A 288,358-nucleotide genomic window follows, 5' to 3' on the forward strand; every position below is an offset into this window, starting at 1 on the left:
TACATCAATCTTCTCACACATACTTAGTGTAGGGTGTGTAATCAGAAAGTCTGTGTGAAAATAAGAGAGTATCTTGTAAGGAATTAAGTGATTTCTCTAAGGCATGTTACTACATTCAAATGTTGTTTTAAATTGATTAAATGAGAACCAGTAGGAGTGATTATGATTACGTATGTGCCTAAGCATAAGGATGACTAAAATCTATGTGAGTAATGTTCTTGAACATGTCATGTGCATTAAGAATCCCTGAGACCATTTTTGGAAGGTTTAGGTTTTGCTTTGTTTTTCTATTTTGCTCGAGGACTAGCAAAAGCTAAGTGTGGGGGAATTTGATAGGAGCATATTTATGCGCCTTAGTTTGTTTGTTTTCTTGCATTTACGTTGCTAGTACTTAGTAATTTTAGTACTTTAAGCTATTTTCGTGTGTTTGTAGGTCCAAAGGGCTAAAGGAGCAAGAAAGTGCATTTTGGAGTAGTTTTGGGCATTAAATGGATTGCACATGCTTAAAGCCAAGTAGATGGACAAAATTGAAGACCAAAGGAGGCTAGGAATGAATAAAGAGATGAAGAAATGAAAATGAAGAACAAAGAGTTCAGAATTGGAAACCAAAGTTTCTAAATTTGAAAGTGTCTATTCTTGGCTTAGAAGTTTCCTAATCCTACCTCACCTATGTTGCAGCTAAAAAAAGGGTTCCAAAACATGTTAGGTTGCTAAATAACATGTTTCTAGAAATCCTTGAACCTGCCATAGAGGTTGCCGCACCTACCTATGGATCCCTTGCTCCTTGCCGCACATGGTAGCCTAAATCCTTACCTAATTTCAGCTTTAAAACACATTCCTATTCCATTCACTCTTCAATCATTCACCCTAGTTGGCAGCCACATGTTTTCCTATTTCAATATCATTCTCCCATAAACCATCAGCACATGCTCTCCCTTTTAGAGCCGTGCAAAACCATCCATTCCAGCATGAATCCTTTAACCCGTGCACTCCCATGCCATTGCAGCCACCAACCAACCTAGCTTTCACCCACATGCTCCCCCATCTTCATTCCCTCTTTAATCCATTCAGCCACAGGCTTTCCCATTCTATAATTCAGCCACAACTCCCATCATCATTGCAGCACATTCACTTCCATATTCCCTAGCTGTTTTTCCATTCATTCCCTTCATTATTTCAGCCACATGCACTCTTAACCATAGAGCCACATGCACTCTTAATCATTCAGCCACATTCTCTCACATTCTCTCCCATTCTCTCCCTATAAAACCATGCAATCCCATCACCTATAGAGAAGAATCCCTTTGCCGTGCAAAACAGCACCCATTCCAGCTTTCCCCCCCTTAATTGCAGCCACTCCAACCACTCCCCATCCCTCCAAAACACTACCCTACCATCACACATCCATTCCTCCATACAAATACCACCCCAAAACCTGTCCTTAGACGGTGTGCCAAAACAAAGAGGAGGAGAAGAGAGCCTAAACGTTCATACAATTCAAGTTTGAGTTGTTGGAATTTTTAGGTGTTTTCTCTCCTTGATTTCAATGGTTAAATTTACTTATCTTTGTTTTGTACGTATGAGGAACTAAACCCCCCATTAGCTAGGGGGTGATTCGAAACCATGTTTATGCTTGCAATATGAATTGATTACCTTTGGTTGGAATTTCATGAGTTGTGGATTCAATTTGTTTAACTGTTTGATTGATAACTTATTTATGTATGTTTATTGAGAGTGCACGCTTAATTTTCATGCATGAATATGACGCTAGAATATAAGTGAGTTTCACCTAATAGTTATGAACTTATATTCACAAGTAGTGGAGGTTGCTTATAAACAATCGCGTTAAATGAATTCTTGGCACTAGTTTCATGCTCATCATAGTAACGAATGCCTCGTCAACACTTATAGTTTTCATGATGCTTAATGATCTTTGATTGTATCTTTATTGTGCTTTTCACGTAAAGGACTTTTGGAGAATGTTGTGAATTGCGTTGCGCTAAACCATCCAATTCATTAACTTAAGGAGAACTTGACGGTTAATTTAAGCGGACCTAATTAACCCGGGGTGTTGAGTTTCATAATTCATCGAAAGACCAACCGAAAATCATCTTGTATGCAAGTGTAACATGTGTGGAAAAGAACCTTCTAGCTAGCATTCATCCATATTTTCTATCACAATTTGTCTTACAATCTATTTTCTTTATAATCTGTCCATTTAATTTAATTTCGTCCAAACACAATCCCCCCCTATTTTGTTTAGTCTTAGTCATTACAATCTATCTTATTTTGTGTTTTTAAGTATTTGGAGTCTTGTGGACTTGTTTTTGAGTTTTTGTTAAGTGAGTTAAGTGTTTAAAGGTTAGTTTTATTTATTTGAGTCAGTTTAAAGTGTTTAGCACCCCTAGTTAATCCCCGGTTAGAACGATCCCTACTTACATCATTACTACAATTGTCACAAATAGGGTTTAATTTGTGTGTCACATTCGTAACGCATCAAGTAATATGATTTTTTAAAAGAAGAACGTCCATATATATATATGTGAGTATTTTAAGTAGATAATATGGTAATTTAAAATAGATGACAACAAAACATTATTTATATATCCTTATAAAACATTATTTTAAGTAGATAAGTAAATGAAAAATAGACAACTCAGTGATGGGTGGTTGAAAAGTGAAAACCAATCAATTACTTTATGTAACCCACCACCCCATGTTTCTCACATAATCCAAGGTGGAGTCCGATCCTATTACTGCCTTTGACCCCTTGGAAAGTGGAAGCCCTTCATTTTAAATTTATTTCGTTTTTTCTTCTTCCACCAGAACTCAAACTTTCGTTTCTTCTCCTCCCTCGCACAACCAGGCTAAAATCCAGAAGCCAGGCTTAAAACCAATCAATTGCTCTCTCTCTGCACTTTCTCTTCCCTCATCCATGCACAGATGGCAAGTTGCAGAAATTCTGCATAAGGCTCTACTAATATTATAAAAATTGAGAGTTGCAGATCAAATCAAGAGTTGCAAATCCGATGAAGAGCTGTAGCGAGATTCAAAATGCCTAGGGTGTCGCCTAGCACCGCTTAGACCGCCTCGAACACCTAGTTAGCACCTAGGCGGCCGGCTAAATCTTCCCCGCCTTAACCGAACGTTTTGGCCTAAATCGGATCGGAGCTCTACCGCCCAGCACCTAGGCGCCGCCTAGGCCGATTTTTAGAACATTGGTAATAAGTCCATCACACTCCCTCTTTATGGCTTGGTTTTGGTAGTTGTTTTTTGGTTAATTCCCATTTTGTTTTAGTTGTCATACAACTTAATTAAACTCAATGGGTCTTGTGGACCAAAACCTATTTGGGCCCTGAAACTAACTTAAAGCCCGATACAAACTTTTCATATGATGAATTAACATATAAATTAATCCTTGTCATATAAATTTAAACTATTTAATTGTCCTTACTCATCTTCATTAAATCCTTCAACCATTGCATTACATTACACGGTGTGCAATCCATTAGGTTCCTTTTAGCGAGGCAGTGAGCCATTAGAACTCTTCATAATCGATTGTGAATTGAAACTTACTTCAATTCTCCCTTTAGTGGTTATTCATCTTCAGGGCTTTCACAAACCATGAGTGCCGCCTAGTAGTATGCCATGCTTACCCAAGCTAATCTCAAGAGGTTGGAGAACCTAATCAGTTTGGGATTGCATTGCAATACGGCCCTTCTCAACATCAATACTCTTGATGACACTATTTGGTTGATAGTATATGCATGTCTACTATCCAATGTGATTCTTTTATCTATATGATTACCTTAAATGTGATTTGGTACAACTACCTATATTTTATTCAATTCATACTCTTGCCAGAGATTCTTAATCATATCATAGAGTATTCTCTCTCAATAGTTTGAAGGTTAGAGATTCATGTGCCCATTGTAGACATGTAAATTTCGTTGCATACAAATGATGCATCACAAAGCTCCACGTGGCATATGACTCATCACAAATGGACAAGTCATCAAAGACATGTGGCACAAATCAAGCAAAGGAAGTACAAAACCTTCCCAAAAGCCGGCAAAAGGGAAAAAATCCCTCTTAAAATCGGCAAGGCGTCCAAATTGCTCTCAAAACTGGAAACAAAGCTAAAACATCTTCACAAAACAAGCAAGAATTGAAGATTGCTCAAAAATAGGTAACAAGCCCTATAATTCGGCCAAGGTAAGGGAAAGTGGCTGAAATTAAGCACAAAACATACCTAAATTCTCCCATGGATGAATCAAGACACAAATCAAAGCCAAATCCACCCAAAGGCATGTCTTTGGAAGTCTATAAATACAAGGTCCCTAGACACAAATAGGGGTCGACAATTTCTACATTGAAGGGCCAAAATTCTCACAAAAGAAGAACCTTTGCACAAATCTTTGAAGACTAATACGCTGCCAAAGCTCTCTTCAAAGAACGTACAACCAAAGCCGAAGCATTCCCTTGAGAATCAACAAGCACTTGTGTTGATTCTTTCAAGACTTTGTTGTAAGCTCAAAACTTGTAACGATGTTCGTTTCAAGATCAAGTCGCCAAGACCCTTGAATCAACGAAATTCTACATCAACATCACCTTTGCCGCAACCCTAAACCTGAGGTGAAGACTATCCACCCATTGTTTCAATCTCCAAAACCTAAAGTAATCATTTAACCGTTCATCTGAGATCAAGTCATCGCGACCGTTGGATCAACAACCTACACATTTACATCAAATTTGAAGACTGAATCAGAAAAAAAAATGTAAGAAAATTGTAAACAGAGATTGTAACCCTACAAATTCATGAATACAAATCTACTTTGTACACGTGTTCTTGTTTCATTCAATACAGAATTTTCATGTTTACAAATTTGGCACGCTCGGTGGAACATCTCTACCTCTTATCTCAATAATCCATAAAAAGCACAAATGACATAAAGAAAAGATTAAGCTATTCCCACAACCAATGCAAAGAACAAGAACATCCTTGCCGCAAGTGGTGGCACTTTGGGCGTTACAACCTGAAGCAAGGCAAGAACTTTCTCTGCCATACCTTACACCTTTTCAACAAAACCTTTCGAAGGAGCAAGAACAACCATGGCACGAACTACTACAATTGCATTTTGATCCTTCAATCCCATGCCTCTCCAAGTAACGCCGGACCACTCCCGTCCATGCTCAAGCTACACGGCACTTTCTGCATAACCATCACTGGGGCAAGCGACCAAAATGCACCTACCGATGATGAACAAGAGTGGACACTGGTGACCTACAAAAAGACAAGGAAACCAAGACCACAAGCCACAAAGCTAAAGGTGGAACAAGGGAGAAAACATCGCCGTCGCAATTGTAAGAAGCCTAAAAGAAACTAAGAGTTGCTAAGCCAACGTACACTGGGAAACCTATTGAGCAAGTGCCATGCATTCTCGTCTCCTTGTAAGAGTACTTCCCGAAGGACTTCTTCCAACAATGCACTAAGAAGCCTTAAAAAAACTTAAGAGTTGCTAAGCCAACGTACGCTGGGAAACCTATGGAGCAAGTGCCATGCATTCTCGTCTCCTTGCAAGAGTACTTCCCGAAGGACTTCTTCCAACAATGCACTACCGCTGCCTCTCACATGGTCGAAATAGAGATAGAAGAGCCCTCAAAAGGTAAAGCTATTGCTGTCGAGGAAGAGAAGACCCTCACTCCCAAAGAAGACCTAATGACATACTTTAGCATCGAGAAAGCGCTATGACTGCCCAAAGAGATGTGAAAAGTACTAGTAGCAGTCTTGGCGAGTCTCGACGACCACGAGGTGCAAGAAAGCAAGGACAAAGGTTTGAAGGTTCAATCGCATGAATATGCCACATGTTGTGCTGCCTATGATGCAATTAACTTCACTGATGAAGACTTGCTGCTAGGGTCAAAGCCTCATAACCATTCTCTTTTCGTCTTTGGGTACATAAGGGAGCACAAAGTTAACTGCAGGCTTATGGATGATGGATTGACCATAAAAACCATGCCAAAGTCAACAATGACCACAATCAACATCAAGGTGGATGAAATGTCTTAAAGTTGCCTCTTAATCCAGTGTTTTAACCAAGGAGGACAAAGAGCGATGTGCATGATCCGAGTGGAGATGACCATTTGCGTACTTAAATCAAGCATGCTATTCCATGTGATTGATGCAAGAACTTCCTACAGCTTGCTCTTAGGAAGGGCTTGGATCCACGAGAATGGAGTAGTACCGTCCACCTTCATCAATGCTTAAAGTTCTACAATGAAGGAGTAAAGGTGATACAAGGCAACACCAAACCATTCACCAAAGCCGAATCACACTTTGCAGTTGCCAAGTTCTACATGGATGAAGACATGGTGCCTGAAGCTCTTCCAAAAGAAATCAAATCCATAGGCAAAGCCGCACCTAAGAAACAAAAGTGGCAAGTCGTGCCTAAGAAAGAAGAAAGGGAATCTGTGTCATCTTCAAGAAAAAACGATAATGAGCAGGCTAAACCTACAACAACCAAAGGGAGTGAGATGTCCTCAAAAGGACTGAACACACCCGTCTTTCGATACATCCCAATGTTGAGAAGAAAGAATGGGCAATCCCTATTCAAAACTGGAACAAGCAAAGCCGATACACAGCTGCACAAGGACGATGTGAAGTTGCTCAAGATAAACGTAGTTTTACCTCTAACACAGCTAGGCGACGCTAAAGTTTCAAAACCACTGCAAGGTTTTATAAAACCCCTGCCAAAGGGGGCAGAATTGAGCACTCTTCCAACCAAGAAGACCGAAGAAGATTTCGACTGAAACGCCTACAAACTCATGTTAAAGTCTGGGTACGATTTTGCTTCCTTTTCAAATCTTGGAAAGAAGAATGCAAACACTATCAACAACAAAGAATGTAACCTCACTGAGACTCAAAAGAAGCTGAAGGAGTGTGGTTACGGAGTTGACAACAAGAAAGCTGGACTTGGCTTCACACTAAATACACCTGTGAAGATTTCAAGTAAAGCAAAAAATGCTAGTGCCCAACACATCAACATAAGCGTTGAACAAGATCAAGGAGCCTAAACCCACCCCTTGAAAGTCAGTCTTCGATAGGTTAACTTATTCAAAACCCAGAACTTTAGCACTTGATCGCATTGGTAACCGAACTTTCATCTTCAAACAGCTTAACTCACCAATAGCCCAAAGCTCTGTTTTTTAAAGGTTGTCAAAACCTAAGAAACAAAGCAACATGGCTAGGTCTCCTCCACGACGATTGGCCTTGGAAAGACTTGAAGAAACCAAGAAGCCTTCCAGGAAAATGAAGACAACGCCAAAGGAAGAAAAGCTCGACAATTTAACAGAAAAAGATGACATTCGAAGCTCGATTTCTTCAAGGATGAAGCGCCAAGCAACCTTAGAAGTTGACACAAAAGAACAACTGAAGGTAAAAAGGCGCACCATTATCCACATTGGCCAATCATCATGCCAACAAGCCCAATAGGACGACACTGAAGATGAGGTCCAAGAAGTTCATCATTTTTGTCTTCTTGGATTGTGATGTGGAAGACGTCTTGGACTTCCTCTTCAGTGTTGTCTTTTTGGGCTTGTTAGCGTGAAGATTGGCCTATATGGATGATGGTGCGCCTCCTTACCTTCAGTGGTCCTTTTGTGTCCACCTTTAGGGTTGCTTGGCATTTCATCCTTCAAGGAATTGAGCTTTGAACATCGTCTTTTTCTGCTAGACTGTCGAGGTTCTCTTCCTTTGGCATTATCTTCCTCTTTCTAGAAGGCTTGTTGGTTTCTTCAAGTCTTTCCAAGGCCGATCGTCGTGGAGGAAAGCTAGCTACGTTGCTTTGTTTCTTAGGTTTTGACAACCCTTCGAACACAGAGTTTTGAGGTGTTGGCGTGTCAAGCCTTTTGAAGACGGAGGTTCGGTCTGCCAAAATTGTAGGTTTTGAACGGTTCAATCTATCGAAGACTGATGTTCGAGGGGTGGGTTTAGGCTCTTCTTGGCTTAACTCAATGCTCACACTAATGCGTTGAGCGCTAGCATTTTTCGCTTTTCTTGAAATCTTCACGAGTGTATTTGGTGTCAAGCCAAGTCCAGCTTTGTTGTTGTCAACTCTGTAACCATGCTCCTTCAACTTCTTTTGAGTCTTGGTGAGGTCACATTCTTTGTCGTTGACGGTGTTTGAAACCTCTCTTCCAAGATTTGAAATGGAGGTGAAATCGTACCCAGCCTTTGACATGAGTTTGTAGGCATTTGGGTCGAAACCTTTTTTGGTTCTCTTGGTTAAAAGAGCACTCAATTTTGGCCCCTTTGGCAGGGGTTTAACAAAGCCATGTGGTGGTTTTAAGATTTTAGCAACGTCTAGCTATGTCAGAGGTAAAATAGCGTTTGTCTTGAGCAGCTTTACATCGTCTTTGTGTAGCTGTGTGTTGACTTTGCTTGTTCCAGTTTCGAACAGGGATTGCTCATTCTTTCTTCTCGACAAGAGGATGTATCTGAAGATGGGTGTGTTTGGTCCTTTTGAGGGTGTCACACCCCCTTTGATTGTTGTAGGCTTAGCAGGATGATCGTCATCTTTTCTTGAAGATGGCACGACTTCCCCTTCTCGTTTCTTGGGCACAGCTTGCCACTTTTGTTTCTTAGGTGCGGCTTTGCCTATGGATTTGATTTCTTTTGGAAGAGCTTCGGGCACCATTTCTTTATCCATGTAGAACTTGGCATCTGCGAAGTGTGATTTGAATTCGATGAACGGCTTGGTGTCGCCTTGTATCCACTTCACTTCTTCTCGGTAGAACTTTTTGTTGGAAGTATACCTACAAAGCCACGCATTTGATGTAATAGCTTTTGTAATACTTATTGTGTTAAACTATTAGATGTTTAATGAAGGGCAAAGCTTATTGTTAATCACTATTTATTGTATTATGTTTTTAAGCAATAAAGGAATCCAAGGAATGTATTTAATCTAAGAGAGAAGTGATCTAAGTAAGTTAGATTAACGAGACCTTTCTTTTATGTTCATTCCTAAAATGTTCCTAGCCATAGGATTGCCAATTGGGCATTGACAATCCGCTAAGGTTAGTATGTGTTATGTTAACTCAAGCGTGAGCATGACTAGTCTCAAGTCATCTAGTGTTGGACATTGAGACAAACACATAGGTGCTCAAAAGGTAATTGAGTACACTGAACAACCATCAAAAAGGAGTTTGAACATACATGTCATGTAAGAACTCATAAGTTGCAATATGCAAAGTAGTCATTTAACCTGAGGCATCATAGATGTCTAATGGTTAGGTCCTTGATCTTTGATCATGTCAAAAGGCATTCCCTCGAGAATGTCCACAATATTGTTGGGGTCAAGCTATATAGTCATGTAGGCATATGAATGCACCACAAGGGATCTCTAACCTTCCATGGTGGAGGAAGAATACTCTGAGATATGATTCGGGAGTCTTTGGCTAAAGCATACGAATATGACTTAGGAAGTTTATTCCAAATCATATTCAATTGAATCATATAAAGAAGTATCACATTGGATAGTAGACATGAAACAAACTATCACTCAAACAATGTGATTAAGAGTATTGTATTAGAGAAGGACCGTATTGCATTGTAATTGTAACTGGATAGGTTCTCCAACCACTTTTACTTAGCTTAGGTAGCCATGACATATTGCTAGGTGTCACTCATGGTTTGTGGAAGCTTAGAGGATTAGCAAACACTAATCTTCATCGAAGGGAGAATTGAAATGTAGTTTCAATTCACAATCGATCGTTAAGAGTAACAATTGCCCACTGCCTCGCTAATTGGAACCTAATGGATCGTACACCGAGTAAGGATGAAAGTGAAGAAATATAAATGAGATGGACAAGCAATTGAATAGTTTAATTGAGAAAGGTCAAGATTAATTAATTAGTTAATTAATCTTATGAAAGGTTCGTATTGGGCTTTTAAGTTGGTTTTGGGTTTCGGGGTCCAAAAGGGGTTTTGGTCCACAAGGCCCATTGAGTTTAGGTTGTATGACAACTAAAAATAAATGGAAATTAGCCCAATAACTAAGTCAAAAACCGGCCATAGGGTGAGTGGATGCAAACTTGGCTTAATTGCAAGTTTGCCACTCACATGTGAGGTGGTATAAAAGCAACTTTGTAGCCATTCTCTCATAGGGGTTTTCTTGAGGCAAAGAAGAGAAACTTTTTCTCTCTTTTTCTTTATAGAGGCTGGCCACTTAGGGAGACTTTTACTAACATAAAAAATCTCTCTAAGTCATCCATCTTTTCTTCTCACTATATCTTTGGTGTGGAGACTTAGTGACAGTAAACCTTTGGTGTTCTTGGAGATCATTTCCTAAAATCCTCAATGATCAAAGGAGTTTCAAAAGGAAGAAAATCATGAGGAAGATCTAAGGAGCTAGGAGGTGACTCGAAGGCCCTCCACTTGGATGAATCCCTTGTGTAAACAAGGATGAGCTTCAAGGGTAATGAATCTCAAAATCCTTCCTTCTCTTTAATGTTGTTAAAGAGTCTTGTGGTTCACCATTCACTAGGCTTGTCATGGGTTTTAGAATTGTTTTTTAATGCATGCCTACTTTAAAGTGTTATTAGTTTGCTTCTGTGTTCAAATGTTCTCACATGTTCTTAGCTAGGACAAAAATTTTCCTTCAAGTGGTATTAGAGCCTAGGTCTAGTGTATGGTGAATCGTTTTGGGTTTTGCGTTTTTCATGGTTTGTGATTTAAATGTCGTAATTGTTACAAGCTTTATTCTTGTTTCTTTGAATGTAAATTTTGTTAGAAAATTTGCTAGCTCAAAAGTTGTAGATGTAGGTCATATAAGCATGAATTTTGGAGCTAAAATTTGGTGCCATGTTTATGGGGAAATTCGGCCAAATCTAAAGAGTGGATTTTTGGGTTCATGTTTGTCTTGTTAAAAGTGTTTTAAAGTGACTTTGGGAACCCCTAAGTACCCTAGGACATTAACCCTCTTTTGAGTAGTTAAAATTTGAGTTTTATTGAGTGAAAACATTCATGGAGCTCTTATGAGTTTTTATGTGTGTTCTTCAATGTTCTTGATGTTCTTACCAAGAACAAAAATGTTTGGTGTTTTGATTCAAAGTTTTTGGTTGTTTTTCATAAAGTTTGTTAGTGTTGGTAGGTGTGTTTTTTCATCACAAGGTATGGACACCCATACCTATTTTTCAAACCCCATACCAATCACCTTTTCAACCATCCTTCATGACTTTGCTTTTTCAACAAAAACCAACCCTCCACTCACACCAGTCAAAACTGGCCACCCCTTTAATGGGTATTTTTGGGGCTTTTATGCAATTACATAAGTTTTGATACTTTTGTGTGTATGCTCTTTGACCCAAAAGTTTACGTTTTTACGTAAAGGCCCAAAAACACTAAAGGACAAATTGTTTTGCTCCTTTAATGAAATTTTTATAATTGTTGAAATTTTTGGGTTCTAGTTGTAATTACATGAAGTTGTGGACTCTTGTGTTTTTATAAAGTGACCCCAAAAGTTTATGTTTTTCTGAGTTGTGGCCCAATAGTTGTGGTCATTGCATTTTCGGCCCAAATTATGATGAGAACAAAATGGTTTTGTCTCTTTAATGAGAATTGGATTTTCATTTCATTTAGTTCCATTTTAAATCAATTCTATGAATCCGAAAACCAATTGTTTAAGTTGCATTCTTAGTTAATGTGATTGATTAAGAAAAGGGTGATTATGAACCAAAGGCCTCGATAATTGAACTATGTGATTGGCTGCTTTACATTATAAATGTTTGGGTTAAGTAGTTTAGATTTGAATGTAATTTGATTAGTTCAAATGTGTTGTAAAAGGGCATAAGTCCTTCAAATGTGTTGTAAAAGGACATAAGCCCTCCTCTTTATTCCATGTATTCCTTTTTGTTTATTTGTATGCAAATTGGAATAGTTGGGTCCAACGCCCAATAGGAAATAACGGTTTAATTAGATTAAACACGTAACTAAAATCAACAACTACCTACCTTAGACCCAAGGTCCAACACAAGGCTCGTGTTGGATCAAATCAAACGTTTCATAATCATCCTAAGACCTAAAATGACTATATAGTCCATATGAGGATGCAATGCATTCGTTAGTAGTTCCATATAGTCTCACTTGTTTCATCGAAATAGTGAGAGTATTATATACTACTAATTCATAAAAACTTGGACCAATGGTTGTGATAGGTCCAAGTTCTTTTAAAGAAATTGATGTAGCCCAACACTAGTCCCTCAAGAAAACGAATATTAAGTTGATAAGCGAGAAATGCGTTGAACATCTCTTTATAGGCCTTCCACCGTGATGGGCTCCAATCGTTTGTGACTCATACACTGGCTTCACCCTATCATGGGGAAGTTTAAAGTATGTGTTTACATTCCGGAGGTATTCATATGTACAAACATGATGTGGTAAGGTAGGCAATGAGGATGGCCAACATCATATCATTGTGAGGCTATTCTTGAATCCCTACACAAACTAGCATGGTGGGAATGACTTAACTAAGTGCAATGGTGCCAACATCATATCATTATGAAGCATCAATCTCCAGAGGCCAGACTAGATGGGTAATTACAAGAGTTGTAAATGACTAAAGCGTTATTCTCTCATCATTATTGTTGCTAACCAACATCATATCTTTGTGAGGTGGGCTTGGTAATAGTGAGCCTCCCATACCCCGCTAAGAGTTCAACATAACTCTCAGATTCCATTGAGGGATGTGGAATTTGCCAAAATTAGTGGGTGGTACTATTTGATTTAAGGCCCAATCAAGTAGTTTTAAAATCAACAATCTACGACAATTTTTGTTAAGTCATTCCCACCATGCAAGTTCGGGTAGGGGTTCAAGAACAACCTCACAATGATATGATGTTGATCATTCTCGTTGCCTACCTTCACAACATCATGTATGTGTATAGGACTCCTCCTGAGTGTTAGAACGCACTTTGTAATCCCCCATGATGAGGTGAAGTCGGTGTACGAGTCATAAACGATCGGAGCCTACCACGGTGGAAGGCCACGAAAAAGTGTTCAAAGTACTCTCACGCTTGTCAACTTAATGATGGTTTGGTTGAGGGTTTTAGGTCTCATTACATATAAGCATGCTTTTTAATCTTATTAAAACAATTTGGTCCTATTACAACTATTGGTCCATGTGATTGATTTAGTAGTATATGATATTCCCACTATCCTTGTAAAATGGTTTTTTAAAGCAAGAATATATGGCACTACTAACATAAGCTTTGCATTCATTGATGGACTATATAGTTGCCTTAGGGCCTTAGGAGGACTATGAACCTTTGATTCGATCCAACACGAGCCTAGTGTTGGATCTCGGTCTAGGAATGGTGATTGATTTTAGTTACACGTTTAATCACATAAAGGCGTGTTTTCTTATTGGGCGTTGGACCCTACTACTCCAATTTCATGCATATCAAATAAAACAAGAAAGGAGTACTTCCAAGTAAAGAAGAGCTTGTGCTCTTTTACAACATTTGATCAAAACAATTTACTTTAAAGTAAAGAAGAGCTTATACTCTTTTACAGCATTTGATCATATCAAATTACAACCAAAATCTAATCTACACATTCCCATGGTTCAAACAAATTTGAGAGACGGCCTTTCACATAACTCAATTATCGCAGGCTTAGGTTCATAATCACCCTTTCTTTAATTAATTAACGCTTTAACTAATTAAACTTGAATGCAACATTGTCATTTGATTTTTGTATCCATAGAATTGATTTAGATGGAGCTAAATGAAATGAAAATCCAATTCTCATTTAAAGATACAAAACTATTTTGTTCTCAACTAATTTGGCCAAAATGCAATAACCTCAACTTTTGGGCTATATTGCAAAACACAAACTTTTGAGGTCACTTTGTAAAAACACTAAAGTCAACTACTTCTTGTAATTACAACTAGAACCCAAAAATTTCAACAAATGCAAAAACTTCATTAAAGGAGCAAAACAATTTGTCCTTTAGTGATTTTAGGCCTTTACATAAAAACGTAAACTTTTGGGTCAAAGTGCAAATACACAAAAGTATCAAAACTTTATGTAATTGCATAACAGCCCCGAAAGTACCCATCTTATAGGGTTGGCCGGTTATGGTGAGTAGTAAGTGGTTGGATGGTTTTTGATGAAAAACAAAGTCTTAAAGTCAAGTATGTTGAAAAGGTGATGGGTATGGTGTTGAAATAAATAGGTATGAGTGTGTAAGAGAAGTACCAATCATGTTTTCAAACACATTTTCAACTTTAAATCACTTTTTCAAAGTTGTCTTGTTGATTGAAAAGTCACACCATCCATCATAAAGCAAGACTTTATGTATATAACTTAAAACTTTGAATCAAAACACCAAACTTTTTGTTCTTGGTATGAACAAAGCAAGAACATTGAAGAACATCCATGAAAACCCATAAAAGCTCCATGAATGTTTTCCCACAATAAAACTCAAATTTTCACTACTCAAAAGGGGGTTAACATCCTAGGGTACTTAGGGGTTCCAAAAGTCAATTTAAAACACTTTTAACACAACAAACATGAACCCAAAATCCACCCTTTGGATGTGGCCGAATTTCCCCATAAACATGGCACCAAATTTTAGCTCCAAAATTCGTGCTCATATGACCTACATCTACAACATTTGAGATGGCAAATTTTCTAACAAAATTTACATTAAAAAAAGCAAGAATAAAGCTTGTAACAATTACAACATTCAAATCATAAACTATGAAAACAAAAGGATTCACCAACTACTAGACCTAGGCTCTGATACTACTTGAATGATATATTTGTGAAAACTAGTTCATTTAAGCAACATCTATGCGTGCAATTAAGAATTAAAAGGCGGAATCATGCTTGTATGCACTCAAAAACAAAACTTTACCCATGAAATTCAAGGCCTAGTGAGTGTGGTGAACCAAGACTTAACTCAAGAACAAAGTGAGATGAGAAATATTATACCTTTGTTGATTCCTCTTTGCATAAGCAAAGGCTAATCACCCAAGAGATAGGACCTTCATTCCTTACTTCTTAGCTCCACGGATTTCTTGGATGAGGATGGTAGAAAGGATTCTCCAAGTTCCCAAAATAGAGAACCTCTAAGTCTCCACACTAAGGAGAGCACTGATGAAGAGATGAGTGACCTAGAGGAAGGAAGTTTGCTAGCTATGTTCCTCTAGGGTGGCCGGCCTTCATTAGAGAAGAGAGAGCTTTGTGTTCTCTTCTCTTCCCTTAGAAAACCCTTATGATGAAATGGTTATAAAGTCCTTTATATAGTCCCTTCAATTAAGTGACTAAAAGAACCAAAATCCCTTTCTTTCTCTATATGGTCGGCCTCCTCAGAGCTATGGGCTGTTTAGGCCCTTTTGGGTCTTAAGTCAATAAGTTGTCAACAACTTATGTTAATGGGTTTGACATTCAAATCCCATTGGGCCTTGCGGCCCAAAACTAACCCGAGGTCTATAATGAACTTATTCTTTTGATTAATTAACATATTAATTAATCCTAGCCATAAATAATTAAACCATTTACTTATCCTTACCCATCTCCGTTATTTCTTCAATTTCTACCTTACATGGTGTACAATCCTTTTAGCAAGGCAGTGGGTGATTAGAACTCTTCAAATAGGTTGTGAATTGAATCTTACTTTCAATTATCCCTTTAGTGATTACACAACTTTAGGGCTTCCACAAACCATGAATGACACCTAGGAGTATATCATGGCTACCCAAGCTAATCAGAAGAGGTGGAAAACCTATTCTGTTTAGGATTACAATGCAATACGATCTTTCTCTAATACAATACTCTTGATCACATTGTTTGGTTTGATAGTTTATTCATGTCTACTATCCAATGTGATTCATTTACTTATATGATTACCTTGAATGTGATTTGGAATGACTTCCTAAATCTCATTCATACTATGGCCAGAGATTCTTAATCATATCATAGAGTATTCTCCCTTAAACAGTTTGAAGATTAGAGATCCTTTGTTGCACATTTACTTTCCTCCACGGCTAAGTGGCTTAACCCTAACTATGTTGTGGACACCCTCTGATGGAGTGACTTTGACATAGTCAAAGATCAAGGACTTAACCATAAGACAACTATGATGCCTCAGGTCAAAGGACTACTTTGCATTATCCCAACCATGAGTTCTCATGTGACATAAGTATGAGAACTCCTTGTTGATCATGTTCAGTGGACTCATTCTCTATTGAGCACCTACATACTTGTCTTGATGTTAGTCACACCAATGACTAGAGACCAGTCACTCTCCCTAAGAGAAGACATAACACGTTCTGATCTTAATGGACTGTCAATGCCCAATTGTCAATCCTAAGATCAGGAACGTTTAGGATATGTATATGAAAGAAAATGGTCCCATGAATCTAACTTCTTTGGATCACATTCTCCTAATTACATATTCCTTAGACTTATCGTTTAAGCATATAACATTTATATGAGACGGCTTAAAACAATAATCTTTGCCCTTTATATTAAACTAGAATAGTTTAACATGTGAAATGTCCATAAAGTATCATCAAATGATTGGTTTTAGGGCACATTTCCAACAGTAGGAAGCGGCTCCATGATAGTTCATCTACCTTGATGCTGATTGTAGTCATTGTTGACTTTGGCATGATGTTTATGGCTAACTTTCATCCATAAGCATGCGGTTGATTTTGTTCTCCCTTACGTACCTAGAAACAAAGAGAGAAGAAAGGACGGTTATGAGGCTTTGATCCTAGCAGCAGGTCTTCGTCAATGAAGCTGATTGCATCATTGGTGGCACAGCATGTGACATATTCATGTGGTCGAAGCTTCAAGCTTTCATCATTGCTTTCTTACGCTTTGTGTAAGGAGACGGAAATGCGCGGCTCTTGGTCTATAGGTTCCCCAGCGTATGTCGGCTTAGCAGCTCTTATGTTTCTTTTAGGCTTCCTATTGTTGCGATGGCAGTGCTTGTCCCTTGTTCCACCCTTGGCTTTATGGCTTGTGGTCTTAACTTCCTTGTCTTTTTGTAGGTCACCAGTGTCCATCCTTCTTCATCGTCGGTAAGTGCATTTTGGTTACTTGCCCCCGGTGATGGCTGTGTAGAAGGTGCCGTGCAACTTGAGTAGGGATAAGAGTAGGCATGCATCACCTGGAGAGGCATGGGATTGAAGGATCCAAACAAAATCGCGGTAGTGTGTGTTGCGGTCATGTCTTTAAGGTGAAGTTCAACTTGCCTTGGTTGTGCCAGCTTCATGATGACCTCCTTAAGGATGAAGCATTTGCCAATAGGATGGCTCACAATATGATGGTATTTGCAGTACCTAGGATCATTAGTATGATTCATCTCTTCAAGGTGCTTGCATTCAGGTAGCTTGATCATTTTCTTCTCTAGCAAGTCGCCTAGCATTGCGGCCACGTCAGAGTCCAAGAAAGGGTAGGTTTTCTGCTCCAGCTCTTTCAAGGTGTTTTTGTACCTATCTTGGGTGTGAGAAGGCTCACTTTTTTTTATCTCTTTTGATTTGTTCTTGGAGGAGATCTTGACATGTGCAGGGGAGGTCTTGATGAGGGTAGTGTTGATGACAAAAGATTCCTTGGCGAGCTTCTTCCCCGTCTTATCTACCTTCGTAGTGAACATCGTGTCCTTCTTGAAGTCGGTGATTGGCTCATTTTTCCCATGGTTGGCGATACTCAGCTCCATGTTGTGGTAACGAGTCGCCAGTTCCTCAAATGTCCTTGGCTTTATGCCTTGGAGGATTTAGTGTAGCCCTTAGTGCATGCCTTGAACGCACATCTCAATGGTGGATGTTTCAGAAAGCTAATCCTTGCAATCCAGCATGCTTACAGTGCGGCGAGTGTTGTAGAAGAGGTTAATGAATTCCCTTTCAAGCTGATCCCAATTGTTGATGGATTCGGGCTCGTGGTTGGTGTACCAGTCAAAGGCATTACCTTTCAGTGAGCGCACGAACTGCTTAACAAGGTAGTCTCCCTCTGTCCCATCGTTGTTGGCAGTTTCGATGAAATGGGCAATATGTTGTTTAAAATTGCCTGTTCCATAGAATTGAAAGAACTTTGGTGGCTAATAACTCCTTGGCATCCTCAAGGCATCAATCTTCTTGAAGTAGGGCTTTGAGTACATCACGGAGTTATGCGAGCTTCCTTTGTACTGTGCCTTGATGGTGCTACTGACCATCTCCTGCAGTTGCTGGATAGAGAGATCCCATGAGTGTTGTTGCTTGGTCCAGCTTCTCCTCCGCTTTCTCCATTAGAGGTTTTTCCTTTTCATCGGCTTTATCCTTTGGTGGATTAACCTTCGAGTCAGTTTTGTCATCATGCTGCACCTTCAAACGGTTGATGAGCATAGCAATTTGCAAGTCCTTTTTTTCCACGGTCCTTGTTAGTCTTGCAATTTGCTTCACTCATTTAAGCTAGCTGCTCCTCGATGGAAGTCACCCTAATGGTCATGACTTGCATGGCTACAGGACACAAGTTGCTTGAATCGGCATCAGAAGTCAAAAAGTCAAAGTACATCCTCAGACTTTCTTCCCTTAGCGCCCTTAGTGAGGCTAGGGTGATCATAGGTTCATGCCTCGAGTGATCTTGCTCATTCGGCAGAGTTGATAGAGGGGTGGAAGGCACAGCAGAGAGAGTTCTTGCCTTGCTTTAGGCTGTGACGTCCAAAGTGCCACCACTTGTGGGAATAGCTTGATCTTTTCTTGATGCCATTTAAGCTTTTTTCGGATTTGAAGACAAAGATTTCCATCTGAGCGTGCCAAATTTGTAAACAGGAAAATTCTGTATCGAATGAAACGAGAACACGTGTACAAAGTAAATTTGTATTGATTTGAATTTGTTGGTTACAATCTCTGTTTACAACTTTTCCTCTGATTCAGTCGAGGGTTCGCTGCGGTTCATTGCTGTGCTTACACACTAGGCTACCTTTCTCTGAAAGCAAGCCTTGCCGCCAGCTTCCACCCAGAAGAGATTTCATCTCTGTGTGATTGTTGATCCAAGGGTCGCGATGACTTGATCTTTGATGAACGGTTGAATGATTGCTTCAAGGTTTGAGCTTGAAAACAATGTGTGAATAATCTTCACCTCAAGGGTACAACAAAGGTGGTGTTTGATGCAGGATTTCATTGCTTCAAGGGTCTGGGTGACTTGATCTTGAAAGGAACGCTGGTACAAGTTTATAAGCTTGCAACAAAGTCTTGAAGGAATCGGCACGAGTGCTTGTTGATTCTTCAATAAAGTGCTTCGACTTTGGTAAAGAGGAAACTTCAGCTTTGGTTGAATGTGTTTGAAGAGGCAGAGGTTCTTTTGTGTGGAGATTTTTTGACCCCTATGCTTGTGGGAGGACCTTGTATTTATAGGCTTCTCAAGGCTTGCCTTTGGTGGATTTGGCCTTTATTTTTGTCTTGATTCATTCATGGGAGAATTTAGGCATGTTTTGTGTCTTAATTTCAGCCACTTTACTCATTTAGCCGAAATTATGAGGCCTTATTGCCTATTTTGTGAGCAATCTTCAATTCTTGCTTGTTTTATGAAGAAACCATTTTTTTCCGATTTTAAGAGCAATTTGGGCCCTTTTACCGAATTTAAGGGAGTTTTCTCCCCTTAGCCGAATTTTGGGAATATTTTATACTTCCCTTGCTTGATTTCTGCCACATTTCATTGATGACTTATCTATTTGTGATGAGTCATATGCCATGTGATGCTTTGCAATGTATCCTTTGTATGCAATGAAATTTACATGTCTACAACAACATAGTTGTCTAGACCAAGAAGAGATCCGATCACTTGAAGGATTTACGAATGGTTCAACAAACTATGGCACTACAACCTCAAGATGAACCCATTGAAGTGTACATTTGGCGTCACCTCTGGGAAGTTCCTCGGCTTCATTATCAAGCACTTTGGCATCGAAGTGGACCAATCGAAGATTAAGGCCATCCAAAGCATGCCCGAGCCAAGGAATCTACACGAGTTGAAAAGTCTACAAGGATGGCTAGCCTTCATTAGGCACTTCATCTCTAACCTTGATAGACACTGTCAACACTTTAGTTAACTCATGAAGAAGGACGTTCCGTTCATATGGGATGCTGCATGTTGCAATGACTTTGAGAGCATAAAAAGGTACTTGGCATGCCTACCTATCTTAAGAGCTACCGTGCCTGGAAAGCCCCTCATCCTATACATTGCTACACAAAAAGGTTCCATTGGAGCACTCTTGGCACAAGAAAATGAAGACCACAAGGAAAGAGCATTATACTACCTAACTAGAACTCTCACTGGTGCCGAGCTCAACTACTCATTAATCGAGAAGATATGCCTTGCCCAAGGCTTTCCCGTCCAAAAGCTAAGACACTACATCCATGCTTACACCATCCACTTGGTTGCTAAAGTCGACCTAGTCAAGTACATTATGTCCAAGCTGGTTTTGACAGGGTAACTAGCTAAATGGGCGTTACTTCTCAACCAACATGAGATCATCTAAGTCTCAGCTAAAGCCATCAAAGGACAAGCGCTAGCAGTCTTCCTTGCCGATAATCCAATCCCAGCCGATTGGAAATTCTCAGACCACTTGGATAATCTTCTTCGACGGATTTGCATGAGTAGACGGAGCAAAGGCAGGAGTAGTGTTCATGTCGCCACAAAGACAAATACTACCCTATTCCTTCCGACCAAGCGAGCTATGCTCCAATAATGTCGCTAAGTACCAAGCACTAATTATTGGACTCTAAATGATGATCGACATTGAAATCACAACGCTAGAAGTGTATGGAGACTCCAAGCTCATAATCAATAAACTCTTGACTAAATATGAAGTGAGGAAAGATGATCTTGTCCCATACTTTTAGGTAGCAACCCAACTCCTACAAAAGTTTGAGGTAGTGATGCTAGAACATGTGCTAAAAAAAGAAAATAAAATGGCAGGCGCTCTTGCTAACCTAGCCTCAAGTATGGCGCTAGGAGAAGATGAAGCTGTGGACGTGCCAGTTTGCCAAAGATGGGTGATCCCGCTCATCACTAAAATGCTACTGGATGATACAAACGTCATCTCAGTACTTCCAGTCGACACTAAAAGGTGGAGACAGCCACTGGTCAATTACTTGGAGCTTGGAAAGCTTCCAGACGATCCTAGACACCGCTCTGAAATACATCGATGAGCACTTTGCTTCCTCTACTACAAAGAAACACTCTACCGACGTTCTTTTGAAGGAGTATTTTTAAGATGCCTAGGTGAGGAAGAAGCCAATCAAGCCATGGAAGAAGCATACTCAGGCATATGTGTAGCGCATTAGTCTAGACCAAAACTAAATTTCCAGCTCAAAAGCATGGGTTACTACTGGCTAAGCATGGTGAAAGATTGCCTGGAATACGCCAAAAAGTGCCAAGCTTGCCAATTCCATGCCAACTTCATACATCAATTGCCTGAACCATTACACCTTACAGCTACTTCATGGTCATTTGATACATGGGGAATGGACATCGTAGGACCAGTCACACCAAAGTCATTTGCATGAGAAGCCTACATTCTAGCCACAACGGATTACTTTTCCAAGTGGGCTGAAGCCCTACCACTAAAGGAAGTCAAGAAGGAAATTGTTGTCCGTTTCATCAAGAAGCATATCATCCGCCAATTTGGTGTGCCTCGCTACATCATTACTGATAACGGAAAATAGTTCTCCAACAAACTCATGGATGAGTTCTACAAGAAATAAAAATTCAATCAACACAAGTCTTCCATGTGTCATGCTCCAGCCAGGTCTTGCAGAAGCATTAAACAAAATGTTGTGCAACCTCTTGAAGAAGGTAATCGGTTTAACAAAGAGAGACTGGCACGAAAGAATAAGCGAAGCACTTTGGGCATATAGGACGACTCATAGGACTCCTACCCAAGCTACACCTTATTCTCTTATATATGGCGAGGAGGTTGTTCTGCCGCTCGAAAGTCAAATCTTCTCACTAAGGATGGCGATACAAGAAGGCTTGACTAAAACGAAAAACGCAAAGCTACGACTTTAAAAGTTGGAAGCACTTGATGAAAGAAGGCTCAAAGCTCAACAACAATTGGAATGCTACCAAGCACGGCTATCCAAGGCATTGAACAAGAAGATCAGCCCAAGGACCTTATGTAGGACAAAAAGCAAGTTCACATTAAAATGGAATGGACCTTACGTAACACAAGAAGTCTACACTAACAGCACCTACTTAAACTAATGGTAGATTCTTGAAACATTACTACCCTTAAACCAAACAAGCAATGCTCCTCGCTTGCATATGCCTAAACTGCACATGGCACAATGCTCCTCACTTGCATGAGCCTAAATTGCACTTGGCACAAAGCTCCTCACTTGCATGAGCCTAAACTGCATGGCACAATGCTCCTTGTTCGCACGAGCTTAAAAGGTGACACTCAATGCTCCTTGTTCACATGAGCTTAAAAGGCGACACTCAAATGAGCCCACAAGAGCATAAACTGTGTACAGAAAAATCACCATCAAAACCATCAAAAAATAATCCATCATTTCCTTTGAACTACGTCATGACTTGATCCCTCCTTAACCGAGGGTTTGTAGGCAACTTAAAACTTCAAAACTTCGAGTACAGTCACATCACCAACAAAATGCAAACACTTTGAAGAATAAAGAGTAAATTCAAAATGTGAATACTTTATTTCTTTAAAGGAAGAATTCGGCTACAAAGCCTTATTACAAAGTAAGAAAAAACAAAGAAGACTTAAAGCACAAAAATGGAAGACATTACCTAAAAGCTATGTTCCTAAAACTATAGCGAGGACCTTCAAGCAAGTCTTCTAAAGTCTTCAAAGTCTCCACATTGGTGGGAAACAAGGTGGGCACTTCCATGGCCACACCATTCTCTTGCTCTAGGCATAAAATCTCCTCTTGGTGCTCAGAAAGTGTAGCTTCCTTCTCCAAGAGAATACCTTGAAGTCCTCATGCTTCGATTTCCAACTACTTGCTTTCATGCCAATGCTTCTAGACACGCCTGGACTGAAGCTAAAGAAGTCCCTATGGCTTTAAAACCTTCTGAAGCAACTTGCTAAAGTTGGGCAATTGATAAGTTTATTGCCGCAACCTTTGGATTCAACTTCTTCAAGGAAACAGCATGCAAAGAAGAATACTTAGTTGAGGCAGCCATAAGTTCGGCAATCTTGACTCTCAAGAGCAAGGAGTTAATGTTAAGGTTGTCAATCGCACAGCCAAGCTTCGACAAGTCCTCATTGAGCAACGCAAGGTCCTCCAATGGGCACTTTGAGATTCTCTTCTCAATATGGCTTTTGTTATCCAGGGCCGCGTGAAGGTTGATTCGATGGAGAAGTTGCTCAATGCCACCAAGGATCGGCCCTTTACGAGAGATCTTGGAGCTAGTTGGCAAAGGTGTTGGATGCATGACGGGCTTTTGCATACCTTCACCTACACAAGGCAAAGTTGGGCAACTTGACAGATTTGGAACAAGCTCTGTAGCGGGTGGATCCCTAATTTCCTCATTTTTACGTGGATTGCCTCCAAATAACTTTTCCATAAAGGAATGAATGCCCGCGTTCGTCAAATCAAAAGAACAAGAATGCCCAGCCTAAAGAAGACAAACAAAGGTGTTAGAAACAAAAGCTAAACCAATGAAAGCAGAAGAAATCACAAGAACGAAGGAAATACATACATCTTGCCAAGGAGCTACACTCGCACAATCAAAAGTGCTAGCTGCATAAGAACCACAAAACAACCATTTCTCGGTGCATCATTGTGTGAATGAGAAGAATTGGTGTCTCTTGCCGTCCTTAAGTCTTCACGATGTATATTTGATCACTAACCTACCTAGGCACGGGTCACTAGATTACTCTTGAACTTGTTCTTGGCTGGCAGGGTGATAGAAGAATTTGTACATGTGTGGGTACAAGACTTCCAATGCATATACACGGCTTGCAAAGATTCTGGCAGTAAGTTTTCCTTTAGCTTTCCTAGCACATGTTGGACAAACCAAACTGCCTGCTGAAATGGTGAGGACTATACGGCTGAACAATACATCGGTCTCCATGATGCAAAGAAACTTACCCCGAGAACTTACGAGATAAAACAAGTTTGAGAAACGAAGGTGTGAATCATCTATGAAACTTTGTCGCCCCGAGCCAAATCTCACCAGATGGTCCATCCTCAAACCCTCACAACTTCTAAATAATGCTCGTGCCTGTAAATCATTAAGGCTCTTTGTAACATGCCACATTGCCCAGGGGAGTGGATCATGTAAGCCTTATATGTATATTCCTATCTCTACCTAGCACGAGGCCTTTTGGGAACTCATTGGCTTCGGGTTCCATTGGAACTCTGAAGTTAAACGAGTTAACACAAGAGCATTCCCAGGATGGATAACCCACTGGGAAGTTCTTGTGTGAGTTCCCAGAAACAAAACCGTGAGGGTGTGGTAGGGGCCCAAAGCAGACAATATCATGCTACAGTGGAGTCGAGCCCGGGATGTGGTGGGGGCCCGGGCCGGGATGTGATAATTTGGTATCAGAGCCAATCCCTGGCCGGAAGTGTGCTGACGAGGACATCGGGCCCCTAAGGCGGGTGGATTGTAACATCCCACATTGCCCAGGGGAATGGATCACGTAAGCCTTATATGTATATTCCCATCTCTACTTAACATGAGGCTTTTTGGGAGCTCACTGGCTTCGGGTTCCAACGGAACTCCGAAGTTAAGCGAGTTCACGCGAGAGCATTCCGTGAGGGTGTGGTAGGGGCCCAAAGCGGACAATATCATGCTACGTTGGAGTTGAGCCTGGGATATGGTGGGGGCCATGGTGGGGATGTAACACTCTTCGCAAAAAGCACAGCAGAGTACTTTGTCATCAAAGGCCCCAACTTGACTGAAGTTGTTGAAGAAGACCTTAGCTTGTCTAAAGTTGACGAAGAAAAATGAGTGCCAAAATACTCACCCAACCAACCGTACACACAGTAGTAAGGAAGCACTGCAACATGATCTTCGGTGCTCATTGAGTTCGAAACAATACTCAAGCCATCCTAAATATTGGCTAAAATCGGAATAGCAAAGCTGAAAGATTCACCTGCAGCCATCTTGCTAGCCACTTTGAAGATTCTGATGCGGATAAAGTTGACGTCGTCTTTTGGGAAAACAAACTTACAAAGCCAACAAGCTAAGAAAGTGGCTAGGTAAGATTGTTCCATGTGCTCTGATGCTATGCCAAGATCCTCAAACGCATTCAACCCGACAAGGTAATGGCACTTAGTTAAACCAATGGCACCTGACGAGTCTCAGTCTCCCTTTGGCTTAGTGGTCTTGTTGCGGCTACTTTTCTTCGAAGGCTTCATGTACTTCATGCATCCCAATACCAAAATTAGATCCATAAAGAAGTCTTCACACCTAACTTACCCTCAGCCTCCTGGAAAGCTTATGATATGCCTAAAACAAATAACGGCAACTCACAGGCAATCTTCGGCTATTGCGATGATCAAATTCGTCCATGGTAGGAACAACCTCGTCGTAAAACTTACCTTGGATCGGCAAGCCTTCTATCTTGTGAAGATCCCAAAGTGAAATCGACATCTCCCCTTGTGACATGTGAAGTGTGTTGGTCGCTGAACACCAATCCTCAAAGAACGCACGAAAGACAGAAGGATGGCTATCATAACTAAACAAAGATTCATACACAACGTGATAAAGGCCCATGTTGGTAAGTACATCTTTGGATCGACTCAAGACATCTTCAAGCCACTCCTAGTAAAACTCAGCAAAGATGGCTTCTCCAGTAGTTAACAAGTTGCTATTCCAAGTCATAGCTCTGTTACAAATGCGATCACTAAGAAGCTCAAACAAAGCCGGTGGATTGTCATGAACATGGTGAAAAGGATTCAAGATAAGAATCCTCGATGTACACACCTTCTTCTTTTTATTTTGTTTACCAAAATCTATCACCTCCCAAGATACTTCAGAAGACCATGACTTGATATGCATCGAGTTATCTTTTACGGGAACAACAAGCGCCTTAGGGATAGTCAACGACACAAAAAGCTTTAACGTCGTTCCCCTATCTTGTGAATTGCCTTCCTTCGCAAGAATGGTGATTGTATTGCTCTTAAAGCACTTGAAAAATATCATGGCTGCAACAAAAACAAACAAGGCAACATAAGCCTAAAAGGTGGGATAGCAGGAAGAAGGAAAAAAATTGCTTCGCTAAAGCAAAAAACATGCAAGACAAACCTCGTGAACGTTGAAGGATGACGATGACAAAGTCACAACGACGAAAAGAAATCAACCACAAAGCTTCAGCAGCACAGCAAAGAGGGCAGCTACAAGATTGTCTTTCAAAGCACACTACAGTGGCAGAGAAAACCAAAATGCTACGTAATCACATTGAGCAACCCCGCAACGATTACACAAGCAGTTTCTTGCACTGCATGGCAACGTCACCACCAAGGGAAACTGTGACTATAGTCTTTTGCACAAGCAATACACAGTGGAACCTCGCTATAGTCTTTTGCACAAGACCTAAAAAGTGATACACTGCAACAAGGTCCAATTGGAAAAAGGCACGGCTCCAAGCAGCTACAGGCCATAGCACCAAGCAGCAAGCAAACCCACAGCAGCTCCAAGTAGCTACAAGGCACGACAACAACAAAGGCAGCACACGACAATGATGTTTTGTGACAAAAACACACACCCAATTGCCCTATAAATAAGGGCCAGTTACTTCCTAATGCTATAGGGAGAATACATACCAAATAGCAAAAGGAAAATCAAAACAAGGAAGCACATTCCAGCTGCAAGAGTGAAGCAAATTCCAAGCAAAAAATGGCAATGTAGTTTCGGCCAACAAGGGAAAAACATGTTGTTTTTTGCACCAAAAATCACCAAAGAGAAGAAAAGGAAACAAAAAAAAAAAAAAAAAGGAAAGGGCTTTAAATTTCCAAAACATCAAAGGAAAATACCTTTCCTTGCCAAAATACAAAAGGGAATCCCTCCAAAGCAAGCATAAGTCTTCAAGTTTCCCAAACTAAAAGGGAAAACACTCTCTTTGCCGTGAAAAAGAAAAGGGGAAAGGAAAAAAAATGCAAATCCTACTTACCCAAGGACAAGCATTAAATCTTTCTAAAACTTTGAAGGAAATCACCAAAGCTTTCCAATATTTTGAAGGAAATCACCCTCATTACCAAAATTGAAGGAGATTCCTACCTAAAGAAGGAAAAACATTTTTTTCCTATAACCACAAGGAAAAAGTTCAAAATACACCAAATGTATTTTGTCAAAAAATTATGGCAAATCAATACGCAAAATAAGTATGTGCCGATTTATCCATTTCCAAAATTTCTTTCAAGATCAAGCCTCTATGGCTCTTGAAGAAAAATTTCATTTTCTTTCAACATCAAGCCTTTAGGGCCCTTGAAGAAAAATTTCATCTTCATTCAAGATCAAGCCTATAAGAACCTTGAAGAAATGTTTCATCCAAGAGATACGCCTCTACGTCCCTTGAAGAAGTAAACTAAATCAAGATCAAGTCTCGACGACCCTTGAGTTAGAACATTCACATTGCAGGACTTCAAAACACGTTTCCTACATATGACAAGCACATGCCAACAATGCACCTTGAAGTGGGGGCATTTGTAGACATGTAAATTTCGTTGCATACAAATGATGCATCACAAAGCTCCATGTGGCATACGACCTATCACAAATGGACAAGTCATCAAAGACATTGGCACAAATCAAGCAAAGGAAGTACAAAACCTTCCCAAAAGTCAGCAAAAGGGAATAAATCCCTCTTAAAATTGGCAAGGGGTCCAAATTGCTCCCAAAACTGGAAAGAAAGTTGAAGCATCTTCGCAAAACAAGCCCTATAACTCGGCCAAGGTAAGGGAAAGTGGCTGAAATTAAGACACAAAACATGCCTAAATTCTCCCATGAATTAATCAAGACACAAATCAAAGACAAATCCACCCAAAAGCATGGCTTTGGAAGTCTATAAATACAAGGTCCCCAGACACAAATAGGGTTCGACAATTTCTACATTGAAGGGCCGAAATTCTCACAGAAGAAGAACCTTTACACGAAGCTTTAAAGACTAATATGCTGCCAAAGCTCTTTTCAAAGAACGCACAACCAAAGCTGAAGCTTTCTTTTGACCAAAGCCAAAGCATTCCGTTGAAGAATCAATAAGCATTCGTGCTGATTCCTTCAAGATTTTGTTGCAAGCCCAAAACTTGTAATAATGTTCGTTTCAAGATCAAGTCACCAAGACCCTTGAATCAACGAAATCCTACATCAACATCACCTTTGCTACAACCCTAAACCTGAGGTGAAGACCATCCACGCATTGTTTCAAGCTCAAAACTTAAAGCAATCGTTCAACTGTTTGTTTGAGATTAAGTCATCAGGACCCTTGGATCAACAACCTACGCATCTACATCAAATTTGAAGACTGAATCAGAGAAAAATTGTAAACAGAGATTGTAACCCTACAAATTCATCAATACAAATGTCACATCTCGGCCTGGGCCCCTACTATATCCTGGGCTCAACTCCACCGTAGCACAATATTGTCCACTTTGGGCCCTAACCACACCCTCGCGGTTTTGTTTTTGGGAACTCACACGAGAACTTCCTAGTGGGCCACCCATCCTGGGATTGCTCTCGTGCGAACTCGCTTAACTTCGGAGTTCCTACAGAACCCGAAGCTAGTGAACTCCCAAAAGGCCTAGTGCTAGGTAGAGATAGGAATATATATATAAAGCTTACATGATCTTCACCCCTGGGCAATGTGGGATCTCACAATCCACCCCCCCTTAGAGGTCTGATGTCCTCGTTGGCACATTTTCAACCAAGGATTAACTATGATACCAAATTATCACATCCCCGCCCAGGCCGCCACCACATCCTGTGCTCAACACTACCGTAGAACAATATTGTCCGCTTTGGGCCCTGACCACGCCCTCACAGTTTTGTTTTTGGGAACTCACATGAGAACTTCCCAGTGGGTCACCCATCCTAGGATTGCTCTCGAGCGAACTCGCTTAACTTCGGAGTTCCTAGGGAACCCGAACCAATGAACTCCAAAAGGCCTCGTGCTAGGTAGAGATGGGAATATACATATAAGGCTTAGAGGATCTTCACCCCTGGGCGATGTGGGATCTTACAACAAATCTACTTTGTACACGTGTTCTTGTTTCATTCGTTACAGAATTTTCGTGTTTGCACCCATATGATAGCTTAACCCTAACTATGTCCTGGACACCCTCAAATGGAATGCCTTTAGCATAGTTAAAGAACCTTGCATTATCCTAATGAGTTCTTAGGTGAAGTGAGTATAAGAACTCCTTGTTGATCTTATACAATAGACTCACTCTCTGTTGAACACTTACATACTTGTCTTAGTGCCATTCACATTAATGACTTGAAACTAGTAACTTTCCAAGAAGATAAGACATAGTATGCACTCAAGTATCCAGATTGTGGCAATCATACGGTCATGAACATTTAGGATATATATGTGTATGAAAGAAAATGGTCTCATGAATCTAACTTCTTCAGATCACATTATCTTAATTACATATACCTTGGACTTATTGTTTAAGTATGTAACATTTAATGAGACAACTGATGCGAGAATTATACGCACACAAATTAAACCCTCTTTTTGTCAATTGTAGTAAGTATGTAAGTAGGGATCATTCTGGACCGGGGATTAGGAGGGATTGTTAACCACTTGGATTTGTTTCAAAAACGTAAAAACACAATATAAGACACCAAACTAAACCATATTCTAAAAACACAAACTAAATTGATTTCCAACTACTATGACTCAACAAAGTAAAGGGGGATTGGATTTGGACGAATTTAAACTAAAATGGATAGATTGTAAAGAAAACAAATTGTAAATATGAATTTGATGGAATTGAATGGATGGGAAGCTAGCTAAGGGGTTCATCTCCACACATGTTATACTTGCATACAAAATGATTTCTAATTGCTTTTCAATAAACCATGAATTCTCAACACCCCGGGTTAATTAGGTCCGCTTAAATTAACCGTCAAGTTTTCCTTAAGTTAATGAATTGGATGATTGCATACGACAACCCAAAGCATTCACCACAAGTTCCCTACATGAATTGCATAATAGAGATACAAGCAAGAATCATTAAGTTCTTTGAAAACTATAAGTGTTGACGAGGCATTCGTTACTATGAATTGCATGAAACTTATGCCAAGAATTTACTTAACGCGATTGTTTATAAGCAACCTCCACTACTTGTGAATATAAGTTCATAACTATTAGGTGAAACTCACTTATATTCTAGCGTTATATTCATGCATGAAAATTAAGCGTGCACTCTCAATAAACATACATAAATAGGTTATCAATCAAATAGTTAAACAAATTGAATCCACAACTTATGAAACGCAATTGGAAGTAATCAAATCATATTGCAAGCATAAACATGTATTTCGAATCCCCCCTAGCCAAGGGGGGGTTTAGTTCCTCATACGTACAAGACAAAGAGAATTGAAATTAAACATTGAAATCGAGGAAAAGAAACACCTAAAAATTCCAACAACTCAAACTTGAATTGTATGAACGTTTAGGCACTCTTCTCCTCCTCTTTGTTGCGGCACAAGGTCTAAGGATAGTGTTTTGGATTGGTGTTTGTATGGAGGAATGGTTGGATAGTGTTTTGGAGGGTTGGGGAGTGGTGGAAATAGAAAAGAAGTTGCTGGAAATAGAAGTGAAGGCCACGGCAAGGGAATTTCAGGATGGGTGTTTTTGTGTTGTGTTGTGTATGAATGGAGGTGTGGAATGTGTGAATTGTGTGATGGGATTGCATGGTTTTATAAGGAGAGAATGGGTGAGAATGTGAGAGAATATGGCTGCAATAATGACATGGAATGGCTGGAAAGTGGAAAGGGGATGCACGGCAAAGTGTGTGGATGCTGAAATGGATGTGGCTAGGTTGGAAAGGTGTGGAATGTGGCTGCAATATGAAAAGAATGACTAATTAATGTATGTAGGGTGCAGCTAGGTTGGAAAGGTGTGGAAGATGGCTGGAATTTAGGGAAAGGAAATAGGTTTAATGCAGAAATAAAAGGGCAAAGTGGCTGCAATGATGAAGAAAAGCTGGAAAATGGAATGGGATGCACGGCAAGGTGTGCTTGGTGTTGGAAATGCATGAGTTTGCATGTGAATTAAAACTAGAGTGAATGATGATGAATGCATGTGGATTAAAGAGGGAGAATGTGGTGTAATGATGAAGTGGAATGCTGGAAATGCAAGGGGAAGGTACGGCTAAGGGTTGTTGTTTGTGTGAAGTGTGTGTGGATGGTGGTTTTGCATGGCTTTGATGGATTGTTTGATTGGGCTAGAGGTTTTGCATGGCTCAAAGGATTGTTTGATTGGGCTAGGCCCTTTGTTTTATGTCCAAAGTGCATACAAGGCCTTCAAATTCGTCCAACATTTTGGCTCCAAGCATATGCTATCCATTCCAAGCCCAATTTTGCTCCAAAATGCTCCAAAATGCATCTTTTTGCTTCCTTAGCCATATGAACCTAAAAACACACGAAAATGGCTTAAACTACTAAAACAACTAGGAATTAACAATATAAATGCACAAAAACAAGCTAAGTAAGTCGCCTAAATATGCTCCTATCAACAACTTTAAACAATAATTTTTACCCTTACATTAAACTAGATTAGTTTAATATGTGAAATGTTCATAAAGTATCATCTCATGATTGGCCTTATGACATATTTCTAATATGGCGTAGTTCTAAGGAAGGAATATGTATGATGTGTGTTACATCGGATAACATCATTGACGAAGGTGCCTAGGCATGTAGGAGCGAAACATCTTCATGGATGTGTCTAATCATAGATGAATAGCGTGTAGAGAATAAGTGTATTGTGAGATCTTCATAGAGAATATGAGATTAGAGAGATCCAGAGATTAAAGAGTTGTCCTCCTAGAGAATACTAAATTATTCGACCGAAGATCTCAATAAATATCCAATCTAGGGTATTATTGTGATCTTGAGAGTCCTTGTAGGGAGAGTAATCCCTACTAATCGGGAGTGTATCTACGATGGAATCTAGGACAAGATATCTAATCCTCCTAGGTTTATGATTACTTTGTCTCATCCTTAAGATATCCTAATTTGACATGAATTAAGGTTCTTTACTTGGGAGACAAGTAATACAGGTTGCGGACTTAAGCTTAGTATGACTAGAATGTTGTCTAACTAGAAAGCTTGACTGGTCCGATAGTTCAGGCGCATGAGCTAGGGACATTCCAGCAATTCTTACCACCTAAGACGCCATATGTCATGATACTAAAATTCATGGTCCCATAGCAAAGAAAGAACCAAAGTTGTGCCTCTCCCACTCAATGGTACAATTTTTTTGTTAAAACTTAAAAGTCAATTAACCACAATTCTCCATCACTTAAATCTCATCTGCTAGCAATAACTAGTAGTGAAACTCTCTCAATCACCAAATTCATGTTCAAGCAAATTCCTTGTCTTCATGCAAGGCCCACGGAGAATTTAGGAGCTGAACAAGTGTACCGGAGACTGTATATAGATTGTGAGAATACTAAAATGACTATCATTTAATCCAAAGGTCATATGGTTTCAAATTTGGGTGATCTTTCATATACATGATCTTTGAGGGAAGACCTAAAGATGTACGATTCAGATCATTGAAAAACATTTCGGAGTTGGCTCCACAAAAATATGCGTCAAAAAGCGTGTGTCCTCAAATTGAACCCATATATATGTATGTTATAAACATTTTATTTAAGTGTGATTGTGTAAATCCTAGATTAGATTTTATACTAGTTATTCTTTCCTATTAGGACTTGTATTCCTTGGAGGAGAAGGATTTTTCCCTCCCTTATTACAATAAGGGGGAATAACACATTATCTACACAACTTTACAAACACGTCTCTCTCCCTACTCTCTCTCTTTGTCGCGCCCCCCTCTCCCTTGTGAAACTAAAATAAGCCACAACACCCTATCAGCATGCTCATATCGCTGCGCTTAGGAATCTGACGTGAAAGTTTGCTACATCAAACCAATTCATCGATATCATCACGCAATCAAGTTCTTTCAAAACAACCATTTTTGTCTTGATATTTTTGCAGCCCTGATAGCATGAACATTCACCATAATGCATGACCCAACTTTATGTTTTTCAAATTTTAGATTCGTACATAAATTGTGTATGCATTATATCCATAATTATTGAATTATGTCAATTGATATTGCCATGAATTGCATCAAATATCTGCTCATGCATTAAATTATATGTTGAATATGCATTGAATTAATATGGAATTGAATTAATTACAAAAAAAAAATTTAGAGTTTCGTTGGAAACCCAATGTGCGATGGCTGGAAGCTCTGTCACCGGGCTCCCTTCCTTGAGCCAAGAAACCTAACCATGGAGCCACAACTATAGGCCTAAACCCAGAACCCCAAGGCTAGACGGCGTCGCACCTATCGAATTGTCATGTAGCATGGCTTGCAACCATGCCCAGCCACCATAGCTACCTCCCTGACAACCTAAAGTCGTCACTGACGAGTCGACTGAAATTTAATGGTTTTTTGTTGAAATTCTGATCAAATATTTCTAGCATTTCTAGAACATTGAGAGTGTTTACTACTCATTCAATTTTATTGGTTACCATCAAACCCACGGTCTTTGCCACGATTTTATATGCCACGACACGATCGCTTGCAGCGGTAGCGCCGGTTTCCTTCTCCGACGAGTTCACCCAGCTTGTGTTAAGGTGTCTGGTTTGAAACCCAAGCCCATTTGGGCTTGGTCTATTCTTAGTGAGCACTAGCCCTTGGGCTTTGGAGCTCATCTCAGCCCAACACAGGCCTTTTTGGCTGCTGTGTTCCCACCACATCTGATCCTAGCCCTAAAATGGTTACTGCATTAGTGTACCACGCTGCACAGGATTGGCATCCCTCTTTTGGGCTTTTTTCCATTTGGGCCTGCATCTGTAACCCACTTTTATGCACACAGGCTTATTGCCCAAGCCCAGCACACGTACGACATTAGACTAAATGGGCTCTGGTGTTTCTTTTCCCTGCGTCACACTAGATCTCGACCTTGTGCTGGTGTATCTGCAACCATGTAGCACCAGATCAGAGCCATCTTAAGCCTTTGCTTAGGCTTGCAGCCTCAGGCCTACCTACCCATGCCCAGTTTTTGGGCATGGACCCCACGACAACAATTTTTTTAAGCCCACCTGTGGGCTTTGGTCTATATTTTTGGGCCTCGAATTTAATCACCTATATTTTTTAGGTACTTTTGGGTTTTATAATTTTTCACCCATACTTTAATTTTTGGCTTGAAGTCCAAATAATTAATTCAATTATAATGATAGACCCTGAAGATCTATTTGCATATTTTCTTGTTGCATATTTTTGTATATATATTTGTGTTTGCCTGCAGGAACATATGAACCTGAAGTTCATAATTCTTTTGAAACCCAAAGTTTATAGAAACATGCCTTGTTTGAAAACTTGAAGTTTTCCTTAAAACATCACCCATGAAAACCCGAAGCTTTTTCATGTAACTTTAAACCAATAAATGTCTATTAGAGCCTAAATGTTCTACTTCTATGTCAATGAATTGATTTTTCTCCATTACACTAACCACATTCTTATCCATTTATCTTTGTGATATGGGCATGTTGAAGTTGAACAAACTCGACTTCACCACTTTAGAGGTCTCTGGAAGAAACTACCTCAAGTGGGTCCAAGATGCGAAGCTCCACCTTACCATAAAGAATTTGTGTCCCACCATTGAAGATGGGATGGATAACCTGACTGGCGAAGTTGAGAGTGCTACTACCATGATCTTCATCCGAAGGCACATTCACGATGCACTGCAAACTGAGTACCTTGCAGAGGAAGATCCAGGAACACTTTGGGTTACTTCAGCAGATCACTTCAATCACCAAAAAGACATCTTCTTGCCTAAAGTAAGGCATAACTGGTAGCATCTACATTTCCAAGACTTCAAGTCCATGAATGAATATAATTTTGAAGTTTGTCGAATCCGATCACTTATCAAGTTTTGTAATGAGAACTTGTCCGAAGAGGATCTCTTGGAGAATACCTATTCAACCTTCTCTGCTATCAATAATGTCTCGTATCAACAATATAGGGCTCAAAAGTTCACTAAGTTTTCAGATTTGATCTCTATTTTACTTCTTGTTGAAAAGCTGAATCAGTGTTGATGAAGAATCATCAAGCTTGACCTACTAGGGCGACTTTTGTGCTTGAAGCACACCATAACACAAACCAACACCCAAAACACCAACATTGGCATGGTAAGGGCGGCCAGTAGCCACCTTATCAAGGTCAATAAAGCCAAGGCCCATCCAAGGGAAGAAACCGAGCCTAGAAGCATTCTAACCCCATTCCCAAGGCCACAGACTTCAAGAATAAAGGCAAAGCACCTGATACCATAGATGCAGATATGTGCTACCACTCTGGTTCAAGGGACCATTGGTGCCGTGTTTGCCATGCTCCCCCGAAGGTTGTAGCTAAATATCATTCCCATTGTAAGAAGTTTGAATCAAACTTTGTGCAAGTGGATGAATTAGAGACTACCAAGATAGAGGTCTCTAATTTTCAAGAGGCTATAACCCCTATGGAAGATTAGAATCTTAGACATAAACTACTTTTAGTCAAATTTTAGATCCCTGGGGCCGAATTCCACTAAGTGGTTGAACCACCCCTTGTCTTTGGTTTCAGTTTGAACATTTTCCTTTATGTTTGGATTATTTGTTGGTGCTTATTAAGTTTTAATTACCATCCTTGAATACTTCAATTATTTTGAATGGATATTTGTTTTTAGAACTTTTATGCATGTGACTGATTCAAATTAATTTTTATTTCTAGGTATGACTAGCGGGAAAGTTAGTTGTCTAGCAAATAGTACAACAACGAACACCATTTTGCATGAACGCATCTATTTCACTAACTTCATACCTAAGAATGCACCTTTGACAACCCTCTCAGGCCCATCCAAACTAATTGAAGGATACCATAAGGCACGTATAATATTGTCCAATGGTGCAATCTTGACCATTGAAGAGGCACTTTATTCTCCTTGTTCCAGAAGCACGTTGTTGAGTTTCAAGGACATTTGAGACAATAATTATCACACTGAAACTTTTGTAGAAAATGGAGTTGAATTTTTGTGCATCACTTCTTACGAATATGGCCAGAAGCGTATTCTAGAGAAGATGGAGCATATCCTGAGTGGTCTGTATACTACAACCATACACCCTATAGAAAGCCACTATGTGGCCACTCCTACCTCTAGGACCGCGCACGAAATTACACTTTGGCATGATTGTTTGGGACACCCTAGATGAACAACGATGTGCCATATCCTTAAATCTTCACACGGGCATCCACGAAGTTTGGGTTTGATTCAAGGAATCGCATGTCAAACCTACTTTATGGGAAAGCTTATCATTAAGCCTTCTTATGAAAAAATTCGTTCAAATCCTCTTATTTTTCTACAAAGGATTCAGGGGAACATTTGTGGACCAATTCACCCTCTCTGCGGACCATTTAGATATTTTATGGTATTGGTTGACGTTTCCACACGTTGGTCACACGTATGCTTGTTGTCCACAAGGAACACTGCCTTATCCAAAATGTTGGCTCAGTTTATCAAGCTCAGGGCTCACCACCCTAATGATCCAATCAAATCTATCCGATTGGATAATGCTGCAGAATTCACATTTAAAACACTTAATGACTATTGCATGTTGGTTGAACATCGAGTACCCCATGTTCATACCCAGCACGGCCTGGCATAGGCATTCATTAAGCGCTTACAAATGATTGCTTGATTATTGGTCATACATACTAAGCTCCCAATCGCTACTTGGGGCCATGCAATACTACACGTAGCCATATTGGCCTGCCTAAGGCCTCTTGCAACCCAACCATATTGTGGACATGTAAATTTCATTGCATACAAATGGTGCATCACAAAGCCCCACGTGGCATATGATTCATAACAAATGGACAAGTCATCAATGACATGTGGCATAAATCAAACAAAGGAAATATAAAATCTTCCTAAAAATCGGCACCAGGGAGAAAACTCCCTTAAATTTGGCAAAAAGGTCTAGATTGGTCCTAAAACCGGAAAGAAAGTTAAGGTATCTTCATAAAACAAGCAAGAATTAAAGATTGCTCACAAAATAGGCAACAAGGCCTCATAATTTCAGCCAAGGGAGTAAAGTGGCCAAAATTAAGACACAAAACATGCCTAGATTGTCCAATGGACAAATTAGGACATAAATCAAAGCCAAATCAACCCAAAGGAAAGCCTTGAGAAGCTTATAAATACAAGGTCCTCTCACAAGCATAAAAGTCGTAAAATCTATACACAAAAGAACCTCTGCATAAATCTTTGAAGACTAATGCGTTATCAAAACTCTCTCTTCGAAGAACATTCAACCAAAGCTGAAGCTTTCTCTCGACCAAAGCCAAAGCACTCCCCTTGAAGAATTAACAAGCACTTATGCTAATTCCTTCAAGACTTTGTTGCAAGCTCAAAACTTGTAACAACGTTCGATTCAAGATCAACTCGCCATGACCCTTGAGTCAACGAAATTCTACATCAAACACTACCTTTGCCGCAACCCTAAACCAAAGGTGAAGATCGTCCACACATTGTTTCAAGCTCAAAACTTGAAGCAATCGTTCAATCGTTCCTCCGAGATCAAGTCATCGCGACCCTTGGATCAACAACCTATGCATCTACATCAAATTTGAAAACTAAATCAGAGGAAAATTGTAAACAGAGATTGTAACCTACAAATTTCATCAATACAAATCTACTTTGTACACATGTTCTTATTTCATTCGATATAGAATTTTCGTGTTTACAAATTTGGCACACCTGGTGAGATCTCTCTGCCTCTCATCTCTGTCTCCAAAACCCACACAAATGGCATCAAGAAAGGATCAAGTTGTTCACGCTACCAATGCAAAGAACAAGGGCATCCTTGCCGCAAGGGGTGGCACTTTGTGTGTCACAACCCGAAGCAAGGAAAGAACTCTCTCTGTCGTGCCTTTCACCCATCCTTCAACTTTGCCAAAGGAGCAAGAGCACCTGAGGCACGATCCTGTGAGCACCCTGGCCTCGCTAAAGGTGTATCATCACTAAAGGGAGAATTGAAAGTATGTTTCAAATCATAATCGATTTGAAGAGTTCTAATCACCCACTGCCTTGCTAAAAGGAACCTAATGGATCGTACACTATGTAAGGTAGAGATTGAAGAAACAATGGAGATGAGTAAGGATAATTAAATGGTTTAATTATTTATGGCTAGGATGAATTAATATGTTAATTAATCAAATGAATAAGTTCGTTTTAGCTTTTGAGTAATTATTAGACCTCAAGGCCCATTGGGCTTAGAACCGTCAAGCCCATTAACTTAAGTTGTATGACAACTTAATGACTAAAGACTCAATGAAGGAAATATTTGTGAAAACTAGTCCATTTGAGCAACATCTATGCATGCTATTAACAATTAAAAGGCGGAATCATGCTTGTATGCACTTAAAAACAAAACTTTACCCATGAAATTCAAGGCCTAGTAGTTGTGGTGAACCAAGACTCAACTCAAAACAAAGTGAGTTGAGAAACTTTATACCTTTGAAGCACCTCTTTGCTTAGCAAAGGTTAATCACCCATGTGAGGGCCTTCTTCCTTTGTCATCTTGCTCCTTGGCTCCATGGATTTGGATGGAGGAACTTTGTTTCTTTGCTTCATGTCTTCTTGGATATGGATGGAAGAATTGGGTTCTCCAAAAGTCACCAAAGTTGGAGACCTCTAAGTTTCGGCACCAAGGATGGTTGAGGAAGAAGATGAGTGACCATGGAAAAATTAGATGCTAGTAAATTTTCCCATGGTGGCTGGCTGTTCTAGAGAGAAAAGAGAGAGAGTTGTTTTCTTTTCGTCCCTTAGAAAACCTTAATGATGAAAAGCTTATAAATATCTTTAAATAGTCCCTTCAATTCAGTGACTAAAACAACCACAAACCCTTTCCTTCTCTATATGGTTGGCCTCATTTTCTTCTCTATAACGAACATATTCGTTTGATTAATTAACATATTAATTCATCCTAGCCATAAATAATTAAACCATTAAATTATCCTTACTCATCTTCGTTAAATCCTTCAAACATTACCTTACACGGTGTGTGATCCATTAGGTTCCTTTTAGCGAGGCAGTGGGCAATTAGGACTCTTCAAATCGATTGTGAATTGAAACTTACTTTCAATTCTCCTTTTAGTAATTGTACACCTTTAGGGCTTCCACAAATGATGAGTGACACCTAGCAACATGTCATGGCTACCCAAGGTAATCAGAAAAGGTGGAGAACCTATTCAATTTGGGATTACAATGCAATACGGTCATTCTTTAATACAATACTCTTGACCACATTGTTTGGATTGATAGTTTATTCATGTCTACTATCCAATGTGATTCGTTTACTTATATGATTACCTTGAATGTGATTTGGAATGACTTCCTAAATCTCATTCATACCCTGGCCAAAGATTCTTAATCATATCATAGAGTATTCTCCCTCAAACGGTTTGAAGGTTAAAGATCCCTTATTGCGCATTCACTTGCCTCCATGGCTAAGTGGCTTAACCCCAACTATGTCGTGGACACCTTTCAATGGACTACTTTGCATTATACCAACCATGAGTTTTCATGTGACATGAGTATGAGAACTCCTCATTCATCACGTTCAGTGGACTCATCCTCTATTGAGCACCTGCATGCTTATCTTGGTGTCAGTTACACCAATGACTCGAGACCAGTCACTCTTTCTAAGAGAAGACATAGCACGTACTGATCTTAACGGATTGTCAATGCCTAATTGGAAATCCTATGATCAGGAACGTTTAGGAAATGTATATGAAAGAGGATGGTCTCATGAATCTAACTTCTTTAGATCATATTCTCCCAATTACATATTCTCCCAATTACATATTCCTTGGACTTATCGTTTAAGCAATATAAGACGGCTTTAAACAATAATCTTTGCCCTTTATATTAAACTAGATTAGTTTAACATGTGAAATGTCTGTAAAGTATCATCATATGATTGGCTTTAGGGCACATTTCCAATAATCTCCCACTTGCACTAGAGCCAATCAACTTGCTCATCAATGATGATACCTCTTCTGAATTCATTTTAAAAATGGTTGAGTAGTAGGCCTAGACAATGGATATCTATATCTTATCCATAAACGCAACCTTGAGAATAACGACGTCACCATTATACATGATTCTCAATCGAGTGGTTCAGTCTCTCATTTGAGTTCAGATCTTGATGAGACCTTGATTCCCTGGCTTGAGCTATTGCCCATTAGTGTTGTAGTGTGGGTACACTAGAGATACCTTCTAGTTGGAACCGAATGGAGAGTTCATACATGAGCTTTCCCATCCAAACAACAATGTTGTAAGCTTCTATATGGCGATATATTTTGCATGCATGATGGAACACACTAAAGTCATTACTTTAACGTTTCCACCCAAATATCTCTTTAGTCATAATAAAGAGATCTAATTATCTCTTCATTCATAATGAAGAGACATCCAATGATGGATACGATATTAGATTCATAATCTAATACATTTACGCTTCCATTGCGTTACTTTAATTCTTCCTCATTCTTGAGGAATCTATCCTTTAGTATTTCTTAAACACTTATGGACACACTTGACAGTTGCCATGGTTCTGATCTTGGGCTTGCATTGATATCATCTTCTACCGATCTTGGTACAACTTATATCAACGTTTTTCATACAATATGAAATACGTAAATCACATTTCTGCGTATGCATAAAGGATTCTATTTACGCATTATACTACTTTGGGAATCAAAAGGGTACATCCCATTTAGAAAAGCAATTTCTCAGTCTGATTGGAATTGTCCTTTCATTTGAAGTTTATCATTCGAGAAACTTCTTACATCTATCGTCTCGCGATAGGGATTGAGATAATCCAATTATATCTTAAAATCTATCATTATAGATTTCCATCCCATGTATATAGACTATGTTTCCCATATATATTCTATTATAGAATGTTTAAAGTCATAACTTTAACGAAGAAGAATTCCTTTCATTTCCAAAATTAATATATCATATATATGTTCAAATTTAGGAATATGATCAACTCCCACTATTCTTTTGTAAACCTAGTAAACAAAAGATTGATTTACATCTTTATGAGAAATCAAACGATTTTATCTTTCTCTCATAAGACGCTTATAGCTCCCACTAGCTTGCTAAGATTCATGATGGATAGATTTCTACAACTTACATATCTCGTGATTCCTAGTCTTAGACATATATTATCAAGACTATCTTCATAATGGTTTCAGAAACCCATATTATGTTCGAACATTGAATCACCGTTTAGTAGTAGCTAGCAATCTTTGAATTAATAAAAACCAAGACTACATCAAAGATGGTTTCTTCCAAGTCAACCAATCTTGTTGATTGTAGTCACCTTAAGCTACCAATTAGCTATGAAGGTTTCACTATTTCGAGACAAATGGTACTATACCATTTCCTTGAGTATATGTCGTATATAAACTCAATGTAGTCATAAGGATTTTCATTCTTATTTCTTTCGAATTAAGAGGTGTAACTCTATGACATAGTCATAAAGTTCAAACCATTCAACTAAGACGGTTTATAGATTCTTCTTAACTACCTTGGAGCTAGTGGTGTAGGAACTAGGTTGTTATATTTGTTGATTATCATCTTGTCTCTCAAAGAACCCATTCTTTGAGTTCTATCTCTCGTTCATTTGCTCTATCTTAGGCAAATCCTATTGTAGGATTACAATGAACTACCCAAAAAATAACATTTGTTAGTTGGTTTATAGAAGCGATATCCAAAGGTTAATTTAAGGATATCTCACAAGATTGTTCTCAAACAAATATTGCTTATTAGCACACATTGATAGGCGCATATTCATGCGACTTAATTAGCTTGTTCTCGTGCATTTATGTTGTGTTTACTTATCTATTTCAGTGTTTAAGGCCACTTTTGTGTATTTTCAGATTATAAGGCCAAAGTGTGCAAGAAGATGCAAATTGGAGTCTTTTGGAGCGAAAGAGGAATGAATGAGTTGAAGACTTGAAGAAACGACGAATTCCTACGCCAACGATGAATTCTTACCAAAACGAAGAATCCTACTCAAACAAGGCTTCCTATTTTAGGAAAGTTGACCCTAAGTTTCCCGTTTTGGTAATCTTTCCTAATCTTAAACGTCCGTATTTTCTAGCCACTTTGAAGTCCTTGTAGGCGCTTTAGGACACAAAACCAAGGCCCTAGCCGCACCATTTTAATCTTCCCCCTTTAATTTCTGATTTTTCCTAAATTCTAGAAGCCTTTGAATTTATTTTAGTTAATAAAAATAAGCTAGGGATTAATTTCTGGAACAAAAACATTTTTCAAACCCTAGGTTCTACCATTCTAGCCGCATCTCCCATTGCTCCATTATTCATATTAGCCACCATAAAATAATTTCCATTCAGCCACTTTTTCCTATTTCCTCCCATTCACCATATATTATAATCCCCTCTAATCCGTGCACATTGGAGAACCCTAAGCTAATGCAGCCAATTCCCATTAATTTCAGCCGCACCATATCCCATTTTGATGACCATCCGCAAATCCCATTCCTTTGTCTTTTAGCCGCAAATCCCATTTGACTTTGACTCCATTTTTTCCCATTTTTCACCCTAATTCACGCAGCATCCATTCACCCTAAATCATCTTCCCATTCCCCCCAAAAGCCGCAGTCACCAAAGCCAATTCCAAATCTGCCGTGGCCCCCCCATTAATTCACCCTAATTCCACATATATCATCCACTTGAGCCGTGCCATCTCCTGGGGATTCCAGCCACCATTCCATATTTTTCTATAATTTCCCTAGCCAGCGCATCTTGCATTCCAAAACAGCCACCATATTCCACATATTATTCCAACAGCCGCAAGACTTCAAAAATATTCTTGGCAGCCGCATATTTGGTCCCAAAACTGTGCAGCCATTCCACACCTTTTCTCCATCACAGCCGTGCAGCACCATCCCATATCTTCCCTTCTCTGCCGTGACATCATTCATCCATTCCAGTCCCGTGCCTTTCCTTCCTAAGCCGCAAGCCACTCCATTATTATTTCCCATTATTCTTCAAAACCGTGCAGATTCCATCACCCTAAGATCCCATTATTCAATTCTCCTCTAGCAGCCGCAACATATAGCCCTCCATTCCAGCCACTTTATTTCATTCCAGCCGCAACTTCACACCATATTCTCTCAAACAGCCGCAGCAAGAAGAAAGGAGGAAGAGGACTTAAAATCGCGCAGAAATTCAAGTGGATTCGTTGGGCGTTTTAGGTGTAATCAATCCTTTGTTCTTTATGTTTAAATTCAATTGTATTTTTCTTGTTGTGAACATGAGAGGCTAAATCCCCCTAGTTAGCTAGGGGGTGATTCGAAACCATGTTTATGCTTGCAATATGAATTGATTACTTTTGGTTGGAATTTCATAAGTTGTGGATTCAATTCGTTCATCTATTTGATTGATAACTTATTTGTGTATGTTGATTGAGAGTGCACGCTTAGTTTTCATGCATGAATATGATGCTAGATTATGAGGGAGTTTCACCTAATAGTTACAATCTTATAATCACAAGTAGTGAAGGTCGCTTGAAAACGATCGCGTTGAATGAATTCTTAGCATAAGTTTCATGCAATTCATAGTAACGAATGCTTCGTCAATGCTTATGTTTTTCATAGAACTTAATGATTCTTGCTTGTATCTCTATTATGCAATTCATGTAGGGAACTTGTAGGGAATGTTTTGGGTTGTTGTATGCAATCATCCAACTTAATAACTTGTGGAAAAACTGAGGGTTAATTAGTGCAATTCACGGTTAATTTGGGGCGTTGAGTTTCATAATTTATCGAAAGACCAACTGAAAATCATTTTGTATGCAAGTGTAGCATGTGTGGAGAAGAACCTTCTAGCTAGCATTCATTCCATATTTCATCACATTCATATTTAAATTCTGCCTTTAAATTACAATTTGTGCATTTAATTTATTTTCGTCAAAACCTCAATCCCCCTTTACCTTAGTGTCTAATTTAGTTAGAAAGTGTCTTAATTTGTGTTTATAAGTATTTTGCATTCTTTGAGTCTAGTTTAGTGTTTTTAACGTTTGTTTTACGTTTTTGAGTCAGTGTCCAAGTGATTTAGTAATCCCTCCTAATCCCCGGTCTAGAACGATCCCTACTTGCATCTTTACTACAATTGTCACAAGAGGGTTTTAATTTGTGTGCTTACTTAGTTCGCATCAAATTTTTGGCGCCGTTGCCGGGGATTAGCAACTTTGCTAATCCCTTGGATTGTTTAATTTCTGTTTATTTATTTATTTTGTTGAAGTTTCTGATTTTGTTTTGTTTTCCTTGTTTTAGGTACTAGTGCATGACTCGGAGTTCTCAACCGATTCGTGAACGTATCTCGGACTTTGACAGTGACTTTGAGAGGACTTTGAGACGAAGGAAGAAGCATCACGAATCAAATCCACCAAGCCCGGAACCTGAGCTTGAAGAACAAGGCCTAGAAGGGGAAGAAGAGGCCAGGGCAGGGATCTTTGAGGAGCCACAAGACATGGCCGTAGACAACCGGACACTTAAGGAGCTTTCCGCTTCGGGATTGGCTAATGCAGCACCTTTGTGCATCCAATATCCCCCACCGGCCGAAGGGAAAACCGAGGAGTTTGAGTTGAAGTCAAGCTTGCTCCACCACATTCCGAAGTACCATGGGTTGTCCATGGAGGATCCGAACAAGCACCTAAAGGAATTCGAGGTGGTGTGCTCAAGTATGACTCCCGTCAACGTAGACGGAAGTATTCTGAAGATGAAGGCTTTTCCATTCTCTTTAATGGACAAAGCCAAGGATTGGTTGTATGACTTAGCTCCCGGAACCGTTACAACGTGGGAGAGCATGAAGAGGGCCTTTCTGGAGAAGTTTTTCCCAGCTTCTCGAATCATCCTTTTGCGTAAAAGGATAAGTGGCATTCAACAAGATGAAGGTGAGTCATTTCCTACGTACTATGAACGTTTTAAATCTCTTGTTGCTTCATGTCCACAGCATCAGATGAAGGAGGAGTTGCTTCTGCAATACTTCTATGAGGGGCTCCTACCAATCGAACGACAAATGCTCGACGCATCGGCGGGTGGAGCACTAGTGGACAAGACGCCCATGGCGGCTAAGGTCTTGATCGCGAACCGAGCGTTGAACGCTCAACAATATGAGGGAGTAGGCCAAAGAGGACCCCCACGGCATCAAGTGCATGAGGTAAGTTCCACCCCCGATATTCATTCCCAGTTAGCTAATCTTACGTCCATTGTGTCTCAGATGGCCGAAGGCATGAGGATGCAAGGACCGGTTGTATGCGAGGTGTGTTCGATCCAAGGACATGCTTCTGATAAGTGCCCGCAACTCATAGAAAATGGTGGATGGGAAAGCGCCAACGCGATTGGATTTCAGGGTCAAAACCAACCAAGGAACGACCCGTACTCGAACACTTACAATCCGGGTTGGAGAGACCACCCAAACTTCAAATGGAGAGAGCCCCAACAACCACCACAACAAGGGGGCTTTAGGCAACAACCTCCGGGCTTCTTCACCAAGCCATTCGCACCCACACAAGCACCTCCACAATCTGCCCAAACAAGTTCAGGTAACTCTTTAGACAATGATACACTTATTAAGATACTAACGAAGTTGTCTAATGGGCAGGAAGATCAAGCGAAGGCTATGCAAAACCAAGATAAGAGGGTGGATCAACTTGAGAAACAAATTGGGCAGATTGCCGAGTTTGTAGGAAAGTTTCGTGAGCAGGGCCAACTTCCTAGTTCAACCATTCCAAACCCAAAGGGAGGGTTCGAAACGGCCAACGCAATCACCTTGAGAAGTGGAAAAGAAGTTGGCATTACATCCAAACCATCACCATCAAGCCCCGAAGAGGAGGAAAAATTGAGAATCGAAGAGGAGGAGATAGGCCAACCCACGGCAAAGGTGTTTCCACCTTTGCCGCAAGTTTGTATTGATCCAAACTTGTCTAATTCGGCCAAAAAGCGTAAGAATGTGTCAAATTCGGTTTCGACTAATGTTTTTCCTTTCAATGTGCCTTTTCCTAGTAGGTTCATGCAAACAAAGAAGGAGGAGCAGGAAAAAGACATTCTGGAGACGTTTCGGAAAGTCCAAGTAAACATTCCTTTACTTGATGCCATTAAGCAAGTGCCCAGGTATGCAAAGTTTCTAAAAGAGTTATGCACAACTAGGAAAAGAATTGCAAACAAAGAAGTTGTGAAAGTGAGTGAAAATGTATCAGCGGTTTTGCAACGAAAGTTGCCTCCAAAGTGTAAGGATCCAGGGAGCTTTACTATACCATGCACAATTGGAAACACGAGATTTAAACAATGCATGTTAGATTTAGGTGCTTCTATTAATGTCATGCCATACTCCATTTATGCATCTATGAACCTTGGTGAGTTAAAACAAGATGGTGTTATAATTCAGTTGGCAGATCGTTCTAATGTTTATCCCAAGGGAGTCCTTGAGGATGTTTTAGTGCAGGTCAATCATCTCATCTTTCCTGCAGATTTTTATGTCTTAGAAATGGAGGATTCGAGCGATGCTCCATCATTGCCACTCTTGCTAGGCCGTCCGTTCATGAAAACGGCTCAAACGAAGATTGATGTGGCCAAGGGAGCACTAACAATGGAGTTTGGTGGTGACATAATTAAATTCAATGTTTATGATTCTGTTAAGACTCCTAATGATAGCCATTCTTGTTTTGTCGTAGATGTGTCTAAGGACAAAGGGCCGAAAGGATCCACACTTACCACGAAGGATGTATTGAGAACTACCGTTGGAGAAGAATTTGGAGTGATTGCCCTACAACCACCAAATATGGCCGAAACTTCAAATAGAAACATTGTTGATAGGGCTGCCACTTTTGAGCCCTCACCACACTATTTTTGTAAGTCTTCAATTCCAATCTCAATTCCTATTTCAACTAATAGGTTGTTACCTTCGTTGATGCAGGAGCCCAATCGATATAAAGGTGGTGGGAGCATGTACATGGAGTGTCGGAACCGGAACACCAAAATCAGGGAGGATCACTACCCCCTCCCATTCATCGAGCCGTACTACGAGAAATGTCGAGGAGTATACCGTGGAGGACATAACCCTCCATTCCGTGAGCCAGAGTGAAGAGTAAAAAAAGGTTTCGTCCGGCTGGAAGACGTTAAAGCAAGCGCTTCGTGGGAGGCAACCCATGCAATCAACAAAGGAAGAACTTGGGAATCGCTCCACACTCAGATTTGCGTCCCTAAACCCTTCCCTTTGTTGCTTACTTTATGCTTTGTGTAATTTTTTTAATTGTGTTTAAAACATTGAGGACAATGTTTAGTTTAAGTGTGGGGGGGGTAACATTCTGTTTTGAGATATTTGTGCATGAAAATCGTAGGGTATTACCACCTAACATGTTTAAACTTGTTCTTTGCTGTTTTTAAGTGTTTTTAAGCTATTTTAGAGTGTTTGAGTGTGTGTTGACTTAAAAATCCGAAAATTCCATAAAAATTTGAAAAATTGTTTTGAAAAACCCAAAAAGAGTTGTTTGTGTGTGGTTGTTTGTGTCGTAGGGTACCTTCCAACACAATGATGAGGATTTGGTTTTTAATTGCATGATGGTTAAAGAAAGTTACAAACATGGTTGGACGTTTGTTATACTCTTTGGTTTATGCTTGGTTGTCGTTATAGTTTACGAATTCACATGTAATCACAAAAGAAAAAAATTAGTTTTTGTAACATGCTTGAAGGAAGGAACTTAAACAAACGCTACATCCCTGTGAGACTTGAGCCTAAACGTTATTTGGAGAGTAATAATCTGTACGTCATTGTTTTCTAAAGTCGTTGCATGATCTCATTATTCTTTGCTTGGTTACTACTTAGAAGGCGTTTTATCACTTAGTTCCAAATGCTAGAACTCATGCCCATTTCATTCAAAGCATGTCATTGATTTGCATAACACATATTCAAGATGAAGTTGTGTAGTGACCACCATCAAAGCCAAACAACCATGTGCCCTTCATTCATTTTGTGTTTAAGTTTAACCCCATTGAGCTATGTTAGCCCATGTTCTTTGTTAACCCATATCATCCTCACCTAGCCTAGATTAGGACCATCCGTACCCTTGTTCTTGAAGCATAGTAAGCATGAATGAATTCCCTTTGATTAATGTGTTGCAGAAAATAAGTGTGGGGGAAGGATTATTGATATGAGTTTATGTGCCATACGCATGGTTAAAAAAAAAAAAAAAAAAAAAAAAAAAAAAAAAAAAAAAAAAAAAAAGAAAGAACTGAAAAAGAGTTGAAAAGTATTGTTTGTTGAAGTAAGGGCCCAAAACAATGAATTAGGCCCTAAGAGTTGTTTGAATCTTCCCCATTTGTCTAAAAGTTGATTTCTGCATTCTAAGGGAATTCTAGGTCTTAATTTCATTGCTTTACTTGCTATTGCTTAAAGAACTTTTGTTTATCCCTACCTTTCCTTGTTAGCCAACACCCCAAGCCCCATTACAACCCTCTACTTCTATCTTGAGTGTTGTGCATTTCAATTGTGGAGTTTGAATTTGGTATGAGCATATGGTGTCACTGGTTCTCGCATCTAAGTAGTAGCATTCCATTCATGAGATCATATCCAAACACGTTTAATTATTCCAGAAATTGCGTTCTTGGTTATAACATATGTGAGTACTAGTCTTTCATGTTTACATCAATCTTCTCACATATAACTAGTGTAGGGTGTGTAGTCAGAAAGTCTAAGTGAAAATTGAGTGCATAACTAGTGAGGAATTGAGGGAATTCTCTAAGGCATGTTACTACATTCAAAATGTGTTTTAATTGATTAAATGCGAACTAGTGAATGGTGACTATGAGTAAGTATGTGCTTGAGGGGAAAGAAGACTAAAAGCTATGTGAGTAATGATTTTTGACATGTCATGTTTCATTGCAAATCCCTGAGGCAAACGTTGGAAGGATTAGGTTATGTTTTGTTGTTTTGTTTCGTCTTATTTTCTTTAAGTTGTTTTGTTTTGCTCGAGGACTAGCAAAAGTTAAGTGTGGGGGAATTTGATAGGCGCATATTCATGCGACTTAATTAGCTTGTTCTCGTGCATTTATGTTGTGTTTACTTATCTATTTCAGTGTTTAAGGCCACTTTTGTGTATTTTCAGATTATAAGGCCAAAGTGTGCAAGAAGATGCAAATTGGAGTCTTTTGGAGCGAAAGAGGAATGAATGAGTTGAAGACTTGAAGAAACGACGAATTCCTACGCCAACGATGAATTCTTACCAAAACGAAGAATCCTACTCAAACAAGGCTTCCTATTTTAGGAAAGTTGACCCTAAGTTTCCCGTTTTGGTAATCTTTCCTAATCTTAAACGTCCGTATTTTCTAGCCACTTTGAAGTCCTTGTAGGCGCTTTAGGACACAAAACCAAGGCCCTAGCCGCACCATTTTAATCTTCCCCCTTTAATTTCTGATTTTTCCTAAATTCTAGAAGCCTTTGAATTTATTTTAGTTAATAAAAATAAGCTAGGGATTAATTTCTGGAACAAAAACATTTTTCAAACCCTAGGTTCTACCATTCTAGCCGCATCTCCCATTGCTCCATTATTCATATTAGCCACCATAAAATAATTTCCATTCAGCCACTTTTTCCTATTTCCTCCCATTCACCATATATTATAATCCCCTCTAATCCGTGCACATTGGAGAACCCTAAGCTAATGCAGCCAATTCCCATTAATTTCAGCCGCACCATATCCCATTTTGGTGACCATCCGCAAATCCCATTCCTTTGTCTTTTAGCCGCAAATCCCATTTGACTTTGACTCCATTTTTTCCCATTTTTCACCCTAATTCACGCAGCATCCATTCACCCTAAATCATCTTCCCATTCCCCCCAAAAGCCGCAGTCACCAAAGCCAATTCCAAATCTGCCGTGGCCCCCCCATTAATTCACCCTAATTCCACATATATCATCCACTTGAGCCGTGCCATCTCCTGGGGATTCCAGCCACCATTCCATATTTTTCTATAATTTCCCTAGCCAGCGCATCTTGCATTCCAAAACAGCCACCATATTCCACATATTATTCCAACAGCCGCAAGACTTCAAAAATATTCTTGGCAGCCGCATATTTGGTCCCAAAACTGTGCAGCCATTCCACACCTTTTCTCCATCACAGCCGTGCAGCACCATCCCATATCTTCCCTTCTCTGCCGTGACATCATTCATCCATTCCAGTCCCGTGCCTTTCCCTCCTAAGCCGCAAGCCACTCCATTATTATTTCCCATTATTCTTCAAAACCGTGCAGATTCCATCACCCTAAGATCCCATTATTCAATTCTCCTCTAGCAGCCGCAACATATAGCCCTCCATTCCAGCCACTTTATTTCATTCCAGCCGCAACTTCACACCATATTCTCTCAAACAGCCGCAGCAAGAAGAAAGGAGGAAGAGGACTTAAAATCGCGCAGAAATTCAAGTGGATTCGTTGGGCGTTTTAGGTGTAATCAATCCTTTGTTCTTTATGTTTAAATTCAATTGTATTTTTCTTGTTGTGAACATGAGAGGCTAAATCCCCCTAGTTAGCTAGGGGGTGATTCGAAACCATGTTTATGCTTGCAATATGAATTGATTACTTTTGGTTGGAATTTCATAAGTTGTGGATTCAATTCGTTCATCTATTTGATTGATAACTTATTTGTGTATGTTGATTGAGAGTGCACGCTTAGTTTTCATGCATGAATATGATGCTAGATTATGAGGGAGTTTCACCTAATAGTTACAATCTTATAATCACAAGTAGTGAAGGTCGCTTGAAAACGATCGCGTTGAATGAATTCTTAGCATAAGTTTCATGCAATTCATAGTAACGAATGCTTCGTCAATGCTTATGTTTTTCATAGAACTTAATGATTCTTGCTTGTATCTCTATTATGCAATTCATGTAGGGAACTTGTAGGGAATGTTTTGGGTTGTCGTATGCAATCATCCAACTTAATAACTTGTGGAAAAACTGAGGGTTAATTAGTGCAATTCACGGTTAATTTGGGGCGTTGAGTTTCATAATTTATCGAAAGACCAACTGAAAATCATTTTGTATGCAAGTGTAGCATGTGTGGAGAAGAACCTTCTAGCTAGCATTCATTCCATATTTCATCACATTCATATTTAAATTCTGCCTTTAAATTACAATTTGTGCATTTAATTTATTTTCGTCAAAACCTCAATCCCCCTTTACCTTAGTGTCTAATTTAGTTAGAAAGTGTCTTAATTTGTGTTTATAAGTATTTTGCATTCTTTGAGTCTAGTTTAGTGTTTTTAACGTTTGTTTTACGTTTTTGAGTCAGTGTCCAAGTGATTTAGTAATCCCTCCTAATCCCCGGTCTAGAACGATCCCTACTTGCATCTTTACTACAATTGTCACAAGAGGGTTTTAATTTGTGTGCTTACTTAGTAGCCATCACACATCCCCAAATCTTAAAATGCTCAAGACTTGTCTTTCTTTCCAACTACATCCTATGGAGTCATGAAAATTTTGGAAGATCTTCTAATTGACAATCATATTGTCTTAGAAGTATATGTATCCTATATATGGGTAATTGATAAAATCCAACAAGCTATATCTTATTCGAGTTCGTTCTTCTCCCATTGGAGAAATCCATTATCTTATGATGCTACTTTCCTTGATATCTTCCAAGGAGACTCTTCTAAAGTGTTAGTTTTCCTTAGATCAAATCTAAGGAGTAAATACTTTAGACGTCTCACTCATCAACTTACATTCTTGAATTCTTTGAAACCTTTTGCAAAGTATTCGGACTTATGTTTATTCAAAATAAAAGATAGTCCAACCGAGAGCGATCTTCGATGAATATCATACAACATGAGTAGTATTATGTTGTGGACAAGTGTCAGTAACATCTAAGTGAATTAACCTCAACAACTTTGTGATTCTTTCTTCTTTTCAAAAGAATAAAGATTCGAATATTTCGCCTCTATACATTTTTAACAAGAAGGCATTGGATCTGAATCTAATGATCCAAAGCATCCATCTATGACCAACTTATAATTTATGTTTTAGAGGTGTCACAACTCAGTGGGATTTGACACACCTCGACCCGGAATGTCCACTAGGACTCCGAATTAGGATGTGCTGGCCGACACCTGGAAGGTGACGAAGCCATAAAGTGTAGTGATGTGAAAAATGTGAATAAATTTAAAACCCTAAAAGTGCCTAAGGACCAGGGTGCACTGCGAGCGGGAACGAGCCCGTTTCGCACACAACGTTAGAGCATAAGTAAAGTACAGTAGTGTTGGTAAGGATCATACCCTTAGAGGTAGCACCTATACTAAGATTTGCCACAAATCCTCGTTGATACGAACTTTCAACAGCTAAAACCTGGAGGGGCACATGGTTGAAGTAGAGATAGAAAAGCCCTTAAAAGGCAAAACTATCATCGTCGAGTAAGAGAAAACTCCTATGCCTGAAGAAAGCCTGGCGTCATACTTTAGCATCAAGGAGGTGCTGCAATTGCCCAAAGAGATACGAAAAGCACTAATAACAGTCTTGGCAAGTCTCGACAACCACGAAACGCAATAAAGAAAGGATAAAGGCTTGAAGCTTCGGCCACATGTTGTGCGTCCCATAACACAATTAGCTTCACTGACGAAGACTTACCGCTGGGATCAAAGCTTCACAATCGTCCTCTCTTCATCTCTGGGTATGTAAGGGAGCACAAAGTCAACCGCATGCTTGTGGATGGAGGTTCGGCAATAAACATTATGCCAAAGTCAACAATGACTACAATCAGCATCAAGGTAGATGAACTATCTTGAAGCCGTCTTTTAATCCAAGGTTTTAACCAAGTAGGACAAAGAGCAATGGGCATGGTCCGAATCGAAATGACCGTTGGCGAACTCAAGTTAAGCACGTTAGTCCATGTGATTGACGCGAGAACTTCCTACAACTTGCTCTCAGGAAGGCCTTGGATCCACAAGAATGGAGTAGTGTTGCCCACCCTCCACTAATGCCTAAAGTTTTACCGAGAAGGGGTGAAGGTGATACAAGGTAACACCAAGCCATTCACCGAAGTCGAGTCACACTTCACAAATGCCAAGTTCTACATGGATGAAGAAATGGTGCCTGAAGTTCTTCCAAAAAAGATCAAATCCACAGACATAGCCACACTTAAGAAACAAGAGTGGCAAGCCACACCTAAGAAATAAGAAGGGTAAGCCGTGTTGGAAGTATCCCCATAAAGCCATTCATCTAACACCGTCAACGACAAAGAACATGACCTCACCAAGACTCAGAAAAAGTTGAAGGAGCATGGTTACGGAGCTAACAACAACAAAGCTGGACTTGGCTTTACACCAAATACACCTGTGAAGATTTCAAGAAAAGCGAAAAGCACTAGCGCTCAACACATCAACATTAGCATTGAACAAAATCAAGACGAACCTAAACTCATCCTTTCAACATCAGTCTTTGATAAGCTAAATCATTCAAAACCCAGAATGTCAAAACTTGATCATATTGGATGTTCAGACCGACCTTTTGTCTTCAAGTGGCTTAACACACCAACACCCCAAAGCTCTGTTTTTTAAAGGTTGTAAAAGACTAAGAAACAAAGCAACACGGCTAGCTCTCCTCCACGACGGTTAGCCTTGGAAAGATTTGAAGAAACCAAGAAGCCTTCTAGAAAAAAAAAAGACAACGCCAAAGGAAGAAAAGCTCGAGGGTCTAGCAGAAAAAAGATGACTTTCAAAGCTTAATTTCTTCAAGGATGAAATGCCAAGCAACCTTGGAGGTTGACACAAAAAGACCACTGAAGGTAAGGAGGCGCACCATCATCCACATTGTCCAATCTTCACGCCAACAAGCCCAAGAGGACAGCATTGAAGAGGAGGTCCAAGATGTCTTCCACAGCACAATCCAAAAAGACAACGAAGATGAAGTCCCCGAGGAAGATGTCATTGCTGCGCCACAACAGCTCTAGGATAGGAAGGAAGCCACGATTAATGATTTCCAGGAGTTCAACTTAGGCACAAGCGAGGAATCGAAGCCTATCTCCGTAAGTGCATTACTAAGTGCGTACGAGATCGAGGAGTACTACCAACTGCTCTTGGAGTACAAAGACGTCTTTTCTCAGACCTACAAAGAAATCCCTGGCCTTGACCCTACCATCGCCGTGTATGGTGTTGCAGTTAAACCTAGAACTCGACTGATAAAGCAAACTCAAAGACGCTATCGATCCAAACTCATCCCATAATTTGAAGTCGAAATTGACAAGCTAATCGAAGCAAGCTTCATTTGAGAAATGCAATACCCTAAGTGGATCTCTAACATCATTATTGTCCTTATGAAATCTGGACAAATACATGTTTGTGTAGACTTCTGAGACCTTAACGATGCTTGCCCAAAGGATGACTTTCCCTTACCAATTATTGAAATCATGGTGGCCGCGACCACTAGCCACAAAGTGCTATCATTCATGGATGCCCATTGGCTTGAAGAACACTGGAGCCATATATCTACATGTCATGCAGAAGATCTTCAACGACATGCTACACAAAAACATAGAGTGTTACGTAGACGATGTAGTTGTCAAGACCAAGAAGAGATTTGATCACTTGAAGCATTTACGAATGATGTTCGACAAACTACGACACTACAACCTCAAAATGAACCCGTTGAAGTGTGCATTTGGTGTCACCTTTGGGAATTTCCTCGACTTCATTGTCAAGCACCGTGGCATTGAAGTGGACCAATCAAAGATTAAGGCCATTCAAAGCATGCCTAAGCCAAGGAATCTACATGAGTTGAAAAGTCTATAAGGACGTCTAGCCTTCATTAGGCACTTCATCTTCAACCTTGCTAGACACTGTCAACCCTTCAGTCGACTCATGAAGAAGGACACTTCATTCGTATGGGATGATGCATACCGTCATGCTTTCGAAAGCATAAAAAGGTACTTGGAAATTCCACATGTCTTAAGAGCTCCCATGCTTGGAAAACCTTTCATCCTATATATTGCTACACAAAAAAGTTCCATTGGAGCACTCTTAGCATAAGAAAATGAAGAGCAAAAGGAAAAAGCACTCTACTACCTAAGTAGAACCCTCACTGGTGCCGAGCTCAACTACTTACCAATCAAGAAGATGTGCCTTGCCTTAGTCTTTGCCGTCGAACAGTATAGACACTACATGCATGCTTACACCATCCACTTGGTTGCCAAAGTTGACTCGGTCAAATGCGTCATGTCCAAGCCAGTTTTGACAGGGCGACTAGCGAAATGGGCGTTGCTTCTTAATCAGTACGAGACCATCTACGTTCCAGCTAAAGCTGTCAAGAGACAAGTGCTAGCAGACTTCCTTGCCGATCATCCAATCCTAGCCAATTAGAAAATCTCAGAGGACTTCCTGACAATGAGGTATTCTACGTCAACATCTTCCCAACATAGACAATGTTCTTCGATGGATCCGCATGAGCAGATGAAGCAGGGGTAAGAGTAGTATTCATGTCACTACAAAGACAAATACTACCCTATTCCTTCTGACCAAGTGAGCTATGCTCCAACAATGTCGCTAAGTACCAAGCATTCGTTATCGAACTCCAAATGGTGATCGACATGGAAATCATAACGTTAGAAGTGTATCATGACTCAAAGCTCATAATCAATCAACACTTGACTGAATATGAGTGAGGAAAGATGATCTCGTCCCATACTTCCGGCTAGCAACTCAACTGCTACGAAAGTTCGAGGTCGTGACTCTAGAGCGTGTGCTAAGAAAAGAAAATTAAATGCCAGACGCTCTCGCTAACTTAGCCTCAAGTAAGGAAGTAGGAGAAGATGAAGCTACAAATATGCCAATGCCAAAGATGGGCGTGAAGGAAATATTTGTGAAAACTAGTTCATTTTAGCAACATCTATGCATGCAATTAACAATTAAAAGGTGGAATCATGCTTGTATGCACTGAAAAACAAAACTTTACTCATGAAATTCACGGCCTAGTAGTTATGGTTAACCAAGGCTCAACTCAAGAACAAAGTAAGTTGACAAATATTATACCTTTGTTGATTCCTCTTCGTAGAAGCAAAGGCTAATCACCCAAAAGATAGGGCCTTCATTCCTTACTTGAAGGTTAGAGATCCCTTGTTGCGCATTCACTTGCCTTCATGGCTAAGTGGCTTAACCGTAACTATATCATGGACACCTTCTGACGGAGTGACTTTGACATAGTCAAAGACCAAGGACCTAACCACAAGACAACTATGATGCCTTAGATCAAAGGACTACTTTGCATTATCCCAACCATGAGTTCTCATATGACATGAGTATGAGAACTCCTTGTTGATCGTGTTCAGTGGACTCATTCTCTATTAGCACCTACATGCTTGTCTTGATGTCAATCACACCAATGGCTCGAAACCAGTCACTCTTCCTAAGAAAAGACATAGCACGTACTGATCTTAACGGACTATCAATGCCCAATTGGTAATACTATGATTAGGAACGTTTAGGATATGTATAAGAAAGAGAATGGTCTCATGAATCTAACTTCTTTAGATCACATTCTCCCAATTATATGTTCCTTGGATTTATCGCTTAAGCATATAACATTTATATGAGATGGCTTCAAACAATAATATTTGCCCTTTATATTAAACTACATTAGTTTAACATGTGAAATGTCCGTAAAGTATCATCATATGATTGGCTTTAGGGCACATTTCCAACAATCTCCTACTTGCACTAGAGCCAATCAGCTTGCTCATCAATGATGATACCTCTTCTGAATTCATTTTAAAATGACTGAGTAGTAGGCTTAGACAATGGATATCTATATGTTATCCATAGAAGCAACCATGAGAATAACGGCGTCAACATTATAGAATCATGTGGTTTAGCCTCTCATTTGAGTTCAAATCTTGATGAGACCTTGATTCCCTGGCTTGAGCTATAAATGATTCTCTAGTGTCGGTACACTAGAGACACTTTCTGGTTGGAACTGAATAAAGAGATCATAAATGAACTTTCTCATCCAAACAACATTGTTGTAAGCTTCTATATGGCGATATATTTTGCATGCACGATGGAACACACTAAGGTCATTACTTTTAATGTTTCCACCCAAATATCTCTTGAGTCATAATAAAGAGATATCCAATTATCTCTTCATTCAAAATGAAGAGACATCCAATGATGGATACGATATTAGATTCATAATCTAATACATTTACGCTTCCATTGCGTTACTCTAATTCTTCCTCATTCTTGAGGAATCTGTCCTTTAGTATTTCTTAAATACTTAAGGACTGACTTGACAGTTGCCATGGTTTTGATCCTAGGCTTGCACTGATATTGTTTTGATCAGTTCTTGGTACAACTTATATCAACGTTTTTCATATAATATGAAATACGTAAAACACCTTTATGCGTGAGCATAAAGGATTTTATTTACGCATTATGTTTCTTTGGGAGTCAAAAGGATACATTCCCTTTTAGAAGAGTAACTCCCAGTTTGACTGGAATTGTCCTTTCAGTTGAAGTTTATCATTCGAGAAACTTCCTACATCTATCTTCTATCAATAAGGATTCAGATAATCCAATTATATCTTCAAATTTATCATTATAGATTTCCATCCTATGTTTATAGACTATGTCTCCCATATACATTCCATCGTTTATAGAATGTTTAAATTCATAACTTTAATGAAGAAGAATTCCTTTCATTTCCAAAATTAATGCATCATATATATGTTCTAATTTAGGAATATGATTAACTCCCACTAATCTTTTGTAAACCTAGTAAAGAAATCAAACGATTTGATCCTTGTCTCATAAGATGCTTATAGCTCCCATTAGCTTGCTAAGATTCATGATGGATGGATCTCTACAACTTACATGTCTTGTGATTCCTAGTCTTAGACATATATTATCAAGACTATCTTGATAATGATTTCGGAAACCCATAATATGTCCAAACATTGAATCACCACTTAGTTGTAGCTAGCAATCTTCGAATTAATAGAAACCAAGACTACATCAAAGATGGTTTCTTCCAATCAACCAATCTTGTTGATTGTAGTCACCTTATGCTACCATTTAGCTATGAAGGTTTCAATATTTCGGGTCAAATGGTATTATACCATTTCCTTGAGTATATGTCGTATGTACATTCAATGTAGTCATAAGGATTTTCATTCTTATTTTTGTCGAATTAAGAGGTGTAACTCTATGACATAGTCATAAAGTTCAAACCATTCAACTGAAACGGTTTATAAATCCTTCTCGACTACCTTGAAGCTTGTGGTGTAGGAACTAGGTTGTTATGTTTGTTGATCATCATCTTATCTCTTAAAGAACCCATTCTTTGAGTTCTATCTCTTGTTCATTTGCTCTATCTTAGGCAAATCCTAGTCTAGGATTACAATGAACTACCCAACAAACAACATTTGTTAGTTGGTTTATAGAGGTGATATCCAAAGGTTAATGTAAGGATATCCCACAAGATTGTTCTCAAACAACTATTGCTTATTAGCACACAAACCCAAATCTTAACACGATTAAGACTTGTCTTTCTTTCCAACTGCATCCTATGGAGTCATCAAAATTTTGGAGGATCTTCTAATTGACAATTATATTGTCTTAGAAGTATATATCCTATATATGGGTAATTGATAGCATCCAACAAACTAAATCTCATTCGAGTTCGTTCTTCTCCCAATGGAGAAATCCATTATCTTATGATGCTACTTTCCTTGATATCTGATGCGAAATATATTAAGCACACAAATTAAACCCTCTTCTGACAATTGTAGCAAAGTATGTAAGTAGGGATCGTTCAAAACCGGGGATTAGGAGGGATTGCTAAACTCTTGAAAACTGACCTAAGAACTCCAAAACAAAGTTAAAAACACTAATTTGGACTCAAAGAATGAAAAACCAAAGTTAAAACACTAAAACAAAACAAAAACTCAAAACAGCAACTAGAAGACTCAAAACTGCCTAAAAACCACTTTCTGGGCAGTTTTGAGCACCTACACTAATTTGGACGAAATTGGTTGAAAACTTGACTCAAAACACTTAAAAACATGAACCAAAACAATTTCTAACTAAATTGAGACTTCAAAGTAAAGGGGGATTTGATTTGGACGAAATTAAAGTTGAGAAAACAGATTGCAAAGTAAAACTGATTTTGAAACGTTTTTGGGGTTTTTAATGGATGATGGACTAGTTAGGGGTTCTTTCTCCACACATGACAAGTATGCAAATGACTCGATTTCCAGTTATTCCTTCATAGAATTATGAATGACAATGCCCCAAATTAACCGTGACATCACTAGTTAATTCTCAAGTTTTCCTTGTGTTATTGAATTGGATGACATCATACGACAACCCAAAGCATTCTTCAAAAGTTCCTTACATGACATCATAATAAAGATACAATCAAAGATCATTACGTTCAATGAAAACTTTAAGCATTGACAAAGCACTTGTGACTATGACATCATGACACTTATGCTAGGAATTGAACTTAACGCGATTGTGACTAGCAACCTTCACTACTTGTGAATATAAGTGTGTGACAATTATGTGAAACAAACTTATATTCTAGCATCATATTCATGCAAGCCAATTAAGTGTCGACCCCTAATTAACAAACACAAATACGTTATTACTCGCACAGTTAAGCCAATTGCATTCACGATTCAAGAATTCATAACTGGAATTTATCAAATCAACTTGCACACATAGTTATGGCTTCGAAATCACCCCTAACCAATAGGGTTTTAGCCACTCATGTTCATAGCAAAATGAAAGGGAAATAAATTAAACATTGAAATCATAAAACGAATTACACCTAGAATGCACCAACGACGAAGCTTGAGCATCCAAGAGTCCTTCCTTCTTTCTCCTTGCTACGGCACAGAGGTGGATGGGGTGGTTGGGATGTGTTTTAGGATCAGGGATTATGGAATTGGATGGAGGATAGGCACGGCAAGGTGTAGTGTTTGGTGGAATTGTGTTTCTAGGATTTTAGGATGTGTAGAATGGTGTGGCTAGATGAATGGACGAAAATTGGGTGAATGAGTGATCCCCTTAGTGCCTTGCTACAAAGCCTTATTTATAAGGCTAGGAAAGGTTTAGAACTTAGTTGAAACCAAAAGGTTTTGTACCAGAAATTCTATACATGAAACACTTAAAGGATATATGTGTGTAGCTTGGACAAGGTAGGACGGCTTGGACAAGGTAGGAGACAAGATAGGACGGCTAGGAGACAAGCTAGGACGGCTAGGAGACAAGCTAGGACGGCTAGGAGACAAGCTAGGACGGCTAGTGACAAGCTAGGACGGCTAGGAGACAAGCTAGGACGGCTAGGAGACAAGGTAGGACGGCTAGTGACAAGCTAGGACGGCTAGGAGACAAGCTAGGACGGCTAGGAGACAAGGTAGGACGGCTAGTGACAAGCTAGGACGGCTAGTGACAAGCTAGGACGGCTAGGAGACAAGGTAGGACGGCTAGGAGACAAGGTAGGACGGCTAGTGACAAGCTAGGACGGCTTGTTCTTCCAATACAGAAATTAGGCACCATGTGTGAATAGATAAAGCCTTCTAGAAATAAGGTTTTTAGGCCCCCTTGCAGCTCCCTAACTGAATTCAAGCCTTCAAATTCGTCCATCCTCATGCCTCCATGCTTGCACTATTCAATCTTGGCCCAAAAATGCTCTAGAATGCTCCAAATTGCTTCTTTTTGCATACTTTGACACTAAAACCTGAAATTACACGAAAATGACTTTAAACACTAAACTAACTAAGGAAAAACAACATGAATGCATGAGAACAAGCCAATTAAGTCGCATAAAAATGCTCCTATCAAATTCCCCCACACTTAGCTTTTGCTAGTCCTCGAGCAAAACAAAGAAATAAAACAAGACAAAACAAACAAACATAATCTAAACCTTCCAACGTTTGCCTCAGGGATTTCCAATGCACATGACATGTTAAAGATTATCATTCCCACAGATTTGAGTCAATTTAACACTTAAGCACATGCTTAATCATAGTCACTACTTACTAGTTCACAATTAACCAATTAAAACAATGTTTTGAATGTAGTAACATGCCTTAGAGAATTCCCTCAATCCTTAATAGATTTGCACTCTATTTTCACTCAGATTTTCTAACTACACACCCTATACTAGTTATATGTGAGAGAATTGATGTAGATATAAAAACGAATGCTCACATATATGTATCACAAAGAACGCAATTTCCGGAGTTAATAGGCATGTTTAGATGATCTCATGAATGGAATGCTACTACTTAGATGCGAGAACCAGTGACACCATATGCTCATACCAAATTCAAACTCAACAAATTGAAACACATAACACTCAAGATAGAAGTTTAAGGGTTGCAACGGGGCTTGGGGTATTGGTTAACAAAGAAAGGATAGGGAAAACAAACGTTCTTCAAGCATTAGTAAGCAAAGTAATGAAATTAAGCTTCGAATTCACTTAGTTTGTAGAAATTAACTTAAAAACACAAGGGGAAGACTTTAAACAACTTCTTGGGGCCGAATTCAACTTTTTGGACCCTTTCTTCAACAAACAACACCTTGGAACTCTTTTTCTCATGTTGTTCAACTCTTTTCATACTTTTTTTTTTTTTTTCTTTTTTTTTTTTCACGAATTTTTCTTTTCTTTTCTTTCTACCCGTGCTTATGGCACATAATTCTCAAAATAAAAACTTCCCCCACACTTGGTTTCTGCCATAAAGGAATTCCATTTGAATCATGCTTACTATACTTTAAGAACGAGGGTATGGATAGTCCTAATCTAGGCTAGGTGAGGGTAATGTGGGTTAACAAAGAAAAGGCTAAACAAGGCTCAATGGGGTTAACACCTAAACATATAATGGAGTAGGGCACACGGCTTTTTGGCTAAAGTGGTGGTCACTACACAACTTCATCTTGAATATGTGTTATGCTAATCAATACCATGCTTTGAATGAAATGGGCATGACTTCTAGTGTTTGGAACTAAATGATGAAACGCCTTCTAAGTAGCAACCAAGCAAAGAATAATGAGATCATGCAACGATTTTAGAAAACAAAGAATGCACAGATTTTAACTCTCCAAATAAACGTTTAGGCTCAAGTCTCACAAGGTTGTAGCGTTAATTTGAGTTCCTTCCTTCAAGCATGTTACAAAAACTGATTTTTTTCTTTTATGATTGCATGTGAATTCATAAGTTATAACCACAACCAATCATAAACATAGAGTAAATCAAACTTTCATCCATGTTAATCACTCTCTTTAACAGCCATGTATTTAAAAACCAAATCCTCATCATTGTGTTGGAAGGTACCCTAAGACACAAACAAACACACAAAAACAACTCTTTTTTTTTTTTGGGTTTTTTTTTTTTTAAAACAAATTTTTCAAATTTTTCTTTGATTTTCGGATTTTTACTTCAAAACATACTAAAACACACCAAAACTGCTTAAAAACACTTAAAAACAGCCAGGAACAAGTTTTGAAATAATGGGTGATAAAATCCCACGAATTTGCATGAAAAACACTTAGTTACCCCCCCCCACACTTAAATCAAACATTGTCCTCAATGTTTTAAGCATAGAATCACACAAAGAAACACACAAACAGCAAGTAAAACAACTAAATAGGCAGATTAGAAAGAATCAACAAAGAGAAGGGTTTAGGAACGCAAATCTGGAATTGGAGTGCTTTCTAGGTCTTCCTTTGTTGAATGGCATGGGTTGCCTCCCAAGTAGCGCTTTCTTTAACGTCTTGCAGCCGGACGAAGAACACGTTCAGGCACCATTGGTGCCCACGGCATGGAGTGAGATCTCCTCCACAACCTGCCCCACGGCATTCTCATAGTATGGCTTCAATCTATGTCCGTTGACCTTGAATTCCACCCCATTCCTTAAGCTTTGGACTTGAACTGCACCATGTGGAAAAACATTAGTAACAACAAAAGGTCCAATCCATTTAGAACGTAACTTTCCGGGAAATAAACGTAAACGAGAATTAAAAAGTAAAACTTTCTGCCCAATTGTGAAGGTTTTGCCCCTAATCATCTTGTCATGAAACGCCTTCGTCTTTTCCTTGTAAATGCGGGCATTCTCGTAGGCTTCATTCCTTAGTTCCTCAAGCTCATTCAATTGGAGCTTCCGATGCATTCCAGCAGCATCTAAGTCCAAATTGAACGTTTTGATGGCCCAATGTGCCTTATGCTCTAGCTCCACGGGTAAGTGACAAGGTTTTCCATAAACTAGCCGAAATGGAGACATCCCTAGGGGTGTTTTGTAGGCAGTGCGATATGCCCATAGTGCATCGTCTAAACGCATGCTCCAATCCTTCCGGTTAGGCCCCACGGTCTTCTCCAAGATTTGCTTGACCTCTCTATTTGATACTTCGGCTTGGCCACTTGTTTGTGGGTGATAAGGTGTTGAAACCTTATGCTTGACATTGTACTTCTTGAAGAGTGCCTCAATGGTCCTATTGCAGAAATGTGAACCTCCATCACTTATAAATACCCGCGGCATCCCAAATCTAGAGAAAATGTTAGTCTTGATGAAATCTGAAACCACTCTAGAATCGTTAGTACGGGTAGCTTTTGCTTCTACCCATTTAGAAACATAATCAACCGCAAGCAAAATATAAGTGAAACCAAATGAAGAAGGAAAAGGACCCATGAAATCAATACCCCAAACATCAAAGATTTCAACATTGAAGATGGGTGTTTGCGGCATTTGGTCTTTTGCACCAATAGAACCTGTTCTTTGACATCTATCACATGTTAAGCAAAACATTCTAGCATCTTTGAACAATGTAGGCCAATAAAAACCAGATTCTAACACTTTACGAGCTGTCCTTTGGGTACCAAAATGGCCTCCACATGCATAAGAATGACAAAATGCTAGAATTGAGTTAAAATCAGAAGTTGGCACACATCTTCTAATAATCTGATCTGGGCAATATTTCCATAGATATGGATCATCCCACACATAAAATCTTGCATCATGTATCAATTTATCACGTTGGACCTTTCTTAGGGTGTTAGGAACTTGCTTAGTCACCAAGAAATTGACCAAATCGGCATACCAAGGGGTACTTACCTCAATGGACAGAATTTGTTCATCCGGAAACGTCTCAGAAATGGGGAGGGACTCTTCTTCACGCACCAATCTACTCAAGTGGTCAGCCACCACGTTTTCACAACCTTTCTTGTCCCTAATTTCAATATCGAACTCTTGAAGTAGGAGCATCCAACGAATGAGCCTTGGTTTGGCCTCCTTTTTGGTGAAAAGATACTTCAAGGCTGCATGGTCAGTGAAAACAATTACTTTAGTGCCAATAAGATATGATCTAAACTTATCTAAAGCAAATACAACCGCCAAGAGTTCTTTTTCGGTTGTAGAATAATTCAATTGAGCATCATTTAAAGTGCGGGAAGCATAATAAATAACATGTGACTGTTTATTTTTCCTTTGACCCAAAACAGCCCCAAGTGCATAATCCGAGGCATCACACATCAATTCAAATGGAATGGACCAATCCGGGGGAGTTATGATGGGTGCCGTGGTTAGGAGCTCTTTGAGATGCTTGAATGACTTCTCGCATGCCTCGTTGAACTCAAAAGACACATCTTTTTGGAGGAGGCGGCATAGGGGTTGTGCAATCTTGGAAAAGTCCTTGATAAATCGTCTATAGAATCCTGCATGACCAAGAAAAGAACGAACCTCTCTAACCGAAGTAGGAGAGGGTAAGTAGCGTACAAGATCTACTTTAGACTTATCAACTTCAATTCCTTTTTCAGAGATTATATGACCCAAAACAATACCTTGTTTAACCATAAAATGGCATTTTTCCCAATTTAAAACAAGGTTTGTTTCAACACAACGTTTCAAGATTAAAGTGAGATTATCCAAGCATTTATCAAAAGAATCACCAAAAACACTAAAGTCATCCATGAATATCTCAATAATCCTTTCAACATAATCAGAAAATATGCTTACCATACACCTTTGAAACGTGGCAGGGGCATTGCACAAACCAAATGGCATGCGTCGATATGCAAATGTTCCAAAGGGACAAGTAAAAGTGGTCTTTTCTTGATCATCCGGGGCAATGACAATTTGATTATAACCTGAATATCCATCAAGAAAGCAATAAAAAGAATGACCCGCTAACCTTTCCAACATTTGATCTAGGAACGGCAATGGGAAGTGGTCCTTCCTTGTGGTGGCATTTATCTTCCTATAATCGATGCATACACGCCAACCGGTTTGGATTCTCATGGGTACAAGCTCATTCTCGGCATTCTCCACAACCGTCACTCCGGATTTCTTAGGCACACATTGGATAGGTGAAACCCAACGACTATCGGACATAGGATAAATGACTCCACAATCAAGAAGTTTGATTATCTCCTTTTTCACAACTTCCATCATTGGAGGGTTAAGACGGCGTTGAGCCTCTCTAGTTGGTTTGGTCCCCTCCTCAAGAAATATGTGATGCATACAAGTTGTGGGGCTTATACCTTTGATATCGGCCAATGTCCATCCTAGGGCAGATTTGTACTCCTTCAACACATGCATGAGTTTTTCCTCCTCTTGTGTCGTGAGGGATGATGATATGATGGCAGGCAGTGTCTCATTTTCTCCCAAGAAAATGTACTTCAAATGGCTTGGCAAAGGTTTGAGTTCAAGGATAGGTGCCTGAATTATGGATGGAAGCAACTTGTTAGTCGAAATGGGAATGGACTCTTTGTTAGGAAACTTACCATCATGTATTGGTGATGACTCAAGGGCAGCAACTACTTCAAGAAAATCCTCACTAGGAGGCACGGCATAGGATAGTGTATTTGTGCCGTGGGGTTGCATGGATGTTGCTCCCTTGGTTTTGACTTCTACACCACTTGTAATGACTTTTTCAAGCATATCATCATTCAAATCTTCAAGGTATCCCTGCGCCAAAGAGTCAACAGTATCAATAGAGAAACATGAATGATCTTCACTAGGATACTTAATAGAATCGGAAAGATTGAAATTAACAACTTCCCCATCAAATTCCATGGACAAAGTTCCATTAAACACGTCAATCTTAGTCCGGGCCGTTTTCATGAATGGCCTTCCAAGTAGAATGGGCAGCGAGGGTGCATGATCCGATTCATCCATCTCAAGGACATAGAAATCCGCCGGAAAGATCAAATGATTAACCTGCACCAAAACATCTTCCAAAACTCCCTTTGGATAGGCATTAGATCTATCGGCCAATTGTATGATAACACCATCCTTTTTCAATGCTCCTAGGTTCATAGATGCATATATGGAATATGGCATAACATTTATAGAGGCACCTAAGTCTAGCATGGCATATTCAAATCTAGTGTTACCTATGACACAAGGAATGGTGAAACTACCCGGATCTTTGCATTTGGGAGGTAGTTTGCGTTGCAAGATGGCGGACACATTCTCACCTACTTTTACCACTTCCTTGGTCGACATCCTCTTCCTAGTGGTGCACAACTCCTTCAAAAACTTGGCGTATCTAGGGACTTGCTTGATTGCATCCAACAAGGGTATGTTCACTTGAACTTTCCTAAATGTCTCAAGGATGTCCTTTTCAGCTTCTTCCTTCCTTGTTTGCATAAACCTACTAGGAAAAGGAGCATTCGAAGGAAAAGCATTAGTAGAAACCGAATTTGACACATTCTTACCCTTTTTGGCCGAATTAGACAGTTTTGGGGCACTAGGAACTTGCGGCAAAGACTCTCCCACCTTTGCCGTGGGTTTGCTTGATTCTTCCTCTTCAATTTGCAAGTTTTCATCACCTTTGGGACCTGATTGTGATGGTGTAGGATCTGCCCCAATCTCTTTTCCACTTCTCAAGGTTATGGCCTTTGCACTTTCGAAACCTCCCTTTGGATTTGGAACGGTGGAACTAGGGAGCTTTCCTTGTTCACGAAACTGCCCCATAAACTCGGCAATTTGCCCCATTTGTTTCTCCAATTGATCCACCCTTTTGTCTTGGTTTTGCATAGCCTTAGCTTGATCGTCCTGCCCATTAGACAACTTAGTTAGTATCTTAAGAAGTGCATCATTGTCAAGAGACGTACCTGAGGCACTTGGGCCGGATTGGGCTTGATTTTGGGGTGGGCCGTAGGTTTTGGGAAAGAACCCAGGGGGTTGTTGCCTAAAGCCTCCTTGGTTTTGAGATTGTTGGGGCTCCCTCCATTTGAAATTTGGGTGGTCTCTCCAACCGGGATTATATGTGTTGGAATAAGGATCGTTCCTTGGTTGGTTTTGGCCTTGAAACCCAATTGCATTGGCGCTTTCCCATCCACCATTTTCAATCAACTGTGGACATTTTTCAGAGGCATGTCCATGCATAGAACATACGCCACATACAATTGGTCCTTGCATCTTCATGCCCTCGGCCAACTGAGACACAATAGAAGTAAGATTAGCCAATTGTGAATTAATGTCGGAAGTAGAACTTACCTCATGAACATGTTGCCGTGGGGGTCCTCTTTGGCCTACTCCTTCGTATTGTTGAGCGTTCAACGCTCGATTAGAAATCAAGGTCTTGGCAGCCATAGGTGTTTTGTCCACTAATGCTCCACCTGCCGAGGCATCGAGCATTTGACGTTCTAATGGTAGGAGGCCCTCGTAGAAGTATTGCAAAAGTAGCTCCTCCTTCATCTGATGCTGTGGACAAGAAGCAACAAGTGATTTAAAACGTTCATAGTATGCAGGAAAAGACTCACCTTCATCTTGTTGAACTCCACTTATTTTTTTACGAAGAAGAATGATGCGAGAAGTTGGGAAAAACTTCTCCAAAAACGCTCTTTTCATACTCTCCCATGAAGTGACAGTGCCAGGAGCCAACTCGTATAACCAATCCTTAGCTTTATCCATTAAAGAGAACGGAAAAGCTTTCATCTTCAAAATACTTCCGTCAACATTGACGGGAGTCATGCTTGAACAAACTACTTCAAACTCTTTAAGATGCTTGTTTGGATCTTCCATGGAAAGCCCATGGTATTTAGGAATGTGGTGCAACAAGCTTGACTTCAACTCGAATTCATCGGTCTTGCCTTGGGCAGCCGCGGGGTATTGAATGCATAATGGTGCGGCATTGGCCAACCCTGAGGCCGAAAGCTCTTTAATGGTCCGATTGTCCGCTGCCATAACTTCTTCTTCCACTTCTTCAAACTCAGATTCGGCCTCTGAACTTGAACTAGGTTCACTACGTTCGGGATGCCTCCTCTTTCTTCTCAAATCACGTTCAAAATCGTCGTTAAAGTCTAAGATATGTGCATGCACAGTTTGAGAACTCCGCGTCATGCACTAGTACCTAAAAAACAAGAAACAAAAATAGGTCAGAAACTAAAACAAAATCAGAAACAAAGTGAAATAAATGAAACAAAAACAATCCAAGGGATTAGCAAAGTTGCTAATCCCCGGCAACGGCGCCAAAAATTTGATGCGAAATATATTAAGCACACAAATTAAACCCTCTTCTGACAATTGTAGCAAAGTATGTAAGTAGGGATCGTTCAAAACCGGGGATTAGGAGGGATTGCTAAACTCTTGAAAACTGACCTAAGAACTCCAAAACAAAGTTAAAAACACTAATTTGGACTCAAAGAATGAAAAACCAAAGTTAAAACACTAAAACAAAACAAAAACTCAAAACAGCAACTAGAAGACTCAAAACTGCCTAAAAACCACTTTCTGGGCAGTTTTGAGCACCTACACTAATTTGGACGAAATTGGTTGAAAACTTGACTCAAAACACTTAAAAACATGAACCAAAACAATTTCTAACTAAATTGAGACTTCAAAGTAAAGGGGGATTTGATTTGGACGAAATTAAAGTTGAGAAAACAGATTGCAAAGTAAAACTGATTTTGAAACGTTTTTGGGGTTTTTAATGGATGATGGACTAGTTAGGGGTTCTTTCTCCACACATGACAAGTATGCAAATGACTCGATTTCCAGTTATTCCTTCATAGAATTATGAATGACAATGCCCCAAATTAACCGTGACATCACTAGTTAATTCTCAAGTTTTCCTTGTGTTATTGAATTGGATGACATCATACGACAACCCAAAGCATTCTTCAAAAGTTCCTTACATGACATCATAATAAAGATACAATCAAAGATCATTACGTTCAATGAAAACTTTAAGCATTGACAAAGCACTTGTGACTATGACATCATGACACTTATGCTAGGAATTGAACTTAACGCGATTGTGACTAGCAACCTTCACTACTTGTGAATATAAGTGTGTGACAATTATGTGAAACAAACTTATATTCTAGCATCATATTCATGCAAGCCAATTAAGTGTCGACCCCTAATTAACAAACACAAATACGTTATTACTCGCACAGTTAAGCCAATTGCATTCACGATTCAAGAATTCATAACTGGAATTTATCAAATCAACTTGCACACATAGTTATGGCTTCGAAATCACCCCTAACCAATAGGGTTTTAGCCACTCATGTTCATAGCAAAATGAAAGGGAAATAAATTAAACATTGAAATCATAAAACGAATTACACCTAGAATGCACCAACGACGAAGCTTGAGCATCCAAGAGTCCTTCCTTCTTTCTCCTTGCTACGGCACAAAGGTGGATGGGGTGGTTGGGATGTGTTTTAGGATCAGGGATTATGGAATTGGATGGAGGATAGGCACGGCAAGGTGTAGTGTTTGGTGGAATTGTGTTTCTAGGATTTTAGGATGTGTAGAATGGTGTGGCTAGATGAATGGACGAAAATTGGGTGAATGAGTGATCCCCTTAGTGCCTTGCTACAAAGCCTTATTTATAAGGCTAGGAAAGGTTTAGAACTTAGTTGAAACCAAAAGGTTTTGTACCAGAAATTCTATACATGAAACACTTAAAGGATATATGTGTGTAGCTTGGACAAGGTAGGACGGCTTGGACAAGGTAGGAGACAAGATAGGACGGCTAGGAGACAAGCTAGGACGGCTAGGAGACAAGCTAGGACGGCTAGTGACAAGCTAGGACGGCTAGGAGACAAGCTAGGACGGCTAGGAGACAAGGTAGGACGGCTAGTGACAAGCTAGGACGGCTAGGAGACAAGCTAGGACGGCTAGGAGACAAGGTAGGACGGCTAGTGACAAGCTAGGACGGCTAGTGACAAGCTAGGACGGCTAGGAGACAAGGTAGGACGGCTAGGAGACAAGGTAGGACGGCTAGTGACAAGCTAGGACGGCTAGTGACAAGCTAGGACGGCTTGTTCTTCCAATACAGAAATTAGGCACCATGTGTGAATAGATAAAGCCTTCTAGAAATAAGGTTTTTAGGCCCCCTTGCAGCTCCCTAACTGAATTCAAGCCTTCAAATTCGTCCATCCTCATGCCTCCATGCTTGCACTATTCAATCTTGGCCCAAAAATGCTCTAGAATGCTCCAAATTGCTTCTTTTTGCATACTTTGACACTAAAACCTGAAATTACACGAAAATGACTTTAAACACTAAACTAACTAAGGAAAAACAACATGAATGCATGAGAACAAGCCAATTAAGTCGCATAAAAATGCTCCTATCAATATCTTTCAAAGAAACTCTTCTAAAGTGTTATTTTTTTTCTTGGATCAAATCTAAAGAGGTAAATACTTTAGACATCTTACTCATCAACTTACATTCTTGAATTCTTTGGAACCTTTTGCAAAGTATTCGGACTTGTATTTATTCAAAATAAAAGATAGTCCAACCGAAAGCCATCTTCGGTGAATGTCATACAACATGAGTAGTATTATGTTGTGGACAGGTTCCACTAACATCTAAGTTAATTAACCTCAACAACTTTGTGATTCTTTATTCTTTCCAAAAGAATAAAGATTCGAACATTTCACCTTTATACAGTTTTAACAAGAAGGCATTGGATCCGGATGTAACGATCCAAAGCATCCCTCTATGACCAACTCGTAATTTATGTTTTCAGAGGTGTCACAACTCAGTTGGGATTAGTCACTACCTTGCAACCTTTTGGGTTTTAAGCATCATTATATTCAAAACAGTTAACACTACCACATCATCTCTATTAGTGACAGAATTAAGTTCCTTGTTCAAATTGGAATGTAAAGACAATCTTTATTTTTCCAATTTCTTTGGTAGTTCATATGAGAAAGTAAGTACTATCTGCTTTCGCAAAGATCTATATTTGATTCACGTTCCGAATGTGAAGTGCTTTCTCTTCTCTCATTAATCTTCTACATCTTATTAGCCACACTTTTACAACGATTGTAAAACATAGTTACTAATACAGAATCAAACATTCAAGTAGAAGAACCAACTATTTTGAACTATTCAAGAACAATTTACAACACCTTTGAAAAGCGTGTTCTTGACACTTGCAAGACATTTCTTGCAAATACCCCTTCCAATGCCCATCCTTACATAGAGAAAGTTTTTTCCCTTGGAGTTATTTCGCTTTCTTCATTTGACTTCTCCCTTGACTACAATAGTCATGGTCCCTAAACTCCCACTATCTCTCTTGAAACTTATTTCAATTGTGTTATACACATTAAATGATTTAGAGAGAGTGCGGTTATTGTTCACTATATAGTTTACAATAAACTTAGTGAACCATTGGGATAGGGACTCAAAGGTGAAGTCCTTGGCTAGTTTCCGTCTCCTGAAGTGGTTTAACACTTCAACACTCAATGATTCAAAATCATCATAAGTCCATGTTGATGGATTATTTTTGTCAATCAACCACTATGTTCTAAGCATAATTACAAACTTTCAAGAGTTGTTCAAGGCAATTCTCACTTCTTCATACAACAATTTGTAAATGAAGAATCATGGCACATAAGGTGTCCATGCCCTTGTGCTTACTTTTCAAGTTCCTTGTTCATTTAACAAAGAAACAAGCACTAGTTCTTGCGCTAACTAAGGGTTGTTCAAAGCAACTCTTACTTCTTCATACAACGATTTGTGAGTGAAGAATTATGACACTAAAAGTGTTGTCCTCTTTATGATAAACTTATCTAACGTATTCTACCAATGATACATTATCAATAGGAAGATTATGAGAACGAGACTACTTAGGTACGTATACAATCCATTTAAGACAATCTATGGGATTGTTGTACCAAGTCCGAAAACTAAAGCCTTCAGCTTTTCTTTGTCAAGTTTTGGATAGCGTTTGCAAATATTTTGGTAAATAAATACATAACGAATATAAATTGATTGGTTTTAAGCCATTTGATCTAGGTATTTAAATCAAATAGCACCACCCAGTATTTTTGGAAAATTCCATATCTCTCATCGGAATTCGAGAGTTTTGGAGGAAACTCTTACTAGGGTATGGGAGGCTCACTATTACCAAGCTCACATCACAATGATATGATGTTGACTATCATCAATAATAATGAGAGAGTACACTTACTCATTTGCATCTCTTGCAAGTACCCATCTTATTCGGCCTCTAGAGAATGAAGCCTCACAATGATATGATGTTGGCTCCATTGCACTTAGTTAAGTCATTCCCTCCATGCAAGTTTGAGTAGGGGTTCAAGAACAACCTCACAATGATATGATGTTGATCATTCTCGTTGTCTACCTTCACAATATCATGTATGCATATAGGACTCCTCCTGAGTGTAAGCACGCACTTTGTTCTCCCCAATGATAGGGTGATGTCAATGTATGAGTCACAAATGATAAGAGCCTACCACGATGGAAGGCCAAGAAAGAGTGTTCAAAGTACTCTCACACTTATCAACTTAATAATGGTTTGGTTGAGGGTTTTTAGGTTTCATCACATTTAAGCATGCATTTTAATCTCATTAAAACAATTTGGTCCTATTACAACTATTGGTCCATGTGATTGATTTAGTAGTATATGATACTCCCACTATGCTTGTAAAACAGTTTTTAAAGCAAGAATATATGGCACTACTAACATAAGCTTTGCATTCATTGATGGACTATATAGTTGCCTTAGGGCCTTAGGATGACTATGAACCTTTGATTCAATCCAACACAAGCCTAGTGTTGGATCTCAGTCTAGGAATGGTGATTGATTTTAGTTACGCGTTTAATCACATTAAGGTGTGTTTTTCTTATTGGGTGTTGGACCCTACTACTCCATTTCATGCATATCAAATAAAACAAGAAAATGAGTACTCCAAAGTAAAGAAGAGCTTATGCTCTATTACAACATTTGATCATATCAAATTACAACCAAAATCTACACATTCCCATGGTTCAAAAAAATTTGAGAGACGGCCTTTCACATAGCTCAATTATCGTAGGCTTAGGTTCATAATCACCCTTTCTTTAATTAATTAATGCTTTAACTAATTAAACATGAATGCAACATTGTCATTTGGTTTTTGTATCCATCGAATTGATTTAGATGGAGCTAAATGAAATGAAAATCCAATTCTCATTTAAAGATACGAAACTATTGTTCTCTACTAATTTGGGCCAAAATGCAATAACCTCAACTATTGGGCTATATTGCAAAACACAAACTTTCGAGGTCACTTTGTAAAAACACAAAATTCCATTACTTCATGTAATTACAACTAGAACCCAAAAATTTCAACAAATACAAACACTCTGTCCTCTGGTGATTTTAGGCCTTTACGTAAAAACGTAAACTTTCAGGTCAAGGTACAAATACACAAAAGTATCAAAACTTTATGTAATTACATAAAAGCCCCAAAAGTACCCTACTTTAATAGGGTGGCCGGTTTTGATATAGAGGAGTGGGGTCAGACACTTTTGCAAGTTTTAAAACAATAAGTGATAGGTGAAGGGTTGGTTTGAAAAAGTGATTTCCATGAAACATGGGAAAGTAAGGTGTTGAAAGTAAATGGGTATGGGTGTCCACACCTAGTGATGATTGAAAACAACCAAAAACTTTGAATCAAAATACCCAACCCTTTTGTTCTTGCCAAGAACATAACAAGAACAATGAAGAACATCCATGAAAACCCATAAGAGCTCCATGAACCCAAAAATCCACCCTTTGGATTTGGCTGAATTTCCCTATAAACATGGCACCAAATTTTGGCTCCAAAATTCATGCTCATGCGAACTACATATACAACATTTGAGATGGCAAATTTTCTAACAAAATTTACATTCAAAGAAGCAAGAATAAAGCTTGTAACAATTACAACATTCAAATCATAAACTATGAAAATACACAACCCAAAAGGATTCACCAACTACTAAACCTAGGCTCTGATACCACTTGAAGGAAATATTTGTGAAAACTAGTTCATTTAAGCAACATCTATGCATGCAATTAACAATCAAAAGGTGGAATCATGCTTTTATGCATTCAAAACAAAAGTTTATCCATGAAATCAAGGCCTAGTAGTTATGGTGAACCAAGACTCAACTCAAGAACAAAGTGAGTTGAGAAATATTATACTTTTGTTGATTCCTCTTTGCACAAGCAAAGGCTAATCACCCAAGAGATAAGGCCTTCATTCCTTACTTCTTAGCTCCATGGATTTCTTGGATGAGGATGGTAGAATGGATTCTCCAAGTTCCCAAAATAGAGAACCTCTAAGTCTCCACACCAAGGAGAGCATTGATGAAGAGATGAGTGACCTAGAGGAAGTAAGATTGCTAGCTACTTTCCTCTAGGGTGGCCAACCTCTTAGAGAGAAAAGATAGCTTTGTGTTCTCATTTTTCTCCAAAAGAAACCCTAAGGATGAAATGGCTATAAAGTTGCCTTTATACCACCTCACAATGGAGTGGCAAACTTGCAATTAAGCCAAATTCACTATCCTTCACTCTTATGGCCGGCCATATTGGGTTCTTTGGGCTTTGAGGCCCTTTGTGTTTCAAGTTGTCATACAACTTGAGTTATTGGACTTAACATTCAAATCCTATTGGGCCTTGTGGGCCAAAACTAGCCTGACGTCTATAACGAACTTATTCGTTTGATTAATTAACATATTAATTAATCCTAGCCATAAATAATTAAACCACTTAATTATCCTTACTCATCTCCATTGTTTCTTTAATCTCTACCTTACTCGGTGTATGATCCATTAGGTTCCTTTTAGCGAGGCAGTGGGCGATTAGAACTCTTCAAATCGATTGTGAATTGAAACTTACTTTCAATTCTCCCATTAATGATAATACACCTTTAGAGCTTCCATAAACCATGAGTGACACTTAGTAGTATATCATGGTTACCCAAGCTAATCGGAAGAGGTGGAGAACCTATTCAGTTTTGGATTACAATGCAATACGGTCTTTCTCTAATACAATACTCTTGACCACATTGTTTGGTTTGATAGTTTATTCATGTCTACTATCCAATGTGATTCATTTACTTATATGATTACCTTGAATGTAATTTGGAACGACTTCCTAAATCTCATTCATACTCTGGCCAGACATTCTTAATCATAACATAGAGTATTCTTCCTTAAATGGTTTGAAGGTCAGAGATCCCTTGTTGCGCATTCACTTGACTCCATGGCTAAGTGGCTTAACCCCAACTATGCCGTGGACACCCTCTGACGTAGTGACTTTGACATAGTCAAAGATCAAGGACCTAACGACAAGACAACTATGATGCCTCAGGTCAAATGGCTACTTTGAATTATCCCAACCATGAGTTCTCATGTGACATGAGTATGAGAACTCCTTGTTGATCGTGTTCAGTGGACTCATTCTCTATTGAGTACCTACATGCTTGTCTTGAAGTTAGTGACATCAATGACTCATAACAGTCACTCTCCCTAAGAAAAGACATAACAAGTACTGATCTTAACGGACTGTCAATGCCCAATTGGCAATCATATGATCAGGAACATTTAGGATATGTATACGAAAAAGAATGGTCTCATGAATCCAACTTTTTTAGATCACATTCTCCCAATTACATATTCCTAGGACTTATCATTTAAGCATATAACATTTATATGAGACGGCTTCAAACAATCATGTTTGCCCTTTATATTAAATAAGATTAGTTTAACATGTGAAATGTCCGTAAAGTATCATCATATGATTGGCTTTAGGGCACATTTACAATAGGGTAATCCCGCTCATCATTGAAACACTACTAGATTATACAAACATCATCTTAGTACTTTCAGTCGACAATGAAGAGTGGAGACATCCGCTAATCTACTACTTTGACGCAAAAGAGTGGAGATGATCCTAGACATCACTCTGAAGTACGCTGACGAGCACCTCGCTTCCTCTACTACAAAGAAACACTCTACCGATGCTCTTGTGAAGAAGTACTTCTAAGATGCCTAGGTGAGGAAAAAGCTAATCAATCCATGGAAGAAGCACACTTAGGCGTATGCGGAGCGCATCAGTCTAGACCAAATCTACACTTCCAACTCAAAAGAATGGGTTATTACTGGCCAAGCATGGTGAAGGATTGCCTGGAGCACGCCAAAATGTACCCAGCCTGCCAGTTCCACGCCAACTTCATACATCAACCGCCTAAGCAATTACACCTTACGGTTGCTTCATGGCCATTTGATGCATGGGGATTGGACGTCGTGGGACTAATCGCACCAAAATCATCTGCCGGAGAAGCCTACATCCTAGCCGCAATGGATTCCTTCTCCAAGTGGGTTGAAGTCGTACCCCTAAGGGAAGTCAAGAAGGAAACTATCATCCACTTTATCAAGGAGCATATCATCTATCGACATGGTGTACCTCACTACATCATCACTGACAACGGAAAACAGTTCTCCAACTGACTCGTAGATAAGCTCTACGAGAAATACAAGTTCAAGCAGCACAAGTCTTCCATGTATCATGCTCCGACCAACGGTCTTGCAGAAGCATTCAACAAAACGATGTGCAACCTCCTGAAGAAGGTGATCAGCCGAACAAAGAAAGACTGGCACAAAAGAATAAGCAAAGCACTTTGGGCATATAAGACGACATATAGGACTCCTACCCAAGCTACGCCTTATTCTTTCTCGTATATGGCGTAGAAGTTGTCCTGCCACTCGAAAGCCAAATCCCCTCACTAAGGATGGCTATACAAGAAGGCTTGACTAAAGACGAAAACGTAAAGCTCCGACTTCAAGGGTTGGAAGCACTCGATGAAAAGAGACTCAAAGCTCAATAACACTTGGAATGCTACCAAGCACGGCTATCCAAGGCGTGCAACAAGAAGGTCCACTAGGCCTTTCCAAACTGGAGATCTTATCTTGGCATTACGAAGGCCTATCATCACAACTCACAAAACAAAAAGTAAGTTCACATCAAAGTGGGATGGACCTTACGTAATACAGGAGGTCTACACCAATGGCGGCTACCTAATCATGGTAGAAGATGGCCTGAAGATCGGCCCCATCAACGACAGATTCTTGAAGTGTTATTACCCTTAAACCAAACACTCAATGCTCCTCACCTGCACGAACATAAACTACACACGGCACAATGCTCCTTGTTCGCACAAGCTTAAAAGGCGACATCAACGCTCCTAGTTCGCACGAGCTTAAAAGGCGACATACAACGCTCCTAGTTCGCAAGAGTTTAAAAGGCGACACATAATGCTCCTTGTTCGCACGACTTTAAAAGGCGACACTCAACGCTCCTAGCTCACAAGAACATAAATTGTGTATGGCAAAACAAAACAAAATCAAAAAATCCTTCCTCAACCGAGGGTACGTAGGCAACTTGAAACTTCAAAACTTCAAGTACAGTCATATCATATACAAAAAAAATGCAAACACTTTGAAGAATAAAGAGCAAATTCAAAATGTGAATACTTTATTTCTTTAAAGGAAGAATTTAACTACAAAGCCGTATGACAAAGTGAGCAAAAAACAAAGATGACTTCTCTAGTAGTCGACAAGGTGCTATTCCAAGTCATAGCTACACTATGGATGCATTCGCCTAGAAGTTCACATGAAGCCGGTGAATTTTCACGAGCATGGTGCAAAGGATTCAAGATAAGAATCTTTGATGTATAAGCATTCTTCTTCGTAGTTGATTGACTGAAATCTGTCACCTCCCAAGACACTTCAGAACACCACGACTTGATGTGCATCGAATGATCTTTTGCAGGAAGAACAAGTGCCTTAGGGCCAGTCAACGGTGTGCAAAGCTTCAATGTCATCCCCTTATCTTGTGAATCGCCTTCCTTCGTGAGAATAGTAATGGTATTATTCTTAAAGCACTTGAAAAATACCATGGCTGCAACAAAATAAACAAAGCAACATAAGCACAAAAGTAGGGTGGCAAAGAAAGGAAAAAAAAATCGTTTCACTAAAGCAAAAGATACGCGAGACAAACCTTGTGAACATTGAAGAATGACGATGACAACGTCACCACAACAAGAGGAAATCAGCATGAAGCTTGATCAAGCACGGCAAAGAGGGCAGTTCCAAGATGGTTCTTCAACGCACTCTACAGTAGCAAGGAAAACCAAAACACCACGCAATCAAACTATGCAACCTCGTAGCTATTACGCAAACAGTTTCTTGCACTGCACAGCGAAGAAGGTAGCTACATGATGGTGTTTGAAAGCATGCTATAGTAGCAAAGAAAACCAAAATGCCACGTAATCACATTACACAGCCCCGCAGCGATTACGCAAGCAGTTTCTAGCATTGTATGGCAACGTCACCACTGAGGAAAACTGTGGCCAAGAGGCATTATACATTATAAACTCGCTGCAGTCGTTTGCACAGCCCCACATGGTAAAAGTGACACACTGCAACAAGCTTCAAGTTGTTACAACTCTCACCAAACAGCAACAAAAAGGGCATGACAGCAGCAACTATAGGGCATGGCAACAGCAGCAACAGATGCACACAACAATGTCACTACCAACGGAACACTGTGACCAAAAGGCACAACACAGCGTAAACACGCTGCAGTCTTTTGCACAACACCATGTGGTAAACAAATACGCAATGCAACAAGCTTCAAGCAATAGCAAGAAGCAAAACCCACGGCAAGGAATTGTGCGTGTGAAAAAATAGACACCCAATGGTCCTATAAATAGGGGTCAATTGCTTCCTAATTCTAGAAGAAACATACATACCCAAATAGCAAAAGAAAAATCAAAACAAGGAAGCACATTCCTACCAAAAGACGGAAGCAAATTCCAAGCAAAAAATGGCAAGTTTTAGCCAATCTGTGCAAGCAGGACGTTTTTAGTGATAATTCAACTTTTCGAAGGCGTTTTGATGCAAGCCCAATTGGAGAAGGAAGATAAGTGGCTGAGGATCATTGTATCCAAATTTCATAATTTTCCCTAAAGCCAAATGTTCCAGTTTTCAAAGTTAATCCTGCAGAAGTTATTTTCCCGTCAAGATTGCGCTGCTGTAGGAAAATGCAAAGTTGAAGGGTTTCCTGATTTTTCCTAGTGGCATGCGATATATACCTGAAAAGATAAGGGATAAATCTACGTTTCCCATATTTTTACAGAATTTTCCAGAATAGAAATCAACCTCAAACTGGGTATGCAAGTCAGATGACATGTTTCCCAAAACAAAAAAAAAAAAAAAAGCAAAGGAAAAATACCTCCTTGCCGTGGAGAATCAAAAGAAGAAAAAAAAATCCCTCCTTGCTATGGGAAATCAAAAAAGAGCAAATAAAAACTCATTCCTTGCCGTGGGAAATAAAAAAATCCCTCCTTGCCATGGAAATCAAAACAAGGAACAAAACATCTCCTTCCTTAATCCTTGCCATGAAAAAATAAAAAAAATAAAAAAAAATATATCCTCCTTGCCGTGGGGAAGAAAGAAGGAAAGAAAAATGCACATCCTACTTACCTAAGGACAAGCATTAAATCTTTCCAAAACCTTGAAGGAAATCACCAAAGCTTTCCAACACTTTGAAGGGAGTCACCCTCGTTACCAAAATTGAAGGGGATTCCTATCAAAGGAAGGAAAACATTTTTCCTACAACCACAAGGAAATATTCAAAATGCGCCAAATGTATTTTGTCAAAGATTATGGAAAATCAAATACGCACATTAAGTATGTGCCGATTTATCCATTTTCAAAATTTCTTTCAAGATTAAGCCTCTACCGCCCTTGAAGAAACAAATTTCATTTCTCTCAAGATCAAGCCTCTACGACCCTTGAAGAAAAAATTCATTTCATTCAAGATCAATCCCCAATGGCCCTTGAAAAAATGTTTCGTCCAAGAAATACGCCTCAACAGCCCTTGACAAAATTCATCATCTCAATTCAAGATCAAGCCTCTACGGCCCTTGAAGAAATGTTTTGTCCAAGAAATACGCCTCAATTACCCTTGACGAAATTCATTATCTCAATTCAAGAAATACGTCTCAACGGCCCTTGAAAAAATGTTTCATTCAAAATTAAGCCTCTACGACCCTTGGAGAAGCAAGCTAATTCAAGATCAAGTCTCAATGACCCTTGAGTTAGGACATTCACATTGCAGGACTTCAAAACACGTTTCCTACATGTGACAAGCACATGTCCACAACACGCCTTGAAGTGGGGGCATTTGTAGACATGTAAATTTCATAGCATACAAATGATGCATCACAAAGCTCCATGTGGCATATGATTCATCACAAATGGACAAGTCATTAATGACATGTGGCACAAATCAAGCTAAGGAAATATAAAATCTTCCTAAAAATCAGCACAAGGGAGAAAACTCTCGTAAATTCGGCAAAAGGGTCTAGATTAGTCCTAAAACCAGAAAGAAAGTTAAGGCATCTTCATAAAACAAGCAAGAATTGAAGATTGCTCACAAAATAGGCAACAAGGCCTCATAATTTCAGCCAAGGGAGTAAAGTGGCTGAAATTAAGACACAAAACATGCCTAAATTCTCCCATGGATAAATTAGGACATAAATCAAAGCCAAATCCACCCAAAGGCAAGCTTTGAGAAACCTATAAATAAAAGGTCCTCCCAAAAGCATAAGGGTCGAAAAATCTCTACATAGAAGAATCTCTGCACAAATCTTTGAAGACTAATATGCTGTGAATGTTCTTCGAAAGCTCTATTCGAAGAACATTCAACCAAAGCCGAAGCTTTCTCTCGACCAAAGCCGAAGCGCTCCCTTCAAGAATCAACAAGCACTTGTGTCGATTCCTTCAAGACTTTGTCGCAAGCTCAAAACTTGTAACAATGTTCAATTCAAGATCAAGTCGCCAAGACCCTTGAATCAACGAAATTCTACACCAAACACTACCTTTGTTGCAACCCTAAATCTGAGGTGAAGATCATCCACGCATTGTTTCAAGCTCAAAACTTCAAGCAATTGTTCAATCGTTCATCCAAGATCAAGTCATCGCAACCCTTGGATCAACAACCTATGCATCTACATTAAATTTGAAGACTGAATCAAAGGAAAATTGTAAACAGATATTGTAACCTACAAAATTCATCAATACAAATCTACTTTGTACACATGTTCTTCTTTCATTCGATATAGAATTTTCGTGTTCACACATATAGGGCTTTTCAATGTGTTACCAAATATGAACCCGACATATCATATCTGCGCATTTTTGGTTGTGCAGCCTATGTACTGATTTTGCTGCCTTTACGTATGAAAATGGGGCCTTAGTGAAGGATGAGAATCTATGTCGGATATGATTCTCCTTCAATTATTCGTTACTTAGAACCTTTGAGAGGCGATCTTTTTACCACTCATTTCGCAGATTGCCACTTCTATGAGACAGTCTTCCCGTCATTAGGGGGAGATAAGAATGTCACTGTTCGTGAAGAACGACACAAATTATCGTGGATCACTCCCACTTTGTCTCATTTAGATCCCTACACTGCTTAATCTTAAACTGAAGTGCAGCAGATATTAGATCTTCAGAGCATAGCTCAGAGCATGCCAGATGCTTTCACGAATCTAGCGCGAGTGACAAGATCACATATTCCAACTAGAAATGTGCCTGCAAAGATGGATGTACCAAATGTACGACAAACTTCCCTCCTAAAGGCTCGGGACGCCATTTTGGCCGATCCATGTACATTAGTGGCTAGCCAATGCTCTGCCCCTACACAAAAGCGTGGCAGACCTCTTGGTTCAAAGGATTCACACCCCTGGAAGAGGAAATCCACAGCACAGGTTATTGAGCCTACTGAGAATCCAGTTATCGCCTACTCATTCGATCCAATTCATGAGGATATTATAGATTAAAGAAGCATCCTTAAAGAGATGAATCTACCTCACGAGAATTGCAAGATTTCAGTCTATTATGCTAGCTTGGATGATGTTTGGTGTAGAAATGAGATGATCATCAACGATGCATTAGCATATGCAGTAGCTACTGAGATCATGTCAAGCAACGACTTTTAACCATGTTCCTTTGATGAATGTCGATGTAGGACTAATTGGTCAAACTGAAAACAAGCAATCCAAGTCGAACTCGATTCACTTGCGAAATGTAAAGTGTTTAGACCTATAGCTCCTACTCCTCCACATGTGAAGCCCGTTGGCTACAAGTGGGTTTTTGTTCGGAAGCGTAATGAGAAGAACGTAATTGTGCTTTACAAAGCACATCAGGTTGTGCAATTCTTCTCACTAAGCCCCGAGATTGACTATGATGAAACTTATTCACCCATTATGGATGTGATTACTTTTCGCTAACTTATTAGTTTGGTAGTTTCCAAAAAACTGAATATGCAATTGATGGACGCAGTAACTGCATATCTCTATGCAGACCTTGATACAGAAATTTATATGAAAGTTCCCAAAGGACTTACTTTGACCAAATCAAATATTTCCAAACATTGGAACACACTCTCAATTCAGCTGAGGTGTTCACTGTGGTTTGAAGCAATCTAGAAGAATGTGGTATAACCGTTTGAGTGAGTATTTTAGTAGTCAGGGATATGGGAACAACGAACTATGCCCTTGCGTGTTGATTAAGAAGTCGCATTCCGGTTTTGCAATTGTTGCAGTTTATGTTGACGGTAAGAACCTCATCGAAACTCTTGAAGAGCTTAAGAGAACTGTCGCGTACCTGAAGTTGGAATTTGAGATGAAAAATCTAGGAAATACTTGATACTACCTCGGTCTCGGGATTGAGCATTGTTCAGATGGAATCTTAGTACACCAATCCAACTACACCAGAAGGTTTTGCACCGCTTTAATGAGGATAAAGTGAAGCCTTTGAGTACTCCTATGGTCGTACGGTCGTTAGATGCAAAATGAGATCCCTTTCATCCGAAGGAGGATGATGAAGAGATTTTGGAGCCCGAAGTTCCTTATCTAAGTGCAATAGGCGCTTTATGAACAATAAGATCAGGCAACATTACTCACTAGCTTGGAAAAGCATTCTTAAATGTCGTGATATTCTGGCCAAAGGTTTGAGATGGATGGTGGGTAATGATCAGGACATCTTGTTATGGTCCCATAATTGGGCTTTTCCTTACCAATTATTTCGGCTCATCTCTAAAGATCAACAGGCTAATATTAATTGGAATCTTTGAGTTAATGATTGCATTACCAATAAGTGTTGGGATATTAATAAGATTGAACAACTTGTTAGCCTAGAGATTGGTAAGAGAATTTGTAATATTGTCATTCCGCAGGATGATTCCAGGGATAAACTTATTTGGGGCTGCTCTAAAACTGGTCTCTTTTCAGGTAAGACATCTACATGGATTCAAAATAATAGTCAGAATCCAGATGTCAAAAGTGGGTTGATTTTACGCATGTGGCTCCCCCTGAGGTTAAAATATTTGCGTGGATGTTCTTACATAACCGACTACAAACTAAAGGAAGGCTTGGTAAGTTCATAAAAAACATTGATCCTAAGTGCCCTTTATGCATCAAGGAAGAAGAAACTCAGTCATATCTTTTCTTTAATTGTGATTTTGCAAAATTAGTTTGAAATGCTTGTAATATTATTGTGCCAAGTAATTTAAATGCTTATTTCAATGGGTTTATTGATTAGCTTTCTAATCTTTGCCATGCTGATAATGACGGACTTTGTGATTGAGCCAGCTGATAATGACAAACTTTATGATTAAGCCAGGTTTTGATTATTTGTTGGCAAATATGGAATGATAGAAATAATAAACATTTGAAATGTACTAATCCTTACCATGTGATAACTAGGGCTATTGCTCTCCTTTTGGGGAACTCCTTTCAAGAAAATAAAAAAAATCCACACAAGAAGTCTTGATGATAACTTATCAAACATTAAATGGTATCTTTCTGACCCCAATTTTATAAAGCTAAACTTTTATGGGTCAGTTAACCTTCATAATGCAGCTGCCGGTTTTGTTTTAAGAAATGATCAAGGGAGAGTTTTGGGAGGAGGTTCGTTCAACGTTGATGGAGTTATGCTATCAGAGGCAGAGGCTATGGTGCTGAAGGAGGTACTCTCTTTTGCCCTTAAAAAAGGTGTTTGTAAGATCCAAGTGGAAGGCGACTCAAGATTAGTAATCTAGTCTATCCTTGGTGATTGGTCTGTCCCCTAGAAACTTGAGTGCTGCGATAGTAATAATTAGAAGACTAGCAACAAAATTCCAAGCCATCTCTTGAAGACACGTCTATAGGGAAGCTAACTTTGTTGCAGATGCCTTTGCTAAAAATAGGCTCAGTTTACATTCTAATCATATCTGGGATGGTGTTGTACCAAAGTTTGTTGGCCCAACCATAAAATTTGATTTGGCTGGTGTTGGTTGTACCCGTGGTTTCTCGTTTTAATATTAGTCTTTGTTCATAAAATAAAAAATAAAAATAAAAAACATACTTATGTAGAGAACTTTGAAAAAAAAGTGAAATGTAAATTAAAAAAATACTTAAGTAAATATTTATTTAAAGAATAGACAGCTTAGTTCTAAAACAAAATGGACCTAACTTGAAAGAAAAGCCCTTATTTCAATTAAACCACCTTGATTCCTTCCCCATAACTTTCTCTAAGGCTAGTCCAGACTCCCAATCTACCATCATTTGGTTAGTTGAATAATTTATCTAGCATTTACGCCTTTCTTTTCCTCATTTTTCTTTCCCCTCTCTCCCTCTCTCTTCTCTGCAACAAATCCCATTTTCTCTATAGCAAAACCCCATCATCTTCTCAATCTACTTGAGCTGTCGTGAATTTTCGTTTTCTTCTTCAGTTTTTCTTAATATTAGTGGGTTTATCGATTGATGTTGGGTGCAGGAGTGCGGGTTTGAGGATTTGGGTTGTGGGTGGTTGATCATAAAGATGTGAGGTGAGATTTGCAACGAGATTGGGAGTTGCATCCTCTGCCGCTTAAACCACCAACTATTGCCGCCTTGAGTGCCTAGGCAGCCACCTAAATCCTCCCCACCTTACCTAAATGTCTTAGCCTAATTCAGGTTGGAGCTCCACCCCGGAGCGCCTAGGAGCCGTCTATGCCGATTTTTAATACACTGTTATTTCTTAAACTGAACAATGACTATTTTCTTAAACTGAACACTGACTATCTCTAGAACTAAACACAGATACTATCACCATTCTTAGACTGAGCATGGGTACTATCACTAGTTCTTAAACTGAGCAATCAAATCAACTAGCAAAAATGCTTACCAGTTGAGCAAGCAAGAAAGCTCCAAGTTGGGGAAGTCATGGGTGTTCAACAAAAGATCAGCTATGAGACTTTATGACAAAAATAAGGCTTGGCTCACAATAATCACTTGTAAGTGCAACGCTGCCATCATTTGCTTGGGCCTATTCCTTAAAGATCTTACATGAAACTTGTCCTACATTATGAAAAAAAAAAGTAAATAAAATCATAAGCCTAAAGAATTATATTCCCACCGAGAAGAAGTCAGTATAATTCATAAGCCTAAAGAAGAATACTATTATTAGTGCCTTGTAACCTCCAAGGACAACGCCAGCAGCAAAGATCTCCATCAATTTCTAGTTGTTTGGCTATAGAGATGGCTTCACTCGATCCTTTGATATTGTCATGACAGTTCCTAGTAGAACTGTAAAAACATAGTCAGGCTCATTTAGAACTATAGTGTTCTAATGGTAATCTATGTTTGTACCGTACTTGACCAATCCCGAAATTACCAAGCACTGGTTAATGTCATACCTTCAAGGACCCACTAAGGGGTTTATACTGAGGCACCCTTGCTGAAGTACAAGAGTTTCCCTTTAACCAGGAGGCCAATCACAGCACAACACATGTCAACGTCAGAGTAAAGCTCATGGAGTCCCACATCGACCATAAACAAAAGCTAGAAACTCTCCTCAACTATAAAAGAAGACCATTCTTCTACAATTAATCCATAATGTCATTACTGTACTTAAACTAGTCATTATAACCCACTAATGATGATTATTCTTGAACCTATGTATTTGTGTAAATCCTTCACTATTAATGAGAATTCATTTACTCCGTGAACGTAGCCAAACATAGGGTGAACCACATACATCTTGTGTTTGCTTCCCTATCTCTAATTCTTTACATAATATCTTCACTAGTCGATCGAAGCAACCGGGCAAGGTCACAAATTTGACACTTTACATTGTTCCAAAGTCCCATCAATTTTGTTCTTTACATAATATCTTCACTAGTCGATCAGAGCAACTGGGCAAGGTCACAAATTTGACACTTTACGTTATTCCAAAGTCTCATCAATTTTGTTCTTTACATAATATCTTCATTAGTCGATCATAACAACCGGGCAAGGTCACAAATTTGACACTTTACGTTGTTCCAAAGTCTCATCAATTTTGTGCATCAACAATTTGGTGCCGTCTGTGGGAAGTGAAACTTATTCCTACTCTCTCCAACTTTGTCAAGCTAGTTTCCATTGTTCGTACACACTCATTTGATTAGGCATCCCACTCTAACATGAGGAGTGAAGGAAGCTATAGCACACTCCCCTCGTCCCTAATATGAGGCAGGGAAAGAATGAACGAGAGAAGTTTGCTCTTCAGACTAAGGTCGAAGAGCTGAAGGCTCAGAACAACAAGATAGCAATGAAGAATGAGATCCTCTAAGAGCAGTATGAGAAGCTCTTCCAGATGCTCCATGATGCTAGGTATACTTAATCACATGAGCCTATTGCCTTTATGGATGTCAACTATCACCTGGGTGCCTCCCAACACGGGGGTTCACCGATCTTCAACATGGATATTCCAAATGAGGAGTGAGCTACTCATCAATGGTTGATCAATGCAAGACTTCTCTCAACCCAACTGCTTTGACCTGAATTAGAAGAAGTGGAGGAATGCACCTCCTTGCAAACGAAGTGGAAGGATCGAAGGCTATTTATCATGACTGTCGAGACTTCTTAAGGAAGCGTCGAGAAAACCTCATCCATATAAGCTCAAAGATCAATGACCCAAGGGTTTCTGAAAAACTCGGTCCTCTACCATGACCCAGGCTAACTACCAATGTAGGGAAGGAGTGACAAGTCCTCGAGGAACATGAGGGTGCAGGAGACTTGAATGACTTCCGACAGACATGCCCTAGAAGACAATATTGTGAGTCCAAGGAAAAACCACATGCCCTTGATCAAACTTCCCTACTTCCAAAATGTGATGGAAACTTACAAAGGAAAGCTCCAGTCGTACATGACTCTACTACATGACTCTACTCAGGACACCTTTGTCCTACAGCTCCTTTAGGAAGTAAACAATTTGAAGGCTCAACAACATGCCGAGATAAATTACTGGAATCAACCAAGGCTCAACCCTCTTACAACGAAGATCTTTAACGCACCTCTCCAAGCCAAGACAAAGCAAAAGCTCGGCTTACAACTATATACTGGAACGGAGGATCTGATTGAACACCTTAACCTTTTTTAGTCCACCATGGCATACCTGATGTATACTGATGAAGAAATATGTCTTCTCTTCCACTCCACCCTCTCTGGTGGAACCTTGCACTAGTATTGTCGTCTTCCACCTAAGACAGTAGATTCCTTTAAGGAACTAAGGAAACTGTTTGTCTTTCAACACATTTTTTAGACCGATCGCTTGCACTCTGTAGACGACTTGTACACTTTTCGCCAGAAGTCAGACGAGTCACTGCGTGAGTATGCCGGCCATTTCAAGCATGAGTATTCTCATTGTGCTAAAGCAGATGACAAGGCTGCCATTAAGGCCTTCACGGCAGGCCTACATAACTATTTCTTCAAATACATGATAAATGCCAGCACTTAGAAGACTTGCTCTGAGGTGATGGCACAGGATTACAACCATGCATCTGTCAAAGTGAGAAAACCTCAACCTTCCAACAAAAAGGAAGTGGGAGCCAAATCTAACCAAGTGAGAAAACCTCAACAAAAGGATAGTAAGGGACACTATCACGATAACCTAGGGTATCATTACAATAATGCCTGCCTTCAGGCAGTCAATGCAGTAGGCCAAGCGCTGGTTAAAACAGGCCCTACCCCAAGGTATGAGACATACACACCTTTGAATGCCACATACGTAGCCATTTTCCTTAGTATAGCTCACTTGATACCAAAGCCAAAGCTAAGGTAGCCAGATTATAAGTCCACGAAGAACACGGGCATGTTTTGTTGTACCATAAGTATAACGGCCATGAGAACGAGAAATGTATCACCCTCCATGACCATATCGAAGTTTTGGCACGCGAAGGGAAAATTGATCAATTCCTTTTTCACCCTCTAAAGGATAACCATAACCAACATCAGGTGAACATGATATATTCTATCAGTGGTGGCACACCCATCTCTGAATCTTCCAATAAGGCCATGAAAAATAGTGAATGAACTTTAAGTTTTCGCCACCAAATGTTTCATGTGGAAGACATCAGAAGAGGTAAGTATAAAAAGCCTAACTAAGATCCTATATGTTTCTACCCAGAGAAGGAAAGAGGCATTGTCTACCCTCAGAACGACCCACTGATCGTGGAGGCTCACATAGCCAACTTTGATGTGCAACAAATCCTTGTAGACACAGGTGCTTCGGTCAATATCATGTTCGCTGAAGCTTCCAGGGCACTTAATGTAGCTGAACACTTGCTCGATCCCTCAATTACTCCCCTAATAAGCTTTTCTGGTGATATCATATAACCTTTAGGGAGTATACACTTACTACTCACCGTTGGTACAGGCCCTTACACAGATACTATTACCAATAACTTCATTGTGGTCGACTGCTCGATGGGGTACAATGTCATCTTTGGGTGCAAGGGCATCAATGATCTTAAGGCCATGGTATCCACATATATGTTGTTGATGAAGTTTTCAACACTTTTTGGCAATGGTTACATCAGAGGAGATCCACTTAGTGCATGATCATGCTACAACACTTCAGTCAAGAAACAACATTTGCTTGTGCCAAAGGAAACCCTCTCTATACATAACCAAGTCATGAAGACCAGCCCGGATGAAGCCAACTTGGCTCTTCGTGATGGCAACGGTCAACCTGACGATCCTTGAGATGATTCTTTCACCCAGCAAGCATAGCCCGCTAAAGAGTTAGCCAAGGTCTCTATCTCCAAAGACTATCCAGATCGCATGGTGAAGATTGGCACAACCTTGTCACCACCCATTCGGTTAGCATTGATCTTTTTTTTGTAGGAGAACACCAAGGTCTTCGCTAGGTCATATGAAGACATGCCAGGCATATCTCTTGATATCATCTATGATCACTTAAGTATTAACCCCAAGACTAAATCGATGAGACAGAAGCAAGGATCTTATGATGCTGAATAATACGAGGCAATGAAGGCAGAAGTTGAAATACTCAAAGACATATACTTCATCCGTGAAGTCAACTATCCAATGTGGGTAGCAAATGTTATCCTTGTTAAGAAAAATCCGACCAAGGAAAACCTCTTGCTTCAAAAAGTTTTATGGAGAATGTGTGTCGACTACATTGACCTCAACAAAGGGTGCCCAAAGGATAGTTTTCCCCTCCCTATCATGTTGGAAATGTGCCCTAAAACCAATCATATGATGATACTTTATGGACATTTCACATGTTAAACTAATCTAGTTTAATATTAAGGGCAAACATTATTGTTTGAGCCGTCTCATATAAATATTATATGCTTAAACGATAAGTCCAAGGAATATGTGATTGGAAGAATGCGATCTAAAGAAGTTAGATTCATGAGACCATTCTTTCGTTGACACATCCTAAACGTTCCTGATCATAGGATTGTCAATTGGGCATTAACAGTCCGTTAAGATCAGTACGTGCTATGTCTTCTCTCAGGGAGAGTGACTAGTCTCGAGTCATTGGTGTGTGTGACATCAAGACAAGTACGTAGGTGCTCAATAGAGAATGAGTTCACTAAACACGATCAACGAAGAGTTTTCATATTCATGTCACATGAGAACTCATGGTTGGGATAATGCAAATTAGTCTTTTGACCTGAGGCATCACAGTTGTCTTGTGGTTAGGTCCTTAATCTTTGATTATGTCAAAGTCACTCCATCATGAGGGTGTCCATGGCATCGTTGGGGTTAAGCCACTTAGCCATGGAGGCAAGTGAATGCGCAACAAGGGATCTCTAACCTTCAAACTGTTTGAGGGAGAATACTCTATGATATGATTTAGAATCTCTGGCCAGAGTATGAATGAGATGTTGGAATGCGTTCCAGATCACATTCAAGGTAATCATATAAGTACAAGATTCACATTGGATAGTAGACATGAATAAACTATCAAACCAAACAATGTGGTCAAGAGTATTGTATTAGAGAAAGACCGTATTGCATTTGTAATCCTAAACTGAATAGGTTCTCCACCTCTTCTGATTAGCTTGGGTAACCATGACATGCTGCTAGGCATCAACCATGGTTTGTGGAAGCCCTAAAAGTGTATTATCACTAACGGGAGAATTGAAAGTAAGTTTCAATTCACAATCGATTAGAAAGAGTTTTAATCGCCCACTGCCTCGCTAAAAGGAACCTAATGGATTGTTCACCGAGTAAGGTAGAGTTTGAAGAAACAACGGAGATGAGTAAGAATAATTAAATGGTTTAATTATTTATCTAAGGCTAGGATTAATTAATATGTTAATTAATCAAACGAATAAGTTCGTTAAAGACCTCGGGTTAGTTTTGGGCCGCAAGGCCCAATGGGATTTGAATGTCAAGCCCATTAACTCAAGTTGTATGACAACTTGAATAAAACAAAGGGCTTGAAAGCCCAATAAACCTATAGGCCGGCCATGTGTAAAAGAATAGGGCTTTTGGTCCATTAGGTCACTTATTTGAAGGGACTATATAAAGGACTTTATAGCCTAAAATTTACTAAGGGTTATTTTTGGGGAAAGGATGAGAACACAAGCTCTCATTTCTCTCAAAAATTTTGGCCACCTTGGAGGGATCATCTAGCAATCAAACTCCTCCAAGGTCACTCATTTCTTCTTCATTATGCCTTGGTGATGAATCATTAGAGGTTCTCAATTTTGGGAACTTGGAGAAACCTTTTCATCCATCCAAATCCATGGATCTAAGATGCAAGGAATGAAGGCCCTCTCTTTGGGTGATTAGCCTTTGCTTATGCAAAGAGGAATATACAAAGGTATTGATTTCTCAACTCACTTTGTTTTGAGTTGAGTCTTGGTTCACCTATCTACTAGGCTTTGAAGTTCATGGGTTAAGTTTTGTTTTTGAGTGCATATAAACATGATTCCGCCTTTTAATTGTTAATTGCATGTTGTTGATGTTGCTCAAATGAACTTGTTTTTCACAAATCTTCCTTCAAGTGGTATCAAGAGCCTAAGTCTAGTAGTTGGTGAATCCTTTTGGGTTTTGTAGTTCATAGTTTGTGATTTGAATGTTGTAATTGTTACAAGCTTTATTCTTGCTTCTTTGAATGTAAATTTTGTTAGAAAATTTGCCATCTCAAATGTTGTAGATGTAGTTCATATGAGCATGAATTTTGGAGCTAAAATTTGGTGCCATGTTTTTGGGGAAATTCGGCCAAATCCAAAGGGTGGATTTTTGGGTTCTTGTTTGACTTGTTAAAAGTGTTTTAAAGTGACTTTTGGAACCCCTATGTACCCTAGTATGGTTGTATGTTATTTCCCTTAAGTTTGAGTGGTTTTGGTATGTTTTTGGGTGAAGAATGTTCATGGAGCTCTTATGGGTTTTCATGGATGTTCTTCATTGTTCTTGATATGTTCTTGCCAAGAACAAAATGTTTGGTGTTTTGATTCAAAGTTTTGATTTATTTCATAAAGTTTTTGTTTTGAAATATTTCTTATGTTTAAATATATTAGATATTTATTTTGGAAAATTAAAGAAATTTTAGTGGGTTGGTGTGTAATGATTTATTCCATTACACACACCCCACTTACAAAAAACTTTGAAATTTTTATACACTTTGTTTCAAGTGGCCGGCCACCCTACTCAATTAGGGTCCTTGTGGGGCTTTTATGCAATTATATAAAGTTTTGATACTTTTGTGTATTTGCATTTTGACCCAAAAGTTTACGTTTTTACGTAAAGGTCCAAAATCACTAAAAGGACAAATTGTTTTGCTCCTTTAATGAAGTTTTATTTTTTGTGGAAATTTTTGGGTTCTAGTTGTAATTACATGAAGTAGTGGACTTTTGTGTTTTTACAAAGTGACACCAAAAGTTTAAGTTTTTGCAAAATAGCCCAAAAGTTGAGGTTAATTGCACTATGGCCCAAACAAGTTGAGGTCATAGCATTTTGGCCCAAATTAGGTAGAGAACAAAATTGTTTTGTCTCTTTAAATGAGAATTGGATTTTCATTTCATTTAGCTCCATTTAAATCAATTCTATGGATACAAAAACCAAATGAAAATGTTGCATTCAAGTTTAATTAGTTAAAGCGTTAATTAATTAAAGCAAGGGTGATTATGAACCTTAGCCTACGATAATTGAGCTATGTGAATGGCCGTTTCAAATTTGTTTGAACCATGGGAATGAGTAGATTAAATTTTGGTTGTAATTTGATATGATCAATTGTTGTAAAAGAGCATAAGCTCTTCTTTACTTTAAAGTAATTTGATTTGATCAATTGTTGTAAAAGAGCATAAGCTCTTATTTACTTTGAAGTACTCCTTTCTTGTTTTATTCGATATGCATGAAATTGGAGTAGTTGGGTCCAACGCCCAATAAGACAACACGCCTTAATGTGATTAAACGCGTAACTAAAATCAATCACCATCCCTAGACCGAGATTCAACACTAGGCTCGTGTTGAATTGAATCAAAGGTTCATAGTCATCCTAAGGCCCTAAGGCAACTATATAGTCCATCAATGAATGCAAACCTTATGTTAGTAGTATCATATACTCTTGCTTTAAAAACCGTTTTAAAAGCTTAGTGGGAGTATTATATACAACTAAATCAATCAAATGGACCAATAGTTGTAATAGGACCAAAATGTTTTAATTGGATTAAAATGTATGTTCATATGTGATGAGACCTAAAACCCTCAACAAACCATTATTAAGTTGATAAGCGAGAGATGCTTTGAATATCTCTTCGTAGGCCTTCCACCGTGGTGGGCTTCAATCGTTTGTGACTCATGCACCGGCTTCACCCTATAATGGGGAAGTACAAAGTATGTGCTTACATCCAGGAGGAGTCCATAAACATATGATGAGGTGAGTGTAGACAACGAGTATGACCAACATGATATAATTCTGAGGTTGTGCTTGAACCTCTACATAAACTAAGCATGGTGGCAATAACTTAACTAAGTGCATTGGTGCCAACATGATATAATTCTGAGGCATTCATTCTCTAGAGGCCAAACTAGATGGGTAATTACAAGAGTTGTAAATGACTAAAGTGTTATTCTCTCATCATTATTTTTGCTAACCAAAATGATATAATTCTGAGGTGGGCTTGGTAATGGTGAGTCTCCCATACCCTGCTAAGAGTTCAACAAAACTCTCGAATTCCGATGAGGGATATGGCATTTGCCAAAAATAGTGGGTGGTGCTATTTGATTTAAAGACCCGAATCAAATGGCTTAAAATCAATCAATTTATATTCGTTATGTATTTGTTTACCAATATATTTGCAAACGCTATCCAAAACTTGACAAAGAAAAGCCGAATGCTTTAATTTCCGGACTTAGTTCTACAATCCCATCGATTGTCTTTAATGGCTTGTAGATGTAACTAAGTAGTCTCATCCTCACAATCTTCCTATTGATAATGTATCATTGGAAGAATATGTTAGATAAGTCTAACATGAGAAGGACAACACTTTTAATGTCATAATTCTTCAAATACAAATTGTTGTATGAAGAAATAAGAGTTGCTTTGAACAACCCTTAATCAACACAAACTTTAGTGCTTGTCTCTTTGTTACACGAACAAGGAACTTGAGAAGTAAGCACAAGGGCATGGACACTTTATGTGCCATGATTCTTCACTTACAAATTGTTGTATGAAGAAATGAGAGTTGCCTTGAACAACTCTTGAAAGTTTGTTATTATGTTTAGAACATAATGGTTGGTTGACAAAAATAGTCCATTTATATGGACTTATGATGATTTTGAATCATTGAGTGTTGAAGTGTTAAACCACTTAACGAGACGGAAACTAGGCAAGGACTTCACCTTTGTGTCCCTATCCTAATGGTTCACTAAGTTTATTGTAAACTATATAGTGAACAATAACCGCACGCTCTCCAAATCGTTTGATGTGTATAACACATTTGAAATAAGTCTCAAGAGAGATAGTGGGAGTTTAGGGACCATGACTATTGTAGTCAAAGGAGAAGTCAAATGAAGAAGGCAAAATAACTCCAAGGGAACAAACTTTCTTTATGAAAGGATGGACATTAGAAGGGGTATTTGCAAGAAATGTCTTGCAAGTGTCAAGAACACACCTTTCGAAGGTGTTGTAATATGTTCTTGAAATAGTTCAAAACAGTTGGTTCTTCTACTTGAATGCTTGATTCCATATTAGTAACTATGTTTTACAATTGTTGTAAAAGTGTGCTAATAAAAAGTAGAAGATTAATGAGAGAAGAGAAAGTACTTCACATTCGGAAAGTGAATAAAATATAGATCTCTGCGAAAGCGGATTGTACTTACTTCCTCATATGAACTACCAAAGAAATTGGAAAATACTAAAGATTGTCTTTACATTCCAATTTTAAGGGACTTAAATCCGTCACTATAGTAGAGATGGATAAATGTTTTGTTTGACAAAACATTGTTCTTTATTAATCAATAATTAGATTATTGTAATTTAATTGGTTGTCTCTATAGTAGAGATGATGTGGTAGTTTAACTGTTTAGAATACGATGATGCTTAAAACCCAAAAGGTTGCAAGGTAGTGACTAATCCCAACTGAGTTGTGATACCTCTAAAACATAAGTTACGAGTTGGTCATAGATGGATGCTTTGGATCGTTAGATCCGGATCCAATACCTTCTTGTTAAAATTGTATAGAGGCGAAATGTTCGAATCTTTATTCTTTTGGAAAGAAGAAAGAATCACAAATTTGTTGAGGTTAATTCACTTAGATGTTAGTGGCACTTGTCCACAACATAATACTACTCATGTTGTATGACATTCACCGAAGATCACTCTCGGTTGGATTATAGTTTATTTTGAATAAACACAAGTCCGAATACTTTGCAAAAGGTTTCAAAGAATTCAAGAAATGTAAGTAGATGAGTAAGACGTCTAAAGTATTTACCTCCTTAGATTTGATCCAAGGAAAAAGTAACACTTTAGATTAATTTCCTTGAAAAATATCAAGGAAAGTAGCATCGTAAGATAATGAATTTCTCCATTAGGAGAAGAATGAACATGAATAAGATTTAGTTCGTTGGACATTATCAATTACCCTTATATATATGATATATACTTCTAAGACAACCTAGTTCCTATACCACAAGCTCCAAGGTAGTCCAGAAGGATTTATAAACCGTCTCAGTTGAATGGTTTGGACATAATATGGGTTTTCGAAACCATTATTAAAATAGTCTTGATAATATATGTCTAAAACTATAAATCACAAGACAGGTTAGTTGTAGAGATCCATCCATCATGGATCTTAGCAAGCTAGTGGGAGCTATAAGCGTCTTATGAGAAAAGATCAATTGTTTGATTTCTCATAAAGATGTAAATGAATCTTTTGTTTACTAGGTTTACAAAAGATTAGTGGGAGTTGATCATATTCCTAAATTTGAATATATATACATGATATATATTAATTTTGAAAATGAAAGGAATTCTTCATCGTTAAAGTTATGACTTTAAACATTCTATAATGATAGAATGTATATGGGAGACAGAGTCTATATACATGGGATGGAAATCTATAATGATAGATTTCAAGATATAATTGGATTATATCAATCCCTAAAATAGACAAGAGATGCTAGGAAGTTTCTCATATGATGATAAACTTCAATTAGAATGACAATTCTAGTGAGACTAGGAAGTTGTTCTTCTCAAAGGGAATATACCCTTTGACTCCCAAAGAAATAATGCGTAAATAGAATCCTTTATGCATACGCAGAAAGGTGATTTATGTATTTCATATTGTATGAAAACATTGATATAAGTTGTACCTAGAACGGTACAAGATGATATCAGTGCAAGCCCAGGATCAGAACCATGGCAACTGTGAAGTGAATCCTTAGGTATTTAAGAAATACTAAGGATGGATTCCTCAAGAATGAGGAAGAATTAGAGTAACGTAATGGAAGCGTAAATGTATTAGATTATGAATCTAATCCATCATAGAATATCTCTTCATTATGAATGAAGTGATAATGAGATATCTCTTTATTATGACTAAAGAGATATTTGGGTGGAAACGTTAAAAGTAAATGACTTTAATGTGTTCCATCATGTATGCAAAATATATTGCCATATAGAAGCTTACAACATTGTTGTTTGGATGGGAAAGTTCATTTATGAACTCTCCATTCGGTTCCAACCAGAAAGTGTATGACACTAATGGGGCGATAGCTCAAGCCAGGGAATCAAGGTCTCATCAAGGTCCGAACTCAAATGAGAGACTGAACCACATGATTGAGAATCATGTATAATGGTGACGTCGTTATTCTCAAGGTTGCTTCTATGGATAACATATAGATATCCATTGTCTAGGCCTACTACTCAGCCATTTATGAAATGACTACAGAAGAGGTATCATCACTGATGACTAAGCTGATTGGCTCTAGTGCAAGTGGGAGATTGTTGGAAATGTGCCCTAAAACCAATCATATGATGATACTTTATGGACATTTCACATGTTAAACTAATCTAGTTTAATATTAAGGGCAAACATTATTGTTTGAGCCGTCTCATATAAATGTTATATGCTTAAACGATAAGTCCAAGGAATATGTGATTGGAAGAATGCGATCTAAAGAAGTTAGATTCATGAGACCATTCTTTCGTTGACACATCCTAAACGTTCCTGATCATAGGATTGTCAATTGGGCATTAACAGTCCGTTAAGATCAGTACGTGCTATGTCTTCTCTCAGGGAGAGTGACTAGTCTCGAGTCATTGGTGTGTGTGACATCAAGACAAGTACGTAGGTGCTCAATAGAGAATGAGTTCACTGAACACGATCAACGAAGAGTTTTCATATTCATGTCACATGAGAACTCATGGTTGGGATAATGCAAATTAGTCTTTTGACCTGAGGCATCACAGTTGTCTTGTGGTTAGGTCCTTAATCTTTGATTATGTCAAAGTCACTCCATCATGAGGGTGTCCATGGCATCGTTGGGGTTAAGCCACTTAGCCATGGAGGCAAGTGAATGCGCAACAAGGGATCTCTAACCTTCAAACTGTTTGAGGGAGAATACCCTATGATATGATTTAGAATCTCTGGCCAGAGTATGAATGAGATGTTGGAATGCGTTCCAGATCACATTCAAGGTAATCATATAAGTACAAGATTCACATTGGATAGTAGACATGAATAAACTATCAAACCAAACAATGTGGTCAAGAGTATTGTATTAGAGAAAGACCGTATTGCATTTGTAATCCTAAACTGAATAGGTTCTCCACCTCTTCTGATTAGCTTGGGTAACCATGACATGCTGCTAGGCGTCAACCATGGTTTATGGAAGCCCTAAAAGTGTATTATCACTAACGGGAGAATTGAAAGTAAGTTTCAATTCACAATCGATTAGAAAGAGTTTTAATCGCCCACTGCCTCGCTAAAAGGAACCTAATGGATTGTTCACCGAGTAAGGTAGAGTTTGAAGAAACAACGGAGATGAGTAAGAATAATTAAATGGTTTAATTATTTATCTAAGGCTAGGATTAATTAATATGTTAATTAATCAAACGAATAAGTTCGTTAAAGACCTCGGGTTAGTTTTGGGCCGCAAGGCCCAATGGGATTTGAATGTCAAGCCCATTAACTCAAGTTGTATGACAACTTGAATAAAACAAAGGGCTTGAAAGCCCAATAAACCTATAGGCCGGCCATGTGTAAAAGAATAGGGCTTTTGGTTCATTAGGTCACTTATTTGAAGGGACTATATAAAGGACTTTATAGCCTAAAATTTACTAAGGGTTATTTTTGGGGAAAGGATGAGAACACAAGCTCTCATTTCTCTCAAAAATTTCGGCCACCTTGGAGGGATCATCTAGCAATCAAACTCCTCCAAGGTCACTCATTTCTTCTTCATTATGCCTTGGTGATGAATCATTAGAGGTTCTCAATTTTGGGAACTTGGAGAAACCTTTTCATCCATCCAAATCCATGGATCTAAGATGCAAGGAATGAAAGCCCTCTCTTTGGGTGATTAGCCTTTGCTTATGCAAAGAGGAATCTACAAAGGTATTGATTTCTCAACTCACTTTGTTTTGAGTTGAGTCTTGGTTCACCTATCTACTAGGCTTTGAAGTTCATGGGTTAAGTTTTGTTTTTGAGTGCATATAAACATGATTCCGCCTTTTAATTGTTAATTGCATGTTGTTGATGTTGCTCAAATGAACTTGTTTTTCACAAATCTTCCTTCATATCATTGATAGACTTTTCCCCTCAACAGGAGGATATGACTTCTTGATTTTCATGGATACTTACTCAGGGTACAACCAGATCCTTATGTATCCTTCTGACCAAGAGCACACAGCCTTCACTATTGATAGAGGGCTATATTACTATAAAGTCATGTCATTTGGCCTCAAGAATGCAAGCGTGACTTATCAAAGATTAGTCGGTTCAATGTTCGCTGAATAAATTGGCAAGAGCATGGAAGTTTATGTTGATGATATGTTAGCTGGAGGAAGCATGCTAACCAACACATCACCAACCTGTCTGAAACATTCACCATCCTAAGGAGGTACCAAACGAGGTTGAGCCCAAACAAATGCGCCTTCGGCGTGGGCTCTTGCAAATTCTTGGCCTTCATGATTAGCCAACGAGACATTGAAGCTAACTCCGAGAAGATCAAAGAAATCCTTGACATGAAAGAGGCAGTATCTTCAAAAGATATCCAGAGCCTTACTGGTAAGGTGGTAACCTTGACCAGGTTCATCTCTAAGGCCAAAGATAGATGTGCTCCTTTCTTCAAAGAACTTAAGGGAAGTAAGAAGTGCATTACATGGGCTAATGAATGTGCTAAGGCATTCAAGAACCTTAAGGAGTACATAAGAAAAGCCACCTACTTTCCAAACCTGAAGTTGGTGACATTTTCATTATCTATCTATCTGTTTCGACCTTAGCAGTCTGTTTTGTTATCATCCAAAAAGATGGTAGTGTTGAATGACCCGTCTACTATGCTAGCAAGGCCTTACAAGATACAGAGACAAAGAACTCCAACATTAAGAAATTAGCTCTAGCGTTGATCATGTATGCTTGAAAACTTCGCCCTTACTTCCAGGCACACTCCACCGTCGTGTTTACCAATCACCGCCTTTGAAAGATACTCCAGAGTCTTGGCCCCTTAGTTGAAATGATCAAGTGGGCAATACATTAGGTGAGTTTGACATCTCTTACCAACTAAAGCTAGCTAAGGCAGTTGCAAATTTCATCACTGAATTCACATATTCTGTTGACATTTCTCTTACACCAGAGGCATTGGCTTTCTTACCCTTAGAGGCTTAGAAACAAGAACCAACCATCCCAGTATGGACTTTGTATGTTAATGGCTTGTTCAACCAATAGGTTTGTGAAGCAGGATTGGTCCTTACTATGCCTGACAAAGTTACAATGAAATATGCTTTTCACTTCAAGTTCACGGCATCAAACAATGAGGCCGAGTATGAAGCTCTTCTGGCAAGCTTATGTTTGGCCAAACACCTAGGAGTTAAATAGCTTAATATCATCGGCGACTCTCAGTTAGTGGTTAACCAAGTCACAAGTAACTTTGATGTTAAGGATAGCTCCATGGTAGCATATCTTGTACAAGCACAACTTTTTCTCAAGCATTTCCACTACCAGATCACTCAAGTCCCTTCATCAAAAAACAATCATGCAGATACCTTAGCTTGCCTCGCCTCACCAGTGGAAGATGAGATTGGAAAGAACATTCATGTCGAGTTGTTGGCAACACCAAACACCATGGCCATAAAAGTGTGCAACTTATAACAGGGTGAAAGTTGGATCACCCCAATTTATAAATTCTATGCTCATGGCACCCCAATTTATAAAGTCCAAGCTAAGCAAATTCAATACTGTTGGAAGAACATACGTACCTTTGTACGAAAGCTTAAATCTCGACAAGCTCCTACAAACACGAATAAGTGTTTTCTTCTTCTATGCACGTCTAGAACCTCGAAGGTCGTCGGGTTGGCTACCATATGTCGAGTTGCCCCTTGGGACCTAGGGAAAATAGTGATAGCCCTAGAGACCTAACTAGAATATGTGAACTTCATGGAAAAGCCTTGTGTTTCTCTCACATTAGTTTCCCTCTTCCCCTAACCCTCCTTATATAGCTTTAGGAAGAGGATGATACAATGAATGAAATACCATTCACATTCCAAATTGAATGGCTTTAGACATTCATCTAATTACTACATTAGTAATTAGGATATTAATATCCTCATGTAGGTGGACTTTTCACCTTATGGAATTTATCATATTAGATAAATCCTACATCTCTCACTCACCTACATAGGGTGTGGCATAAAATCAATCAACATACTTAGTTCACATCCATTCTAGTCTATCTCCTCATTGAGGAGATAGGACGTGTGACCTCGCGAGGAAGAATATACATAACTAGGAGCATTGTCATTAAGCTATCACTAAACTAACAACAATGCAACACTCGGAAGTTCATCGCTTTATACCCCAGATTGTTTGTCATACACCAAACTTGACATTCTTTATCCCTTATTATAAAAAGCAATGTCATGTCTCACAAGTGTCATGTATCTATGTCTTATGTTTGATAACAAACATCAAAAAGACGCTACGCAGCTAATGCATCACATGACATAGTGTTGTCTTCGAACTTGTTGGAAGTATGCCCACAAAGCCACTCATTTGCTGTAATAGCTTTTGGAATACTTATTGTGTTAAACTATTATATGTTTAATGAAGGGCAAAGCTTATTCTTAATCACTATTTATTGTATTTTGAATTTAACCAATAAGGGAATCCAAGGAATGTATTTAATCTAAAAGAGAAGTGATCTAAGTAAGTTAGATTAACAAGACCTTTCTCTTATGTTCATTCCTAAAACGTTCCTAGCCATAGGATTGCCAATTGGGCATTGACAATCCGCTAAGGTTAGTATGTGTTACGTTAACTCAAGCACGAGTATGACTAGTCTCAAGTCATTTAGTGTTGGACACAGAGACAAACACATAGGTGCTCAAAAGGTAATCGAGTACACTGAACAACAATCAAAAGAGAGTTCAAACATACATGTCCTGTAAGAACTCATAAGTTGCAATATGCAAAGTAGTCATTTGACCTGAGGCATCATAGATGTCTAATGGTTAAGTCCTTGATCCTTGATCATATCAAAGGCATTCCATCGAGAGTGTCCACAACATTGTTGGGGTCAAGCTATCTAGTCATGTAGGCATATGAATGCACAACAAGGGATCTCTAACCTTCCATGGTGGAGGGAGAATAATCTGAGATATGATTCGGGAGTCTTTGGCCAAAGCATTCAACTGACTTAGGAAGTTTGTTCCAAATCATATTCAATTGAATCATATAGAGAAGTATCACATTGGATAGTAGGCATGAAACAAACTATCACTCAAACAATGTGATTTCTTATTGTATTAGAGAATGACCGTATTGCATTGTAATTTTAACTAGATAGGTTCTCTAACCACTTCGACTTAGCTTGGGTAGCCATAACATACTGCTAGGTGTGACTCATGGTTTGTGGAAGCCCTAAGGATTAGCAAACACTAATCTTCATCAAAGGGAGAATTGAAATGTAGTTTCAATTCACTATCGATCGTTAAGAGTAACAATTGCCCACTACCTCGCTAATTGGAACCTAATGGACCGTACACCAAGTAAGGATGAAAGTGAAGAAATATAAATGAGATGGATAAGCAATTAAATAGTTTAATTGAGAATGGTCAAGATTAATTAATTAGTTAATTAATCTTACAAAAGGTTCGTATTGGCCTTTTAAGTTGGTTTTGGGTTTCGGGGCCTAAAAGGGTTTTTGGTCCACAAGGCCCATTAAGTTTAGGTTGTGTGACAACTAAAACTAAATGGAAATTAACCCACAAACAAAGTCAAAAACCAGCCAAGGGTGAGTGGTAGCAAACTTGGGTTAATTGCAAGTTTGTCACTCACATATGAGGTGGTATAAAGGCAACTTTATAGCCATTCTCTCACTAGGGCTTTCTCTAAAGAGGCCGGCCACTTAGGGGAAAAATAGCTAGCAATCCTTTCTTCCTCTAAGTCATCCATTTCATCTTCACACCTCATCCTTGGTGTGGAGACTTAGAGACACTAAACCTTTGGTGTTCTTGGAGATCCTTTCCTCACATCCTCAAGGAGCAAAGGAGTATCAAAAGGAAGAAAATCACAAGGAAGATCTAAGGAGCTAGGAGGTGACTTGAAGGCCCTCCACTTGGGTAAATCCCTTGTGTAAACAAGGATGAGCTTAAAGGGTAATGAATCTCAAAATCCTTTCTTCTCTTTAATATTGTTAAAGAGTCTTGTGGTTCACCATTCACTAGGCTTTAAAAGTCATGGGTTTTAGAATTGTTTTTGAATGCATGCCTACTTTAAAGTGTTATTAGTTTGCTTATGTGTTCAAATGTTTTCACATGTTCTTAGCTAGGACAAAAATTTTCCTTCAGAATTGTCTTCCCTAAGCTCTCGTATCAGTCTAATTTGGTTTAACTGCTTGCCTAAACACACCTCTTAGGGTAGTAACTAACTCGACCGTCTTAGATAAACGTGCTAAAGTAGTGATCATCAAACCTCCTTTTTTTGACATAGGCTTTAGTCTAAAGGGCATAAATGGTGGAACTGTATAGATCCCTTGTGGTTCACACAGTGATTGAAGCAGGGATTAACTCATCACTCCCATTTTCTATCAGTTATAACACATACAGTATGATTTGTATGCTATGGTGTATTTTCCTCTCAATGAGTGTGTCACATGTCCATTGGACATACACCATACAGATCTTAGTCAAGCCATTACACAAGCGCCTAACCTGAGTCTTCTAGCATAGTCGCCCTCTCGGTGCCCACTTAGATACTTACATCCAGCTCTACAAGCTTAAACATGAAACAAATTCATGTTCGACTTCTGTTAAATCTCATCTTAGACATTTCTAAGGAAACATTTTATCTTGTGCATATTGGTACATGCAACATACACGTGTCTGACCTCACAGTCCAATGTGTTGAGGGCACAAATGTCTCATCATGCTTGTTATCTCAATGCCAGGGCGAATCATTTATGTGAAAAAACAAATCTTGCTTGGTGACACTCATAAAGATGTGTAAACAATCATTTCAAAAATAAATAAATATGAAATGAAAAAACTTTAATGCCTTTTTATTCCAAGGCCGAAGTACTTGGGATCATTTCAAAAATAAATAAATATGAAATGAAAAACGTATCTATGTGCTTAGATTGGCCATGATACATGGGATCTTTAATGCATGCCAAGGCCAAAGTACTATCACAATAGGAAAGTACAACTTCATGGGCATAAGCTGTAATACCATTTGTCGTAAAAGCTTCCTTAGCCAAACAGCTTCTTGAATAACTGATCCAAAGGCAACATATTCTAACTCCATTGTGGACAAAGCAACACAAGTTTGTTTCTTGCTACACCACGAAATAATTCCACCTCCAAGGATAAAAGCATAACCTTAGGTGGATTTGCATTCATCTCTATCGCTTGCCCAGTCAACATCACTATATCCTTTCAGCTTCAGATCCCCTCCTTGGTAACATAGAGCTAAGTCTTTTGTTCCTTGTAGGTATCTCATAATCCTCTTGACGGCTTGCAGTGAGCTTGTCCAGGATTACCTTGATAGTGGCTTACCGTGCCCACAACATGGCAAATGTTCAGACGCATGTAAAGCATTGCTTACATTAGACTTCCTACCGCAGAGGCATAGGGTAGGTTTGCCATTTGCTCTTTCTCTTTCTTAGTCTTTGGACACTGTTCTAAGGACAATATCGTGCCTTTTTCCATATGAGTGTCTATGAGTTTGGAGTTCTCCATCTTAAACTATTCAATTACCTTCTTAATGTAAGTCTCTTGAGACAAACTTACAAGTTTCCTTAAACGATCTCTCGTGATCTTAACTCCAAGCACATAGTGTGCTTCACCCATATTTGTCATCTTAAGATAGGATGACAACCACAGTTTCGTAGTTTCTATGGAGGTCTTGTCATTTCCTGCTATTAGGATGTCATCAACATACAAAGAAAGTATGAGAATTCTTTTTTCGGATTTCTTAAGATACACACAGTGGTCTACCTCAATCATCTCAAAACCAAATGAAGTGATTGAATTATGGAATCTATGTTCCAATGTCTAGACACTTGCTTGAGGCCATAAATGGAATGTTTTAGGAGGCAAACTTGGAGCTCTTGTCCCTTAGCCTTGAAGCCTAGAGGTTGATCCATATATATCCCATCGTCTAGTTCTCCATTGAGAAATGTTGTCTTAACATCCACTTGGTAAAGTTCCAAATCTAGTTGAGCAACAATAGCTAAAATAATGCGAATAGCGGCAAACCTCACCACAGGGGAGAATGTCTCTTCATAGTCTACACCCAATTGTTGAGTGTATCCTTTCGCGACAAGGTGTGCCTTATATTATATTTGTCAATTGAACCATCCACCTTGCATTTGATTTTTAAAACCCACTTGTTTCCAATGGTTTTATGCCCAGGCAATAGATCAACTAACTCCCAAACAGTATTCTTGTCCAATGAGCTCATCTCATCCTCCATTGCAGTTATCCAATTCTCCTTGGCGGGTGAAGTGAGCGCTTCTTTGTAAGAAGAAAGTTCATCATCTTCTGAAGGTATGCAAATGTAGGCCTCCCCATCAACCTCAAAATGACGTTTGGGTATGTGTCCTCTTTTGCTCCTTCGAACTATGTGACCTTGAGTTTTAGAGGGTACACTCCCATCAGTGGGCATATTCTCTTGAGTGTCCATGGGTACACTCACACTAGGTTGTCTATTCCCACTTAGATGAAGTCCTTTTACATCATCTTTAGCGACCATTGGATTGGAAATTAATTCCCCTCCTTCGCTTGAAGATGTTGTAAGTTCTTCATCTGTCTCCAACTCATGAAGATCAAGGTTTTTGACAGTATCGCTAGGTTTTGGGAAGTCATTCTCTATGAATATTACATCACATGACTCGAGACAATGCATCACCCCAAAAAAGATATGGGAAGATTTGCCTACGCCATCATAGACCATATTATATCAAGTAAAGTTTTGTTTCTCCTTTCAACCACACCATTTTGATATGGCGTGTAAAGAACAGAAAGTTGTATGCTCCCATACTTTCACAAAAAACCTTGAATTGATCAAACAAATACTAGCATCCACGATCAGTGTGAAGAGCTTTTACAGTCTTCCCTTTTTTATTCTCAATCTCAGCTACAAAGCATTGGAAACAATCTAAAGCTTAGTACCAATGAGCGATCAAATACACATAACTATATCACGTGTAATCGTCAATCAAAGTTAGAAAGTAAGAAGTGCCATGACGGGGCCTTCACACTCATCAATCCACAGATGTCAGAGTGGATCAACTCTAACAGTTGAGTAGCTCAAACAACCTTTCCAAAAGGCTTTCTAACTGTTGTTCCAGCTAAACAAGGCTCACATACAGGAATATTGACATTAGTGAGTGACCCCAATAGGCCTTCTCTAAATAACCTTGTCATTTTATCTTGTCTATATTCCCTAGTCTAGCATGCCATGTTTCATAATTAACATGTTTAATAACAGTTACTAAAGAAGTAGAAGAACATAATCAATTAAATCTAAGAAAACAAAGTCATTCTTTATTGAACCATATCCAATTTCAACTTGATCCAAATTGATCATAAGTCTAGATGGGCTAAAGTGAAAACAATATCCTTTATTCAAAAGTGCAGTAACTGAATGTAAATTACATCCTATGGGCATGCAAGACATCATGCAGAAGTAGTCACACCCAGTACGAAGTTGAAGTCGAGAATACCAACTCCTAAAGCTCTTGTACGACTTCCTTCAATCACGTACACCCAGTGTGACTTTGCTGGGAAGCGTTGATAATTTACGAACCCCTCTTTCTCTCACGTCACATGTTTGGTTGCTCTAGTGTCTACAATCCAATTCTCGAACGTGTGAGCAACATGTATATGCAAATATACATAAACATTGACATATTTGGGGTGAGTAATTACCTTTCTATTTGGCTCAATGCAATTACAAGCGAAGTGACCCTTCTTCTTACAGTTAAAGCATTTTGACTTGGATTTGTCTTTCTTGCCACGTTTACCTCTGTAGGCATTGGCCTTATTAGGATTAGGAGCAAGCTTTGCATCTTTTTTCTCATACTTGGCCTTACCTTTTTTCGTTAAACTGGTTACCCCTTTTGGAAGACCCACCTTAAGTTAAAAGGGTAGTACTCTAGGTCACCACTCGGCGCTTACCTTCCAGTTCAACATGACATGAAATGTCACTAAAGTTCTTAATTTGATCATTGTGTGTCATGATCTATTTCAGGGCATCCCACGAGTCTAGGAGGGACCTTATCACAACTTGACCTTACTGCTCATCAGTAAGGATATGCCCAGCAGCTTTCAAATCTCGTATCATACTAGACATCTTTCTCAGATGTTCAGATACAGAGTGCTTGGGATCCATCCTATAAACTTGAAACTTCAACACCAAACTTCTTAGCCTAGTAGTTAAGGTACCACCGAAAGCAAATTTCAGCTGGTCCCATATCTCCTTGGCGGTCGAGTACCCTTCATACTCACTAATAAGATCATCATGCATGCTGCTTAACATAGTAAAACGCGCACTTCAATCTTTCTTAAACCAAGCATCATAAGACCTTACTCTAGTCTGAAGGAAGATTTGTGAAAAACAAGTTCATTTGAGCAACATCAACAACATGCAATTAACAATTAAAAGGCGGAATCATGTTTATATGCACTCAAAAACAAAACTTAACCCATGAACTTCAAAGCCTAGTAGATAGGTGAACCAAGACTCAACTCAAAACAAAGTGAGTTGAGAAATCAATACCTTTGTAGATTCCTCTTTGCATAAGCAAAGGCTAATCACCCAAAGAGAGGGCCTTCATTCCTTGCATCTTAGATCCATGGATTTGGATGGATGAAAAGGTTTCTCCAAGTTCCCAAAATTGAGAACCTCTAAGTCTCCACACCAAGGCATATTGTAGAAGAAATGAGTGACCTTGAGGAAGTAAGATTGCTAGATGTTTTCCTCAAGGGTGGCCGGCCATTTCTAGAGAGAAAGGAGAGTTTGTGTTTCTCCAATTTCCCCAAAAAAACCCTTAATGAATTTTGGCTATTAAGTCACACTTATACCTTAATTCATTTGAGTGGCAAACTTGTAAATAAGTCCAAAACCCACTCTTTCTCTAAATGGCCGGCCTTAGGGTATTCATTGGGCTATTTGGGCCTTTGTGAATCATTATTCATTAAGTTGTCATACAACTTAAGTCAATGGACTTGACGTTCGAAGCCCATTGGGCCTTAAGGTCCAAAACTATCCCGAGGTCTTCAACGAACTTATTCGTTTGATTAATAATCATATTAATTAATCCTTGCCATAAATAATTAAACCATTTAATTATTCTTACTCATCTCCGTTGAATCTTCAATCTCTACCTTACACGGTGTACGATCCATTAGGTTCCTTTTAGCGAGGCAGTGGGCGATTCAAACTCTTTCAAATCGATTGTGAATTGAAACTTACTTTCAATTCTCCCGTTAGTGATAATACACTTTTAGGGCTTCCACAAACCATGGTTGACGCCTAGCAGCATGTCATGGTTACCCAAGCTAATCAGAAGAGGTGGAGAACCTATTCAGTTTTAGGATTACAAATGCAATACGGTCTTTCTCTAATACAATACTCTTGACCACATTGTTTGGTTTGATAGTTTATTCATGTCTACTATCCAATGTGAGTCTTGTGCTTATATGATTACCTTGAACGTGATTTGGAACACATTCCTAAATCTCATTCATACTTTGGCCAAAGATTCTTAATCATATCATAGAGTATTCTCCCTCAAACAGTTTGAAGGTTAGAGATCCCTTGTTGCGCATTCACTTGCCTCCATGGCTAAGTGGCTTAACCCCAACAATGCGGTGGACACCCTCCTGATGGAGTGACTTTGACATAATCAAAGATTAAGGACCTAACCACAAGACAACTGTGATGCCTCAGGTCAAAAGGCTAATTTGCATTATCCCAACCATGAGTTCTCATGTGACATGAATATGAGAACTCTTCGTTGATCGTGTTCAGTGAACTCATTCTCTATTGAGCACCTACGTACTTGTCTTGATGTCACACACACCAATGACTCGAGACTAGTCACTCTCCCTGAGAGAAGACATAGCACGTACTGATCTTAACGGACTGTCAATGCCTAATTGACAATCCTATGATCAGGAACGTTTAGGATGTGTCAACGAAAGAATGGTCTCATGAATCTAACTTCTTTAGATCGCATTCTTCCAATCACATATTCCTTAGACTTATCATTTAAGCATATAACATTTATATGAGACGGCTCAAACAATAATCTTTTCCCTTTACATTTAAACTACATTAGTTTGAAATGTCCGTAAAGTATCATCATATGATTGGTTTTAGGGCACATTTCCAACATAGTCTTATGCTGAGCCATAGTGGTTCCATCTATCTCTATGTCAGGCTCAACCAACGAAGCCTCCAAAGGCTCTAGGAGCTCTTGTTCATTGAGAAGATATCGGATCTTCCTATGCTAGATATCAAAGTTGGTTCCAACCAACTTTTCACCTTTGGTCAAATCAACAACAACATTCTTCGCAGCCATTTCTTTCTACAAGGGTGAAATAATTTATGACATCATTTTACACATCTTTCGTTTATTTATTTCAAAACCCCATTGGAAAAACATTTCACTTTTCTCCTAGGTTGAAATCCAAAAATCCGCTAAGTTGTTCATAGTTACCATTCAATTCTAAGAGTCAAGATCATATTTTTCTAAATTATTTTTGTAATAAATCTTAGTTAAAACACAATTACATTTTACGTTTTAAGCTAATCCAATTTCATGCATCATCCAATTAAGTGCAAGAAAAAACAAGTATATGCAAGGACACAAACAATCACATAGTATTCATGCATATAATGGACCTTTCATTGGGATTAAATTAGAGTTTCAAACAATGGGCTCGACAAGTGGGCCTCCATAAGTGTGGCTAGGTCAAATCCGGAAAGGGTGGCAGCGCAAAGCTTTTAAAAACCAACCCTCTTTGCCACCGAAAGTGTCTCCTTAAAGATTTTTCCTAGACACTACATCAAGTAAGAGGTGGCCATTAGTGAACCCCAGTTGAATATCTAATTTTAGACCCAACTAAAGCGTGTTTGATGAACATCCTATATATGGATCATTTAGCTAAATGACATGTTCAAAAACAAGCCCAATCCAATAATTCACAATTAAATAATAAAGTCATCACATTTAAATATTCTTTTAAAGGACATTCCTTTCTAATTTAAAATGCTCAATCAACATGAACAAATTTAATCGACATAATCATTTTGACATTTCAAGAATCATGGCATAATGTGGATAATTATTTAATATTGGTAGTTTAATTTTAAAACAAAATTAAAATTAATATAATAAAGTAAAACCATTTCTTTAATTTCGGCAAATTAAAAAACGTCTAAACTATATCCCATTAGATTCAACTCCCTGAGACGAGTTCAATGGTGTAAACAATATCCCCATATACCTAGCGGTACCAGTGTACTCGCCTAGGCCAAGAGTGGAAGAGAACAAACCACTATTCATCTTCTTCCCAATTGTAACATCCCACATCAACCAACGGAGAGGGGGTGACGTGCCTTATATGTACATGCCCACCTCCATATAGCGCGAGGCCTTTCGGGAACTCACTAGCTTCGGATTCAATCGGAACTCCGAAGTTAAGCGAGTTTGGGCGAGAGCTGTAGACATCGAAATTTCAGTAAAACAAATGTTCACCAATGCATTAAAGTTTTGACGTGTCAAGGCATACATGGCATACGCCACGTGTTGTACAAATTGTACACATGGCGTGTGACTCAACAAAATAGGAAGAAATACCCTTGAAGGATTAAACAAGTTTTTCTTCTCATTTTGGGCAATGACAAGGCAAGTACATTTCAATCCATTGAGGATCAAAACAAGTTTTTCTTCTCATGTTGGGCAATGACAAGGCAAGCACACTTCAATCCATTACGGATCAAAGCAAGTTTTTCTCATTTGGGCAATGACAAAGCATGCACATTTCAAGTTTAAAATGGTGTTAAGTGGGAAATTAGGCCATAAGTTAGACCCTTCAAGTTTAAAATGGTATTAAGTGGGAAATTAGGCCATAAGTTACACCACTTCAATTTCAATATTGCATTAAGTGGGAAAATTAGGCAATGGTGCTTGGAAAGGAAAAAAATATTTTTGTGGTGGTGATTCATTCTCAAAGCCTATAAATAGGCTTCTCCATCAAGGTATCAAGCATCAAGGAATTCACAAATACATTTCTCTACTCCAAAATTAGAAGAGGAATTTCCCAAATCCTTGAAGCTTTGAAACTCCAAAGCTTCCAACCATCCAAATTCCCAAGAATTCCGAAGGATCAAGAAAGCTCTCTTCGTTCTTCGTTAAATCCTCTTTCAAGATCAAGCCCCGACAGCCCTTGAAGAAAGTGTTCATCTGTTCATCCTAAGCATAAGCCCCCAACGGCCCTTTGGATCAACAACCTCAACAAATCCACACATCCAATCGTTCTTCAAGATTAAGCCCCAACGGCCCTTGAAGATCCGCTCATCCATCAACCTTCAAGATCAAGCCCAAAAGCCCTTGAAGAAATCCACACAACCATTATTCAAGATCAAGCCTCGACGGCCCTTGAAGAAAGTGTTCATCCGTTCATCAACTGTTCATCCTTAGATCAAGCCCCGACGGCCCTTTGGATCAACAACTCATCCACAAACCTACACCCTACGAAGATAGAATCAAAGGACCAAATTTGAGAGAGATCGTAACCCCAAAATCATAAACACAAAAATATTATTTGGTACACGTTATTCTTGTTTCTTGTTTCAAGGAACTTTCGTGTTCACAAATTTGGCACGCCCAGTAGGACCTCTCTACCTCTCATCTCTATCCTCAAATCATCGAAAAAACGCAAATGGCATCAAGAAAGGATCAAGCTGTTCCTGCAATCAAAGCAAAGAACAAAAACATCATCGCCGCAAGTGGTGGTATTTCGGGCATCACAACCCGAAGTAAAGCAAGAGCTCTTTTTGCCACGGCTTCTGCCCCTGCATTAACTCTGTCAAAGGAACAAGAGCACCTGAGGTACGAGCCTGTGATCACCCTAGCCTCGCTAAGGGCATCAAGGGAAGAAAGCCCGAGGAAATACTCAGAGTCCCTACTCTCCGACGCTGATTCGAGCGGCAGTACAACCATGCAAGTCATGACCACTGGAGCAACTTCAATCGAGGAGCAGCTAGCTCAGATGAATGAAGCAATCGCAAAGCTCACACGGACTGTGGAAGAGAAGGACTTGCAGATTGCCGTACTTGTCAACCAACTAGATGCGCTGCCCGACGTGAAAGTCGACCCAAATGTTGGCCTATTAAAGAAAGAAGTCGACGAAGAAGAGGAGCCACCAGCGGAGAAAGTTGAAGAGAAGCCGAAGCTAGACCAAGCAACGGCATTCATGGGATCTCTCTCTATCCAGCAGCTACAGGAGATGATCGCAAGCACTATCAAGACACAGTACGAAGGAAGCTTGCATGACTCCGTACTGTACTCAAAGCCTTACTCCAAGAAGATTGATGCTTTGAAAATGCCAAGGGGTTATCAGCCCCCAAAGTTCATGCAGTTCGATGGAAAAGGCAACCTGAAGCAACATGTCGCCCATTTCATTGAAACTTGCAACAATGCTGGGACAGAGGGAGACTACCTCGTCAAACAGTTCGTGCGTTCGCTGAAAAGTAACGCTTTTGACTGGTACACTGACCTCGAACCTGAGTCTATCAACAGTTGGGACCAGCTAGAAAGGGAATTCCTCAACCGTTTCTACAGCACTCGTCGTACTGTAAGCATGCTAGAGCTGACCAGTACGAAACAGTGGAGAGATGAACCTGTCGTCGACTACATAAATAGATGGCGCTCCTTAAGTCTGGATTGCAAAGATCGGCTTTCTGAAACCTCTGCCATTGAGATGTGCGTTCAAGGCATGCATTGGGGGTTACATTACATCCTCCAAGGCATAAAACCAAGAACATTCGAAGAGCTAGCAACTCGTTCCCACGACATGGAGCTGAGTATCGCTAATCACGGGAAAAAGGAGCCGATTACTAACTTCAATAAGGATAAAGTATTCGCCCCAAATATAGACAAGACTGGGAAGAAGCCCGCTAAGGAAGCTTTCACCGTCAACACTACCCCCATCAAGACCTCCTCAGCACCCATCAAGACCTCCTCAGCGCCCATCAAGATCTCCTCCAAGAAGAAAGCGAAGGAGATAAAGACAAGTGAGCCTTCTCGCACCCAAGACAGATACAAGAGCACTTTGAGAGAGTTGGAACAGAAAACGTACCCTTTTCCTGACTCTGACATGGCTGCCATGTTAGATGACTTGCTGGAAAAAAAGGTGATTGAGCTACCCGAATGCAAGCGTCCTGAAGAAATGAATCGCACAAACGATCCTAGGTACTGTAAGTACCATCGTATCGTGAGCCATCCTGTTGGCAAGTGCTTCGTTCTTAAAGAACTCATCATGAAGCTAGCACAACAAGGGCAAATTGAGCTCGACCTTGAGGACACGGCCGCAATGCATACCACTACAATTGCGTTTGGATCGTTTAATCCTGTGCCTTTCCAAACGACACCTGACCGTTCCCGTGAATGCTCAAGTTGCACGGCACCTCCTACACAACCATCACTGGAGAGAAGCGACCAAGATGCACATGCTGATGATGAAGAATGATGGATATTGGTAACCTACAAAAAGACAAGGAAACCAAGACCACGAGTCATACAGCCAAAGGTGGAACAAAGAAGAAATCACCACGGCCGCAACAATGCGAAGCCTAAAAGAAACATAAAGCATGATAAGACAACATATGCTGGGGAACCTACGGAGCAGGAGCCACGCATTCCCGTTTCCTTGCGTGAATACTTCCCGAATGACTTTTTCCAACAGTGCACTACTGTGGCCTGTCACATGGTTGAAGTAGAAATAGAAAAGCCCTCAAAAGGCAAAGCTATCGCCACTGAGGTAGAAAAGACCCTCACACCCGAAGAAGGTCTACCAACACACTTTAGCATCGAGGAAGCGCTACCATTGCCAAAAAAGATACGAAGAGCACTAGCAGCAGTCCTGGCAGGTCCCGGCGACCACGAAGTGCAAGAAAGTAACGACGAAGGCTCGAAGCTTCAGCCACATGAATGTGCCACATGTTGTGCCACCCATGACGCAATTAACTTCACTGACGAAGACCTACTGCTGGGATCAAAGCCTCACAACCGTCCTCTCTTCGTCTCAGGGTACGTAAGGGAATACAAAGTCAACCGCATGCTTGTGGATGGTGGGTCGGCCATAAACATCATGCCAAAATCAACAATGAGCATAATCGGCATCAAGGTGAATGAACTATCCCTGAGCCGTCTGCTGATCCAGGGTTTTAACCAAGGAGGACAAAGGGCGATGGGCATGATCCGAGTAGAGATGACCATTGGTGAGCTCAAATCAAGCACGATATTCCACGTGATTGATGCAAGAACTTCCTACAGTTTGCTCTTAGGAAGACCTTGGATCCACGCAAATGGGGTAATGCCATCCACCCTTTACCAATGCCTAAAATTTTACCGAAAAGGAGTGAAGGTGATCCAAGGTGACACCAAGCCATTCACCGAAGCCGAATCACACTTTGCAGATGCCAAGTTCTACATGGACGAAGACATGGTACCCGAAGCTCTTCCGGAAGAGATCAAATCCACGGGCAAAGCAGCACCTAAAAAGCAGGAGTGGCAAGCCATGCCTAAAAAGCAAAAAGAGCAGGCCGTGCCATCTTCAAGCAAAGACGGCGATGAGTTTGCTAAACCTGCAACAACCAAAGGGAGTAGGATGCCGTCAGAAGGACCAAACGCACCCATATTCCGGTATATCCCGATGTCAAGAAGAAAGAATGGTCAATCTCCATTCGAAACTGGAACAAGAAAAGCCGATACACGGTGGCACACAGATAATGTAAAGTTGCTCAAGACGAATGCAGTTTTGCCTCTGACACAGCTAGGGGGTGCTAAGGCCGTAAGACTACCACAAGGCTTCATAAAAGCTCTACCAAAGAAGGTGGAATCAAGCTTTCTTCCAACCAAGAGGACCGAGGAAGGTTTCGACCCAAACGCCTACAAACTCATGTCAAAGGCCGGGTACGACTTCGCTTCTTCTGAGGCGGCTGGAAAGAAGGTTTCAAACACTGTCAATGACAAAGAACGTAACCTCACCAAAACTCAAAAGAAGTTGAAGGAGCATGGTTACGGAGTTGACAACAACAAAGTCGGACTTGGCTTCACACCAAATGCACCCGTGAAGATTTCAAGCAAAGTGAAGAAAGCTAGCGCTCAACACATCAACGTGAGCATTGAACAAGACCAAAAAGAGCCTAAACCCGCCCCTCGGACATCGGTCTTCGATAGGATAAGCCATTCAAGCTCCAGAATTTCAGTGCTTAATCGCATTGGTAGTCAAGACCGAACCTCTGTCTTCAAGAGGCTTAGCGCGCCAACATCCCAAAGCTCTGTTTTTGAAAGGTTGTTAAAGCCTAAGAAACAAAGCAACACATCTGTCTCTCCTCTGCGACGATCAGCTTCGGAAAGATTTGAAGATAATGAGAAGCCTTTTGGAAAGAGGAAGACAACACCAAAGGAAGAAAAGTTTAATGGGTTAGCAGAAAAATGCGACGTTCGAAGCTTGATTCCTTCAAGGATGAAGCGCCAAGCAATCCTAGAGGTCGACACAAAAGGACCACTGAAGGTAAGGAGGCGCATCATCGTCCACACTGGCAAATCTTCATGCCAACAAACCCAAGAGGACGGCACTGAAGATGAAATCCCTAAGAAAGATGTCACTTCTGGCTCTTTCGACTCAAAGTCTTCACCTCGACTGTTGGGGGCATGCTCCAAGTTAAGTGAAATTGAAGGATGGACTCATGTCACTCCGAAGAAACTGCACGAGAAACATATGTCTTCTCCACAAGTGCACCAATCGGAAAGGGGGCAAAGCAGCTACCGTCAACCTTCAAAGCTACATGAAAATGTTGAGGATGATGAAATTACAACACAAAGATCGTTCATGCGGGATCTTTTCTTCCTCGAAGACGTCTTCAATTACTCGATCAAGGCTCCTTGCTATAAAGATTGTGAGGAATGCAGTTCGAAGATCGCTTCGAAGAAATTGGACAAGCAGCAACCATCTTGTCCACAAGTTTATCAATCGAAAATAGGGCAAAACAGCTCTTGTCAACCTCCAGAACAATGTGAAAGTGTTGGAGATAATGAAATTTCGACACAAAGATCGTCCATCCCCATCACAATGTGCGACCTCTTCCCAGAAGACTTCTTCAATTACTCGGTCAAGGCTCCTTCCTATGAAGATTGCGAGGAACGCCTCTCCCAGAACACCAGACAATCCTTATGCCGACAAGCCCGAGAAGACAGCACTGAATAGGAGATCCAAGATGTTTTCCACATCACGGTTCAAGAAGGTAAAGAAGACGAAATCCCCGAGGAAGATGTCACTGCTGCACCACCACAGCTCGAAGATGGGGGGCAAGCCACGGTCGATGATCTCAAGGAACTCAACTTAGGTACAGGCAAGGAACCAAAGCCTATCTTCGTAAGTGCATTATTAAGTACAGATGAGATAGAGGAGTATTATCAGCTGTTGTTAGAGTACAAAGACGTCTTTGCCTGGACCTACAAAGAAATGCCCGGCCTGGACCCTATCATCGTTGTTCATCATCTTGTGGTCAGGCCTGGAACACGACCGATAAAGCAAACTCAAAGACGCTATCGATCTGAGCTTATCCCACAAATCGAGGTCGAGATCGACAAGCTAATCGAAGCAGGCTTTATTCGAGAAGTGCAATACCCCAAATGGATCTCCAACATCGTCATTGTCCTTAAGAAATCAGGACAAATACGTGTTTGCGTAGACTTCCGGGACCTCAACGATGCTTGCCCAAAGGACGACTTCCCCTTGCCAATCATTGAAATCATGGTGGATGCAACTACTGGCCATGAGGCATTATCATTCATGGATGGCTCTTCTGGGTACAATCAAATTCGCATGGCCCTCAAAGACGAGGAACTAACAGCCTTTCGTACTCCAAAAGGTATCTACTGCTACAAGGTGATGCCCTTTGGTCTAAAGAACACTGGAGCTACGTATCAACGCGCAATGCAGAAAATCTTCAATGACATGCTACACAAAAACGTAGAACGTTACGTAGATGATGTGGTGGTTAAGACGAAGAAAAGATCAGACCACTTGAAGGATCTGCAAATAGTGTTCGAAAGGTTGCGAAAATACAACCTCAAGATGAACCCGTTAAAATGTGCGTTTGGCGTCACCTCTAGAAAATTCCTCGGCTTCATCGTCAAGCACCGTGGTATTGAAGTAGACCAATCAAAGATCAAGGCCATTCAAAGCATGCCCGAGCCAAGAAACCTGCACGAGCTGAAAAGTCTACAAGGACGACTAGCCTTCATCAGACGCTTCATCTCCAACCTCGCAGGTCGTTGTCAACCGTTTAGTCGCCTTATGAAGAAAGATGTTCCATTCGTATGGGACAAAGCATGCCATAATGCTTTTGAAAGCATAAAGAAATATTTGTCAAGTCCACCTGTCCTGGGGGCACCTGTGCCCAGGAAACCACTCATATTGTATATTGCTGCTCAGGAAAGTTCAATCGGAGCACTCTTGGCGCAAAAGAATGAATCCCAAAAAGAAGGAGCACTTTACTACCTCAGTCGAACTCTCACCGGCGCTGAGTTGAACTATTCCCCAATAGAAAAGATGTGCCTCGCTTTGGTGTTTGCCATTCAGAAACTCAGACATTACATGCATGCTTACACCATCCACTTGGTTGCTAAAGCCGACCCTGTCAAATACGTTATGACTAAGCCAGTCTTGACAGGGCGACTCGCTAAATGAGCTTTGCTTCTTAATCAATATGAGATCATCTACGTCCCAGCTAAAGCCGTCAAGGGACAAGCGCTAGCAGACTTCCTTGCCGATCATCCAATCCCGGCTGATTGGAAAATCTCAGACGACTTGCCTGACGAGGAGGTGTTCTACATCAACATCTTCCCAACATGGACAATGTTCTTCGACGGATCCGCACGAGCAGACGGAGCGGGGGCAGGAGTAGTATTCACGTCGCCACAAAGGCAAATACTACCTTACTCCTTCCAACTGAATGAGCTATGCTCCAACAATGTTGCTGAGTACCAAGCATTGATCATCGGGCTCCAAATGGCGATCAACATGGAAATCACAGCTCTTGAGGTATATGGCGATTCCAAGCTCATAATCAATCAACTCTTAACTGAATATGAGGTGAGGAAAGATGATCTCGTCCCATACTTCCGGCTAGCGATCCAACTGCTACAAAAGTTCGAAGCTGTGACACTGGAACATGTGCCAAGAAAGGAAAATCAAATGGCAGACGCTCTCGCCAATCTAGCCTCGAGTATGACACTAGGAAAAGATGAAGTTGCAGACGTGCCAGTTTGCCAAAGATGGGTGATTCCGCTCGTTAATGAAATGTCACTAGATGATACAAATGTCATCTCAATACTTCCAGTCGATGCTGAAGAGTGGAGACAGCCGCTGATCGACTACTTAGAGCACGGAAAGCTTCCAGATGATCTCAGACACCGTTCCGAAATACGTCGACGAGCACCTCGCTTCCTTTACTACAAAGGAACACTCTATCGACGCTCTTTTGAAGGAGTGCTCCTGAGATGCCTAGGTGAGGAAGAAGTTAATCTAGCCATGGAAGAAGCACATTCAGGTGTGTGTGGGGCACATCAGTCTGGACCAAAGCTACATTTCCGGCTTAAAAGAATGGGTTACTACTGGCCGAGCATGGTGAAGGACTGCCTGGAACACGCCAAAAGGTGCCAAGCCTGCCAATTCCACGCCAACTTCATACATCAACCGCCTGAACCATTACACCCTACAGTTGCTTCATGGCCGTTCGACACATGGGGATTGGACGTTGTAGGACCAATTACGCCAAAGTCATCTGCAGGGGAAGCTTACATCCTAGCTGCAACAGATTACTTCTCCAAGTGGGCTGAAGCCATCCCTTTAAGGGAAGTAAAAAAGGAAACTGTTGTTCGTTTCATCAAGGAGCATATCATCCACCGATATGGGGTGCCTCGCTACATTATCACTGACAACGGAAAGCAGTTCTCCAACCGACTCGTGGACGAGCTTTGCGACAAATACAAGTTCAAGCAGCACAAGTCTTCCATGTATCATGCTCCGGCCAACGGCCTCGCGAAAGCATTCAACAAGACGCTGTGCAACCTCCTGAAAAAGGTAATCGGCCGAACAAAGAGAGATTGGCATGAAAGAATAAGTGAAGCACTTTGGGCATATAGGACTACACATAGGACTCCTACCCAAGCTACACCTTATTCTCTCGTATATGGCGTAGAAGCTGTTCTACCGCTCGAAAGTCAAATTCCCTCACTAAGGATGGCTATACAAGAAGGCTTGACTGATGAAGAAAATGCAAAGTTGCGCCTTCAGGAGTTGGAAGCGCTGGATGAGAGAAGGCTCGAAGCTCAACAACACTTGGAATGCTACCAAGCACGGTTATCCAAGGCATTCAACAAGAAAGTCCGCCCAAGGTCTTTCCAAGCCGGAGATCTCGTGCTGGCATTGCGTAGGCCTATCATTACAACTCATAAGACAAAAAGCAAGTTCACATCAAAGTGGGATGGACCCTACGTAATACAAGAGATCTACACCAATGGCGCCTACTTAATCATGGCAGAAGACGGGTTGAAGATCGGCCCCATCAACGGCAGATTTTTCAAGCGCTACTACCCCTAAAGCAAACGCACCACGCTCCTGGCCCGCAAGAGCATAAACTGTGTACGGCAAAATCATCAAAAAAAAAAAAAACCATCACTCATTTGAACTACGTCATGACTTGATCCCTCCTCAACCAAGGGTACGTAGGCAACTTGAAACTTCAAAACTTCAAGTACAGTCACATCATCAAAAAATAAAAAAAAATAAAAAAAAAAAAAAAGGGGAAATAACACATCTTGGTGATGTATATGTTTTATCTGTATTTAGCACAATACACTGAATAAAATAAAGCATGTTCATTGATCTCCGAGAAATTACAAGTGCATACAAAAAAAAAAAAAAAAAAAAGATGAAGCTTTCACAAAGGATGTTCACGTGAAACCCCAGTACTTGGCAAAACTCTAGGAGCGGGAGGCATCAGAGTGGGAGGCATCGAAGCAGGAGGCATCGAAGATAGATCATTCGAGGCCTCAATACTTGGTGGAACGCTGGATGACCCAGGACAAAAGGTGCCTCTGGAGATAAGCCGCAAGCCTTTGACGGTCACTTTGAATTCGACCTTTAGATTCTTGCAGCTCATCAAGCTTCCTCTTCATGCCCGTCGAATAGTTATTTGCAAGCACGTGCAAACTTCTATTCTCGTGCTTAAGCTGTTTGATCTCTTGCTTGAGATTTTCCACCTCTGCCATCAACGATTCAACTTGACGGGAGCGAGCAAGTAGGCGTTGGCCCATGTTGGACACAGAGCCCACAAACTGAACGCTGAGAGCTAGGGACTCTTGAACGGCCAACTCATCGGACCGTCCTGAAAGCAGCCTACTATCTTTAGGAGTGAGGAGGTTCCTAGCTACTATCGTAGTTGTTGTTGCATCCGTCATCATGGAGTCTTCACCTGTAAGAGGACCATTAGAAGATAAGAAAGACGGGCACCATACCTTAGCCTGACGCGGCGTAACCGGATCACTGCTGAGACTCAAATCTAAGCAAATGTTCGATGGGTTAGCCATTTTCAAAGGTGTTAAAAGAGAAGGGTGGATGGAGTTAAATCTCAAAGGGCCGGAGATGATTTTCACAAATGGGCAATCTTCAAAGCGTGCATGTTGGAGGTGATCGATACCTCTATTAAAAGGAAAGGCGACGCTCTCTCGGCTTTTCAGAAAACGCGTGCAACTTTGTCAAAAGATCTCTGACAAAGCCGCATCCGCACTACTGTTTGCCATTCAGAAATCAAAGAGGCGCTTGCTCAAAAATCGAAGAAGCATTTATTCAGAAATCGAAGAGACGCTTGCTCAAAAATCGAAGAAGCATTTGTTCAGAAATCAAAGAGGTAACACCCTCCGAACCTCAAAAGCTGGGCCGCTTATTCAAGGATCGAAGAGTCATCACTCTCTGAATTTCAAAAGCTGGGCTCTTCCAGATTTGTCATCACCCTTCATATGCAACCCCAGCTTTGCAGAAATCACGGGCAACTTTGTCAAAGATTCTGACAAAGTTGAGAACGCGTGAATCTTACTGTTCAATTACCCAACAGTTGTCGACAATGGTAAAGGAACAGTATCACCACTTGCTATTGGGAAATCCCTATATATGTCAACCTTCATCTTTTATGGCAAGGCAGACCTGCAAAAAAAAAAAAAATGCCCAACTCTTCCTCACCTCTGAGGGCGCACTCCCAGCCCTGCTCTCAAGTACTCATCTTCAACTATTGATGTACCCCCAAAGAAGATACCAGATGCCTGGAGTACAGATGAGGCAGGAGGAAACGGTAGATCGAAGCATGTGGAGACAAGCACAACAAATATATGTGCTGATTCGTTCGCTGCTTCTTCAAAAGCAAAAGTATCTCATATCATCAAGGGCGAAAGCAAAGGTATCTCATATCATGCTTTTTCCCTGTCTTTTCCTTTGCCCTTGTTCTCACCTGCCAAGACAAGGACAGAGAAAGCAATATGTCGGAACCTCTACTCAAACTTGCGCTGCCACCAAGAAGTGATGGTCCATTCAAATGCAAGGTTTGCATTCCACTCCTGTATCAGAGGACAAATACTACAAGAGAAGATGCCAAACCTGCATAAGGAAATACCACTTCTGCAAGGGGAGCAAGTAAGGCAAGTGAAAAATGATACATCGAAGCATGTGGAGACAAGCACAACAAATATATGTGTTGATTCGTTCGCTGCTTCTTCAAAAGCAAAAGTATCTCATATCATGCTTTCTCCATGTCATTTCCTTTGTCCTTGTTCTTACTCGCATGGCAAAGTGAAAGAGAGCAATCAGCCGGCACTTGGAGTCAATCTTCCGATCTGGAACCGACTACCTGGAATCTATTCCCTGGTTGCTTACCTAGCGTTGCTCTCGAGTAGTCATCTTCAACGGTTGATACACTTCCAGAGAAGGGACCACATCTGCTTGGAGAACAGCTAAGACGAGTGACAATGAAACATCAATCTTGTGGATCGTCAGCAAACGCAACAACTGCATATGCTAGTCATCCTCTAACCCTCTTCAATATGAATTGGAAAGATTGAACAAAGAAACAGGTCATCACCTCCACCTCGTGCTTGCTTGCCATGTGTCTGAATCCTGAAACCGCTTATGGTCCTATTTTCACTCAAGATCAAGCCTCGATGGCCCTTGAAGAAATCACAAGTCCGATTCAAAATCAAGTGTTCACCACCCTTGAATCAAATTCAACTCCAGATAAAAGGAGTAAGTTCAGGCCTTCGGGGGAGACCAAAAGAATCCTCCAGCCCAGTTCAAGACTAAGCCTGTGGAAAATCAACGATTGGAGGAAACCAGAAAATCTTCCAGTCGAACTCAAGATCAAGCCTCAATGGCCCTTGAAGAAATTTCCAGCCCAATTCAAGATCAAGCCTCGACGGCCCTTGGGTTGACATCTACATTAAGGGACTTCAAAACGCATCTTCTACACGTGTCAAGCACATGTCTACGACGCGCCTTGAAGTGGGGGCATTTGTAGACATCGAAATTTCAGTAAAACAAATGTTCACCAATGCATTAAAGTTTTGACGTGTCAAGGCATACATGGCATACGCCACGTGTTGTACAAATTGTACACATGGCGTGTGACTCAACAAAATAGGAAGAAATACCCTTGAAGGATTAAACAAGTTTTTCTTCTCATTTTGGGCAATGACAAGGCAAGTACATTTCAATCCATTGAGGATCAAAACAAGTTTTTCTTCTCATGTTGGGCAATGACAAGGCAAGCACACTTCAATCCATTACGGATCAAAGCAAGTTTTTCTCATTTGGGCAATGACAAAGCATACACATTTCAAGTTTAAAATGGTGTTAAGTGGGAAATTAGGCCATAAGTTAGACCACTTCAAGTTTAAAATGGTATTAAGTGGGAAATTAGGCCATAAGTTACACCACTTCAATTTCAATATTGCATTAAGTGGGAAAATTAGGCAATGGTGCTTGGAAAGGAAAAAAATATTTTTGTGGTGGTGATTCATTCTCAAAGCCTATAAATAGGCTTCTCCATCAAGGTATCAAGAATCAAGGAATTCACAAATACATTTCTCTACTCCAAAATTAGAAGAGGAATTCCCCAAATCCTTGAAGCTTTGAAACTCCAAAGCTTCCAACCATCCAAATTCCCAAGAATTCCGAAGGATCAAGAAAGCTCTCTTCGTTCTTCGTTAAATCCTCTTTCAAGATCAAGCCCCGACGGCCCTTGAAGAAAGTGTTCATCCGTTCATCCTAAGCATAAGCCCCCAACGGCCCTTTGGATCAACAACCTCAACAAATCCACACATCCAATCGTTCTTCAAGATTAAGCCCCAACGGCCCTTGAAGATCCGCTCATCCATCAACCTTCAAGATCAAGCCCAAAAGCCCTTGAAGAAATCCACACAACCATTATTCAAGATCAAGCCCCGAAGGCCCTTGAAGAAAGTGTTCATCCGTTCATCAACTGTTCATCCTTAGATCAAGCCCCGATGGCCCTTTGGATCAACAACTCATCCACAAACCTACACCCTACGAAGATAGAATCAGAGGACCAAATTTGAGAGAGATCGTAACCCCAAAATCATAAACACAAAAATATTATTTGGTACACGTTATTCTTGTTTCTTGTTTCAAGGAACTTTCGTGTTCACAAGAGCGTTCCTAGGATGGGTGACCCATTGGGAAGTTCTCATCTGAGTTCCTAGAAAACAAAACCATGAGGGCGTGGCCTAAAGCGGACAACATCATGCCACGGCTGAGCCGGTCTGGGATGTGACAAAATGGTATCAGAGCCACTCTGTCGTGGGGTCCAAGTGTGCCAAAGAGGACGTCGGGCCCCTACGGGGGGTGGATTGTAACATCCTACATCGACCAACGGAGAGGGAGTCATGTGCCTTATATGTACATGCCCACCTCCATATAGCGCGAGGCATTTCGGGAACTCACTGGCTTCGGATTCAATCGGAACTTCGAAGTTAAGCGAGTTTGGGCGAGAGCGTTCCTAGGATGGGTGACCCACTAGGAAGTTCTCGTCTGACTTCCTAGAAATAAAACCATGAAGGCGTAGCCCAAAGCGAACAATATCGTGCTATGGCGAAGCCAATCTGGGATGTGACACTCATGAAATTTGGAATTTACAGATTTCGTGTTCTCACAAAGCCTATTTACAGAGGCCATAACTTTGTCAATATGCATCCATTTTATGCATATTTTATGTCGTTAGAAAGTTTAGATTACTGTCTACAATTAAGTCTTCTTGGGTGAATTCCAAAAACAAAAGTTTCAATTTTTTCTCTAACCGCTTGGTTTTTCTTTACCAAATTTTAAACATAATTTTAAATGAATGTAAAGAACATATCCCAAGCATTAAAATCCAGAAATAACATATCCAAAAAGCATGGCATATTCATAAATATCTCATGTAATCATACGAGGAGTGTGTGAGTGGCTTTGATACCACTATTGGAAGAACGTACATACCTTTGTGCGGAAGCTTGAATCTCGACACACTCCTACAAACACGAACAAGTGCTTGTTCTTCTGTGCACATCTAGAACCTTGAAGGTCATCGAGTTGGTTACAGTATGTCGAGTTGCCATTGGTTTTCACCTCCCAAGACCTAGGGCAAATAGTGATAGCCCTAGAGACCTGACTAGAATATGTGAACTTTATGGAAAAGCATTGTGTTTCTCTCACACTAGTTTCTCTCTTCCCCTAAGCATCCTTATATAGCTTTAGGAAAAGGATGATACAATGAATGAAATGTCATTTCACATTCCAAACTGATATGGCTTTAGACATTCATCTAATTACTACATTAGTAATTAGGTTGTTAATATCTTCATGTGGGTGGACTCTTCACCTTATGGAATTTATCATATTAGATAAATCCTACATATACAAGTCTACTTGCTACCTAATCATCAATGGCTAACTCTACAAACGAGGTTTTACCCTTCCATTCTTGAGGTGTCTTCCTACTAAGGGGGAAGTTGTCCTTCAAGAGATACATAAAGGAGTCTGCAGAGATCTTGCTGAATCCAGGTCCTTAGCACACAAGGCTTTTCACCAAGGATATTATTGGCCAACACTTCACCAAGATGCCATCAAAATATCTCACTCATGTGACAAGTGTCAACGCTACGCAACCATTCCTCACTCCTATGATTAACCCTTGGCCCTTCGCCCAGTGGGGACTTGATTTGATGGGCCCAATGCTTGTGGGGAAGGGCAAAGTCCACAATGCGATCGTTGCAGTTGACTACTTCACAAAGTGGGCCAAAGTAGAACCCTTGGCAACCTTGGAAGAACATCTTTTGCATATTCAACATTCCTAATGCAACTGTCACTAACAATGGGCGACAATTTGACAACAAAAAGTTCTAGATTTTCTACTCTAAGTTCAACATTAACTTATGTTTCGCCTTCCCCGGCTCATCCTCAGGCTAATGGACAAGTTAAGGCCATCAAAAAGATAATCAAGCGCACCTTGAAGACCATCTTGGACAAGGCTAAAGATTGTTGGCCAGAACTTGTACCCTAATTTATTTGGTCATACCAAACTTCATATCAAACTTTAACAGAAGAAACTCCATTCTCACTTGCCTTCGGTGCAAAGGTAGTTGTCCCATTTGATCTTGAGCAAGCAACATACTGAGTTAAGAACTACATGTAAAGTGAAAATGACAAACAACTCACCCTCAACTTAGATCTAATAGGAACATAGGGACCAAGCTCACTTGAGGAACATCCCTTACAAGCAACTCGTCTCCAACTACTATAACACTAGGGTTAAACCTTGCTCTTTCAAAGTGGGGGACTGGGTATTGAAGAAAAGACTACTTTGTGATAAGGTCCCAAGCGAAGGCACACTTAGTCCAAACTGGGATGGACCATTTGAAGTTGTTGGCATCAGTTGCCCTGGTTCCTACAAACTCAGAAGTTTCGATGGCAAGACCCTTGGCCATCCATGGAACGTTGATCACCTAAAGTACTATTACAAGTAGACTCAAGTTCTATAAGCATTGAGCTATAACTATTCGGCATCTTTTGTAATGAAGACTATTTGGCACGAACTTAACAAAGAGATGATTCAGACAAATTCGTCTAACTCTTTCACATTCCTAGTACTAAAGCACATGGTCTCACCCTGACCTAATAAAATCCTAACTCAGAGCTTCAACTTAAATGACACCGCATACTTGAGTTCAAAGCTTCAACATGAATGCTTTCAACATGAAATAAATTCTAAGTATCTTGTCAACAAGACGAAGCAAATAAACAAACATCTTTAAGCGTATTCATTCAACTATACTCAAGTCATGCGTTATATCTAAACAAAGGATCCATTCAAAGATAGTCAAGCATTCGTAAATGATAGTGCAAACACTTGGCACTTAGCATCAAAATAAATGTTGCAATGTTGTAAACATCCATAAACAAAAAGCCTTCAAGTGCCTAACTTAACACATAGCATATATACAACAAACTAGTGCATGTAGGAGTTGAGGGCACTACGAATCATCCTCATCTGAGGCCGAACTCTTGATAACATCATGTTACATCTCGCCTCCATCGCCATCCTCAGCATCTCTAAGTCTATCCTCACCCTGCTGAGTCTGGTCATTGGTTTTGGCACCATCCTCAAACTCCTCATCACTACTGGGATCGAGTTCAAGGACAAAGGGTTCACCATTTCGTCGATGCTCCTCCATCTCTTCATGGTACTTGTCGATGATGCCTCCGTCGTGGTATTGCTCAAGAATGGCCATCCATTTCCTTTTGTCAAGCCGAATCTCCTAAGCACAGTGAGGCCTGATGACATGGCGGAAGGTCGGGTGCCCAAGTACTTAGGCACGGCAGCTTCCCTCTCAGTTGGGAGACTCTTTTTCTACTCAGAAATCTAAACCAGGGCACTATCCCACTCCCCTCTGACCTTGGAAGCCTTGAGGATAGTCGCCTCCAACTGCTTTTTGAGCCGTAAGTTCTCATCATTTCGCCTCTTCAACCTCTCTAAGGTTTGGTCCTTGAGCTGGACGACCTCAGTTCAAGCATTGCGCCCCTTCCTGGTGTCATCCATAAGCTACTTGTTCTCTTGAAACTTCGCCTTGTATCACTTGACCTCTTGTAGTCTGTCGTCCTACTTGGTTATGACCTACATGACAAAATGATTGTCAGTGTCCAGGGAAAATGAAGACAAAGGAAAAAGAGGAGAAAGTAAGGAAATGACAAAGTAATACTTACAAAATCAGAAGCCTCATCATCATGTCATGATCCGATTCATTCTCAAATAGTGGCTCGTCAAACTCGTCAACAATGGCTCAGCGCCCTGCAAGGCAATTGTTGATGTACCTAAAGCTATTTGGCTGCATGGCAACCTTCAAGTCCTTCCAGGGGATGCTATCAGCCTCTTCCTTATACTTCCTTTTGAGGCTGGAGTTAGGGCCACCTTCCTAGCCAGCATGCTCCATGATCAGAGGAAATATAGGATCGATGTTAGGAGGAAGAGGCATTAGTCGTTTCAACTCCCCAGCAATTTTGGCAACAGCCCATCCGATGGCCCTAACTTCATCCTTCTTGGAGGCAACAATCTTAAGGACCTCCTCTTGAGACTTAAGGCTTGGGGATTGGCCTCACCCTGTGTTTGCGAGCCCCTTTGTGAAACAGAACGTCGTATAAGGGAACTACCATGGTTGTCTTCCATTTCTTGGTGCTCTAGTCTCCCCTTTCTTGCTCACCTTCTCCACTGAACAAGGAAAATCAAAGTAAGGAATACAACTTTGCTTGAAGAAATACAACTTTATTTATTAAAAAACAAAAAAACAAAAAAAAAAACAAAAAAAAAAGGGCAAACGTAGGATATGACTTACTCACTCGTCTCTGGCACTCAGACAATAAGGGCTAGAAAAAAAAACAAAAAAAAAAGGGCAAACGTAGGATATGACTTACTCACTCGTCTCTGGCACTCAGACAATAAGGGCTAGAAACTATACTTTTGAAACAAGGGTTGTAGCTTGCCCAAGTGTCAATCCTCTTTTGTCCAAACAATTTGATAGCCTCCTTCAACACTACATAAGGCAAAGTGTTAGAAGCAAGTAAAGATCACAACAAATAACAAAGTATGCAAACAATGGATGCATTACAATACGGTCTGGAAGTGGATAGAAATGTGTCGCTCAGGTGTGGTACTTCTATCATGCTCCCAACCCTTGTAAAGGAAGCACTAACAGTTTTTCCAAGTAGAATATGATTTTCTCTTATCAAAGACTATACTCTTTTTCTCACTCCAACACACACACTCAACATAGCCCGTGGACGACTTGACCAGACGCATCTTATAGCAATACCGCCATTGAGGGAATGAAGGTTCACCTAGACCACACTCCATCCAGATGATGTAAGCCCCAATCAAAGTCTCCCATAAACCAAGATTGAGTTGCCTAGGCACGTACCCCATGAGGGCAATCATCTTTGGTAACCACGGATGCAACAGAAACTTCACCCTCCTTACGGTAGGCAATTCTTCATCGTGCACCAAGCGCATTGCTCCGCTCTCAGGTATGCAACAAGACTCCCTTAAGGCCTCAAGTTGACGCCTACTATCTAGCAAGTTCGTATCTAAGCGGTCCGCCATAAACTCGGAGTGAAAGATAGGTATAGCATCGAGGACACCCTCCTCAACTACCGACACGTGGGAAGTAGATGCAACAATATCTGAGGCTCTGTCCCTAGACCTATACTTTTCACCCGCCTCTTCATCTAATGGAAGGGACACTTGGTGATCATGAAAGTCACCCAACACTTCCTTTTCATAAGACTCCAAGGAAGTCCTTGACGGCTCAAACCTAGAGCCAGAGCTAGAGAAGCCCTCATCACTAGAACCTTTAGACCCTGACATCTACAACAAACAGAAACACACAACTCTTTCACTACATGGAGGATTGAAGTCTAAAATGCTCCTAAGTCATGATGGAAATTCAACTAGTTCATCATGTTCTTAGCCAAATGCATAGAAACTCAAACAATTCAACAAGAATGGATGCATTTGATCTAAATAAAGGGCTACTAACCAGAGAATGGTGTCAAGCAATGTCGAAACCCCTCTCTGAAGGAAAAATTTTGTCCTAGCTAAGAACATGTAAGAACATTTGAATACATATGCAAACTAATAACACTTTAAAGTAGGCATGCATTCAAAAACAATTCATAAAACCCATGACTTTCAAAGCCTAGTATATGGTGAACCATAAGACTCTTTAACAATATTAAAGAGAATAAGAATTTAGAGATTCTTTACCGTTGAAGCTCATCCTTGATTGCACAAGGGATTCACCCAAGTGGAGGGCCTTCAAGTCACCTCCTTGCTCCTTGGATCTTCCTTGTGATTTCCTCCCTTTTAGTGCTCCTTTTCTTCTTTGAGGATTTGAGGATTTGTTCTCCAAAACACCAAAGGTTTGGTGTCTCTAAGTCTCCACACCAAAGATGTAGTGTGAAGATGAAATGGATGACTTAGGGAAGAAAAGATTGCTAGATGTTCCTCCCCTAAGGTGGCCGGCCTCTATGTAGAAAATGAGAGAAAATGTTTCACTCAAATTCTATTAGAAAACCCCTAATGAGAAACAAAGCTATAAAGATGACTTTATACTTCATCTCTTAGGTTAGTGGCAAACTTGCAATTAAGCAAAAGTTCCCACTACCCTTGATATGGCCGGCCTCCATTTGTTATTGGGCTTAATTGCCCATTTTGTTTTAGTTGTCATACAACTTAAACATAATGGGCCTTGTGGACCAAAACGTTTTTTGTGCCCCGAAGCCCAAAACTAACTTAAACGCCCAATACGAGCGTTTCGTATAATTAATTAACTATTTAATTAATCTTGACCATTCTTCAATTAAACCATTTAATTGCTTATCCATTTCATATAATTTCTTCACTTATATCCTTACTCGGTGTACGATCCATTAGGTTCCAATTAGCGAGGTAGTGGGCGATGTTACTCTTAACGATCGATTGTGAATTGAAACCACATTTCAATTCTCCCTTAAAATTAGTGTTTGCTAATATTTAGGGCTTCCACAAGCCATGGGTGACGCCTAGCAGCATGTCATGGTTACCCAAGCTAAGTAGAAGTGGTTGGAGAACCTATCCAGTTACAACTACAATGCAATACGGTCCTTCTCTAATACAATACTCTTAATCACATTGTTTAAGTGATAGTTTGTTTCATGTCTACTATCCAATGTGATACTTCTCTATATGATTCAATTGAATAAGATTTGGAACAAGCTTCCTTAGTCATATTCATATGCTTTGGCCAAAGACTCTCGAATCATATCTTAGAGTATTCTCCTTCCACCATGGAAGGTTAGAAATCCCTTGTTGTGCATTCATATGCCTACATGACTAGATAGCTTGACCCCAACAATGCCGTGGACACTCCAATGGAATGCCGTTGACATAATCAAAGATCAAGGACCTAACCATTAGACATCAATGATGCCTCAGGTCAAAGGACTACTTTGCATATTGCAACTATTGAGTTCTCACATGACATGTATGTTCGAACTCTCGTTTGATCGTTGTTCAGTGTACTCGATTACTCTTTCGAGCACCTATGTGTTTGCCTTAGTGTCCAACACCAAATGACTTGAGACTAGTTCATACTCACGCTTGAGTCGACATAACACATACTAACCTTAGCGGATTGTCAATGCCCAATTGGCAATCCTATGGCTAGGAACGTTTTAGGAATGAACATAAGAGAAAGGTCTCGTTAATTTAACTAACTTAAATCACTTGTCTCTTAGATCAAATACATTCCTTGGATTCCCTTATTGCTTAAACACAAGATACTATAAATAGTGATTAACAATAAGCTTTGCCCTCTATTAAACATATAAAAGTTTAACACAATAAGTATTCCAAAAAGCTATTACATCAAATGAGTGGCTTTGTGGGCATACTTCTAACAATCTCCCACTTGCACTCAAAGCCATCTTCCCATGTATCTAATACCCATCTTTTCTATATGACGGTCAAGCTGGATTTGAGACATTGGCTTTGTCAGTGGATCTGCTACGTTATCGGCTGAAGCAACTTTGAGGATGTTGATTTTCCCCTCGGCAGCATATCTTCTAATGATATTAAAGCGCCTGTCAAAGTGCTTGTTCTTTTGATGTGCCCTGGGTTCCTTGGCTTGAGCTATCGCCCCACTATTATCACAGTACAAAGTTACTGGTGATGTAATGGTTGGAACCACTCCAAGTTCAGTAATGAACTTTTTCATCCAGAACGCTTCTTTGCCGGCTTCAGCTGCAGCGACATATTCAGCCTCTGTCGTGGAATCGGCAATTACACTTTGTTTCTTGCTTTTCCAGCTGACAGCCCCACCATTCAGAGTGAATACATATCCGGAGTTGGAACTTCTATCATCGACGTCAGATTGAAAATCTGCGTCTGTATAGCCTTCCACTCGCAACTCTGTCGCTCCTCCATAAACGAGGAACATGTCCTTAGTTCTTCTTAAGTACTTAAGGACCGTCTTGACAGCTACCCAGTGTTCTGATCCTGGGTTAGATTGATATCGACTAGTAATGCTCACAGCATATGCGATATCAGGCCTTGTACATACCATGGCATACATAAGACTTCTTATGGCGGAAGCATAAGGAATCATATTCATATGCCGTATCTCTTCAGGAGTCTTAGGTCCCATGGACTTAGAAAGATGAATTCCATGTCTTACAGGAAGAATACCTTTCTTAGATTGTTCCATCTGGAACCTACTTAGCACCTTATCAATGTACATAGATTGGGATAATCCAATTAATTTTCTGGATCTATCACGATAGAGCTTTATCCCAAGTACATAAGATGCATCTCCTAAATCTTTCATGTGGAAGGTTTTGGACAACCACACTTTTACAGAAGAAAGTACTGCAGTGTCATTCCCGAATAGTAATATGTCATCTACATATAACACTAGGAATGCAACTGCTTCCCCAACGACCTTTTGATAAACACAATTGTCGTCTTCGTTTTGAGTAAAACCAAACGATTTGATTTCAGTATCAAAACGAATGTTCCAGCTCCTGGAGGCTTGCTTAAGTCCATAAATGGACCTCTGAAGTTTGCATACCTTAGTCTTTTCAGACTTGGACACGAAACCTTCAGGTTGAGCCATATAAAGCTCTTCCTCTAGGTAGCCATTCAGAAAGGCTGTCTTCACGTCCATTTGATGTGAGAATTACTTGACACTCAAATTAAACCCTCGTTTGACAATTGTAGTAGAATGGATAAGTGAGGGATCGTTCTAGACCGGGGATTAGGAGGGCTTGCTAAAACCTTCTAAATTGACTTAAAAACATAAAAACTAAATTAAAACAGATTTAAGACACTTGGGAACAAGGAAATAAAAAAGGGGGTTTTAGTTTTGACGAAGTTGAAATAAACAAACAAAATGCAAAAATGGACAGATTGTAAACAAGTGTTGTGAAACAAGATGGTTGGTGAATTAGCTAGAGGTTCTTTCTCCACACATGATATTTATGCATATGAATCAATTTCCAGTTATTCCTTCATTGAATTATGAACGACAATGCCCCAAATTAACCGTGACATCACTAGTTAACCCTCAGATTTTCCTTATATTATTGGATTGGATGGCATCATTCGACAACCCAAAACATTCTCAAAAGTTCCCTACATGTCATCATAATAGAGATACAATCGAAGATCATTAAGAATAATAAAAACCATAAGCATTGACAAAGCATTTGCAACTATGACATCATGTTACTCATGCTAAGAATTAAACTTAACGCGATCGTGACAAGCGACCTTCACTACTTTCAAGTATAAGTTAGTAACGATTATGTGAAACCTTCTTAAACTTTAGCCACATATTCATGCATGCTAATTAAGTGTCGACCCTCAATCAACAAACACAAATAAGTTAATCATCAAATAGTTAAGCCAATTGCATTCACGAATCAAGAGTTCATAACCGGAATTCATCAATTCATATCACATAAATAATCATGGTATTGAAATCACCCCTAGCCAAAAAGGGTTTAGTTCCTCATATTTGCAATAAAACAGATACAAACAAATTTAGACATAGAATAACAAAGTAGAAAACACCTAGAACGTTCCAACAACTCCAATTGAAGAGCCAAACAATTGCACAGAATCTGTCCCCTTTCCCTTGCTTGCGGCAGGTTGTGTAGGTGTAGTTTCTGGGCTGTTTTGATGATGTAGAATGGAATGAGGAAGGTGTAGAAGCACGGCAAGGGTAGTAGGGTGAGTATGGATGAGTGTTTAAGGGTTGGAAGAAGGTGGAAGGCTTGGCAAGGAGGGAGGAAGGCTGCGGCAAGGGCTAAGGGTTTTCTGCAGTGCTGTTTTTATTTTTTGGAATGTAGAATGAGTTCTAGGGTATATATTTCGGCCAAGGGGGTTAAATTATGTATATATAGGCATCCAAAACCCTAGGGCAATCAGATTAGGGCCTTTAAAAACCCAAATCCATCAGAAATTAGGTTAAAACAATTGGGTTTTTAAGTGGAACAAGGCCTAAGGTGCGGCAAGGGCTAGGGTGAGTGAATGGGCTTCCTAAAATACCTTGCAAGGCAAGGAAATCAAGTCAATGGACCCTAGGTGCCACGGCAAGGGTTAGGGGAAAAGGAATGGCCCATCTAAGAGCCCAAAGCCGAGAATAGAAAGTTTCGAAAATGGAAATTTCCAAGAATGGAAACTTCCAACTTAAGAAACTTTGATCTCCAATTCCGAATTCTTTGTTCTTCACTTTCATTTCTTCATCCGTCTTGAATTTCCAATCTTCACATCACCATTCACTTCTTGGCTCAAATGCACTTCGAATTCATCCTCTCGTTTAGCTCCAAGCATGTCCAAACCAACATAGGCCCAACTTGCTCCAAAACGCTCCAAAATGCACCTTAATGCATATTAGGCCCTTAGAACCTGAAAACACACAAAAGTAGTTTAAAGAGCTAAAATAAATAAGAACTAACAATGTAAATGCACGAAAACAAGCATACTAAGTCGCATAAATATGCTCGTATCAGAGGCTTGCTTAAGTCCATAAATGGACCTCTGAAGTTTGCATACCTTAGTCTTTTCAGACTTGGACACGAAACCTTCAGGTTGAGCCATATAAAGCTCTTCCTCTAGGTAGCCATTCAGAAAGGCTGTCTTCACGTCCATTTGCCAGATTTCATAATCATGGTACGCAGCTATAGCAAGCAAAATCCGAATGGACTTAATCATGGCTACAGGAGAGAAAGTTTCTTCATAGTCAATCCCTTCTCGTTGCCTGTAACCTTTGGCTACTAGTCTAGCCTTATAAGTCTCCACGTTCCCATCAACGACTATCTTCCTCTTGAATACCCATTTATTTCCAACAGGTACTATACCTTCTGGAGGGTCTACAAGAGTCCAGACCTGATTTTGATACATGGAATCCATCTCGGATTTCATGGCCTCATGCCATCTCTTTGAATCAATGTCCGACATTGCTTCAGTGTAGTCCCTAGGGTCCTCCTTTGTGTCATTGTCACCTAGAAGGTGCAATTCCGCAAATTCATTGTCTAAGCCATACCTCTTAGGTGGCTTACTAACCCGTTCAGATCTACGTGGAGCTAGGGGTTCAGGAACAGGGTTGTCAACATGTCGTGTGCTTGTTTGTGGTTCATTATTAATCTCATTAATCTCCATCGTTTTACTTATAGTTCCTTTGAGAACAAATTGTTCCTCAAGAAACATAGCAGTTCTGGCGACAAAGACTTTCTGGTCGTCAGGATGGTAGAACTCATATCCCATAGTTTCTCTAGGATATCCCACAAAATAGCACCTTACTGATCTCGCTTCAAGCTTAGTAGCTTCAAGCTTCTTGACATATGCTTCACAACCCCAAATCTTAATATGCTTAAGACTTGGCTTTCTTCCATGCCATATCTCATAGGGCGTTTGTGAAACTGATTTGGAAGGTACTCTATTAAGCAAGTAAGCTGCTGTATATAGAGCGTATCCCCAGAATGTTACTGGTAGATCAGCGGAACTCATCATAGAACGAACCATGTTCATCAAGGTTCGATTTCTCCTTTCAGAAACTCCATTAAGTTGTGGAGTTCCCGGTGGAGTCCACTGTGATTTTATTCCACACTCTTTGAGATAATCTAGGAACTCATTACTCAGATATTCACCCCCTCGATCTGATCTTAGGATCTTTATCTGTTTCCCAGTTTGCTTCTCAACTTCATTCTTGAATTCTTTGAACCTTTCAAAGGATTCTGACTTGTACTTCATAAGATACACATAGCCAAACCGAGAGTGATCGTCGGTGAATGTGATATAGTAGGAGAAGCCTCCTCTCGACGTAGTAGACATAGGTCCACATACGTCAGTGTGGATTAACCCTAGAATTTCAGTGGCACGCTCTCCTTTCCCAGTGAATGGAGATTTGGTCATCTTCCCTTTCAAGCAACATTCACAAGTACCCATCTGGTCATTACCTAACGGGCGGAAATATCCGTCTTTCGACATCTTGCGAATCTTATCAAGGTTCACATGTCCAAGTTTAAGATGCCACATCTTTTCTTGATTAACTTCTTCTCTAGCCCTTTTGGGTTTTGAGGTATTCCCGCTTTCAATACAGTGCAAACCACTATTCGTCTCTTGGTGAAAAAGTCCCTCTATCATATTACCATGAGAGATAATACGACTGTTCAAGTATAAAGTGCAACTCATTTTGTCAAACAATACTGAGTGCCCATCTCGTAAAAGCTTAGAGATAGAAATCAAATTCTTTATACATGAAGGAAAATATAAACAATTTTTAAGTTCCAAGACTTCCCCAGAGGGTAGTTTAAGCATATAGGTGCCTATTGCTTTTGCAGAGATTTTAGTGCCGTTCCCAACTCGCACAACTATCTCCCCATTGTGCAGTTTCTTGCTCTCTGCTAGTCCCTGCATCGTATTACAGATATGTTGACTAGCGCCTGAATCAAATATTCAGGAATTGGAGCTCACTGTAAAAGCACTTTCTATGACCGAAATAGTCTCTTCAAAAGTTCGTGTCATAAGGCTCGCAATGCGCACCCTGTATTTCTTCTTCCAACGTTCATCCTTTCCACAATGAAAGCATGTTCCTTTGGATTTCTTTGCCTTCTTCTTATGTAACCTTTTCCTTATTTTTGCATTCTCACTCCCACTGTCCTTTTTGAAACTTTTTTTTCAAATTTACAGCACATGTCAATCATCTCGTTAAAAGTATGATCGAATCTATTCACTTTATAGTTTACAATAAACTTAGTGAAATCATCCGAGAGATATGCAAGGAAAAAGTCTTGGGCCATTTTGTCAAGTATAATGGTGGGTAGTATTTTAGGCATGTCGTTAACTACATAACATAACAGATATCGTATTAGATTGTTGATTAACTACTTGATTGGGTCTTGAATCAAATAGTACCACCCACTATTTTTGGCAAATTCCATATCCCTCAATAGAATCCGAGAGTTATGTTGAACTCTTAGCGGGGTATGGGAGACTCACCATTACCAAGCCCACCTCACAATGATACGATATCGGTTAGCAAAAATAATGATGAGAGAATAACACTTTACTCATTTACAACTCTTGTAATTACCCATCTAGTTTGGCCTCTAGAGAATGTGGCCTCACGATGATACGATATCGGCACCATTGCACTTAGTTAAGTTATTCCCACCATGCTTAGTTCATGAAGGGGTTCAAGAATAGCCTCACAATGATATGATATCGGCCATCCTCGTTGCCTACACTTACCTCATCATATGTTTATGGACTCCTCCTGAATGTAAGCATGCACTTTGTACTCCCCCATGATAGGGTGAAGCCGGTGTACAAGTCACAAACGATTGGAGCCCACCACGGTGGAAGGCCTACGAAGAAATGTTCAAAACATCTCTCGTTTATCAACTTAATATTCGTTTGTTGAGGGAGTAGTTTTGGGCTACATCAAAAACATTTTAATCATATTAAAAGAACATGGCCCTATCATAACTATTGGTCCAAGTTAATATGATTTAGTAGCATATAATACTCCCACTGTTTCGTTGAAACAAGCGAGACTATATGGAACTACTAACGAACGCATTGCATCCTCATATGGACTATATAGTCATATTAGGTTTTAGGATGATTATGAACCGTTTGATTTGATCCAACACGAGCCTTGTGTTGGACCTTGGGTTTAAGGTAGATAGTTGTTGATTTTAGTTACGCGTTTAATCCAATTAAACCGTTATTTCCTATTGGGCGTTGGACCCAACTATTCCAATTTGCATACATATAAACAAAGAGGAATACATGAAATAATAAGAAGGGCTTATGCCCTTTTACAACACAAATAATGGGCTTATGCCCTTTACAACAACTTGAATTAATCAAATTACATTCAAATCTACATTATTTAAAACCCAAGCATTCATAATGTAAATCGGCCAATCACATAGCTCAATTATCGAGGCCTTTGGTTCATAATCACCCTTTTCTTAATCAATCAAATTAACTAAGAAAGCAACTTTAAACAATTGGTTTTTGGATCCATAGAATTGATTTAAATGGAACTAAATATAATGAAAATCAAATTCTCATTAAAGAGACAAAACAATTTTTGTTCTCATTTTATTTGGGCCATTTTGCAAAAACACAAACTTTTGGACCAAAATACAAATACACAAAAGTATCAAAACTTTATATAATTGCACAAAAGTACCCCACTAGAGAGGTGGCCGGCCAAGGATAGAAACATTGAGATTTTTGATAAAAAAAAATTTTGTAAGTGGATTTTGGTGGGTGAGATTAAAGATGGTGGGGATGGTTTGAAAAGAAAATATATCTTTGATATAATTAAAGCCATATAATCATTTCTCACCAATAATCATCACCCATCAACTAATATTCAAAAAATATATCTTTGACATAATTAAAGCCATTTAATCATTTCTCACCAATAATCATCACCCATCAACTAATATTCAAAACTTTATGAAAAACATAAAACTTTTGAATCAAAACTTCAAAACTTTTTGTTCTTGGTAAGAACTTCAAGAAATATGAAGAACATACATGAAAACTCATAATAGCTCCATGGATGTTTTCACTTACCAAAAACTCAATTTTTTACAACTCAAAAGAGGGTTAATATCCTAGGGTACTTAGGGGTTCCAAAAAGCACTTTAAAACCATTTTAACAAGCCTATCATGAACCCAAAAAATCACCCTTTGGATTTGGCCGAAAATCCCAAAATACTTGGCACCAAATTTTAGTTCCAATATTCATGCTTATATGAACTACATCTACAACATTTGAGATGCTAAATTTTCAAACAAAATTTATATTCAAAGCAAGAACAAAGCTTGTAACATTTACAACATTTAAATCACATATTATGAAAAATCACAAAACCCAAAAGGATCCACCATAAACTAGGCCTAGGCTCTGATACCACTTGAAGGAAAAATTTTGTCCTAGCTAAGAACATGTAAGAACATTTGAATACATATGCAAACTAATAACACTTTAAAGTAGGCATGCATTCAAAAACAATTCATAAAACCCATGACTTTCAAAGCCTAGTATATGGTGAACCATAAGACTCTTTAACAATATTAAAGAGAATAAGAATTTAGAGATTCTTTACCCTTGAAGCTCATCCTTGATTGCACAAGGGATTCACCCAAGTGGAGGGCCTTCAAGTCACCTCCTTGCTCCTTGGATCTTCCTTGTGATTTCCTCCCTTTTAGTGCTCCTTTTCTTCTTTGAGGATTTGAGGATTTGTTCTCCAAAACACCAAAGGTTTGGTGTCTCTAAGTCTCCACACCAAAGATGTAGTGTGAAGATGAAATGGATGACTTAGGGAAGAAAAGATTGCTAGATGTTCCTCCCCTAAGGTGGCCGGCCTCTATGTAGAAAATGAGAGAAAATGTTTCACCCAAATTCTATTAGAAAACCCCTAATGAGAAACAAAGCTATAAAGATGACTTTATACTTCATCTCTTAGGTTAGTGGCAAACTTGCAATTAAGCAAAAGTTCCCACTACCCTTGATATGGCCGGCCTCCATTTGTTATTGGGCTTAATTGCCCATTTTGTTTTAGTTGTCATACAACTTAAACATAATGGGCCTTGTGGACCAAAACGTTTTTTGTGCCCCGAAGCCCAAAACTAACTTAAACGCCCAATACGAACGTTTCGTATAATTAATTAACTATTTAATTAATCTTGACCATTCTTCAATTAAACCATTTAATTGCTTATCCATTTCATATAATTTCTTCACTTATATCCTTACTCGGTGTACGATCCATTAGGTTCCAATTATCGAGGTAGTGGGCGATGTTACTCTTAACGATCGATTGTGAATTGAAACCACATTTCAATTCTCCCTTAAAATTAGTGTTTGCTAATCTTTAGGGCTTCCACAAACCATGGGTGACGCCTAGCAGCATGTCATGGTTACCCAAGCTAAGTAGAAGTGGTTGGAGAACCTATCCAGTTACAACTACAATGCAATACGGTCCTTCTCTAATACAATACTCTTAATCACATTGTTTAAGTGATAGTTTGTTTCATGTCTACTATCCAATGTGATACTTCTCTATATGATTCAATTGAATAAGATTTGGAACAAGCTTCCTTAGTCATATTCATATGCTTTGGCCAAAGACTCTCGAATCATATCTTAGAGTATTCTCCTTCCACCATGGAAGGTTAGAGATCCCTTGTTGTGCATTCATATGCCTACATGACTAGATAGCTTGACCCCAACAATGCCGTGGACACTCCAATGGAATGTCGTTGACATAATCAAAGATCAAGGACCTAACCATTAGACATCAATGATGCCTCAGGTCAAAGGACTACTTTGCATATTGCAACTATTGAGTTCTCACATGACATGTATGTTCGAACTCTCGTTTGATCGTTGTTCAGTGTACTCGATTACTCTTTTGAGCACCTATGTGTTTGCCTTAGTGTCCAACACCAAATGACTTGAGACTAGTTCATACTCACGCTTGAGTCGACATAACACATACTAACCTTAGCGGATTGTCAATGCCCAATTGGCAATCCTATGGCTAGGAACGTTTTAGGAATGAACATAAGAGAAATGTCTCGTTAATTTAACTAACTTAAATCACTTGTCTCTTAGATCAAATACATTCCTTGGATTCCCTTATTGCTTAAACACAAGATACTATAAATAGTGATTAACAATAAGCTTTGCCCTCTATTAAACATATAAAAGTTTAACACAATAAGTATTCCAAAAAGCTATTACATCAAATGAGTGGCTTTGTGGGTATACTTCCAACACTCTCAACCAGAGAGCACTCTATCTTCAAAAATCATTACACAAGGAGCAAAATGAAAGCAATGTAAGAGTTGGAAACTCATCCTTCTTATATAGTCCAACATGGGCAAAGAAATTCAAACTCAACCCATGAGAAAGCCCCACATGTCAAGCCTTGGGACTTCCACACAAGCTAGGAAAGTTCAAAATTCAAAATTCAAAATTCAAAAAAAAAAATAAAATAAGTCCGAAATTAATTAATCAATTAATTATTAATTACCAATTAATTAACTAATTAGTAATTATTTTGATAATTATTAATCAACTAATGAATCGCTTAATAATCATTAATTAATTTTAAGCATAAGGATGAAAATCTTACCGTCATTTAGGATGACGATGATTAATACCATGAAGAGAGCATAGTCAAAATTCCATATCAAACTAATGAACATAAATCCGAAATCTACAAAACTTAGCAATATGAGAACAAAACACAGAGCCTAAAATAGGAAAACAATAACATCTAAATACCGATCGTTGCTTCACTTACCACTATACGTATGGTAATTGAAACATCATGGATCTGCAAATAGAACAAAATAATTAGAATGGGCTGGGAAGATTTACAAAACACCTATGGAACTTTTACAGCTCCACTCAATGAACATAAATGTAACTTACGGTATAGTTCATCCTCTGGAATATGGCTCTGCTTGTCAATACTGCACTTATGATCACACTTAATCCTGGTTCATGGAGAGCAATATCTGAAGCACTTCTTGCAGCATCAGTAGCATCACCTATGGGAATACCAATACCTGTTTTTTTCAAACCAGGAGCGTCATTGACACCATCTCTAGTCATTCCACAGATGTGCTTCCTCTCTTGCAGCCTCTTTACAATTTCATATTTGTGTTCTATAATATTAAGAAGATGTGTTAGGACAAGGTTTCAAATATCAAGTTAGGAACATCTACAAACCGTGCATTTAATTACTAATGAAACAAAAAAATCAAAACAAAGGGTGGATAATTGTCATGGTGTCGCCAAACGAGTACTGAAGGCAGAGCAACATGCCCAATAACTTTCATGCTATGAGCAATCATGAGTCTAGGCTGAATTTAAACCAATAATTATTGCTTTGGAAATGCAAACTGCTACAAAGAAATGCGAGGTTTATATCTTCTCATTAAAGGATTTCATGTTTAATTAGAAAGCAGAAAGAACAAAGAAATTCCGGTAAAACCCACCAGGAAATACTCCAGCCAATCCATCAGCGTTCTCAATCAACTCGTCCACACTCCACAGGGAGGGAAGCTATGGCTGCATCCTTGTCTTGGCCAAGCAATGAGGAAGATGTGTACATGTTTGTTCCCATACCAAGCCTCCTTCCAGTTTTGAAACGTACTCTAACAGCAATTGCTTCATCACCTCTCCTTGTGTTTTTTCAAAGACACTGCCTTGATCATGTCAAATCCCTCAATTGGGCTGACACCAAGGATCTGTGAGATAAACAAAAATTGGTAAATTACAAATAAACAAAGAAGTAGAAACGAGTTACCTTATAAATTTCAAAGTCCATACAATTTACAAGTTCAAATTACCTTATAAACTGCTTTAGAAACATGATAGGTTTAACACCCTGTTGCTATATCTATACATTCAAAACATCAAGTAATTGTTACAATACTTGCAAAACAGAACAAACAAACAAAGGCCCAAGATTTGTATCACGAAAACGAAACTTTTTACAGAACAAAACCTTATTCTCAATTTTCTCACCAATCAAACAGAGTGAATAAATTACCTGACGAAAGACGGTGGGTTTCTTAATGAAGATGTCCATGGCGACGATTTGGGCTTCAGCCAGTATGTCGTAGATCGAGATGCTGCATCGTCTGTCACTCCAGCATCGGAAATCTATACATCTAGATTCTTGTTCCGAATTTGCTAGTTGTGATGAAAGGAAAAGATTGTTCGAGAGGAGAGATAGAGAGGAGTTGAATCTTAAATTAGTTGGAAGAGGAAATTAATTATGTTTCTGAGATATGTTCACCTTTTCTCTCTGTGGAACCAACTGTTCACCCCCAAGCCAAACTCACCTGAACTTCTAAACTCCTGTGTGAAAGTGCAGTGAGGCCAGAGACGACAAACTACAACTGGGTTTTGAACGGGAAGGATGTTTGAGGGCTGGCCAGAGATGGAGAGTTTTGAGAGGAGACGTTTAAATCCCAAAAATTTTGAATTGATGCAGGGTACTGTTTTCAATTAGTGACGGGTGCTTTATGATCCAATTTCACCCTAAGCTTATTTTTATGGATTGGTTTTCAAACGTTCAGATTTCATTCAACAGCTCACATACCGTCCCCACGCAACGTCCGCAAAGTGCAATCTGCCGCATAGAAAACGTGAAGCTATTACATATTTTTTGTCAAAATTCAAAATACCCCAAGTCTTTTTCATTAATTTTCTTTTTAATTTTTCTTACAAAAAAGGCAAGGAGGGAAGTTTCGAACTTGTGACATATTTTGACACTAAAGCCCTTAAAAGGGCTCCTACTGACCAGTACGTTACTATTAATAACTTGTTAAGACTTTGCAAGTATTTGACTGAAAGGTGGGCAGACTCAGACTGAGTGATGTTCTGTTAGGAGGAGTTAGCATGCAATACTCAATGTAAGAATAAAAGAATGTACTGCTCTATTATTTCCATGGAACAAAAAATCATTTTACAACTTTATAAGGTGTATAAACACACTTGATTAGCAGCAATAACTACTAAAGTTTCCTACCTCATGACCTACAAAACAAAACATCAAGCATCACGACCATTGCAACACTTAGAATACTCGAAAGGAAAGACGGTGCCCATAGCTATCAGAAAACTTCACCATGACATAAGCAAGCAGAGCAGGCATCCCATATGTCAATTTTTTCAAGTTCACACATATCTTGTAATCAAACATCGGCTCAAGCAGCAGGTGCTTGTCCATCCAATCTGGTATTACGACTGCGCCCACGGCCCCTTCCCCTGCCTCGACCACGCCCTGCAAGACCTTCAAATGGCATCTATTATCAGATATCTTATCGACGTTAACAGCATTCCCACATTCCAAAGATTCAAAGCACACAATACTAATGAATTAATTATTTGAGAACACAAAAGTTTCCACTTTCTAAGGGCCCGTTTAATAACCATTTGATTTTAAGTTTAGAGTTTTCAGTTTTTTTCACTAGGTATAGAGAGCAAGTAGATGGCAGGGTAGATGAATAAGAATGCGGAGAGTATTGTAGGAGGGAGGGGGAAGAAATGCACATCATGTTACATACAAAATCAAAGTAAAAAAATACGAAAGAAATTTCTTTTCAGTTTTTGGTTCCACGTTGTGTACCATTCCGTGTGCATTTCTCCATTTCCTTCCACCACCCTTCTTCTATTAATCCCCTCCTTTCTTCCTTGTAACCTACTTATTTCTGACCAAAAAGTGAAAACTAGAAGCTGAAAACCAAATGGTTCTCAAACAAGCCCCACCAAGCAAGTAGAGAGGTAAATGCATTGTGTCAAAACCATCAGTATTAGCTACAATAAAAGCACACTGGTCAAGGATACAGTAGACCGTAAGCATAAAAATTAAAATAAAACAAAAAAAGTAAGGAATGAACTTAACTGATCATATATAATGTCCTTACAACCAGGGTAAAAGGAAAACCTAGTTTAAAAACCGTGTGAATCCAATATTGATAAACTACGTTATTAGTGACATGGAGGCAAACATAAAGCCGCTAACATATTTGCATTCATAGATTTCCAGTTACTACTGCAAGCCAGAGAACTAAATTTAATTGGAATAAACTTAAAGGAAATAAATTAAATATAACAGTACAGAGCATAGAAAACCTACCACGGCCTTGGGCAGGTGCACCTTCAACATAGTCATAGTATCCACCTGACTGACCATAACCTCGTCCTCGACCCCTAAAAGAACCACCTCTTGAACGGCCTCTACCTCTGCCACCATAACCACGCCCACCATCCCAAACATCTCCATTATAATCCCCAACTCCATTGTAGTTTCCTGCACACAGGGTACCATACCATGAACCAGAGCAAAACCCAATGAGCAATTTTAACCACTTGTAACAAAAAACTCAGTAAATTACCATGGGTACTGGTATAATGGTATTTGAATTTTTTGAAAAGCAAAATTTTAACTCCACTTCACGATTACAATGACGCCGTAAACAAAATATATTCATAATTTTAGAGCAGAGAGCGATACCTCTACCCCAACCTCTTCCTTGGCTACCACGACCCCTGCCTTGGAATCCAGGCGAACCGTCTGGCTTGCATGTAATTAAATCAATATTAATTGAAGCGATTATAGTATAGAAGTAACCTCATAAACATGAACAAAGACATAACACATCACCTCCATTGTCCTCAAAATCATTCAACTGTTTCACTTGGTCAACTGGAAGAGGGGATTGATATCTGTACCGTATCAAATAACAGAAAATGAAAGATAAGGATAGACTTCCCACCTTTCAAACCACATACTCATATGATCACTGTGATTTTTATCGCATAGTTGTGCACTTCTGGGCTCTACTGTGCATCATAATGTAATTAGCATTTCAGGAACCAGCACTAAAATCATTCCTTAGAATTCATTCAACTACATATGGTTCAAAAGCAATCGAAGTTTTAAAGTTTTTAGCACCCTTTAAAATCCTAACAGAAGTAGCACAGTTCATCTGTTAATAATTTTGTATCCCAGTTCAGCAAACCATCAGTAAATACTAAAATGGGATACTCATGAGATGCACCAGAAATACATAGTTGCTTCAGCATGCAAGCAGAAACCAAAATCTAAATTGTTTACCCTGAAGAGGATGTAAGGAGCTCTTTCTTCGACAAGGTAATAGTGATCGTTGAAACATGCCGAGTACTCTCAACACTGCAGAAAAACACAACCAATTATATCACTTAAGTGAAACAAGAAAGGAAATCATATGTGCATATGCATAGTAGCATAGAACTGTATGGTTTCATACGGAAGCAGGCCTTCTTCTAGGGGCTCGTACACGTCAGTTATATCAGTCGAGCCAATAGAAGTATTCTGATGAAGACCAAGAATCCTTCTCTGGAAACAGAAAAGCTTTATCAGAAAATGTGTACACAAAAACACTGGTACAGACATGAAAGTACATGCATATGTCTACGAAGAGGTCACAAGTCCCTCACCTTTATTAGCTCAGCAATCATAACCGTTTTATTGATAGCTCGGCCCATTGCCTTTAGAACAATTTCGTCAGATCCTTTCTCCTACATCAGATACAATCATTTATGGTAAAGCTTAACGGGAAAAAAAAAGGATTTAGTGCACTATTAGAAAAAAGTAATAATAATAATAACGATAATAAAAGAGGAGCAAAGGGCAAACAAAAACAAATTAAAATCCAAAGCATAAACAAAGACAAAACTAAAGGCACAAAAGCAAAAGGAAAATAAAAGGCAAGGGACTGCCACGTACTGCGGTCTAATAGTATTTCTCTTCACTCGTAAGTGAGAAATCTTATGTTCGATTCTCGCTAAATACAAATTTGAACCACATTATTGTTAGCCCATTGTGAGTCTAAGTCCATCCCTTCTTCTTAGCAAAGATAATATCATTTGTTTAAAAAAAATAAAAAGCAAGGGATTGGAGTCTGGAAGTTGCAACTTGTACCTCATATTAAAACCCAAGATAAAATAGTGACTAATATGTATATAGCTAAAGGGAAATGTAAATCAACCAAGCTGACTTTCACACCTTTTCTAGCTTTCACACATCCTTTTTATCTGGTTGAGTAAATTAAATAGAAACAACCGACAAGATGCGTGAGAGGTTAAAAAGATAAGAGTGCGTTTATAATTTTCCTTTTAACAAAACACAAAACATGAAATGGAGAAAAGAGGAGGAGGGACCTGGAGGAGAGTGGTGGCGTAAGTAATATAGTTCCTCATTCTGCCTTGAGCCGTTATACGAATCTCATTCTCGTTTATGGGCGTAGCCTCCGCCTTGGGCTTCTCCACCCTCTGAAACCTATCCATTTACTCTGCACCCAAACACCAACACCAACATAAACAAACCCCAATCAAACCCAACAGATACGCACATATATGTACACACAGAGAGAGCGAGGAGATTTAAATTAGGGTTTGGTTTTACCTTTTGTTAGTTGGAGGAGGGAATCTGAGAGTTGGGAGGAGGGAATCTGAAACAAACAGTGGCAAAAGCAACGATGTGTTTCTGCACTAGGATAATATTTAATTTGTGACTTTAATTTAATAAATAAGAAATGATAATTAAGAAAAACCGAGAGAGAGACTAGGGTTTCTGGTGACGGTCTTATCGGCGGCAACACCGCCGAGTCCTATTATCTGCCATTTTATTTTCGGTGACAGCAGCCCAACACTTGTCATACGCGTTTCCTATTTTGGTTCCCACTCTTGGCCTAGGTAGTGTTCCCTCCTACACTTGGTCTTTGTTCGGTAACGTATTACTCTTTGCTTAATCTCAGTTTATTACTCTAAAATTTTTTGGTTTTTAATATTACATGCATCAAGTTTTTTTTCATTCTAGAGTAGTATCTGAATTCATAATTTTGAGACACTTTCACACACTCGTTAAGGTGGTTGTTAAATCAGCCATTAACATATGAGCTGCACACTTAGTTCCTTACGAATCCAAAGGAGTTGCACACCCTGGGGCCCTTTATTACCTTCTCATATGAGTTGGTCACTTCTTAGACCATCTCCAACCGAAAGGTCCAGAGGGTCAAAGGGCTGAAAATAGCCCAAAAATCGTCTCCAATTGAGGGCTAGGCCGAAGAGTTCGTGGGCTCCAGGAGACAAAAAAGGCCCAAAGGGCCAACCCATTTTTTTTTTTTTCTTCTTTTCCATTTGCCCAATTAACACACCCCGACTCGGAATGTCCACTAGGACTCCGAATCGAGCTGTGATGGCTGACACCTGGAAGGTGACGAAGCCATAAAGTGTAGTGATGTGGAAAATGTGAATGAATTTAAACCTAAAAGTGTCTAAATATAAGAGTGCGCTAGTGAGCGGGAATGAACCCATTTCACACGTGACGTCATAGCATAAGTAAAGTATAGTAGAATGGATTGAGAATTATACCCTCGGAGAAAACCACTTATATTGAGATTTGCCAAGAGTCCTCGTCCATACGAAAACTCAGCTACTAAAACCTGGAGAGGCAAAAAATAAGGATGAGTGGGCCTAAAAATAAATTTTTATAAAAAATAAAAATAAAAACCTTTATGAAAACATTGTAACCCCTCGTCGTAAAACAAGTATAGTTTCCAAAATATACATACTACGTATAGTAAGAAAAAACTTACCGTAGCCTGCAAAATATCAAGATATCAATACGGCACAAATCCCGTATGTAAACACATTTTGTCAGTAACCACATAATCTAGCATAAGCAAATATATCATAACGAGTGCTCATCGACATATGCTGACACACGAGTTCATGCAGAGGTAGTCTGACATGAACAGGACTGTGTGTAATAATGATATACACTCTAGTGCTACAATTACATGAAGATTGGCGTTATTCACGGTCACATACGAGTCGGAGTTGCCTAATGCAACTTGTATGACAGGATTGGCACCTACTTGGATCCAAGGTCAGCGTGTGGTGCGAATGTGAACAAACATGTAAAAGACTGGTCCTGACCCTGGGCGAGCACTAACACCGAGTGCAGCAAACGATGAGCAAATAACACAAATATAGTTAGGCCACAGTGATTCGATAGTTCTAATCAACATACTAACATTCATAGCCATAGATATAATTATGGCATCAAAGATTATAAGCATACCTGTGCATCCCGTAGGATGTAGCATATTTCATAATTTCTAGTCAATATAACATTCATCAAAGCTGTAACTTGTATTAAGGCATCCCGCAGGATCTGGAATAATTTCATAAATTCCATCATTTCGCTAATTCCTATAAACTTTAGTCTAATGCAGGTGTACGTAAGAAATTCTTTTCCAAATGCATAAATGGAAACAATCAATCATATATATATATATATATATACACTATATAAAGGAAAAGACACACTCACCTGAAGTCCGCACTACAACTCCCTAGTACAAATATCGACGCGTCACGAACGATTGTCGCCTAGAAAAAATATCAAATCACATCTCAGAATTCTTATCGATAGAACACATAACTTACATAAAACACATCCCCAAAGACGTTCTAGAATGATTTGAAACCCATTGACCAAAAGTCAACCGTCGGTCGAAGATTGACGGTAGGGTCTACAACCCTACGTAACTCGATCTGGAAGATCCGCACCTTGGATTTCCGATCCGTAACATCCCAAGAGTTTCAATAAGCTTCTAGAACAACATCCTAAAGTTTTGGAACGATCCCAACGGTCGAATCTCCGCCAATCGCTAAAATTAAGCGATGGTCAACGTTTTACTTTACGAACTTACAAATCCAATTTGGGAAGATCCGTACGTCCAATTCTCGATTCGTAAGTTCCTAATATTCTTTAATATTATGTACTATTACCTATTAAAATTTGGTGACGATCTGAAGCGGTGGTCAACGTTTTATTTTACGAACTTACAAATCCAATTTGGGAAGATCCGTACGTCCAATTCTCGATTCGTAAGTTCCTAATATTCTTTAATATTATGTACTATTACCTATTAAAGTTTGGTGACAATCCAATGGTCGAATCATCGAATCATATAATAACCAAGTGGCGACCCTTAACGAAAATATAACCAAACAACGGAATTTCATCAATCGGATGTCTATTATGAAATCGGGGCACCCATTTTAGCCTTGGGAGGTCAAGGGGTGTCTCTGCCCACGCACCACCGCATGCAGCGGCCGGTAGCCCCAACTTGCCAGAAAATTCAACTATTTCAAAAAATTCTCAATTTTCACAGGAATGAAGATCTCAACGAGAGCAACAACTTTGATACATGTCGCCAAGTCCAATTTGGCCCGGAAAAGCTCCAATTCCCCTCAAAGGCTCCAAAAACCCTAGAAATGGGTGGCTTCAATCTGCCACCTCCGGTGCTCCGTCGCCCCTACAATTTCTTGGGCTTTGTTCCAGGCCTCAAGATGAGTGTTTGGTGGTGTTGGTGATGGTCAACCTAACTTTCTCGATCGGCAGATTTCCGCCGTGGTGAAGGAAATATTTGTGAAAACACGTTCATTTGAGCAACATCTATGCATGCAATTAACAATTAAAAGGAGAAATCATGCTTGTATGCACTCAAAACAAAAAATTACCCATGAAATTCAAAGCCTAGTAGTTATGATGAACCAATACTCAACTCAAGATCTAAGAAAAAGAGTTGAGATTTCTTTATACCTTTGAAGCACCTCTTTGCTTAGCAAAGATTAATCACCCATGTGAGGGCCTTCCTTCCTTTGTCACCTTGCTCCTTGGCTCCATGGATGTGGTGGGTTCTCCAAAAGTCCCCAAAGTTGGAGACCTCTAAGTTTTGACACCAAGGATGGTTAAGGAAGAAGATGAGTGACCATGGAAGAATTAGATGCTAGTAAATTGCCCAATGGTGGCCAGCCTCCTAGAGAGAAAAAGGAGAGATTTTTTTCTCTCCAATTTTCTCAAGAAAACCCTAATGAAGAAAAAGCTATAAAGTCACATTTATACCTACCTTCATTGGAGTGGCAAACTTGTAATAAGTTCAAAACCCACACCCTCTCTAAGCATGGCCCGCCTCCCTATTTTTAGTGGGTTAATTGCCCATTTTGTTTTAGTTGTCACACAACTTAAACCTTATGTGCCTTGTGGACCATAACCCTTTTGTGTCCTGAAACCCATAACTAACTTAAGGCCTAAAACGAACCTTTCATTTTAGATTAATTAACTTTTAATTAATCCTTGCCATGTACAATTAAACTATTTAATTGTCCTTACTCATCTTCGTTATATCCTTCAATCATTACCTTACACGGTGTGCGATCCATTAGGTTCCTTTTAGCGAGGCAGTGGGCAATTAGAACTCTTCAAATCAATTGTGAATTGAAACTTACTTTCAATTCTTCCCTTAGTCATTATACACCTTTGGGGCTTCCACAAACCATGAGTGACACCTACCAGTATGTCGAAGTGGTTAGAGAACCTATACAGTTAAAATTACAATGCAATACGGGGACACCTTCTTACGGAGTGACTTTGACATAGTCAAAGATCAAGGACCTAACCACAAGACAACTATGATGCCTCAGGTCAAATGACTACTTTGCATTATCCCAACCATGAGTTCTCATGTGACATGAGTATGAAAACTCCTTGTTGATCGCGTTCAGTGGACTCATTCTCTATTGAACACCTACATGCTTGTCTTGGTGTCAATCACACCAAGGACTCGAGACCAGTCACTCTCTCTAAGAGAAGACATAGCACGTACTAATCTTAACAGACTATCAATGCCCAATTGGCAATCCTTTGATTAGGAATGTTTAGGATATGTATACAAAAGAGAATGGTCTCATGAATCTAACTTCTTTAGATCACATTCTCCCAATTACATATTCCTTGGACTTATCGTTTAAGCATATAACATTTATATAAGACGGCTTAAAAGAATAATCTTTGCCCTTTATATTAAACTAGATTAGTTTAACATGTGAAATGTCCGTAAAGTATCATCATATGATTGGTTTTAGGGCACATTTCCAACACGTGGCACCCCTGGAACCAACGATTCCATTCTTCAAGATACGAGGCCAAAACCCCAACAATCTTGGGTGTAAACTGAAGAGGGGATGATGGTGATTGATTTCCAAGTGGTGGCGAGCCTTGGATCGCCAAAAAAAAGTCGGAAAAGCGACGGGAATGACACCGGGTCATGCGGGTCCAGTCGGGATGAAACAGGTCAACCCGGTTTGGGTTCCTTCCTATTCTTCTTCTCTCCTTTCCCTCCTGTTCTCTTTTCTAATTCGTTCCTCAGCTCTATCTCTCTCCTCCTCATTGGCTACCCATTTCCCTTCCTTTCTCTCCTGATTGGGCAAACCTTCCACCCCCAACTCTCTTCTCTTTTTTTTTCCTCCTCTAATATTAAATAACAATATAATAACTATGAGAGAGATATATATAAAATAATAAACAGTAATCTTTTACAAAAGTACTTTTCGGATTTGTAAATTCGTAAAATTTTAATCGTAACTCCAAATTCACTTTTGTGTTGGGCCTACGCATCCGTATCGGCGAGTACTTCAGGAATACGATAAAATAATAGCCCATAAGCTTCACGAAATGACGGTCAACTAAAGTCAACGATCTCACCTCTAAGGGCATTTTCGTCAATTCACTCATTTAAAATTTATAAGAACATAAAATTAGGGACGGGTTATCACAATCTACCCACCTTAAAAAAATTTCATCCCCGAAATTTGAAATCACTTGTTATACAAAAGTAGTGAAAAGACAACAAGAAAATAAATATGTAAAGGAAGATATCAAATTAGAGTGGTTGCATAAAAGAGAATGTCATTATGTCGCGATCGGAGTGCAGTGATTCCTCTTTCATGCCCCAAACTCTCACTTTCCTTCTCCTTTAACACAATACTATAATATAATACTTTTTATAAAAACATAAAGCTGAGAGTATTTACGTATGTAGAATAACATCCCGTCAAAATACATATATATGTAAAAACGTATAGTTAAAATAATTGTACTGAAATTAACATTTAAAATAGAAAGTTTTCCACCTATACAGTCGTAGCATCACGTACTCCGAAGATGAGCGTGTGGTATCTTTGGGTTCAGCCCAAATAATAAATAAATAACTAAAAATGCTAAAGTAAAAGAACCTAGTTGTCTACTTGCTTGATGAACACAACGAATAAGTTATCTATATTACAGTCTGCAGCTCGTAATACCGACAAGTCACTATTGTCTCGATAAGCAAGTAACAATTTCCCAATGGTGCAATATTACCATCTTGCCCCTCATTGGAAAGTACGTAAAATTCGTCTAATTAGCGCCTCGATCGCGCTCACGTAGTACCCTCTCGGGCAACATCATCAAAATTATGAAATTTTCTATATCTCAAACTCGATCATTCAAATACCTATTTGTAGTACTCAACTGTCAATTATGTATTATGCATAGAATTTTTGTACTATGCCTCAAGTGGTGCCATACACAAAATCGAAAATGTAATCGCAATTACATGCTAAACTATAGAACGGACAAACACAACATGTCCACAAAAGTCCGGATAATTCGTTCCAACTAGCCGTTAGTCCAAAGGTGAAATGTGGTTTCCGACAACAACTTTGTACTCATAACCTTCAAGAAGACTTCCCAAGGCTTGAAAGTGAAACACACATCACGATGAGATACAGTAGTGACATGCACACCATGTAGCTGAACAATGTAATTCATAACACCTTAGCGAGCAGCTTCATTGTGAATTTCTTTTGAATTTAGTAAAATCTATGTCAAGAAGGCTAAAAGAACACTCAGGAATTTGAGGGTCAAAATAAGTCTATCAAATCTAGAGTACAAGATAACTGGATTTAATGCATATAACATGTCGCCACAACGGTAGCCTCCGGAATATTCAATCAATAATAGTAAAGATTCATTTCGTAAAGAATTTGTTGGTTGATTGAGAAGTTGACAGTCACAGCTAACACTTAAATGTTAGAGCAATTCACCCAAATGGTTTGTCTACTTCAAAATTAATACAAAGTGCAATAGGGTAGACACATACCCAAGATTGACTGGAATGCCTTCCAGCACCAAGAGGAGAATATGGAATCATGATCAGAGTAGATACTGATCAAAACGCCAAAAAATCCAGTAAATTCAAGAATGAGCAATTTACCAAGGGATCTAAAATGTTGTCCATCTGGACCAACGAGAAGTAAGTTGACTTGTCAAGTCGATCTATAATCATCGAAACATCATAATAATCTCCACATGCACAAGATACCTCATACCGAGAGTGTATGATGATATTTCCCATCTCCATTCGGATACATAAAATGATTATAACCACTCAAACGATTTCTTGATGATTTGTAAGTAACGTCAACCCAATGCCCATGAGTTCCAACTGAAATGAAATAAGGCAGGCCAAAAGCATTTTGGGAGTAGATAATATCTTTTCTGCTGTAAACAGTAATTACATTTACACAACGGGGATGATACATGATTGTGTAATCGTAGATGTTGATTTGGTTCCTCTATCGCCATTGTCAGAAATCTAATTCTTTTCAAATTGATATGTACTCTAGAGGTCTAAGATTGATAGAGATTTTGGACACATTTCTCAACAAAGAAGTGTCATCCGATTTTCAAAGGACGGTAATTGTTGACTTTAAGTCATGAATAAGATGGTTCATTTCGAATGGTTCTACACGTTGGGAAATATAAGCGATATTTTGTCATGCCGCCTCTATACATCTGAAACATCCAAAGAACACATCATCGTGGATTTCCAAAATGATCATTATCATCAAAAGGTGTAAGACAACAGTTCAGTTGTCAGAAACTTTATTCATAATCAACATCACAACTAAACTAACTTTCCTCGATTGATAAGTGAGGAAAAACACTATAACCAAAAAATTGCTAACCAATTGTCGATAAAATCGACAAGACCAAAGATATCTCGAATTTCACAACACTTCGTGAGATTTTCAACTTTCTTCCGCTACAACCTTTTGGGAAAAAGAAAAGAATGTCGTCCACTAAGAGCACGGTTCCCAAGAAACGTACATGTTCTAAACAAGTTTAACATTCGAAGAATTTGATACAAAGCTGACTATTGGTGTTTAGAGAATTTAATCTCGTTGCTGGGATAGGTGGGAAAGTCATCAATAAGACCACTACAAATTCATTAGGCTATGGAAGAAAACTCAAGTTACAAAGGTTGGTCGGCTAGACCATCAACTCGAAGTAGGGTTTAAACAGTTTTTAATTGTCACCCGATGGAGTTGCTAAAATCTAGGCATATACTAGGGTTCGGCCTTTTGCCTTCGTGGATAGGTATGAGATTTTCTAGATAAGTTGGATAAAATTCTAATCAGTAAGCTTTTGTAACTAAGTTCTCTCAATGAAGTAGGACTTGTTCGAAAAGTCGCAAGGAAAATTGATGTAGTACGAGAAAGTGGATTCATGGTGTACTTCACTTCACCATTTGCTGATATCCTAGGTAAGATTTTGGAATATGACACCCAAATGTACGTCCTCGAAATGTACCATACTACTTCCTTTCACTACACCATGTGCTAATAGGTCTCCACAGCTTTCTCGATACTTAATTCACTCTAACTGTGAGAAATTAACTCGTACTTTGATTCTACTGTCTACCTGTGGAAGTGATTGAAAAGGTGACTAGTCGGAAAGGTTCTGTTTACCTAGATAAGTGATGAGGTAAAAACAACTATGAGTTTACTGTCCAAATACAAAACTTGCTCTTAGTTTCCATGATTTAGTTTCCTCGGCTCAGGTAGTCACTGTTAATTAGTTTATCGGTCGCGCCGCTAATTAATGCATATATGATATTTTGATATTGTTCACTACCCTGAAATTGTGAACCGGCGTTCTGGCATAAGGATATCACTCCCAGATACTAGCATGTGTCCGATATCAAAAATCATACCACCTGAATATTGGTTGATAACTTCTAGATATCGGACCGTATCGTCAATTAGTAGCGCCACCATAGACTGATTACAGGTTCGAGCTCGCTCGAGTGGATGGTTTTGGACGATTGGTAAGGAATTGGTCATGTGAGGTGGTTTCATTAATTCGGAAAATACTTACTACTTTGGGGATTTCTACTGATCGTAGGTATAACAACTCATACACCTGTGCCTATGCTCGTCGAAATGACGAGTACATCACCAAAGAAATTATGGAAACTAGTATTGGTTGGTACGTCCTAAGGTCGAAAAAGAATTTACTAATAATCTACTTTAGAATGAACTTAAAGAGATTCAATCTTCCTCCCGAAGATTCGGAACTATACTAATACATTTAAAAAGATTAGTGCCATCGGGGACCAAAAGTGGTTATCCCCAAATGTTATTTCGTCGAGTGCTACCCTTGTAGCACTACATTGTCACTCGGGACATTATTGGAAATTTCGACGAAAAGAAAAACTTCGTTGGGATTTCCAATAGGTGATATACTACAAGGTACCGCCAAAGAATAGAAATAAATTGGGGTTTCCCATTTCAAAAGGTTTGGTGATACACAACCATCGATACATTCGACTAGCTGCGGGGCCAACAACTCATTTCCAAAACGAAATTTTCCTTGCCGATGAGGTTCACCGTTTATCGTCTAGGGGCAGTCGCCAAAATGATTTTCTCAAATGTCAATAAGTCACCAAATCCGCCCAAAACTTAGAAAAACCTAACACGTTTTTCGTAGTAGACGAGGTGGCAAAATTCAACATTTAGGCTCAAGAATTGAGAATGCTTACATCACGCATGTGATGAATGCAATACTACCTAAACTTATGCTCTGATACCAAACTGACACCCTGACCCAGAATGTCTACTAGGACTCCAAATTGAGCTGTGATGGCTGACACCTGGAAGGTGATGAAGCCATAAAGTATAGTGATGTGGAAAATGTGAATAAATTTAAACCTAATAGTGCCTAAATATAAGAGTGCACTGGTGAGCAGGAATGAACCCATTTTACACATGACGTCATAGCATAAGTAAAGTACAGTAGAGTGGATTGAGAATTATACCCTCAGAGATAACCACTTACACTAAGATTTGCCAAGAGTCCTCGTTGATACGGAAGCTCAACCACTAAAACCTGGAGGGGCAAAAAACAAGGGTGAGTGGGCCTAAAAATAAAGTTTTATAAAAATTAAAAAATTAAAAAAAAAACTTTATGAAAACAATGTAACCCCTCGCCGTAAAACTTGTATAGTTTCCAAAATATACATACTACGTATAGTAAGAAAATACTTACCGTAGCCTGCAAAATATCAAGTTATCAATACGGCACAAATCCTATACATAAACACATTATGTTAGTAACCACATAATCTAGCATAGGCAAATATGTCATAACGAGTGCTCATCGACATATATTGATGCATGACTTCATGCAGAGGTAGTCTGACATGAACAGGACTAGGTGTAATAATGATATACGCTCTAGTGCTACAATCACGTGAAAACTAGTGCTATTCGCAGTCACATATGAGTCAGAGTTGCCTAATGCAACCTGTACGACAGGACTGGTACCTACTTAGATCCAAGGCGAGCGTGCGGTGCGGATGTGAACATACACGTGAAAGACTGGCCTTGGCCTTGGGTAAGAACTAACACCGAGTGCAGAAAGGATGACCAGATAACACAAATATAGTCATGCCACAGTGATTCAATAGTTATAATCAACATACTAACATTCATAGCCATAGATATAATTATGGCATCAAAGATTATAAGCATACAAGTGCATCCCATAGGATGTAGCATATTTCATAATTTCTAGTCAACATAACATGCATCAAAGCTATAACTTGGATTAAGGCATCCCGTAAGATCCGACCTAATTTCATAAATTCCGTCCTTTCGCTAATTCTTATAAACTTTATAGTGTGTGTGTGTGTGTGTGTGTGTGTGTGTGTGTGTGTGTGTGTGTATACACACACTATAAAAAGGAAAGAACCCACTCACCTGAAGTCTGCGCAACAACTCCCTAGCACGAATATCAAGGCGTCACGAACGATTATCGCCTAGAACAAATATCAAATCACATCTCAGAATTCTTATCAACAGAACACATAACTTACATAAAACACATCCCCAAGGACATTCTAGAATGATTTGAAACCCATTGACCAAAAGTCAACGTCGTTTGAAGGTCAACGGTAAGGTCCACAACCCTACGTAACTCGATCCGGAAGATCCACACCTCGGATTTCTGATCCGTAACTTCCCAAGAGTTTCAATAAGCTTCTAGAACAACATTATAAAGTTTCGGAATGATCCCAATGGTCGGATCTCTACCAATCGCTAAAATTAAATGGCAGTCAACGTTTTATTTTACGAACATACAAATCCAATTCGGGAAGATCCGTACATCTGATTCCTGATTCGTAAGTTCCTATATCCTTAAATATTATGTACTATTACATATTAAAGTTTGGTGTCGATCCAATGGTCGGATTGTTGAATCATATAATAACCAAGTGGCGGCCCTTAACGAAAATATAACCAAACAATGGAACTTCATCAATCAGATGTCTAATATGAAATTGGGGCACCCATTTTAGCCTATGGAGGTCAATGGGTGTCTTTGCCCACGCACCGCCGCACAGCCACCTCGACTCTCATACCTGTGGCCGCCTCAACTTCCCAAAAATTCTCAATTTTTGTAGGAATGAAGATCTCAATGAGAGCAACAACTTTCATAACTGTGGCCAAGTCCAATTTGGCCAGGAAAAGCTCCAATTCCCCTCGAAGTCACTAGAAATGGGTGGCTTCGATCTGTAACCTCCAGTGCTCCACCGCCCCTATAATTTCTTGGGCTTTGTTCTAGGCCTCAAGGGGAGTATTTTGGTGGTGGTGGTGGTCGACCTAACTTTCCTGATCGGTGGATTTTTGCCGTGGCAGCCCTGGAACCAACAGTTTTGTTCTTCGTGATACAGGGCCAAAACCCCAACAACCTTGGGTGTAAACTGAAAAGGGGATGATGGTGATTGATTTCCAAGTGGTGGTGAGCCTTGGATCGCCGGAAAAAAAGTCGAAGAAGCGACGCGAAAGTCGCCAGGTCCGGTGGGGAAGAAATAGGTTAACCCGGTTTGGGTTCCTTCCTATTCATCTTCTCTCCTTTCCCTCTTGTTCTCTTTTCTGATTCGTTCCTCACCTCCGTCTCTCCACTTCATTGGCCGCCCATTTCCCCTTCTTTCTCTCATGATTGGGCAAACCTTCCACCCCTAACTCTCTTCTCTTTTTTTTTTTTTTTTTTTTCCTTTCCTTCCTCTAATATTAAATAATAATATAATAACCATGTGACATATATATAAAATAATAAATAGAAATCTTTTACAAAAGTACCTTTCGGATTTGTAATTCCGTAAAATTTTAACTGTAACTCCAAATTCGCTTCCTTTTGCGCCTACACGTCCGTATCAACAAGTACTTTAGGAAAACAATAGAATAATAGCACATACGCTTTACGAAATGATGATCAACTAAAGTCAACGATCTCGCCTCTAAGAGCATTTTCATCAATTCACTCATTTAAAATTTATAAAAACATAAAATTAGGGACAGGTTATCACACCGGCCCACTTTTTTTTTCTATTTTTTTTTTTTTTTTTGCTTCTTTTCCATTTGCCCAACCCACTTTAGGGTTTAGGATTTAGGATTTTTTTTTTGTCCCAGCCCAATTTTTTTTTATGTCAAGCCCAAACTTTTTTTTTTTTTTTTAATTTCTAATTTTTTTTCCTACACCATTTCTCCCATATTTTTCACCATTCCATACTATCTTACCTCATTTTATTTCAATTCTTCACATTCCATACTATAGCCCCTTGGCCCTCGGTTAGAGATGTTTTTTTTGTCACAGGGCTATGTTTGGCCTATGGCCCTCTAACCCCTCGGTTAGAGATGGTAAGAAATATAGCCCAACACTGTTCATTAAAATATTAATTTCTTGGAGGACCAAAGGACTAAAACGAGCCCTCTGGCCCTCCTTCGGTTGGAGATGGTCTTAGGATCCCCAAAAGAAACTCATTTGCCAAAGTGTGACTTGACTTAATTACTTTCACAACTTTCAACTTTGTAAATACTTAATCTTTCTTTTTTTAAATTTCTACTCCCAATTCATAACTTCGATTTAACATGTGTCTTCTCAAGTAAAGGGGGGCTTAATGTACCTTCAAAATACGTTTGAGTATTATATTCTCAAGATATACGTTGTTGTCAACTTGTCCCGTATGGTAGAGCTTTCATTAGTTCCAAATTTAAAAATGGTAACTATTTAAATAAAATTAATTTGTTAAGATTTTCTCTTAGTCGCAATTCATTGTCATTTTAGATGGGTTCAATAAGGTACTACATAACCGTAACATGTAGACATAAGATAAAATCCTTCATTATAATCGTCAACTTTGTTTGGCATAAAAGGTTAAAACAATTAAAAAAAAAAAACACTTAAATTTTGATGTGCTTCAAATAGAAGACTTTCAACCTTTCCAAGTGTTTTTTTTTTTAATAAAAACATTTCGAAACGAACTCTAAGTTTCAAGTTTATTTCTTTGACCAAACACATGTAATATTCAATTGAGAGTTTCTCCAATGGTGAATGTAAATGGAGATGCATAGGCAGATTTATGTCTCACTTGATCATAACAGCTCCAATGAGAGTTGTATTTGAGTTGTCAAACCAGCAAGTGGTCGACAAAATTCGAAGGGAAGTAATTTTCACACCTTTTAACCTCTTATAGACCCATGTTTAATTATGACTGTCGATTCTGTTTGATTTATTCAATCTGATGGGAAAAATGAAGAACAGTGTGTGAAAAGCTAAAAATGAAGTATAAAAATGACGTCCGATGTACAAATAGATTTGAATTTAAATCAATTTTTGCTTCTAACATTGGTGGGCCCTACAAATGAGAGAAAACTGCTGCAATGAAGAGAAATGACTTAGGCAGTCCCATAAATAAAAGAGAACTTTCATAAAAAAAGGAAAACTAATGAAAAGGACTTGAAAAGTTTTAGTTTTAATATAAAAAACCCATGTTATAAGTTTTCTTTAATAATTAGTACAAGGCCCATATTAAAGTAGTCCAACTAAACATGGCCCAACTATAATAAATTATGATTTGTCGATTTTACCCCTAATTTTTTTAGGTTAAGTTCCAGATTTTCGTTGTTAATGGAGTTCATCGTTGTTTTGTAGACCTTCTTCTTTTTCTTTGAAACAAAAATATAGATCCTCATGCTATATTTTGTATTATTTCGTTGAAATGTGATTGTCGTTATTATTCATAGTGTATCCGGGAAACTATTTTTCAATTTTTCTTCATCAGTGGAGTTCATCGTTTGTTTCTCCAGAAAATAAATTTGAGATCTACATGCTATTCAATAATAATGACAGGTCACTGTTTCTAGACTGTAAAAATAAACTATCTCTAGATTTTAAGTAACACTGTTTTTGGAATCTAAGTCACTGTTTCTGGAACCTAAGTTACTTTACTTCTTGACTCTAAGTCACTGTTTTTGGATCCAAATGAAATAGACAAATTGTTTCTTAAATGTAAGTTAGAAAAGAAATAATGAAATTCAATTCAAAGCAAATTAAGCACCTTGTTTCTTAAATATAATTAACTGATGCATGAAAGAAAAGAAATAGTTAAAGGTTAAAACATAGACTATTTCTGGAATCTAAGTCACTGTTTCTGAAATTTAAGTCACTGTTTCTGGATTTTGGTTCTTTTCTTTCCAGGTACAGTGTTTATTTGTTCCAGACAAAACAAACACTATATCTAATTTTTTTTTTTTTTCCAGATACAGTGTTATGTTTTGGATCCTTCAGAAACAGTTTTATGTTTTGGTTCTTCTTTTTCCAAACACTTTTTCACCAGTTTCTGCCATTAAACGTCTTTGAACCTGTGTTCGGCTGCTTTGTTCCGATGAATGCTTTTTTTTCAACTTTGATTGGAACTTTGATTTGGTTGTTTTTGAAATGGAGGAATTCGATTTGGTTGTTTTTGCCATGCCGGCAAGAGCCATGGTCACGTTTATTCTCGAGCCCATAAAATCAATCCACACTTGATAGTTAATTCCATTGTTGAGCTTCAACTTGTTGAAATCTTGATCAAGCCCACCACTCCAATACCCAGTGGTGCTAGAAGCATTAGACGTAAGGGAGTTGATGTCCAAACCAACATGGTTGTCATCAGGATCCTGGAAATCTTGGTTTTCGAAGACATCAAACTCGACACCGAAGATATTGTTGTTGGGGTTGCCGTTGTTGGAGAAGTTGAAAAATTGTGACAACCCGTCCCTAAAATTTCGTTTTTATTTATTTTAATCGAGGGAATTGACGAAAATGCCCGAGAGGCAAGGATTTTGACTTTTGTTGACCATCGTCTAGAGGAACGTATGACTTATTCTTTTGGTGTATTTGTGTAATACTCGTTGCTACGAACGCATAGGCGAAAGCCGTTCACAAGTCCAGATTATAACGGTATAGTTCGGACATTTGAAGTTGTTTCACTAAATTATAGATTTAAAGGAAAATAAACTCCCACCATGTGGGAATTGTAACCAATTAGAGAAACAGGAAAGGAAGAAGCAACCAATCAGAAAAAGGGGGGAAAGGAAAGGAAAAAAAAAAAATAAAGAAAGAAGAAGAAAAAAAGCCCAGCTTCCCATGCACCAGCCCGACTCCATTTCCGGCTGTTTTCGCCATTCTTTCCATAGATTCATCACCATTCATCGCCTACAACCTCTTCCTCAACCCTCCCTCTTCTATCTCCACCCAAATTTGAGGATTTTAAGGTCGAATTCGTGTAGAACCCCACTGGTGCACCGGAGGTGATTGACAGTGATTTCTCCAATCCGGCGAGTTTCACCACCCACCACCACACTTAATCAACTCCCCTTAGACCTAAGAACAAGACCCAACTGGTTATAGGGGTGTTGAAGCACCGAGGAAGTCGAATCGAAGAACACCCACCTTAGGGTTTCCTGCAGGTTCGAATCAATTTGGAGACTTTCCTGGCCAAATTGTACTTGGCCACGGTATAAAGTTTTCTCTACTCTTCGAGATCTTCATTTCTGTAAATTTTGAGAATTTTTAGAGATAGTTGAATTTTCCGGCAAATTGGGGCGGCTAATGGCGTGTGCACGGCAGCGTGTGAGCCGAGTCACCCCCTGACCTTTCTAAGCTAAGTTTGACACCCCAAATCCATAGGTCAAGTCTAGTTGATGAAATCTCATCGTTTAAGCATAGTTTTGATAAAGACCGCTACTTGAACATTATGTGAACTGACGATCCGACCGTTGGATCGTCTATTATAGTATGTAATATTTGAGGATATTATAAACGTACGGATCTTCCCGAATTTGATTTGTAAGTGTGTAAAATAAAACGTTGACCGTCACTTGAATTGGCAATTAGCAGAGATCCAACCGTTGGATCGTAATGAAACTATAGTATGATGTTTTAGAAGCAAAATGTGGATCTTTGGAAGTTACGGATCAGAAATCTAAGATGCGGATCTTTTGGATTGAGTTACGTAGGGTTGTGGACCCTACCATTGATCTTTGACCGACAGTTAACTTTTGGTCAATGAGTGTCAAATCATTCTAGAATGTCATTGGGATGTGTTTTATGTAAGTTATGTGTTCTATTGATAAGAGTTCTTAGACGTGAACTGAATAATTGTTCTAGGTGAGGATTGCTCGTGACATCTCTATATTCGTGCTAGAGAGTCGTAGTGCGGACCTCAGGTGAGTGGGTCATTTCCTTTTATCGTATGTATATCATTGATAGTTCCACAAAATGCTTTTAAATTGACTTATGCATTTTATGCCATGTCATATATATATATATATATATATATATTTGTGTATTCTAAAATACTATGATATGGTTGAGTTTTAGATTGCATTATGGTATAACCATATGCATATTACCTACATATAATTGTTGTGAATGCCTTGAAGTGCTAAGGTGAACGCGGAACGTACAGGTTAGTTCAAGTGAGTTTATAGTATTATTTGAAATGATTGAGTTAAGACATGAATATATTAGTGTTTTGTGCAACTCTGACATTGTTGGATAGGTTGCAATGATAGGCAAATCCGACACTGTCGTACAGGTTGCCTATGAGTCGTACAGGTTGCATTAGGCAACTTCGACTCAGGTGTTATCATGGATTGATTTATGAGTCGTACAGGTTGCGTTAGGCAACTCCGACTCGTGGGTTACCATAGATTGATGAGCACCTGATTTATATTGTTGTTGCCGATATGTAGTGATTTGGAATATTCTTGGATTTACTATTGATTTACATTTGATTTCATACTTATATGTAGTATGATTTCCTGGAACCTATATAGGTATTACAGCGAGGGGTGATATCGTTTAAAAGGTCTTTATTAAAGCTTTATATTCAGGCCCATTCACTCTTGTTTTTATCCCTCCAGGTTCTAGTAACAGAGTTTTCGTATCGACGAGGATTCGTGGCAAGTCTTGGTATTGAAGATTACCTTCGACGGTATGATTTTCAATCAACTCTACTGTACTTTACTTATGCTCTGACGTCACGTGTGAAATGGGGTCATTCCCGCTCACAGCGCACTCTCGTGTTTAGGCACCTTTAGGTTTAAATTTATTCACATATTCCACATCACCACAGTTTATGGCTTCGTCACCTTCTAGGTCTCGACCAACACAACTCAATTCGAAGTCCTAGTGGACAATCCAGGTCGAGATGTGTCAGTTTGGTATCAAAGCATAAGTTGGGCAGTATTGCGTTCATAACACACGTGACGTAAGCATTCTTGATTCTTAAACCTGATTTCCGAATCTTGCCACGTCGTCGAATACGAAAAATGTGTTAGTTTTCCTAAGTTTGGGCAGTTTTGTCGACTTGTCGACATTTTAGAAGATCATTTTGGTGAATGCCTCTAAATTATAAGGGAAGAATTTCCCTGCCCAGGAAAGAGGTAGATTTGGGATAAGTTGATGGCCCTGAAGCAGGGCTATTATATTGATAGTTGTGTATCTCGGGGGTAGAATTTCCTATAAATTCCACTACTATCCATCATTTTTCCAATCTTTTTGAGTTAGGAAACCATTGATAGTCTTGATTCCTTGGCAGTACCCATTAATGTTTCACTTACTAGAATCTTTACGAAGTTTTAGTTTTCGTCGAAATTTTTCAGAAAAGTCCAAGTGACAATGTAGTACTATAGGGGTAGCACTCGACGAAAGAGCATCTTGGGATAATCACTTTTGGTCCCTGATAGCACAAATTTTTCCAAACACGCTAGTGATCATTCCGGATCTTCAGGGGGAAGATCAACTTCCGTTTAGGTCCATTCTAAAGTAGATTACTCGAAAATTCTATTTTTTGACTTTAGAACACTCCAACCAATACTAATTTTCCACGTTACTTATGGTGCTATACCCGTCATTTTGATGAGCATTGGCATGGGAGTAAGAATTGTTATATCTACGGTCAGTAGAAATCTTCGAAGTAGTAAGTATTTTCCTTAGAATTGTGAAACCAGTTCTTTACCAATAGGCTGACTAACAGTTATTGTTGGAGCGTAAGAAACTAAATTTAGGAAAGTTAGGGGCAAACTCTATATTTAGATAGTAAACTCACGGTTTGTTAACCATATTAGCTATTTAGGTAATCAAAACTTCTTCAATTGGCCATCCTTGATCACTTCAACAGGTAGACAATAGAATCGAAAAACGAGATGATATCTCTGTTGGAGTGATTTGAGTGTCAAGAAAACTGTGAAGACTTTTTAGTTCGTGTCGTAAAGTTGGTTAGTAGTATAGTACGTTTTGAGGATGTTTACCTTTGGCATCCATTCTCAAATTTTTACTTGGGAATCCACCAAATGCGAGAAGTAGAATACACCGTTGATCCACCTTATTAACATCACATTTATTCTCCCTATTTCTTATCGAACAACTCCTATATCAGTTTTCCTTATGATTTTTCGAACAAGTCCTACTTCGTTGAAAGAACTTAGTTATTAAACACTTTATCTTGGAAATCTCAAACTTATCTGCGAAGGTGAAAGACTGAGCTTCAGGATAGTGCCTAGATTTTAGCAACTCCCTCGGATGACGATTAGAAACCATTATCCCCTACTTTGAATTGATGGTCTAATCAACCAACCTTTGTAAATCGAGTTTCCTTGTGTAGTTTAACGAATTCATAATAGTCTTGTAGACGACTATCTCATCTACTCTAGTAACGAGATTAAATTCTCCAATCATCAAAAGTCAGCTTCACATCAAATTCCTCAAATATTACCTTTGTGTAAATTGGTACTTTGCCTGGGAGATGTGATTTACGTAAATGATATTCTTTTCTTTTCTCCAAAAAGGGTAGTAACGGAAGAAAGTTGGAATTCTCACAAAGTGTTGTGAAATTCGAGACAAACCTTGGTCTTGTCGACCTTATTGAAAAATGGTTATTGATTCTTCGACTATAGTGTTTTTCTTCACTTGTCGACTGAGGAAAATTAGTTTGGTTTGGGATGTTAATTATGAATAAAGTTTCTGACAATGAACTGTTGTCTCACCTTACCTTTTCTTTACATTTTTCGATGACATTGATTATTTGAAAATCCATGATGACGTGTTCTCTAGATGTTTCGACTGTGCTGAGTCAGCATGATGAAGAATCGCTTATACTTTCCAACAGTTAAAACCGTCCGAAATGAACCATCCTATTCTTGACTAGAATCAAATGTTATTATCTTCATTTGAAACATCGGATGACACTTCTCGGTGAGAACGTGTCTAGAACCTTTACCAACCTTAGATTTCTCAAATAGATTTTTAGTTGAGAAAAGCTAAGATTTCTGATAGTGATGATGGAAGAACTAAATCAACTTCTACGATTTCCCTATCGTGTATTATCCCAATTGTGCAAATGTATTACTATTTAATGTGGCAAAAGACTTATGTATACTTGAACATTTTCGACTTGTCCTATCCTGCCTCAGTTGGAGTTCACAGGTATTGTTTTGACGTTACTTGCAAGATATCAAGAAATGGTTTGAATAGTTGTAATTACTTCTTGTATATGAAGGGAGTTGGGAAGTATCAACATACACTTTCAATACAAGGTATCTTGTACATTTGTAAATGATGATGATGATGCTTTGATGTTTATAGATAGACTTGATAAGTCAATCCATTTTTATTGTTCTAGAGGGACTGCATTTTTTGATCACTTAGTAAATTTCCTCATTCGTGAAATTGTCAGATTTCTTGGGTGTTTAGACCAGCGTATATTTTGATGGGGATTCCATATTCACCTCTTTGTGCTGGAAGGTATTCTAGTCAATTTTGGGTCCGTGTCTACCCTACTACACTTTGTATTATTTTTTAAACAAGCAAATCGTCTAGAGGAGTTGCTAGGACTTTGACATTTAGTCGTGAACGTTAAATTCTCAATCACCCAACAAATACTCTGCTAAACGAATCTTAACCGTTGGTGATTGAATGTTCCAGAAGCTACCGTTGTAGCAAGATGTTTAATTTCAATATCCTGGTATTCTAGATTTGTTGGACTTATTTGACTTTCAAATTCTTGATTGTTTTTATTGGTGTAGTTTTGCTAAACTCGAGGAAAAATTCAATATGAACTCGCTCACTATAGTGTTATGAACTGCATTGCTGGGTTATGTGCTGTGTATGTCGCTACTATATATCACCGTGACACATGTTTCATTTCCAAGTCTTGGGAAGCCTTCTTGAGAGTCATATGTATTAAGCTTTGTCACGTATCACATTTCACCCTCAGGCTAATGGTTAGTCTGAACGAACTATCCGGACATTGAAGGACATATTCCTTTTGAATATTTTACAGTTTTAGCCAGTCATGGCAAGCACTTACCTTATGTAGCTACGGTTACATTTCTGGTTTGGCTATGGTATTGTCTAAGCCTTGGTATAGAGATTTCACACACTGAACATGTTTGAAAAAAATGAGTATTGCGAACAGGTATTTGGATGATCGAGATTATGATATAGAAAAATTATGATTATTGTTAATGTTACCCATGAGGGTAGTGCGTGAGCACGATTGAAACTTGGATCATCGATGTATGTATATTTCCTAATGAGGGGCAACATGGTAATATTGCACCCTCAAGAATTTGTTACTTGCTTATTGAGACAACAGTAAGTTGTTGGTATTGCGGGCTGCAGACCGTAATATCAATGACTTATTCGTTGGGTTCGTTAAGCAAATAGACAAGTAAATCATTCTATGTTAGCATTTGTATTTACTTATTTAGTTAGTTATTTATTATCTGGGCTCGACCCAAAGATACTACATGTTCATTTTCGGGGTACGTAACGCAACGAGTGCGTAGGTGAAAAATAGTCTATGTTTAGTTTTAATTTTAGTACAATAACTTTATGTTACTATGTACGTATATAGACCTTTTCCTATCTTCTGGAGCACATTATGTTTAGCAAATGATTTCAAAATTTCGGGGATGAAATTTTTTAAGGTGGGTAGATTGTGACAATCCGTCCCTACGTTTTTATTTATTTTAATCAACGGAATTGACGAAAATGCCCTAGAGGCAAGGATTTTGACTTCTGTTGACCATCGTCTAGAGGAACGTATGACTTATTCTTTTGGCGTACTTTTGTAATACTCGTTGGTATGAACACATAGGCGAAAGCCGTTCATGAGTCCGGATTATAACGGTATAGTTATGGACATTTGAAGTTGTTTCACTAAATTATAGATTTAAAGGAAAATAAACTCCCACCATGTGGGAATTGTAACCAATTAGAGAAACAGGAAAGGAAGGAGCAACCAATCAGAAAAGGGGTGGAAAGGAAAGGGAAAAAAAAAAAAAAAAAAGGAAAAAAGCCCAGCTTCCCGTGCACCAGCCCGAATCCATTTCCAGCGGTTTCCGCCATTCTTTCCATCGATTCATCACCATTCATCACCTACAACCCCTTCCTCAACCTTCCTTCTTCTATCTCCAACCAAATTTGAGGATTTTTAAGGTCCAATTCGTGTAGAACCCCACCGGTGCACCGGAGGCGCTCAACAGTGATTTCTCCAATCCAGCGTGTTTCACCACCCACCACCACCCTTATTCAACTCTCCTTGGACCCAGGAACAAAACCCAACTAGTTATAGGGGCGTTGGAGTACCGAGGAAGTCGAATCGAAGAACACCCACCTTAGGGTTTCCTACGGACTTGGCCACAGGTATAAAGTTTTCTCTACTCTGTGAGATCTTCATTTCTATAAATTCTAAGAATATTTAGAGATAGTTGAATTTTTCGGCAAATCGGAGCGGCTAACTGCCGTGTGCGGCGGCGCGTGAGCCGAGTCACCCCCTGACCTTTCTAAGCTAAGTTTGACACCCCAATTCCATAGGTCAAGTCCGATTGATGAAATCTCATCATTTGAGCATAGTTTTGGTAAAGACCGCTACTTGAACATTATGTGAATTGACGATTCGACCGTTGGATCGTCACCAAACTTTAATACATTATAGTATGTAATATTTGAGGATATTATAAACTTACAAATTGGGAATCTAACATACGGATCTTCCCGAATTCGATTTGTAAGTGTGTAAAATAAAACGTTGACCGTCACTTGAATTGGCAATTGGCGGAGATCCAACCGTTGGACCGTAATGAAATTTTAGTATGATGTTTTAGAAGCAAAATGTGGATCTTTCGAAATTACATATCGGAAATCCGAGGTGAGGATCTTTTGGATTGAGTTACGTAGGGTTGTGGACCCTACCGTTGATCTTTGACTGACGGTTGACTTTTGGTCCATGAGTCTCAAATCATTCTAGAGCGTCATTGGGATGTGTTTTATGTAAGTTATGTGTTCTATTATTGATAAGAGTTCTGAGACATGAACTGAATAATTGTTCTAGGTCAGGATCGTTCGTGACGTCTCCATATTCGTGCTAGAGAGTCATAGCACGGACATCAGGTGAACGGGTCATTTCCTTTTATTGTATGTATATCATTGATAGTTCCACAAAACGCTTTTAAATTGATTTATGCATTTTATGCCATGTCATATATATATATATATATATTTGTGTATTCTAAAATACTATGATATGGTTGAGTTTTAGATTGCATTAGGGTATAACCGTATGCATATTACTTACATATAATTGTTGTGAATGCCTTGAAGTGCTAAGGTGAACGCGGAATGTACGAGTAAGTTCAAGTGAGTTTATAGCATTATTTGAAATGATTGAGTTAGGGTATGACTATATTAGTGTTTTGTGCAACTTTGACACTGTCGTACAGGTTGCATTAAGTAGCTCCGATGCAGGTGTTATCATGGATTGATTTATGAGTCGTACAGGTTGCAATAATAGGCAACTTTGACACTGTCGTACAGGTTGCTTTAAGCAACTCCAACTTAGGTGTTATCATGGATTGATTTGTGAGTCATAAAGGTTGCGTTAGGCAACTCCGACTCGTGGGTTACCATAGATTGATGAGCACTTGATTTATATTGTTGTTGCTGATATGTAGTGATTTGGAATATTCTTGGATTTACTATGGATTTACATTTGATTTCATACTTATATGTAGTATGATTTCCTGGAACCTATACAGGTATTATAGCAAGGGGTTATAGCGTTTAAAAGGTCTTTATTAAAGCTTTATATTCAGGCCCACTCACTCTTGTTTTTATCCCTCCAGGTTCTAGTAGCAGAGTTTTCGTATCAACGAGGATTCGTGGAAAGTCTTGGTATTGAAGATTACCTTCGATGGTATGATTTTCAATCCACTCTACTATACTTTACTTATGCTCTGATGTCATGTGTGAAATGGGGTCATTCCCGCTCACAGCGCACTCTCGTGTTTAAGCACCTTTAGGTTTAAATTTATTCACATATTCCACATCACCACACTTTATGGCTTCATCACCTTCTAGGTGTCGGCCAACACATCTCAATTTGAAGTCCTAGTGGACAATCCGAGTCGGGATGTGTCAAAAAACCCAAGTGTTGTGCAGAGCTTGCACCGCTTAAGCCGAAGAAGGGTGAGAAGATGATGGTTTTTTATTAAACTTTAAGCCCTTTTGGTTAAATAACATTTTGGGATGGTTTTTGGTTAAATATTTGTTGGCCCAAGCCTTTTCATTAAAGCTCCCTAATAAAAATGACTTCTCCAAACTTTTTCTTAACCAAAAACACCCTAATAATTTTATTTAATAAAAATCTTTTGAAATTTAATAAAATGAAAAAATAAATAAGGGCAAAAATACTAAACAAACTGAAGAGCGAGTCCTGTGTCCCCACCCTTCTCTCTTTCTCATGTCACTCCTTTGTCTCCTCCCTTTTACTTTGAATTTTTATTTGTTTGTATATAGTTTAAAAATTAGTCATATTAAGACATAATAATATGAACTAGTTATCACATGCCAAATTCAACAAATGAATATCTACAAATTTTTAATAAAAAAGATTTAATGAAGTTTAATTAATAAGAGATAATGGTCCTTAAGATAATAATTTCTAAAAACAGTATTTCTTGGAACAATGTCACTATTTTTAGAAGGGTTTTTATCACAAAAGATCCCGGAGATTGACCAAACTCATCATTTTGGCCCCTGAGTTTCAAAATCAATCAATCTAGTCCTTGATATTCACTGTCGCACATCAATGTGGTCCTTCCTTTAGAAATCCGTTAATAATTCTATTAGTTTACCTGTGTGGCATACATATAGGATCCACAAGTCCAATAATATAATGTCAGGGGCATGCCCCACTTCCAGCCCTCACGCATAGGACATGTCGCTTTGTTGCAACCTCCACTTTTTTGGGCGCGTCCACGCGCATAAGTGGGCCAACCCTTCAACCTTGGCCTAAATTCTGGATTAAATTTATCCAAATTTTAAGTTTTAACATAAAGTTTATTTTAGGGCCAACCACTTGAGAATGAATGGGTTAGTTAGAATCTAAATTTTTGTGAGCCAAACTTGTAAACCTGGCATAAATTATGAATTAAATTTGCCCAAATTTTAGGCTTTAACCCCAAACTTATTTCAAGGCCAACAATTGAAGATGGATTGGGTTAGTTTAAAACCTAAATTTTAGGCTTTTAACCCAATAATTGAAAATGGTCTAAGTATGCCATTTTAGATGTCCGTGCTGACACACCCCGACCTTCAAAACTCCTTGACTCGGCCTGAAAATGTTGAACTCAAACTCGCTGAGTTCGATCCTTCCAAGTTTGACATCCAAAACTTGGTCAACGCGTGATCCATTGGTATGGTTGTGTTCGTGGAGTCGAGATGAACACAATGGTGTGGTTTTTGGATTACGTTGGTGAGGTTTGGTGTGAGTTTGAGGGAGTTTTGAAGGTCGGGGTGTGTCAGGTGCAAAGTCTATGAAAAATTGGAACCCATCAAATATACACGAGCGTAATAAATTGACCTCTTAAATACGTTATCTAAAGTACATATTAATAAAAGGATTTTTATCACAAATAGTCCCTAAAATTGACCATCACCATCAATGTGGTCCTTCTGTCATAATTCTGTTAAAAATTCTATTAAGTGTTGAAGTGGCACATAAATGGACCCCACAAGATTTACACATGTTAATCACAAATAGTCCCTGAAATTGACCTACACCATCAAGATGGTCCCTAAAATTGAAAATTGATGAATGTAATCCTTGAAAATAGGTGTCACAAATCATTATGATTCTTCTGCGACAATTCTGTAAAAAAAATTGTTATGTGCTAATGTGGGTTTCATAATTAATTTAAGAAGTTGTCTAAATACATTTTTGCACAATGGAACTTTTTTTTCTTATAGTAGGGCCTACTCTGATAAAAATAAAATATAAAAATAAAAAACCCTTAATAACACCCACTTTGTCAATTAGAATCAATGAAATTACATTTATACCTTTTAATAAGAAAAATGTGAGAAAAAAAAAATGAAGATATTAAAGTAATTTCAAACAAACAACTGTTTACTGTTTTTTTTCCAAGCGATATCACCCTATCACTACCCTCTAAACTCACTCTCTTTCCCGTTCTCTCTCCATTACTGCCAATACTTTTTTTTCTCCTGATGCCTGCATAACTCCTACCAAAAAAATATTTAAAAACAATATTTGAGAAGAATAAAAATAAAATTATATTTCTCACACATAGAGTGTGACCTTTGCTAGTTTAGTATAAAAAAAAAAGAGGGCACATTTTCCACGTCATGCATACCATATAATCATTACATGTGTATGATCAAAACTAGAAAGTTCGGTATCCTAAACAAAAACAAGTAACTATCCTTCAACTAAAAACACTCGATGCATGTCCGCAGACTTCTTTTCCACTCCCGCATCTGAGCAGCGGTTTAAGCTCCAAACTTGGCCTCGTAAACTTGAGGTTGCTGCACAAGACACCAAAAGGCGATGAGCAACAAGATTATTTATGAAAATGAAACCAAAAGAAAAGGGTGCGGCAACGAGAAATCAACCCAACAGTTAACACAACCATGATGGAGTCCTAGACAACATCTACACTACTACATGCTCAGTTTTGACGAAGAAACAAAGTCGACTCAAACTTATTGTCAGAAAGTTTCGACGTGCTATAACAAAAATGTCCAACAATAATACTTGACATCATAAATTATATGTGCACACTCGTAAGTTCATAACAAGAAAACTAAGGCCTTCGTTCGGTGAGTAGAATTGGATTGGAATAGATAATTCGATTGGAATAGATAATTCTCCAATTTCAAGGCAAATTGAAGGTAGATTATTCATTTATAGGGGATTAGAAGAGGATTAGACATGAAGAAAACTCAATCACTTCTAATCCTACCATTTTAAAGAGGATTGGAATGGAAAAGTTTAGAAGAGGATTAGACATGAAGAAAACTCAATCACTTCTAATCCTACCATTTTAAAGAGGATTGGAATGGAAAAGTTATCTTCATATGTAATCCATCTTCAACCCTCTTCCTAGTGGGTCATAATTTCTTCATTTCTCCCCATAACATGCCTCAACGTTTGAGAGTTATCCATTTCAATCCAAATCCTATGCACCAAACGAGCCCTTGCATCTATTTTTTCAGATCCACACAGGAATCACCAAAACCATATTTGACAACAGAAAGTTAAAGACACGTTACCATGAACAGGGCTGAAATCAGCCTTCGTGCAAACCATCTCAAATGCATTGCATGTTGAGCTCCGGCTGCTGCTTCCACAGTTTCAAACCGCAAATACACAAAACCAGCACTGTTTCTGTATCAAGCAAATCAAATTAGGAGAAAAAAGACCAATTCAGTTTTGAAATTCACCTGCTCCCTCAAATATCAAACGCAATACATGTATGCAGAAACAAGTGGGAAAGAACTGCTTTTGTAAAGTATCTTTTCACATTATCAAACAAAATAAAATTGAAAATACAGAGGATTTTAGAAAAGAAAAAACCTTTGGTTCTTAACCAGGATTCGACAAAAATATTTCATCATTCAACGTGACATTATTTATTGGGGTGTGATATCCACACACCCCTTTTGCAGAGTCTTTATAGATTTGGAAAAAGCGTATGATAGGGTCCCCAAGAGACATTCTTTGAAGGATTTTGGAGAAGAAAGGAGTACGAGTAGCATATATCCAAGCTATAAAGGATATGTATGATGGAGCAAAGACTGTCGTAAGAACACATGAAGGACAAACTCAAGGCTTCCCCATAATTGTAGGGCTACATCAAGGCTCATCTTTAAGTCCTTACCTTTTTGCATTGGTAATGAATGAGTTAACGGGACATATTCAAGATGATATTCCTTGGTGTATGGCCTTTTGCAGACGATATAGTGTTGATAAATGAAACTAGGAAAGAGTAAATGTGAAGCTTAACCTTTGGAGAGAAGTGTTGGAATCTAAAGGTCTTCGCCTAAGTTGGTCAAAGATAGAGTATCTGGAGTGCAAGTTCAGTGCAAACGGAGGCTCAAATGAGTTAGGGGTGAGGATTGGAGATCAGGAAGTACCAAAGAGCGACCAATTTTGCTACCTAAGATATATCTTGCAAAAGAACAGAGAGTTGGATGGAGACCTCAACCATAGAATACAAGCTAGATGGAAGAAGTGGAAGAGTGCATCCAATGGGTTGTGTGACCGTCGTATGCCACTGAAGCTCAAGGGTATAGGACGGCAATAAGGCCAACAATGCTTTATGGCACGGAGTGTTGGGTGGTGAAGCATCAACACGTACATAAAATGGGTGTAGCAGAGATGAGAATGCTTCGTTGATGTGTGGACACACGAGAAAGGATAAGATTAGGGATGAGGTTATCCAAGGTAGAGTAGGAGTAGCTGAAATTGAAGGAAAGATGAGAGAGAATCGGTTACAGCGGTTTGGACATGTGAAACGAAGCCTACTGATGCTCCGATTAAAAGATGCAATTACTGTATAGAAGTTTAAGGCCAAAGGGATAGAGGAAGACCTAGGAAAATTTTGGAAGGCACTCTAAGAAAGGACTTAAAAGTACTTAGATCTGCTCTGACATGGCACAGAACCGAGCTTTCTAGGATTCATACAGCTGACTCACTTAGTGAGAAAAGATTTTGTTGTTGTTGATCTTTTTCAATTCATTCAATCCAACAGGCAAAAATTAAGAGGGTGTGTGAGAAGTAAAAAAGGATGTGTGGATAGCACACCCCTATTTATTTTCTAGAACAATATTCAACGTAACAAAAATTATATTAGTTCTCAATGTTATAAGGGTTTTGAGAAATGAGAATAGAGGCATCTACTAAAAACTATTTATTTTCATATAGAGGAATCTACTAATTTTTTTTCTCTATTTCATATGGTTTTGCAATGGGCTCCTTTCGGTTTCGATGCCTCTATAATCAAGCACAACCCAAGAAACTGAACACCCAACCGTTAGTTGAATCTCCCTTGGGAGTTCTATTTTCCAATTTCCTCCACCCTATAAGGTGAGACTGGCCCCCCCCCCCCCCCCACCACCCACCCATCCACCCCCCCCACCCCACCCCAAAACACAGAAAGTGCCCACCCAGTATTTCATAAATATCAACGACATCTTGCAATAATATTACACAAACAAGACATTCATATTATAATTGCATACCTAGTATTCATATTTAAGCACTTACTTGTCGACATAAATATGCTTCACCTGGCCATATTTCGAACATTCTTGCAATAATATTACACAAACAAGACATTCATATTATAATTGCATACCTAGTATTCATATTTAAGCACTTACTTGTCCACATAAATATGCTTCACCTGGCCATATTTCGAACATTCTTCTTCAACATCCTCTTTAATGTCTATATCAAAATCTGGCTCCCTCTGCAAACATAATACTGAATTTTAGGACTAAAAAGTACTTGGGGAGGCAAGTGAAAACAATTTTTGCAAAGAACAGACACCTCAGTGGCTGGATCGAACATATTTTTCAGTAGTAGACATTCGCTGGGGTTTCCAACAGGTTCATTGACTGCAACTGCTGCTGGAAGAATAGGAGCAGAGACTGCAGCTTGACCATTGATTGGCAACACAACAGCTAGTTGATTAGGAGCTGCCCCATTCAGCGCAGGAACTCCAAGAGAGCCCACAATACTACCAAAAGAGAGACAATCAGACATAGGAAAACAACATAACTACCAGAAAGCAGTGAGGAAAAATGGTTGCACACCTTGTGGCAATACCAGTGCGATCCAGCTTCTGCATTAGCAGTGCTCTAGATTGGGCATTTAAAGACTGCAAAGAAAAGCACTTAACATTGGAGAGGAAGTCTCTTTTGTAGAAATTAGATTATTCAGTAATATCATACATATCAATAACAGGTCATACATTAAGGTTGGGTAGTGTTATCCACAAACCCATTTTCACTTCTCACACACCCCTCTCATTTTTCAGCCATCGGATCGAATAAATTGAAGAAGATCAATGGCAAAAATTAACAAGGGTATGGGGAGGTAAAAATGGGTGTGTGAATGCCACTATCCATTAAGGTTTCTCTATCCTACGCCAATTCCACCTGTTTTGTTGTATTTCTCCAATACAATATCCAGGAGGATGAAAAAAGCCTTCTCTTTCCACCGGATGTATACATGCTAATATACTATACATAGTATTATTGATATCTAATGCTTTGCGTATTATTATTGATAACAAATACTATGCATAGTAATGAATATTACTGCTATCTAATACTATGCAAGTACATGCAAATATATAATACTACATGCATAGTATTAGATATCTATGCAGTCGAGTAATAAAAACATACAGGGGCTGACCTAAACCCTAATATATAATAGGAGAAATTAGGTTCTCATCCTTCCTTTTGCTACTCCTTTGATTAAAACCTTATTCATTTTCATTTTTTGATCAAGGTCCTTGGTATTAATAACATCATTAATTATTTCAATAATAAAATATTTTTTATTTCTAAATATATTCATTTAATGTTAAAAATGTTACAATTAGTATATTTATATTTATGGCTAAATTTTTTATCGTATATTTTTATTTTTAGTTTGTACCCATTTTTAATTTGCAACCCTTTTTTAATTTGTTCCAATTTTCTTTTCAGTTTTAATTTGTACCCATATATTAATTTCCTTTTGTGCCCATATTTTATAAAGTTTTATTTGTATTTGTACCCATATTTTTTTATTTATTTGTACCCATTTTTAATTTTGCTAAATGTACCCATGTTAATTATAAGTACCATTCATGTAATTTTTTTTCAAATTTTTAATCTTAAAATGTACTCATTCTTAAATATACCAATTTGTTAAGGTAAAATGTACCATTTTTTTTTATATAAAATCTATTCAATTTTTTTCTAATCCATTTTTTAAACTTGTATGGGTACTTTTTTTTCTTTTTTTTTTTTTTTGTTGATTTGAGAATGTATCCATGTTAAGTTTAATCGAAGAAATTTACTAATATTATTAAGCCTAATATTTTTTTTTTTTTTTTTTTTTGGTGATTTTGAAGAATGTACCCATGTTTACACACACACACACACACAATAATATATTTATATTTTAATATTTTTAATCCCACAAATTATGGTTTTTTATTTAAAATCTCATTAATATAAACAACTATAAATTTCAATTTTTAATTTAAAAAAGTATAGTAACGTATATAAAAATAAATTATCACATTAATTTCAGGGACTTGGATCAAAAATTGAAAGCCAACAAGGTTTTAGTCAAAGAATTTTCATAGCTAGGGACCACATCCAAAGTCTCCCATAATAATATTACTGATATCTAAAACTATGCATGTATACATGCAAATATATAATACTAATGCATAGTGTTAGATATCTATACACAGTCGAGTAATAAAGACGTCCAGGGGCTGACCTAAACCTTAACATACACACACACACACACGCACGCATAGTATTAGATATAAAAAAATAACCTTTTTTCTCAGTGTTTTTTAAGATTGGATACAAATACTCTTATGAGGAGTGCACAATTAGATTTTTGGAGTGCCAATAGTAGTCCCTTTTATAAATACTCTTTATCAAAATATTTCATTCAAAACTTCCACCATTTAGTCTAAACATTGATATTTTATTAATATTCACATTCATTTAACATTTAATTTTTTTCCTTTACATTAATATTTAGTGCTTTGAGTATTCGTGAACGTACTAATAGTCATCAACATAATGAAAATGTTGAAACTCACCAAACCACCCCCATCATCATCATCAAAGTCTGCAGATTTTGCTCCAGCATCTTGAGATCCAACATGATCTGTAACAGATGAAACCTACACACAAAGTGTCCAATAAGTGTTCACCACGACTCCTCACAAAAATAACTACAAAAGTTCCATAGCCGCTGACAAGCAGCCACCATAGTAAACTAGAAATTTTAACATTCAACTTGCCATCAAAACTATTACAAAAATACAAGCCTACCTTGATAGTTCGACCAGCAATCTCCAACTTTCCATTCAAACTTTGAGCAGCCTTTGCATGTTCTAGATGAGCAAACTATAAACATAATGAACAAATAAATAAGCACCAACAAAATGTAACAATCTTCTAAACTTAAAATGAGAAGTAGACACTGACTTGAACAAAGCCAAAACCCTTGCACTGTCCTGTCTCAAGATCAAGGGGAAGTTGCACAAGCTCCACTGGTCCAAACGGTTCAAAAATCTGAGCATTCAACATAGAAATATATGGTTGTGAGAAACGAACTCAAAATATATAACAGAAATGAAATTTGGGAATACTATTTTCAACTGCTGTCTAGTCCTAGTTTATAGCATGGTCTCCCTGACCCTGAGAACAGCATAAAATGTGATACTTCAGAGAATCAGTAATCTTATCTATGATTCTACTCATGGTGTCTATAATAAATCCTAAGGAATGACAGTTCATCATAGTCTAGCACTCCCTTGCTTTCTTTCTTTTCATGTGTTTGCTGTCGTGAAAGTATACATTTCACATTAACACATATGTAGCCATCCAGTAGCTTACATATAGATAATATACGGCAGCTTACATGTATAGCCGTGCCCAAGAACACACCCAGGCTAGCCTCGAGGCTAGTTTTTTAAAACATCAGTGTGTTGCGTGCGTGCACATTTAATCTATATATGTATATATATACATAGAAGGGAGAAGTGAAAAGGTGAAACTTTCATAATCCCATAAAAAAAGGCCCTGGTTATTAAATTGCTAAGGGGCCACATAATTATATAGGAGGGTAAACTTGGGAAAAAAAAATTTAGATTAAAATAGTCAAATATATATAAGACTATAAGTATACAAATATACTAGGAAGTTACACCTCCCTCCTTTTCATTTCATTTCCTTATCCGTTACATATAAATATTTACTCTGGAAAAACTTCATACACACATACACATATTTAGAACATTAAACCTAGACGAACTGAGCATAAATACCTCTCTAAGGTGAGTCTCAGTCATGTTAAAATGCAAGTTCCCTACATACAGTTTCCTATCAACCGCACCAAATGGCCCTACAACACCTGCAGCCCCACTCGTGTTGGACTGAACAAGATTCTTTTCAGCCTCAGAAGGTTTCACCATTACAGGTTGCCCCATAAGTAGTTGGCCGGAAAGAGCTATAGCCATTGGCACAGACATTGCATCATAGAACTCAATATACCTGCAGTATCACCGGGCCTTTATAGTAAGTTTGATGGAATATACAAGACCATAAGTATTCTAGTCAAAATTTACAAAGCATATATCAAAGAGACGTAGGGAAACAAAAACTGTAGGGCAGAAAGCTCAAGCTGAATTTCTTTTGATGAATCTGATGACTCATATAAAAGAAAATGTTAGCTCATCACAATAAAATAAAGAAAATAACAAATATTTCATTAGAAATTGATCGATTAATGAATACTATAGAAAAAGGCAGAATGGGGGGAAATTTGAAGCAAGTCTTCTTCTAGTTCACTCGGAGCTACAAGTTTGATAATGAAAATCCCAATCACAAAAACTTAACAGTAAACTTACATATACATACATACATACATTATACATATATATTGCATTAACTAGGACTCGAAGATCATAGAGATGTCAATAGACTTAGAGCTTATGAAACACTGGAACAAAGGGAAATGGAGATAAAATTCTCCACCGACCCTACCCTGAGAAATTTTTGCATAAAAAAATAATCTATTATCATAAATAATATCACCAAATGGGAGGACCATTAGATGAAATTTTTCGGAAAGGTGCACCGGGATTCAGAATGGCCCTTATAACACGAAACATGAAGACGAAGAAAGCAGGAAAGGATGTAAAATAGGTTTATGTCATCTACCTTGAGTACGCAGCATGAATTGATTAAACATGAGTGCAAGGTATTCCCACCATCCCTCATCATTATCGCATTGCTAGTCTATTAAAGAATACAGTTAAACTTGATTCTAAAGGGATGATATACTATCATGTATCTTACAAAGAACACACGTGTCTATGATACAGTTTCATTTAAATGCACATACCCAACTCCCTTTGACCGTCTAGAATTCCTGTCCATGATCAGGCGTACATCCCTCACCTGAAAGTGAAAGAAAAACAATTAGACAAGTGTCAGATCATTTAGAAATTTATGAACTTGAAAGAAAATTGGCTTGTACAGAGGTTTTTGATATTGACACAGCATGATAAAACACCTAGTTTGGGGTGTTCATAAGATGCCCACATAGCTCATTTGTACATTTTCACTCACCCCTCATATACAGAATGTTGAGAGAATATAAAGTCATTATATTACTCGTAACTGAAGGCAGAGGAGCATGTACTGCAACAGGAAGCAAATGAATCTCAATAACATGCATTTGAAGAGCATCTTATGCAACAAGATTGAAATTATTCTCACATATGTAGGAGTAACCAGAATTATAATGCAAGGTGTCACAAAATGAGAATTAAAGGTACAAAACTTTGTTATATGAAGTTTTCCCTTATTCTTATGTAGGAGTAACCAGAATCATAATGCAAGGTGTCACAAAATGAGAATTAAAGGTACAAAACCTTGTTATGAAGTTTTCCCTTATTCTTATGAGTCTTAATACTTACTTTTAAAATGAAGGGCATTCTAGTAATTTTATTTCAAACTGACTTACGGATACTGACTTTTCTAATTTTTTTTCTAACCAAAAAAAAACAAAAAACTTTTCTTTTATGTAAACATTAATTCACACATGTATAGCATGTACGTGCTGCTATTATTATATAAAATAACCTTTATAAAGAGAATTAGAAGAAAAAACATCTAAAATGTAAAAGAAAGAAAGAATGAAGTTAAGCCAACCTTGCCCGCTTTTGAGAAGAATTCATAAACATCTCGTTCAGTTGCCTTCAGTGGCATCTGTCATCATCAGATTATTAACCAACCAAAAAATAGTCAGATATATTGCAAAATGAAATTCATAAGGTTCCACAACTTAGGAAATTAGGTTTCCCATATCAACAATCTTACGACATGTGCGAGTTAAATTTTAAAACTGAACAAAAATTAACTTGATTTTAAATTTCGAAACAGTTAAAACCACCCCTCATTTGTCTCATATTGTTGTGTATTTTTTACCAGCTCATTTTCTGACTATTTCCCTGTGGATGAACCATTAACAGCATGTACTAAACATAATTTTCCAATCTTAATCATATTATCAAAGCTATATGTTGTTTTTTGGCTCGTCAATTTGTGTCCTTTTCTGTTTAGGATTGTTTTAGGGAAAGGGTGCACCAATTCTTCTCCTAAAAGGGCTAGGAAAGAATCTTAGTTTCCTTATTCAATTTAGATTAGAAATCCTAGAAGTCTATTTGGAATTGGAAAGGAAGTCTAATTTCCTATTCCACTTAGAATAGGAATTATAATCTGTAAAGGACATGTAAGCCAACCCTATATCTATAAATAGGGTGCGGCAAGGCTGATTTTCAGCAGAGAGAAAACAGCCAAACAGCAGAGAGGTTTGAGATTAGTTCTAGGGTTTGCATAAGTTCTGTAATCTCTATTATTAATCAAAGAAGCGGTGATTTCTCTACCTAGGGAAATCACAACTGGACGTAGGCATAAGTTCTGCCGAACCAGTATAATTCTTGTGTGTTTCTAAGTTTTCTATATTTGCTAGTTTAGTCTATTGCCGTTGGTTACATCAAAGAACAAGATCCAGTGTGCGGGTTTTTTCATCAATTGGTATCAAGAGCTAGGATCAAGGTGTTCTACGATGTTAAAAGGGAAGATGAATGCGGATCAAGGACCTGCGTTAAAACCGTTTGACGGCAAGGATGACTTCACGGACTGGCAAAGGATGATGAAGAACGTACTGATACAGCAGGATTTGGATGATGCACTTGATGGTAAGAAGCCGGAAAGCATGACAGAAGCAGCATGGAATAAGGTTCTCAAGAAGGCCAAGAGTTCCATCGAGATCCATCTCACAAGATCAGTTCGGTCACACATCACCGAAAAGATGTCTGCCCAGGAAGCATGGGAAAAATTGGAGAATGTTTATATGGGCAAAACCGTGTCCAATAAACTTTTTCTAAAGGATGAACTATTCGGGCTTCGACTAGAAGAAGGAGGTGATATTGAAGATCACGTATGCAGGTTCCAGAATTGCATAGCTAATCTTCAAAAAGTCGAAGAAACTTACAAAGATGATGATATGGCTATCATCCTGCTAAGGTCTCTACCTTCGTCTTTCAAGCACTTTCGAACAACTCTAATGTTTGGAAAAGAGTCCTTGAAGCTTGAAGACGTAATTCAAGCTCTTCAGTCATATGCTAAACTAGATGATCTAACTGAAAGCTCTTAAGGCCTTTATGCCAAAGGCAAGGAGAGGGGGCGGGAAAAGACAAGGGAAGAGAAAACTGGCAACAGAGGTAGGTCAAAATCCAAGAAGAAAAAGGAAAAGAAGGAAGGTTGCTTCGAATGTGGTTCAGCCGATCATTGGAAGAGGAACTGCAAGATTTGGAAAGAAAAGAAAGCCAAGATGGAAGGAAGCTCAGGTTCCGCTAGTGCAGTCACCGAACATGAGAGTGACGGGGAACTTCTTTCGGTAACATCGGGCTCCAAGGCTTTCAATTGGATTTTGGATACTGGATGCACGTTTCATATGTGTGCAGTAAAAGAATGGTTCGATACTTACAAAGAAGTCAGCAGCGGGGAAGTCTTAATGGGGGATGATTCTTCATGTCCTGTAAGAGGAATCGGCACTGTTCGAATCAGAATGTTCGATGGGATGATACGAGCTTTAGGGAACGTCAGGTATGTCCCTAGACTAAGAAAGAATTTGATTTCCTTGGGTACTTTAGATGAGGCCGGTTATGGGTACAAGTCTAAAAAAGGAAGACTCAGGGTAACCAAAGGATCGCTAGTGGTAATGCGGGGTGACCTACAACCCAATAAGTTGTATAAGTTAATTGGGACCACTATAGTCGGGGGAGCAGCTGTTTCTGTAAATCAAAGTATAGAAGACAAGACTGAACTATGGCATCATAGGCTCGGGCACATAAGCCAGAAGGGATTGCAAGAATTACACAAGCAAGGCCTGTTGGAAGGCGTGTCAGCTTGCAAACTGGACTTTTGTGAATACTGTGTTCTTGGGAAGCAAAGAAAGGTATCATTCGCAAGTAGCAGTGCAGATAGCCGAAGTAAGGAGCAACTCAGCTATATTCACTCAGATGTTTGGGGTCCTGCTCCAACTAAATCAAATGGTGGAGCCAGGTATTTTGTTACTTTCATGGATGATTTTTCTAGGAAGGTTTGGATTTATTTCATGAAGCAGAAATCCGAGGTTTTTGCAAAGTTCAAGGAATGGAAAACAGAAACCGAGAATCAAACTGGAAGAAAGATCAAGTATCTGAGAAGTGACAATGGAGGTGAATATACAAGTAATGAGTTCACCGATTACTGCAAGCAGGAAGGCATCATAAGGCACTTCACAGTAAAGAAGAATCCCCAACAAAATGGAGCTGCTGAGAGGATGAATCGAACTGTCATGGAGAGAGAAAGGAGCATGCGATTTCATGCAGGATTGCCTGATAGTTTTTGGGCAGAGGCTGTTAATCATGCAAGTTATTTGATTAACAGATCACCATCTACAGTTCTCGGTTTTAAGAGTGCAGAAGAGGTATGGTCTGAGAAGCCGGTGGATTATTCCAAGCTCAGGGTGTTCGGCTGTAGTGCTTATGCACATATTCCAAGTGATGAAAGGTCCAAGCTAAAACCGAAGTCTATACTTTGCATATTCCTAGGTTTTGAGAAAGGAGTGAAGGGTTTCAAGCTTTGGGATTTCAACAACAAGAAAAAGGTTGTCAGTCGAGATGTTGTCTTTGATGAGACAACCATGCCTCTGAATAAAGTCGAGAGCAGTAGGGAGAAGAAGGATGATGCTGAAATTGAAGCAACAAAGATTCCGTTAATCAGTTCAGATGAAGAAGAAGCTCAGGTGGAGCAAATTGAGGAAGAGGCCGAATCTGATGGTTTTGAGGAAGAAGAAGAGCATCAGCATCATTCACCAGTTAGGAATCAGGTGGAGCAAGAAACAGGACAGATTGAAGGTACTCCAATCCGCCAGATATCCCAAAGGAGTCAAACTCCACCCAACAATCCACCTGCATTCCAAAGATGCATAGCACTGGACAAACCTAAGCGGAACAAGAAGAAACTTGACAGGTTTGGGTTTGACCAAAACGAAGTTAATTATGCTCTTAACATTAGTCAAGGAGATCCGACTACTTATCGAGAAGCTATAGCAAGTGATGAGCGAGATAGTTGGATAAGTGCTATGACAGAGGAAATGGAGTCTCTTTACAAGAACTCTGTTTGGGAGTTGGTTCCTAAACCCAAAGACAGAAAGCTAGTTGGATGCAAGTGGGTATTTAGGAAAAAGGAAGGACTACATGAACAAGATGCCGTGAGATTCAAAGCAAGGCTCGTGGCTAAGGGGTACTCACAAAAGGAAGGGGTGGATTATGATGAGATCTTTTCACCTGTAGTCACGCATACTTCTATCCGATTGCTTTTAGCAATGGCAGCTCAGCATGACATGGAGATTGAGCAGATGGATGTGAAGACAGCATTTCTTCATGGGGATTTAGAGGAGACGATATTCATGGCTCAACCAGAAGGGTTTGTTGAATATGGGAAAGAAAACCTAGTATGTCAGCTAAGGAAGTCCCTGTATGGCCTGAAACAGTCTCCAAGACAGTGGTACAAGAGGTTTGATTCATTCATGCTGAAAATTAATTTTAGAAGGTGTTTGTATGACTGTTGTGTGTACTATCATGTGTTCCAAGATGGGATGATCATATTGCTATTGCTATATGTGGATGACATGTTAATTGCCTGTCAAGACAAGTCTAGAATTCAAGACTTGAAAAGGATGTTGAGCGAGGAGTTCGACATGAAGGATCTAGGTGCCGCACAGAAGATCCTTGGCATGGAAATTCAGAGAGATATGACCGCTGGAAGGATTTGGATATCACAAGCCAAGTATATTCAGAAGGTTCTTGAGAAGTTCAACATGCAAGAAGCAAAGGTAGTTTCGACTCCTTTGGCAGCTCACTTCAGGTTAAGTGGACAACAGTGTCCTACGTCCGAGGAAGAGCAACAAGAAATGAAGAAGGTGCCTTATGCTAATGCCGTGGGCTGCCTCATGTATGCAATGGTATGCACACGTCCTGACATAGCTCAAGCAATCAGTGTCGTTTCCAGATACATGGCAAATCCAGGAAAGCAACATTGGGATGTAGTCAAGTGGATTTTGCGTTATTTGAAGGGTTCTTGGCGACAAAGGATTATGTTTGAGAAGCAAAAGGAAAATGCAGGGGTGTTAGGATATGTGGATGCCGATTATGCAGGGGACTTGGACAAGAGAAGGTCAACTTCTGGTTATGTGTTTACATGCGCAGGAGGACCAATTAGTTGGAGGGCACTACTGCAACCAATTACAGCTTTATCGACCACAGAGGCAGAGTATATTGCATTGGCCGAAGCTGGAAAGGAAGCAATTTGGCTTAGTGGCTTGGTAAGTCAAATGGGAATCACTCAAGATTGTGTGAAGCTTAAGTGTGATAGTCAAAGTGCCATTCACTTGGCAAAGAATCAGGTTTTTTCTGGAAGATCAAAGCACATTGAAGCAAGGTATCACAGAATCAGAGATTGGGTGGAGTCTAAGGAAATTTGGATTGAAAAGGTTCATACGGATGACAATGCCGCAGATTTCCTTACAAAGATAGTGCCGGCCAAGAAGTTCAAGCATTGTTTGAACTTGATCAATCTCGTTGATTGATTAAAGTGGAGCACCTCCTCACCTGAGGTGCAATGAGGCAAGAAGGAGGTTGCCAAGGTGAAGACTCTTGAAGTTTTCCAGAGTTACTTCAAGAAGGTTCAAAGATACTCTGGGGTGCAAACGATCAGGACTTGGTTTGACTCACCAAGGTGGAGATTGTTGTTTTTTGGCTCGTCAATTTGTGTCCTTTTCTGTTTAGGATTGTTTTAGGGAAAGGGTGCACCAATTCTTCTCCTAAAAGGGCTAGGAAAGAATCTTAGTTTCCTTATTCAATTTAGATTAGAAATCCTAGAAGTCTATTTGGAATTGGAAAGGAAGTCTAATTTCCTATTCCACTTAGAATAGGAATTATAATCTGTAAAGGACATGTAAGCCAACCCTATATCTATAAATAGGGTGCGGCAAGGCTGATTTTCAGCAGAGAGAAAACAGCCAAACAGCAGAGAGGTTTGAGATTAGTTCTAGGGTTTGCATAAGTTCTGTAATCTCTATTATTAATCAAAGAAGCGGTGATTTCTCTACCTAGGGAAATCACAACTGGACGTAGGCATAAGTTCTGCCGAACCAGTATAATTCTTGTGTGTTTCTAAGTTTTCTATATTTGCTAGTTTAGTCTATTGCCGTTGGTTACATCAAAGAACAAGATCCAGTGTGCGGGTTTTTTCATCACTATAAGTTCTAAGAAACCTTACAGAAGGAATTTGGCTAAGAATTCATTGCAAATATAAATAAAATTTCTGAAGAGCAAAAAACAGCAAGCCAGATACCTGGTAAGCAAAAACAGTTCTCTGATCCCTTTCTGGATCAGCTTCCGGCTCCACCGCTTCCTTTTTGTCCTTAAACCTCCTGCCATTTAAATGTCATTCGACACGGTTAAACAATTTTAAACTGTATTAGAATTAACCACTTTCAAATTGAAATGTTTAAGGACTACCTCTCATAAGCCAGGCAAATCCATATAACAAAAACATTTTGAGACATTTGGTATCAACTTTCAGTGACATTGTTCGACATAAAATAACGATGAAAGAAAAAATTATCCTATACATCATCGTATTGCCAACTGTAATTTCCGATGTATTAGCAAAAATCTTGACAAATAACTGAGATACACAGTATCTGGTGTATTATTGAGATTTTATACTCTCCAAATTACAAAATTCAACATTTTCACCAAAACAGAACAGTTGAGTTCACATCAAGTAATAATCAACAGTGAAAGAAGAAAAGGGTACAATGCGGATCTATAAGAGATATTACAAAAACCGAGCACAAAAACATATGATGAAAATTAAAAAATAATAATAATCAGACATTATAGGAACAAAGCATGATATGTAGTTCCCACAAAACAATTTACATTACCACATAAAATACAGATGCAAGCACCAGCAACGACGACGAAGAGCAAACTAGTAGAAAGACCAGAAGCTAATAAATGTATGAAACTAGCAAAACCAAACGAACAAAAATTAAGTAAATTGAAGAATAAACGCATTGTTTTATTACCTGCTCTCCCTCAACTCAAGCTCTCGATCTCTTTCTCTAATTTCCCTCTCCCTATCGCGTTCAGAGCGGCTCCTACTTCTGCGAGATCGCTCTCTCTCTTCTCGGTCACTACTCCTGCGAGGCCTCTCTTTCTCTTCGCGGTCGGAGCGACTCACACTCCTCCGAGACCTCTCATTCTCCTCTTTCTCTCTTCTCTCTCTGTCCTCCCTCTCTCTCCTATCTCTCCTCTCTCTTTCCCTTTCCTTCTCTCTTTCCCTCTCCCTCCGCTCTTTTTCTCTCTCCTTGTCCTTGTCCTTCTCCTTGACCCTGTCCTTCTCTCTGCTACTCCTCTCTCTGTCTCTCTCCCTCTCGCGATCACGATCGTGGTCCTTATCCCTTTCACTGTCCCGGTCTCTCTCCCTCCCACTTCGATGGTGCCGATCCTTCTCTCGCCCGTTCTCGTGCTCCGCCTTTGACCTCTTACTGCTCTTCCTTTCGTCCTCTTCACCGCCCACCGAAACGTGGTCGCCAACCTCTCTCTTCCTGTAGCTCTTCTCGGTCCCTTTCTTGCTAGTTTTCTGCTTGGAGTCGCGGTCGTCGTTCTCCTGCACAGTCTTCTCCAGATAATCGTACTCGTCGAAGTCCATCGCTGGATTCAGAATTGCTCGTCAATCTTCTCCGAGCTAGGGTTCGTCGAAACCCCCTATGTTTAGCAAGAAGGGGAAGAAATCAAAATTGTGAAATTTTGTATTTCTAGGGTTTTGGTAAGGAATTGATTGGTCGCCGCGGGTTCTCTATGGTACCGTTTGGTACGGACGGAGTGGGACGAGACGTTTCCTCTCACGTTTGGTGCGCCTAAAACGGGTGGAACGTGCTGTCTTACGGGACGAACTTTGGGTGAATTTTGGTTTCGCCTTCCCTGGAACGACTCGTTCCACATCCGTGAAACATAAAATTGTAACATTTTAAGACAAAAATATCCCTTATCTTTTTCAATATTTACACCATCCAAAAAACAAATCCTAAAATTATATCTTCTTCGTTCCATTTTCTCTGCCTGTTGCTGCCTTTTCCCGTAGCCTTCCTCTTCATCTTCTCCCGTAGTAGCATCTCCAAGTTTGATCTTGATCTTCTCCTGTAGCCGCTGCATCGCCAGGTTCGATCTTGATCTTCCCCCGTAGCCGCTGCATCTCTAGGTTCGTTTTCTTGATTTTTCCATGGAAAATTTCAATTTTCTGGGAAAATAGAATGATTATGAGAAAATAAGTTCGTTTTCTTGTTTTCTCTGGTTTAATTTGTGCTTGTGAAAAAGAACAAAGTCTGATTTTTAAGGTTTATACGATTCTGGTTTGTGAAGATTAGATTTGGTTCCGATCTGTGCAATTTAATGGGTTCGGTTGTGAGCTTGGCTTTGTATGATGGAAAAAGTTGGTTCTTTCTGCATTTGGTTAGCTGAAATGTTAATCAATTGGATGCATTTTAATGGTTATTTTACTAATTATTGGTCAGTGTGCATAATTAAGCCCATTGTTTACAATTGGAGGAGGGTTAGTAACGCTCGTCGTATATTTCCGTATGCTTGTTTTCAGATGCAGGGGATCTTTTCACATGTGTAGATGGCTCGTTTGGTCAACTCGGGCATGGTGATTTCCAATCACGGTGCCGTCCTGTCAAAGTCTCCTTGTTTGTTGATAAGCATGTGGAGCTAATAGCATGCGGAATGCGCCATTGGCTTGTTTTGCTGAAAGGTAGATTGTAAGGTTGATCTTGTATGTTTCTGGCAAACGCAATTTTTTAAATGTAATGAGGCTGATTTATGCGGATGTATATGTTTCGTTACATGCTTAAAGCTTTGGATTTTTGTACTACAAGAAGTTATTCCCTTTAATCGATATAACCCATTTGTCGTAGTGTATGATGTTTTCTACAATCAGTATGCTGCACATGTTTTAGGAGATGAAGTTTATGGATTTGGTTCTGGAAAGCGTGATCAACTGGGTATCTCCAAAGGTAAGATCAAATTAACTAGTCTTTCCTGAGCAAACTTACGGATTTGAAGGCGTGAAAATTGCAAGCATCGCTGCAAATGGAGATCATAGTGCAGCATTGTCTGGTGAGTGCAGCAAATCCCCCTTTCTTGATTTGGTCATATAAAGTTGATCACATTGCTCGTCATACAAATGTCCAGCTTAAAAATGTACCAGTTCATGAAAGATCTAAGGACTTCCATGCTAGTTTGGTCCACGGTTTCCCACATAGGAAAGAAACCGGTGCTAATAGGAGCATATTTAGACGACTTAGTTAGCTTGTTTTCTTACATATTTGTTGTTAGTTTATAGTTATTTTAGTATTTTGAGCTATTTTCGTGTGTTTGTAGGTCCAAATGGCTAAAGTAGTAAGAAAGTGCATTTTGGTGCATTTTGGAGCAGTTTTGGGCTTGGAATGGATAGCATATGCTTGGAGTAAGGTGGATGGACGAAATTGAAGACCAAAGGAGGCTAGGAATCTGCTAAAGAGATGGAAGAAATTAATTCAAGATTTGGAAGTAAAGAAATCAGCTCCAAAGAAGGAAACATGAGTTAAACATCCTTATTTAACTTTGTTTCCTTGAATCTTTCCTACATAAGTTCCAGTTGCCAAAGAGGGTCCCTAATTAATTTAGGACACTTAAATACAAGTTCTAGAAACCTTAATTCCAGCCAAAGGGGGATGCCGCACCCAACTTAGCCTTTATCCTTCCTTGCCATGCAAGGGAAACAACATTCTCTTTCCTATTTTCCTTGGCGCAAGTTCCTATCCTTTTTTCCCTTAGGATTCTGACTTTAATTCTCCTTTTCCTTGTGGATTTGGGGTCCAATTCTTTCCTAAAACATTGAATTAAAGTTTAGATCCTTTCTCTAAAATATATACCTAGTGCCGCACCCATAGACATAATCTATTCATTCACATACACAACCAGCCATCATTCATCCTTCTACCATTCCGTAGCCTTCATCACCTTCCATACACCATTTCGCACCTCTTCTTCCACCATATCTCCTTGCCATTCATCTATCCTTCACCTTAACAAACTACAACCCACTTTTCACACCCTTAAACCTTTGTGTCGCAGCCTAGCAAGGAAGAAGGAGAGGAGAAGCAGCCTTGGTCGTTTTTGCATTCAAGTTGGATTGTTGGAACGTTTTTAGGTGTAATCTATCTTTTGTTTTCAATGTTTAATTTAAGTTTTCTTTGTTTTCCTATGAACATGAGAGGCTAAACTTGTTTTAGCTAGGGGAGACTTTGAAACCATGATTATATTTGTGATATGAATTGATTAATTCCAATTGTGATTTCATAAATTGTGAATGCAATTTACTTAACCGTGTGATTAATAACTTATTCTTGTATGTTGATTAAGGAGGCCTACTTAGTTTGCATGCTTGAATTTGATGCTAGAATATAAGGGAGTTTCACATAATTGTTACAAACTTATATTCACAAGTAGTAAAGGTTATTTGTCACAATCATGTTAAGTTAAATTCTTGGCACGAGTATCATGATGTCATAGTTACGAATGCTTTGTCAATGCTTATGATTTTCACAAAACTTAACGATCATTGCTTGTGTCTCTATTATGCAGTTCATGTAGGGAACTTGGGAAGAATAATTAGGTTGCCGATGCGTTGTCCATCCAATTCAATGACTTAAGGAAAATCTGAGGGTTAATTAGTGATGTCACGGTTAATCTGGGGTGTTGAGGTTCATGGTTTATTGAAAAAACAACTGGAAATCAATTTGTGTTCAAGTGTGTCATGTGTGGAAAAGGACCTTCTAGCTAGCTAATCATCCATCCATTTACCCAATTTCGTATCAACTTTGTTTAAGTCTTTAAGTTACTTGTTTTTACTTTAAATTCGTCAAAAACCCAATCCCCTTTACTTTGTTGTGTCAAATTAGTTAGAATATGTCCTATTGTGTGTTTTTAAGTATTTTGAGTCAAAACTAATTCAATTTTCATCCAAAGTAAGTCCTAGAGTCTAGTTTGAGTCTATTTGATTGTTTTGTGCTGTTTTGAGTCTTTTTAGTTGTTTTGAGTCATATAAGTTTAGTTAAGAGTCTTTGAGTTTATTTAAGTATTTTTAAGCTTAGTTTTGTATCTTTGAGTCAGTTTTCATTAGATTAGGAATCCCTCCTAATCCCCAGCCTAGAATGATCCCCCTAGCCTTGAACGATCCCTACTTACATCTTTACTGCAATTGTCAATAAGAGGGTTTAATTTGAGTGCTATTATTTATCACATCAAATTTTTGGTGCTGTTGCCACGGATTAGCAAAGTTGCTAACCCCTGTTGTTTCTTTTTGTTTATTTTTCATGTGTTTTGTTTTAGTTGCTGACCTTGTTTTCTTTTCTTGTTTTTAGGTACTAGTTTATGACTCGTAGCTCTCAACCTGTTCGTGCAAATATCTTAGACTTTGACGACGATTTGGAACGAACTTTGAGAAGGAAGAGGAAGGAGCCAGAACTTAACCCACCAAGTTCTAGCTCAGAATCTGATTTTGAGGAGGAAGAAAAGGCCATGGCAAGAGAGGAAGAATAAGCACAAGTCATGGCAGCAGACAATCGAACAATCAAGGAGCTTTTAGCCTCGGGAATGGACAATGCCGCACCCCTATGCATTCAATATCCTAGGGCAGCTCAAGATAAAACCGATGAGTTCGAATTGAAGTCTAGCTTGCTGCACCACATTCCAAAGTACCATGGGTTGTCCATGGAGGATCCAAACAAGCACTTAAAAGCGTTCGAAATGGTGTGTTCAAGCATGACCCCCAATCAATGTTGATAGCAATATTTTGAAGATGAAGGCCTTTCCATTCTCTCTTTTGGAAAAGGCTAAATATTGGTTATACTAATTGGCACCTGGAACCGCCACTTCTTGGGAGAGCATGAAGAAAGCGTTTTTAGAAGAATTCTTCCCCACTTCAAGAGTCATTCTTTTGAGGAAGCAGATTAGTGGAATCCAACAAAGTAGATGAGAGTCTTTTCTAGCGTATTATGAGCATTTCAAGGCCCTTGTCGCATCATGCCCTCAACACCAAATGAAGAAAGAGCTTCTACTTCAATATTTCTATGAAGGTCTTCTTCCAATTGAAAGGCAAATGCTAGATGCTTCAGCGGGAGGTGCATTGGTTGACAAAACCCCTATGGCAGCAAAGACACGAATTGCCGCGCTTTGAATGCACACCAATACGAAGGAATTGGGTAAAAGGAACCCCACAACAGCAAGTAAATGTGGTAAGTTCCACATCCAACATTCCATCTCAATTAACTAATCTTACTTCTATTGTGTCTCAGATGGCCAAAGGGATGAGGATGCAAGGGCCAAATGTGGCATGTGTTTTATCCAATGACACTCCTCTGAAAAGTGCCCTCAATTGATTGAGAATGGGGGATGGGAAAATGCAAATGCTATTGGATTTCCAAGCCAAAATCAACCACAGAATGATCCATATTCCAACACATACAATCCAGGCTGGCGAGATCACCCAAATTTCAAGTGGAGAGAGCCTCAACAACCCCAACAACAAGGAGGATTTAGGTAGCAACCCCCGGGCTCTATACAAAGCCATTCGCACCAAATCAACCTCAAACACAACTTGCCCAAACAAATTCAGGTACGTTTTTAGATAATGATACGCTTATTAAGTTACTTACCAATTTATCTCAAGGGAAAGAAAATCAAAACAAAGCAATGCAATATTAAGACAAAAGGGTGGACCACTTCGAAAAGTAAATTGGGAAAATAGCGGAGTTCGTGGGACAGTTTCGAGACCAAGGCAAACTCCCTAGTTCAACCATTGTCAACCCGAAAGGAGGATTCGAATCTGCCAAAGCCATCACATTGAGAAGTGGTAAAGAAGTTGGCACTGACCCAAAACCATCCAAATCAAGTCAAAAAGAGGATGGGAAGCTACAATTTGAGGAAAAGGGACAAGGCAAAGCCACGGCAAGGGTAGAAACACCCTTGCCGCAGCCACTTAGAGACCCCAATTCATCCAATTCATCCAATTCATCCAATTCATCCAATTCATCCAATATAGGTAAGTTGGGTTCAAATTCCATTAATTCTAACCCTATTCCACCCAATGTACCTTTCCCTAGTAGATTTATGCAAGCAAAGAAAGAGGAGAATGACAAAGACATTCTTGAGACATTTAGGAAGGTACAAGTCAACATTCCACTCCTTGATGCAATCAAACAAGTTTCAAAGTATGCCAAATTCTTGAAGGAGCTTTGCACAACAAGGAAGAGAGTTTCGAATAAAGAAGTGGTAAAGGTAAGTTAAAATGTTTAAGCTGTTTTACAAAGGAAATTACCTCCAAAATGCAAAGATCCAGGTAGTTTCACAATCCCTTATGTTATTGGCCGAACTAAGTTTGAACATGCTATGTTAGACTTAGGAGCCTCAATTAATGTCATGCCATACTCTATTTATGCATCTATGAACCTAGGAGAGCTGAAAAATGATGGTGTGATTATTTAATTAGCCGATCGTTCTAATGCATATCCAAAGAAGTTTTGGAAGATGTTTTGGTGCAAGTTAATAACTTGATCTTCCCGACTGATTTTTATATGCTTGAGATGGAAGATACGGCCCATTCCACATCCTTTCTGATCCTTCTTGGGGGACCATTCATGAAAACAGCCCGCACCAAGATCGCTGTGTTCAAAGGAACTTTAACGATGAAATTTGATGGGGAAGTTATTGATTTTAATATTTCTGAAATTATGAGATATCCTAATGATGATCATTCATGCTTTTTTATTAATATCATTGATTCATTGGCACAGGAACATCTTGAACAATTACATGAGGATGCACTTGAAACGGTCATTACAAGTGGAATAGGACTAAAAAACCAAGTGGCAGCACCAATTCAAACCCTTGGCACCAATCTGGAATTCCATGCCGTGCCCCTTTGTGATGATGTAATTGAAGTGGTGGCTGCCCTAGAGTCATTGCCACGGCAAAATGGTAAGTCCCCAACCCTAATTTCAATTCCCTTTTCAACTAATAAGTTGCTTCCTTCAGTGATACAACCACCTTCCCTTGAGCTTAAACCATTACCAAACCACTTGAAGTATGTTTTCTTGGGTGAACAAGAGACCTTGCCGGTCATTGTGGCTTCCTCACTCACGGTATAAGAAGAAGACAAGTTGGTGAGGGTGCTAAAGGAGTACAAAACAGCCATTGGTTGGACCTTGGCCGATATCCAGGAAATAAACCCTACTACATGCATGCATCGTATACTCTTGGAGAAGGGGGCTAAACTATCTCGAGAAGCTCAACACCGACTCAACCCTCCAATGATGGACGTTGTGAAGAAAGAGATTATCAAACTCCTTGATTGTGGTGTGATTTATCCCATCTCTGATAGTTGTTGGGTTTCGTCGATCCAAGTTGTTGCAAAGAAGTCCGGAGTCACAGTGGTGAAGAATGAAGAGAATGAGCTTGTGCCCACACGTATCCAAACAGGTTGGAGAGTTTGCAACGATTATAGGAAGCTAAATGGCACCACAAGGAATGATCACTTCCTTTTGCCATTCATTGATCAAATGCTTGAAAGGTTAGTGGGTCATTCTTTTTATTGTTTCCTTGATGGCTATTCAGGATATAATCAAATTGTTATAGCTCCAGATGATCAAGAAAAGACCACTTTTACTTGTCCATTTGGTACTTTTGCTTATCGTCGCATGCCATTTGGTTGGTGCAATGCACTAGCCACATTTCAAAGATGCATGGTAAGTATATTTTCTAATTATGTTGAGAAGATTATTGAAGTATTTGTGGATGATTTTAGTGTTTTTGGTGACTCGTTTGATGACTGTTTGCATAATCTCACTTTAATCTTGAAATGATGCATTGAAACTAACCTTGTTTTAAATTGGGAAAAATGCCATTTCATGGTAAAACAAGGCATAGTTTTCGGTCACATAATCTCTGAAAAAAGAGTTGAGGTTGATAAATCAAAATTACATCTTGTACGCTACTTACCATCTCCTACTTCGTTGAGAGAGGTTTGTTCTTTTCTTGGACATGTAGGATTCTATGTTTTCAAAGATTGCACAACCCCTTTGCTGTCTCCTTCAAAAGGAAGTGTCCTTCGAGTTCAATGAGGAGTGTGAGAAGGTATTCAACCACCTCAAAGGCTTGCTTACCTCGGCACCAATCATAGTTCCACCAGATTGGAGCATACCTTTTGAGCTAATGTGTGATGCATCAGATTATGTAATAAAGGCTATTTTAGGCCAAAGGAAGAACAAATAACCACATGTCATCTATTATGCATCCCGGACCTTGAATGATGCTCAATTGAACTACTCTACCACTGAAAAAGAACTTCTTGTTGTTATGTTTGATTTAGATAAGTTTCGTTCGTATTTACTTGGCACTAAATTTGTTGTTTATTCTGACCATGCAGCTTTGAAGTACTTATTCACCAAGAAGGAGGCCAAACCAAGGCTAATTCGTTGGATGCTCCTCCTCCAAGAGTTTGATATTGAAATTAGAGACAAGAAAGGGAGTGAAAACATGGTGGCTGACCACTTGAGTCATTTGGTGTGCAATAAGGAGTCTTTACCCATCCAAGAGACATTCCTTGATGAGCAATTGCTGTCCATTAAAGTAAGTGAGCCATGTTATACAGATTTGGTGAATTATTTGGTGTCTAAACAAGTTCCAAGCACCCTAACCAAACACCAACGTGATAAACTCAAGAAGAATGCACAGTTTTATGTGTGGGATGACCCATATTTGTGGAATATTGCTCTGATCAGATTCTTCATATGTGTGTGCATGATTGTGAGTTTAATTCAATTTTAACTTTTTGTCACACTTATGCATGTGGGGGTTATTTTGGCACACAACGCACAGCCCTTAAGGTGTTAGAATGTGGAATTTATTGGTCTACAATCTTTAAAGATGCTAGAAATTTTTGTATGACTTGTGATCGTTGTTAAAGAATGGGCAATATAGGTGCAAAGGATCAAATGCCGTAAACCCCTATGTTCAATGTTGAAATTTTTTATGTTTGGGGCATTGATTTCATGGGTCATTTTCCTTCTTCATATGGTTTCACTTATATTTTGCTTGCAGTTGATTATGTCTCAAAATGGGTGGAAGCAAAGCCACCCGTACTAATGATTCTAGAGTGGTTGCAGATTTCATCAAAACTAACATCTTCTTTAGATTTGGGATGCCTAGAGTGCTCATAAGTGATGGAAGGTCTCATTTTTGTAATTGCACTATTGAGGCGCTGCTCAAGAAATATAATGTCACACATAAGGTTTCAACACCTTATCACCCTCAAACAAATGGCCAAGCCAAGGTTTCCAATAGAGAAATCAAGTAGATTTTGGAGAAGACCATTGGGCCAACAAGAAAGGATTGGAGTTTGCTTTTGAAGGATGCATTGTGGGCATATCGTACGGTATACAAAACATCGATTGGGATGTCCCCATTTCGGCTTATCTATGGCAAACCACGCCATCTTCCCGTGGAATTAGAACAAAAGGCGTATTGGGCTATCAAAACATTTAACATGGACATAGATGTGGTTGGAATTCATAGGAAGCTTCAATTGAATGAACTTGAAGAGATTAGGCTTGAAGCTTATGAGAATGCTTGCATTTACAAGGAGAAGACCAAGGCATTCCATGACAAGATGATTCATAGCAAAACATTCTCCATAGGGCAGAAAGTGTTAGTTTTCAACTCTCGTCTTCGTTTGTTTCTTGGTAAGTTACGTTCTAAATGGATTGGCCCTTTTGTTGTTACTAATGTTTTTCCATATGGTGCAGTCCAAATCCAAAGCTTAAGGAATGGCCAAGAATTCAAGGTGAATGGGCATCATTTGAAGCCATATTATGAGAATGTTGAAGGGCAGATTATGGAGGATGTACCCCTCCATGCCATGGGTTCCAATAGAGCTTAAGAAAAGGTATCGTCCGGCTGGAAGATGTTAAAACAAGCGCTTCTTAGGAGGCAATGCATGCATTCTAATAAAGAAGCCTTAGGCACTCCAACAATCCACAACTAGATTTGCGTTCCTAAACCCTTCTCTTTATTGCTTTTACTTTGCCATGATAGTTGTGTTTGTTAGTTTATGTTGTTTGTTTGAGTGTGAGTCTTTGCTTGAAACATTAAGGACAATGTTTGATTTAAGTGTTGGGGGGGGTAAACAAGCTATTTTTGCATGATTTTCGTGGGATTTTATCACCTATCACTTCTAATGTTGTTTCTCACTGTTTTGAAGTGTTTTAATGTGCTTCCAATAGAAAATATGAAAATTTGAAAAAAAAAAATTAGAAAAACAGTTTTGAAAAACCCAAAAAGAGTTGTTTTTAGAGTCATTTTTATTGTGTGTTTGTGTCTTAGGGTACCTTCCAACACAATGATGAGGATTTGATTTTTAATTGCATGACTGTTAAAAAAAGTTACAAACATGGATGGAAGTTTGATTTGCTCTTTGGTTTATGCTTAATTGTAGTTGTTGTTTACGAATTCACATGTAATTACAAAGAAAAAAAATCAGTTTTTGTAACATGATTGAAGGAAGGAACTCAAACTAATGCTACAACCCTGAGAGACTTGAGCCTAAACTTTGTTTGGTGAGTATTAATCTATGATTTCTTGTTTTCTAAAGTCGTTGCACGATCTCATCATTTCTTTGCTTGGTTGCTACTTAGAATGTGCTTTTTCATCATTATAGTTCCAAATACTAAAACTCATGCTCATTTCATTCAAAGCATGATATTGAGTGCATAACATACAATAAGATGAAGTTGTTTAGTTAAACCACAACCAAAAAGCCTAACCCTTTGCATATGTATTGTAGGATTAATCCTTTTGAGCCTTATCTAGCCTATTTTCTTTGTTAACCACATTATCCTCACCTAGCCTAGATTAGGATTATCCATACCCTTGTTCTTAAAGGATAGTGAAGCATGACTTAGAAGGAATTCCTTTTGACTTACATATTGCATAAAACAAGTGTGGGGGAGTTTAAAGGGCATGGCAAAGAAAGAAAAGAAAAAAAAAAACAGAAGAAAAGTTGTGAAAAGAAAGAAAAAGAGTTAAGAAATAAGTGAGAATGAACTTACAAGTATTGGTTGTTGAAGAAAGGGTCCAAAAGTTTGAATTTGACCCTAAGTGTTGTATGAACTTTCCCTTTGGGTTAAGTTAATTTCTGCCATCAAAAGTGAATTTAAGTGTCAATTTCATTACTTTGCTTCCTATTGCTTTAAGAACCTTTGATTATCCTTTACCTTTCTTTGTTAGCCAATACCTTAGGCTCATTAAAACCCCTTAACTTCTATCTTGATGTTATGTGTTCAATATGTGGAATTTGAAATTGGTATGAGCATATGGAATCCCTGGTTCTCATTCTAAGTAGTAGCATTCCATTCATGAGATCGTATACATGTCATTGTAATAATTCCAGAAAATGCTTTCTTTGTTATAGCATATGTGAGTGCTAGTCTACATGTTTACATCAATCTTCTCACATATACCTAGTGTAGGGAGTGTAGTAAAAAATCTATGTGAAAATTGAGAGTACATCTAGTGAGGAATTGAGGGAATTCTCTAAGGCATGTTACTACATTCAAAATGTTGTTTTAATCAATTAAATGTGAGCTAGTAAGTGGTAACTATGGTTAAGTGTTTGCTCAATTAAGTGTTTGCTCAATTAAGTGTTTGCTCAAGTGTACAGAGAGCTAAAATCTATAGGAATAGTGTTCTTTAATATGTCATGTTCATTGGAAATCCCTGAGGTAAATGTTGGAAGGTCTAGATTGTGTTTTGTTTGTTTTGTTTTGCTCGAGGACTAGCAAAAGCTAAGTGAGGGGGAATTTGATAGGAGCATATTTAGGCGACTTAGTTAGCTTGTTTTCTTGCATTTATGTTGTTAGTTCATAGTTATTTTAGTATTTTGAGCTATTTTCGTGTGTTTGTAGGTCCAAATGGCTAAAGTAGTAAAAAATTGCATTTTGGTGCATTTTGGAGTAGTTTTGGGCTTCGAATGGATAGCATATGCTTGGAACAAGGTGGATGGACGAAATTGAAGACCAAAAGAGGCTAGGAATCTGCTAAAGAGATGGAAGAAATTAATTCAAGATTTGGAAGTAAAGAAATCAGCCACAAAGAAGGAAACATGAGTTAAACTTCCTTATTTTAACTTTGTTTCCCTAAGTCTTTCTTACATAAGTTCCAGCTGCCAAAGAGGGTCCCTAATTAATTTAGGACACTTAAATACAAGCTCTAGAAACCTTAATTCCAGCCAAAGGGGGATGCTGCACCCAACTTAGCCTTTATCCCTCCTTGCCGTGCAAGGGAAACAACTTTCCCTTTCTTATTTTCCTTGCTGCAAGTTCCTATCCCTTTTCCCTTGGGATTCTGACTTTAATTCTCCTTTTCCTTGTGGATTTGGGGTCCAATTCTTTCCTAAAACATTGAATTAAAGTTTAGATCCTTTCTCTAAAATATATACCTCATGCCACACCCATAGACATAATCTATTCATTCACATACACAACCAGCCATCATTCATCCTTCTACACATCATTCCGTAGCCTTCATCACCTTCCATACACCATTCCGCACCTCTTCTTCCACCATATCTCCCTGCCATTCGTCTATCCTTTACCCTAACACACTACAACCTACTTTTCACACCCTTAAACCTTTGTGCCGCAGCCTAGCAAGGAAGAAGGAGAGGAGAAGCAGCCTTGGACATTTTTGCATTCAAGTTGGATTGTTGGAACATTTTTAGGTGTAATCTATCTTTTGTTTTCAATGTTTAATTTAAGTTTTCTTTGTTTTCCTGTGAACATGAGAGGCTAAACTTGTTTTAGCTAGGGGAGACTTTGAAACCATGATTATATTTGTGATATGAATTGATTAATTCCAATTGTGATTTCATAAATTGTGAATGCAATTTACTTAACCATTTGATTAAGAACTTATTCTTGTATGTTGATTAAGGAGGCCTACTTAGTTTGCATGCTTGAATTTGATGCTGGAATATAAGGGAGTTTCACATAATCGTTACAAACTTATATTCATAAGTAGTAAAGGTTGCTTGTCACAATCATGTTAAGTTAAATTCCTGGCATGAGTATCATGATGTCATAGTTACGAATGCTTTGTCAATGCTTATGATTTTCACGAAACTTAACGATCATTACTTGTGTCTCTATTATGCAGTTCATGTAGGGAACTTGGGAAGAATAATTAGGTTGTCGATGCGTTGTCCATCCAATTCAATGACTTAAGGAAAATCTGAGGGTTAATTAGTGATGTCACGGTTAATTTGGGGTGTTGAGGTTCATGGTTTATTGAAAAAGAAACTGGAAATCAATTTGTGTTCAATGTGTCATGTGTGGAAAAGGACCCTCTAGCTAGCTAATCATCCATCCATTTACCCAATTTCGTATCAACTTTGTTTAAGTCTTTAAGTTACTTGTTCTTACATTAAATTCGTCAAAAACCTAATCCCCTTTACTTTGTTGTGTCAAATTAGTTAGAATCTGTCCTATTATGTGTTTTTAAGTATTTTGAGTCTATTTGATTGTTTTGTGCTGTTTTGAGTCTTTTTAGTTGTTTTGAGTCATATAAGTTTAGTTAAGAGTCTTTGAGTTTATTTAAGTATTTTTAAGCTTAGTTTTGTATCTTTGAGTTAGTTTTTATTAGATTAGAAATCCCTCCTAATCCCCGGCCTAGAACGATCCCTACTTACATCTTTACTACAATTGTTAATAAGAGGGTTTAATTTGAGTGCTGTTATTTATCACATCAAATTTTTGGCGCCGTTGCCGGGGATTAGCAAAGTTTCTAATCCCCTGTTGTTTCTTTTTGTTTCTTTTTCATGTGTTTTGTTTTAGTTGCTTACCTTGTTTTCTTTTCTTGTTTTTAGGTACTAGTTTATGACTCCTAGCTCTTAACCTGTTCGTGCAAATATCTTAGACTTTGACGACGATTTTGAGTGGACTTTGAGAAGGAAGAGGAAGGAGCCAGAACTTGATTTGGAATTATCACGAGATTGGTCATTCATGGCTTGATGACAAATTTGTGTAGTTTTTCTGTCTTATTATTACTTATCAATGCTCTTTGCTTTTTGCTTTATTGGTCTCCATGAATATTGTTGCAGCACATTAGATTATCTTAAAGATCCAATGTTGTCTTAAATAGCCATTTATTAGATGAATACTCAAGAAACATGAAGTTATTACTTCAGGCCACGGGTCTGTTGACTGATATGTACGCATCAATATGGCTCTACAGACACATCAACATAAATGTTACACATCAGCAAGGCACACATCAGCAAAGCAGTTAGTTTGTTAAGATTGAAGGAAGGCAGTTTGTCTGTTGGGATTTGTAGGGATATGAAGTTAATTGGTTAGTAGTTATGAGTGAAGCAAAGAATACTTGTATAAATAACAAACACCTCTCTCTCTATAATTCATTCATTGTTCAAGGAATACAATCTTTAGTCATTCACTTACTCTCTCTAAATTCGTTGCCATTGTTTTTCGTTTTGCTTTTTTTGCCATGTCTTCAGTCAAGAAATGGCATAACATATATCATGGCATAACACATCTTCAGCCATGTACTATTGTAAAAAATATATCGTAGATAAGCATATATGTGTTCAAATATGAACAAGTTAAAAAAAAAAAAAAAAAAAATTGTCCCGTTCGGTTCTACACATAAACATTAGACCAAACAACAGACGGACCAGGGATAAGTTAGTCATTCAATCTTTTGGTTCCGTTCCGTCTAGTGCATACCAAATGCAAAACGAAACAACCGTCCTGTTCCATCCTACGCGTACCAAACATAACATGGAACCTCAGTTTTGTCTTGTCCTGTCCCATCCCGTCCTGTCTCATCCGCATACCAAACGGTACCTATAATCTAGAATATCAGAAGCCCGATCCTTGTTGTATATTTTGCTGAAAAGGCCCAAGGGAGAGAAACTCCTTCCTTCTCATTTTTTTTTTCAATCAAACTAAATTTCATTAAAAAATAAAACTAGCACAAGGTAAGCACAACTCTTTTGAGAGAATCCAGAATAACCAAGCAAAAGCCCAACTTCATAAAGAAAAATACAATGAAATGGGCCCAAAGTGTGCAGTCTAATGCAACTAACAACCAGAAAAGCCTAGACATGAAAATGTAAAGCAGCCACCTCTACCAAAGCAGCACCATCGCCACCGTAGATCTGTCGCTATCACCCGAAAGAAGGGTTGAAGAACCAAGTGGATGAACGAAAAATGGAGGTAGGCAAGCTACCCGCGCTGAGAGCATTCCCATAATCCTACCAACTAGTTCAAAATGCACTTTAAATGCTACGAGCCACCAAAGTGCACCTCCACATGAGATCCTAGAAAGAGACACCTAATGAAACGAGCAACAAGGGTGGATGGTTACAAATTCACAGTGAAGAGCAATGTTTGGAGAGGAGTGGGGTGTAGAAGCCAGTTCTGAGATAAACTCAGGGGCAACTGAGACCAAGCTCAAAGCAAGCTGAGATACAAAATGCTCATAAATGAGAAAGTTGAAAGGTAAATGCATAAAAAGAAAATCCAAATCACCAACCATGGTGGTTTGGAGAAGTGAAAATTGGGGTGGAGTTGGGGGAAAAAGGGGAAATGGGAAGGTAGGGGAAAACAAAGGGAGAGAAGGAGAGATATGGAGGTAACAGAGGGTGGAAGAAAGGGGGACGAAAAACAAGGAGAGAATGCAAGAAAGGAAGGTTCAGAGGGTGGAAGAAAGGAGAAGAGGGAGGAGAGGTAGGCACAAGGCTGCCGTCGACACCAAGTCGGAGCACGAAGCTGGCAGCAAGAAGCGTTTCAAAGCTTTAGCGGTTTTTGGGGGAGAGAAAGGGGCACAAAGTGTTTTGGGTTGAATGTTTATATTTTAATATGGTGTCATAAACTCCTTCCTTCTCTTTTGGCAATAATGGGGTCAAAGGCCCAAGGTACATAATTAATGAGGGGTAAATTTAATTTTAGTCTTAAATATTTTCAATGTTTAGTGGTTCTGGTTAGAGCCTGCTGAACGACATGCTTTACTTCGGCACAGATGTACCAAATAGACTCGCAAGATTCTGCTAAAATATTTTGAATCTAAGACTGTCTCTCTCTCACCCATTCTAAGGTTTGTTTTATAACATATGGTAGAATCAGTGCTTGCCAAGGGGTGGCATTGCAACCCGAAGTGTGATCCTTGGCATATAAGACCTAGAACTTCAAGAATAAGGGACATTATTCCCCACCCTCGACCCTGCAAATCTACTTCTGTTTTGATGGAAGAGATTAGTGGTTATGCATATGTTTGAGCCCCTACCAATGTTATTGAGGAGTATTATTCCTGTAATCAATATGTGAGACTAATTTTGCCCCACCTAACACATTTGGAAGAGCGGAATTTTGACATGGATGGCCTTGCTGGTTAAATCCCCTTGGTGACTTTAAATTACTTTGTGAACAATTTTCTATGTTCTTGGATTCAAGTTAAGTGTTTGTTTTAATTTATAGATAACGTTAATATTGTCATCAAATATGAGTTAATTGAATCATGTTTCATATACATGTGACCGAATTCAATTAAACACGTGATTAGGTACAAATGTGGGAAAGTTAGTTGTTTGGATAAATGTGATACTACACACACTAACTTCTAAATCACCTATCTAGCAATAACTTCAGGTCTATCCAACCAGATTAAAAGCATTGGCATGTTCCATGTTGTATAAATGGTACTGAATTACCATTATAGAGACCTTATATTCTCCTTGTTCCTAAATAACGTCTTTGAGTTTTAAGGATATTCGAGACGATAATGATCATGAATGAAACCACTAAAGAAAATAGAGTGGAATATATTTGCACCACCTCCAAAATATGAAGCCTGAAGCTATACTTTGGGGCCAATGGGCTACCTCCCAATTGGGACATGACACATGTGGTTGATAGGAGCATATTTATGCGACTTAATTGGCTTGTTCTTGTGCATTTACATTGTGTTTCTTTAGTTATTTTAGTCCTTTATGCCATTTTCGTGTGTTTCTAAGTTCATATGGCTAAGGAAGCAAAAAGGTGCATTTTGGAGCATTTTGGAGCAAAATTGGGCTTGGAATGGATAGCATATGCTTGGAGCAAAAGGAATGGACGAAATTGAAGACCTAAAAATCTTATGTTTGAGCAATATCAAGGACTCCTACCTATTCTAGGTCACAAAACAATGTCCCTTGCAACATTAAAGCCCTTGCCGTGTGTCCCTTGGTGTTTCCCTTCCTTGCCGTGCAAGGAAGGGCCTTGTTTCCTGTTTTAAACCACTTAAACACCTTCCTTTTTCATATCAAGCTCAGCCATAACTCACATACCCTTTTATATTCCAAAGTTCTTGCCTAATTTCAGAAATAAATAACATCCCCCTTACACACAAACCCCTAGCCGTGCATAACATTGGATTTCCTGCAACTTCCCTTGTTTGCCGTGGCTCCCCCTTCCACTTTCCAGCCTTCCCACTTCATCATGCACTCCAAATACAAATGTATTCTTCCATTCACTCTTTAATCATTCACTCACATGCTTCACCAACAAATAATTCAGCCACCATCCCTTTTTCCCATCCTTTGCCGTGGCTTTCCCACCATTCCCCACTCCATTCCAGCTTTCCACCAACCTAGCTGCACCCTACATGCATTAAGTAGTCATTCTTTTCATATTGCAGCCACCATCATGCATATATTCCCCCCTTAAGCTGTCACACATTCCCATTCATCACCCAAAAACCATCCCTTTGCCGTGCATCTCCACATTCCAGCTTTCCCCCTTCATTATTGCAGCCACCAACCAACCTAGCTGTCATTCCACATGCATTCCCTCTTTAATCATTCATCCACATTCTCTCACATTCTCTCCCATTCTCTCCCTATAAAACCATGCAATCCCATCACACATCCAAACAATTCCACACCTCCATTCACCACAGAAATTCTTCCATAAATTCCAGCATCATCATCCTTTGCCGTGCAAAACAGCACCCATTCCAGCACCATTATCCCCTTGCCGTGCATAACCCTTACATTTCCTGCACTCCCCATCCCTTCAACACACTTCACACCATCACACATCCATTCCTCCATAAAAATACCACCCCAAAACCTATCCTTAGACCTTGTGCCGCAACAAAGAGGAGGAGAAGAGGCATAAACGTTCATACAATTCAAGTTTGAGTTGTTGGAATTTTTAGGTGTTTCCTCTCCTTGATTTCAATGGCTAAATTTACTTATCTTTGTCTTATACGTATGAGGAACTAAACCCCCCATTAGCTAGGGGGTGATTCGAAACCATGTTTATGCTTGCAATATGAATTGATTACCTTTGGTTGGACTTTCACGAGTTGTGGATTCAATTTGTTTAACTGTTTGATTGATAACTTATTTATGTATGCTTATTGAGAGTGCACGCTTAATTTTCATGCATGAATATGACGCTAGAACATAAGTGAGTTTCACCTAATAGTTATGAACTTATATTCACAAGTAGTGGAGGTTGCGTATAAACAATCGCGTTAAATGAATTCTTGGCACTAGTTTCATGCTCATCATAGTAACGAATGCCTCGTCAACACTTATAGTTTTCATGATGCTTAATGATCTTTGATTGTATCTTTATTGTGCTTTTCACGTAAAGGACTTTTGGAGAATGTTGTGAATTGCGTTGCGCTAACCCATCCAATTCATTAACTTAAGGAGAACTTGACGGTTAATTTAAGCGGGCCTAATTAACCCGGGGTGTTGAGTTTCATAATTCATCGAAAGACCAACCGAAAATCATCTTGTATGCAAGTGTAACATGTGTGGAGAAGAACCTTCTAGCTAGCATTCATCAATATTTTCGTCACATTCATATTTACATTCTGCCCTTAATTGCAATCTGTGCATTTTAGTTTAATTTCGTCAAAACCTCAATCCCCCCCATATTTTGTTTAGTCTTAATCTATCTCATTTTGTGTTTTTAAGTATTTGGAGTCTTGTGGACTTATTTTGAGTTTTCGTTAAGTGAGTTAAGTGTTTTAAAAGATTAGTTTCATTTATTTGAGTCAAGTGTTTAGCACCCCTAGTTAATCCCCGGTTAGAACGATCCCTACTTACATCATTACTACAATTGTCACAAATAGGGTTTAATTTGTGTGTCACATTCGTAACGCATCAGTGGTCAGTCTGGAGCCGGGTAATTCGAGCAGTTTACTTACTTTGGCACGACTGTTTGGGACACTTAGGTCGAACAATGATGCCATGTACTATACGACGCATCTCCTTACCCGGAGTAAGGATCTTTTGCCTACAAGCTCTTTTCCAAGCCTGCTCGTTAGGGAAATTTAATTTCTATATCATCCCTGGCAAAGATACAAAATGACCCTCTTTTCATAATGGATTCATGTCACACCACTGACCTCAAGGTTGGTGGAAAACTCGAACCAGAATACGAAACCCAAGATAAAAATACAATAAATAAATAAATAAAATGAAACAGTATGGAAAACTAATTCCTCTTATAAATAAAAGTCAAGAACTCTTTACAAGGCTAAAAATTAATAAACACAAACTCTATCGTCATATCTATTACAATCTCAATCCGTCTACCATCATTACTTTTTAGTTGATAAACCTGCATAACAATATAGGGGTGAGCTTCAATAGCTCAATAAGGACATAACCTACCACAATAAATTGACAATACTAAATTAAATATCACAGAATCATATAATCAAATATCAAATTACTATTGGTAAAAATGCATAAGTGAAATACAATACTCTCTGTCTTTACCCGTTAATTGATATAATAAAACACGCAGACCTGCATGCTCCATACTGTGCATTTTAACTCTGCAGTGCTGGTTCAAATGTTCTATTATACAAACTAACCCATCGTAACTCAATCATCCAATTTCCCCTTTTGTTAGTCATCTTGCTACTCTTCGTCGCTAGTCTTAAATTACCCTAAAAGAATCTATGCATTGTGAGCTAGCCTAAGACCTGATACCTACTAAGAGTTTGGCTCAACTACACAAAAGATCCTTTCCAACTACCCTCATTTCCAATTCCTTCCTCAACAAAAGTTCCAGCCACTTCACGCACATGAATGATGCACAGTTAATCTCAACTCATCTTTCACGTATCACAATGTTTTCCAATAACAATTCCACAATCAACAACAAATAAACATTCCAATGAACAAATAATATACATATAAGTCCATTCTCAATTAGTCAACCAACATCAATAATAATATAGCACTTCACAAAATTTAATAAAATCAATTTTCGTACAAGTTTGCCATATTTTCCTTACCTGGTTTCCAAAGCAAAGCTTTTACTTTCTCACCATAGTCCAAAACGTTGTTCACCAAACTCTTGAGCATCATCACCACGTCACGGGATTCAGTGGTTAATCTAAACCTATATATCCGATTGATCCTTAAATGAAACATCACAAAAACCAAGTCACTAACCAATTAACTTGACAAGCCTATTATGAAGTCCAACACTTAAATATTGAAATCCTATGTTATTGGCACGGTCTGATCCCAATTACCCTCATCCAAAATGAAGGACTGTCATATCATTCCCACATGCCAATTAGCTAATTTCTCCGTATATAGCTAGGTAAGAATATTATGTTCCGATCTCTTCTTTCTTTTTCTTTTTCTTTTTTTTTTTTTGGAAGAAAATGAAAACGTAGTTCTGTTGTAGGGTACTTGACCTCATTAGGATGAAACCCCAACAACTTTGGGTTTTAAAGTCCTACGAATTCTTCTTCTTTTTCTTTAAATGTTGAGGTTCAGTTAAAAGGAACCACGTACAGCCACATGTCAACGAAACACATCACCAGCATCCTTAGCTGGCTGTAATATTGATTGACACGTAGCCAGCTCAACAATTGTAACTGCCACATGTCACTCATTTATTCGTCTAACACCAAAATTCATTGGCATCCACTCAAACTCTGGAAAATAAAAAAAATAAAAAAAAATAAAAAAAAAACCAAAAGATGCTACGAACTTGTAAAAATGTCCACTATCTTCATTTGAAAACCTTATCAAATAAGTTAAAATTATTTTCCAAACATTTCCCTTCTTGATAATAAATCCTTGGGTCTCCACGATTCAAAGGAATAATTGTGGACTAATTTAACCAAAATGCAGACCATATAAATATTTATGATTTTGATTGATGAGTCGACAAATTGGTCAAATGTTTGTGCACACACATTGCTGCCAACCTCCTAGCTAATTTTATGGTTTCACCGCTTAATCATCCCATAAAGTCTGGAAGACTGAATAATGCCTAACAATTTACATCGAAGATTCTTTGATAAGTATTGAATGTCTTTTGGGTTTGTGAATAAACATCAAGTTCCCCATGCTCACCAAAAAACAACCTCATAGAGCGATCATAAATCCCAATTAAATGGATAGCTCGAACCTTGGTGAAGGCACTAAGCTTTCAGTTTCTACCTAGGGCCATGCAATTTGGTATGCAACTATGTTGGTCCCCCTTGAGGCCCAATGCCACCCAACCATTTTTGGCATTACAGTTGGTCACTGGGCATTGTTGGAGCGGAAAAATTTGGTACCTGCAATCCTCCAACAAGTAAATCTTGAAACTATGTTGAGAAGCTTTAGACATGATCTTCGCTTGCCATCAATGAGGGAGGAGAAGGACTTGCAATAGTGTTCTTCGACACTCAAGTTAGTGTTTGTTCAGGATGCTTATAAAATATAGACGATCTCATACTTCTCTCATTTCCCCCGTTCTTGTGTGATTATTAGCCTTTCTATAGGCATAAAATGCTTACTCTCCTTGTATTTCTCCATGTTTGTGTTCAATCATGCTCCTTTATTATAATTCCACTCCCCCAAATTTAAGATTCACGGAAGGTGGCTCATTGCTCCAGCCTTAATTTTTGCACCCACAAATGCCCCCTCTTTTCTCTACCAACACATATCATCTTAGTTTGTAGAGGAAAAAAAAATTTTTGCAAAAATTTGTGTGGCTTGAAATTTCATCATGAGTTTAGCCTTTAGCCATGATCATAGTTTAACCTTTGACTACGATCACACAGTCATATATTATCCTTCGACTACGATCACTTGGACATAATTTAGCCTTCGACTATGATCATATGGTATTCTGTTTAGAGTCTCTGACCCACGTTCTTGGGCCTTTGGCCATTTTACAATCTTTGGGTTTTGTTTTTATGTGAAATCCCACATCGCCCAGGGGAGTGATCCATATATGTATATTCTCATCCCTTCCTAGCACAAGGCCTTTTAGGAGCTCACTGGCTTCGGATTCCATGGGAACTCCGAAGTTAAGCGAGTAGTGCGCGAGAGCATTCCTAGGATAGGTGACCCATCGGGAAGTTCTTGTGTGAGTTCCCAGAAACAAAACCTTAAGGGCGTGGTTGGGGCCCAAAGCGGACAATATCATGCTACGGTGGTGGAGCGAGCCCGGGAAGTGATCTGCCCCGGGCCGGGATGTGACAATTTGGTATCAGAGCCTAACCCTGGCCGTGGTGTGCTGACGAGGACGTCGGGCCCTTAAGGGAGATGGATTGTGACATCCTACATCGCCCAGGGGAGTGATCCATATATGTATATTCTCATCCCTACCTAGCACGAGGCCTTTTGGGAGCTCACTGGCTTCGGGTTCCGTAAGAACTCCAAAGTTAAGTGAGAAGGGAGCTAGAGTAATCCCATGATGGGTGACCCACTGGGAAGTTGGTCGTGAGTTCCCAAAAACAAAACCGTGAGGGAATGGTAAGCCCAAAGCGAACAATATCGTGTTACGGTGGTGGAGTGGGCCCGGGAAGTGATCCGCACGGGGCCGAGATGTGATATTTTATATAAAGTCCCGTATTTTTAGTTGTATTTGTGGTTATTATTATTATTTTATACTTAGAATGAATCTTAGATAAGTTTTTACATAGCGCATCACGTGTGATGCATGTAGCTATGCATATTTACACCTCACCATTACCATGACTAGGTTTTGAGCTAGAAGGATTAAGGTGAAGGTGTCATTAGTTTACATTTATAGGACAAGTGTCTTGTAATTCATGTTTTTATTAGTAGGAGCTGTCATTTACAAATCATGCAAGCAGGAGGTGGAACCTTAATGTTAGAATGAGGGCAAAAGGGGTTCTTTTCATTAGTCTAGTTAGATTGCTTACTGTTGGAAGCTATATTCGAACGTGGCACAGCACATTTTATAGCTATCTCCTTGTATATTTACTTAGTGAGCACTCTACACAGTGACTATGTGAAGCTACTTAGTTGGACGTGTCTTATCTTCTATTTCCACCTGTTATTGGCCAGCCACTTGTCTAAGTTTACTGCCTATTTAGATTACCACGCAGCAACTTGTAAGAGAGGGTCAATTGATTTGTTATATCTCTAGCTGCTAAGCCAACCAATAAGAAGTTAGGTTGACTTCCTCATTTCTAGTATAAATAGAAGGCCATGCTCCATTGTTTTCGCATATCAAGGAAACATGCAGAGCATGCATCGAAGGTTCAACGTAGAGAAAGGGAGTGAGGGTAAAGAGAGAAAGAAATAGGGTTTAGGGTTTGTTGTGTGGAGATTCTTTGTGTACTTGTCTTGCCAAGGTTCTAGTTATCGATCAAAGTGAGTGGTTTATATAATGTGTTGCAAATATTCTTATTTTCTGATAAACGAAAATCATGAGTTATTGTGAGATTTTTCTATATTTTAAATATCTCTTTATTTCAAGTCAAGCATGTTGAATTTGTGGAAATACTTTCAGAATTATTAATATAGTGATATGTGGGTATTTGGAATTGTTCATGGAGCATGAGAACTTTAGTGTTGCATTAATCCGAGGGATAAATGTAAACTGCACACGAGGACATTAGGGCGGAAAGGCCAGTAAGGGGCACGTAGTGAGTTACAATTTATGAAGGATGTAATGAACACGTAAAAGGATGATGTGATATGAAATTACGCGGTTAAAGCTTTGATATTATTATTGTATTTTTTAGAGTGTGTAAAAAAGCATCACTTGACTGGCATATTACATATTCTACTCACTGAGCAATGGTGGTTGTTGCTCATCCCTCACCTATTATTTTACAGATGAGTTATTTGGCAAGACGAGTGATAGACGAACTGAGGTTGTGTTAGACGAGGGATGTAAGAGTTTTAATTTATTATTTTTGTACACCCTGTAAGGATTTTGGAGTTATTTTAATAAGAATAGTTCATTTTCCAACCCATGTCAATTTCCTTTTATTTATTGAGCTTTTAACTCACGTTTCGGATTCGGGTTCGAGTTTTTATTACCGACTCCGGGTCCGGGCGTGACATTTTACTTCAATCTTAACCCATTCGATCTCGGGTTTTTGATCTTAATTCGATCTTAGCCCATTCGATCTTGGGTTTTTATCTTAATTCGGTCTTAACCCATTTGATCTTAGGTTTTTAATTCAGTCTTAACTTATTTGATCTTGGATTTTCTATCGTAATTCGGTCTATATAGTCTTCGACCCATGATCTTGAGCCTTTGACTTTATTCGGTCTATAGGGTCTTCGACCCTCGACCATATGGTCTTCAACTATGAATTTTGGTAGTATACTCATGCCCCAAAATTTCAAGAGTAGCATTGGCTGGATTGACATTCCATATAAACGTTGATGAATATCCAAACATATAGATATGAAAAATTCTAAACTTTCTTACTTATCCCCATTGGAGTAAGAGCTAACGCCAACCTTCATTTCACCATCAATGATATTGGGTTTGCTCTTGTTTCCAGTAAAAGTCGAAGTCTCAATATGCTCCTTGTTTGGAAGTCTTTTATTAGTATTGTTGGAAGACTATAAATAAATTTGAAAGGACATGTGTACCTTTTATGCAGAAGCTTGAACCTTAATGATAGGAGCATATTCATGCGACTTAAATGGCTTGTTCTCGTGCATTTACGTTATGTTTCTTTAGTTATTTTAGTACTTTAAGCTATTTTCGTGTGTTTGTAGGTCCATAGGGCTAAAGGAGCAAAAAGATGCATTTTGGAGACTTTTGGAGCACTTTTGGGCTAAGGATGGATAGCTTATGCTTGGAGCCAAAGTGTTGGACGAAATTGAAGACCTAATTGAAGACCAAAGTGTTGGAACCTTGTTCTCTTTAGTTCTAGGACATTTAAACCTTTCCTATATCCATTGCATATGCATTCCTTTAATCCACATTCATCACCACTTCAACACATGCATCCATAATCATTTCTCCAAACCTTGCCGTGCACATCATCATAAACAATCATGCACTCCACATGCATTTCCACCTTTACAAGACCCTAAACATATCATCCACACAAATCTGCCATCATTCACACAAACACTACCCATGCCGTGCATCCCCTCACTAAGTAATCATTCAACATTTCAGAAATGAAGCCATTCCACATGCATATTTAACCTAGCTGTCATTCCACTTCATTGCACATGCATCTTCATAAATCAACACATGCATTCACATGCTTTCACAACCTAATCCACATGCAATTGCATCACCCATTCACCACCAGAAATCATCCTTGCTGTGAGTTCCCATCAGATTTCCATCATATTCACATGCATTCCATCCTTTAAAACATTGCACATGCATCCATAATCATTCATTCCAGCCAAGCCACATGCACTCCCTTTAATTAATTCATCCTAGCTGTCAAAGCACATGCACATTCTCCTTTCATTTCTGTCAAAGCACATGCACTCCCACCCTTTAATCACATGCATAAATCAGCCACATGCATCTCCCATCACCATTTCAGATTTCCACCAAGTTCCTAGCTGTCATGTTCCCTCTTCTTCACCTATAAATAAGCATCCATTGCATTCATTCTCATGCACTTCTTCCATTTCAGAATGTAGACATCAAACCACCCTTGCCGTGCTCTCCCTTACAATCCAAAAAAAACCATCTTCCATTTCCATCACTCCCCACTCCAATCCACACTTCCATCCCCCCAACCAACTATCCCTAGACCTTATGCTACAACGAAGAGGAAGAGAAGAGGGCCTAAACGTTCATACAATTCAAGTTTGAGTTGTTGGAATGTTTAGGTGTTTCTTTGATTTCAATGTTTAAATTCAATTCTCTTTGTTTTGTATGTTTGAGGAATGAAAGAAAAGAGTGCTTAAACGTTCATACAATTCACGTTTGAGTTGTTGGAATGTTTAGGTGTTTCTTTGATTTCAATGTTATAAAGAACTAAATCCCCTTTCTTCTTAATCCTATGTTCACTCATGTTATATATTTTTATGTCAAACCTTTTGTAAACATGAAGTGTAACTAATCTCTCTCTAGGGATTCGATGTAGCCTTGCAAGATTGCCATGTAGTTAATTCAGAATTCTCATTTAGTCTATCTATTTCTTGTTTCATTCTCCGATTTAATTGTGACTTAGTGTGTTGATTTTAATGCTTGATCATCATTTGAATTAACCACAGGTTGTTTAGCCAAGATTAAAGCACACATCATGCATAATCTTGGTGGATATGTGAATGAATGAAGGGAGTGTTTTGCAAACATCCTGCCGAGTGTTCCCTTTGGTTTTATGAAAGTTTCTTGTGCACTACATATTCTTGATTAGGAACCAAAGTTGCACATCACAATTAGGTTCATGATTAGAGACATTTGATCAAATCCACACATCATATGGTTGATCATATCTAAGTGAAACAACCTCAAGAAATAGGTAGATGACTGAGTATAAACTGATTTAACAAACATGGACTTGGTTTAGCAATGGTGAAATCGAATCCCTAGCTTCATCTCCATTGATACTATCTCATTTTATTAGTTGTTGATTCATTTATTTGTGTTTACTTCATTTCCTTATGCTTTTAAGTTACAACAACAAATCTGCCTACATTGATTAGTTTTATTTCTCTAGTAAAGAGTTCTTGCAAAACAAGTAATTATATAGGTCCAATTACTTAACACCCTTTTACAAAGACAAACAACTGCTCTGACACTCCGTGCATGTCTAGAACCTCGCAGGTCATTAGGTTGGCTACGATATGTCGAGTTGCCCCTTGGTTTTCGCCTCCCAAGACCTAGAGCCAAAATTGATAGCTCTAAAGACCTAACTAGAATATTTGAACTATGGAAAAGCTTGTGTTTCTTATATTTTCTCTCTTCCCCAAAGCCTCCTTATATAGTAGTTGGGAAGAGTTTATAAAGACTGAAAAGCCCATGAAAATCCCAAGTATATTCTAATATGAATATCTCTTGATTTTCATCTAATTATCACATAGATAATTAGGAGGTTAATATCCTCATGTGGGTGGAATATCCTTTGATATTTATTTATCCCATAAGATAAATCCTACATCTCCTACTCACCCACATAGGGTTTGGCATAGTCTCAGTCAACACACTTAGTTCACATCCATTCTAGTCTATCTCCTCATATAGGAAATAGAACGCGTAACCTCGCGAGAAAGAACGTACATAACTAGGAGCATTGCCATTAAGCTATCACTAAACTAACAATAGTGCATCACTCGGAAGTTCATCGCTTTATGCCCCAGACTGTTCGTCACGCACTAGACTTGACATTCTTTATTCGTTGTTAAAACAATGTCATGTCTCATAAGTATCATGTATCCATGTCTTATGTTTGATAACAAATATCAAAAGACACCGCGCTGCTAATAAATCACATGACATGGTGTTTTCTTCGAACTGTCTTCCTTAAGCTCTCATATCAGTCTAATTTGATTTAACTGCTTGCCTAGACACGCCTCTTGGGACAGTAGCTAACTTGACCGTCTTAGATAAACGTGCTAAAGTAGCGATCAGTAAACCTCATCTTTCTAACATAGACTTTAGTTCAAAGGGCATAAGGGTGGAATCGTAGAGATTACTTGTGGTTCACACAGTGGAATTGTATAGATTCCTTGAGCAATCTCTCGTGATCTTAACTCTAAGCACATAATGGGCTTCACCCATATTTGTCATCTCAAAATGGGATGACAACCACGCTTTCGTGGTTTCTATGGCAGAAGGTCAATTAACTCCCAAACAATATTTTTGTCCATGGAGCTCATCTCTTCCTCCATTGCAATTATCTACTTTTCTTTGGCTGTTGAAGACAACGTTTTTTTGTAAGAAGAAGGTTCGTCTTCCTCTGAAGGTATGCAAATGTAGGCCTCCCCATTAAACATTTGGGGAATGTGGCCTTTCTTGCTTCTTCAAACTGTATGATCTTGAATTTCAGAGGGTATGCTCCCATCATTGGGCGTATTCTCTGGAGTGTTTATGGATACATTACTCCCACTGGGTTGTGTTCTCCCTCTTGGATCAAGTCTTCCTAGATCATATTTAACGACCATCGGATTGGAAATTAACTCCCCTCCTTCGCTTAAAGATGTTATGAGTTCTTCATTTTCTCTAACTCATGGAGATTAAGGTTTTTGATAGTATCGCCAAGTTTTAGGAAGTCATTCTCTATGAATTCCACATCACATAAATCAATCTCGATTTTCCCTGTATCTGGATGTTCACCATACATCACATAACCTTTTGAGTTTTCACAATATCTTAAAAAGATATGTTTATTTACTCTAGGACTCAACTTTCCAAACTTATGTGATTGATTATGAACAAATCCAGCACAACCCCAAGGATGCAAATTATCCAGATTGGGTTTTACATTATTCCAAAGTTCGTATGGGATTAAGGGAACCATCTTTGAAGGCACAAGGTTAAGTATATACGTCGCAGTCAATAATGCATCACCCCAGAAAGACACGGGGAGATTTGCCTACGCCATTATAGACTTAACCATGTCTAATAAAGTTCTGTTTCTCCTTGCAGCAACACCATTTTGTTGTGGCATGTAAGGAACATAAAGTTATCTACGTATCCCCTTACTTTCACAAAAAACCTTGAATTGGTCAAACAAATACTCTCGTCCACGATCAATGTGAAGAGCTTTTATAGTCTTCCCTTTTTGATTCTCAACCTCAGCTATGAAGCATTTGAAACAATCTAAAGCTTTATAGCGATGAACAATCAAGTACACATAACCATATCGCTTGTAATCGTCAATCAAAGGCAGAAAATAAGAAGCGCCATGACGAGCCTTCACATTCATTGGTCTACAGATGTCAGAGTGGATTAACTCTAATGGTTGAGTAACTCGAATAGCCTTTCCAAAAAGCTTTCTAACTGCTTTGCCAGCTAAACAAGGCTCACATACAGGCAGATTGACATTATTGAGTGACCCTAATAGGCCTTCTCTAACTAACCTTGTCATTCTATCTTGCCCTATATGCCCTAGTCTGGCATGCCATGTTTCAGAATTAACATGTTTAATGACAATTACTAAAGAAGTAGAAGAACAAAAATCAATCAAATCCAAGCAAACAAAATCGCTCTTTATTGAACCATATCTAATTTCAACTTGATCTGAATAGATCACAAGTCTAGACGGGCTTAAGTAAAAACAATATCCTTCGTATAAAAGTGCAGTAACTGAAAGTAAATTAAATTGCATTCTAGGGGCGTGCAAGACATTATGCAGAAGTAGTTGACACCTAGTGCTCAGTTGAAGTTGATACGAACAACTCCCAAAGCTTCTGTACGACTTCCTTCACCCATATACACCCAATGTGATTTTGCTAGAAAACGTTGATAATTTTTTTAATACCCTTTTATCTTGCGTCACAAGCTTGGTTGCTCCTGTGTCTACGATCCAATTTCTGACATGTGAGCAACATGTATATGCGAACATACACAAACAATGACATATTTAGGGTTAATGATTACCCTTCTATTTGGCTCAGTGCAATTATGAGCGAAGTGTCCTTTCTTTTTACAGTTAAAGAACGTTGACTTGGATTTATCTTTCTTGCCATGTTTACCTTTGTGGGTGTAACATCCCACATCGCCCAGGAGTGGATCCTGTAAGCCTTATATGTATATTCTCATATCTACCTAGCATGAGGCTTTTTGGGAGCTCACTGGCTTCGGGTTCCATAGGAACTCTGAAGTTAAGCAAATTCGCACGAGAGCAATCCCAGGATGGGTGACCCACTGGGAAGTTCTCATGTGAGTTACTAGAAACAATACCGTGAGGGCGTGGTCGAGGCTTAAAGTGGACAATATCATGCTACGGTAGAGTCGAGCCCGGGATGTGGTGAGGGCCCGGGCCAGGATGTGAAAATTTGGTATCAAAGCTAATCCCTAGCCAGCAGTGTGCCGACGAGGACGCCAGGCCCCTAAGGAGAGTGGATTGTAACATCTCACATCCCCCCAAGGGAGTGGATCTTGTAAGCCTTATAAGTATATTCCCATCTCTACCTAGCACGAGGCATTTTGGGAACTCACTGGCTTCGGGTTCTGTAGGAACTCCAAAGTTAAACGAGTTCGTGCGAGAGCAATCCCAAGATGGGTGACCCATTGGGAAGTTCTCGTGTGAGTTCCTACAAACAAAATTGTGAGGGCATGGTCGAGGCCCAAAGCAGACAATATCGTGCTACGGTGGAGTCGAGCCTAGGATATGGTGGGGGCTCAGGCCGGGATGTGACAATGGGCCTTGATCTTATTAGAATTAGGAGCAAGCTTTGCATCATTTTTCTCAAACTTGGTCTTACCCTTTTTGGACCCACCTTGAGTCAAAAGGGCAGTACTCTGGGTCACCACTCGGCGCTCACCTTCCAATTCAACATGACACGATATGTTATGAAAGTTCTTAATATGATCATTATGTGTCATGATCTTTTTAAGGGCATCCCACGAGTCTGTGAAGGACCTAATCATAACTTGGACTTGCTGTTCATCGGTGAGGATACTCCCAACAGCTTTCCAATCTTGTATCATGCTGGACATCTTTCTAAGATGTTCAGATACAGAGTGCTTAAGATCCATCCTATAAACCTCAAACTTCAACACTAGCCTTCTTGGCCTAGTAGTTGAGGTTCCACCAAAATTAAATTTCAGCTAGTCCTACATCTCCTTGGCAGTCGAGTACTCTTTATACTCACCAATAAGATCATCATGCATGCTACTTAACATAGTAAAGCCACACTTCAAACTTTCTTGAACCAGGATTCATAAGACCTTACTCTAGCCGTATGCTGAGCCGTAGTGGTTCCATCTCTCTCAAGATCAGGCTCATCCACCGAAGCCTCCAAACGCTCCAAGTGTTCTTGTTCATTGAAAAGATATTGGATCTTCCTATGCCAAATATCATAGTTGGTTCTAACCAGCTTTTCTCCTTTAATCAAATCAGCAACAACATTTTTGGCAGCCATTTCTTTCTACAAAGGTGAAATAATTTTGACATTATTAATTACACATCTTACATTTATTTATTTCAAAAGCTCATTAGAAAATATTTCACTTTTTCTCCTAGGTTGAAATTGAAAAATCCACTAAGTCGCTCGTAATTACCATTCAATTATAAGAGTCAAGATCATATTTCTAATTATTTTTGAAATAAATATTATTTAAACATTATTATGTTTTAAGCTTATCCATTTTTCATGCAACATCCAATTGAGTGCGCAATGATTAGGGTTTTTAGACAATGGGCTCGACATGTGAGCCTCCATAAGTGCGGCCAGGTCAAATTCAGGAGGGGTAGCAGCGCGAAGCTTTTAAAAACTGAACCTCTTTGACACCCAAAGTGTCTCCTTAAAGATTTTTCCTAGACACCACGCCAAATAAGAGGTGACCATTAGTGAACTCTAGTCAAATTTTATTATTTTCATTAATTAGGTAATCTTGTTTAAATATTCTCGTAAAGAATATTCCTTTCTAGTTTAAAATGCTCAATCAACATGAGCAAATTTGATCAACCTTATCTCTTTTTGATTTTCCTAAAATCTTGGCATGTGTTGGATATTTTTTTATAGGTTAATTAAGAACGTTTCCTTAATTTTAGTAAATTAAAAACGTCTCTAATACCAAATCTAAATATACACTTGCGTAGGTCAGTGAACCATAATGATTCACTCGCCAGCCGTGTCCTTAAAACATGGCCCACGCGCCACCACGCACTGCCCAAAGCAGTGGTGCAAAATTAATGTTAATATTTTTTATTTTTTTAGTAATTAATTTAATATTTCGCTAACCCACTCGCCGTGGGTGGCGCGTGACACACACAGGCCGCCTTCTAGCGGTCCGATGCTGTTCTTTTGACCTTCGTTGGATTGAACTCCCTGAGATGAATCCAACGATGTAGCTAACATCCACGAAAGCCTAGCGATGTACTTATACTTGCTTAGGCCGAGAGTGGAAGAGATGAACCGCTGTTCATCATCTTCTTCCAAAAAATTTGGAATTTCCAGATTTTTCACTCTCGCGAAGCCTGTTTATAAAGACCATAACTTAGCAAATATGCATCTGTTTTATGCGTATTTTATGTCGTTAGAAAGATCAGATTACCATCTACAATTAAGTCTTCTTTGGCAAAATCCAAAAACAACTCTAACCTCACAAAAAAGGGTTTTTGACAAGCATTCATGGCATATATATATATATATATATATTGCCTACCTGAGTACTTATTGGAGTACTTGTGATAGCCTTGAGATTTTTTTCTTTTTGTTGGAATGAGCAATAGGAGGTAATCCGTATTATTCACAGAATGTTCCTAGCTCATACTTGGCTATGGATTTGTCTTTATTGACTTGTTTTGAAATTTTCATATCGATACACATTTTCAAGCCTTCCTTCTGGATAATATTAATTCTATTTCCATAAGTAAGGGTATGATATGGTATGATACCTTCTTCATTAACTAAGACACTTCTAATTTTATGTGCAAAAAGATTTGGTAATCCATTTATAAATTCTTCTTTCCAAAATGGTTGATTACTGTCTTCTCTGAGCATGACTCTAGACATGAACACATCTTTGTACCATCTAAAGTCGCTTAGAGTAGGACATCTCAGATTGCTGAGCTGATCATGGATCCTGGAGGTAACAGTACTAGGTGTTCCTATAAAATGTTCTATTATTGTGAAAAGCAATGTATTAACTGCATCTGGGACTCCTTGTCCAATTTGCTCGTCAAAGATTGGTATTCCTTCTTCATCTTTTTTAACAACATTTTTTATTTCATTCTGGACTATTCTGTGAGATGTTTCTCCCACCAAGAATGGAGCATTCTTGTAAATCCAGTGACCAAAAGATCGACAACTTGTGATTGACTGAGATTATGGTTGGTAATATAACTGTTAGCAACCATAGAGATATGTTGGAGTTTGTTGAGAAGTTCTTGTTCTGACAAACCATCTATATTCCATTCATAAAGTTTATTAGACGAGACTGAGAATTGGTTTTGGATATTTCTTTCCTCAAACTGAATATCCAAAGGAGTTGGTCTAGGATACCAATTTTTGGTGAGAGACGTTGGGTTGACACGCCTATTGGTGATTCTTTTAAGTTCAAGGTTTTGAAAAGCATGTTCAACTTTTCGGATGGAATATGAATCATCGTTTGATTCAGGGAAGGATAAAGATACATCCGATTGAGATTAGTTAGATGGATGTTTTAAGACATGGACCGTATTTTCTTGTTTTAATTCTGTAAGCATTTGATCAATTTTTTGACTTATGGAGAGTGTTTTCAAGGCTATTGCCTTTGAAGAGGATTTTGGGAAATTAACCAAGGGTTTTTCCCTGATGATTGGTTTTGGTTGAGAAAGTTCATCAATTTTAATCTCAATTTTATCTGATTATTTTCCAATGGTATGGAGGCTTTGGTTAGTAAAATTGTTTTGTTCAATGGCTAATTTTACTCCTGCATCTTCCTTAGGAAGCTTAAAAGGAGTAGCTAGAATTTGCGTATTTGCAGTTGTGATTAACATTGTTTCTTGTGGAGGATGACTAGAGGAAACAATTGCCTAGTCTTCTTTAAGCCAATTTTCTTTAGTTATTACTTCTAATTTCTTTTCAAACTCATAATACTTTTCAACATAATCGAAGAAAAATACTTCAAATCTGTGGGTCTGCATGAAATTTTTCCATTTTTTATGATATTCTAATTTTTCTTCTTGAGTATATTTATTTCTGAAAATATTCCTCCTTGGAATATTCTCTTCAGCTTTAATATCAGCATTGAGCTTTTTTCTGTTTGGTTTAAAAGGTTTATTTAAAACTAAAAGTTGATGATGAATCTGATCTGCTTCAAAATCAGATTCTGTTAGAGAAGTTTGCTCTCCTTGATCCTGGGTTTGGGGTTGGTAGACCAGATGTGTGACCTGAGAGGTCGTTTCTACTGACTTTAGTTTGATGTTAATCAAATCATTAATTAACTCTTGCTGGTGATTGACGAATTGGAGGCTACTGCCTTTAATTTCTTGTTGGCTATTGAATTGATTAACCCTTGATCTTAACCCATCCTATCGGTTGGTATGGATCCAGAAAAAGAATTTCAGCTAGGAGCAAATGATTTATGTGAGTGGGTAGACTCACAAGATCTTCTGGCTGGACGATCAAAATTGATTTTAACCGTTCCATCAAAATATTGTTCAATGTTGTCTAAATTAACTAGACTGTTTTGGATAGCTACTGGCTTACTTTCATTAATTAGACACTAATCTGAAGGTAGACTGATATCTGACTACCTAATGGTTCTAGAAACTTTAATGTTTGCATTTTCTTGGTTGGTTTGGATTAAAAGTGTATGGTCTCTAGGACTTTTGGTTAAGGCTTGGAAATTCATGTTTGTGCCAGTGACTTTATAATATACTCTGTATATTATGGCCAAAGGCTGTGTTCCTTCAAGGACTTGATATCCTGAAGTTTTGATGTTTAATGTAAGTGTTTTCAGCATATGCGGATCTGAAAGACTTATGATGAGATTTGGGAAACAATCAAAATGGATAGGTCCACTGTATAAACTTGACTCGATCATTCCAAGTATGCTATCACTAAAGTTAGTGAATCTAGCATCTTAGAGACATAACAAAATAGAGGTATTAAGGCCTCAACGTGTTAAAGGTTTTATGGCTATCTAAACTAAGCCAATGTGGATGTAATTATGATCATCTTTCCTATGGGATTTAATTTGTTCTTGAGAGAACAATTGACAAGTTTCATGTTCTTTGCTAAGAGCATATGTGTTTTCAATAGTTTTAAGATGATGTTCACTTCTAAATGAGGCTACTGACCATTTATTTTTATAAATATTTTTACTTGCAACCTTGGGGATGTTCCAATCTCCAAAGTCAACATTATCATCAGTTTGAAAATCAAGTTTTTGTTCTTCATTAACTATGTCTGGTATTGTACCTAAACTAGATCTAGAGCTAGTGCTGGTCATTGAATTAGATCTAAATAATATACTCATGAAATTCACAAATCAAGCAAACAAAATACAGAAAACTTATATTGATTCACCTTCCTCGTGTGTTAGCTAAACTCCTTATCTGCGCTACCTGGGACTTATTGTTTGGACCACGTTTTACTGTTTGGATGGGAAGTTGAATAAACAACTATGAGGACCGACAGATAAGATGAACTGTAAATTGAAAGACTGAAAGATGAACTTGATTTGCAGATTATAAAGATGCTAATGCAATTACCACTCACTTGGCTCTGATACCAAACGGGGGCAGAAGCTTACTGGAAATTACGATGAGGACAATTATACCATAAACAAGAACAAGAAGATCTTCTTATCGAATTAATAAGTAAAGTCGATGACCCTGAACTCAAATCTTTCTATCTTAAGAAACTTAAGAAATTGATCTCTTCTGATGAATCTGGCACTAGCCAATCTCAACCAACTCCAAAATTTCTATTAGCACAACCGTAGAAAGGTTTAATAAGACTAAGAAAGAAATCACAATCAAGGATCTCCAACGTGAAGTTAATAAAATCAAAGACGAAATTAGGTTCTAAAGTCCGAAACCTAGAAATCCGTACACATCTCAGTAGAGTCCGAACCCAAACACTCATCAATGACAATGATGAAGGACAAAGCAATTCTTCTTCAGACCCCCACTCTGATGCTCATTCAAGCAAATCATCCTCAAAATATTTAATCCTAGCTCTTTTCGACAAGATAAGAATCCAAAAATGGTATTCTAAAATCAAAATAATAATTAATGATTTTCATTTTCATTTTGAAAATATTGCTTTGATAGATTTGGGCGCAGACTTGAATTGTATTCAAGAAGGGTTAATACCTACTAAGTATTTTCATAAATCAAATGAAATACTTAGTGCTACAAACCAATCACCAATGCAATTAAATTTTAAAATACCAAAAGTGCATGTTTGCCAAAATGACATCTGGTTTAAAACCTCATTTGTTTTAATAAAAAACATTTCTGATCCAGTCATATTAGGTCTCCCTTTTACGGCACTTGTATGTCATTTTAAGGTTCATCATAATAGGATTACCACCTAGGTCTTACGACAAAAGGTAACATTTGAGTTCTGCAAGGAAACAGATCTCAAAAAAATAAAACACCTTCAAAAGAATAGCGTTTCACGATCCATTAGTCTAATCACGAATAAAACACAACAAATTAATTTCTTAAAAGAAGAAATTAATCACAAAAGAATTGAAGAACAGCTAACAAATAAGTCTTTGTTAGAAGCCATTAATAATTTTCAAATGAAACTTATTAATGACATCTGTTCAGATATTCCCAATGCCTTTTGACACCACAAACAACACATTGTTAAACTTCCTTACATAAAGGAGTTTAATGAATCAAAAATCCCAACCAAAGCCAGACTAATTCAAATGAATCAAGAAGTCTTAGAATTCTGCAAAATGAAAATACAAGAACTTCTTAATAAAGGAATTATTCGAAAAAGTAAGTCACCATGGTCATGCCCTGCATTTTATGTTCAGAAAAAGGTAGAATTAGAAAGAGGTACTCCTCGAATAGTTATTAACTATAAACCATTGAATGAAGTTTTGGAATGGATTCCGCATCCAATCCCTAACAAAAGAGATTTGATAAAGAGACTTTCTCAAACCGTTATTTTTTCAAAATTTGATATGAAATTAGGCTTTTGGCAAATTCAGATTCATGAAAATGATAAGTACAAAACAGCTTTTGTAACTCCTTTCGGACATTGTGAATGGAATGTAATGCCTTTCGGCCTTAAAAATGCCCCAAGTGAATTTCAAAATATTATGAATGAGGTTTTTAATCAATACAGCCCTTTTCGATTATTTATATTGACGATGTTCTTATTTACTCAAAGTCAATAGATGAGCATTGGAAACATTTGCATTTGTTTGCTAGAATCATTAAATCCAATGGATTAGTTGTTTCTGCATCTAAGATTAAACTGTTTCAGACTAACATTGGATTTTTAGTATACAATATCCATCAATCTACCATTCAACCTATAGATAGAGTTATTCAATTTGCTGATAAATTCCCAGATTAGATTACTGATAAAACTCAACTCCAAAGATTTCTTGGTTCTTTAAATTATGTCTCTGAATTTTATCATCATCTTCATCAGCAGTGTAAACCATTGTTTGATCATCTCAAACATAATCCTCCAACATGGTCTACCATTCATACTTCTATTGTCAAACAGATTAAAACTCATGTCAAGACTTTGCCGTGTCTTGGCATTCAAACTCCCAACTCATTTAAAATAGTTGAAACCGATGCATCCGACATTGGTTATGGAGGTATCCTCAAACAGTCAATTTCTTCCGGATCTCCTAAACAAAGTGTTCGTTTCCATTCAGGAGTATGGAATTCTGCACAAAGTAATCATAGTACTATTAAGAAAGAGATATTATCTATTGTATTATGCATTAGCAAATTTCAAGATGATTTATTAAATCAAATAATTTTAGTCCGTGTTGATTGCAAATCTGCCAAACATGTTTTACAAAAAGATGTTCAAAACATTACATCCAAACAGATTTTTGCACAGTGGCAAGCCATACTAAGTATTTTTTATTTTGATATTGAATACATACAATTGCATACCAGATTTTTTTAATAAGAGAATTTCTGCAGGGGAAGAATGACATGAAATAGCAGTAGCCAAAAAAGGCTTCCAGCCACTCTTTCACCTCCACCACCATTAAAACAGGAATCTATTCCCGATTCCTCATCGGCCTTAGCCATCACCAACCGATTCACTCCCTTAAGATCCACAATAGGAGATTTCCAACCAAACTACCAAAAGGCCTTAACTAATTCATATGATCCATATTCATCCATGCCATTCCCATCAACATCCAAAACACCTAACTATGCTAAAACATCCCTATATGTCAAGAAAAATCCAACGGAATACCTATTTAGCATCCCTCATCACATTGACAAAAAACAAACCCCAGAAAAATAGCCAAAACTATTTTCCCTCCAAACTTCCATCATTTACCAACTGAATCTTTCAAAAACCTTAAATATTATCAAGCCATTCTCTCTGAGACAGAAAGCATTGCTATCAAACCCATATTCAGTACCACCCATGAAAGCAAAATACTCTACCATTCCCTTCATATTGGAAGATTTCTTACTGAACAAGATTGGGGAATCCTTCTCTATCAAACCAAACCACTTCATACCCAACATGTCGTTATTCCAAATAACCATTACAATTATTTTGATTACATTCAGCCATTCATGGTTTATCACCTTTGACAGAAATTTTAGGTTAATCTTCCCAGCATGGTTTCTCAATTGGTGGTTAACTCATGGCCCGACAGCTAACCTGCTACCCAAGGATCTCATGCAAGTTTTATCATCTAGTTTCCAGAAAAGATTTGACCAAAGCCGGTTTGATGATAGAATCTCCCTTCTATCGTTGTTCATGGCCAAATACAAAGTCCCCTGGATCATAAGATAGAATTACAAAGTTGAAACAGGCCAAGTATACAGGTCCCGATGGGTCAAATTATAGGACAAATTTGACTGTCAAAAAATTATCAGTTTACTCTTATCAGAGTTCCCCATTGTTCATGTTCCAATGGTATCTCCACTAGCACAAAAGGCATTACCAGAAATCCCAGAGACTACTCAATCTTTATCGGACTTTAGTCCTTCATCCTCCCTCAAAGGCAAAACTAAATCATCCAGATCATCCAAAACAACAAGCTCGAAGAAAAAAGAGAAACTCTCGCAACTCCAAAATTTGGCAGATAAGCTAGTGGCAGAAGCAGCTTTGCTACTTAAAGAAGAAGAAGAAACAAATTCAGACTCATCAGACGCTTCATCTCAACCCGTCAAGTGGGCAAATTACCAAGATTCTCAGGACCCATTTGAAATTTGAATTTTCAATATGTAATAACTTGTAATCATTTCAAGGGTCTTACCCGTGTAAATTGCACAGTACAGCCATGTGATCAGCAGTAGCAGCAATCATTCCGACAAGGAACTATTCATCAACAGTAGCAGCAGACAAGTCACTATTCATGAATAGTAAAATCACTTTTACTATTCATCCATCATTTCAAGGTCAGTCGCGTGAACACACAGTAAAAGGCTTCATTATTTGTCAGCTTTTCCAGCTTTCGGCAGGGGGTTCAGCTGGATTCTCGACTCAATTATCTCAGCCTCAATCATTCCTATCAACAGGATAAAAGAATAGCTCATTCTCAGAGCAAAGGGACTTTTGTCGCCATCAGCTAAAAACTTCTGCGAATTCTCTCAAAACAGAAGTGAAATAGCTTCATCCCTATCCATATCAAACACTTGCAATTTAAATTTCAATCAAGGATGCCTACGTGCACCATCTATTTTTTTGTCAATCGTCAGTAGACGAAATTGTAAGTTGGTTTCCAATTTGAAATAAAACATATTTTCGAAATTATATATTTGCATCATTAATTTCAAATCACTATTTTCGTTATGAAAAATATTTTCATCACCACTGATTTTAATTCGCATTTATGTTTATCTCCCAGTCAATGCATTGAGTATCTCAAGTTCAAGGTAAATACCAATCAGTCATTTGTTCAATTCTTTTTATTTGTTTATAACAGTTGGTTCCATGGTATTTTTAATCCTGGATATCTTCCTCATCAAATCTCACATAATTCCATGAATCATTCATGATTTAATCCTAATCATCATTGCCCTTGGTATAATTGTCCTCATCCTTATTTCTAGTAAGCTTCCGCCCCCATTTGATATATATCTCATGCTTTCATGCGAGGAGTGTGTGAGTGACTTTAATACCACCGTTGGAAGACTATAAATAAATTCGAAAGGACGTGTGCACCTTTTATGCGGAAGCTTGAATCTCAACATGCTCCCACAAACATGAACAACTACTCTGACCCTCCGTGCATGTCTAGAACCTCATAGGTCGTGGGGTTGGCTACGGTATGTTGAGTTGCCCCTTGATTTTTTCCTCCCAAGACCTAGAGCCGATAGTGATAGCTCTAAATACCTAACTAGAATATTTGAACTATGGAAAAGCTTGTGCTTCTTACTTCCCCAAAGCCTCCTTATATAGTGGTTGGGAAGAGTGTACAAAGATTGAAAAGCCCATGAAAATCCCAAGTATATTCTAATATGAATATCTCTTGATTTTCATCTAATTATCACATAGATAATTAGGAGGTTAATATCCTCAAGTGGGTGGAATATCCTTTGATATTTACTTATCCCATAAGAGTAATCCTACAACTACAAAAACTGGCAACATCATGATGTGGACATCTCCATCCATTTGGCTCGTTCAAGCCCTAATGAGTTCACTCCTGACAATGAATAACATGAATTTCATATCTTGATCTATAACCAAATGATGTTCAACTGTACAGCATCGCACATGGTTTTCCTAGTAGCCTGGTACGCACAACTGCATTGGTGTTTACTTCCTTGGTGGGCAAAATCCAAACACTCGTACGTGTTAAGAGTTCCTAATCATGTTAAAATCAAGGTTCTAAAAGACGCTAGGCGCTAGTCGAGCAGCAAGCTGGGACCTAGCGCCAAGGCGGCTAGGCAAGGTCTAGGCGGGCGCCTAGGCGGATTTAAGTAAATTTATTATATTTCGTATAAATAAGTGTATGCTTATACTTAAAATATATATAATTTCATCATAAACTACAAAATAAAATGACTATATATTATGAAGTATTGGAACATAATGAAAACATGGGGAACAAGGATATAATGTGTGTTCATTTAAGTATGCAACAAGTTTCTTACAATTTTTTGAAAAAAAATTAAATACAAAATGAAAGTTTTCTATTTCCTGTCTAAGTGAGTCTGACCTAGGCGGGTGCCTAGGCGGATTTGGAGGGGTTAGGCGAATGCTTAGGCGGTCTAGGTGGGCACCTCAACTGGTCTGGGCGTCATTTCTTAATTTTCAAATGACTAGGCATTAATCGGGCCGGTGGTTGGCCGCCTAGCGCCTAGGTGGAGATTTTTAGGACAATGGTTAAAATCTATATAGGTAAGTCTTTATCCAACATGTACCAGATCAAGAACACACAAGGCTATGATGAAGATCAGACCAATATACATATATTCACGGTGGCCAAAAGTATTTAGATATTAAGTGAAACATGACTCTTTAACTTTCTACTAAATCACAATAGGATCCTGATGTGGATTGGAAAATCAACATGCAATCTAAATGAATCACTTCCTTGTTATATGTGATGTCTTCCCTTGATTTTTGCAGAACATAGGTCGGCCCTCAAACAATATGACCATACAAACAATTTTTGAAGAAAGACCCATCTGCATGCACTCATGTTAAAAATAGCCTTGTATGGGGCCTATAACAATTCCTTTTAGGTGCCCATATGTGTTTATTAGCAATATACCATGGTATCGAATGCCCTGTTCAAGTAGGTAGTGCTTCCATGCCCCCAACCTATATGTTAAGGCTGAAGACTTTCTGCATTTGATCGGTAGTGCCAACCTAATTCAATTGGCGTGTTGTCTATTTTTTTCAAGGATTCAATGCACCAAGTGAACTTAATAACTCAATGTTCTTTTTGCTTTCGGTTTCTCTTTCGGCCATTCTGGCTTCTTTGTTCTCTTCAGAAATTAGAACATTTCATGGTTAATACAGTTGTAGTAGTATTTTGACCTGCAAATAATTGATTTTTGAGATAATGCACATGAATATTTATCATAATAGGCACATCTATATATGCAATTAAGTGGTCACGACGAAGCTTCCGTTGTGCAATATCATCATTGTGGATTCAAATTTCTTCCTCCTTGCTCTTGGGCAAAATTGCACCTATAAAACAAATAACACCTTAGGTCAAGGCCAAGAGCCTCACGTGCCCATGATGAATGGTGGGGCTTTGGCTAAAGAACCTCCGATGCCAAAGTTAGAATTTTGAGGGAAAAATATTTGGAGAATTTAGAGAGTTTAGCAAGAGAATTGGAATTAAGTTTTGGAGAGAATAAGGTAGTATTTATAAGGGTTTGGCCGGCCCCTTTAGGAGGAGGAGGACCGGTCACTTGGTTGGTATTTTGGGTGACGTTCATGATTTGTAGCTAATTAGGAATAATTGAATAATAAATCACTTACTTAGCTCATTAATATAATTAAAAAGGAATGATTTGGGGGTTACCTTGTGGAGAGGATTTGATGAGGATGGATGAAATAGGTTTAAAAATAAATACCTATTTGGGCATTTTTGACTTGATTGAAGGGTGATTGTCCACTGCTCGCGCGTAGGAATTCCAGTGTGCCTCGAGGATAATTTTGTTCTTTTTACCCAAAAATCCACGTGTCACCTTTTGATTATTTTTTATTCCACAAATGCCCCCACACCTGTTGGGTTACTCGTAGGAAAGGGCAGTAGGTGTAGAGATCTTCTTGCTTTAGAAAACATAGGATTGTTTCCTTTTTTGATGTTGATTCCCTCTTTTATAAGAAATTAGATCCTTCTAAGAAAGGGAAATAAATTTCTCTCAAAGCCTATTTAGGTCCACCTTAAGTGGGCTATTAAATCAACTTTGGAAAGCAATTTATTCTACCTTACAAGAGAAAGAAAGCTTAGAAGATATTTGTTCCCCCTTCTCTAGCAATCTTCTACGTCTTGCCCATGCAAAAGATCGTCTTTCGTTGCTTGCTTTGTCTTCTCCACACCGCACCAAGGTAAGAAAAATTTAATTTTTCTCGTCTTCTTCTTGGATAGTGCTGTCGCGGGCAACCGTCGGGGTGGTGCGGCACGTTGACTGACAAGGGCTAAGAGTCGACTCTGCATGAGCCGATGAGGTGTTATGGTAGGGACCATTGCTTAGGCTGCTTGGCTTAGCTAGAGCCAAGGGCATCTTGTGCAACTGGGGTGGCGGATTGAGATGTTGTGCTAGGTAAGCTGCATAACTCATGTCCTTTGGGCTCTTAGACCTGACGCGGGCCAGGCTGGCGATTGAGAAAAATGAGGAAGTTACTTTATGGGCTGCTAGAATGTTGGGCATGCAGGCCTCCTGCCTGCTAGTTCGAGAGAAAAAATGAAGGAAAAGCCAATATGGGTTGAGCTTCCCTGCTGAGTACCGTGAATGACATTGGCTGCTTAGTTCTCTTTGCCGGGAAAAAGATGGATTGCTCCCTAGAGAGGAGGTAAAGAAGATCAAAGCGGATGCATTGGCTCGCCTGATTGCTGTCTTGGAGCCTACGATGAATGAAGGTGGAAAGAAGAGATCTTCCATGCCTGCTCAAGAGATACCAGTTAAGAAAAAACTGAAGGCTTTCTTCGCTGCTCGTCAGGGTCCACCTACTGCTGAGAGGCCTATATTAACATAACTTCTTCCAATGAGAAGAAAAATGAGGCTGCTAGATATGAGCATGTAGCGCCTGCCATGTCGAGAATGGCTAGTACGATTGTTGACAGGATTGCTCAGTGTAGAGGTTTTGTCATGCCCCCAGTGCCTAAGTCTGTACTAAGATGTCCGTTAGGAGCTAAGTCTGGTTCACCTTTGGAGAGGCTTGTTATTATGAAGATCAATAAGGTGGACTCTGCTGCTAAAGGGGGTGCTAAGGCCCACTATTTCCGCTACTGAGATTAATTCGCCTACTAGGAAAGATGAGACTGCTCACGTGGCCAGCTATGAGAAATCCACTAAGCTTACTTCTGGGGAGGCTGTTGAGATCTGTGCACTTTTTAAACCAAATCTGCTTGAAGACATAGATGCTTGTTGCCATATTTTCTGAAAGGCTTGCTTGCCTTTACTTTTGAGGCTTCTATTGGTGAAATAGTCAGGGAGATTGGTGCCCAGGCTGGAGCAGCTGGGCGTGAAGTACATGATGGTGCCGTTGTTGAGAATGGCGTGGCTGCTGAAGATGTGGCGACCGAGTAGTTGTAGAGTGTCCAAGTTGCTGAAGAGTAGTCTTCTAGGTAGTCTTTTGGATTTTCTTTATGTTCCTTGTTACTTTTGCTTTGCTTGAACTCCTTCGGTCTTTGCTAATCGTTTATCAATTTTGCTAGAAAATTTAATAAACTTATTGCCTTCAATTTTCTCCATCTTCGCTTCTTTTGTTCATGCCATAACCTTTAGAATTTATAGACCAGTGGCAGGCATGCTACTTTTTTTATAAGCAGACATGCCGCATAGCCTATGCAGCTGTAGGTGTTGGTGTAAAACTTTGCAAAGTTGTTAGTCATAAGGTCGGAGCCTTACTTATAGAAGCAGATAAGTCTACGTGACCACTAGGCTGTTAACCTTGGCTTTCTCCAATTCTGTAGGTTGCGTAGCATGTATCAAAACACTTTAGGACTTGGTGTAGGTCGTTTCGCGCTTGGCAAAGATGAAGCTTATCGACAATGTAGCATGTCGACAGTGAATAAAGTTTCATATATGCACACTAGCTTGTTTAACCTTTCACATGAATATGCGGTTATATAAGTCTAGTGTGGTTTTACTGGTTGAAGGGTAAGTTGTAGGCAGTCTTCTGGAAACCGTAAGCTACCTTAGTGCACTCGATAGTAGCTTTAAGGTTCTAGGGCAGCCGTATGTAAGGCGTACTGTGTAATGTACCCCCTTCGTCTCTAGGGCCCGGTTCCTCGTGGATTAGGCCAAGAGACCCAAAATCCTTCAACCAGTTAAGCCTTGAAAATGGCCATTGTGGCTACTTCTAGGAATCCCGGTGCAAGCCATCGTGCACCTAGTTATACTAGGGTAGCTCAACTCATCCACGTCTGGATATTTGGAATGTAAGTTTATCCTCCTACCTTGGAGAGCAAACCCATGTAGGTGTTAGCGAATTGGTTTACCCTATCGCACTGAAGAGCAATTAGTTTATCCTCTCGCACTAGAGAGCAAACCCATGTAGGTGTCGAGGAATTGGTTTACCCTCTCGCACTGGACAACATAGTTGGTTCCTCGGGGGGGCACAATTCTTGCGATGAGTCCCTAAAAAGGGTGCAGTCTTCTTTTGAAGTGCAGGAATGATCAGTTGTCATAAGCATGCAGCCGAGCCAAGTTGTAGATTACTTATGAATTCTTCATTGAAAAACGAGTGAAATGAACGAGAACTTTGCTGTAAGGTAGGAACTGCATAACAATTGGATAATCCTTGGCTTATAAGGTGGTGCCCCGTTGAGCTGCTTAAGTCTTCAAGCTTTGATGTAGCGGAAGGTCACACATGGTACTTCCTCAGATTGTAGGTGTTCCATTGCTTTTCAATCTTTTTGTTATTCATGGTGGCGAATGTGTAATTTCCTTTGCCGCCCACTTTGCTGATCTTGTACAGACCTTCCCAGATGGGATTCATCTTTTTAGAGAGCTCTCTGCTGATAGTAATGAAGGTTTTCCTTAGGACTAAATTTTTCGGCTGGAACTGCTGGATCGTGGCCTTTTTGTTATAGCTGGAGAAGAGTTGATGTTGGTAAGCTGCGATGCGGGTGATGGTCTGCTCGTGTTTCTCCTCTGCCAGATCTAAGCTTGTGGCCATTTCCTTACTATTCTGCTCGATATGTGGTAGTTGAGTACTGATACTTGGCACGATAACATTGAGAAGAATGATCGCTTCTGAACCATATGTCAAACAGAAAAGAGTCTCACCGGTAACTTGTTGTTTTGTGGTGTGATACGCCCTCAGATATCCGAGAAGTTCATCTAGCCATTTTCCCTTCTTGTTGGAGAGGCAGTCGAGGATTGTCTTATAGGATGCTTTGGCCTGCCCATTACCTTGAGGATATCTCGATGTGGACATGTGCTGCTTGATGCCATACTTTTGGAAGAACTTCGCCAAATCTTTGCCTATGAATTGTGGGGCATTATTTGTGATGATGGATTGAGGGATGCCAAATCGGCAAATGATGTTCCTCCATATGAAGCATTCTATGTTCATTTGTGTCGTGGTAGTCATAGGCTCTGTTTTTACCCATTTGGTGAAGTAATCGGTTGTCATGATCGTCATGCATTTGCCCTCAGTAGCGAGTGGCACTGGCCCTACCAAGTCGATTGCCTACTACAAGAATGGCCAAGGACCTATCTGCGAGTATGATTTGCTAGCAGGCAGTGTTGGTACCGGCTTGTAGCGTTGGCAGCAGTTGTATTTTTGTACTAACTTCTTAGCGTCTTGGTGCATGGTAAGCTAGTAGTAGCTTGCATTTAGAACCTTCTATGCTAAGGATTGGCCTCTGTAGTGATTTCCACAAACCCCTTTATGGATTGAGCTTAGAACTTTTAGGTCGTCAGGAAGCGCTAGGCAGCGAAGATATGGTCCAGTATAGGATCTTTGGACGAGAATGTCGTTCCACATGTAGTACCGTGTTGCCTTTATTTAGAGATTTCTAGACTCCAACCTTTCTATAGGGATGTGTCATTAACCAGGTAATCTATAATATACTCCAACACTTCGGTTACTGGCTCCGCCTCTATGTTTAGCTTGTCTAGATACTCCACAAGAATAGAGCGTTTAAGTTGGTAGTTGAGATTGGAGCCTAGGCCGTCTAATGCATCCTTGTGAGTGTTGTCTTCCCGTAGAATTTGAGTGAGGGTGTAAGTTTGAAATGCCTCAAGTAGTCTGGCTAATGATTAGCTGGGAATTAGAATGAATTGTGAGCTTTTTCACTGCCATGTCTTTTGCCATTCAGAAGCCTACTAGTAGGGCCTCGTACTCTACTTTGTAGTAGGAAGCTTTGAAGCCTAGAGTGATTGCCTACTCGGGCATCAAACCATTTAGGGTGACAAGGACTACACCTGCTCCCGAACCTTTGTAGTTGGATGCGCTATCGACATGCAAATGCCAGAAGTCTCCATCGAGTAGAGTAGGCAAGGATAGGGCATGCTTGGCTACCTCCGGGGTGTCGTTGAGCTGCTCTGATGCATCGTCTAGGCTAGGTGTGAAGGCACAAAAGGGAGTCATGGAACCGTCATTGGGTCACCCTGTTGCGTCATGAATACGTGGTAGGGAGCCGTGGAGCTGAGGCCATGCTACACGCAGTAGGAAATGCTCAACTGTCGGTATTGGGCCACTATAGAGTTGAATTATATAGTAAGGGTCGGCTGGGGCCGTGTAACATGTAGCAGGAGATGGTGTTCGATTGCGCTTGGTGCACCTTTAGGCCGAGTTGTTGCGTTCGTCAGAAAATTTTGCATCCACCAGTGTCTACGCCTTTATCGTTGAGCATCTGGATTAGACAGAATAATGCATCATAAGGATGACTACGTGCATCTGAAGGTAAAACTTGAGCTTCCGAGTTGCAACAACTATCACCAAAGTTAGCTTTTTGAAATTTTGGTAGCATCGATGAGAGCTTTTGAAATGTGAAATACAGGTAATCAGGCCCCCAACTCTTCTCGTATGATGGTAGAGCTTATTGCTGCTTTAGATACTGTCAAACATGTGAATAGTTCCTTTGCTGCTTCCGGTTTGGATAGTAGGGAGGTGATGTCAGGTTCTTTTTGAAGTCCTTGCATCTTGATTAGCGAGCCTTGTCCCAAAGTGCATGCTTGTCTGTCAGAGCGAAGAGTCTGCCGGAGTTAGATTTTTTTTTTTCATGATCAATTTTCCAAATCAGCGAGCGGTCTGCTGGAAGTCCTTTTTGGAAGAAGATTTTTTTTGTTTTTTCATGATCAATTTTCCAAATTAGCAAGTGGTCTCCTGGAAGTCCTTTTTGGAAGGCTGCTCTGCTTGCTCAATCTCATCTGTGAAGGGTGACTTGCTTATGTTGGTTATGTCCCATTGTAGTGCTTCGTCAGTGACCTCGTTGCATTGGAAATCGCCAATCTCTTGGTCAATAGTCTCTTTACTTCTTCCTGAATTTGCCTTTGTTGAGGGTAGCAAAGCTCTCGGTTGCCCCCAATGGTGACCTGCTGGTCTAGGCTGCTCTTTTATGTATTTGGTTCGTCTATGTTGCAGCTGCAGTATATGTGGTACGTTCCTAGCAGATGAGCGAATTTCTCGTAGGTTACTAATTGAACTTGAGCCGGATTGAGTGACTACTTCTCTCCGTCCGTCATGTTGCCTACTTCGATGTGAGGTGGAGGACACTCCTTGCGGGCTTAGCCGCGAATGAACAATTTGCCTGGAAGGTTGTTCATGTTCACTATCAAAGTGTGACCCCAACCGTGAATGTATGCTTGTCCATGGGCCTAGTTAAGAGTGCACGCTCATCCGCGCGCTAAGACGGAAGTATACACTATCTCGAGGGTCCAGTCAGGAGTGTACACTGCCCGACGCTCGGTTCATGGCTGGTCGAGTGGCTGCTTGCCGGGACACTGTTGGAGAGCTTCTTCGTCTACCCTTATCTTACTTCAAGACACCTTGTCTGGGGCACGTTGCATCTTGGTGGGCTGCAAGAGCTGGTTCAACAAGGTCGTCTGCTGTGCAAGGGCGCTCGTCAACTCTATAACTTGTCGAGACAAGTGTTGTTCTCCATTTGGGTTGGAAGATCTTGGAATAAATGTATCTCCTTGAGCAGTGGAAGTGTGGTAGACTCTGAGCGCAAGATTTGAGTTGTGAAATGCCAAATTCGTAGAAAAATGTGGTGATAATGCTCCCGATTCGATCATCGGTTTGGAAATTTGGAGCCAGGACAGTTGAATTAATCTTAGACTGATTTGGGCTTCTTGGAAGGCCACAGTAGTAGGCTGGGCCACAGGAGTGGGCTACTCGGCGAGAGCAAGCTGGGCCACGGGAGTAGGCTAGGCCGCGGAAGCAAGTTGGGCCACTAGAGTGGGCTACATGGTAGGAGCATGCTGGGCCACAAGAGTGGGCTGCTTAGAGTATGGCGCACGTGGGTGCGAGGCTAGGGCTCGGCTTGGTAACGCTTTGGGTTCACGTCGGGTTTGAGTGGCTCGGGCCGTCTCACCTTGGGCTTGGGCCCGTGTAGGCTTTGGATGACACAACTTGGGCCTTGGTGGTAGAGCCATGGACCTTGCCATAGGTGGCTACCGCAGTGGTTGCCATGGTGGAGCCTTGTGGTGGTAGTGCCGCTCCACTTATTATCACGTTTAGCCTCCTAGATTGTCGTGGTCCCATCTCTTGAACATTGGAATTTTCGTTTGTTGAAGTGTCCAAATTTCTTGCTATTGTACTTTTCTTATACGTTTTACCAAAGAATTTTTGCAGATAAAAAAATCTACAAATGAACAAGAAAATAGAAAACCTTGGATGCAAAAGTGTGACAACCCGTCCCTAATTTTACGTTTTATAAATTTTAAAAGAGTGAATTTACAAAATGCCCTAAAGGCAATGACTTTGACTTTCATTGACCATTGTCTAGAGGGACGTAGGACTTATCCTTTTAACGTATCCTCATAGTAATCGTTGGTATGAATGCATAGGCGAAAGCCGTTTACGAGTCCGAATTATAACGGTATAGTTACGGACGTTTGAAATTGGTTATTCAAAATTTAGTTTTGATTAAATTAAATTCCCACCTTGTGGGATGAGGCCCAATTAGCCTTCAAATAAGGGAATGATGGACCAATTAAATTAAAGGGACAAGGAACCAATTAGAAGAGAGGGAAAAGGCAGTAGCCAATCAAGAAAAAGATAGATTTCTCCCCTCCATTCCTATCAGCCTTTCAACCCGTGCACAACCCAAAACGACCTGTGTGATCACCCATTTTCCAAAGCCGATTCCGGCCAACTCCAGTGGAGTTTTTCAACGCGACCACCACCACATTAAAGCTCTCATTCCCTTTACAAAACTCACCCAAGAACCACCTTGATTAACCACGGTATATGGCGATTTGAGGCCACGAAAGTCGACGAAAACCAACAGTGCTCCGGCCACTCTTTTCAATTTTTCAACAAATCGATGAAGCGATGGCTGATGCCACCACTTGAGCTTTGTAGCCCATCATGCCTGGAGCAAATCCCAACCAACCTTGACCTCGTTGGATCACCGTAGACGACGAATCGATGTCGAGAAGCTTTACGCATCCGCCGGCTTTGTGGGCAAAATTGATCATCTTACGTCCACTTTTGGACTTTGTGGCGGTATGAAAGTGTTCCTCTCTTTGAGATCTTCATTTCTGTAAAATTTGAGAATTTTTAGAAATAATGGAATTTTCCGAGGAACCGTGGCGGCCAACCACCGTGTGCGTCGGTGCATGGGCCGAGAACCCACCTGACCATCTTAGGCTAATTTGGATGCTCCAACTCTATATTTAACATCCGTTTAGTGAAATTACGATGTTTTAATGTAGTTTCATTGTTGACCACCTAGTTAGCCGTCATAGGGTCCTTGCATGAATTGACGTTCCGACTGTTGGATCGTTCCGAAACCTTAGGATGTTGTTATGGATGCATAATGTGGATCTTTGGAAGTTATGGATTGGAAATGCAAGCTATGGATCTTCTGGATAGAGTTATGTAGGGTTGTGGACCCTACGGTCGACCTTTGACCGACGATTTACTTTTAGTCAATGGGTTTGAAATCATTCTAAAACGTCCTCAGGGATGTGTTTTACGTGAGCTGCGCGTTCTATCGATAAGAACTCTGAGATGTGATTTGATAGTTGTTCTAGATGACGATCATTCGTGACACCTTGATATTCGTGCTAGGGAGTTGTAATGCGGACTCTAGGTGAGTAGGCAATTTATTTTATGCCTATACATATTTATAGTTTCCCTGTATGCGTAGTTACTTCACTTTTACGCTTATATTGCCAAATATTGTTATTGTGATATAAAGTGTGATAAATGCTGCTATATTTACTTCACTTTTACGCTTATATTGCCAAATATTGTTATTGTGATATAAAGTGTGATAAATGCTGCTATATGGTTGGGATATTACTCTAGTGACATTCATACATATTTGTACATGCTCATTTGCTGCACCCCGGTGTTAGTACTCGCCCCAGGGCCAGGGCTAGTCCTTCACATGTATGTTCACATCCGCACCATTCACTCGCCTTGGATCCAAGTTAGGTGCCAGTCCTGTCGGGTAGATTGCATTAGGCAATCCAACTTGTATGTGACCATGCTTCTGCACCAGCCTTCACATGATCGTAGTACTGGAGCGTATTGATTACACCTAATCCTGTTCATGTTGGAGATTATCTGTTCGAACTCATGTGTCAGCTTAGATGGATGAGCACTTAGTTATACTTGATTATCACATGATTATATATTGTGGCATTTGATATCGCATGACTTGGCATATTTCCTGGTTATATTGTTGTTATTGTTGTTTACATACCTATGTAGTATGTTTTAAGGAAACTATACTTGTTTTACAGTGAGGGGTTAGTATATTCGAAAATAAAGGTTTTTACAAGATGTTGTTTTGCTAACCCACTCAACTTTGTTTTTCGCCATTCCAGGTTTAGTAGCTGTGCTTACGTGTAAATGAGGATTTTGGCAAATCTCAGTAGATGGTTACTTTTAGTGGTATAATCTTCACCCTAATTACTGTACTGTTCTTATGCTCTACCATCATGTGTGAAATGGGTGCAATCCCGCTCACCTGCGCACTCTTTTGTTTAGGCACTTTTAGGTTTAAATTTATTCACATTCTTTTTCCATTACACTACACTTTATGGCTTCATCACCCTCCAGGTGTCGGCCAACACACTCGATTCAGAGTCCAAGTGGACTTTCCAAGTCAGGGAGTGTCAATTTGGATTGTAAGATCCCACATCGCCTAGGGGTGAAGATCCTGTAAGCCTTATATGTATATTCCCATCTCTATATAGCATGAAGCCTTTTGGGAGTTCACTAGCTTCGGGTTCCATCGAAACTCCGAAGTTAAGCGAGTTCACATGAGATAAATCCTATGATAGGTAACCCACTAGGAAGTTCTCATGTGAGTTCCTAGAAACAAAACTATGAGGGCGTGGTTGCGGCCCAAAGCGGACAATATCATGGTAGGGGCCCAGGCAAGGATGTAACAATTTGGTATCAGAGCCAATCCCTGGCTGAAAGTGTGCCAACAAGGATGTCGGGCCCCTAAGGGGGGTGGATTGTAAGATTTCACATTGCCTAGGGGTGAGGATCGTGTAAACCATATATGTATATTCCCATCTCCATATAGCATGAGACATTTTGGGAGCTCATTGTCTTCGGGTTCCATCAGAACTTCGAAGTTAAACGAGTTCGTGCAAGAGTAATCCCATTATGAGTAACCCACTGGGAAGTTCTCGTGTGAGTTCCCAGAAACAAAACTGTAAGGGCGGGGTCGGGGCTCAAAGCGGACAATATTGTGCTAAGGTGGAGTCGAGCCTAGGAGTGGTGGGGGCCTGGATAGGGATATGACAGAGAGTCTTCTACGAGTGTGGGATTCAACTCTCAATGAAAGCATCAATTTGTGGATGCAAATTTCTTCCTCCTTACTCTAGGACAAAATTACACCTACAAAACAAATAACATCTTAAGTCAAGGCCAAGAGCCTTACATGCCTATGATGATTTTTGGGAGGGGGCTTTGGCTGAGAACCTCTGATGCCAAAGTTAGAATTTTGAGGGAAAAGTGTTTGGAGAATTTAGAGAGTTTTGCAAGAGAATTGGAATTGAGTTTTGGAGAGAATAAGGTAGTATTTATAGGGGTGTGGCCGACCCCTTTAGGAGGAGGAGGACCAGCCACTTGGTTGGTATTTTGGGTGAGGTTCATGATTTGTAGCTAATTAGGAATAATTGAATAATAAATCAATTAATTAGCTAATTAATATAATTAAAAAGGAATGATTTGGGGGTTACCTTATGGAGAGGATTTGATAAGGATGAATGTAGCAGCCCGTTCCTAAAAATTATGATTTTTATAATTTTAATAAGTGAAGTTACGAAAATGCCCTTCGAGGCAAAGTGTTGACTTTTGTTGATTGCCGTGTCATGTTACGTAAGGTTCATTTTCTTTAGGGGTGGGCACTTAGAACCGAAAACTAAAACCGAAACACGAACCAAATCGAACCGCACCGAACGGTTTGGTTTTACGGTTTTGAAACGGTTTCGGTTTTGAAACCGAACCGTAACATAGAAAACGGTTTGGTTTCGGTTTTGGCTTTTGAAAACCGCACCGCAAATATTAATAAACATTTAAATAAATGTCCATATTAGATTTCATGTTTTAATTGGTTGTTTGTTAGAATCCATACACTTAGTATGGACTCAACCACATCATCATTCATCACTTTCTTTCATTCATTAACTTGAAGGACCTTTGTTATTTTATACCATCACACACACACACACACACATATATGTACAAGGGTGGACTAATCTTGTTATCAAGAGTTGAACAATGATCTAATGAAGTCCACTCATTTGAAGCATGATATTACATATTCTAGTTTGAAAGTTTTGCTCACGTTTAATGAATTCAAAGTTATTCAACATGTTTTATGCTAAACCTTGTACGGGACACCTTTTTGTTTTTAACATCACAACTGCATGCAACATGCTAATTGTTTACATAACAAATGTCTTTTTCCTATTGCTACTGGGAAATGCTTATTAATATGTTAAATTGCAAATTGTACATTTTTTTCTTAAAAACCAAACCGAAACTGTTTGAAACCGCACCGAACCAAACCAAACAGTTTGGTTTCATATTGGTTTTGGCTTCAAAACCGCACCGAACCAAACCGCAAAAAATTTCAGTTTCGATTTCGGTTTCATCCAAAATCGCATCGAACCAAACCGCGCCCACCCTTACTTTTCTTGGCGTATTCTTGTAGTACTCATTGCTATAGACGCGTGGGCACAAACAGGACGTGATTTGAAGTTATAACGGAAGAGTTATTAACGTTTAAAGTTAGGGATATTTTGGTAATTTTATGTAACTTGGAAGGCTCCAGAATTCTGGAGGAAAGATCTGTGAGGCCACTTGTGTGACTAAGATGGAAGGAAAGAAAGAAATTGATGGCTGGGATGAGAAGGAAAGAAGAGAAATGAGGAAAGGAGAAAGGAAGGTGACCAATCAAAAACAGGAGCAAGAAGAGGAAATGAGAGAAAAAAATTGGGGGGAGACACGGGTTGGCCCGTGTAAACTGTCGGGCACCACCCACAACGCCGCTTTCTGTACATTTTTCCGTCGGTTTTTCGACGATCTAACCCTCACCACCACGTAAAAACTAATCCTTATCTTCCCATCTTCCATTTCCAACTAAATTTTATTGGGTTTGAGCTTGAATTTAAGTAGAACGAAACCCGTGGATTCCATGGGTGCCATGGAGAAATCCGACGATTGTGAAGTTAACCCAGCAAATTACCACCACCACTAGGCTCCCCTCAACCCAAGGAAAAAAGCCCAAGCAATGTTCGGGCATTGGAGTGAATTTAGAGGTTGAATCGAACACACCCAAGTTTAGGGTTCCGTACAGTTCGAGCTAAATTGGGGATTTTCCTAGTCAAATTGGCCTTAGTCATAGGTATGACAGTTGTTCCACTCATTAAGATCTCCATTCCTGTAAAAAAAATGAGAATTTTTAGAAATAGTTGAATTTTCCGGCGAGTCGGGGTGGTCGATCGCCACCGGTGGCGGCGCATGGCCAGTGGACCGCCGATGCTATTTTATGTTAAATTGATACATTGATCGTAGATTTGATATCCATATAATGTGATTTGATTATTGTGAATCTAGTTTGATTAAGGTACGTTACTTGGTAAAAATATGAATCGACGATCCGACCGTTGGATTGTCACCAAATTTAATATGTTATAGTACATAATATTTGAGGATCATAGGAACTTAAGGATCAAGAATCCGATGTGCAGATCTTCCTGAATTGGATTTGTAAGTTCGTAAAATAAAACGTTAACCGCCACTTGAATTTACAATTGGTGGAGATCCAACCGTTGGATCACAATGAAATTTTAGGATGATGTTTTAGAAACATAATGTGGATCTTTGGAACTTATTGATCGAAAATCCAAGGAGCCGATCTTCTGGATAGAGTTACGTAGGGTTGTAGACCCTACCATCGATCTTTGACCGACGGTTGACTTTTGGTCAATAAGTCTCAAATCATTCTAGATCGTCCTTGAGGAATGTGTTTTATGTAAAATACGTGTTCTATCAGTAAGGATTCTGAGATGTGATTTGATATTTGCTATAGGCGACTATCATTCAAGACATCTCGATATTCATGCTAGGGAGTTGTAACGCAAACTCCAGGTGAGTGGGCTTTTGGTTTTCTATATATACGTATGTATACTTTACGTTTTTCCCATAAATTTTTTTAAATGAAATGTGATTGAAATGACATGTCATACTTGCATTATATTTTAGTATATGCATTAGTGTAGTCATGCATAATGTTGCATGATGCTACAGCGCCTAGGTAAGCTAGAGGTGAGTACATTATGATGTTAGTGGTTGTGATGTGTATGGTTATGCCTGGATGCATTTGGTACTTATTATCCTGCACCCCGGTGTTAGTGCTCCGCCCGAGGTTAGGGCTTAGCCTTCACGTGATCGTTCACCTCTCGCACCACACGCTCACCTTAGATCCAAGGCAAGTGCTAGCCTGTCGTACAGACCACATTAGGTGGTTCCGACTCATAGGTGACTTGCGATACTTCACGCAACCTTCACGTGATCGTAGCACTTGAGCGTATTTATTTACTCATAACATGTCGTACAAACCACATTATATGGTTCCGACTTGTGTGCAAGAATTGTTTATGAGCTATAGAGTCAGCCGTACAGGTCACGTTAGGTGTCTCCAGCTGATATATCTTTTTATATTGATTTGCATCACCTGGCTTACATATTTATTACTGAGATACTTGACATGGCACTCACTTTGGTTTTCATTGCTCTCAAGCTTGATTTTTATATACATATGTATTATTATTTTATTGGAAATTATATGGGTTTTACGGTGAGGGGTTGTTATTTTTTGGAAAGGGAAATGGTTCTAAAAAGCATTGTTTTTGCCCACTCTCATTTTCTGTTTTTCGCCCCTCTAGGTTTTAACTACTGAAAGTTCGTATCAACGAGGATTCTTGGCGAATCTCTATATGGATGGCTACCTTTGAGGGTATGATCCTAACCCACACTACTATATTATGCTCTAACGTCGCGTGTGAAATGGGTTCATTCCAGCTCACAATGCACTCTGGTCTTTAGGCACTTTTAGGTTCAAATTTATTCACATTTTCCACATCATTATACTTTATGGCTTCGTCACCTTCCAGGTGTCGGCCAACACAGCTTGACTCAGAGTCCTAGTGGACATTCCAGTCGAGGTGTGTCCATTTGGTATCAGAGTATAAGTTGGGCAATATTGCGTTTATCACACGTATGATGAAAGCATTCTCGGTTCTTGAGCCTAATGTTCGAATCTTGCCACCTCATTGGATATGAAAAATATGTTAGTTTTTCCTAAGTTTTAGACTATTTTGTCTACTTGTCTGACATTTTAAAAGGTCACTTTGGCGAATGCTTATAGACTTAATGCAAATCAATGGCCCTGAAGCAGGGCTAATGTATCAATAACGATGTGTCACCAGGGAACCGTAAATCAATCCCATCATTATTTTCACACTAATGTTATCAACCTTTTCGAGATAGGAAACCAAAATTGACTTTGATTCCTTAGCAGTACCTGCTAGCATACCGTCAATTGGGATTCCTACGAAGTTTACTTCGTCAAGATTCCAAAACTGTCTAGAGCGACGACCTGGTGCTAATGTGGTAGCACTCGATGAAAGAAACATATGGGGGACGGTCACTTGTGGTTCCCGATGGTACTAGTCTTCTTAACCGATTATCATTTTGGATCTTTAGGGGGGAAATCGACTTCCGTTTAAGCCGTTCTAAAGTAGATTATTAGTAAATTCTTCTTTTTGGCTTTGGGACATCTTAACCAATACTAGTTTCCAAATTTCTTTTGGTGATGTACTCGTCATTTTGATGAGTATAGGTAACGAAGTACGAGTTGTTATACCTACGATTGGTACAAAATCCTTTAAGTAGTGAGTATTTCTCTTAGAGTTATGGAACACCCCCTCACAGGACCAGTTCCTTATTAGTCGTTCAAAGCCACCCCCTCCCCCCTTCCCCCCCTCCCCGCGAGCGAGCTCTAGTCTGTAATCAGCCTATGGTGGCGTTACTAATTGACGATATTGTCCAATATTCAGGAACCGTCAACCAGTATTTAAGTGGTATGATTCCTGATACCAGATATAGGTGCCAGTATCTGGGAGTGATACCTTTATACCAGAATGTTAGTTCACAGTTTTAGGGTAGTGAAAAATATCAAAATGTCATGAAATTGTTAATTAGCGCGTGACTAATAGATTGATTAACTGTGGCTGCTGAGCTGAAGAAACCAAATCTCGGAAAGTTAGGAGCAAGCTTTGTATTAGGACAGTAAACTCATAGTTGTTTTTACCTTATCACCTATCCAAGTATACATAACCTCTCCGATTAGCCACCTTTCCGATCACCCTTCACAGGTAGACAGTAGAATTGAAGTACGTGTTAATTTCTCACTGTTAGGGTGAATTAAGTATCAAGAAAACGGTGAAGACCTATTAGCATGTGACATAGTGAAAGGAAGTATTATGGTTTGTTTTGAGGACGTACATTCAGGTTTCATGTTCCAAAATCTCACCTGAGATATTATCACCAATCTACTTTATCATACTACACTAGTTTCCTTGCATCTTTTCGAGCTACTCCTACCGTTTGGAAGATCTTGGTTACTAAAGCTTATTGACTAGGAATTTATTCAACCAAGCCCTTATCTAGGGAACTTTGAACCTTAGGGTCATACCTAGATTTTGGCAACTCCTTCGGATGAAGATTAAAAACCGTTATTCCCTACTTCGAGTTGATGGTCTAGCCGGCCTATCCTTTGTAACCAGAGTTTTCTTTCTTAACCTGCCTACTTCATAGTAGCCTTTTCGACAACTTTCTCATCTGCTTCGGCAATAAGACCAAATTTCTCAAACATTAGCTTTGTTTGGATTGATACTTATCTCGAAAGACGTGATCTTTGTGGATGATATTCTTTCCTTTTCCAAAAAGAGTTTAGTGGAATGAGGTTGAAATTCTCACAAAGTGTGGTGAGATTTGAGGTAACCTTAGTACTGTCGGGTTTATCGACAAGTGGTTAGCGATTTTCGGCTATAGTGTTTTTCCTCACTTATCGGGCAAGGAAACTTAGTTAAATTTGAGGTTGGTTATGAATAAGATTTCTGATAACTGAACTGTTGTCTCACCTTACCTTTGCTTTACGTTTTTCGATGACATTGATCATTTTGAAATGCTCAATGAACTTCTCTTTGGATGTTTCAACTGTGCTAAGGCAGCATGCTGGAGAATCATTTATATTTTCCATTGGATAAGATCGTTCGAAATAAATCATCTTATTCATGACTTAGGGTCAACAATTATCATTTTTTGTTTGAAAACCAGATGACATTTGTTAAAGGAGAAATGTATTTAGAATCTTTACCAATCTTAGACTTTTCGAATAAGTCCTTATTTGAAATAGATTAAATTTATGATAGTGGTTGTGGAAGAATTAAATCAATGTCTACAATTGCCCATCGTGTATCATCCTGATTGTGCAACTGTGGTTACTGATGATCGCAGGAGAAAAGCTCAAAGATACCAAATGCTCTTCAGTTAGCTCTATTTCCACCCTATGCGGAACTCTCGGATACTTTTGTGATGTTACTTTTCAATCATCAAGAAACCTTGTTAGCAAATTTTCAAGCTCGACCTTTTTACCTTAGGCTTATGACGACAACATAATTGTTTAGTCTTTTGGCATAATTCTTTATTTTTGAAACTGTTCGATTCTTTGATATTTTAGTTTGCATCAGTTCTGTACATACCCTCAGATTCATCTCCTGGTACTAAAGGTATTTTAGTTGCTTTTGAGTTATTCATCTGTCCCCATGTCATTTTTGATGTTGACAGACTGTCCAGGATGATCACTTAGATGTCAGAACTTTCACTTTAGACCATTAGTCCTTGAATCACTCAAATTGTAATAAACTGTTGTGAATTTTGGGTCAAGAAAAAAAAAATCTAAGTTTCTGTTCGTTAATCTTCCTTAAACTATCGTTCAAGTTGATTTATCTTCCAACCCTTATATTGCTAGCACATGATTAAGTTAAATATTTTCACGTGTTCAAACATCAAAATTGTATATTTAATTCTGATATCTTATACTCTAGATTTCATGGACTTGTTTTGACCCTCAATTTCTTAAGTGTTCTTTTAGCCTGCTCAACATGGTTTCTCACTCAATCAGTGAGGAATTCACAACGGATTGACTTGGCAGATGCGTGCACTAGTTTTTTTTCGATCCTAGTAGGAACCATTAGAATATAATCTTCTTACGAGTTTATCAGATTTACCAAGGAAAAAAATATATATATTTCCAAGCAAATTGGGGATTAAGAAGCAGTTCAGTATGGTTTTGGTGAAGGTATGAATGTAGGTTTTGAGCTTGGCGATTGTGGCGTTAATTTTCAAGTGTGGCTCGAAATTGCAACTATTATTTGAAGAATGTCATCAGAGATATGGTTTATCTGATCTGAGCTTTTAAATCTTTTACCCTACGATTTGGAGAGCAACTCTAGTGATTAGTCATGAAGGAAGCTTTTTGCAATATGTGTTCGTCTCCATGTATATTTCCACTCCTTCACTCCAGGGTCTTCTTGTTGTGGGAGTGTGGACGTCGAAACATTTCTAACAGTTGGTTTGGTGCGCTCTAGGGTAGTACGGTATCGTGATCGAGGCATGAATAGGACAATCTAGGCATATTCGTACATGAGGAGCAAGACGATATTTTGGCATCCTTGGGAACTTCTCACTAGCTTGTTAAGACAGTGATGAGTTATCGGCATTATATGCTGCAAACTAAAATATCAATGGCTTAATTGTTAGGTTCACTAAGCAAGTGGGTAAGACGGCTCATCTACTGCAACACTTACTAGTTAGCTATGGTTCAGACTTATTCTCAAAGTTTCATGACACGACGAATGTTTGTTGAGACCCATTTTCATTTTGAGTTTTGATTTTTCATACAAATATTTTCTTACTACATTATTTTATTTGGATGGGTATTTCTGCCATTACAAGTATTTAAATCATACGTTTATATATATATATATATATATATGTATCTATTCTTGTTATATGTATATATTTTCCTAATGTTATTACATAATAATTGGTGTTTTCAACGTTATGGTTTATACGGGAATTGTACTACTAAATTATCGAGGAAGGAAGAAGGGATGAGCTTGGAGGAATGAAAGAGGAATAATTGCAATCCGATTGCGACAAATGGGCATTCTCTTTTATGCAGCTGCTTTAACTCGATTTCTCCCTAGTGTATGAATTTATATACATATTTTTTCCCTATTTCCAAGTATTACATTTAGCAAGTTATTTTAAATTTTGGGGACGAAATTTTATTAAGGGGGTAGATTGTAACAGCCTGTTCCTAAAAATTATGATTTTTATAATTTTAATAAGTGAAGTTACTAAAATGCCCTTCGAGGCAAAGTGTTGACTTTTGTTGACTGCTGTGTCATGTTACGTAAGGTTCGTTTTCTTGGCGTATTCTTGTAGTACTCATTGCTATGGACGCGTGGGCGCAAATAGGGCGTTATTTGGAGTTATAACGGAAGAGTTATTAAGGTTTAAAGTTAGGGATATTTTGGTAATTCTATTTAACTTGGAAGGCTCCAGATTTCTAGAGCAAAGATCTATGAGGGCACATGTGTGACTGGGATGGAAGGAAAGAAAGAAATCGATGGCTGGGATGAGAAGGAGAGAAGAGAAATGAGGAAAGGAGGGAGGAAGGTGACTAATCAGAAACAGGAGCAAGGATGGGAAATGAGAGAAGAAAATGAGGGCAGACATAGGTTGGCCCGTGTAAATCGTCGGGCACCACCCACACCACCGCCTTCTTGACATTTTTCCGTCGGTTTTCCAGCGATCTAGCCCTTCCCACCACGTAAAAACTAATCCTTATCTACCCCTTTTCCATTTCCAACTAAATTTTATTGGGTTTGTGCTTAAATACGAGTAAAACGAAACCTGTGGGATCCGTGGGTGCCATGGTGAAATTTGACAATTGTGAAGTTAACTCAGCAAATTACCACCATCACTAGGCTCCCCTCAACCCCAGGAACAAAGCCTAAGCAATGTTTGAGGCGTTGGAATGAATTTGGAGGTTGAATCGAACACACCCATGTTTAGGGTTCCGTACAATTCGAGCTAAATTGGGGCTTTTCCATGTCAAATTGGCCTTAGTCACAGGTATGAAAGTTGCTCCACTCATTGAGATCTTCATTCCTTTAAAAATTGAGAATTTTTAGAAATTGTTGAATTTTCTGGCAAGTCGGGGTGGCCAACCTCCACCGGCGGCGACGCATGCGGTGGCGCGTGGCCAGTGGATTGCCGATGCTATTTTATGTTAAATTGATACATTGATCTTAGATTTGATATCCATATGATGTGATTTGATTATTGTGAATCTAGTTTGGTTAAGATACGTTACTATTTAAAAATATGAATCGATGATCCGATCGTTGGATTGTCACCAAAATTTAATATGTTATAGTATGTAATATTTGAGGATCATAGGAACTTACAGATCGAGAATCCGAGGCGTGGATTTTCCCGAATTGGATTTGTAAGTTTGTAAAATAAAACGCTAACCGCCACTTGAATTTGCAATTAGCAAAGATCTAACCGTTGGATCATAATGAAATTTTAGGATGATGTTTTAGAAACGTAATGTGGATCTTTGGACGTTACTGATTAGAAATCCAAGGTGTGGATCTTCTAGATTGAGTTACGTAGGGTTGTGGACCCTACAGTCGATCTTTGACCGACAGTTAACTTTTGGTCAATGGGTCTCAAATAATTTTAGATATTCCTTGGGGGATGTGTTTTATGTAAATTACGTGTTCTATCAGTGAGAATTCTGAGATGTGATTTGATATTTGCTTTAGGCGACTATTGTTCGAGACATCTCGATATTCATGTTCGAGACATCTCGATATTCATGTTCGAGACATCTCGATGTGAGTTGTAGCACGGACTCCAGGTGAGTACACTTTTGGTTTTCTATATATACGTATGTATACTTTATGTTTTTCTCGTAAATTGTTTTAAATGAAATGTGATTGAAATGCCATGTCATACTTGTGTTATATTTTAGTATATGCATTAGTGTAGTCATGCATAATGTTGCATAATGCTGCGGAGCCCAGGTAAGCTATAGGTGAGTACATTATGATGTTAGTGGTTGTGATGTGTATGGTTATGCCTAGATGCATTTGGTACTCATTATCCTACACCCCGGTGTTAGTGCTCCGTCCGAGGTCAGGGCCTAGCCTTTACATGATCGTTCACCTCCCGCACCACACACTTACCTTGGATCCAAGGAAAGTGCCAGCCTGTCGTACAAACCACATTAGGTGGTTCCGACTCGTAGGTGCTAGCCTTCACGTGATTGTAGCACTTAAGCATATTTATTTACATATAGCCTATCGTACAGACCACATTATATGGTTCCGACTCGTGTGCAGGAATTGTTTATAGCTATAGACTCAACCGTACATGTCACGTTAGGTGACTCCAACTGATATATCTTTTTATATTGATTTGCATCGCCTGGCTTACATATTTATTACTAAGATACTTGACATGGCACTCACTTTGCTTTTCATTGCTCTGAAGCTTGATTTTTATATATGTATGTATTATTATTTTCTGGGAAATTATACGGGCTTTAAGGTGAGAGGTTATTATTTTTTGGAAAGATAAATGGTTCTAAAAAGCTTTGTTTTTGCCTACTCACATTTTCTGTTTTTCGCCCTTCCAAGTTTTAGCTACTGAAAGTTCGTATCAATGAGGATTCTTGGCGAATCTCAGTATGGGTGGCTACCTCTGAGGGTATGATCCTTACCCACATTACTATACTTTACTTATGCTCTAACGTCGTGTGCGAAATGGGTTCATTCCCGCTCACAGCGCACTCTGGTCTTTAGGCACTTTTAGGTTCAATTTTTTTCACATTTTCCACATCACTATACTTTATGGCTTCGTCACCTTCTAAGTGTCGGTCAGCACAGCTCGACTCAGAGTTCTAGTGGACATTTCGGTTGGGGTGTGTCAATGGATGAAATAGGTTTAAAAATAAATACCTATTTGGGCATTTTTTACTTGATTGAGGGATGATTGTCCATTGCTTGCACATAGGAATTTCGGTGTGCCTCGAGAGTAATTTTGTCCTTTTCATCCAAAAATCCACGTGTCGCCTAGATTATTTTTGGCTCCACAATCATTCTTCAGGCTTGTGCTCATTAGTCTTGATGCCAATGAACTCATGAGAGCCAAAGAAACTGTTGAGCCAAAGAAACGGTTGCATAGGAATACCAATGATCTAATACACACACACACATGTTTGTGGGTGTGCGCGCGCGCGCGGGGCGATATTAAAATCAATTGAAAATTCATTTAAGGAAAACTAATGAAAATGACTTGAAAACTTTGAGTTTGAACGATAAGGACAAAAATAAAGGGTAAAGTGAATAGTGTCAGGATTGACTTTTTAATGTAAAAATGTGGTTTTTCGTTAAAATGAACAGTACCGAAAGCTTTTTGTTAAAGTTCCCAATCATATACTGAGTCCTAAATCTTTAAATTGATGAAGGACCAATAGAATTGGGGGACATGCATGGCTTAAAACTTTTAAAGAGATAGATATCTCTTAGAATTTACCTTAGATCATCTCCAACCGAACAAGGGCCATATGGCTCGTTTTAGCCATTTGGCCTTCCAAGATATTAATACTTTAATGAACAGTATATGACCATATTTGCCTCCATCTCCAACCGAGGGCCAAAGGGCTCATTTTAACTCTGTCACAAAAAAATTGTCTCCAACCGAGGGTTAAAGGGCCATAGGACCAAGCATAATTTATTATTTAAATTTAATGCTATTTAATATTGTTTCATATTGTTTAATGTTATTTCATGTTACTTAATTTAATTTAATGTTGTATAATGGCTTAGGAACTTATAGGAAAAAAATAGAATTAAAAAAAATATATATTTGTAAAAAAAAATAAATAAATAAATAAAAGGCCCTACCATTCGTATCAGATATAACCGACAGGAATAAGTACGATGCTGTCGGATATACTGACATGAATAATGAAAATTTTGTCAGTTGGCCCTTTGGCCCTTTTTTGTCCAGTGGGGCCCACGAGCTCTTTTGCCTAGCCCTCGGTTGGAGACAGTTTTTGAGCTATTTTTGGCCATCTGGCCCCCTGGACCCTTTGGTTGAAGATGGTCTCATCGGGCTAAAGAATTAACCTTCCCAACTACTATTAATAAAGGCACAATTGAGTAAAAATACACATCCTAGAATTTACCCAATTCTCTCTATGCTTGCTACACTCTCTCTTTCAATCTCTATAACAAAAATAACATTTTTTTGGATAAATAATTTAACAAAGTTAGGATGAGATAGCAAACAAAAAAAATATGTATAGTTCATATGACATTCAAAAATTTCAATAAACTATATTAAGTGTACTATACAAATTAAATATTTATTTACATGAAACTTCTTCCATACGCTCTAGAAATCTTCTTCCACACACCATAAGAAAAGTCGAGAACAAGGCATCCAAATTTCAGTTTAACTAACATAATTAACAAAACTTAAAAAAATAAAAGAAAGTCTCCCATGTGGATGAAGTAAATGCCGAATCCCGCCCATCTTGAATCACGATCTCTAAATTCAAATTCAAAATGTGATGCTCCGTAACCCATCCAACGGTTCAAGTGATCCCAACGCAGCCCACACAAACCGCTTCAAATCCGAATGGCGCCTAACCGACGGCAACCCAACCGAGAAAGTAAACTGGGAAAAACTCCCAGACAAAAAAAGAAAAGAAAAAGAAAGTAAATACTAAATTGCAAAATATACAATCACTTTCCCGAGAGAAATTTTATTTGAACCAGCTTTCTTATTTCTACACCTGACCTAACTAAATAAATTTATCTACAAAACTTCTAAATTTGTCCTTGAATAAATAAAAATGAAAAACTAATTTTATAACCCTAAAATACAAATACAAACAACAATAATCTCTCTACATCCTTTTTATTTAGTCCGGTGAACTCAACCCTAAGGACACCAAATCTCGTCAGTGACCACGATCCCTCACTACTATTCTTCATATTTCTCCTCTTCTCTCTTCAATCCTTGGCTTACATATTTGCTTTCTCTTAATTTGGTAAGCTGTGCACATTGGATTTTAGTGAATGAAAAAAGCAATCAAACTCCATAACCGCAAGGCTTCTGCTCATTTTCACTCCAACAGCCATTTGTTGAACATTAAATCAAATTGAAAAAGGTAGAAATTTTTAACTGTTAGAGAACAAACATAGATCTAATGATAAAAAAAAAAGTTGTAAATTTCCGCTCAAAAACAATAAAACAACACCACCCATCATGTGCATGTAAAAGTAACCCAATCAAATGAAGAAAAAAAAAGAAGGTAGAAAAAAAGAGTGTAAGGGGATGGTGGGTGTCGACGATTTTGGAGAAGGGTTGCCGGCATTAGGGTTAGGTTCATCAGATTAGATAAAATGGGTGTAGAGAGAAAAATTTTTGTTGTTTGTGTTTGGGTTTAGAAAATTGTTTCTTCTTTCTTATTTATTTAAGGGTGAATATGGAAGTTTGGTAGACAAATTTTTCCAGTTGAGTGTAAATATAAGATAGTTGGGTTCAAATAAAATTTTACCTTTTTTTTATTTAGAGGGGATTCTCTCCCCTCCTAATATCTCTCTCATTTTCTCTTCTTTTATTTAAACAGTTACGATCAAGTCACATTAATATCTTAAATTGATTTTTTATTGAGAGATAAAGACAAAAAGGAAAGTGTGAGAGAAGGGGAGAGGAGAGGATAAAATCATGAAAATAAAAGAGGAGAGAATCTTACTCCTTTTATTTGGAGGAGAATTATCTCCCCTCTATCTTCCCCTTTTCTCTCCGTTTATTTTAAGTCATGTCAATATCTTATATTGATTTTTTTTTTATTGAGAGATAAAGATAAAAAAAGAAAGTGTGGGAGAGAGAAAGGGATGAGAATATGAGGAGAGATGGTTACGATTAAGCCATATTACCATCTTATATTGACTTTTTATTGAGAGATAAAGATAAAAAAGAAAGTGTGAGAGAATGAGAGGGGATGGGTTAGGAATAGAAGGGGAGAGAATCCTACTCTTTTTTATTTTTGCGATAGGTCATATGTTCGATTCTCGCAAAAATGAATCTGAACCATATTATTATGACTCATCCATTATATATAGATAATATCGCAAAAACAGATCTGAACCATATTATTATAACTTGTCTATTATCCATAAATAATATTGTTTATTAAAAAAAATAATATAGAAGAAGGATGGTAAATTGCAAAATATCCGATCACTTTCCGAATTGACCTTTTATTTATTTTCGCGGGAGGAGCGGGCTTCTACAGTGGCGGGCCCCATGATCCGCCTAAACAGACAGCTTCGCAACTCAGCGGTCAAACCCCGACACCCACCCACACCACACCCCCCCCCGCGCCAATAGCAAGAACCGATCTATTGGGCGGGAATTTTGACAAAAGTTTAAACATGGAGGGAAAATTAAAGTAAAAAAAATCAAAAGAAACCCGCTCTAAGTTTTTTGTCCTATATATAGATAACCCTCTCATGTCCTTTGTTTCCGTCCTACTCCTTCTGGCTTGCACGCGACCTGTTCGACGAAATTCCCCATAGAGAAAAGCAAGTGAAATCCATAAGAATATGTACGTGGTTAAGAGAGATGGGCGGCAGGAGGCCGTGCATTTTGACAAGATTACGGCGCGCTTGAAGAAGCTCAGCTATGGCCTTAGCACCGACCACTGCGACCCGGTACTAGTGGCCCAGAAGGTCTGCGCAGGGGTCTACAAGGGTGTCACCACCAGCCAGCTTGATGAATTGGCCGCCGAGACTGCCGCTGCTATGACCGCCAACCACCCTGACTACGCCTGCGTCAGTCTCTTACTTTTTCCCCTTTCAACTTTTATATCTGTATTTGTTTCTGCTCCTGCCTGGCGCTTTGTTTTTATTTTTTTAGTATTTAATTTCGGTTTACTCAAGTATATTTCTGTTCATGTCAATTTTGTCTGATAATTTGGGGATAATTGAAATAATTGCTATCTTGTAATTTTTTTTCTGTCATTTCTCTAATTTTTGCGGTTTCAATATTTGGGTACATATTTTCTTTTGTATTGTTCACCTCTCTGAGTATATCTATAGAATTCTATGGCTTTTGGTTGATACAATCCCTGTTTGGTAGCTGGCCTTGTGTGTGTTTTTTTTTCATAGTTGACATGATAAATTGGTAGATTTCTTGAATTAATGTAAATTTGTTTAAATTCTGTGCAGTTGGCTGCTAGAATTGTAGTCTCGAATCTACACAAGAACACTATGAAATCGTTTTCTGAGACGTGAGTTTAATCATGATTCAGTGCTATCTTTCGTTGTTTATTTTAGTTTGATTTTCATGTTGATTGAAGTGGGTGGTCAATGCAGGATCAAAATGATGTACAACCATGTCAGCGAGAGATCTGGGCTCAAAGCCCCTCTGATAGCTGATGATGTATACGAAATCATCATGAAGGTAAATCACTTTAGAAAATTATGTTTATTTGTCCGAGTATAATTATGCATGTATCTCGCTTAGAAATCTAAAGTGGCTTATGTGCTTTGTATTGTTTTTATCGAATTTTGTTTCAGAATGCGGCTTGTCTGGATAGTGAGATCATTTATGATCGAGACTTTGACTATGATTACTTTGGCTTCAAGACTCTTGAGAGGTCTTACCTGTTAAAGGTTCAAGGCATGGTTGTAGAAAGACCTCAACACATGCTAATGAGGGTTTCTGTTGGGATTCACAAGGACGATATTGATTCTGTTATCAGGACATATCATTTGATGTCTCAACGGTGGTTCACTCATGCTTCTCCCACCCTCTTCAATTCTGGAACCCCAAGACCTCAAGTATGTGTAGTGTTATGCATTCTCTTGTTTATATTCTTTTTAGAAGGATTCAAAGTTGCTATTTTGTTGTTCAAATTTTGTTACTTAATTCTTCCTGATTTGATTTTGCAGTTGAGTAGCTGCTTCCTTGTTTGCTTGAAAGATGATAGCATTGAAGGCATTTATGATACCTTAAAAGAATGTGCTGTCATCAGCAAATCAGCTGGAGGAATTGGTGTCTCTGTCCACAACATTCGGGCTACAGGCAGTTATATTCGTGGAACAAATGGAACCTCCAATGGCATTGTTCCAATGTTGCGAGTTTTCAATGATACTGCTCGTTATGTTGATCAAGGAGGAGGCAAGCGGAAAGGTAGTGTCGTCATTATATTGGGTTTTATAATGTATCTTTGAAGTGAGCCTTAAAGTTTAACACCGATTTTTATGCTTCTAGGTGCTTTTGCTGTGTACTTGGAGCCCTGGCATGCTGATATATTTGAATTTCTGGATTTAAGAAAAAATCATGGAAAGGTGTGTATATCCGTAGCTCATCTTTGAATGTGTGTAGTAGTTTGTTTTTTATCTTTTGGGGTATTCTCCTTTAGCTAATGTAATAATGTGGAATCTATTGTTTCACAGGAAGAACACCGAGCCCGTGATCTTTTTTATGCACTTTGGGTGCCTGATCTCTTCATGGAAAGAGTTCAAAATGATGGAAATTGGTCATTGTTTTGTCCTAATGAGTCCCCAGGTTTGTCAGATTGCTGGGGTGAAAATTTTGAACAGCTGTACACCCGATATGAAAGAGAGGTATACAAAAAAATTTCTTTCACTGAATTTGTTAACTTTAGATACGTTCATTATAGCCGCTGGGAATGATTACTCAATGATACTTCTGCACAGGGCAAGGCCAAAAAGGTTGTACAGGCACAGCAACTTTGGTTTGAAATTCTTAAATCGCAGATAGAAACTGGAACACCGTATATGCTTTTTAAGGTGATTTATATACTTAGTAAAATCTGACTTCTAAGCTGTAAATTCATGTGCTTTTCTTTATTTAATGTCTTAATCCTCTATTTTTTTTTTGGTGTAATTTGTTTTCATTTTAGGATACTTGTAATAGGAAAAGTAATCAACAAAATCTGGGAACCATAAAATCCTCAAACTTGTGTACTGAGGTAATTGAGTATACAAGTCCAACAGAAACTGCTGTATGTAATCTGGCATCAATTGCTCTACCGCGATATGTTAGGGAGATGGTGAGTCTTTATGGTTTGCATTAACATTAACATGTTATTGTCAGTTTTAGCCATTTGAGCTCATGATTTGGTATTGTATACATTTTGATATTACAGGGCATCCCTGTGGAGTCACATCCATCTAAGCTTGTTGGTAGCAGAGGTTCCAAAAATAGATATTTTGACTTTGACAAACTAGCAGAGGTCACTGCAATTGTGACTGCAAACCTCAACAAGATAATTGATGTCAATTACTATCCTGTTGATAGTGCAAAGACATCAAATTTGCGACATAGACCAATCGGAATTGGGGTTCAAGGTCTTGCTGATACCTTCATCTTGCTTGGCCTGCCCTTTGATTCAGCTGAGGTATTTCCTCCTGTTTTCTGCTTGTTGCTTTATTTAAAATTTTGTATAAGCTGGTTTCCATAATTGATTTATGCTTTGAACTGTAGGCTCAGCAACTGAACAAGGACATATTTGAGACAATATATTATCATGCTCTCAAGGCTTCTTCCGAGTTAGCAGCAAAAGAAGGCCCGTATGAAACATATATTGGCAGTCCTGTGAGCAAGGTACTAAATCTGAAGAGCTCTTTTTTGTAGCAAACTTCCTATAATTAAAGTCCTATTTTCCTACTCTTGTTATGCATGCTAAGATATTCTCAGGTTGAATATAGATGGTTAAGGTTTAAGGAAATTTTGTGCTGAATTTTCATTTCATTGATACCATCGGAGTTAATGATTAACCTTTGCATGCATGTCTATCTGTTTGATATCAGGCAGTTATGGCTTTATAGGCTCGAAAGTTGACCTTTCATACCAAACAAATACTAGCTATAAGATCTTAACTAGTTAATTATTTTTCAGGGAATTGTTCAGCCAGACATGTGGGGTGTGACACCTGGAGATCGATGGGATTGGGTTGCACTTAGGCAGATGATATCAAAGAATGGAGTCAGAAATTCACTTCTTGTAGCCCCAATGCCTACTGCTTCAACTAGCCAAATTTTGGGAAACAATGAGTGTTTTGAACCTTATACTTCGAATATCTACAGTCGCAGGGTTTTGAGGTTTGTTTTTATTCTCATTTTGTTTCCATTTGTTAACACCTTTTTGTTTTCCTTTTTTTTTTGATAGATATGTTTTCTTTGATTCTTTCCGTTTTGACTGTATATGGATTCTGAACTCTCCCTTTTTTCTTAGCGGCGAGTTTGTTGTGGTGAATAAACATCTGCTTCATGACTTAACTGAGATGGGTCTTTGGTCTCCTGCAATTAAGAATAATATCATCTATGAGGATGGCTCGGTTCAGAAAATTCCGGAAATCCCTGATGATCTGAAAGTCATTTACAGGTATGAACTTGTCATATCCCTAATTTCCTTCTCCGTTAATTCGTTTCTATATATTTTCAAAGAATAAAATGCTAATATAATTTTTCTGGAATCAGAACTGTTTGGGAGATCAAGCAAAGGACTTTGGTTGACATGGCTGTTGATAGGGGATGTTACATAGACCAGAGTCAAAGTCTTAATATACATATGGACCAACCCAACTTTGGGAAGCTTACTTCTTTACACTTCTATGCTTGGACAAAGGTACACACATGCCCGAGCACACGCCTACACACAAGCTCTATTTTTCGTTGTTACAGTATCTAGTACCTTGTAATCACATGCTAATTTCTTTTCTGTCAAATACATTAGGGTCTGAAAACAGGGATGTATTATCTGCGGTCTCGTGCAGCAGCTGACGCCATCAAGTTTACTGTTGATACTACAATTCTCAAAGTAATCAGTGTTCAATATCTTGTATTTTACTAATCGATTCTTAAAATTGAATTGTGCATATTACTAACAACGTTGTTGGTGGGATGGTGAATGAAATACAGGAAAAGCCAGAGGTAGCAGAAGATGATGTTGGTACACAAAAAGCACAGATGGTATGCTCTCTGACAAACCGGGAAGATTGCATGGCCTGCGGAAGTTAGAGTGCGGTAATTGGAAAGCTGATATTTACGGAGTATGAAGAGACGAGGATTTTGAAAACTCCAGTGACGAAGTATCCTAGTTTGAGAATCAAGGTTAAATGAAGTGAAGATGTTATGTGTGTATAGTTGCAATACTGCTCTGCTACTTGTTAAAATGTCTTATGTATTCTGTAAAATTGGAGCTCTGGTTCTCGTGAACGATTATTAGTTATTATATATGGAAGAAATTACCCTTTTCACTGTTAATGATTTGGTACCTCCTCACCTCACCAACAAGAGAAATGATCTGCAACCTGCACCAACCGCATCTTCTCTTGCAAATTGCAATGGTATTCCAACCGTGATGCAATGCGAGAAAATCTCGGGCCTCCTCACCTCACCAACAAGAGGATTGACCTCTCATCTTAACCTTGTTTGTTGATAATGGGTTCTGGAGGCTTGAGATTTTCTCCTTTTTTTTGTTTATGGTGTTGCAAGTTTGGTGGCGATCCAGGAGAAATAACACGATGTTTTATTTCTCTAATATTCGCACATCTGGTATTTAGAGTTTTCACATAATCTTACCTTCTGTTATAACAATTCTTAACAATAACGTCAACATAAAACATTCACATAATTTAGTTGCTTTTCTTGGGTCTTTCGAAAAGACCCCCCTATTTTACTAACAAAAAAAATTCATAGCTCCTAATGTTTCTAATGTTAGGTGCATAATATGCACTTATGATTTCATTCTATGATCTATTTCAATGTACAGCCGACCCTACTTAGTGGGATAAAGCCTTATTGTTGTATGTATTTCCATGTAGCTTCTAGTGATCAGGTCTAGTGTACAAACAATCTCCATGGAAAATTAACACAACTCTTTGGTTGATTTTATATGCATTTTTTATACCTCTTTTGCTTATTATTTAGTCATGGTTCTTTGTTAAGTCGTTGGTTTTAATGTGTGTTGTGAGTTGGATATTATATCTACGAGAACGAAACATAGATTTTACGGTGGAAATATGAGCAAACCCGAAGAATTGTTGAGTTGGGCCGCATGAGCTGTGTTCCGACTGGTACAAATTTAGATGACTTGGGCTTGTTGAGTCAACCCATTGGTTTTTTCAAATTTAATTGGGCTGACGCAATTCAGCCCAGTCGGTGATGTCAGCCCAATGAGTAATTTTCCTAATCTATTTGGTGGATTAGGTTTCCCATAACAATTTGGATTAACCTCTTTTTGGCATGTGGAGTACAAAAAAAAAAAAACACATGAAAATTTAAGGGGAGAGAACGGCCTAATAAGAGGGTAAAGAACATGTGATGGATTAGGTTCACTGTTACAATGGTGTTTCGTCTCAGTAGTACAAGGATATGTGGAAAAAAATTAGCCCATGTCCTTGTATTATGGGCAAAGGTCTGAATTTGGCAATGTCCTTATACCATGCAAGTCCTCTTCAATAATAACATGGGAAGATACATAGACCTGCACATCTACACACACAAACAGAGTGCACAAATCATGTGTAGAGAGGAGCAGAGCTTAAGGAGGAGATATTGGAGGATTCAAGCTTTGTCGTGGAGCTAAGATTGAAATTGTGGTCGGTTCTTTTTATGCTTTAAAATTCAATCATTTTGTTATTCAAGTTTATGATGAACTTAATTTCTTTTGCTAGGGTTGGGCTACAATGTAACTTAGCTATGAATACCCAATCTTTTGAAGTTATGAATTCAATCCACCTTTGCATGTTATGTTAGAACCTGCTCTACGTCTTCTACAATTGTACAGAGATAAATACCAAAACAATATACTTTTCATTAACCGCCTTTCTTTCTTTACAAGCCTCTAGTAATACCGACCTCCAACTCTTAACAATCTCCTTAACCTACTATATCTACCGTACAATTGTCAATCATAGATGATGCCATCTGGCATCCTAACAATACCCCCCCCCCCCAAACACAAACACTTTAACACGATACAACAGAAACTCAACTAATCGGACAATAGCATGAGTACAAGGAATTAGATAGAACATGACAACATCAACAGAGTATATCACAGCTGCGCAATTTCTAGAAACTTAAGCTTGAGCTCCTGATAGTTTTCCCACGTAGCATCCTTCTTGGAGTGGTTGTACCAATGCACCAGAACTTCGATCACTGCAGAATTATGTCTTTTCACCAATCTTCGGTCTAATATTGCCAGTGGCACATCCTAAAGAATACCTGAATATGTGATAACAGGCAATGGAACAATAGGTTAGATATTCGAACCCAAATGTTTCTTGAGACAAGAGACATGGAACACAAGGTGAAGTTTAGAGTGATCTGGTAACTTGAGTTTATAAGCCACGGGACCAACTTTGGACAGAATTTGAAATGGACCATAATATCTTGGATGAAGTTTATGAAAAGGGTGGGAAGCTAGGGACAATTGCTGGTATGGAACCAATCTTAAATAAACTAAATCTCCTACTTCAAATACCCTTTCAAACCTCTTTTTATCAGCTCGAGCCTTCATTCGACATTGAGTAGCTTCGAGATTGCTTTGGAGTAAGGACAAGATTCGATCCCTTTCTTTCAAGGCTTGGTCCACAGAATCTACCTTAGTGGTGCCAGTTTCATAAGAATGCATTGTTGGTAGAGCTTGGCCGTACACAATCTCAAATGGAGTCATCTTGGTTGCAGAATGAAAACTTGTATTGAATGACCACTCTGCCCAAGGAAACCAGGAAACCCATTTCTTTGGTTGCAAGCTACAAAAGCGTATGTTTCAAGACATCGATTCACAACCTTAGTTTGACCATCTATTTGAGGATGGTAACCAGAACTGAAACACAAGGAAGACCCTTGAAGATGAAAGAACTCATTCCAAAATTTGCTTAAGAAAACCGAATCTCGATCACTAACTATGGAATTAGGCATGCCATGGAGTTTGAAAATGTTGTTAACAAAGAGATGAGCAATCATGGATGCAGAATAAGGATGACCAACAACAATGAAATGAGCATATTTGGACAATCGATCCACAACAACCCAAATTACAGATTTACCTCTACATGGAGGGAGGCTCACAATGAAATCCATGGATATGTCAGTCCAAATCTTGGTGGGTATAGGTACAGGATGCAGCAATCCAAGAGGAGACAAAGTCTCATATTTGTTTTGTTGGCATATTGAACATCAAGCTACCATGTCCTTCACAAACTTCTTTATTCCTTCCCAATAAAAGCATCTGGAAATCCTTTTATATGTCTTCAAAAAACCCTCATGACCAGCAGTGGGTGTATAATAGTTCTCAGTGAACACCTTGCTCCTCCAATGACTAGTAGGACTAAGAACAATTCGGTTCTTGTATTTAAGAAAACCATTATCCACTTGAAACTTCAAGGTAGCCACTGTGACAACACTATCATCTGTAGACATCAGGTTTTGAATTTTTGATAGTATCCAAGGATCCTTCTCCATATCTTTTCTCATATCATCTAAGCACTGAGAATAGGGATAAGAAATAGCCAACACTTCCATTACAGTGAGTAATTGATCATCAGAATTGGAAACATTCAAAGCAAATCTTGACAAGGCATCATCATCTTGATTATTACAACCTTGTTTGAATTGAATTTCATAATCGAACCCAAGTAGTTTGGTAACCCACTTCTGTTGAAACGGAGTATGGGCTCGACCCTGAAGGAAATATTTCAAACTGTGGTGATCAGTTTGAATGATGAATTGATTTCCCACTAAATAAAACTGCCACTTGTGAATGGCATGCAAAATTGCCAACATTTCCCTCTCATATGTAGATAACACCTGATTTCTTGGACAAAGCGCTTTATTAGTGAAAGCAATTGGTTTTCCTTCCTGTTGGAGCACAACACCAATACCATGACCTGAAGCATCAGTTTCGATCACAAAAGGCTTAGAAAAATCAGGTAATGCTAAAACTTGAGGAGATAGCATTGCTTCCTTAAGAGTATTAAAAGCTGTAGTGGCTGCATCAGACCAATGAAAACTGTCCTTGCGTGTTAAAGCGGTCAATGGACTTATGATCTTGCCAAAATGAGGAATAAATTTCCTATAGTTTCCCGTTAATCCCAAGAACCCTCTCAAAGCTTTCACAGACTTAGGAATAGGCCATTTGGCTATCGAGTCTAGTTTAGTAGGATCAGCAGATACACCATCCTTGGAAACAATATGCCCGAGATTTTCGACTTGTGACTGACCAAATGCACAGTTAGATTGTTTCACAAACAGATTATGCTCCTTTAATGTCTCGAAAACTACTTGTAAATGATCCAAATGCAATTGCCAAGATGGGCTATAGACCAATATATCGTTGAAGAAGACAAGAATAAATTTCCTCAAATATGGTCGAAAGATGTCGTTCATAAGGCATTAAAAAGTGGCAGGAGCATTAGTTAAGCCAAATGGCATGACTAAGAACTTGTAATGACCATCATAGGTCCTGAATGCTGTCTTTTCAACATCATTGATATGCATTCTAATCTAATGATATCCTACCCTCAAGTCCAACTTTGAAAAATATTGTGCACCACATAACTCATCCAACAGTTCATCAATAAGCGGAATAGGAAACTTATCTTTAATGGTGATGCAGTTAAGACCTCTGTAGTCCATGCACATGCGCCAAGTTCCCTCTTTTTTCCTCACTAAGATCACTGGAGAATGTGATGTTGGAGAATGTGATGCACATGCGCCAATTTTACTTTCTTGGACTCGTCAATGTTGAAGAAATAAGAGGGATCTTAGTGATCTTATGCAGAATGTTTATAGTGATCTTAGGGATCATAGTGATCTTATGTGATGTTGGAGAATGTGATGTTGAATAAGCTTCCCTCTTTATGCTATAACTTTGGGAGGATGTGATGTTGTACTTGGAGTGCAATGGCTTAGAACCTTAGGTCCTATATTGTGGGATTTCGATAAGTTGTATATGCAATTCACAAGGCATTCTCAGACATTTTGTATCACTAGACCAACGGTATCTCAGGAACATCTCCAGGATATTTCTGCATTGCAGATGCAAAAACTACTGCATCAGGAAACAACAGTGGGGGCAATTTTGTTCCATATTGAATTCGAGGAAGTGGGGTTATTCCAAATAGATGCAGCACAGATAGACAAGCATACTCAAAATCTCACACAGTTTCAACAACAACTGCATAATTTGCTGGAAAAATACGAGATGGTCTTTCAAACTCCCAAGTCCTTGCCACCTCACAGAATTCAGGACCACATAATTCCACTGATTTAGGGTAGCAAACCTCTAAATAGTCGACCCTATAGATATGGACCGGTTCAAAAAGTTGAGATTGAGAAATGTGTTGCTGAATTATTAGAAACAGGTTTTATAAGAGTGAGCAACAGCCCGTATTCTTCTCCAGTGATCTTAGTGAGGAAAAACTTGGCGCATGTGCATGGACTACAGAGGTCTTAACTACATCACCATTAAAGATAAGTTTCCTATTCCACTTATTGATGAACTGTTGGATGAGTTATGTGGTGCACAATATTTTTCATTAACCGCCTTTTTACAATTGTACCAAGGGAAATACCAAAACAATATACTTTTCATTAACCGCCTTTCTTTCTTTACAAGCCTCTATTAATACCGACGTCCAACTCCTAACAATCTCCTTAACCTATAATATCTACCGTACATTTGTCAATCACAGATGATGCCATCTGGCATCCTAACATGTTGCCATTTAATATTATAGTCTAATGGTATTCCTCTTTACTTCTAAGTTAGAGGTCTTAGGTTTGATTCTCGCCAAAGGCGAATTTGAATCACATTATTGCTAGCCCATTGTGAGGTTTAGCTCACTCCCCCACCCCTTAGTGTAGATAATATTTTTTGTTCAAAAAAAAAAAAAAAAAAAACAAACACCTTTGCATGTTGAGTGCTTGTTGTTATTATTATTAATGTATCCAATACATTGACCATTAATTGTTTGATTAGAGTGGGTTGTTAGTAAGGAACGCAACTAATATAACACAGGAGAGTATTTGTGAGATTAGGGAAAATTACTATCAACATGCTAGGTGAAATCGCTGGCCTAGCGTTTTATTAATTTCTTGCTTCTTAATTGGTTTAGTTATTTGTCTTCAATTGGTTTATTTGCTTGTCTTCAATTCACTCTTCAATTCAATATTTTTTTATTTGCTTTTAAATTTCGTTAGTAAATAGGTTAACTCGATTCTTGTTAGAACAATGCTTTACTACTATTGTATTACTTGAACGATATTGTGTGTTTGCAACTATCTCAACAAGTTTTTGGCTTGCCACCTCATATCTTGTTTAATTTATTTTGTTTTCGTGATTTTTATCTCAATTTTTTTTTTTCATTGTTCCTTGAAGGTGAATAACTGGTACGCCATCATTGGATTGCGAAGTAGTTGAATTTGAACCTGAAATTGAGCACAAGCTTTGTGCAATCCGAAGGAAACGAAGAGAAGAATGAGAGAAGAAGGATCGGCAAGAGGAAAAGACGATTGTGTTGATATATAATGAAGCAATGCGAGACCTTGATATCATGACTACAACGTCAACGTCAAGTATTGTCCTCCACGATGCTGCCCGAAATTATGAATGGAAGAATATTCACTTTAATATGGTGCCATTTTTTATGGTTTGAGTACTGAAGATCTATTAATTTTAACATATAACGTCCAAAGTGACATTGGCACAAGGAGTCATGTTAGACACCTCAAACCATACAAAGATCGAATCATATTAAAGTGAATATTCTTCAACTCATAATTTCAGCCAACATTGAGGAGGACAATGCTTGATGGTGATGTTGGAACAGTCAAGATATCAAGGTCTCTCATTGTTTCATTCTGTATCAACGCAATCTTCTCTTCCTTTTGCCAACCCTTCCTCTTTCTTTCTTCTCTTTATGTCCTTCGGATTGCATGAAGCTTTTGCTCAATTTCGAGTTTAAGTTCAACTAGTTCGGATTTGATGATTGCGTGCCAGAAATTAGAAAATGTTGTTCATATACCTTCTAGGAGAAGGAGTTTAATTATGGATAAGCCTTCATAAAAGCAATCGCTTTTGTTACTTCTTGATATTGCTTCTTGCATAGGAATTGATATCAAAGTGAAGAAGGATCATGGAATATATACCATCAAATGAGTAGCAACTAGCAAGTTAATGGATCATAAACAAAATCCTCTCTCAACTTTTTTATTTTTATTTTTTTAATTTAATTTAATTTTAATTTAATTTTTTTTTATTTTTAAAAGGAGACAACCGGTGGCAAGCTACGGTTATCTACCCCTTCTGGAAGCCGAGAAAACTCACGGTTATCCTTTCTCAACTTTTGATACATGAATTAATTACGATACATGCACGTACGAAGTGCATTGCATTGAGAATATGTAGTTGCTTTGCTGGCTTGCCCCATTTACATCGTTTTCTCTTCTTTTTTTCTTTGGTCCGACCCCATGCTCCATCGTTTGTGCATGTCTCGTCCATCGTCATTGCGCACGTTTATGCTATAGTTTTCATTAACACACACACACATGTATTATTGATAGATATTTAGTGTTGGGACAATGGATTTGAATCTCATATTAAGCCAATATGATTAATACAAACTCAAAATCTGACAATATAAGTATATCTTACATAACTTGTATGGTACACGAACATGATCATAGATTCTGTTTGGGCTTGAAATAATAGCTGGGTCGAGAATGGGCTAACCCCACAATCCTCAGCCTAGTAAAGATCCCTCAGGCCAATGAATTTTTAGCCCAAGAAATGGTAGTCCTTATGAAAATAGGACTGTGTGAGGACTAAGATCAGATGTGGCTTGGTTGAGTCCTATGTAAATTGAAATTGCTAAGAATCAGAATAAAGCCTTGATTAAATGCGAACTATCCCACGGATTAGATTCATTCTTGATCAGATAAGACTAAATTAATCACATAATAGGGTGAAGTTCAGAATCCTAGATGGAATCAAAGAAGACAAGATTGAATGAAGATGAAGTCTTGGCTAAGAAAGGAATTAAAGAGATAAAGGGAATATTCAAGTAAATACCGAGCAAACACAATCCCATCAGGACTTTACCTCGGCAGACTTGTTTATCACGAATGCTATCCCTATAAATAGAAGAGGTTTTGCCATGTGAAAAGCCCCTTCAACTTAACAAACAATTGATACGCTCTACACAAAAACCCATCTCACACCTTGAGAAAATGCTAATTATTCTAACCCTCTCGTCAACACACCTTCAGTTTTGATTAACAGTACAATGTTGGCAACCTGTGACTTCTTCAGTTTGTATTAACACCACTGGAGTCGTAGAATCAAGCAATTCATGAGCATCTTTAGTTTGAATTAACAACATTGCTTATGTTGGTTGATTATCCATCCAAGTCTTAGCCAGCAAAGAATTCTTAATTCTTTAGAGGTCACTTCATTAGTTTCCCAGTGAAGTGTTCTATAATTGGTTACTTTCAGGTGCATTTTGTAGTTTGGCATTTAGATGGCGGCCGAACCATGTTCACTGTAAAAACGCTCATCTCCTTTGAATACATGTGCCCCTAAAACTTGATCCTGATTCGGCGCACCTATATTTTTACAAATACAGTTGAGCCAGTTGAACCTAGTGGAGGAGATCCTGAACTTCATAGTGAATTAGATAACCTTGTCTTCAGGTTGTAGAACCCTAGGTCGAGAGGTGTTCCTTTGTCAGCCATAGTTGCTCAAGTGCAGAAGTCAGCAACGCATCCGATACCACCACCGCATCTATTCTACTCGTCTGACTGAGCTCGGTTGCAAGTTGGCACATCCACATTCACAAAAAACAACGTAATTAACTCATAATTACTTGACATGCATGCCAAACGTAACCTAACAGTTGGTCTTGATCGTTAGGTGTGGTGGTTTTGAAGCTTTGCTGGCACTATGCCGTGCCAGAAAGACACGACCATGCACGACCCTATAAAGCTATATAGATTTATAAAGTTAAGATTTTTTTTACCTACTGTTGGTGCGGAATGCACAGTGACGTATAGTAGTAGAGAAGAATTATTGCAGTCCCCTTAATTAGGGGAATGGGCCAAGACTCAAAGCTGTACTCGATCGATCACAGTCGCATCGCATATACACACACACACACACACATACGTGTACAAAATTCAAGAAATTAAGAAAGATATATTGAGGGAGGGAAAGACAGATAGCACCAAAATAAAGCCTAGAAAGGTGCTGAGGCAAAGGGACAAGATTTCCTGTTATGGTGGGGTTGGATTTGGATCCTTTCTTGAGCTAATGGAAAGGATTCTCATGATCAATCATCGTGAATCGTTGGATTTTTATCTAACGGTTACAAACAGGAGGTCTCTTTAAAGTTATAATGATTGTAATCGTTGGATAAAAATCCAACGGTCCACGATGATTGATCAGGAGAATCCTCTCCATTAGCTCAGGAAATGATCCAAATCTACCCCGAAAGGGGGGGGTGGTGGTGTGGGGGGTGGTTTCTCTCTAAACTCTAAAGACTAGAACAACACATAGTACTAGCTGCTGATGAGGTAGGACCAAAACAGACTCCCACCTATTTAACCATTTTCTAATGGATGGCATGACTTAATCCCTAACTTCCCTTTTTTCTTTACTTTCGTTCTTTTCTTTTAACCCTCATAAGTTTGTTACTAAATAAAATAAAAAATGTCACATCAATCATCTCATAAATTAAATCATAATTTATATTAAATTATTTTATTATTAGATGCATCCACGCGTTTTTTATTAAAATTTCACATCTATTAATTGCATGTGTAATTAAGTAGAAACAATGTCAATATAATTAGTGGTGAATTCCGGCCTTACCTCAGAAACTTTAGCACATCGATCCTTTCCTTTCCTTTAGTTGGTCAAGTGTTCCCATCTTTTCTTCGCGTTTGATTTGACAAAAATTAAGAGAGCAAGCTAATATATAACCTTTTTCATGGTCCACTTCTTTTTTCTTAGCTTTTTAATAAGGACATCCAGGCTCCAACCCTTGAATAAGACCATTTTTTTGAAATTAAAAGCCTGGCATTCTTTTCTTTCTCAAAGCTTTTCAACTTTCTATTGCCTTCGAAAATTACTTTTACTTGCAGAAGCATCTGATCTCTCTCTCTCTCTCTCTCTCTCCACACCACATATTTCAAATTAACAATCCCCTACACACACAATTGCGCATTGAATTGCCCATGTTTCCTGCTTTCACCACCTTTTGGTCACCAGTGCCCTCAAAACCAAACTTCACCAAACCATCTTTCACCATCTGATCTCTCTCCATTCTAGCAATCTAGTTTACTTAATTTGGAACAAACCAACTTAGCATGGCTTCAAGTAGACGGCCTGTAGTTGTACTCGTATCGGTATGGCTTTTTGTGACGTTCATCTTCATTCCTCTCGGAAACTGCCATGCCTCACCCACAACCGCCGCCCAAGTCTTCAGGTTCAAACCGAAGTACATGCAGAATTCAGGCCACTTTTTGGGCTTCTTTCCGAGAAGGATACCTATACCGGCTTCTGGCCCCTCAAGGAAGCACAATGGTATCGGCCTAAGAAGTTGGAGATCACCCTGATCAACATATCTATAGCTACACAAGTTTAATTTTTGACAAGGTGATCGCCTGTTTTTTTTTTTGTTTTTTTTTGTTGTTTTGTTTTTTTTGTTTTGTTTTGTTTTGTATTGTTTTGTTTTGTTTTTTTTTTCCTTTTGTTTTAGTATTTTCTTTAATTTTCTTCACAAGAAACATGAAGATTTGGTTGACCGTCAATGTATATATAGAACTGCAAAAGGATAATTCATATTGTTGGTTGTTTAATATGACAATGTTTTTAGTTTGTCCAGGTACAGCAAAGCGTATTGGTTTCTGAGATTTCCTACAGATGTATACTAGGAGAAAGACTAGTTGGTTTTTATCTTAATTCAGTGTTTTGGTGTGCTTCAGCAGTAGATAATAACAGCTTCACAGACTCTAATTACTGAATCACTGATATGATAACGACTTCAATGTATTATTGTTTTCCATTTCAATGTCGTTCTGTATATTATAGTAAATACAATACGTGCAATTAATACGTATATTTCAACATGCAGAAGCGTTCTACATCTTTTCCCACTTTTACACTAATTATTTACAAGCGCTTTGGCCGAATGATTAAAGTAATCGAAAAGTAATTATTTTGATTTCTATAGTGGAGTGTACTATAATTGTAATTGTGTGGGTACATATATATATATATACCAAACAGAATCATGTAACTATGAGATTTTAACTATCATGAAAGTATATTGTATGATTAAAGAAACAACTACTATTTATGAGAGGACACCGAGTTGTATTTATAATGAACGTTAATATTTGAAGCATGATTTTATAATGTAATTAATCCATGTATAATTAACAATCATGATGGGTAAAGTTACAAAAAAGGTAAACATAAGATAATACAGAGAATCACATTGTTTATTTAAACTAACTCAAAAGTAAATCGCAATGATGGGTATTTCAGTAGTAAACGTCAATTAAGTTCAAAACTTCTAACAAAATAACAAACTCTAACATTTACCTGACTAATTCTAATCAGCTACACTTAGGTGTAGGTGTGCGTACGCTGTCTAACTTCAATAGTGTTACATCACACATCGTCTAGGGGAGTGGATCTTGTAAGCCTTATATGTATATTCCCATCTCTACCTAGCATGAGGCCTTTTGGGAGCTCACTGGCTTTGGATTCCATGGGAACTCCGAAGTTAAGCGAGTAGCGCGCAAGAGCACTCTCATGATAGGTGATCTATTGGGAAGTTCTCGTGTGAGTTCCTAGAAACAAAACCATGAGGGTGTAATTGGGGCCCAAAGCGGACAATATCGTGCCACGGTGGTGGAGTGGGCCCGGGATGTGGTGAACCCTGAGCCGGGATGTGACAATTTGGTATCAGAGCCAAACTCTGACCGTAGTGTGTCGACAAGGACGTCGGGCCCCTAAGGTAAGGGGGGGATTGTTACATCCCTCATCGCCTAGGGGAGTGGATCTTGTAAGCCTTATATGTATATTCCCATCTTTATCTAGCACGACGCCTTTTGGGAGCTCACTGGCTTCAGGTTCCATGGGAACTCTGAAGTTAAGCAAGTAGCGCATGAGAGCACTCCCATGATGGGTGACCCACTGGGAAGTTCTCGTGTGAGTTCCCAGAAACAAAACCATGAGTGACACACCCCGAACCAAAAATTGGAGCGTGTTGGCCGTCACATGAGGGTGACGTAGCCAAGTGCGCAATGCGGAAGTAATAGAGTGAAAATATGAGAAAAATAAAGTCGACGAGATAATTTACAATAAAAAGATCAGTGAGTGATAGTGACAAACATAGAAGGAGAAATGCAAAGTAAAAGTTCAAGTATCCTAGGTGCAGTCCAGAAAAAAACAAATACTACACAAGCGATAACTAGAAAATCCTACATGGAGGGTGCTCTGTCAGAACTGCCTTGATGCCTCGTTCGTAACCCACGTCCTCGCTACCTAAAACCTGGAGGGGCGCAAAACAGAAAACGTGAGTGGGTAAAAACAGAGTTTTCCAAACCATTTCAATATCAAGTAATAACCCGTCTCTGTAAAACTCGTATACTTTCCAGAAAATATTATAAGTAGTCGTATATCAAATCATGCTAAAAAACGAGAAAGCTCAAATATGCCATGCCAGAATATGCCGTTTCAGAATATCTAATCAAACAGTATAAGCATCAAGCAGGTGCGATAAAACTAATCATAATATGCTGGTAATATCAGTACGTCAGTCGGAGTCACCTAAAGTGACCTATATGGCTGAATCTATAACTCCTCAACCACTATCCTACACACGAGTCGGAACCACCTATAGTGGTCTGTACGATAGGCTGGCACCTGCTTTGGATCCAAGGTGAGCGTACAGTGTGGGAGGTGAACAATCACATGAAGGCTAGGCCCTACTCTAGCGGAGCACAAACACCGAGGTCTCGGAATATAAGCTATAACTCAATCTCATCATCACCACATCCATCACTAACAAACATACTCACCTGACTTACCTGAGTGTCCGTAGTACTAAAGCATAACCAACACAAACACAATAATAATATCGACGATATTCGACATGGCATTTCAATTTATAAACCATTCGATTATAAAATCATTAAAACGTAATTTCAAGAAAGATACCAATCATCATATATATATATATATATACGGAAAACAAAAGCCAACTCACTGATACGTAAAAGGGTTGTAAGCCATGAGCCTCGCGTGGCTGCGCTTGTCCTCCGGATAGTCCTCACCTATATGTGAAACAACTATAAAACCGTCAACTTAACGCACATAACCAACCTTAGGTAATAACTTCTCAAACATTGCTCAATTAGGGTGTTTGAATATACCAACATGCTCTACTCAATCCCACGAACACCCCCATATTTTTAGAAAAAATTTCTGAAGCCTCACGCGCCACCACGCGCCGGCCAAGGCACGGCAACACGCGCCTCCCACGCGTAGGCACGTGCCTGGCGCACGAACGGAATCCCTAACGCCGTTAGGGAATATTCCGTCAATTTACCAGAATATTCCGTTAACTTTAACCTGATGCCGTTAGTCTCCGTTAAGAATATTCCGTCAACTTTGATGGAATATTCTGTCGTCTTCTACCGGAGGTTGTCGGAATCCGGCACCGGCCGCCGCTGCGTCGTCGGATTCTAGAAAAACTTTAAAGTCACTTTTCTCACTCAATTCTCAACCAAACTTCACAAAATTTATATCAAAATGAAGCTTAGGACAAGGTGAAGAAATTTATATCACTTTGAATCATCAAAAATGTCGAAATATCGCCGGAGTAATCTCACAAAATCCGGCCAACCCTAGAACTTGCTATCTCGATGTCCAAAATCCTTTAAACTTGTTCTCCGAGCTTCGTGAGAAAGTTTTAAGACTCCCTGTGATCTCAAAACTCGATAAAACCCCCATGATCATGAGCAAATGAACAGTACCATCGACAGAGTTCACGACTTCTACGGGTTTTCGAGCGTTCCAAGCCAAACCAAGGGTATGAATGTGTTGGTTAGACCACGAGGAACATGAAGAAGGTATTTGGAACCTCGATCTGTGTCAAAACTGTGAGGTATGAAGATGTTGGTACAAATGGTGAAAATGGAAGAAGTGTCGAGAAGGTGAAAGACAGAACCAGGAAAGGAAGAAGGGTGCACGTGTGTATGTGTGGATATGTGTGTGTGTGTAGGTTTAAAATAATTCCAAAAGCCAACCTAAACGTAGCCCATTCACACACATGCAACCACTAACAAGTAAGGGCAAAAATGTCATTCTCGCGCTAACGGTAAATATTTTGGAATGGGCTGTCATAACCTACCCTCCTTAAGAAAATTTCGTCCTCAAAATTTATACAATAATTACAATCCACTAATACTCGTAAAACAAGCGTGGATACATTTCTTTCATTTGCTCTTCTATCTCCCAGGTGGCCTCCTCCACCGAGTGATTCCTCCACAAAATCTTTACCAAGCGCACTATCTTGTTCATCAGAACCTTATCTTTCCAGTCTAGAATAGTGACCGGCTCCTCATTGTAAGTCAAATCAGAATTAATTTCCAACGGCTGCAGAGGTAGCACATGTGATGGATCTGAGACATAATGATGAAGCATCAAAATGTGAAATACATTGTGCACTTGAGACAACTCTGGAGGTAACTCAAGTCTATAAGCTACTTCGCTGATCCATTCAGTGATCTTATACGATCCGATATACTTGGGACTCAATTTTCCCTTTTTCTTGAATCGTACAACACCCTTCCACGGCGACAGCTTCAAGAATACCCAATCACCTACTTTATAGATTCGATCAGTGGCATATCTGTCCGCTAAGCTCTTCTGACGATCCTGGGCCGCTTTCAGGTTAGACTTGATTACGTGAATATTTTGGGTAGTCTCATCCACTATCTCTGGGCCCTCCAAAACTCTTTTGCCTACCTCTGACCAACACAATGGCGTACGATAAGATTTACCATAAAATGCCTCGAAAGGTGACATACCAATGCTCGAATGGTAGCTGTTGTAGGCAAACTCCATCAAATCCAGATGTTTATGCCATGCATTGCCAAACTGAAAAACAGAGGATCTCAGCATATCCTCCAGTGTCTGAATGGTCTTCTCAGATTACCCGTCTGTTTGAGGATGATATGCCGTACTATACAGTAATCTCGAACCAAGAGCTTCTTGAAATGCTATCTAGAATTTAGAAGTAAATCTCGGATCTCGATCAGAGATGATGCTAACTGGTACACCATGGTATTTAACGATCTTCAACACAAAGAGCTCAGCTAACCGTTTCAGGGAAAACTTCTCTTGAACAGTAATAAAATGCGCAGACTTGGTGAGCCAATCAACCACTACCTAAACACCATCATAACCATTCCGTGTATGGGGAAGCTTATACACGAAATCCATGGTAATATTTTCCCATTTCCACTGCGGAATGTGAAGTGGCTGCATCCATCCAAACAGCTTCTTTCTCTCGGCTTTAACCTGCTGGCATACAATACATCTGCTAATATACTCAGCAATCTCTCTTTTCATACCCGGCCAATAGTAAAATGGTCATATGGTATGATACATTTTAGTGCTCCCCAGATGCATAGCATATGCCGATAAGTGTGCTTCATCCAAAATATCCCTCTTTAACTCTGCGTTGTTCGGTACAAACATTCTACCTTCTAGCATGAGCATGCTGTCTGATTCTCGAATCCAAAGGTCTTTCTTTTTCCCCTCATTTTTTAGCCAAATCAGCTCCTGAGTTTCATCGTCATCCAAATATTGGCTCGAGTATACGGTCAATCAAGATTGGCCTGACTTGAAAGTGAGCAAGTAAGGCTTCCTCTCGAGCTTCCACTTCTAACTTCACTCCGATCGACCTCAAATCAACAAGAAGAGGAAGACAGCTTGCGTGAAAAACATCAATTCTACCTTGAGATTACCGACTAAGTGCATCAACCACCACATTTGCACGTCCCAGATGATACTCGATCGTGCAATCATAATCACTTAATAACTCTATCCACCACCGCTGGCGAAAGTTCAAATCTCACTGAGTAAATAGGTATTGGAGACTCTTGTGATCTGTGAAGATCCTACATCTCTCACCATAAACATAGTGTCTCCAAATCTTCAGTGCAAACACGATCGTCGCCAACTCAAAATCATGAGTAGGATAGTTCATCTCATGAGGCTTCAATTATCTCGAAGCATAAGCGATAACCCTTCCGTGTTGCATTAGTACGCAGCCCAAACCATTCAACGACGCATCACTGTAGATCTCAAAGTTACCACTATCATCTGAAGTGCTAATGGTGCATGAGTGAGACAGTACTTCAATTGTTGAAAACTCTGCTCGCAACTATCATCCTACTCGAATCTAACGTTCTTCCTGGTTAGCCTTGTAAGTGGTAACACAATAACGGAAAAATCCTGAACAAACTGTCTATAATAGCCTGCCAGACTAAGGAAACTCCGTACTTCAAAGATGGTTTGTGGCTGTTCCCAATTTTCCATCGCTGCAATTTTCTGGGAATCCACCTGAATACCCTGAGCTGAGATAACATGTCCCAAAAACGCTACCTGATCTAACCAAAACTAACATTTACTAAATTTAGCATATAACCGATGCTCCCTCAGTTTCTTCAACACTAAAGTAAGATGTCTCACATGATCTGCTTTGGATTTGGAATAAATCAAAATGTTATCGATAAAAACAATGACAAACCTGTCCAAGTACTGCTTAAATACCCAGTTCATCAAATCCATAAAAGTAGCAGGTGCGATAGTTAACCCGAACGACATCACTAAAAACTCATAATGACCATAACGGGTTCTAAATGCCGTCTTAGGGACATCCTTACTCTTAATCTTCAGTTGATAGTAGCCATACCTTAAATTGATCTTCGAAAACACGCAAGCTCTTCGTAGCTAATCAAACAAATCGTCGATACGTGGCAACGGATAACAGTTCTTAATCGTCACCTGGTTCAGCTACCGGTAGTCTATACACAACCTTAAGGTACCATCCTTCTTTCACACGAACAAGACTGGAGCTCCCCAAGGCGAAGTACTAGGTTGTATAAAACCTTTATCTAATAACTCCTGCAATTGAATTTTCAACTCTCTTAACTCAGCAGGAGCCAACCGATAGGGAGTCAAGGATATAGGGTCTGTACTTGATAATAAGTTGATCACGAACTCTACATCACGATTCGTCGGCAATCTCGGTAAATCATCCAGAAACATGTCGGGAAAATGCCTGACCACTCTAATATCCTCCATACGGCTAGAAGCGTTACCATTCAGTACAACATGTGCCAAATATCCCTAACAACCCTTTAGTAACAACTTCTTGGCTCTTACTGCCGAAATAATGCCGTGTCTCATGCCGCTACGCTCGCCAACAAACGTAACCATAGGTAGTCCCGGGCGATGAAACGTAACTTTCTTTTCATAACAATCAACATTGGCTCGATTATAGTGTAGCCAATCAGTGCCCAAAATGACATCAAACTCAAAAATATCCAACGGAATGAGGTTAGCTGGCATAACCACAACCTCTACTAACACTGGGCACCCTGGGTACATCCAGCCCACCTGACATGTTTCTCCTCTAGGCATCGAAAATTCTAACTCAAACCCGAGAGGTGTGGGATTAGGTTGTGTCAATTGAGTAAATGTATGAGAAATAACCGAATGAGTAGCACCACAGTCAATCAACACTCTAGCAAAGTGACAAAGGATATTTAACGTACCCATGATCAAATCTGGGTTGTTCTGGGCATCCTGCACTGTAAGGTTATGAATACGGCCCTGAGGCTGCTGCCGACCACCTCGACCTCTACTTGATTAACCATTACGTTCAGGTGTACTATGGCCCTGTCCAGTCTGACCAATCTATCTCGACGACCCTGCGCTGTTAGAAGCAACCTCTCTCTGCTGGGGCTATACTCCTGAATACCACTGCGATCCGCCGGTTGGATAAGGAGGATACGGGGTATACCCTCCAGGGTACTGCTGATGTCTTTTCTGGTAGCCACTCGAAAAATACGGATCCTGAGGATACAGGTACGGCGCTGCTGAATAAGGGGCAACATCTCCCTGGTAATGATAAGTACCCCTACGACTTGTCTAACCATAACTACTTCACGTTGGAGCCTGCTGACTAGGAACTGGTGGTGGTAAATAAGGCATCTGGGGCCTCTGCTGACCCTGTGGATAATTTGCTGCCCGGTGTCTGACCTGTCCATAAGTAAAACATCCTCGATTGCCCTGTCTACATTCGCCAAAGTGTCGGCTGTTAGATCTTCGACAAAAGGAGCTCCTGAACTACCAGAACCGCCAGCATCTCACTGCCTCTAAAAACGTAAGCCTCCGGCAAACCTACCACCTCTACGTTGGCCCGTAAAACTCATGCCTCCACTGGACGAACTAGAGCTAGCCCCGCTTCTTTTAAAACTCTGAGTCTTCTGGGGTCCCTGAGATGCTTGACCTTTACCTTTAACGTTCTTCTTCGGATCATCTTTCTTCTCTTCCTCCTCATTGTTGCTAGGCAAGTTCTCAGAATCTTCAATTCTTAGCAAAATCTCGTAGAACTTCTAATAAGTATCGCAAGGAGTAGTGGTCGCCATAGAACGCCACTTCTTCTTAGTACCCAATCTGAAATGACGAAGCATCTCAACCGGATTAGCAGCAAATTCCAGATGATAACGGGACAAATAAGTGAATCTTCTGTAGTACTCATTCGCCATCGACTTCCCCTGCTTCAAATTAGTAAATTCTTGCTTCTTGCGATCAATATACTCAGGGGGAACAAACCTTTTCCGAAACAACCGTTTAAACACTTCCTAGTCAGCAACTTCCTCTGGGGTTAAATGACGAACCTTCTGTCCCCACCAAGATGTTGATTTTTTGCCTAAGAACCATGAAGTCGTCTCTACCCACCTTTCAGAAAGAAGATTCCCTTGACTTTGGAACACTAGAAAAGTCTTTTCAATATGCTCAAGCCACCACTCAGCTCCCTTATATCCTTCATGACCCTCAAACTTATCTAGCTTTAGATTATACATGGTTTCCAGAAGCGTCATCTGAAGTGGGCGGAGCGAAGACTGTATCGCATGAGCTACAACTTCCCCCAACTGAGCTATATCGGGGAAACTAGGCTCAGCTGAACAACGTGGTTCCCAACGAGGCGGCATAGTTCTGATAGAAAACACCAAAAATAATTAGAATACTTACAAGATATACAGGACTGCCTGTTAGAATACCAAAAATAATTAAAACAAATATTACATAAGCGATAACTAGAAAATCCTACATGGAGCGTGCTCTGTCAGAACTGCCTCAATGCCTCATTCGTCACCCACGCCCTCGTTACCTAAAATCGAGAGGGGCAAAACAGAAAACGTGAGTGGGCAAAAACAAAGTTTTCCAAACCATTTCAATATCAAGTAATAACCACTCTCTGTAAAACCCGTATACTTTCCAGAAAATATTATACGTAGTCGTATATCAAATCATGCTAAAAATGAGAAAGCTCAAATATGCCATGCCAGAATATGCCGTGTCAGAATATCCAATCAAACAATATAAGGATCAAGCTGGTGAGATAGAACTAATTAGAATATGCCAGTAATATCAGTACGTCAGCTGGAGTCACCTAAAGTGACCTGTATAACTGAATCTATAGCTCCTCAACCATTATCCTGCACACGAGTCGGAACCACCTATAGTGGTCTGTATGACAGGCCGGTGTATATAAATATGCTCAGTGCTACAATCACGTGAAGGCTGTGCGATCTATCGCAAGTCACCTACGAGTCAGAACCACCTAAAGTGGTCTGTATGATAGGCTGGCACCTGCCTTGGATCCAAGGTGAGCATACGGTGCGGGAGGTAAGCGATCACGTGAAGGTTAGGCCTTACTCTGGTGGAGCACAAACACCGAGGTGCAGGAATATAAGCTATAACTCAATCTCATCATCACCACATCTATCACTAACAAACATACTCACCTGACTTACCTGAGCTTTCGCAGTACCAAAGCATAACCAACACAAACATAATAATAATATCAACGATATTCGACATGGCATTTCAATTTATAAATCATTCAATTATAAAATCATTAAAACGTAATTTCTAGAAAGGTACCAATCATAATATATATATATATACGGAAAACAAAAGCTCACTCACTGATACGTAGAAGGGTCGTAAGGCCCGGGCCTCGCATAGTTGCGCTTGTCCTTCGGATAGTCATCACCTATATGTGAAACAACTATAAAACCGTCAACTTAACGCACATAACCAACCTTAGGTAATAACTTCTCATACATTGCTCAATTAGGGTGTTTGAATATACCAACATGCTCTACTCAATCCCACGAACACCCCCATATTTTTAGAAAAAATTTCTGAAGCCTCACGCGCCACCACGCGCCGGCCAAGGCACGGCAACACGCGCCTCCCACGCGTAGGCACGTGCCTGGCGCACGAACGGAATCCCTAACGCCGTTAGGGAATATTCCGTCAATTTACCAGAATATTCCGTTAACTTTAACCTGATGCCGTTAGTCTCCGTTAAGAATATTCCGTCAACTTTGATGGAATATTCTGTCGTCTTCTACCGGAGGTTGTCGGAATCCGGCGCCGGCCGCCGCTGCGTCGTCGGATTCTAGAAAAACTTTAAAGTCACTTTTCTCACTCAATTCTCAACCAAACTTCACAAAATTTATATCAAAATGAAGCTTAGGACAAGGCGAAGAAATTTATATCACTTTGAAGCATAAAAAATGTCAAAATATTGCCGGAGTAATCTCACAAAATCCGGCCAACCCTAGAACTTGCTATCTCGATGTCCAAAATCCTTTAAACTTGTTCTCCGAGCTTCGTGAGAAAGTTTTAAGACTCCCTGTGATCTCAAAACTCGATAAAACCCCCATGATCATGAGCAAATGAACAGTACCATCGACAGAGTTCACGGCTTCTACGGGTTTTCGAGCGTTCCAAGCCAAACCAAGGGTATGAATGTGTTGGTTAGACCACGAGGAACATGAAGAAGGTATTTGGAACCTCGATCTGTGTCAAAACTGTGAGGTATGAAGATGTTGGTACAAATGGTGAAAATGGAAGAAGTGTTGAGAAGGTGAAAGACAGAACCAGGAAAGGAAGAAGGGTGCACGTGTGTATGTGTGGATATGTGTGTGTGTGTAGGTTTAAAATAATTCCAAAAGCCAACCTAAACGTAGCCCATTCACACACACGCAACCACTAACGAGTAAGGGCAAAAATGTCATTCTCGCGCTAATGGTAAATATTTTAAACCTACTCGTTAATGATCTTTTTGCCCTTACTTGTTAATGGTTGCGTGTGCGTAAATGGGCTACGTTTGGGTTGGCTTTTGGAATTATTTTAAACCTACACACACACACATCCACACATCCACACGTGCACCTTTTTTCCTTTCCTGGTTCTGTCTCTCACCTTCTTGACACTTCTTCCATTTTCACCATTTGTACAGACATTTTCATACCTCACAGTTTTGACACGGATCGAGGTTCCAAATACCTTCTTTATGTTCCTTGTGGCCTAACCAACACACTCATACCTTTGGTTTGGCTTGGAACGCTCGAAAACCCATAGAATCCATGGACTTCGTCGATGGTACTGTTCATTTGCTCGTGATCGTGGAGGTTTTATCGAGTTTTGAGATCACATGGAGTCTTAAAACTTTCTCATGAACCTCAGAGAACAAGTTTGAAGGATTTTGGACATTGGGATAGCTAGTTCTAAGGTTGGCCGGATTTTGTGAGATTTCTTTGGTGAGATTCCAGCATTTGTGGTGCTTCAAAGTGGTATAAACTTCTTCCCCTTGTCCTAAGCTTCATTTTGATATAAATTTTATGAAGGTTGGTTGCGAATTGAGTAAGAAAAGTGAGTTTAAAGTTTTTCCAGAATCCTGCAATGCAGCGGCGGCCGGTGCCGAATTCCGACGACCAAAGGTAGGAGACGACGGAATATTCCATCAAAGGTGATAGAATATTCCTAACGGAGACTAACGGCGATGGGTTAAAGTTAACGAAATATTCTGGTAAATTGACGGAATATTCCCTAACGACGTTAGGGATTTCGTCCGTGCGCCAGGCACGTGCCTGCGCGTGGGGGCGTGTGAGGCTTCAGAAAATTTTTCTAAAAATATGAGGGTGTTTGTGGGATTGAGTAGAGCATGTTGGTATATTTAAACACCCTAATTGAGCAATGTATGAGAAGTTATTACCTAAGGTTGGTTATGTACGTTAAGTTGACGGTTTTATAGTTGTTTCACATATAGGTGAGGACTATCCAAAGGTTGAGTGCAGCCATGCGAGGCTCGGGGCTTACGACTCTTCTACGTATCAGTGAGTGTGCTTTTGTTTTCCGTATATATATATATATATATATATTATGATTGGTATCTTTCCAGAAATTACGTTTTAATGATTTCATAATCGAATGGTTTATAAATTGAAATGCCATGTTGAATATCGTCGATATTATTATTGTGTTTGCGTTGGTTATGCTTTGGTACCGCGGACGCTCAGGTAAGTTAGGTGAGTATGTTTGTTAGTGATAGATGTGGTGATGATGAGTTTGAGTTATAGCTTATATTCCTGCACCTTGGTGTTTGTGCTCCGCCAGAGTAGGGCTTAGCCTTCACGTGATCGTTCACCTCCCGCATCGTATAGTCACCTTGGATCCAAGGATCCAAGGCAGGTGCCAGCCTATCATACAGACCACTTTAGGTGGTTCCGACTCAGGTGATTTGCGATACATTGTACAACCTTCACGTGATCGTAGCATTAAGCGTATTTATATACACCAGCCTGTCGCATAGATCACTATAGGTGGTTCCGACTTATGTGCAGGATAGTGGTTGAGAAGCTATAGGTTCAGCCGCACAGGTCACTTTAGGTGACTCGGCTGACGTACTGATATTACTGGCATATTATGATTAGTTTTATCTCACCTGGTTGATGCTTATACTGTTTGATTTGATATTCTGACACAGCATATTCTGGCATGGCATATTTGAGCTTTAGTGTTGTTAGCATGATTTGATATACGACTACGTATAATATTTTTTGGAAAGTATACGGGCTTTACAGAGAGGGGTTATTACTTGATATTGAAATGGTTTGGAAAAATTTGTTTTTGCCCACTCACGTTTTCTGTTTTGCACCCCTCCAAGTTTTAGGTAGCGAGGACGTGGGTGACGAACGAGGCATCGAGGTAGTTCTGACAAAGCACCCTCCATGTACGATTTTCTAGTTATCACTTGTGTAGTATTTGTTTTTTTTTCTGGACTGCACCTAGGATACTTGAACTTTTACTTTGCATTTCTCCTTCTATGTTATCTCCTCGACTTTATTTTTCTCGTATTTTCACTCTACTACTTCCACATTGTGCACTTGGCTACGTCACCCTCATGTGACGGCCAGCACATCCTAATTTTTGGTTCGGGGTGTGTCATTTCCAACCTTCAATTTATTTGCACTATGTCTTGGTAAGGAATTCCTTGTCGTGAGTTTGGTGATGGGCGGACTAGTCTAAGACATGAGATGGTTTGCTTCACCAACCTCAACCTGGGTTGGAGTTTTCCACCTACTTCCAACACGACGAAGCTTTTTCCTTAGGACCTACAGGGTCCAAGAAGTCCCAGACGTGGTGGAAAACAACCTTCACTCAACGACATGGGTCACACCTAATCCCTACTTCGCTTTGCAGGTGATTTGTCTGACTGAGTGGAGTCAAGCCACCAAAGGCTTCCCCACCACCTTTAACCAAGATTGGAAAAAGTGGATAAATATCCTGGAACTGATCATGGAGCTAAGTGGTGCTCCAATGTTATCTATGACTTGATCATAATGTTGAAGCATGCGGTGACCCTGAAGCCCAAACTTCTCAGTGTGGTGTTGTTGTTTTTTTGGGATACTACCACCAATACTTTTAACTTTAGGATGGGGCTCATCTCTCCCACTATTTTAGACATGGTGTAGTTGTTCGATCTTAGGCCCTTGGGTAATAGTATGATCGCTTCCAATGATTGGGCAGCTCTTTGGGATTTGAACAAGAAAATGGAAAGGGAAGATGAAGCCACCTTGCCCATAAGGAAGCTCAAACATAATACGGTAGAGTTCAAAGCTTACACCACCTCTTATTCGATCTTTTAGGAGCAGTTATGGTCCATCTTCAACTTATCCTGATAGGGATCAAGACCATATGTACTTTTTGTTGTACTGGCTCAACAAATTCATTTTCCTTACCCTTCTAAAGGGATGAAACTGGAATGGGTTCCATTAGTGGAGGCTCTTCATGCATACGATGATGTGGCAACATGTCCCTTCATCCTTGCTCACATCTATGCCATGCTGGACAAAACGACATGGCATTAGCCTTTCAAAATAATTCAAATTTGGCTTCAATGGTATTTCTCTGAGCTTAGGAGCTCAGGTACTTATACCACCACGAAATGCCTCTATCTTTTTAAAGAGTGTCAATCAAGGTCGGTGGAGAAATTTGAAAGGGGGGGGTGAGGATCGACTACAATTATGAGCATGGGATTGAAGCCTATAACCCCAATTAATGTTGTAGGCAATTGGATTCAAGCAGTGCATCCCAGTTTCTTTTTACAACAGCGTGAACTGTGCCACTTCAGGATACCTTCCCCTGGCTTGGAAGTTGTTCGAAGCATTTAGATAAGGCACTAGTAGTGTCAAAAGTGCCTACCAAGCCAAAACATCATGAATTTCAAAATGCACTCCAGAGTTTGTGGAATGGTGGGATGAAAAATTCGCGGATAGGTACAAAGATAACGCTCTTAGACTTATGATGGCTTTTTATGAGGATGACTTTCAAATCTCGCCCTTAAAACGAAATTCTCAAGCAATGGTAAGATATGGTGATGGAGAAGGAATGACCATCTTCTCTTTCTTGTTGTAATATCCATGTCTTGCCCGAATCTCACTTACTTTCTCCTTTTACTTTAGCTTTTCTAAGAATGATTAAGGGTATCATTGATGATGCGTTTGGCACTAATGATGATGATATAGAAGACAACACCATTCCAAAACCCTTAGTTGGTCTACCTACGATATCCTCTCCCATTTGGGCAACTCCCCTTCAAGTGGTTCCTACTCAGGCAATTCTTGCCTCAGAGAGTCTCGTTCGAGCAGCTTCTGGTGCTTTTTCTCTTCCTTAGAAGTTGCCCAAGAAAAGAGGACCAAGGGCACACATAGCACTTATGTCTTAGAGATTCCAGAGCCTTTATGTAAAAAGAAGTTTAGGCCATATATGGGTGAACCATCTTATGCCAGGAAGAAACAAAAAACTATTGGTAAGTCACTACTTCGGTTTTCCCTTGACATTATGTTTACTTATGGCAAGTTCTTAACATTTCTGATGCCTCTGTCTCATTTTGACCCTGCTGTGTTTTTTGTTTATGTATAGGAGTGCTAAGATAGGGCCCAACGCCTCAGAGAACATTGAAGCACCAGACCCTACTACTCTTTCTTCTTCCAAGATAGTGAGTTCTACTCAAACTTACTAGAGAAGAACTCTTATCAAGAAAATTAATGTAAGTTTTAAGATGTCAAGCCTATCTTTCATATGACTTTTCAATATTTTCCTAGATTATGCCATTTACTCTCTAATGGCCCCTAATTTTCTTTGGTAGACTCAAGTTGCAAATAAGCTTTCCCTGAATATTTCTAAAAAAGAAACCCTTATCAGGCAAGATGTAGCCACTAAGGATCAGTCACAAATATACCAATTCCTTACTTTGTTAGAGTGTTATAACTATAACATCCCACATCGACCAACGGAAAGGGGGTGATGTGCCTTATATGTACATGCCCACCTCTATAAAGTACGAGGCCTTTTGGGAGCTCACTGGCTTCAGGTTCCATCAGAACTTAGAAGTTAAGCGAGTTCGTGCAAGAGCAATCCCAGGATGGGTGACCCACTAGGAAGTTCTCGTCCGAGTTCCTAGAAACAAAACCGTGAGGGCGTGGACGGGGCCCAAAGCGGACAATATGGTACTATGGCGAAGTCGAGCTGGGATTGAGATGTGAACGAATGGTATTAGAGCCATTCTGTCGTGTAGTGCGAGTGTGCCAATAAGGATGTCGGGCCCCTAAGGGGGGTGGAATGTAACATCCCACATCGACCAACGGAGAGGGGGTGATGTGCCTTATATGTACATGCCCACCTCTATAAAGAACGACGCCTTTTGGGAGCTCACTGGCTTCGGGTTCCATCTGAACTTCGAAATTAAGCGAGTTTGGGCGAGAGCAATCCTAAGATGGGTGACCTATTGGAAAGTTCTCGTCTGAGTTCCCAGAAACAAAACCGTGAGGGCGTGGTTGAGGCCCAAAGTGGACAATATCGTGCTATGGCGGAGTCGAGTCGGGACTGGGATGTGATAATAACCTTTTGCTTTTCCTATATGTATTGCTCATGGATTTTAGAGAAGGGCGACCTCTTCTCTATATACCTTTATTCCAGGAGAGGCCACCCCTATCTTGCCCAAGGTTGGTGGCTATACTTTAAAGAGGTCAACAAAGGGAGACTTTCAATATGAACTTCGTCTTCATGCCCAAATGCCCTAGATCAACCTTCTTCCTTGGCCTCTATTCTGCCTAATGCCACTCTTTCTTGTATGACCTGGAATTCGAACAACTAAAAAAGAAGAAGAAGAATGATCCTCAAGTCATAGAGTTAAAGCTCAACAAGTAAATGAACTTAAGGGTAAATTCAATCTATGGCAAGTTGCAATTTTACTACCAATTTCGACCTCAAACAACTTCAGCAAACTGAGTAAGTGATCACAAAGCTTTATGATCTAAGGTAAATGTCAAAGGAGAAACATGGAACCTTCCACTCACTCTTTTATCATCTCAAGCTCATCTGAGAGCAACACCAGAAAGCTACTAGGGCTGCAAGAGATTCAAGCAAGGTTTGAGCAACACACTCAATCTTGCAACTCAGTTGAGGGAACTTGTGAGAGAGGAGACTCTTATGTAGGAAAGGCTCTTGGTGGTGGATCAAGAGGTACAAAGACTTGAGAGAGAGATGGCAGCCAAAAAGTCCGAGAAAATGAGCTTATGTAGCTAGTTATTTCAAAAAGTCTCTAGGGCCAAAAGGGTGAGTCAGTCAATAGAGGTAGCAGAAGGTCATGTAGAAAATAACATTATTGTTGAGGGAGAGCCTGATCGATTATCTGTTGTAATGCATACCTTTCACTATGAGATTGTTGTGTTAGCCCAGGATTCCCATTTGTAACTTTGTAATGCCACTTGTAGGCTAACTTCCATTTAAATTAACAAAAAAAATTCAACTTTTGGCAATCTTCATTGTGTTCATTTTTTGTGTTTCATTTATGCAATAAGCACTTTACTAGGCATTCCTTTTGGTTGAACAAGATCTTTTATGAAGACAAGAAGGCCTTTGGCAGAGAGGCTTTTCTTCTCCAAAAAATTTCAAACATAAGTAATAAATAAAGGCTTTAGAACATGCTTCTTTGTTTTACACGTCTTCAAAATGAACAAAAGGAAGAAAAAGATAAGCCTCTCACCATTTGCGTACAAAAATGTTTGAAGGAATTGCTCAATATAGCAATCTCTAACATCCCACAAAGTAGGGTGATATATCTTTAAATACTTGCCATTGAGAGGATTTTTCTGAAAATTTCCCTCCAAGTTAGTGAGGTAGTCCAATACTTGTGAGATGGTTAATTAACCTTCCCAAGTAGGACTCTATTTCCCAAAACCTCTAACTTGTGCTTTAAGAGGTAGAGTTGCTTTCCAAACTAAGTCACCTTCCATGAAAGACTTGTGCTTCACCTTCTTGTTGTATGCTCTGGCCATAACTTCCTTTCCTGGTTGAATCTCGTTCAAAACTTTCACTTCGGCAACATCTACATCTTCTATTCCTTGACATATAGCTTCCATGTACTAATCACTTTGTAGCCTAAACTGGTAACCTTACAGAGGTTAGGTTGATCTCCATTTGAAAAATTGCATCTTGCTCGAATAGTAGAGAATAAGGTGTTGTACCAGTTCTTGATCTCTTAGAAGTCTTATAAGCCAATAGAGTATCTCCCAACTTCTCATGCCACTTCTTAAGATTTTCCTCCACCATCTCCTTGATAATATTGACTAATATTTTGTTGCTAGCCTCGACTTGACCATTTGATTAAGGATAATAGAGACTGGCTCGTACCATCTTTATCTTGAATTTTTCCTGCAATTCCATAACTTTTCTTGAGATGAAATAAGGGCCTCTATGTATGACAATCAACTCAGGTATACTATATTTATGTAAGATCTCGGTCTCTATAAACTTCTTCACTGTTGGTGAAGCTATGATCTTCAGAACAAAAGCCTCTACCCACTTTGTGAAGTAATCTTTTGCCACAATTAAAATGTGTGTCCCTTACTGGAAGCTGGATAAACTTGCCTGATGAAGTCCATGGTTTATCCTCTGAAAGGCTAAGGCTTTACAACTAGACTTGAGGGCAGTAAAGGAAGATGTTGAAGAGGTCTATGTCTTTCACACTTTCACA

At 39.0% G+C, this 288,358-nt stretch overlaps 3 protein-coding genes, 1 long non-coding RNA gene and 1 pseudogene across 8 annotated transcripts; 1 reads left to right on the forward strand and 4 right to left on the reverse strand.

Annotated features, from left to right (window-relative positions):
- Positions 1–23,095: 23,095 nt before the first annotated feature.
- On the reverse strand, positions 23,096–142,677 carry LOC125471050 (annotated as a pseudogene).
- LOC125471033 lies at positions 126,900–129,572 on the reverse strand. Its single transcript, XR_007253342.1, has 3 exons — positions 128,466–129,572; positions 127,717–128,218; positions 126,900–127,627 (listed from the first exon to the last, which is right to left on the reverse strand). It is a non-coding gene; the product is annotated as an uncharacterized LOC125471033 (long non-coding RNA).
- Positions 142,678–143,513: 836 nt separating the features above from the next.
- Positions 143,514–147,320, reverse strand: LOC125471032 (ribonuclease P protein subunit p25-like protein). 3 transcript variants are annotated; one of them, XM_048570883.1, is made up of 9 exons: positions 147,043–147,318; positions 146,799–146,929; positions 146,076–146,156; positions 145,886–145,974; positions 145,714–145,788; positions 145,261–145,322; positions 145,111–145,170; positions 144,733–144,906; positions 143,514–143,877 (listed from the first exon to the last, which is right to left on the reverse strand). In XM_048570883.1, the coding sequence occupies exons 2-9, from the start codon at positions 146,922–146,924 to the stop codon at positions 143,801–143,803; spliced, it is 744 nt and encodes a 247-aa protein (XP_048426840.1). In that variant the 5' UTR covers positions 146,925–146,929; positions 147,043–147,318; the 3' UTR covers positions 143,514–143,800. The 3 variants fall into 3 exon arrangements, with proteins under 3 accessions (XP_048426840.1, XP_048426839.1, XP_048426838.1); XM_048570882.1 differs by having other exon boundaries at positions 143,514–143,886; positions 147,043–147,312; XM_048570881.1 differs by lacking the exon at positions 143,514–143,877 and adding an exon at positions 143,893–144,410 and having other exon boundaries at positions 147,043–147,320.
- Positions 147,321–172,775: 25,455 nt separating this feature from the next.
- On the reverse strand, positions 172,776–188,758 carry LOC125471072 (RNA-binding protein 39-like). Of its 3 annotated transcripts, none has more exons than XR_007253352.1 (13): positions 187,973–188,758; positions 187,231–187,309; positions 181,477–181,533; positions 180,665–180,720; positions 179,586–179,811; positions 178,744–178,830; positions 178,588–178,662; positions 178,353–178,436; positions 176,329–176,393; positions 176,063–176,252; positions 175,917–175,982; positions 173,782–173,896; positions 172,776–173,034 (listed from the first exon to the last, which is right to left on the reverse strand). XR_007253352.1 is itself a non-coding variant. In XM_048570945.1 (13 exons), exons 1-13 carry the CDS (start codon positions 188,596–188,598, stop codon positions 172,999–173,001), a joined length of 1,785 nt encoding a protein of 594 aa, XP_048426902.1. In that variant the 5' UTR covers positions 188,599–188,757; the 3' UTR covers positions 172,776–172,998. The 3 variants fall into 3 exon arrangements, 2 of the variants coding, with proteins under 2 accessions (XP_048426902.1, XP_048426903.1); XM_048570945.1 differs by having other exon boundaries at positions 175,894–175,982; positions 187,973–188,757; XM_048570946.1 differs by lacking the exons at positions 172,776–173,034; positions 173,782–173,896 and adding an exon at positions 175,653–175,752 and having other exon boundaries at positions 175,869–175,982.
- Positions 188,759–255,182: 66,424 nt separating this feature from the next.
- On the forward strand, positions 255,183–259,907 carry LOC125471073 (ribonucleoside-diphosphate reductase large subunit-like). The gene is made up of 16 exons (XM_048570948.1): positions 255,183–255,443; positions 255,840–255,901; positions 255,987–256,074; positions 256,191–256,454; positions 256,566–256,806; positions 256,888–256,964; positions 257,073–257,243; positions 257,337–257,429; positions 257,543–257,692; positions 257,789–258,040; positions 258,127–258,246; positions 258,541–258,743; positions 258,877–259,026; positions 259,122–259,269; positions 259,378–259,461; positions 259,563–259,907. Exons 1-16 carry the CDS (start codon positions 255,216–255,218, stop codon positions 259,659–259,661), a joined length of 2,430 nt encoding a protein of 809 aa, XP_048426905.1. The 5' UTR covers positions 255,183–255,215; the 3' UTR covers positions 259,662–259,907.
- The last annotated feature ends 28,451 nt before the right edge of the window (positions 259,908–288,358 follow it).

This window comes from the organism of the source record quoted next, unplaced genomic scaffold, assembly GCF_019419815.1.
Source record: "Pyrus x bretschneideri cultivar Hongxiangsu unplaced genomic scaffold, Pyrus_bretschneideri_v1 Contig56, whole genome shotgun sequence".
Classification (NCBI taxonomy): Eukaryota; Viridiplantae; Streptophyta; class Magnoliopsida; order Rosales; family Rosaceae; genus Pyrus; species Pyrus x bretschneideri.

Bases quoted from the DNA above. Each gene is read 5' to 3' on its own strand.
- LOC125471032 (XM_048570881.1), bottom strand. From the start codon at position 146,924: ATGGATAGGTTTCAGAGGGTGGAGAAGCCCAAGGCGGAGGCTACGCCC. The intron at 145,975-146,075 runs GTGAGGGACTTG...TTCTGTTTCCAG, and splicing joins TGATTGCTGAGCTAATAAAG to AGAAGGATTCTTGGTCTTCA. The intron at 144,907-145,110 runs GTATCGCTCTCT...CCCTGTGTGCAG, and splicing joins AGGAAGAGGTTGGGGTAGAG to GAAACTACAATGGAGTTGGG.
- LOC125471073 (XM_048570948.1), top strand. From the start codon at position 255,216: ATGTACGTGGTTAAGAGAGATGGGCGGCAGGAGGCCGTGCATTTTGAC. The intron at 257,244-257,336 runs GTATACAAAAAA...ACTTCTGCACAG, and splicing joins ACACCCGATATGAAAGAGAG to GGCAAGGCCAAAAAGGTTGT. The intron at 259,270-259,377 runs GTACACACATGC...CAAATACATTAG, and splicing joins ACTTCTATGCTTGGACAAAG to GGTCTGAAAACAGGGATGTA.
- LOC125471072 (XM_048570945.1), bottom strand. From the start codon at position 188,598: ATGGACTTCGACGAGTACGATTATCTGGAGAAGACTGTGCAGGAGAAC. The intron at 187,310-187,972 runs GTAATAAAACAA...TTTAAATGGCAG, and splicing joins CTTGAGTTGAGGGAGAGCAG to GAGGTTTAAGGACAAAAAGG. The intron at 179,812-180,664 runs GTATGTGCATTT...GTGATACTGCAG, and splicing joins AGACGGTCAAAGGGAGTTGG to GTATATTGAGTTCTATGATG.